The sequence below is a fragment of the Clinocottus analis genome, unplaced genomic scaffold (assembly GCF_023055335.1).
Source record: "Clinocottus analis isolate CAN_PGR_092001 unplaced genomic scaffold, fCliAna1.0.p SCAF_13, whole genome shotgun sequence".
Classification (NCBI taxonomy): domain Eukaryota; kingdom Metazoa; phylum Chordata; class Actinopteri; order Perciformes; family Cottidae; genus Clinocottus; species Clinocottus analis.
Window position 1 is genome coordinate 9,480,633 of NW_027175854.1, and position 261,868 is coordinate 9,742,500.

The window sequence follows — 261,868 nt, forward strand, 5'->3', positions numbered from 1 at the left end:
GGTTTAAAATGGGACACTTCTTGTACAGTAATACCTTCCCGGGAGACTTTAGAGGATTTGTGCTTGATTTGCATCTGTATGGCCACACTGCTCCAAGCATGTCTGTTTCCTTAGAAGTACAAGTTGGTTTATATATTAAACTTAATAAAGAAACAGATTCCTCCAATTAAATTATTTTCGTAAATGGAAATTTGTTGATGTCTGTAGTGTTACCCACACTTGGTGCCATTCTTCTAAAATTCCATTACATTCCATTATCTGAAACCGGTTTTGTTGTAATACTCAGTAAGTTAGGAGTGAGATTCCTAAACAAGTCTGGAGCCTAAAGAGCAAATCTTTTTCTTTCAAATCTTAAAATAATTTCTGTTTTCGGTCACAGAACAAAATACAGTCCTTAACCTTTTAAAAACCAACCTATGTTTAGGACCTTTCCTCGAAAATTGCATATCCAAACTAAAAAGGGTATATCTCTGCAACCTTGAGCGATTTGAATAGTTTTGGTGTTATAATAAAAGGTACACATGTGATATTTTGTTCAAATGTGTAAACATCAGTGTATATGTTACTAGTTAAGAGTAAATGAAGATGACACAGAAAAAAATGAAAAAGTTTCAGGTCTGCTTAGAACAACTTTCAGGATGATTATTTCTTTGAAATGATGCAGCTGTGAGGTCTAACTCTAACCCAACTCATAGCACAATGTGTGGACATTTAATATGTGAACCTTCTCTCTGCAAAAGGTTGACTTGGAGAAAGTGAAGCAGAACAAGCAAAAGTTAGAGAGGGTTTAGTACAGAGAACATTCAGGCGAGGACTGCAACATTTGCGCACATCTGTGACATTTATATTATTTTAAGTACCAAACCATATATTTCACTGGTATATTACTTATGGTGTTCAATACATCCAAATACAGCAATTCTGTTTTTTTTTTCTTCACAAAACAAGCTATGATTTATTTTATGAGTTGTCTATTGCTATCGCTCAGTCTTCCCCCGCTGGGGGGGAAGGGTTGTCAAATCATCCATGCTTGGGTTAAATTCACTATCCTAAGCTGTCAATCTCAACGCTTTTGGTTCTGTTTTCAGCCGTCTGTTAAAATTGAACCCAATTTCGAAGATAAATATTGTTATTGGATCAATCATACTCATATGTCGAGGAAGAGCTTTTTCTCCCAAGAGTGTTTGGCTGAGGTAGCAAAGGATATATGTTTCAATCTCTTTCCACCCAGCAATAGAGCTATTGTCACACCTCCAAATCAGTGGTCGAAGTTGGGCTGCGCAGGAATATATCTTAACATTCCACCTTTGTCCTTTGGCAACTGGAGTGTAGTGTATTGGACTCTGGCTTTCTTCCCTTACCAAATAAATCAAGGGATTGAAATGAATACAATAGCCTCGGCGACAGATTTATTTTCACCACATTAATCTTGCTGCTTGAATCTTTTGTGTAGGTCGACTGTCTTTCTAAATCCGTTCTAATCTTCTGGTTGATGTCATTATAATTAGCTCCACACAACATGAATGCATTCTTTCTTACATATAACCCTTGTAATGTGAATCCCATGTAATATTATACCTTTTGTTGAGGTCTTCCTAAGATGAATCATTTAAAAATAATTTTCAAATAAATGTACTGCATATAAATTACATTTTTCGATGATCCCCATCCTACTTGGAAAGGAGGCATTGCCATTTGATAGATATATTATCATATCATTCCTAAAAAAAAAGACCAATTATATGTTCTCTGCCCCATATAGCTCCTCCCCTCAGTTGGGGATCGCTTGAGCCAATGGTTTAATCTCGATAGCAAATGGGGCTAAGAACACATCTCTGTCTCATTCTTCTTCATAGCACAAATCTCTCAGTTAAAAGATCCATTCACCTTTATCCTTACTGCAGGTTGATGGTAAATAGCTTAAATAGATTGAATTGATTCTTTAGTAAAGCCAAATATTTATAGTCTTTGATATAGGAAATCACAATTAACCCTATCAAAGGGCTTTTCTGCATCAAGGCTTACCGATGCTGCCCATGCAGTTTCCTTTTCAATCTTGCGCATTGTACGTTTCTGCTAATATCTATCTGCCTAATATAAAAAACATTTTGGTTTATATCAATCAAGTCTGGCATGTACATTTCAAATCGTTATAAATCCAAATAATAAGTACATCATTCTCAAGTCCACCTTTAGAATTGTTATTGGTCTTTATTTAGTCCTCTTTTTTTTTTGTTCCCTTTGGGGATTAGTTTCATGATCGTCTCTTTCCATGATGATTCATTGCCTTCTTTTATGATCCAGGTAAAGTAGTGGGTATAGCTCATTCAAAAGTATTTTTTTACCATCCTTTAAGAAAACAGCCGCTGCTTGAGGCCTGTTTTGTTTTCGTCCTGCCAATAGCTCTCTCTATCTATAGACAGAGAAGAGTATACTCCATTGATATCCCTGCTGGGACTGTATTATATTGTAGGGCGACTGAGGCTCTGTCGTCCGCATGACCGTCCTTCAATCAGAGGATCGAGCCTCCGCTAGTCCCCGTCGTTGCGTCCTCGAGCAAGACACTTGACCCTAAACTGCTCCCCTTCGCTGTGTTTACAGAGTATAGAGCAACAAAATGGAAGTCGCTTTGGATAAAAGCTAAATGCAATGTAGGTCTCGTATAGTCATATATACCACATTTACTGTAGGGGAGGTTTGTGTTTATATTTCTTGATGATACTCCTGGAAGATATCTTCTACTCATTTTGCTTCACTCTTTAATTTCTGTGTAGAGGGCTCCTTCATTTTGTGAATAGTTTTGGCAGCCTTTTGTCTCCTCCATGCAAGTCATTTAACACATTTAGGGCCAAGTTATATGCCTTGATTATAAATGTTTTTTTGTTCTCTACCTCTTGACCCAATATCTAATCTTGTCATCTTGTCCTTCAGATCTAAGGACGATCTATTTTATCGTTTTAGTCTTTTTGTGTTGGGGTGGGGGGGTGCGTGGATATACAAGTGGCAGGATATTATATTCTACCTCACCCTTTAAAATGATATGTATCTCTTCTTTTCTTTTCTTTCTTTAAAATGTTCAAATTGAACTGAGCTTGAGATCAAGATTGCTACTCCTCTTTTACAGCGACAGGTATGTGATCTCTAGAAAGTATTCTTACACTCCGTTATGTTCAGCTTCTCGTGCTCTTTCGTGTTAAATGGGTTTCTTGTCTACATATTGTAATATGCATCTTCTTTTTCAATTCTGTCATGATTTTTTCTCTTTACTCAAACCATTAAACTCATCCTGAATCCTTGACAATGCATCGTTACACTTGATGTGATTTGATTCACAGTTTCCCCTCAATTTAACTGGAACAACTCTGGACAGCGAACCAGAATCAACAAACAAAAGTGTTTTGTGAGGCAAAAAAAAAAAGATGGACTCCCAAAAAATGGCATTCTACTTCTCTACCATAGATCCTGAATCCCTGGGAAAGCCTGGCACTAAGAAAGCTCCACTCCTAAGTATGGGAATGAACCCAGTATGGGTCTCTCCATTCATCCTAGATCTAATATGTAACTAATCTCTCTATCAGTCGGATTCACCTTGCATGTTGCATTTATAGAATAACTGTGTTATCTGTGCATATGACAGCAAAAACACATTGAATAAAATGTAGTCTGTAATGTTTGGTGAAATTCTTTGAACAAGGTTTATAGAAAACTGTCTATACAATATGTATATTCATGCAGCGAATTCATGCTTGAAAACTGTAAAAACTCAGTATTCTGACGTAATCTACTGGGGTGCATAGCATTGTACCATGCATGTCCATGCATACCTTCACAATCATTTCTCAGTTCAAGAATGAGTCTTTCATGTCATTTTTGGGAGGACATTTTCCTGTGCCTGTTTGACTGTCTCTGATTCACGATGCCGTTTGTCAGCACTGTCCAAGCAGTGGTGGCCCGTGTGTTCCTCCCTGTGGCTCTTACACTTTGTTGCCTCTTCGCTGTAGCTCTTGCACGGCTTCACTTTCTTTGTTTCAGCTTTGGGGTCCGCTGTCCAAGGGAAAATGCATCTTGGTGAATGGTGTCTGAAAGCAGATTCCTTTTTCTGAATGTGTCCGTGTGCCTCGCGTTGATGTAGTACAGCTGTAGCACAGTCGTGGTCAAAAGACAGCATCCGTTGTCCGGGTTGGACTTTCTTTTGGCGTGCCTCTTAAGGACCATTTGCTGCACTTCAAATTGGAAAAAGTTGACAGTTGATCTTGAAGGTGAGTTCTCTCCTTTCATGCAATCTGTATGTCTTTTGTTTCAGGAAAAAAGCATTTGTCACTCAGCAGTTTCTCCACCAATAGATACGGAGCCCTCTGGCGAACCATACAGTATATATGCACACCGTATATATGCATATCTTCTTCTCCTGGACTCAAGACCAGGAAATGTGTTGAAACATAACTTCCGATCTTTCTTGGAGTGTGTTGTTTACAGTAGCGCTCCATGTTTCCAGCTCCACTTTCATCTTCTTTTTATTTTGGTCTTGCGATGCTTGAGTGTTTAACGTCAACTGTTGATTCATTTTACGTTAAATTCAGCGAGCTCTTCTTTCATATCCAGCTTGAATTCCCTTACAATCTGGTCTCCAGTTACAGATTTGAGTATTCCTTTATGTAATTTGCTGTTGCATTGTCTCAACCATCTTGTTTCTTTTTGTCTTTGTTTGTGTCGCTTTGAGTCTTTCCTTTAGTTTTGTGCTTGTTTTCTCATCCTTCTGATCTTTGTTTTTGCTCCCCCGCTCATACTTAAGTCAGACAAATGCTAAAAACTCACTTATGCACTTATTTTGTATTCAAGGGAGGTATATTTGTCCCTCTGTAGAGCTCTCAGTCTAGACAGCCACCATGTTTGGTTTCCTAACAGGTGTTTGGTTCCCTACAAGTTACTTTTACTTTCTGTTGACAACCTAAATGTCTATAATCAATGGGAATATATTCAAACTAAAGCAAACAATGGGGGAAATACTTGAATATTAATTATCAAACTCACAAGCACTGGGCAAATCATATACATCTGCTCCATCACTTGCTGCCATGCAGCAAGTTAACAGTCCCAGGAGATGTGGCAGGCAATACGGATGAAGCATAGCTGCAAAGGCCGATTCTCTGGCTCTGGAGCTGCTGGAGCAGTTCCTTGGTATTGGAGAAAGAAAAATCATCAGGTGCCTCAGGTGACTTTCACGTTGACATCAATTGATGTTGTTGGCACATCAGATTGCAGAAATTGATTGCTGAACCTTGAGATGGTTTGTTACATCAAATCCTCATCTGAGGTGGTATGATTGGAAACTGTTTGGAAAAGGGCAGGCAATTAAAGAAAATGCTTAGCAGGTGAATGAATGACCCATCTGTCAATCAAACTCTTGCTGATGACAAAATAAAAAAACATATTTGCCATCGAGAAAGGATTTAGTTCTAGTCTTTGTTCTTTTTTCAATGACAAGGCCCTCTCTAGTTCTGATATACAGTAACTGATGCCATCAGAGTATTTATGCGCATCTCTTTGGGAGACGCCATCAATCTCCCAGCAATCTTCTTTCTGAACCGCGGCTGCAGTGGCCAGTATCCTCAGAGGGTAATAGTTGGTATGGAGATGATAAACACATTATGACACATTTTCACATGATCCTGTTAAGTACAAAGGATACAGCTGCTGTGCGAAGACTATCACAAGTTGTTATGTCATTATTTTTTTTAACATAATCCATTAGTGATTCTATTCAATTCAACATTATTTGTCCACGAAAGTGATGATTTGACTTTAGATAAATAAAAGCGAGTAAAAACAGACGGGAAGTAGACACAGACGTGTACTGGCAGTTTAAGATGATGGTGACTTCTCTCTGCAGCCATGTTTTTACATGACACATAAAGCACATTTATCTCTACAACTCAAAACAAATGTTCGGCTTTGCACCCGTTCTGATTTGCAATTCAACATTTTTGCAACACATTGCACAAATGTCTCTCCATAAGACACAGGAATTGGACATGTATTTATTATTTATGGCCATTTCAAAACAGTGCCATTTAAAATACCACACCCGTGGGCCAACCAGCCATCTGGCCGAACACCACGTTGCTCGATTGTCTACTCCTCAATCTACAGTGTAAGCATTGTAAAAAAGACCACAAGTGTTGACATGTTTACAACAACAATAACTCTGTTTATGTAGCCTACTGTATCATTTTTACAAGATGTTCTGATTTTACAGAGCCAAATCCAAGATTTGAAAATGCATTGTTGACTGATTTTCATAATGTGGAGACAGATGACTCAGCAGATGCCTGGAAGGTTTGTTGCTGTTACCTTGGACTTGTGTGCGTCAGATTGCAATGTGCAACTGCAGTGTTGTCAAGCTGTGCCTCTGGAGAGTGTGGCCGTGTGTGTGTGTGTGTGTGTGTGTGTGTGTGTGTGTGTGTGTGTGTGTGTGTGTGTGTGTCCTGTGACATTGCTGCTCTCCAGAGTAATCACCATCTTGAGGATTTTTTCATAGAAAAAGTGATTTAAATGTTAACTCAATTAACCTCAAGAGTGACTCCTTGGGGAGACTTGGATGTTTGAAATGAGACTAGAATTAATAAAATATGAAAAACATAAATGATAATGGTAAATGGTAAAATAATAAACCAAGCCGACTTCCATTAAAATACTTAAAATAATAAATAAGTTTTGCAGATTTCATTCAAAGAGAGTTATTCCACAGCCTACGACTTGCAACCTCAAAAGCCAGAGCTCTCTGTGGAATCACTTGGACCTTCCTATGAGCTGACCTAAAAGTTCCAGACTATCTTGCTCATTTGAAGCCTTCAAAACAATCAGCAGCAAGCCTTAAGTCAACACAGAGTCCAACTGGGGGACAGTGGGGGCAATGAAGTACCAGGATGAGGTCATGTTATCTCTCTGAGCAGCAAGAGCTTGAGAAGCAGTGTGTTCCACAGCAGCTGTAGACACGCACAGAAAACCAATGGTTTTGAAAATGGGAGGTACTTACGGATGGGACGCAATTGGTATGACAGCATACATAACGTTGTCTTCAGCTGTTTAGGGCCGTACAGGGAAACAACCGATTCAATAATGCAAGCAGGCACATCAGCCTTCTGTGACTACCAGACCAAAACAGGTCACAGCATCGACCGGGGGAGGGGTCAAAGTCACCAACCAAGAGTCAGCAGACGGACAGAGAAAGGTCAAGGACTTCATCCGCATCCATTTATAAAAAACATCCCTGATATCTCATCCCCATATCTGAACACGTGTTATCTTGTGAGTGAAAGTCCTTTCTTTAGTCACGAGGTGAACCAACTTCAGTTTCTGTTGAGTGTGATGTGGTTTAACACTGACAAGTCTATAAAGACCTTAAAGTTGAGCTAATTGTGTCACTAATGACGTTCCTATGGTCAAGAATGACCGTTGAAAACTAAAAACTTTAAAGAGGTGTGTGGGATTACCTCCAGTATAGACTCTGATGCAAGATTGTACGTTGCAATTTGGCGAAATTACTTTAAAATTAAACAGATAAAATGTTCATATTCTTTGCAATTCTGCTTTTAAAATCCAGCCTCAATCCAAACGACCTTAGAAGTTATGGAACCAAATAAACGTCGCTCACTCATCAATAATCGGTTATTCAAAGCAACCAAATCCATAAGTTCAACTGAAAATAAACATACAATTGAGAACCCCTATCCATCATTTTTCCCTCTTACAAAAAGGTTGTACTGTCCCTTTTCAAAGCTAAGCCTTTGTAAACCTCCAGACGCTTTGACGGTTCAAAGTGTGGAAGCTCTCAGCAGAGTCCATGCATCTACTAGCAGAGCGCTCTGGAGTCCAACATGGAGAAGAACAACAGTCCGTGGACGGATGCCAAAATATACTGTCCGCTGGCACTTTCAATTGTCTTTGTGCGTAGATGGGAGAAGTCTGACTTCGGGATTTTCTGCCTGAAAGATCTATCTTAAGGTTTAAGCAACACACCTAAGGTTCACAAAAAGATCACATATTGGGTTAAAAAATCAACCCTTTTTTGGCAGCTAGCTCTGAAGGCAACCTTTCCCTGTGTGCTCTGCTTACTGACCCCTGACCCTGTCTCATCACCGTACTGCACCAACACTGCTCCCATCGTACATCTGCATACTGCATCTTGCAGATGCATGGCATTCATTTGGAAGACGTGCACAACCAAATCTTCAAACTGATACCAGTCCGTTAATATTTCTGAAAGAAGCACAAGACATTGAAACAGCAGGATCCTGCTCTTGTTGAACCCTCCACCGTGTGTTATGTTGCCTTGAAATATTACTGATGACAAAGGCCGAGAGCCGACACGCCCTGCTTTTTGGGGTTGACCTTATTATGAAAGCACTCACTTGAATAGCTGCCTTGGCATTTGCTAGTGTAAAAGTTTTAGACAAACCAAAAATTGTATTAGCTCAGAGGAAGTGTGATTAGACCATCAGATCCATGAATCATTATTTCATGACTTGTCATCCAAAATGAACAGTATTTATGATAACATAATTACAAATTTTAGATGCTCCCATTGGGCAGAAGGGGGAGGGGACAAAGTCGCACTGCACAAAAGCAGCGATAAGGATTCAAACCATACCGTTTCCTTTTCGTTTCCTTAATAAAACCTTAATAAAACTGAGTGCAGTTGGCCGTCGAGACACAGAGAGAACAAACTTCCTGAAGAACACACCGCTCGACGCAGACACTCGCGGCCTTCGGCTAATTGAATGCTGGGTGAAGTCTACTTGGCTCCGCTGGGCTGTTGTGCTGTTGTTGTTGTGCTGTTTGTTCATTTGCACGTTGCTCACATTCGCTTGCGTCGGCTTTTCCTGTGTTTAGTCATTGTTGTCGCTGTCCTTGGTGCTGAATTGGGAACGCACATGCACGTGAGACGTTATTTTCTTTTTCATTCTATGGTGTGTTTGTCCTGGTCTGTTGGTTCTGATCTAGTTTCAAATGCCTTTGAATGCCTGGAGGCATGACAATGTCTTCTTGTTCAACAGAATCCTATAGGCTCCCTATCGACACCTCTTTGCACCTCTATGCAGTGGCTTTATGTGAGTTCCACATGGGGGAATCGGAAAGGATATTACTTTTGTTGTTGTTCTGGTGTGGACACTGCACCGTATATAGAGATGTTGGGTTGTTGGCCTCGGTTCAGCTTGGACTGGCTTAAATGGAACCAGGGAGAACAGGCAGTTGATCCAGTGCAAGCGAGTGATAACAAAGACAAATAGCCAGCTGTGACACCAGACTACTGTTCACTGATCAGTGGGTAGGTGGTGATACACTCCAAGAGAGAAATGGGGACTGAGAAAAATACTCTCGATCAACTGTGCAATCAAGAGATAACAATGAAATCACTTTCTCTAAGAGCTTTTCATTGTATGATTGGTTCAAGCGGTTTATCCTGGCTTGCTGATTCTTGTTTTCCTTTGTGTCATCCATTTTTTCCTTTTGAAAACAACAATGATCTAAGAAAAAGAATTGTACAAATGGCTTTTGTATTTTCCAGACAGTATGTTAAAAATGGACAATTTATAAAAACCTAAGAGCACACAAAATGAGCCCAACTCTGTTCAGTCCTATGCTAAATTAGCACACTTTTACTTTCTGCTTCACCAGACAAAGTACTCTGTTGGCAGTGGAAGCAAATTGGTGCTGCTGCTGCGAACATGATTCCCCAAAAACCCGCCCTTTAACTTCAATGTAACTAAAACTGAAGCAAAGAAAACTGAATAAATGACTTCACGCCACAATGTATGTTCAACACAGGAAAGCTGCTTTGTCATGAGGAGCAGAGGGAATGTCCAAATCCTTTCAAACATTAACTTAAAAGGCACATGATGGCTTGTTTGCATAGCAATGCTACAAAATGCAATCTAAAAGAACACATTAATAATAAGCTACACGAAGGCAGAATTTATTCCAGGGTTGCTGAATTGCATTATGGTGCTCTTGTTATGCCAAGCGCCTGTATCACTAACTTTATGTCAGCATAACAGACTGTGTAGTATCCCAGCCACACCATTCTAATGCGAAGAGTTGTTTATGGTCACAAATATTGATAAGACTGCAGTGCAGTGTGTGCATTTTTAAAGTTGGTGCTGGTGCCTGAAGGCAAACACCAAGGCAAGTGCTATGACAGGTGTTTACAGAGGTGACAGTGATTGCAGCAACCTTACTTATGTAAGACAAATGGGTACAACAAAACACAGTCCACCGTGCGGAGTGCAGGGTGCGCGTGAAAGATGCTGATCTCTCTTTTCGGTTTTTAATTTGTGCACAACATTTCAGGCTTTCCAACGTTCAAGGACATTAGTAGGTGTCACCATTGTCTTGGGAGCATTGAAATATTGAGAAAACCGCCTTTCTTACAGATGATATGACTCTATCGTATGCATTGCTTCTGCCTGCTGTGCCTCTTGAAGCTCTCCACAGTGAAACTGTGAAGCGAGGCCCCGCATTGTCTTGCAGTACATGTATGGACGAGGGATGACATTGAGGAGCGCGCGAGAGCGGACTTCAAAATAAATGAAGCTCTTGCGTAAGTTCACGCAGGAAGACCATACTTTAGCATTCTTTTCCATGTTGCTGTTAAACATGCCCCTCCACCTCTCCATCGCCGCCCAGTCTTCAGAGATTCATCATTTCCCCCACTGGGGGATGTATCTTGGTGGTGCGGCTCAGGCAGACGGCCCTCTATTACAAATCTCCCAGTAGAGTCGAAGCACCAAATGTTCTGGGAATGTTCACATTCAATCACCAAGTCAATCAGTCATCCTATCAATAATATATGAATAAAACAGTAAAGGAACAAATTGATCATAAATATAATAAGAAATGCAGCCTGCAAACTGCATTTCATAGAACAATTCATCAGACTTCAAAATTACAATACACCGCTGCAGAATATCAGCGTGTTTTTAGATGACTTTAGTTTGCTATTTCAGTTTGCATGAATGATTGTGCTGGAAAACAGCACACGTTACATCCCGTTAGTTCCGCGTATGCGTCTCCTGTGTCCTTCCCTTCACCGGCTCTCAATCACTCTCCTGCTCTCCATGTGTGTGTTTCCTGATTGGGCGTCCCCTTCCTCTGCTCTCAATCACCTGCCTCTGGTTTCTCCCTCTGCCAAGCCCACACAGGTGCTCCCCTGCATTCCCCGTTCTGGTGCCAGACTGTCTTTGTTTCTACCTAGAGAGAGAGTGTGTGTGTGTGTGTGCGTGTGTGTGTGTGTATCAAGCAGTATTTCCCTGTGTCAGCTTTATGGTTTTATTTTGGACTCTGCAATACTCTTTGTTCTTGACCCTTGCCTACTTCCTGTCATGTCTGTTTGACTTCTATGCCTGACCCCCAGTGTACGATCTTATGCCCCGTAAAGACCTTGCGTTTTGCCTCACCTCGTCTCCTGTGTCGTCCTCTGCTCCTGAGTCTCTCTCTCTGCTCTACTCTATTGGTAGAGCCGGGTATTGTTTAAGAAAGTAAAACCAATGTAGTTTTATCGATACCTTTCATGTGAATGGATTCTCTGTCTGTGCTCTGGCTAGCTAATTGTAGCTGCACTGCACAGCGCTCACGCAGAGGTTAACACCGACAGCGTCATACTCATCCCCAGATGTTCTTCACGGATTAACACTCTTGGCTCTGTCATCACCGTGCTGTTGTTAGCACTGTTGTTACAACTGAGCTGTTTTGGTCGATACCTTTTTTTTCTTTTTAGGTACCAATATCGAGCCCGAGTGCAGATACATGTTTTTTGATTCAGATGAGGCCATCTCTGCCAGAGGTGTCGTGTCAGACAATATGTACGATTCCACACGCAAGCTTTGATGCTCTCAGTGCTACCATGGTCACATTTAACCTTCCTCTTGTGTTAGGGTCGGCACAGACCCCTGTCAGGTATTAGGTGCATAAAAGAACCACATAAAATGTGTTTATTGCTTCAAACAGAACGCTAACAACAGGAAATGCTAACAGGTAGCCAACACAAGAGGAAGGTTATGTGTAGTCGACAGGGTGTTGTTAAAATAAGAGTAGCTTAATGTGCATCACAAGTGTGTTGTTGAGCGAGAGTGACAGATGCACACATTAAAAAATGTACAGTGCAGTGACGCGCACACGCACACACACACACACAATCTGCCACTCCCCCAGATGTTAAGATTACAGCATGCATGCCTTAAGATGTTAATACTATATATGTGACAGAACCTCTAAACAGCACAGGGTCCCTGCAATAGCAGAGCAATCTGCTTTACCCTTCATCTTTTGTTGAGAAACTCCAATCCACCTGACAGCCATACTCTTGTGACTGTCAACCAAAAAGAAATGAGCAAATGGTGCCAAAGACTGACACAAGTTGGTGTTGTTGAGCTGTTGGACTTTCGTCAGCCTGGACTGGCTTTAATGAAACCAGGGAGGACAGGCAGTTGATCCAGTGCAAGCCAATGATAACAAAGACAAATGGGCTGCCACGGTGCCAGTGGAGTGCCGGCCTATGATCAGTGGGCGTTTGAGATACACTCCACGAGAGGCAAGAGGACTGACAAAATCCTTTCAATCAATCGTGCAATCAAGTGATAGCAATTGAATCCCTTTCTCTGGGACGTTCTAATTGCGCGTCTTGATCATCCATCTTTCGCCCATTGTGTCTGTCGGTGGTTTTGTGGGTTCACGTGTGAGCGCGTGGCTCTGCTCCAAGCCGTCAAGCAGGTTTTATGGCTCTCTGAGACACAATGCAAGGTATGAAAAGCTCCCTTTTCCCACTGAAAAGTGGTTTGAACACAACATAACCCCCCTGGCGCCCTAAGCCTACAAGCACAACCTAAATGTTATGGTCACAATATTGAATGTTAAAAAAGCAAACCGATAGGATGCAGATATCTTTGAAAAAAAAAAAGGCTTCATTTTAATGTGGTAAACAAGAATGGGAAAAGACTTAAAAGCCATATTTTAAATAAAAATACAGTAGTTGTTTTATATGTCTAAACAAATACTGAATATGATATAATATTAGTATTAATTATTAAAGAAACACAATGACATAACTCAACTGTTTAATGGTGCTTTCTGCACACTCTCAGTCAATATAAAGTGATTTGGATAGAGCATATTAAACAATTCCCCAACATTATAATATGAATTAATTAACCCTGATCAATAATTAACTCAAAGGCTACATCTGCTGATGAAGCCCCAGGGTGTGTGTGTGTGTGTGTGTGTGTGTGTGTGTGTGTGTGTGTGTGTTCCTCTCTAGATCCTGGTCAGTCGACGTTATAGAACACATGTATCAAGAACGGCAGCATCAAAAAGAACATTTACTGTATTACAGGTTATACTCAAATACGGAACACTTTTGGGATTATATCTTAAAACACTATGACACCATTTCCCATTCGTAGTATTCACATTTCGCTGTAAATGTCACTGTATTGAATCGTGTGGAGTGGTGTAGTAAGGATCTAAAATCAGAGCTTTGGCATCAAATGCAAGCTAAAAGAAAACTCACAAAATGTGTCGATGTTCTTCACTCGCCACCTTAAAACCAACCTTAAAAAGCACTTTTGTAAGCGTCCAGTTGGAGTTAAGTTTTCCATATATAGTTTTCCATACTCCAGAGTTTAAATTGAGTGAAGATTTTTAATATATTTAATGTACCAGCAGATTCTGTTCAAAATAAAGTGAGTCAGTCTAACTATGGTGGCGGTGATTACTGGTGTCCTCAGCCTAAGCAAGAGCACTCTGCTACTGAGGACACAGTCTGTCTAGTGGGAGGGGAGCGAGGACACACTCTCCACTAGTAGGGTAGCTGTCATTATTGGTGTCCTAACAGCAAGCTTGAGAAAGTGAGTCAGTCTATAAATACTCGACCTGTGTGTGCGCGAGACGGAAGATATCCAGTGTGAAGCTCTGCGTCTGGTCAACGCTGTCTACCAAAAATGACATTCCCCCAGAACTAATATGCATTTTCAATTACGTTGGACTAGAAACGTATTTCCACCCTGATTACGTCGGTGGTGCCATAATACAAATACGTTGATTATACACATATTTTGGTTTCATTGTTTTTACGTTTGTGTTTGACGTATCACAAATACCTTTATAATCGTCTTTTAGTGTCTGAGGTGATTTCCATCAAGCTGATCATTCATGATGTTATGATTGCATTCTTCTGAACATGTACATTGTGAATTTAGTGATTTTACACAAAAGTCCCTTTATTATTTGTATTGTCGACATGTTCACAATTGAACGTGCATTCTTATCTGTCTTTTATTTGTGGGGAATTTAATTGAATTGCGTCCCTTTAAGCACGTTGATATACCATCTGAAGCCATTACAAATGTGCTAAATTATTACATGTGAATCTGTTGACATCATGTCGCTGTTCACTGACATTTGCAAGTACAGGTTTCCTCCAGAAAAGTTGTTAGACCCAGCGGTCAAGTGTGTGTGTGTGTGTGTGTGTGTGTGTGTGTGTGTGTGTGTGTGTGTGTGTGTGTGTCACTAAAATAAGAATAGCGCTGGTCCTTAAAGGTCGCTTGTTGTCTCTCGCTCCAGGTCTCGGGGATTTGTTCACTGACAGCCTGAACTGCTACATGCATAGCTTTAACGCTACCGCTAACTCCATGCTCACACGCTCGCCCTAACTCTCTCAAAGAGAGGTAATGAACGCAAATGTTAAGCACACCTGTGCATTAGGCAGAGCCTGGCAGTTTGCTCCCTCTATAATGGATCTTTGTTTCCAAAACCCTCTTGAAAATGCTGATTTGTCATTCACTGCTTTTTAGTTTCGAGTGATGACAAAAGTCAAGGGTTTCATATAAACCTTGTGGCTTCCTGTCAATGGAGCCCAGGGTTGTTGCCGACATCAGTCCACAGCTTTAGAGTTGCACATACCGCTGGAGTATGCAGACTGCAGAGCTTTGTTGTTGACAAAGTGACCGGGTTTAAGAACTAACAAAATGCAAACATAAAATAAACAAAACACCGTAATACTGATCAGAGCTAATTGACTAAACTTTCCAGTTATCTGGTTTCCACCAGCCGATTTTATTTTACATCCATGTTCCATAAGACACAAGGCCTTCCACTAATTCCTCATTTGAAGGATAGTGTACACGTATATTAGATTACTGCTCATGTACACACTTGCCCATCATACTGTGCAACTATACCAGCTCCCTGTGCATGCCCATCAATCAGAGGGATGGAGAAGCACACTTCCCCTGAGCACATTTAATCTGGCCAGAATCCTTGATAATTAATTTATGGTAACTGAACAGCAAAGTTTGAGGCATCAGCAGCCAGCTATCTTACTTTGGACTCAGAGTACACACTTCTCTAGGGCCCTATGGTTTTGAATGCCTATATTTCATCATAACTTCAGTTGAAAAAATGGATAACTGCCCTTTTCTAAAATGTCTTAATGTTTTTTTATTATTATTTTTTATTGTGAACCACTTTACCTTATATCCTCTCAAATGGCATTGGTGGCCAACATTGGTAGTATCATTGTGTATTATTTGTTTCATAGGTGCAGAATTACAGTATCTCTCTTCAACATTGTTTTACTAAAAGGTAGGGGCTTGGATTTCCAGTGAATGAATACAAAGCCTTCAACTAATTCCTACCTGGGGGCGAGTTGGATCAGATGGCGGGGGAGACTGACAGATACACCTGATAAACCCAAAAGAGTAATGTGTTCTATGGAAACCATAGGGCCTTGGAGAAGTGTGCACTGTGAGTCCAAAGTACGGTAGTTGGCTGCTGATGCCTCAAACTTTGCTGTTCGGTGACCATACATTATTGTCAAGTGTGCCGGAGAGGCGCCTCTAATCTTTTGTTGGACCTGAAATCCAGATGAACCAAAGTTTCCAATGATTCAAAGTTCCAGGGGTGGTCTCCTTCTACATCCACAGTGAGAGCTGTGAGCGTATAATCCGCACAAAGTTAAGCATATTTCCATTAGGTGATGGCTTTGGCCATCGTTGTCCCTTTTCACCAATCCTAATTTTCATGGACAGGAGAGTGTCTGTCTGGTTTGGGGACTTCAGAATTGCGTCCCTGCTCTTAACAGATGATGTGGTTCTCTTGGCTCCTATAGAATGTGACCTTCAGCAAGCACTGGTGTGGTTTGCAGCTGAGCATGAGCGTGACTCTCATCCCAATCAGTCAGGAAAGAAAAATGTATAGTGCCCTACGTTCTCTGATGTTTTAAAGCAGGCTACGATACAAATTTCACAAAGTGACGTTACTATTCAGTAGGGTTATGCCGGCTTAAAAGTTTTCAGATATTGAGCCAAACATCAGACGGGATAGGAATACAGAATTTTACCAATATGTGACACGCTTGACACATATTGCAACAGTCAGTTTATAAAGAAACATGATATTATGTTAATCAGGTTGTCACATTGCTTATCACTTAATGCAATGCAAGTTGGATTTGGCTCCATGGCATCGCCGGCAGGTTGCTGATGTAGGCTCCTTTTTTGAATTCGTCAGAGCGTGTCATAATGACCAAAGTCACTTCAGCTGGTTTACATAAAATCAGACTAGTTTAAGCTTGCACATCGAACCAGAAAAAAAACCATGAATTAACTGAACTCTGTTCTTTAAAGGTGCCAACAAGAAATTGAATGAATAGTCAGGAGTGAACAGAGGTTTAATGTGTGCCAAAGCTTCAATGAGAAATTTTAAGAAGCATTTTGAGTATTCAGTCCAGCCTACAGAAAGATGCCACTTGAGACTTCATCAGCAGAGTATCCAAGACGAATTCAACCTTAGACTGAAAGGCCTTTTGGCAACATGTCAACGTGGAGTTGTGCATTACACACCACCTGTCTAGACACTGAGGGGTGTAGGGGCCTCATCGGTATCCTTTTAACTGTTCCTAACACAGGGTTGTACACTTTTTCTTTCAGCATGCTCTGTATTGTATTTATACCGCAGTGACTAGGAGAGTGACAAACCCAATGACATATAGACTAAGACTATACACAAAAGATAAAGCGATGTATTTGCCAAGTATGGTAATAAAACATATAAAAGACAGGAATGGTGTAGGGAGAAATCAATCAACTCAACCGTTGTGGTTGAGTTGCGTCGCAGGTCGCAGTAAACGATATAATGAGCAGCAGCATTATACTGAGAAGAGTGAGAGCTCGTCAAATCAAAATGAACACTTTGCGGTCTTGATTGGAATTGATTAGTGTCTTGTTCAAATAGGTGATTATAAAATGACTTGGGCTAAGTGAAACTGATCGTACTCACGACTTTAGTGCTTTGTGAAAATGAATGCGATGCTGTTTTGTGTGTAAAATGTCGAGAAAGGTGAAAAGGGTGGTCGACCATTAAAAGTCTCTCACATGGAGGATTTCCTGAAATGTGCAATGGATTAATCTAATCTGTAAAACCAGGAATGAAGAGGGAAGGATCCCTCTGTGCAAGGGGGATATCGTTTTGACCTGCGCTGTATACAAACTGTTATGCTGTGTTCAATTTAATCTCATTTCCCAGTGGGCTGCATCAGATACTGTAATAGCAAATGAACAAAGAAACTAGTCTGCGAACGTGTTCTAAACTATATCTGTCAATGGAAACATGAAGTGTTGCATAACCTGTCTACCAGATTGAATTGTAGTTAATGTGACACACAGGGCTACATTTGAACCCTTTTCCCTCATAGGTTTACATTCAATAATGAAGTCTCGCCGTCATGATGACCTAATCGAGTACAATGGTGGACGCTAATTAACTTGCACTGCAGCCTCTTTCGCTCACAGAATGCACCACTGTGTTCGATTTCTAAGGCGGTCCAACACACATTTAACAGATGTTGTCAATTGGGATTTGTTTTAACATCCAGTGTTTGGTGTTCTTGAGTCGATTCCTCACTGCTCCTACGGTCTTGTCAGTAGCATTCTCAGTGAGACAGATGACACAATCATCTCATCTTTTTGAAGTATATTCCCCTATAAGTCATGTTGACAAAGCCCCACTAACTTTTTGTGTGGCGGACAATGTTGCCAACTTTCGGTGTATTGATCGTGAATCCATATTTAGAGATATTCATGTGATTAACATTAAATCACAGCCTCACAGAGGTCCACTGCTTAATGTTTGTGTACGGTTTTGTGAACTGCTTTATAATTGCTTGTGCTATGTATGGTGGTACAGATTGCAATTCACGATTTCATATTTCCTTGTAATTGATCATCCTGGATCAGGGAAGAAAAACTTCTTTCATCACCTCGGCCGTTGGCTTAACAAGCTTCTTTCCGTTTGCACGTTGCTCACTTTTCTGTCCTTTTGTCCTTAGTAAAGTAAAACAAAGAGGTAGATTGGTTTTCTTGGACTTACATTGTATGAGAAGTTGCTTTGCTTTCGGCCTTTGTATTGGCTTAACGCAATCAAGCTGTTGGCAGAATGGGAATCTTCTCAAGGCGGTTGCTTATTCCAGGAGCAGTGTTTTGTTACAGAGGAGAATATGTGGAAGAGACTTTGAGCAGCAAGTCTGTGGTCAGTGTTGATCACATTTGACCTCCTTGAATGGTGTTTCTTTGAATACATACTATGGTGCAAATGACCTGTCGGGATTAGTCGCCAACAGATCTTCAGGTCAGTGCTGCGATTGAACCTTATTCAACATCAATCTATTTTGCCATCGACCTTCAACACCGACCTGACCAAGAAACCAACTCTTGCAATAACGGATGTTTTTTTTTGTTCTTCTTTTGAGCCATCTAGGGGCAGTGTGAAGACAACTTTGACATTTCATCACCTCAATAAGTTAATTTGACCAACCTGTAGGATACCTCTACTTAAATTCCAGAGCAAAATTAGCACGCAGATGAAGTTGTTTACTTAATGAATGTACGTCAAACTTTCTATCACTTTAGTCATATTTATGGCCTTTACCAACACCTCATATCTGGCTCATTAGCTGCTAAATGCACTTTGTTCACCAGCCACAGTATACTCTCACTGTGACTGTCTGCTGCTTGGTGCTGAGCAGGAAGGGTACAGTGGGTTATTCAAGGTGTTATACTTAAAACAGCTGCCTACACGGAGAGAGAAGTGAAAGTGAAAATGGGGAACAGTAAATAAGCAGGTTGAAACTTACTGAAAAGGTCAGTACAGCTGATGGGAGCTGCATTATTAGGTTGACGATTCTTGTCTTTTGTCATTGTATTTGTAAAGATAAGCATAGTCTTGATTGTAATCTAATCCAAACAAATTAGCAATAATCCTTGGCATTGTTTGGTATTATTAGTGTTTAATTCTGTGTCGTCCTAAAACAACAAGGTAGCAGGTTCAATCCCCAGTCTCCCCATAGTTTGCATGTCCAAATGTCCTTGAGCAGGACACTGAACCCTAAGTTGCTCATCGCGGCAACACACAGCTCCTTCATTATTAAGGATGGGTGGAATGCAGAGAATAAGTTCCCTAAGGGGATTTATAAAGGATTATTTCTTTCTTTCTTCTAAATCATAGATTGCATGGATACATCAGCATTGATCATAGCTAAATGCAGCTCAGCTCCCAAACCATGTATAAGCATCCACTTTAAACAAGCCTCTATATTTCTGATTCCCTGCGAAGCTCTGAACAAAAATTCCCAGTGATGAACATGTATGTAGTACAAAGTGGGAGTATTGTGACGTGACCTCATGCTAAGGATAGGTGTATGTAATGATGATGTCTTGCCGAGCTTTTGGATGTTGGTGTACAGTCAGGCTTTTTATGTACATATTCCAGCATTGCCCTTTTAGGAAGCAGAGGTCTGTGAAGAGATGTATCAACATATTGTAACACAACTTCTTTGAAGCTCCCTGGAGGAGTCATTCTGACGTTTTGGAAGAGAAGAGCAGCTGCTGTCCTTCAAAATCCAAAAGGACTAATCCTGAAATAGCTGAATGGATCCAGTCTTCACTGTGTGGACACGGAGATAAAGCGCTAAGCCTGTAGACCTCTCGTGGAGAGCGCCACTTGTAAGTATCAGTTAGGTGCCATAAGTAGACCTGTGGCAAATCATTGTTATTCTCTGCACCGATTTCTGAAATGGCAAAATATAAAAATGGGACATTGTAACAGAAGAAACTGTTTTAACAACATTTTAAATTGATTCTGTTGGACTCTGTATCGTAGGTTGACTGCGCAAATCCTTCTCTGTTGGTAGGAATAATGCAAACAATGTGAGGATTTCAGCATCCTAAAAAAGCAACTTGAGTTAGTGCAGAGTTTATTCTGCATGCATGTTGTAGTTGTTGATTCAGTAACGCATGAACCCACTCGAGTGAATATATTCTGAGTTCTTGTATTTTTCTTCTCTTTCATCTCTCTAACCACACATAGTATCCACAAAGCATTTTTACTATTTTTGTAAAAATGACACCGTATTCAGATTCATACTTTCTATAGCAAAACGCCACAATCCACCAGACTCTACTGGACTCCGCCGTGCTGTTATATACATTATATCTGAAGCACCAGCAGCAATTTTGTCAACCAAGCGTGGGCTTGTTTTCATTACACGTGCTGGATTTGAGTCAAAGTCACAACATGTCCTTGAGGATCCATTTTCTATATGGGGTAGGAATGTGGATAAGGGTTACTGCCCCATGCTGCTGATTGAGTCACATTACATAATGAGCTTCCTTTGCTTCCCACAGACTTAATGTCATTATAGAAATACATTACCTGCATCCTCTTCCCCACCCGTCACTTTCCTCTTTTCAGCTGTGTGCCTCTCTGAACAGGCCATTAGAAATGGATTATAGGAAGTTTTCCTATGAGAACACCGATGCTGACGACCTTCTGCCATTTCTTTAGAAACCGGACTGGTGTGAATCCATGAAAGGCATAATAACTCCCACGACTCATGGCAATGATCTGAAGGCATTGTGTGCTCGTGAGTAATACCAGGTTCACACAGTGCAGACACATCTGTAGTATAAATGCAACATTATCATCCAGCATCCGCAGTCACTATCTCTCACACTGTCATCTTCTCGTGTAATGATACAATGGACTGAACTATGAACTCAAAGTTCAGCTCTTGAAGAGAGTTCAACATTTTAGAAACTCACACTGGCTCCCTCATATACAGCCCACATTAGTTGTGGTGAGAGCCTGAAAGAAAGGGGACTCTTTTGAGTCCGGGGACTGGGAGATGGAAAAGTGTGACGCTGTGGTGTATTTGTCATCAGTGGGTTGATTACCTGCGACAGAGCTTCCTCAGGCTATAGGTGGTCATACACTGCAAAAAGTCAGCTTCCAAAAACATGAAAAAAAAGTAATAAAATGAGGGAAATATTACTTGAAATAAGACAAATTATCTGCCAACAGAACAGGAAAATTTGACTTGCCAAGACTTCTTGAAACAAGTGAAATGCTCTAAAATAAAAACTGCCTGATAAGAAGAAATATCTTGTCAATCAAAAAACAAGCGTATAATGCCTTGATTTAAGATATTTCATCTTACTTAGATTTCAATTTTTGCAGTGTATGTTAGCGGCCCTGGTGCCATAATATTCATGGGGCAGCCCACACTGTAGTCCTCCTTGTCTCATCCTGTGAAGCAGCAGACAAGTTAAATGACATTTACTTGTTGTATTTAATGGCACAGTACAACAGCATTGCTTTGTTTCAATCCAATGCAGTTCCCAAATCAAATGTAGTCTAGTTTCATTTGAGCACATCTCACAGCCCCCCACCTCCCTCAGGCAATGCTGAATACTGCACGCCCCCAATACCTCATGGTCCATTATATAAGATGGCTATCTAAGGAAAAATCTAATATTATCACATAATAGAAGAGCCAATGATGTGTTTGCTTGTATCACTTGACTTGATTCTAAAAATGTACTTCCACATATTAGATAAGTAACTGTTGGCATGTCAACAGACTGTTCAGATGACTGTTTCAGATGAGTGGAATGAAACCCTTAAATCATTTGGAAGAAATGAGCAAGAAACTTTGATTTGACTCCCATTTGGCTACCATGAAGTCCAACCAAATATATCAACTTTTTCATTTTCTTCACTAAGCTCTAAGTAGTTGTTGTATTAACGTATGTTCCCATTAAGTCCTTACAAAGTTGATTTGTGATGCATCCTTCAACAACACTGCTTTGAGTTTCCTCAGGGCAATTTTCCATATAATCTTGCCTTTCAACAGTTTGGTGAGTGAAGTGTCCGTGGGCTAAAACCATATGTCTGCATGACTAATATGCCGTTTCACAGCGTATGTATGCTGTGCTTCATTTAAACGTCTGAGGTTTGCATAACACATTTGATGAATATGGATTAGCAATTGCATCGCTAGTAATATTAAGACTACACTAACTATTATCAAGGTAAAGCTTATTAACATTAGTTTTTTAGTAACTTGGTTTCTCAGTATACATTAAACTATAAGTCTATAAAACAATCCAATGAGTGAAGTTTTACTGAAACATATGCAAGCCACACACAACGTGGCTTTCCTCACTGGGATCAAGGGTATAAAAAAAAACAAGACTATGAATTTTGGCACAAACAATGATGCCTCGAAACCAAATTATTTTTGTTTATTACATTAGACATCTGCCACTGAACTACTTACTTTTTCTTCTTAGTGGATGAAAGATGCAGCCTCAAGACCTAGGTATTTGACCAAACTGGAAAGCACAGCTTTTCTCCTCTCCCCACGCTGCGAACAGAAGGAAACGCCTGAGCCAACATGGTACTTACATTACACTCGCTCATGACTCATGAAATATAACAGCAGGCTGCGAAAATATTAATGCATATTCAAGAACCCAATCCAAGCTGGACAAAGGAAGCAGCAGTCAATTGAAATAACTCAAGCGTGGTCAACACATGCTCCTGGTTTTTACTAGTTAACGTGGTGAGTTATGTACAGAGCAGCTGAGGCCTGAGGACCAAAAAGACAGACCTCCATAAAACACGCTGAAATATGTTGCAAAACCATCGAAGATTCCTCATGCGCCTGCCAGTGTAGCTTCATTTTCAGCACACCCCTGTGCAATAATTTGGAGTCTCTTGATATACTCTTTTCATAAAGACAGATGGAGGAGTGAATTAAAGCATGGTGCCAAATTGCTTTCTATTGGAAATGTATAACAAAAAAAGCTCTCACTGTTAATACGCTGCAGGACTGCCAATAGTGTCAGCTGAAATTCCTTTGAAATTAAATATGCAAAGACCATTTGAGTGACTCCACCTGTGCAAACCAAAGCAATCAACACATTAGAAGTCCAAGATAGTGAATCCAACCAAGTACACTGTATTATAACCAAGTAGAAAAAAAAACGGAAAATAAGCACAAACAGTGCATAATTGGAAGCTTGATGTCCACTTCCCTCACTCAAATTACACTATATTCCTCTCTTTAGCAGTGAAGTAGCATGTGGAGGTTAATTATTTAGCACTTTGTGCTGCATGGCACAGCAGGGAGCTCTGCAGCAAGTCTAGCTAATGACTGAAATGCCAACATAACACTATAGACTAGGCTGGATGTTATTTATTTTTTCAGGTAAAGGAAAAGCACTGGGACCAAATTAAATTGTCAACGCAGTAGAAAAGAAGGAACATAAATAGGAGAGGCATAGAAAAAGTGCACGAAAAGTGTGTTACAAAATTACAAAAGATACAAAATTAAAACAGAATAAAATAACAAAGACAAAGATTACACACACGTTATTATATTAACTTTGTTCAAAGCTTTTTTTGTCACAGTTGAGAAAGACATATGTAACGTACTTTGTTACTTCCGTGAGTCTTGGGCGGCACAAAAAGGCAACACACTTCAAATTTTGGTTCCTAATGTACTTTATTGATCAGCTGTCTGGGGTGCGCTCTCGGCCTCGCCCCCGAGCACACCCACTTTTGTCTGTCTCTGCTCCGGACAACGAGCTGACTGTGCTACATCGCCTCTGCTTCCCCCTCTCCCTCCTCAGTCACGTAAAAAGAAAGACACACACACACACACTTAATCTCGACACTTGAATTGCTCCTCCACTCTCTTACCGGCTGCAGGACCCCTCATTACCCCTGAATGACAAGCCAAAAGCGAGGAACATTTTCAACTTCTATAATTGATTTTATGAAAAGATGGTGCAGTTTGAAGCTGAGAAAGTACACAATATGCCAACACACAAAAAGCTAGTTAGAAATATTCCCTTTTACACTCTTTATTAAAAACCCCACAGTGCGTCTTGAGGACACAAGGTAATACAACACACATACTATTTTTTTAACTTCAGCTTTTTTAACAGACTCAGCAGTTCTTTCATGCACAAACATTTTTCAAAAAGTCAGAAATGAAGCGAATTATCACAAATAGTCCGACGTGTAAACTCTCGCAAGTAAAGTGTGTTGTGAACACAGTATTGAGGACTGCGAGTACAGCCCTCTGCTGCATTAAAAATTGTATTTCATCTAATTTTTTATACATGCAAAGACCTATGACTCACTGAAAACGGGTCTGACACGAGTGCTCTATGAGGTGCCGGCATCTCGAAACAAATGGCACCTGCCGCGGCACATGCCTCTCAACCGGAAGTGCCGCCACGTGCCACCGGATGGGCCTCTACGAGGTGCCGGAGCCATGGTTTGAGCTTGCTCCTACTGGAAATGTGACCTCATCAATCCGAAACATTTGCATATTAAGCGTGCATGAATCTTACCAAAATAAAAATAAAATAATAAATCATATAAAAGTGAGTTGATTCTATAACATTAGGATTCAGTCAAGTTAAGTGCACATGCATTACGTGGATTAGCGAGTCTTTGTTTAGCCTTCTATGTGGTAACTACAAAACTTGTCTTTTACAGCAACTCCTTGACTTTGCAGATATAGAGAAAAATACATGTGCCTGGTGCAAATAGTATGTACTTTTTAAAAAAATAAATAACTGTAGCATTTAATTAAAAATCCCTTGATTTTCTGTATTTAGCAAAGTAATAGTTACTGAAAGCTTGTCGGACCATCCCATCTCAGTGCATCCATCCATCCCATTGGGAGCATTTTTTTTTTTACATTTGACAACACAGCGATCTAGCATGTGTTGCGAATTCTTCATATTCAAAGACTTTTATTTTCCAATTCCTTTCAAATGTTTCTTTTTCTTGTTTCTGCCATTGCTATTGATGCAGAAGTCACTAACAATGTAACTTGTAGTCGTAGTTGATGTAGCACAATAACTAAATGCTCTATCTGTATGTCCACAGTTAAGGGCTTCACCCAGCATTACATTAAGCAACAAAGCTCAGAGCAGTAACCTTGACTTATCTGTTGAAACACCTACACTGAACAATAACCAAAGCCTAGAGAAGAGCCATCCCATTTTGCTGGACTCAAGGCAACCGGCAACAAAACTCCTCGTCAAAAGCACAGACGAACACCTGATATAAGAAGGCACTAGTAGATTGTGAGAGTACAGCAGGCAATCAGACACCACTAATGGATTTGTTGTGCTCTTTTCAGTGCCAGGGTGGACCGAATTAGCGATGGAGAGCTAAGCCAATGGTTGCATGGGTATCAGACTTGCCACTGCAGAGCCTCACAGTTCTCTGTTCACCCTTCTATTCAACAGGTGTTACCGAGTCAAGAGAAGCAGAGGATCTATTAAGCCTTGGGTTACCATGTCAAAAAAACACATCAAGCTTCTCAACTCCATGGAGCCATCCTCCTTCCTCCTTGCTCGTCCTCTTTTCAGTACCAGACTGGGTGGACCAAAGGAGATACTATCTAATTGTTTTTTGTTTTTTTAATATATCGTTATCAATGCAAAAGTGATTAATGATGTAAGTTGTAGTTAGACTGCTATTCATGCACTTTGTACTTCATGACATTGCATTTTTTTAGTTGATAGAGTGTTAATTGTATCGTGGTAATGCCAGTAAATAGTTGTTGAAGCATTTGGCATGCTCAGGAACTAGCCTCACTCGGTACTAAGTTAACTGGCCAGTCTACCTAGCTTGCTCCATATAACTGTGCACACAGTTAATGGGAGTTTCAGAGTGTGGGATGATGATGATAGTTGTTACTGCAACAATTGCTGTTCCTCCGGAAAGAATGCATATCTTATTGTCTATCATTTATTAAAGTGCTTTAGGATTTAGTTAATGCTGGTTGTCAGCAGCAACAACTTGCATCTTCGCGTTTCTTTTTTCTTTTTTCCTCTATTTAAGAAATTATAGGAATATGCACCATTCAACTGCAAAATTGAAGCAATACAAGTGGTGCAAAATGTTCAGCAAAGTATTGAGATCAAACTGATGACTCCGACCAAAGCCCTGTAGTAGTCAATTGTCAAACTCACCAGTTTAAAAAGTCCATTTCCCAAAAATATGACTAGCAGACCCAGAGGTAAGCTATTGAAAACTGTCATCTCACCAGGAAACTTGCAAGGTCAGGAATAGCTCTTGGTCATGGAATATGTCATGTTCTTCCACAAGCTGTGCCCACCTAGCAAACCACAGCTGCTATCCATTATCAACCGAAATATCATTACAACACATCAACCTGGTGATGTACAAAATCTGCACCAATAATTTGTTCACATTTGCCCTTTTCAAAGCATTAACAGTCTAATGAACTACAATAAAAATTCAAACTGATGACGTTAGGAAAAGCTGTGTCATAAGTACATGTCATAAGCACACATGTATATAGATAAATATGAATCATTTAAATCTGTCCCCACATTGATAACCCATTACCTCCTCGGAGCTCCATTGAGAAGACTGCTGGCCGGCAATGAAGCCTTCATTACCACTGATCAATAAAACCTTATCGTCATGCACAAGGTCACAAGAAATGGCATTCACAACTGGTTCACTCACCACATTCTATAAACTTCACTGTTAAAGGTTAATTAAAACAATACATTTGAAGTTGAGGGGATTTCACTTTTCTAAAATTGCCTTACTCTGCCAGCATTCTTGTTATCGCTCATAGCAGCTAGATTCTCGAGAAATCACACAAATATCAATTTTGGCAGCCTTCAAGTATTGCGACACTACCAGTGTCTGGACCAATCAGCTTCCTTTGAGGAGCTCCTGACATCCACCAACCTGGTTTAGGTGTGTGTGATGCAACACATAGACGATGAGCAATAACGCCAACGAAGGTTTTCTCAATAAAAAATGTGTTTTTTTCTTTTGTCCTTCTCCCGACTGGCTTTGGAAAGAGTTGATTGTTCACCCAAAAACCTGCTAATTATTTTTTGAAAGCCCTTGCTCTTTTCCAAATAGCTTCCAGTGACGGTTTCTCAGATGGTTCGCCATGAAAAACCAAATGGCCCCCCAGGAAAGCATCCTTGAACAAAGCCACTGATTTCTGGTCAGCTAATTGATCATTGCTTGTTTAGCACAAAACAGAATCTCTTCAAAGGGATCAACACTATTAATATTAAATGTGTGAATTTGCATTTAATGTTATATAACGCGATTCAAAACATCTGTGCCATTGTCTTCTGTGTAAGCCCAGAAACCACTATCATGTTATTAAGCTTAAACAGCTACACTTCTCATCTATAATAATTGGGGAAAATAGACTGAATTGATTTCAAGCTAACGTTTGAGGTTGAGCATGAAATTCACTTTTAGGTATGAAGTGTTAAGTCTCGCTTCATATTTTTAGTTCATATTTTTTCCCTCATAAAGGGAATAGAGACCACAAAATGCATGTACTTGAAGACTGTGAGAATACCTGGATTTGCTTTCATTATTGCTTTGCAGTGGTTAAGAATCAAAGACGGTAATGAAAAGTCTTCTGAACGCTTGCATTGTGTCATTGAGATAATGACTGACAAGTTGAATATCCTGAAGAATGAGTGGATGACCGGAGGTCATTAATTCCTCATTATGGACACCTCAAAGGGAATTTTCCCGCTTGTATAACGACCAAATAAATACAATTGAGATTATGTATCTCTTTATTTATGCATTTTTACAGTCAAACCTTTTCACACTCAGTTTTCAGAGTAACGCCTGGGAGTTTGCTAACACCTGGAACAATCATTACCATATTATAAAGTTTGAATGCAAGATGAATGAAAACCAAATAGGATCACTTATGTGATAAACGTGTCAGTGAGTCGAGCAGGGCAGTGTACTTCTTCCAGCTTGTGTTATAAGGATGAATTGCTAAAATTAATTATGGAAGTTACTCACTTTATTCCTAAGAAATTAGCTTGTTAACGTGTTGCAATAAATTCTAAAATGAGGCTTAGACTGTGCCCCTATTGCCATGGTTTCTCATTATAGATACAGCCGGTGCCATTATTTAGAACTGTTAAAAGGCAGTTTCATTGTAACTATTTAGTAGGAGTCATTTAACAGGATCTAATGGACACTTGGCAACCAATCAGAATAAAGTATTCCTCCAGCACATGGTATAAATATAAGTTAAGATTGTTCTCTGTGAGGAATACATTCACAAAATATAGTGGAGGACAACTATGTGGTAATAAACTACTATACGCAAAACATGCGGCATAATCTTGAATACAAGGAGCAAAGGTGACAATACAATGAGAAATACTGACATTGTATGTTGTATGTCGTTTACAGCATCGTGGATATTGACATATTTTATCATTTTACCTCCAAATGTCAAGACAATTCTCTGGTACTTCCTAGGATAGCAGGATAACTTCAAATGTAAAACAACGTCTTATAAAATAATAAGTATGTGCCTCTCTTGCACATGCTACTATGTATAGCCTGCTGGCAACCTTGCTGTCTCATGTAATAATAACTTTGAGGAACCTGCAAAAAAAGGCTTTTAGACAGAACTGACTGTTTTGAGTGAGATAGTGACATTTTTTATTCATGCATATACTCATTTTGGGACTTGCTAAATATTACAGTATGGGGATCATTTTCTGGATAATATTTGAATCATTTTTTTCAAAATGTGTGTGTGTGTGTGTGTGTCTGTGGGTGCATTTGCATATTTGAATGTGTTATTTATCTCTCCATGCAGATTTACTCATTAAGAATGACGTAATAGTGAGTCTTCAACCGTGTTTGATCAAGTCAGTATTTTTAGGATAAAAAAAAATAAGTTGAGCAAGACACTTAACCCCACTGCTTAACCAAGGATGGGTCAAATGCAGAGAAGAATTTCCCAAAGGCGATTATTAATAAAGAATCATTTCTTTTCTTTTTTTCGTCTTTTTACCAAATGGAGAAGCACTGTGCTTGAACTTTTCTGCTATTGTTCTTGCGTTACAATTTTTCTAAAAGCACTCTATTTCACATGTTTCTTTCAAATGACTTCTTCAGTACCAAACCTGTCGACCTTTTATGCAGGGCAATTCTCCTGGAGGAGCACTGACAATGAGCTACTGTTTTGAGTTATCGCCAAGCAGGAAGTATGATGGCATATCTTCATCCAACTTTAGACCAGCAGACACTCTGAGGAGAAGATGCCCAGCATGCTGAGCAAGGTTGTTCTGCATGCACCAGCGTTGCTGTTCTAGGTTCAGCTACCTCCGTTACCTCCCAGGTTGCAATTGCAACATTGATGTACCTTGTTCAGGTAGTCTTTAGCCTGACCTGTCATCACATAACTGGGACAGGAGGGTTTTACCTACATGCTATGGACAAACAGGCACCTTCAGGCTGCAGAACTTGCTTTTGTTCAGTCTCGTACATCCAGACTGCACACAGAAGCTTTATATAATGTGGAGATTCAGCTTCTAAAGGCGTTGCCCTGACAAATTAACATTGAGGAGCATTGCTAGAGGTAAGGGAAGAGACAGATGTGCTGCCTAGCCTGAGGCTGCCTCTAAAGACTTTGACAGCGGGTGCTTTTAGGATTGTCCTACACGGTGGTGAAGATAAGCCAAGGCAGGAATGCACACTCATCTTTTTCGGCTGAAAATGAAAACACCCTTGCACAAGTGATGTGACAAGAATGCTCCAGTGAACTGCTCACTCAACTCACTGTTCTGTTAATCTAGCAAAGTGTCGGAGGGACTTCCTGGGGTCATGGGTTTTTAAGCGAGAGGTTGGTTTTAAGCACTTGTTTGAGGTAAGATGGCAGTGTCCACTACTAAACTCACTCTTATTCTCCCTCCAATGACCATTGCTGGTGGTTCTTGATGTCCTTTTAATGGCAGCTCTTTTAATTGCAATGTAGAATTGTGCCGTTTTGAATCTAAACCACAATGGTTCTTGCTCAAAGGAGTGAATTGCTTGCCATTTCCATTCAGTCTAGAGAGATCTCTATACCGCTCGTTATTTCTTCTTTCTGTCTTAATTTTGCACGGCATCTTATTTACATTAAGTAAGCATGGTCCACAGCATTAGAGCGTAGGTGCAGCAGTAAGTATCATCTGTGTAAAAACATTGCGTTATAGTGTTTTATGGAATAAATTAAGCTTACACAAGACTTGATGAATTTTGGATTTGCACTGGCATAGAGGACAGTAAAGTGTATGACTCTACTAGTTCGGGGAAGTCCAGATCATGGGATTAAGCCCACAGCCTTTGATAAATAAATTACGCACTCTTATTAAGCATAGCCATTTTGTACAATCCCTGAAAGCTTCTTTGCGACTGTCATTTTTCACTGTGATTGTCATACATCTATTCTTTTTTTTTAATTGGGAACATCTTTGATTGAATTCTATTCACACTTAAAAATAAATAGTGTGGGGTAAATGTAGTGAATTATACAATAATTAGGGGCTGAATTCAAACACAACTTGTGTGACTTTGCCTTTTGTTTGTTTCAACTATGCATAATTCCATCTGATAGTCGGCCCCTGCTTTGATCGGTAATTCAGTTCTTTGTTGTCCGTCTTGGTTGTGGCTTCATTTCTCTTCTCCTTCATCAGTATTCAGTGCATTGCCGTGGGGTATCCTTTTTTTTCTGACCCTCAGCTGCTGTTCTTAGTTAAGTCTGCTTCATGTGTATTCTCTGCATTTGCCTCCATCATTGCCTGCCATATATCGAATGAATGTTTACACTTATCCACAATGATATTGTATTGTGAAAGTACTGCACCATATCCATAACTGCAGTCAACTTTAAAAGATCTGCAGTCATAGGACTAACATCTAAAAAAGCGAGCATCAAATAAATAAACAAATCTTATGCCTCTTGGCAAGACACCAAGGCTCAGATTCAAGCACTAATGACATTATGTTCATTACTTTCCACAAATTGCATCTACTAATAAGGTGCACAAGCATTTTGTTAATTAATTGCATGGTTGTAGAGTGCAAAATGGAAAATATTAAACAAATCAAATCTCATGTACTGCAAGTGATTTGGCACAAAGTGTTAAAACCTAGAAAAAACTTAATTGACTGCTTCAGGCTTTCTATTTCACAAATTAGGTATAAAAAAAATTAGTGGCCCATTGAACACAATTTGCAACATAGCATAATGTTTACTCTTATTTTAACAAATTTCACTCATAACAAAAATAAAAACATATGTTTTGTAAACCAATGCGTGAGTATTCGAGAGCCTTTTCAGGACTCTCACATGCATAGAACCTGCACAAGGTGTTGAAACCACACCACCGTTCATATGTGCGTTCAACATAACATGCCAAAGCATGAGCTGCGAGAGGAGACAACTTTGTATCCCTGTCCACCGCACGGCGCGGAAGACAAAAAGCCAAGATGTATAACCCTCAACCTGAAAGAAGTCCTCAAATTCTTGGGAACAGAGGAGGGAATTGGTCTGAGTGAAAACCTGCTACAGTCACCACAAAGCACCAGGCCACTGGGGAGCGCTGACAATTTGGTAAGTTCTCTTATTCTCTGAGCGGAGGTCAGTGCAAGTAGCACAGACGTCTTAACTGACACTTTCAGACAGGAATGCTCAAAGTTACCCAATGGTACGTCCCACTGTGGGCAGGAGGCCCGCATTACCGAGCATAGCCTCCAAGATTTGTTTCACGAAAGTGTCACTAAAGATTGGCCTGCAGCCAAAACTCTCATGGCAGGACGACCGCACAGGAAAGAACGCTCTTGCTGCTTGGATGCTCTGCACTACCTGTGCAGACAGACCAACACTCCTCAATCTATCCCTCTCAGGAACCAAGCCTAGAGAGGATGGCCCGAAGTAGACAGCGAGCCGATTGCCATGTGTTGCTCAGAACCGGAGGATGGCCCGACGCTGGGCCGCCACCATCTTTTGCATACCACGGCATTGAGTAGTCACCTGAAGTTCATCTGTGTCGCCCGTCTGTCTCCCTGTGTGGAGTTAAACGATGAAAGAAACAACGTGGGTAATTCTCCCTCCCTCGCAATCAGGCTTAAACTCACATGAGATGCATTCCCTCCAATGGAATACAGTCGTGAACCAGAGGAATGACTCGTTCATTTCAATCTGTCAATTGGTTTTGGACGCATCAGTGCACGCTCGCCCGCAAATATGTCATTCAAAGCTGCTTTACCGTGTGAGGTGTCTGACAACATGCCACCGAGATAGCGTTCATGAATGGACACCGATGGCTCATACTCGTGTAATCGTGATTTGTGTAGGCACGTCCTGATTGGTCGGCTATATATGCTTAGGCCAAATGCGAGCTCGTGATTGGGGGAGATAATTGCCCGTAGAGTCCAGTACAGGGCGGAGTCTGAGTGAGTGGAACAGTTTTATTCATTGTTTAATTAAAGATAAACCCCCTTGGGGAAGAAAAACATGTAAAAAAAAGTAAAAGTAAAAAAAAAAAAGCTGCAACAACAAAGAATGACTGTTTCTAAATGTGTATCTTCATAAACACTGTGCAATTCTGATCTATCTCCGTCTGGTAGGTAATTATGAATTTTATTATGTGGCCCTGAGGCATGTTTTGGGTGAAGAATCCTCTCTGGCTGGGCAGAGCTGGCTGGTAGTGGATCTTTGCTACGGGGAAAACAAAAGTATTACACTATGAAAACGACATGCTCTTTTTTTATTCCATTTAATCCACCATATCCTGTTCTCACTTGGTGTGCTTTACAATATATAAAACATGTATGACAAATCTAGGCTTTATTTTTAGAGACAGTTAAATAAAACATAAGTAAAGATAGACGGCACACACTGATCCCTCTATTGACCGCGGTGGTTTTGTCTTGAATCATTGACTAGCATTAATGGCCTCGCTTGGAAATCTCTAATACTTCTCTGCTGTTGCTATGCTGCAGGGTAGTAATCACAGCACTTACATCTGTAAAAAAAAACTCCATCTCACTGATGTGGGAGCAGTCAAGGAACTCAGTCGGTACTGTTAGAGGTACTGTATGCCACGCATGCTGAGGAGCCAGCCAGCCTGTTTCTGTGCTTACTCTGGCAAGTGAAGTGACGTCTGGCCAAAAGCCAAGCTTTTAACGAATGGACCACTGGAAGATGTGAAACATCATTTAGAAACTGTCAAGCGCCTGTCAGCAACCTCAACATAATGCCCTTAATGCTAAACAAAATTGATGAGCCCAAAGCTGTAAAATTGAAAAACAGTGACATGATAAGTAGCTCCAAACTAATTTGACATGGTCACTTAGATGTTCAAATGACATCACTGTACACATGACATAAGACATGTCAAGTGGTGTCATATCCATACAGCTGCTTGTTTTGACACCAAAGCCATCAAAGTTGATAGCAGGTAGTGGCTTCCACCGCATTATTTGGTAAATTATTGATGGGGAAATGAGACATATTCTGTCACCTCCATCTTAATAACGCTGAAGTGCTCTACAGCGACAACGCTGTCATTCACTCTAACGTGCTCTAATCGGCCGTGACACTCGCGGAAGTTCAACATAACTTGGCATTGCAGTTAAATAAGGATGACGTGAATAAACAGGTTGAATGGGATGACAGTGTATGTAGCTCAATGAATAAGTGCACACTAATCTGACAGTGTGCCCAAAAGGTGGTTTGCTGATGAATAGAAATGGAGTGCTGCTTGTAAACAGCTATGACAAAATAAAAATACTGTTATGCATTCTTTTTGGCATCCAGCAATTTCCAGGCTTGGTGAAAGCTTTTACTTTAGTTAAAAAAAGGGTTTACAGCACATACGGAGAATTTCCTCTCGGTCAATAGACCTAAGTGAGGCACTCGAAAAAATTGAAGAAGAACCTCATTTTCAGACTTATTTGATACAAAGATGTCCTGATTAGCAGGAATGTAGCACAGCGTGTAAGTGAACGCTCTGCTCTGTCTTCATTTTGGGTCGAAAGTATTCAATTCAATTCAGTTTATTTTGTATAGCCCAAAATTACAAATGCAAGATTTCCCTCAGAGAGCTTTACAATCTGTACACGTAGCATCCCTGTCCCAAGACGTCATATCGGATCAGAAAAAAACTCCCTAAATAAAGATAGTAAGAACCTTTTCACATGAAAAAAAGGGAAGAAACCTTCAGGGGAGCAACAGAGGAGGATCCCTCTCCCCGGATGGACAGAAGCAACAGATGTCATGTGACCAGAATGAGCAACGTAACAGAGTTACAGCACATTACATGAATATAGCAGTAATGATTTATATCATGAGTAGTAGGCATGAAATAATTTAAATGTGGCTTCTGGAAGATGCACTCTGAGTAAGGACCAGTCCTGTTTAAATGCAACAATGTGCCATCTTACAGCTGATGTACACAACATGGCCACTAAAGCATGAGAAAGATTTGACATTTGCGAAGAGCAACACTACTTTTGTCAATGTGTTTACACAGCCAGATTATTTTGAATCAGATGAACAATTTCTGTGGCATCAATCAGAATCCCGAACCATTTGTCTATTTCAACCTCTGCTCTATAATTTGACTCCAATGGATGAATTGTGCAAGTCAAAAAAGGAGCACAGCAAGTGGTGACACAATCCTTATCCGAGGCCATCTCTGGATTGAAGTACTCTTATTTGACACTTTATCAGACGGCTTTTTACATCAACCTGTCATCTTCGGAAAACTGCTGACGGTTCAAGGCCGTCTAATGGCTCTGGGGGCAATCTGTGCAACTGCTGGTCCCAACCCTTTGCACTGTGACTTTTAAGGACGCTGCTTCCCTCTGGGTGGTTTCCTCTCCGCCTTTTCATTGTCTTTCTGTCAGCCTTGTTCTCACTTTCCCCTTTTAGAATACTGTGGCATTTTGAAAAAGCCCCCGCTCCAATTTATGAATGCCCTGCTGGACGACGTTGACCTTGGTTTCTCAATTTCTTGGGTCACCGACCTGTGCGTTACATCTGTGGTAGCCTTCAGCAAGGGGCTTCAACATTTCCATTACTCTCTCACTCCAAACTTTCACCGTAGCGCACAGGCACTTTCAGTGTCCAGTGTCTTTGACAGTCAGAGGGATGAGGAAAGTAAAACACGAAAAGCCACTCAAATCAAGACACGACATCAAAGGGCTGATGATTCAGAGATGCAGCTTCCAAATAGCAATGTATAAAGAGTGGTGCAAGGTTACTTTAAAAGGTATTAAAATGGCTAAAGCTTTTGCTAGGTGTTTTGCTGAGATCATGGTCATGTGATAAGAGAGGAGCCCAGGGCCTGATCTCTGCTGCGAGGTCTGGCTTTGATGGGGCAAAGAGCTAGCGGCAAAGCGGCGCCCCAGGCCTGCTGTTTGCTGCACCATCAAAGAAAAACCTATCAGCGAAGAGAAGGCCCAGGCCTCCTCTTCTGGGCCTGTGATGGTGCACAGACACTCCAGGAGTGAGGATCTAGCGACGAAGGGATCCAGGAGCGAAGAACTAGCAGAGAAGAGAAAGCCTGGGCCTGCTCTTCTCTGCTAAGTCGAGCTGTGATGGCGCACAGACCTTTGCGAAGACGAGGCCCGGGCCTGCTCTCAGTCTGGCTGTGAAAGAATGTGGCCATTTGAGCAACATCTGTAATGTCTTTGACTTGACTTTATGCTTCTTTTGGCTATTTAAATCTGCTGAAAGATCGGCAATGTTATCCACTAGAGTATTCCTCGTTAGGCCAATTTTGGCAAAAGCTGTCGCTTTTCTTTTCTTTCTTTTCTTTCTGTCATTATAAGTCATCCGGCGGGCCGAGTGGAGGCCCTCGAGGGCCGGATGTTTGACAATCTTGCTCTATGCCATCATCTCTCGCACAGGCCCGGGCCTCCTCTTCGCTGCTAGGTTTTGCTCCTGGTGTTTCTGTGCACCTTCACAACCAGACCTCGCAGCAATGAGAAGGTCCGGGCCTCCTTCTCTGTGCCGGTGTGGCTGTGCACCTTCACAGCGAGTAGTCAGGTTTAGTGCCAGCACTAGCCAGCCACAGTTTTGCATGAAAACACTAAAGAGAAAAGAACCTCTTATTCCAGGTAACCATATAGAAGGTCAATTTAAAAAGATGAGACAATGAAGACAGATGGATACCAAAGAAGAAGAAGAAAAAAATAGGCACCCTTCATTCAATCTGTTGAGCCACAGGGAATAGGCTGGACGATTCACAAACCACTTAATCCAAATGTTCAAGATGGATTCTTGAATCCGTGGGCTCGTTATAACGCAGATCTTTGATTGAATTACGTGCGTTGCTCCTTGACACTTATTGAAATTGAAGTCACGGTGGGAGCAGCAGACACCCTCCCCCATCGCTCCATACACACCATAATACATTCTGCTGTTGTTACGGCCAAAAATAGACTCAAGAAAGATAGACCTTTTGGCTAAAATCACCTTCATGCATTCAGGAATTAATTTAACTGTGGTTTCATATTGGATGGCTTTAAATGTCTTCTGAATAAATAGCCAGCTCAGCAAAGCGGTAGACCACAAACAGAAGATGCATTTAATGTTGGCCCTCAAAACATTTTTTCTCAGTTTCTTCGTAAAAGGCTTTTGGGTGCATGAACACAGCTGTCAGTCAAATCTGATTTTATCAAACCAAACGCAGTCCCTGGCAAATGAATCAATTTTGCTTTTGAGTGTACAGTTATTCATTTGCAATAGAGGTCTGGTGCGTTCTTTTTAATTGCTGCTAGTCGAGAAACAAATCTTAAATTATTATTAAATAAGAAGATAAATGAAATAGAGCATGTCATACTGGTCGATTAGTCTATCATAAATCCATATCAGTTTACATTGTGGCCACAAATTGAAGTACACACATGTTAAAAATTTGTTTGAAGTTGATTCTGAAACAATGTCACCACAACATCGTATGTCCACCTGAGAGTACAATTTAGTTTTATTTTTCACAGAGTACATATCTTGGTCAGAATTATTTTGTAGACAAATTTAATGGTCTGATGTTGTCAGTTTTATGTGTTGACATGAAAAACAAGACATTGTTTAACATTTGTTAATGCTCAACAACAGTATTGCCTCAAATCACCACACAGAAATTAAAGTTTTGACAATGGTGTGTCTATTTGAGCATTAAAGATACCCAAATGTACAGTGGGTGTGCAGTTTTTCATAATACATCCTCTTTCAATGTATTTGCTGTATTTGCTGAACAAAGCATTGCAGAGCCACGTGTGCTATATCTGCCTGCTCATCGACACTTTGCAATGCAAAATACACATAGATAGCTTCATTAATTCGCCCAAAATTTAAATTCAGCAAGATACAAATCACACCGCCTTAGTTATCTTCCCAATCACTGCAGCTCCCGCTTCATGTTTAATCCCTAAAGGAGGCTCCATTAGTTTCATTCGGGCCACTAGAATCCCGGCCTCGCACTGTCGCTCGGCAAATCGGCGCTAATGCGCCGCTTACCTGTCTTTCTACGAGTGTAAACAAGCCTCCGGACTGAACTGTGAGTGGCAGATGTAATAGTTTCTTCACCACTGCCCAAGCCTGCTGTCATTACTGCAGCTCCACCTCCGTAAGAAGATAAATGGCAACATCAGATATAGTGTTGCTTGGCTGCCTGTCAAGTTCACTCGCAATCAGAGGCGACTCCCCCCTTTCGTCAGGTACGACGACTTTTTCAAGTGATGGCGAGAACTTTAGCTTCACCCACTTAACAATAAATGTCCTCGCGCACGTCAACACAGACACAAATGTGCGCACGCGGCCAGGCGCTTAAGATGCTCGCCGAGGAGCGTCCTACTTGATGAAGAGAGACAGAAAAACAAATTGCAACCAAAAGTCAATTCCATAACTGCAGAGCTGTCTCTGTAACTGCCGCTGAATGTTACTGTACGCCTAATTGCATTATTCTCCAACTGCATGCTGTGAAAGCTTAATTAGGATTTGTTTTTATACAATGCAGGCTCAGAATAAATATACATGGGAAGCTAAATAGGTTCCCATGTATATGTATTCCTAATTTATGCACATACTTCAATTACATCTTCGGATTTCAACACAACGCATGAACCAAAATTCCCGTTTCCATGCTCATCTTTTCTTCTTGCATAGCAATCTCACATGCAGTGAAACCAAACAGTTAATAAATCATTGAGGTGAGTGAGAGAAGTGGTAAAAAAAAAAAAAGAAAAAAAAAGGAGGAGAAAAAAACCCTGACGTAACTCATTATAAAAGATGGATGGATGAATGGGGAGATAAATCCAGGAGCCAAGAACAGGACAAACTTGATATATTGGGGAACGAACTGCTCATATCCAGCCGTTGTGTGTGTGTGTGTGTGTGTGTGTGTGTGTGTGTGTGTGTGTGTGTGTGAATACAGTGGAGGGTGTCTTTGGATGCCAAGCACTTCTTGGCCTAAAGAGAGTATTACTCTTTTTGTTTAATCATCCATATACCTATTAATTAATTTAAAAGCAATTCTGAATAAATTAGGAACGTTCGAAACAAACATCTGGAACAAAAGGAACTAAATATGAGCGGTTATGATAGTGTGAAAAACAATGTACATCTCTACTGACCAAGCGAGGGTTCGTCTCCACAGTCACTATGACCATTAGAGCTCTCCCTCTCGCTCGCCCACCAACTGGAAGGCTGCTCGGGTTTATCCAATGCCAAGAAAATTAAAACAAAACATGTCACACAGATGACTTCAAGCGGCCATCCTCCGTTTCATTTATCACAGGCTGCTTTTTTAGGGAGAGGTGACGTCTCAATCTCTGGCCTTTTGAAAGTCGCTGTCAATCTTCCCACGCTGATTCAAGTCCAAGACGCCGCACTGTGGCATCCGAGCCGGAGCAATCTATGCTGCATAATTCAACGCTGCTCCCAAACCTGTCTCATTAAAGGACCCTGGCTATGGTCCATGGCTATGAGTATGAGGATTTGAGTGACAGATCTGATGCCAGCTCAGTACATCGCACAGGCCCGGTGTAAAGCCCAGCTTCAGATTCCGCCTCGGCCCCCTTTCAAAACCTGGCAAAACCTCGGCTCCAGCCGCAGCACCAACCAGCACGACTCCTGTCTTAGTATGTGTCGCTTGCACGTGACAAGCGGCAGCCGGACTGCAGACATGGAATTAACTGCGTGGATTGCAGGATTTCTGTTTTCTGAACCAGGAAAAAACAAGAGAAAAAGAAGTGGATCCTCCTCAGTGGGTTGGAAATGTTGGATATTGTTTCCTCACTCACCGCCACAACATGGGCAATGGACTTGCATCTATAGAGAGACATATTTCCTGAATGAATGCTGTTAATTCAAAAGACCTTGCGGTCAGATTTTCAAAAAGGCATGGTTTGAAAGATTACATTATTTGGGGGCAATTATAACTCTGCTGGACTCGCGAACAGTTCACTCCTCGCTCGATTGCAAAGAGGTCGGTTATGACGTGTTTGTCACTTCCAACTTCCCACTGCCGACCATCACGAATGTCACATTAGCCCCCGGTTAAAGTTTTGGCCTTAACTTTTGCTCTCGTTCAAAATCCAATCCAGGCAATTCCTCAGCCCGTAGCCCGACCTCAGACCGAATCTACTTCAACCGAAGTGACTGCCACACCCCACAGCCAAAACGATTTAGGGAAATCAAAGTGTTTATCGGCATGGATGCACAGTTTGCCACGTTTGACTGACGTAGTGAGAGAGGAGGATATTTGCCTTGTGCATCAGTGAGAATTTCATTTAGCGAGTCGACGGAGGTGGGAGACGCACACTGACCTGCCAAATGAGGGGGCCAGGTGACAATCACAGCTCTGCACAAGAAGATGTTGGTGGTGGTCGTCACCCCGCCCACTCAGCATCCTGTCGGGACACATAAACAGAAATACAGCTTCATTTGATGAGCAAGCTGCACGATACGTTTGAACGTTCCATGACATCCCCTCTCAGGTGACGGAGCTATTTAAAATGTTGATTTTCTGAATGATAATAGAAAAGGGTATTACAAATATGCTATGCACAAACTGGATTTATAGCAACTTCATGACTTTATATCACGAGCCAACCCCATATTGTACACATCTAACTGCATATTGTACGTTACTTTGGATAATTGTTTATATCTTCGGAGCCAAATTCTGCATTCCTGCGTGCCATTCAGATAAATATCTATACATAAACCTTGAGCTTGTGATAAACTGATGAAATGTTCCACAGTACAGACACGTTGCAGTCTTCATGTACTGAACTTCAAGGCATAGTTATATGATTCAAACTGATTTAATTCTAGTTGATAGTTGTTTGTGTATTCATGGATGTACATACTCAAGAGAATATATTGTGGTACTTCCCACAAATGACGAGTATAAATATCTTCAAAAGGTGGTTAAATGACACACTGTTATTATGTATATCACAGGGTTTGAATCACTGCAGAGCTCCTACTGTATGTGCTTGCTCCCTTGGTCTCACGTGCACTAAACTTAAGCCTCTGGTGATTATTAAAAATCACCCAGCGCTGAACATGACTGTGCAACACAGGAAGCAGTTCCCCTCTGAGATTGTAAGACAGCAACATATTTGTGGATGCTGAAAATGAGAAATTACATTGACTGCATTTTTTGTGCGTCTTGACCGGCTCTCGAGTAACGTTAGGATTATTAAAAATAGAGATTTTGATACGCACCCCATTAAAACAGCAAAGTATTGGAAGTTGAATTTGTCCAGCACCACTGTAACAACCTCTCTCTCTCTCCAGAGCAGAGACTGAAGGTGTCCCCGCTTTCCTCAACGTCCCAAAGACATGTATTGTTGGATTTGTATGTACATGGCATTATTTCCTTACAGCAAGAAGTCCCTTGTGAGGTTTGCATGTGCTCCTGGTGCTTATGTGGGTTTCCTCTTGGTGCTCCAGTTCAGCTTAGGACGACTGGAAACCCAACATTTCCTTCAGCTGTGAATGTGTTTGTCTGTCAATATGTGTTAGCCCTGTGATAGACGTGTAAAATGTCAAAAATGTGCCCTGCTTGTCACCAAATGCATGCTGGGACTGTCTAAGGCCTCTTTTTTCCTTCCTTATCTCATTCTTATATTATTAATGTTCAGCACTTGAGAGTAGGACGCCAGTTGGTGATTTCTTTTTATTATTGAATAATTTGATTATTATTTCAGGTGATTGTTTCATTGATTTATTGTTTAGTGCCTGCACTATAGGGCCGTAATTAACAATGTTTTTCATGATGGATTAATCTGCCAATATTTCAAGGCGAGGCTTTAGACTTTAGGGCGCGTGGAGCCGTCTTGGTCTCTCAGCTGTGGATAAAGAGGACAGTGAGGCAGAGCAGCCCGTGGCCTCACAGGAGACGGCCTGTTTCCCCACCGTGGAAGCTGTTATCTCTGCGTCGCGCCTCATCAAACCCAGAGTGAGTGAGACGTTACTGTACTCTACCTGCCATATGGCCATCACGGCGGAACCCGGCCGGACTTTCTTCCACCCAACGTGTTCTGCCAGACACTGTGAAGGTTGTTGGGTGCCTCCCTGTGGAGAGACCGAAACTACACTTAAAAACGATTGATGGCCGATTGGTGGGCAGAGTGCTCGAAGTTAAAGGGTTTCTCCGGCCAAATCATTAAACCACAAACTACTAATGGCGTCGAAGCCAGCCATGCAGATAATTCAGTTATTTGAGCCATTTTTCATATGGACCTGATTTCTGCAGACATTTCTCTTTTTTTTTGTTGGTACAATTCAAAATTTAGGTTGCTTTTAATGTTTTAAGTCCTCGTCATTGCTATGAACAGTCAGTAGAAACTATTTTCTTCCAATGGTACAAAATAAATATACATGATATTTTTTAAAGCAGTAAACATGTGAAAAATCCTCTTCGAATTAATAAAAACAACAATTGATAAAGCTCCTTACATTTGATCCTGTTTTCTTTTCCTGTGTTGCCATGCTCACAGTGCACCTTGTAATAATTTCTTCCCTCATAATATTATGAGGGGAGAAAATGTGCTAATAAAAAATTGTGTAACTAGAAAAGCATTGTTGCAATTGTCTTTTTTGTTCCAATTTTGGCCTTCAGCCAAATGACATTCCACCACTGTGGAGAGGGAAGGTTTGGAAGTGATAGCTCAAAAAACAGAAACTCATGGAAGCAGACTTGCAAAGGGAGCTGATAGAAAATAGGAAAATCCAAAACGCCCTCCACTCAAATAGTTTTGGCTGAGCCAATTGCAGATGTGTCTGGGACGAACAAAGGCAACGTGTTGTTAGGACAGGACTCGAACAAGATGTTCTGACAGTGTTGAGGGATGCTTTTTTTTCTCTATACATTTTATTAAAGGAGAGTCTTGACTTTGAAAAAGCATTCAAGTCAACATATGGATTTCTTTGGAAGGATATCCGCTGTGTACCTTTATCTTGAGCTCCTAAAATACAACACTTTCAGCCTCAGTATGTACACCTCAAGCTTGTAAGGAAACTACAGGATGAAATTATAGCTACCGTGAAGTACATTTACTTGAGCAAACCGTGGATGTATTAAGAAGAAAGGGCAGATCGCTGTGGTTAAAACCTCAGTTTTATCATTAGAAAGCTAATGAATTTCAAGAGTGACTTGAGCCACTGCAACCTTGTTGGTGTATGGCAAAATTCAAAGTTGACTTCAGCAATATTAGCCGGTTACTGTAGTAAAAGTAAAAAAAGGGACAATGATGAACTTTCACTGTAAAGAAACCAAGAGAAGTATGTGACAAAGCCTTTGAGGGCCAGATTAAAGAATTACTGCCCGTCAGCGGTGCTTTTAAAGAGTAAGATCATGTCATTGGTCAACACTACACCTGGCATTATATCGGTTACGGCACACAATAATCTGAGAGCAGAGGAGAATTCTGAGAACAGATGGGAAACCTAAGAGCAGATGTTTCACAAGCACACAGAAGCAGCCTGAGTGTGAGGAGAAGGGCTGAAGCTCGAGCGCAAGGAAATCTGTGCAAGCAGCAATATATCTGTGTGCCAGCATAACGTTTGAGCAGAAGCAAAGCAAATGTAAGCGCGAGGTAGGGCAAAAGACAGCGCTAGAACCAGGGTTTCAATCGTCAATAATAATGCCCTTCAAATTAAAAAAACTATGCCCTTTAAACGTCGTAGTTAATTTGCATGCTAGCAAAAATTAGCATGCTACTAGACTAAGCTTTGTCTATACTGTGAGCTTGTTAGCATGTCCACTGCTACTATATAGACTGGCTGTTTGGGTACACATTACTCCACCATCATTTTACAAATAGTCGTTTGCTTCTGTATCAATGTTAAATACAGCTTCTTTAGGATCAGAGATTAACATTTGCCATTATTCATCTTGGTCTTTTTTTTTTTCAACATCACAGCAACAAAAAGATGGCTGTAGACGTATAATCGTTCCGTAAAAAATACTGTTTATGAAACACAGTATTGAATGTATTTTATTCGCATCATCTGGAATACCCAACCTTGGTCAACATGCCAACTTCCTCTATTGAAGAAAATAGAGGGCACAATAGCTAAAGCAACTCTTAATTAAACATTACCTGCAGTCAAAGCATGTTGCATGATAAATGAGTGCATTGTCGTACTGTCCAGTTCAACAGCGCCGGGAGTCCTCCAAGGATCCTGGATGTTGCACACAGGCTGTCAATCTGAGTGCAAAGTACAGTTACAACAACATTCCCCACTTCCCACTGCTCCTCTAAGCACTTATCCTGAGCAGGACATTTTGTTGTCTCATTAATATATGTGTGTTCTATTAATCTGAAGCACACATCATTTTAAATGTCAAATACCATTACCACATTCATTTGGGACTGTTTATTGATTCCAAGCATGGGACGGATATTATTCAATAAAGCGGATTATATAGATGTATTATTGTAGAAGCCGGCCTCTAAATAAATACTGTATATCTGCTGATATCCTGCGTATCATCTTATTGCAACAAGACATTAATTGAATCATTCCACTTGGAGTTGTGGTTAATTGGCTGATCCATATCATTTCTAAGCATTTGGAAGGACAGCTATGATTGAACACAGCCAGATGTACAGAATATTGCTAATACTGATGCCTCACCTTCCACAGGGACTGGGTGAGGTCTATTGGCACCACTCAGGATAGAGCAGTACTGGTTTTGTAGGTATGAACTTTCCACCTGGCCCTCACATGTGGTGAACCAATATTGAATTGGCTCAGCTCCATTATGAGCTCGAAGATGTGCGTTTGGGTGCTAAAAAAAGAAAAGAAGCCCTTTAATATATGCTTAGGTTTACAATGTTTAAGTATTTACTGTATGGTTTTCAACACTTTCAAATGATGTATGATCATAAATCCATTTATTTTGAGTATAAAGAAGTGGGCTTGGGAATATAACTTGCTTGAGCTAGTCCTTGAACAACTGCGGGGACAAAATAGGCCAAAGCGTGAAGCACCTGAGAGATGGAAGTCGTCCAAGTGCTCTTGAACAATGCACTTCACACATTTTCTATTTGACATGTGCTGTTTCCAACAGTTGATGACATGTTGAAGGCCACCATAACAATTAGATTCAAATACGTAAGAGGTTGTTACTTTGATCAAAGCAGTTTGTGCTGGTTTGAATTATGACTGACATTTCTGTTAAAATGTCGCTGTACAATATTCCCTACAAATGTATGAGACATGTGAAACGTTTGAGATCAGCTGGAGCTTACTTTGTAAAATTGGTGCTTTTAGGTTGGAAGACCAGGAGCACAGTGACCCACTTCATATTGAAAACAGACTATTACTCATTACAGAAGCAAGCCTAAACGATTGTTAGGGACTGAAAAGAAACAAAAATGGCATGTAATGTTCTACACTGCTCAAATACTCTGTCGTGCTTATTGATCTGGATATCTATTACTTGTTACCAGGGAAACAGCTATTGCTTGGGTCCACAGGACTTTATATAAATGTTCCCAAAGAAAAGACAGGTATCAGATAAAACAAGTTACCATAATAGTTTGTATAATTAACATCTTAAAGGCTACAGCATTGAGCACAATACATGGATTATTTATTATTTGCACTGAATTATACAAACTCTGTATTAGTCATACAGTCCTTGAATCTCTTTGACCAATTAGACATTTCTTTAAGCTTAAAGAAGAAGTATTCTCATTTAAAGATGTTCAAATTAAAGGGCAGTTGTGAGCACCTAATTTGTTTCTTTAGTGACGTCAATATTCAAAAAGGTAGCTACAATGAGAAGGATTTTAGAAGCAATGTTTAGTCTCATACAACATATTCTGTGACTGCACAGAGTCTGCGCTCTGACTGTTTCTCATTTATATTAATTTAGCTGCGTTCGGTTTCTGACGTTTGATTGAAAAACCGAGCGTCCAGGTGACACGAGCATGCGTCCAAGCGGTAGCTAACAAAATGACAGCAGCGCAGAAAAAACATGAATATAACCACAAAAAACTACAAGTGAACTAAGTTGTTTTCCCTCTGAGCACCACAAATAACTAGAACATGGGAAACCAGGACTACACCAACCATGGAGTACATTTGTTACAATTAGAGCTACATGTTCTAAGTTCTTCAGCAGTATTTTTGAACGCCGCTGCATTTGGTGACTTCTACATTGATGTGATGATGTGTGGTTCTTCAACCTTCCTACCCACTGCCCCACAAAGTCCCAGCGGTTGACACCATTGGCTGCTGGTATTTCAGTGGACACTGTGCGACCTCACACCCGATCTGAGACAATTTTGAGGCAATATCATAGCTAAAGAATCCAGTAAATTACCCTCACTTCAGGTTACTGATTGCTTTGAATAAAAACCTTTTCCTTCCAATATCAGTATTTTCAACTTGGCATTCCTTTCAAACAAGCTGCGCTCAGTCCAGATAGTCCCGCGCCAACAATAATAACGTCCCAAATTTCTGCAGTCATAGTCGAGTTCAAGAGGCTACGTTTTCTTATGCCAACATGCGCTTGTAAATTCAGAAACAGAAATCCAACTTGTTTTCCCTTCTCTTCTCTGTATCAATTGGGTTATCTAGCAAAGCCTGGGCTGCTTTCATAAAAGTACTCTTTGGAACTGTGAACAACTGAGCTTGTGACCTACTTGGCAGAGAATTGGCAGAGCAAACTCCAGCAGTAACAGCGAGGAGAAAGCAAAAAAAATCATGAAGGTGAAGATATTTATTTGAAATCTTTAGTTAAATGATAGTATAGTAATGAGGTCATTCTGTTAGCAGGCTATACTTAACTATATTGTCTTTGTAACAATGTTTAACCAAGACAAAACAGATGTTCCTCGTAACACACTTTGCTGTTTGTAAAAGAGATCAAGTGTGATGTTTTTTTTCCTTCAATATTTACAATTAAGATCATTTTTAATTAAAGAACTCCAGCTGGGACACACTTAAAAGCATCCCTAACTCATTAATAATTGAACTAATTAATAGTAAATTAGTAGCTAAATGTATGCTGTTTCCAGTATGGCAAAAGAGAATATTGTACACATAAAACTGAAGTGTATGAGCTTGGAGAACATATTTATATATATATATATATATATATATATATATATATATATATATATATATATATATATATATATATATATATATACATACATACATACATAAGCCCAAACAGAAGGGTGAAAATAAATCTGGAACCAACTTAAACCTGCAAGAGTAAGTATGGAAAACAATATTCAAACTACTTGTAGGTTTCTTTTTGGTTGTGCCTCAAGCAAATTAACTTCGAGGCCGTCATTCATTTCTTATAAAGGAGACATCCCTGCAAAGGAATCATCTAACTGCCCTTGTGGCATAAACACTGATCATTGTTGACTCATACTTAGTGACATACATCTTAATATTATCTGGGTTACAGCGAAAAACAGTGGACATTATCCCAGCGAGGATGGACCTCCAAAAGGACAATGGACAGGCAGACTCGTTCAGCCTCGCTTCAGCTCCATTTTTCTCAAAGAATTCCGAATGGTTTGCATACCCATACTACAGAATATCTCCTCAACCACAAGGGCTATTTGAATCATTTCAAAAGGTATAATATACAGAAAACACATGTGGTGACGCTCGTATAGAAATGCATGTGTTACTGATCTATGAGTTGATGATAAAACACAGGAAAGATAAATAAAAACTTCAAAAAGGATCGAGGATGTGTCTCTTTTTAATTATCCATATCATCAGGGGTTGTTTTTTTTTCGACTATAAAATATTACTATGTGTTCGCAGTATCTCTGCAAAGTTTGACTTTGATTAGGTGAAGTTAAATATTTTGAGTAATTCATTTAGTGTAGATTTCGTGGACCGTAGGTTTAGGTCCGCGAAAGCAACAATGCCGGTATCGTGCATTGTTAAATCCATAAGTAGGTCATATTTCATAGGTTATTGGCTGGAAGAAAATGCAATTAGGTTGATATTTTGCTGAGGCTTTGTCTGACAGTGGTTTTGGCGCAATTGGCGGATTCCTTGGATCGTAAGCTTTCCAGAAAGATGTGCCATTCATAAGTGGCATCAAGCTAGGTATATAAACGTTTATATTTATATAACTTTGGGAGTCCTCTCGAGACATATTTATGTTTTATGTAATTATGTATGATTTAATTGTGTTATAAACATGTAAAATTGACTTATTTGCTATTGTAAGGCCAGGCTTTGCAGTTTATTTTGCTCGGTCACATCAGTGGCTTTGGTATCGATTCATGAGAGCACGAGGACTTTGAGAGTGAGTGAAAGTGCGTGTTCTGGACTCAGGTTACCTTCTGGGACACAATGCATCATTACATAGCGTCAAATGGCTTTTGTATCCGTGGGAGTTTTGAGTAGTTTGTGTTGTCCCGCCATGAGAATCTGCGGTCAGACTTTGGTTTCTCTGCCGGGAAGATGAGGAGTCTGGTGGAGTTTGAAATACATAAAAGCATACATGTCCCTTTGTGAGAATCCTTGCATTGGTAGCGTTTTGTATCAACTATTTAATGATATGGCATTGGATGAAGCATCTTTAAAAGAAATGCTCATTGAAACCCTCATGGCTCGTCTCTTTTGAATGCTACTGAGCTGAGTGAGTTGAGTATGTTTGTGTGTGTGTGTGTGTGTGTGTGTGTGTGTGTGCGGGAGTGTCAGTGCATAGCCCTAGTTCATCACACTGTTCGTCAAACCTACATATCTTGTTAAGCTCTCTATATAGCATGCTTTTTGACAGGCCCATGTACAAATACAATAGTGTGGCGTTCCTCTTTATGTTCTTCGGCGTACACAATTCTCCTGTTCCACCCGTTTCGTAAGATCTAGGCAGCTTTAACTGCTTCACCAGTGACAGCATCCTCAAAAACTCAATCAGTGCTTGACGAGTGCAGGCAACTGCTCTGTCTCTGACTCAAAAGCTCAAAGGCAAAAAAAAGCAGCAGTAGTTTAAATTGGCCAGAAAGAAAACCGGTTCCTGACTTCCACCATCATGTATACATCCAACACAGGTGATACTGGCTGAAGGCAAGCATACTCCATAACATATTTACCATTCATAACAATACATATAACACAGCTGCATTAACTGACGGTTAAATTTAATCTAATCTCATTATAGATTGACGGTTGGCATGTAGCGTACACTGCAAACGGACATCCTCAACAATTTATTCAAATGCTTCTTTTTTTTTCCATATTGGAGTAATTACGTAAAAGAGAGAGTAATAGCTCCACGTTTTTAAAGCATTTACATACAATTTCTTCCAGCAATGGCCATCCCATTTCAGGACAAATGTTGCTTTCCAGTCAGTTAAGTTGGTTTTTAGATGGATCTGTCATCTAATTTATCAGTAAGTGGCACAAAGTAAAAAAAAAATGTGCACAAAGCTTAAGAAATGAATGTGGTGACTGAAAGAGAAAATTGACACGAAGATTTAAAGAAGATTTCACAAAGATTTCGTGATATTTTTCCTACAATTAGAGCGATGAGGCTTTTTATCGTTATCACAAGTCCATTCGCTGCATGTCGCTACTGAGGGACAGCCCACCATTACTCATTTATAAAAGCTGTTTTTCTGCAGATCTGGAACAGAGAAGAGCTCTGTTTATTTTTTCTATACATCTTGGCTATGAATACAAACCTAGGCTCATGTTTATTTGCTGAACAACCAGTTTCTTGTCACTTGAGACCTCATGCGCTCTCTTTGTCTTCCTTATTATTTGAAACCACAAACATCTGACGAAGTGAGTAGTGTTAAAGTGCTGTCTGGTGTATTGTGTATCCAACAAATAAGAAGGAGTGTGCAGATGATTTCCTTTCAGTCCAGTTCAGTCCTCAACAAATTAACACACTGGGTTCCCGCCATCAGACACCCCATCTAATTATATGGTTGCTCCACCAGTTTCACTTGTTCAACAAATGGATTGCTATTGTTATCCAGCTGCCGGGGCAATCAAGTTCCTTTTTAAAAATGAAACTTGAATAAAATCTTGTTTTACATAATTTATTTGTGGTGATTACAACAAATTGCATGTATTTGGACATGTCAGTGGGTGTTGAAGGAAACAATAGCAGCTGAATGGCATCACAAGGGAAACCTCCTCGTAAACGAGTAGAACCGGTGAAGGGACCAACCAATCAGAAGGCTTCATGGGGGACGTTAAGGTGGAGCTCCCTTTAGGAGCTACTGATTGAGCCTTTCTAAAAAAAAAAAAACTAAAAAAAACTCCATTGCCTGTTTGGATGGAGTATCTGCAATCAGGTAATATCAACCTCAACAGCTTGTTCTACCAGCATGCTTGTTTTTCCCCATTCCTTCTAAATGTGTCCATAGTTGTCTTCAGTTCTTCTCAGTTTTGAAAATCGGTTTCAAATGTCAAACATTGGAAGCCACGTTACTGTGCGTTTGTTTTGTTTTTTTATTATAATTTTGACAATTGCTCTCCACGATTTCATCTCAAAACAGGAGCACAATGTTGAGAGACAGTTGCTGTCATTTGAGATCAGCGTTCTTCACGCCGTGGTTGTCTGCCTCCTTGCTTTGCACTGCAAGTCTCTTGACCACAGGTAACAATGCAGACACACAAGCACATTGATACGAGTGCACACACACACACACACACACACACACACACACACACACACACACACACACGCACACAGCCAACTATTTCATGACATGGCATTCTTTCTAGATATTCATATTGAGACCCTCATGGCTTGATTCTTTTGAACGCTGCTGAGCCTTGATGTGAGCTCAAGATGACCCCAGAATGTTTCAGGGATTTGAGCTCATGTGTTTTTGTTCTTTTCTTCAGTGTAGGTGCAGATCTAAAATTCATATCTTTCAAAAATATATAAAGTAATAAAATAGACTGTTTTTCAAATGAATGTGTAAATTAAAGGTAGCCGTGGTAATCTTGAGAAACTAGCAAGAGTATTTAGATTTTTTTTTTTTTTAAATGATCCAACTGAAAAATCCAGCTGAGTGTTGCCTTTGACTCTTTTTCCAATGAAAGTAGTTTATGTAAACCGACTCCAAATGTCTCCGACTCCAGCATCAAAATCACCGGGTGGGCAATACCGACATCCCGTCCCTTCAGGCCTCTCTCCAAAGCAACTCCCCTATTGTTAGTTCTCACAGCTGTCACGTTAGCAGCTTGTGGAAGACTCCGGGGATGTGCAATTAGAGGACGGTCAGTGTGTGGGCCGAGAGGCAGGTAGGTGGCGGGGAGCCTGTCCAATCACTTCATCCGTGCTGAATGAACTGATTGGACGCGTTTGTGACAGTCCTGGGAAAGCTTCAGATACCAGATGTTGTTTTTTCTTTTTTGTCAGAGCACTTGAATTATTGATCGCTGTCTGGATGCAATGATCATTTGAACAAATACCACAAAAAAAGAAAAACACAAAAAAATTGGTACTCTTTTGAAGAAGAAATTTCCAAACATGTTACAGCTGGAATAAAACCACTGGAGTGAAACTGGAATTCGTGAACTCCATAATTATTCCCTCCAAGCCACAGACTCTGGTTAAACCGATAGTGAGTCTAATTCAAACTCTCTTGAATTAGGATGCAGTATTTAATATTCTGAACATTAATATAGCAGCAAACAGAGGAGAGTGAATTGTTATCCAAGCTTCTACAACCGCATCTGCTTTCAGTGCATGTTTGTGCTTGTGAGCGTGCCCCCATTGATGAGCTCATGTCCGGTGCTCTGCAGCCGTTCTCTGGTTAGCCCTTAGGAACACTGTTTGCTCTGAGTTTTCACTGTTTGCGCTGTAACAGAGAGCCATTGGGGGGGCATCAACATGCCCCCTCCCCCCCAATGGAAGCTCTTACACCATTAATTTAAAGCGATTTCAAGGCTTTTTACATCCGTCTCTATGATCCAAAGTAAAACAAAAGAAATCAGGAAATTAGGTATTAAATTGCATCCCTCCTTATGGAGCCGTTTCAAGATGTTTTGAGCTGCAGCATGGACATATGATGAAGGACCTTGTGGAAATAAAGCTCTGATTATTTTTGCTAAGAGTACTCTTTGTGTTCATACTGGACCTCTGATTATTTTTTCCTCTCGGAAGCCCTGCCTAATGAGCTCTATTGTAGCTGCAATATGCAATTTGTTCTGTTTTTCTATATTTTTGTGACATTTGGCCTCAACTATTACATTTGTGTGGCTTATCTAGCCAGAGCTTCTCTGAGAGAAGAAATCTGAAAAACATGTTAAACTTATCCATAAAAATGGGTTCATGGGCATCGTAAACTGTGGCTCCATGAACGTGAAAAAAAAGGGCTTACTGGGATAAGAAAACATAACATGTCTCTTCGGGGATTACAATAAGGTATTTAAGAACAACAAATACGCTTCTTTGATTATTCTCAAGACTTGTCTGGATTTCTTCAGAATGGAAATGTGTGCGAGGGATGCGGGTGACGTCCACGGGTCCGCAGACCATCCATGAGGCGGAGGGCGGGAGCGTGAGTTTGGGCTGCAGGTACACGCCGAGCCCTTTGGACACCGGAGAACTGGACATCGAATGGTCCGCAGTCAGTCCAGACACTACGCAGAAAGATCAGATGGTAAGAAGCAGAATGGAGAATGGGACACATTGTACAATCATTGTAGAAACAGCTTCAGATATATTGAGGATGTAAAGTAGGAGGAACCTATGGAACATTCTGATTCATAATTATAGAGGCACAAACTCTGCACATGATGAGAAGAATTAGATGTTTTTAAAATTAAGTCCAGGATGCTGATTTGTGGAGTGCACTCCTACCACCTTCTTTATTTTCACAGGAATCAGCTGTTTATCCAATTTGCCTTTTAAATGAAACAAGTCATTAGTGTTGGATACTTGAGGGGGGTTAGGTTCCTCTTCACCTCAGCAGCAGACATTTTGATCACAGTCAAAACAATGATTAAACAGGTCCAGATGCGTCCTGCTTTAGACAAGTGAGCAGTGCAGGTTATTGGTTCAGAAAAAAAGGAAATGCGCTGAAGAACTAAAAGACAAGCTGACAAGCAAGAAGCCCTGACATAGTATTGAACTATAAAGTTGTTTGTTAATGTGTTTAAAAAACTGCGTCTTTACACATCCAGGAGACAGGAAACAACGTTATTCCGTATCCATTGTGTTTTATCGCCATGAACTGAGAAAAAATATATCGTGTCTTTAATTGCGAGATTCTCCTTCTCGCACAGAACTTTGTCTTTCTGCTGCGCGGTGCCAGTCAGGAACCTTTTAAAAAGGGCTATTTTGCTAACGTTAGCATCCCCTAGGGACCATGTATGCAGTGGGTTTTGTGACAGCTTGTTTAACCAATTCCAGCTGCCTGCTACCGCTGGAAACGAGATTGTTGAGCGTGCAGTGACTGAACAATACAGTCAATGCAGAGCAAAACAATGATCCACAATGGGTTGAAAACCTCTGCAGAGCTCTAAAGATAGCGGTAATTATCCGTCGTTTCCTTAGAAGACTGGTTGACGAGACGTAAATTAGTTGACTCTTTCTTTCAATTTTTTTTTCCCCTTTCAGCTCATGACATACACCAGCGGGACCATACACATCCATGGTTACCACGCTCTTGCACAAGGGCTACGCTTTGCTGCTCCTGACCCCTCAATGGGTGACGCTTCGATCTCAATCGCTCTGCTGTCACCTGCTCATAGTGCTACCTACCAGTGCAAAGTCAGGAAATCACCTGGAGTGGACACGCGCAAGGTGTCACTGGTGGTTATGGGTAAGACTGGATCATTTGTGTGCATCACCTTTGGCAAATACAGTCATTAGTATTTTAAATTGCCTATATCAATAAAGGTTACGTTTCCTTTTCACATGCCAGTATACATTATATTTGCCACAAGGCTAACTTAAACCTGCTATTGTGCATATTGTATCTTATATCTAAGACTGCAATTACATCGCCACAATGAAGTGTATACAGTAGTGCTTTGTGGAGATTATTTGGTTCAAGGTCACATAGATGTCAGTAAGAGCTAAGATAAGTGCTCGCTTTCATAACATTCCTTCACTTGATGAAATGTTGCACAATGAATTCAAGTCAATTTGTGCAGAGAAGGAACTACTTTTTTTTCTGAACAGGTACTGTTCAGCAGTAAGGGTCCCTGTGAGGGACAAGCCACTCCTTCTTTGGTCCATGTTAAAGACCAGCCATTGATTCACTTTATACAAACGCAATAAGTGCTTTTCAAGTTTTCAGGTCAGTTTTTCTTCCTCAGTGAGATAAGTCCAGTCTGTGTTGTCTTGAACAAGCGCACTGACGTCTGGTTGAATGAGGTGGAGATGTGAAGGACAGCTGACAGGTATGAGCGGTGGCTTTGCGCATGCGCGATTCATGTTCAATCCGGGTCCGTTGAGCTTGTAGCGTGAGCTGCTGTGACGATGGTGAAGCTTTGAGAGCCGACTCGCTCACACGGTGCTTGTTGAGGACAGAAACTACAGAACAATACGTGCTTTTGCGTCTGGCTCAAATCGGCAAATAGTCCGGTAATGCTACGGAAGCCCAAGGGCGGAAGTAAATTATCGTCTTCAAAGTAAAAGTTAACTGCATTTTTTTATCCAAAAAAAAATGCAGTAAACGCATGATCAAATAATTAACGCTGTTAATTGATTGAAAAGTTAACGTGATATTAATGCGTAACTTGCCCAGCGCTAATAAATATATATATATAGTTTTTTCTGGAGCTTTTACCTGCATGTCTCAGTCTTCATCAGCACATGAGATTGCTTCATCCGATTATGGAGCTTTGGTCTGGACAGCTGTCTGTGGTCACAATTCTGACCATTGTGATGCAACAAACTAACTGAAGGAAGATGAATCTCAAAAGGTCCGTTTCCCGAACACGGATATATACTGATTAAGTTGATGCACTTAAAAAAGGCGACTATATTTAAAAATGACACCTCACTTGGAGCCATTTGTCAGTGTATTCAGTCTTAACATTTGCCAGAGGGGTAAAGTAATTTTAATTGATTCTAGTCCAACTCATCTTGTTTGAAGAGCATGAGCAGGAACTGGGTCGAAGGAGGAGCTCACCTCATTGGCAGATTTCTTTTATTAGGATTATATGACTGCAAATAACCCTCTTACACAGATGTTTCAGGATATAGCAAATAGTTGAATATTTCCTTGTGGAAATCAGAAAGGTCAGAATACTTTTAACCCTTCTTTTTAGGGCAACTGTTTTTTTTTTCTTCCAGATGAACAATCAGAGTTACAGGTTGAAGGAGAACCAATTACATTTTCTTTTTTCAGTCCAAACTAAAAGATGCAGCGCTGCACACAGTTTTGTGAATTTTATGTTTTGAAAAGGAAAATAACTTGACTACCACATTTCCTCAAACATTTATTTTACCATTACAGTTCATCTTACATATGGGCCTGTTTGGACTTTAAATAGTGGCGGAAATTACTGAAAAAAATGGAGGGAAAAAATGATCAACGAAATGGCAAAAGATATCAATGTTTCATAGTCATTTTACAATTTTAATTTAATTTAATCAATGCAACCATTTTTTTCTGTAGAAGAAAATTATGTGGCCACATCCTTAGTGTGCTAATGTAAAAAAAAAAACTTAAAATTGCCCAATCAGACAAATCAAGTCCAAAAAGACATCAACTGAAGCTGATTATGTTGAGTCAGCAGGACCTTCAACACACAGCATGGCTCCAAAACTGCAGTGAACTCGACTTGAAGAAAACAGACAGAAGCAAAACCGCACATATCAATATACAACCTGAAGCTGTTTTTATCCAAACAGCAAAACTCACAGTACCTGAGAGCCAATAAGTATCATCTCAAGCAGAATAAATGATTCAGAGGATGCATGAATAGATGGATAGGATTTCTGCTTTCATCATGTAAAAGGTGAACACACTCAGACGTATGAAACGTTGTGGACCTTCATGTCATCCTCTAAGCGTATCTTGTAATGATATTCATTTCACCCTCACTAATACGTACTTCTGTCCTCTTTCACCTTTCATACTAGGACAGAACGCCAATATTTATTCTTTGTCATCTTTACTCCTCAGGCTTGCATTCCATAAAGACGAAATATGTCTACGTGATGCACGCACCACACGCGCCAGCTATTTAACAGCTGACAGAGAAGGCGTAGAGGAAATGCATGGCCCGCCACTGTAACAACAAAAGTGTTGGTACCACCTATTTATATGTGGTGAATCTGTAAAAGCCCTAATCAAATAGATTCTACGATTCCATTGGAAAGCTAGAGAGATGAGCTGTTTTTTAGAGAAAAAGCAGGAATAGAAAGGAATGGCTGTTTACATTTAATGTTGTTGTGATTTCAGTGAACCCGTCTGTGCCTGAGTGCTGGGTGGAGGGAAGAGAGCTGGTCGGAGAGGCAGTGTCTCTGCACTGCAAGTCTGAAAAAGGCTTCACGCCCTTACAATACACATGGAGGAGAGAACGTGCAGGCTCCATCCCTGCTGCAACCACACAGAGTAAGTGTGACCTCTGCTGATGTCCGGATGCTACTACAGAAAGTGTGTGTGTGTGTGTGTGTGTGTGTGTGTGAGTGTGTGCGTGCGTGCGTTGCCGTTTAGGCCTTGGGTCAGGTTTAGTATTGAATGCCATGTGAGCAAAATCCAATGAAAACCCTTTTAGTGTTGAATGTTCAGTGCAGCAGCCTTACATAATTGTGATCAGTCCTGGTGCAATTTCCCCCCCTTGGGCCTCAGCCCAAACACAAGTGTACATGTACACACACACACACACACACACACACACACACACACTCACACACACACAACCACTCCAGACAATTGCAGAGCATACGGCACCACGGAGAGCAGCCAAAGCACCAAATTTATCTCGGCTAATTTTCGAAAGCCTGCCCAGAAGCCAAGTGTTATCACAGATTACAGTAGGTGTGCGTTTGAGAGGGAACAATTACATTGATATAGATTTCAATCCCTGCTCCCACTCCATAATAACAAAAGACAAACGTCGGCTCACCACTTGAAAGTCCATCCTTGTGCTCAGCAAGGTGAACAACAACACTGTTCCTTTTTGATTGGAATGTACTGCATGCCAGTGATGCAGTGCAGGCGGCACCGGGGGGATGAAGGTGTCCTGCTTGTTGTTGACTGTGTTGTATGTCTTTTTAAAATGAGTCTTTTGTTTTCAAAAAGACAGACACGAGCAGATGAGCGGCGACATGTCCAGTCTGATCCAAGCCAGCAGCTGATAGTGTGTGTGATGTGTTTTACATGATGCAACAGGAGCGCATGGTGTCAATGTGGACGAGACGAGTGCGGTTAAGAGCTGTAGGATGTTTTTTTTCTAAGATAAAGGAATCAAGGAATTTATCAGTAATCCAGATGCAAAGCATGATGTAAAGAATTCATGATTTGCGACAAAACAGTTTAACGACTCATATTCTACTTGAGGGACTCAATGACATTTTTGAACTGTCAACCCCGCGATTAGTCTTCTGCGAGAGCAGCTCCTCTCTTGTTAAAAGACCTCGTGATATTTTAAGACATAAGCAAACTTTAAAAGAACACCAACGTCGGGTGATTTTCACCTGAGCGATTGTGGTTTTGTTATTTTCATTGTGTTGCTTTTGTCTAAGTTGCGTGAGTATTTGTGTAGCTTCACACTGATCACAGATGTTATTAAAGGTGGGTGTGTCTTATTAGAGATGGGCGTGTCTACCTGCTTCAATCACTGTTTTTTTCAACAGGCACGTGTTCGACTGGTCTTCACCCGACGGTATATAGAGATAGAGGGTGAACAAATAAAAAGAATTCATATACAAATAAAAGAATACATCAATTTGCTTTGTAAATACGTATAGTATATTTTATCAGGTAAATTATTAAGTGAAATTCATCCGACGTTAGTGATAGTGTGACTATTTTTAATGTTAGTGTTCTAGGGTTAAGTATCACTTCAACTACTCTACCTGTGGAGAAACCAGCGTCGCAGGCTGATATATCTTCATTATATCCCTTAAATGCACAACACATGGCACATGTCTTAATCTGCACATGTCTTAATCTGCGTGTGTTTCCTCAGACGGTGTGACTGGGGAGCTGAGAATTACCAATCACTCGCAGCGCCTCGCAGGATTTTACCTTTGTGAGGCGCACAATGCCGCGGGATCCAAACACTGCAGGATCAACCTGAAAGCTAAGAGGCGTAAGAGAAACGCGCTTTCATCACACAGAACCGTTTCATGTTCACATGCATCACGTGTGACGCCCACATGGCATGAAAGATCTGGATTTTTATCCTCTCAAGGCTTCTCTTTTTTTTTTTGTAGTCGCGCCACAATCTCATCGTTGCTCCACTTCTCACACCGAGGGCTTAAACCACTGCGCTGCGTAGCATCAGTTCGCTCTCCTGATTACGTTATCTGATGATGACAGAATAAGGTCACAGTCAGTGGCAGGAAATCACTTCATTCACTGAAGAGAAAAACTTTGTTTTACCATCTTTCATCTCTGACTTCCTGCTGCTGACTCACGCAGACTCACACAGTCAAACATGAGTACCGCTGAAAAGACTCCTCTGCCTTATATGTCAACTGTCCGCATTTACTTGAGAAATCATTGAAAAAGATAGATAGATACATACATACATATTAGGGCTTGGCAAAGTTAAAAAAAACTGATTAATCACATACATTTTCTGTGATTAAATCGCATTATGCACCAATTCAATAATGCAGTAAAAACTAGTGTATTGTAGGCTGTTGTTTTAAAGTAATGTTATCAGAATATAACAGGCACAACAGGAAGTTAACATACATGCATATATAGTTTATAACTGTTTTCTTTTTTTCTGAACAGGTACTGTTCAGTAGTAAGGGTCCCTGTGAGGGACAAACCACTCCTTCTTTGGTCCATGTTCAGGCTGTTGCTTACCTTAAAGATTTATGTTAAAGAGCAGCAATTGATTCACTTTATACAAACGCAATAAGTGCTTTTCATGTTTTCCAGTTCAGTTTTTCTTCCTCAGTGAGAAAAATCCAGTCTGTGTTGACTTTAACAAGTGTACTAAACATCTTGTGTATAACAATACGTGCTTTCACGTCAGTCTGTGAGGCTACGGAAGCGCCCGCGCACCAACAAGAATCGCCTTCGAAGTAAAAGCAGTGCTATAGTAATGCATTCATAGCATCTTGTTTATTTTTTTTTTAATGTTTGATTGACCTCACGTGGGCCGGACTGGAAGAGCCATAAGATGCCAGGTCTGAACTACGCTGTATGGAGAGATTAAAAGTGATAAGTCCCTCCCAATGCAAAAAAAATAATGCAAAAAAACAACAACATACAGTTAACGCATTATCAAATAGTTAACGCCGTTAAAGAATTGCCAGATTAATCTTGTGTTAACACGTTAATCTGCTCAGCCCGTGATATATCGAGAGAGATAGACACACACACGACTGCATCGTCTTTGCTACCTGTACCCCCCCCAACCACAATTTCTCCTCAGTCACTGTTTTATATGGGAGACACAACAACGCGCACAAAGGTAATTGCACACAGCTCAGGCTGATCACACCTCGTCCCGGCACCTGTTCTCTGAATCCCTCCTCCACTCCACCCCTGCAGCTGAGCCTAAACCACACCCCCTACAGTCATGCACGAGATCAGCTTTGTTTAGTTGCCACAGAGTTCAAATGTAAAAAAGAAATCATCCAGGAATCTTCATGAGGGCAATGTATTGGCCACAGAAAAAAAAGCCAAGATCAACAGTAATCCGGTTGGATAGATTTGTCCCACTTTGTTCTTTTTCACCACAATGCTTCTGAGAGAATAATTCCTCGTTATTCATGCTGGATTTACAGCCCCAAACAGAGCGGCGGTTATTGTCGGCACTGTTGTGGGTTCCCTGCTCTTCATCTTCATCCTGCTGGTCTTCATCGGGATCCTGTATTGGAAGTTGAGCGACAGGCGTCATCGCTCTGAGGAGGAGTTCTCCAATGACATCGGGTACGGATCAGTGCTGCAGAGTTACTGCACAGTTAACGGTGGGGGGAACTTGACGGTTGGATGAGGAAGCTGCTGACAGGACGGAGAACACATCACACACACTGTGCTCACGTCTCTACTGTTGATCATTTAGTAACCAAAAAGTCCCATGATGAAGACACTTCTTGCTCTGTAAGTGTCAAAGGGGTATGAACATATGGATAGAACATTACCACTTGCACATTTGTACAAATTAACAACCAAACTTTAAAATATAGAACGGCTATTAGTGTATTAAAAGATATTAAACATATCACAGCCATTAGGAGAATAAAAGCGTCCCAGACCTAAATCAAAACCAGAAAAGATACATACAAGAGATCGATTCAGACCGTTTATGCAAATGTATAACAGCCGCCATTGTAAATAACGTACGCTCCTCTTGACGCTTCATCTGAAAGCTCAATCTATTCAAAGTTACCAACTCGCTCTTCCTGTTGCTCTTCTCTCTTTCTTTAGAGTTGGAAACATGAGAGGCTGTCATCCCGTCAACAAACACTCTTGGGAGTTCTCGTCTTAGATATGTAGCAATTATATCCAATTTATTAAATCTCAGAACATTGAGAAGTGACATTTCAGAATTCCTTTTTATGACTTTAAAAAGACTTTTCTGGGTGCCGCTCTGGATGTCTAGTTATTTGCCAGTTGTGACAGAATGTGGCTGGTATTGTTCTCCCCTTTGTAATTCTGTGTGTGTTTGTGTGTGTGTGTAATAATCATCAAAATGTGTTACTGGGGATACACATTGTAGCAACACAGAAATGGGTTTCAGTTCTTTGCCAGGTGTTTTCATGTCTGTTTTTATCAAAGCAAAAGCGTTGTAACTGCAAAAGCAGATATGTAGTTGAGATGAAAGTGAAGCTTGCAGATGAATGTTGTCCAGGGGATTTAGGAAGTAGGGAATAATAGATAAAGGCTTAGTATAAACAATCAGTCTACATACAATATTATAATTACATCTTGGAACATGGTAATGAGGGTGTCAAAATCATAACAATCGGAAATTATATAGCCATAGTATAGCAATATGTTGGTACACGATGGTCACCTTCAAATAATAAAATGGTTAAATGAGTGCAATATTTTGATGTTATTGTTATGTTACATTGTTACATAACAAATTACATTACATTGTTAAATGTTACATTGCTGAAATCCATCCAAACATATTATTGTTTCAAGGTGTAGTGCCCTGTTGCATGTTGCCCGTGAAGGCACTACTGACGCGTTTCATGAAAGCAATGTCCAGGGGTAATGTCCAGTTTGTTTCTCAATCCATTGCGTCCATTTACACAAGACAAAATCATAACCAAGGTGCATATTCATAACCAAGTACAATAAACTATTAACATTTGCATCTGTGTTACTGTATTGTCATCTGTTGTACAACTGCTGCCTAAACGAGCAACACCTGGCCCAATGCCGCTCCTAATTATACAAAACCTAATCATATAGCGCAGCTGAAGTCGGCCTTGCGCCACCTGGTAACACACATGTTGGCTCTTACACAAGGTAATACTGTAAAAATGAAACGTTTACTGCTTAATCTTGTTCTCTGGAAACACAAATACTCCGTTTTACTCTCTAACAGCAAGTTCGATGAGATGTTCGGTACCAGTATCATATCTTTCCATTAAATGTGGAGTTCACAGGCAGGAGACATGTAGCTTCGCATAAAGACTGAAAACAGGAAACCAGTTACCACAGCAACATCTGCAACAACTTGAAGTCGCATCGGGGGACATGTGCCTGGCACCTATTTGGCTCTGAGCAGTGGCAAGGCAACCAGCAGAGACTCCACAGGTGCCTCGGGAAGAATTGTTCTGACTCGTAATCCCTGTAGGGAAACGGGAAATTGTTGATTTTACGCTTTTATTTTTTACAAAGTTAAAGATCAAATATATACAATGTTTACTAGTGAGCTTTAAGGGTGCTGGAAGGTAATTTTATTTGTACAGCTGGATAGCGCAAGGCTTTTTGCTAAGCTAACCAGCTGCTGGCTAGAGCCTTACATTTGATGTTGGCATCAATCTTCTCACCCAGCCGAAAAATGTCAAACTGTCTGTTGATTGATCGTGTTGTATCAGAAGAAAACATGACAACATGTCACAACTTTGCACTTTTCACACAATGGAAATATTTCTACATATCTTGAAACTCTTTCCTTTCACTGAATGTGCTTACGTTCAGTCCGGTATCTCCATGATACATGTCGAGAATGTCTGGAAATGCCACCCACGACCAATTAAAACATTTTTTAAACAAATCTAAGGAGTGATGGAGACAGAGACACCAATTAGGCTCCAGTGTCAGTGGAGGTTACTTTGGCTATGCCTTGATTTTAAACGTACGTGAAGAAGATGATTCGTGCACAGCCAAGGATAGGAGAGCGCTGCAAGGAGAATGCCCGTTCTCATTTGTATCCATCTACCGAGCGTCCGCAATATACAGGTAAGGTGACGTGCCTGTTCAGAGCCCAAAGGACACTAAAAGACAAAAAACCGCAACGGCACACTCGCCCTGCTGCCGTCTGGCTGGCGCTACAGAAGGATCAGCTGTCACGCCACCAGGCTACAGAGCAGCTTCTCTCCTCAGGCGGTTTGCACTCCTCACCTCACCCTGCACACTCCACCACAAACACTTAGCTCTCTGGTGTGGCACTAAGAGGCTACAACTCACATTGTGTTGTGCCAGCATGTGTTGTAGAATGACAATAAATTAACCTTTATGTTTGAAATTTGAAAAAAAATGGATCTTCCTTAATAGCGCTCATATTTGCATTGCACACTTGCATGAAGTGCCTTTTTTTTAGCGTGATTTTGTATTTTACTTTTTATTCATTAGAGGCAGGCAGGAAGCACAGTTTGACCTCTTCCCTGTGTATTATACAAGCTTTTATAGACAAAAAACCCATTTAACGCATGCATATTCAGTCGAGGCCACCTTCAACGGTCCATTTAGAACAAAATGGCAGCAATGAACACATCTCATGTCTAACTACTTCCATTTGCTTTTGTGAAAGATTGGTTAAAGGTAATTATATAGTGAATAAAAACATTCGTTAGAAAACAGTTTATTTTTTGTAAAGCAATCCAAGTTTATGCATGAAGCACCTTTCAAAATGCAGACTATTCAGGATGCTTTACATCAGGCAAGGGAAATTAAAAAGACATTTACCGTAAGAACAGAATCAGATAAATGAAAGAAAGAAATGCAATTAATAGCCAAACTAAGTAAACTGATGTACATATTTTAATTTAGTAATATATTGCCGCTTTGACTTCTCCATCTGTTTATGGTTTGGTTTGAAAAAAATGTAACAGTGATGAGAACAGAAAAACAAGGGATGTTTTAGCCATGCCAGAAGCACGGCTCTTGGAATAATAACTTTCAACAAGACATCCATGGTCCCTGATGTTTTTATGCTTTTCTTTTAACCTATTTGCTCCCTGGCCAACTAGCCTGATTTGAGAAAAAAATTTTTTTTTTAAAACATGAACTTAATTATCTCCATAATTACGTTTATTAACTTAATTTAAAATGCTTCAATAATGTAACCCTCGTGAGAATATACATATGGTTAAACAAAATTAAAGGAACTTAAATTCAAGTACTTTCGTAACTCTGGGAAGTTGCTGCAGCAACTGTAATGCTTCACTAAACTCATAATAAGTACCCTTTAACAAAGTCAGATTTCACTAACAAACACATCCACGTAACTGCAAGGCTTCCGGGAGTCCAACAAAGCAATAAATGCTCTTATAAACCCTCTAATTGTACTTAAAAAGTCATAAAACGGCAGAGTTTTTTATAGGCAGTGGCTTCCCTGAACGATGGATGTTTCTGCATCCGGGTCATAGAGCACCAGAAGAAGCTCCTGAAGATTTAAAGCCGTAGCATCCAAAAATCCAACAAGGTTTTCCCATAGAACAAGTAACTTTTCTATTTCTGAACCGAACAGAAAGGCTTGTTGTTATAAAATATGTTATATAAAAAAAGAAAAAAATGATATAAAATACCAAGCGTTAGAACTCATTTGGGTTTCACGACTACTTGAAACCACGGGGGAAAGAAGAACAGACCCCAATTGGGGCACGACAGGGTGGAAAAGGTTTGAATTCTTTTACGTTAGCATTCAGTTTAAAGCCCAAGGATGTCTGTAGACTCTTATTTAAGATTTATAAGAGGCTCAAGTATGAACAAGAGCATCGTTCCATCTCATGCATTGTAGACAAATCCTTCAATAGCTTCACCAGTACCAATTGTACTTTTTGTTGTTGTTGTTGTTGCCTTGAGTTATGTTGTAAAGACTATTCTCATATATTTTAAAATGGTAGAAATGTCATTTTGGGACACAACTCCATCATCCACATTTTTCATTTGTGCATTTAGCTGATAAATCCTTTAGTCGAGGTTCCACTCCTGCACCAGAACAATGCAAACCGGGCTGTTAGTTGAAAAGGGCAGCGTGAGACATCGCCTCTCCAACCGATGCTCCTGGTTCAGGATCGTTTTTGCCCACTCAGGACGCGAATCAGTGAGCAGAATGCAGATTGTGGAGCCTCACCAGGTCCGATGCACCGCTGCTGACCTCCCGTCCCGACACCTCTGGCAGGACTTCTCCTTTTGCATACAAAGAGTTGCAACGGTTTAAACGCAATTGAAAACAGTCTCCACACATTCAAAGTAGATGTTGAAATGGGAGCGTGGGAGGACAGCGCTGTGTGCAAGAGACAGAGAGGCACTTCAAGCCACAATACTTCTCCGTGTCTGTGACGTACACAAGCTCAACTCTTCACATAAACCTGGCATCATAGTGAACGGCTCATAGGAGAGGGACAGGCAGTTTTCACTTGATCCATGACAACAATAGTTTCTCTCACATCTGTCAGTTACTGGTGTTCAAGGTAAAAAACATTGCAGCTCGAGAGGGGGATTAAAAAGTTCAGAGATGAGTCATACACAGTATGATATCTGTTCATGTACTGTATTTTCTGCATTTAAAATGCATTAAAAAAAAAAAAAGACTCCTACTCTGCATCAGTGGATGAGCAATTTGAATAATGTATCGAAAAACAAAGTGAAAGACAGACGGCTGTACAAAATTATGTATTCAAAAAAATGAGACAATATATGTCTGTATATATAATATAAAAAGCTTTTATCTTATTCTAAAGGGCGTTTTACAAGTCCAGCTCATAGGTGTGTCTCGTTTACTCCTCCTTGGCTGCACCTTCTTTTGGTGTCAAGGTGGAAATGGCTGTTCAGCGCATTTCCTTTTCCCCTTTCTACTACACTGCACAACTATGTATACTATGTGTTGTTGTGAATTTTATAAACACACTATTTAATTACTTTTCGGACACACTAGGTTTTTTATGTTTTAGAACATTGAAGACAAACCATAGTATGATATTGTTTTTTTAAACACACTATACAATGACTTTTTCTGACGAACTGTAAACTGACTTTTTTTTAAAAATACAATAAGACGACTTCTTGTGACTTTCTTTTGACTTACAACACTAGAATATTGGTTGCCTTTTTTGGGACATCCATCCATTTTGATCTGCTGATCCGGGGCCAGACCGTGGGGTCATCAGACTTATGAGGCTACTCCAGACATCTCTCCTCCCAGCAACACTTTTTATACCTTTTTAGACATACTATGCAATGACTTTATATTAATTGAAAGACATTGTATTCTATGACTCTTTGCAGACTTTTTTTTAATCGATATACTCGGTCTTACTATACTTTGACCTTTTTAAAAGTTTTCTCCCATAACTATAAAAAAATATCTCTGTATATATTATACTATCATATATAATTCAACATGCATTTGATTGTCATTGTACAGAATCTTCAAAATGATTCAGTTTCAAATTCAAACCAAAAACATATAGTTATTCCATGATAACAGTGGAAATGAAGCTGTAGCGCAAATTCAGACAGGAAGACAACCCCTTCACTCATACTGCTCTCCTACCTTAAGCACACATCCATATCGGAGATCACCATCAGAAGAGTCATTGATCTATCAGCTGTTTAACAGCTGGGCCCCGGTCATCAGCGCAGTCACGACCTCCTTGTAAGCCCATCAGCCTGCTGCCGTCTCCTTTTAAATATGCCGTCTCCCCGCCTCTAGCGTCCTGCTGCTGTCTCATGTGACCCTCCGCCTCCCCAGCACCATCCACCTCCTCAGACTCAGCACCCCGTCTGCATCTCCAGCATAACCTCCAGCCACCACCACAAGTGTCTGGACTCCTCTGGGGGGGTGTACAGATTGCTGCCGCTCAGGGCAACACAGCACAATCTCAATCTCCTCGTGTAGTTTAAGGGCCAAATCATTTCTGTGTAACCAATGACGCATCATCCGGCATAATAAACATTAACTACTTATCACAAAGAAAGTCTCTCCTGATTGAAATACTCAACCATTCAAAAGAATGTACACAACTTAGTGCTTGTTTTTTGTTTGTATAGTTGAAATGTTAATACATGCAATGGAATTGTATGCACTTCACAAAGTGTCATTCTAGATGACATTGAGTCGTCGTGTGTGTGTCTCACACAGTGGTAGGCCTTTGTGTTTAGCCTCTTCTAAGTGGTACTTCTAAGTGGGCCGCATGAGTCAGTTCAATTTATTGTAATCATTTATTCTATTTTATTTTGAGCAAAAATGCTTCAATTGACAAAATGAACTATTTTCTTAAATTTTAGGTTGTTTAGTACAGCATTTCTTATTTTCTTTCATTTTGTGTAATTTGACATTGTCAAATTTAAGAAAAGGAAGTTAGTTCCGAAGCTGCGAGCGATATATCAATACCATTTCAAAATATGAAAGCCATGTAAACAATCAGTCAATACATTGTAAGTCAAATTAAAGGGGAACACAATTTTAACTTTAATAATCTGCATTACTAGAACAGAAAAGTGTCTGTTAACCTGTATTCATGGCATTAGGAAATTACTGGAAGTAAATGGAAACACCGGGCGTTGCGCCGCTCAGAACGAAAATCACCAAATGAAGTACTTCTCCTGTCGATTTAAGCTCGCTAGCACATCAATTTTCCATCAGATTAAAAGTCTTCTGACACTGTTTAATTTTCACCAGTCTGCACATCACCAAATTACATACATGAAGAATGATTAACATCGGAGGAGGGGGGGGGGGATCCAGTCACCTGACAATCTGTAAAAAATAAGGCAAAGTACAAAAATCATAACAATCCATGCAGACATTAAAACATTGCTGAATTTGGCTTCAAATGATAAATGGTCCGATTCTGACATAAAAAAACAAAACACCTTGGTTCTGTGCAACAACAAAAAAAAAAATCAAACACTAAACCCAAGATTTAAAAGTGTGACGTGGTTGTCCAGTGGAATGTCATGATGTTTCCCTTTTGCATCCAGCTGATTGCACCCGTTGACTCGTGATGCCAAGATTGATGTGATCAGTGTCTGTGTTGGTGGCTAGAAAAGCGTCCGACTGTGTCTGTGAGTCCATCCAGTCACCAGTAGAAATAAGTTAAATGCTTCCCCGTGTTGTTTTCTAGATCTCGGAAGGCAAGCCGTCCCCAGTAGATAAGCGTCTCTCCCCTTCTTGGTGAAGTCCTCTGGGTGTGGACGAACTGTCTTTTTGGTGATGGCAATGTTCTTTCCTGGCTGATGTTGAGGTTCAGTAAGCAACGACCATTGTTCAAAGGCACCATACTTTACATTAGTATGTGTGTGTGTGTTTGTGTGGGCCGCACATGGGCACATGCATACATGGAGAAGTAAAACCAGTCAACCGAGTCGATTTCCTCCACTGGCGTCAGTCCACAAGGCATAACCATGACAACTAAGGCAAAATCTCGTAACATTTAAAACAGATCATCTGTCTTTTTTTTTTTTTCCTTTCTTATTTACGCTTTTCATATCTGATTCCTCGCTGCTGCTAAAATCAACTTCCCTCACAATAATCATTAGTAATGATAATAATCTCTATTCAATAAATTATCTATACTGTACAATTATTTCAGCCTTTTTCAAGCTATCCACGGTCAGTTTCTTCTGTGTCCTCGGTTCAATAAAGCATCTGCAGAGCACACAGAGGCTAACAGCAAGCCTTACCCCTCCACCCCCCCGTCTACCTGTACAGAAATTAAACAGGACACCCTGCCACATAAAAAAATGTACAAACATAAGCAAAGCTGATGCATAATCAAAGATAGAGAAACGTGGTAGAAACACTCACTGAAAAATGAGCATCTAGCAAAAACAACAACAATAAAAAGTTCTTTTTTATTCCTTGTGTTTTTTTCCTGGAGAAGGAGTGAGTCAATTTCGCTGAGAGCAGCAGAAAGCAGATGGTTCCTGATTTAAAGGGTGCAGTTCAGCAAACATCCAAGCCTCACTGAACTCCTTCTTCATCCACGTACGTTGAGGGAAACCATCCGATCTGAAACATAAAAAAGATCAGAGCGTGTCAATGTAAACAAGGGCTGTCCATAGAATCTTTTTACATCCAATTCAGCTGTACATGCTGGAAGATAAATAATGTAATATAATACAAATTACTTCTAAATAAGTGAACGGCTCAGATGTAACATCCAAAAGCAGCTTGAAGGCTACATACACTACTCCAGCGGTTGCTAGGCAACACTGTTTCCCACTTGTTGGTATTTATAGAGCAAAGGAATTCAATTTATGAAAAGACAAAGTCTACGTGTTGTTTTTGACATATGGAAATCCAGTTATGTGAGTTAATATATTGTACATCCAGATCCTATGAGGATAATAATAATGCGTAGAGCTGGAGCTACTGGGTTCATCTCCACAGTCATGGACACTCGTTTCCCTGCACAGGCGTCTCCTGTGCTCCTGAAGGCCTCGCGCACACACACACGGAGTTACATTGCGTAACTACGGTTCTATTCTGGGGTTAAGGGCCGAAGCTAACGCGGCTCGCACCCCGCTGTGACACCAATGGCAACGAGTTGATGGCATACAACACTCCACATGGGTGCGTAATAATGCACGGAGGCGCCAGCAGTCACACGGTTAGCGCCGTGTTTCACTCTCTTCACACAGCGCTGCTGCTGCTGCTGCTGCAGAAGAGCGGGGGAGGAGCCAATGCAGCCCCACTAATCGCCCATGATCAGATTAGAAGGCCCGCCATTGAACAAGGACAAGGACGCTCGTGTGCAGATGTCTGCCACTGTCATTCCTCTGAGGAGGGCCATGGGTCAGGGTGAAGATCTTGTGGAGGCCCTCCGCCCGCCGCTTTGATGGAGCCACGCCTTTGCGAGTGTCCTCTTACATAAACAGCTGCTGCGTCCTCTTCATGCCGAACGGGCGTACAACATGCTGAGAGGATGTGTGCGCTGGGCAGAGTCGGTAGGACTCGTCTTCTTCTGAGAAAGCATCTTGAGAGAGATTTGCATGCAGCAGCGGCGCTAGAAAAGAGCTGCACAAGACGCTCCGATCCGAGTCCGTGGACCAATCAGTGGTAGTTTTGTCGTGCGGGTTATTTCCTTTCTCGGATCTGGCAAGAATACACTGGTAGTCGACTATAAATGATATAAATGATATATTAAATGTGATATTAATCTAGAAATGCTTAAAAAGGATAAAATATGCATCCCACGCACAAGTTTGACTTTTGACTTCCCCCCCCCCCCTGCTGTTCTCTTAGTTTCAATATCTCTGCCTCCCCGCCCACAAAATCCATCCGCTGTATTTATTAAAAAATAGCCTTGTGTAACTGCTGTCAGTGATTTCGATTTTTACATTGAAAACACACTCATGCCACATATTTTCATTATCGACACACACACACACACGTTGAATGAGAAACAGCAGAGGAGCATGATCGCTTGTTACCGGCTAACTATTACCTTGACGCCAGTGTGACGCTCGGTTAAGAAGAACACAATTAGGATCCCTTTCCTGCTTAACAGTTCAAATGCTGTTTCTAGACACTCGGAGAAACTGGGAGTGGAATGGGAGCCAATGTTACTGGTGTTGTATTCCAAGTTGTTCCCTGGAAGACGAAACGCAGGGACATGGGGATGAAAGGAATGTGTGCATAGACATCTACCAGGTTGACAGAAGGGAACTAATCGCCCGGACACACACATTCTGATTGTCAGCGTTCGAAAACTGGTCCAAAATCAGCCAGATTGTGTCTTTGTTGTGAGAAAAAAAGTGGGAATAGACCTCCTCCATGTCTCTCCAGGAGGCACATGTGAAATGGCTCCGTGCCCCAGAAGCTCTGTCTTCTCTGTCGTCAGCGCTGCTATTTCTGCTCAGGGTGACATTATCGTTCGTGACATGAACCTCGTACACTGGTGCGAGCGGTCAGTGAAGCAAGCGGAAACTTTGATCGGAGGAAAATGGCCATGTGGGTTGCATGGAAGCCCTGTCGTTCTTCACAAAACTGGCAAGTGGCCTGTGGGGTAAGCACCAGTTTAGCTTTTCACAGCTGGATATGAAGGTCCAAAGGGAGAATGTAGCCCAGATGGGCACAGCTACACCTCTTCATCCTTTTATATTTCTCCACTCACTGACTGCTTGATGCCGAGGACAAATAAAATCCAGACCAGAACTATGGTCTCGCAGCCGGTATATGTCACGAGTGTGGACATAAGAAAGGCAAAATGGCATGAAAAAAGATGTTCAATTCACTAGCAACAGCTTAGAGGTGGAACCCATACGACTATCTGCTTGCTGCATTTTAACTGACATACAGGAAGTGTCTCTTTCAACCAACACATCTGAGCTTATGCAGAGTAGACACCCAGATGGTTTCATCTGACAATTGGTCCCACTGACAAAGATGAAACAATTAAACAGAAAAAAAAAACATTTCCATCGAGGTCCTTAAGGAGCAAAGTAAAAGCAACATCGGGACATGCTCTAATATAATTAAAATGTGGCGGCTGCCGTACCTCAACATCCGACGGCACAATAGGATAGAACCCAGATTAGCTGAGCGACAGCACAATAATTAACTCTTACGCTGGACCCATCGCACCAGAAAAGGAATAAATAAAAAGCATAAAAACCTCCAGCGATCAGTGCCCGCTTTACTGCCAGACTATTAAACCGGCACGCTTCCCAGAAGCCATGTGTTCACTTTTTTTTTCATTTCAACCACCTGCTTTAAGAGGGCTTTCATAGTATCAACGGTTTAATTTAAGGCTGGGCGATGAGGAGGGAATAAAATATCGCAAAATGTTTGCGCAAATACCTAAATGTGGATTGCGACACCATCATCTAGGGTTGACCTTTGGTGCGTTCACAACACGTTTACGCAGTGAGCTTTTTGATTTAAAAAAGAAAATGAATCATCAGTAGTGTGGATAGAGTGAGCCAAAGGTAAATGTGAAACAGCAAAGAAAGTTTCATCCAAAAAAATCATCACTTGACTGAAATACAGCCTCATACGAAGACTCTACAGAGATCACAGCACCCACATTGCTCTCTTTCAATGTGTGGTTCTCAGTCCAGGTCCATTATTATCATCCCCAATACCTGTGACCATGAATAAGTGAACAGACGTTCATGATTTACTCACTCGTCCGTTGGCCTCTCCTTTCCACCAGCCCTGGTCTCCCCCGATCTTGCTGTAGATTTTGACAATGTCTCCTTCGCGCAGCGACAGCTCTCTCATGTCCCGTGCAGCAAAGTTATACCTGGCCACTGCCGAGCTGACCACCCGAGGAGTGAACACTGGGAACGGGGAAAAAAAAACGGGAGCTCAGTCACGTCTCGCAAGGAACTTTGACAGGTGGTGAAAGGTCACACTAGACATCCTTGTAATAATTAGTAGTGAGGAATGATCATTATGAGGAGGGTCAGTGAGACAAGACACGGTGTAGTCACACAATGACAAATGAGCTGGATGGGAAAGGACAATTTGTTTCATCAAGGGAGAGGAAATTGGTTTTCTTTTTCGTGCTTTAATGAGGTGGCGTCATCCCGGGAAGAACTGAAATGCTGTAGTTAATGAGAAAAAAAAAGCACCACGGAGAAGATAGAATGAGATCGAGATATGAAATTACAGTCAACGAGGTGCGGGGTGGACAACAGGAGCAAGAAAAGAAAGGGGAAAAACCAAGTACCTGACCAAAAGGGAGCTGAGCTTTGAGAAGAGAAGTTGAGGCCCTGCGGACTGAGGAAGGAGAAGTTGTAGGAGGCGCAGGTGGCTGCTGAGAGGAGAGGAGAAGGGAATGAAGCTAGAAATGCAGCGCCGGAGCCAGACAAGCAGAGTTCAGGAGGAGCAAACATCAAGTCGTCTGTCTCGTAAAGATTGGGTTCTGTTATCTCAATCCCGTCGTGATTTGACTGCCTTACTGGTATGACTACAGGGTCATGGTGGGGGTTATCGGTTCATGTTTATGAGCAGTCAGACTGAATGCAACCCCGATAATCGTTGAAAGAAAACCTTGCGTCGAACGAAATTGTGCAAAATTACAGACAACATGACGAATGACGGGTTTTTATTATGTGAACCTTGAATTCCCTCAGGTTTCTTCCCTTTTTTTTTTTTTTCCTGTAAAAGGTTTTTCCTGATCCGATGTGAGGTCCTGGGACAGGAATGTCATGAGTACATGACAGATTGCAAAGCCCTCCGAGGCAAATTTTGTATTTGTGATTTTCGGGCAATACAAAATAAACTCAATTGAATTAAAATGTGCTCTTTGCAGCATTGGCTGCTGTATATTTGCGCAACTCTGCACGGCCTCCCAGACAAGGTGTGTCTGGACTCCATTAGCCGTACATAATGGTGCCGACGCCATCGCTTTTAAAGGGAATGAGAGGCTGATGGGATGAGCCATGGCTTTGACTGAAAGATGCATCCTTAGTCCACCACTTTTTCTAGGCACAACAACACATACAAATGTGTGCTCAGGACCTTAGAGAGATAGAAAGAAAGAGAGAGAGAAAGATAGAGCAAGAGCACATCATCATCACAAACACTCAATTGTCTCCATGAGCTGTCTATCTGCATGCAGCCAAAACAGGAGGGAGACAGTATGTGTGTGTGTGTGTGTGTGTGTGGCCAGTTCTTCCTGCAGATCAAACCAATGCAGACCCATGTACAGAGATGCCCATCGCAAAGGGTCCGCCAATTTAGACAGCGGGTCTCTGAGTTAGTCCTCTTTTTTTCTCTCTTTCACACTGCTTGACTCTTTTTCTGCCCTGTTCCCCTTTGGGATTTCATCAATTCCTCTCTGTATGAGTTCAGGGAGTTACTGGCCTGGGAAGGAACAGAGCAGACAAAGAGAGTGGGAGGTAGTCTGCCTCCTTCCTTGACCACAGCTAAAATGGAAAGGGGATTACATTTGTAAGCTGCACTTGCGCATTAGAAACCTTTAGAGTCAAATGACTTCCTTCTACCATAAGTGTTGATAGAAGCAGGCAGATAAATAAGTTGACATACAATGTGCTATGAGTTGCTGTGCCAAACATCCATGGGTTTTTTCATACCACTTATCCAAAAGAAGGCTTTATGTCTTCCTCCCTCGCCATGTCGTCCAGCCCTTCATGGGGCAAGCCGAGGTGTTCTGGAGCAGCTTGAATACGTGTTCTGGGTCTGCCCAGTGGTTTCCTTTCAGCCGCACTTGCTTTAAAATACTACTACAGGGATGAGTCCAGGAGTCATCAAGTGATCCTCCGAAGAGTCGCATTTAGCTCTGAATTTCTACCAGACCTCTGAGCTCCTCCCGCTTTTTGTTCTCTCTGGGTGAGCTCAACCACCCTGCACATGATATTCATGTGTTCTCCCTTCATCTGTGAAGTAAATCCAAAGATGTGCAGCCATTGATTCAGCGAGGCATCAGGGAATCACTGTGATCCCACTCTGTGATGATACCATGATGAGACGCTTGTCCACGGTTCACGCTTATTGACTTATTCCTCAGCCATCCTGAGTGGCGTTGGAATTGTGTCGCTTACAGAATTAACAAAGTGTGAGGGCGAGTATTTACCCCAGACTGGAGGCTTACCTGGTGAGCGTGTGCTGGCCCGTGTTAGAGAGCGTTCTTTTGATTTGTAGGGGATTCGCAATGTGGTGTCTAACAACTTGAAGCTTTCTTTCAGTGAATGGGCCTGATAGTACTCCACCAGCTCCTGTTATGATACACAATACACAAGGATTTAATACAAAATGGTGAAACTAATTTCATTTTTTTTCCCCTGCACACTGACTTCAAGGTATTTTGTGTTGGTGGTTTAAGCTGAGACTTACCAAAAGACTCTCAAACTTCTTGGCTTCAGTGATGTGAATCCAGCTGTCTTTTTCAATGACTTTGATGTGTTTTACTTCATCATTGAATCTGGAATACAAAATCAGAACTATACTGTTAATACTTCATCAGAACACATGTTGCTTTGGTATTATTTGTCCCTCCTATGTGCCTCTGGTGCAACATGTTCAGCTGCTGTCAACATGACATATTCTGCGGTCAACCTGACGGACTAACAGAAGAAAATAAAGTTTGTTTTCACGAGCTGAGGCCGACGGTGGGACATAACGAATCCTTTGTCTGAAGGCTGGTCCCTACAGTCACTTTGCACCTGCATTAAAGACTTAAAGACAAATGTGCAAACACATTTCTCCCAGGACGTCGCCGTTCAGAACGACAGCTGCAGTGAGAGCTCAAACATGTGTCTTAATGATGCATTCGCTCAGAAGAAATACATTCAAAAACAGGGTTGAAAAAAAGAAGAAAAAAAAAAAGCAATTACCGAGCGGTAATTAGCCGCAGCAAAAAGACGCTCGGGAAAATGCCGACAGGGGGCATCCCTGGAGAATTTGTACGTCCCGTGATGAAGCGGATTAAAAACCCTCTCCCGTGAGACTTTCCTTCCCCCGTATGATGTGACACACTCACTTGATGCTGATGGCGAACCTCTCCGCCTCCGCCGTCCTCTCTCTGATAAGGTAGGTCCCGCTGCTGTGGGATTTTAAAAGGTTATCGGCCTGCTGGCGCTCCATGTTCCCTGCGAACCTAGAGGGGCAGAGAACGAACAGGCCGTCACCTTCAAACACAAAGTCACGTAATCGAATGACACGGGGGGCGGCTCTACAAACTGTTTACATCAAACAGACGTCTTTTAATTGCGATCATGCTTTGGGTGAAGTCCTTTTTTTAATTGAACATGTGCATGTCGACGGCATGCTGGAGTTAACATGAATAAAGCTGAAGTAATTAAAGGATAGGGACCCGAGGACAATAGCAGTATATATAGTGCACATGAGCATGGAGTCCACAATCTTCAGACGTTAAGGGTCTTACCAAGGATATCCATAGTAGTCTGATTCCCTTGAGGACTGCCGGCTGGATAATGACTGAAAGGGCTGGAACAAATGAATCACACGTATTAATAGAATAAGGCGTTTAAAGTGTACACTAAAGAGGGAAAGGCCCTCACACGCTCTATCTGCACTGTATACTGCTTATGCTGGACATGGATCACTCACCTTTGGGTCCAAACAGGGTTTAACACAGGAGCTGGGGAAGAAGCCGCTCTTCTGCGTCTGTAACAGCTTTCCCTGCAAGAGAGAAGGCGAGGCGAAGGCGATTTGAAAAAAGTCAGATAATGGCATACAGTGTTGGCTGTAACTGACACACTGATGCCCGGTGTTGCACCGACAGAAGAAAAAAAATGAACATATCTTGTCAAGTTCAGCCATCAATCTCTGGCAGAGAGGCCGAGAGAGAGAGAGAGAGAGAGCGGCTCGCTTCGACTGGAACGCTGAAACGGCGTGTTTGCAGTCGGGGGCGCAATCAACGCAACCATCCACGACAACTGGCTCGTGCATTGCCGGATACGAATCACATCGTACGTTCTAGAAGCGCGCCTCGGTTCATGACGTTTACCGGGCGCTCCACCTGAAGAGCAATTGCCGTGCAGGCTCTAATCAATTGAGGTAAATGAAATAATGAATCATTTGATGATAAGAAACAGATTTATTTATCAAGCTGAATATTTGAATATTTTTGAAGAAGGGAAGCATTTTATAGCAAATGTTAATATGTCGGACAATAGAACAGCGTAGCTTGCTCCGCCCATAGTGCTTGTTTACAGTTTGTAATGTTACAATACCGAGGAGCAAAGGCAGCCGCCGGCTCAGGTCCGTCCCCGAGAAGGTCGGACCGTTGCTAAAGACGCCTAGAAGTCTTCAACTTGCTTTTAGAATGACCGCCTGCTAATATCATCACCGTCTCCGTCTTTGTTTTCACAATGTAAATGATCATATTAGGCTTAATCGAGAATGTTTAGTTGTGTTGTATCCTCTTCCATGAACACAGTGGTGGTGTCGTATAGTGTCACGTGTGTGAACGCGTGGAAAAAAAAGCTTTTCTTTATTGCCGAGACTGAGAACAATCCAGATTGGCGTCCCTCTCGTGTCTGTTCGGTAAATACAAGGCGGCCAGCTCACTGGAGCGTGCATGTTAAACTAGCAGGAAACAGCTTAACCTGGCTCCGTCCGAAGGGAACAAAATCTCAATTGTGTATTCTGTAGAAAGAAAGTTGTGGTTTTACAAGGGTCTATGTGCCGGACTACTTCTTGGCCTCAACACTGAAGTCTTCTTGGAGTCTCCACTGGTTCCCTGGCAGCCTCACAGTGAACACAAGACTCAGGGAAGTCACTGCCCCCAGCCAAGAAAAACTCAACGTTTGAAAAGGATTTAAGAGTTGTAGCTCTTTTTCACACACATCCCACGCGGCGAGAGCGGCTGAGACTACCTCACTGCTCAGCAGGCGCGTAGACGCGATCACCTCTGAAGTCTTTTCAGCTGAAACTCACCGATTCATTTCTGAACCGACGGGCACAAGTTCTCAATGTGTCGGCGCCGACTGTCAGAACACAGCCCTAACGTTGACATGCTGAGTTGACGACACTGCCGTTACCTCCCACCACGAGGTGTCCGGATCCCCCTTCAGCAGCTCGATGAAATCTCCCGTCTGGAAACAGAGCGGCGTCTTGCTCGTCGGGGCCGGCGTGCCGTGGTAGTTCCTCACCGCCACCATTTTGGGACCTGGAAACACAATCCAATGTTGGCGGGGTGAGTCTCATTAGGCGTAAGCAGGAGTAGCAGTTGGGTGGATGTTTTGGGACCGGGAAAGGACGTTAACTCTAACTTTGTCTCACGAAGGTGGTCCCTTCTTAGGTTTCACATTGGGATCTAAGCTGATAAAAGCAGCACTGATTTGGCATTTAGATGGCGCCCACTGAGCAATGCAGTGGTGTAGGATGTATAACATGATCACAACGTCAAGGACTCTAATCTGGTCCAAGAGTTTCGTTGCATTTTTTCCTGTCCCTTTGAAATGCATCCGCTTTTCATTTCAAGATACTGGAGAGAAAAAAAATCCCTCTCATCTGAAAGGTCTTCAAGTTTTTGAATTACATGTAATATGTTGTGCACGTAGCATCTCTCTCCACCTGTGCACTCACACCCACTCGGCGTGGTTGAGCGTGTTGGTGTGGCTGGTGTGTCGTGGGAATGTCCACTAGATGGCAGTAGAGAACTGTGCAGTTCAACAACAGAGCCATATTTAACAAACGACAGCTGACAGGATCACCACGCCACGCTCACATGGACTTGTTTGTGTCATGTTTAGATGACAGGAAGTGATCTTACCTGATGACACTCCAGGCTCCTTTAAGAGAGAAACAAATACTCAATCAACAATACGATTACAAGCCTATATCTTAATGATAAATGCAACATCATCAGAGGAAATGGCAATTAGAGGAATATATGAATGCTAACACTGATACAGTCTGTCAAATAATAGAAGATCTACTCACCAAGTCATGAGGATCTAAGACAAGACAAAAGAAATAGTGGCTGTTAGAGATTTTGAGTGAAACAATTATCATGATATGGTTCTTATATTAATATTCTTTGCTCAACATGAAGGGGACTTCACCTCCTGGGTTGTGTTTTGACGTAAAGTGGATGAAAAGCAGTGACAATAAAGCAGAAGGAGCCAAACTACACGCCGACGCTCACAAATTCTAACCCTGAGCTCATTGTTTTCGTCTATTTGAACATCACTCAGACGCACACAGCTGGAGAGAGCAGGCCTACGATGTCCTAAATAGATGTTGAGTGAATCCCTGGGCCCTCTAGCTGGGGGTTGAGACCCCCCAAGCCGTCGCTAGATAGATAGAAGATGAATCGGTTGTGAGGTGATTGGAGAGTAAAGGAAAGCTAAACAAAATCAAGTTCTGTTGTTGTTCACATTGTGATGTTTTTTTTTAAATATCTCCTTCAATCGCTAAAATGTAATAAAATGTATGGACTGGTTGTATGTATGGGTCACATGTCGACGTGGCTTCATTCGACGATGAGCAGCCCAAAAGTGAATTGGTCTAAATCATATACTTCTTCTAAAAAAGGCGGGGCTGTGTAAAGTGATGGACAGGTCACTCCTCCAGACTTCCACAGACAACAAAAAGGAACAACGCCACACTCCCACAGGAACCCCATGTTCCTGAGCAGGACACGAGTTTACACTCATGAAAGTAATGACATTTCACAATCATTATTAATTTGGTTCCAAAAACACAACATCATAACTGTCAATGACGTCCGCCAACGCTACATTGATTAACAATCTCATCCAAACATTGGCTCAGTGTTCACATCGACCTTTCTCTCAAAGGTGAACCCGTTTTCCGGGCTTCGACTCGGCGATCAGACGAGACACTTACTGATTTTACAGATGGTGATGACTTCCAGGCACTCTTTGTGGGCTCCTGTTCCACAGTGAGAGCAGTAGTAGCCCTGATAGAAGATGCCCCTGGAGGACACACACACACACACACATCAGAAAATGCAAAATGGAAAACGTCTCAGACACAAATTAACCTGTCGTAAGTACAACACACAAGGGGAGCAGCTGCTTCTAACAATCAGCCTGCGATGGCGGCTAAGGGCATCATTTCCACTCTGATCCTTTAAAAAAAAAGAAAAAGAGAAATCACAGAATCGACTCGCTCCAGAGCAGTACAGTATTCGTCACAGCTACTGTGGCATCGCGCACACTGCCACGTTCAATAGCAAGTGCCATAAATCACAATGGGGATCCAGTGGGGCTGCAGCAGTAATTAGCATCTAGCGGGGAGCGAGGACGCCGGCGCCACGCTTCCGCCGGCTCGGTGAATTTAGGTCAGCCGGAGCCGTGAGACGTGTGGGTCAATACACTCGGCCGGGTAGACTGCAACAGAGGTGAAAGTGGTGATTCAGGGACGCGCGGGTTGTCCGCGCTGCGGCCCAGCAGCACTCTCACAAGGGAGGAGGTGCGCTTTGGGGACACGGTGGGTCGCTGCCAGGGACGGGGGAGGGAAATGTTTAAAAATAGCATCCGTCGGCCTCAGTCAAATTTTGGTCGAATATTTTCCAGGGATTGCTTTGACGCTGATGATGGTTTACGTTAGCCAAGAACAAATTCCCTCTGTGGCGCTGTTTGTTTGTGGGTTGCTGAATTTCTCTTCAGGGAAGCATTTTCAGCTCTTCCCTCTCCTCCACTTGGTTTCAACTTAACCCGACTTTGATTTATGGACGGTACAAAATGGCTTTTAGCGTAGCAAAAACGGTGGACTTATTAGTTCACTGATTACAAAATACTCTGCGTACTTTTTTATTTCCATTCTCTGCTTCTTCATACTTTGACTTTACCACAGTTTACAGGGAAACCTGTTAGCTGTTGTATATGTAAATGTAGCTGTAGTGACTATCATCTTTCAATGCAGGCTCCATACCTGCAATAGAGACGTTTTACGTTCTGCTATTACGATGTTGTATTCGGAGGAATAATCTCCCTGCTTCTTGCACCACTGTATGAATCAAGGAGATACAGAATCCTTTCATACAAGTTCAGAGTATATATAATGTATTTTTTTTTACACGACATGTCCATATAAAAGTATCTGCCAGATAGCACTGCTGAACATTGTTGCCTACGCGACAGGCCTTGGAAAGTCTGAATGAACATGCGTTCATTGTCAGGAAAGTTCTGGACGTCGCGGGGTTGTTACCTCAAGAGCATCTTGCAGGCTCGACAGTTGGTGTTCTTATCAAACGTGTGCATTTGAAAGTTATGCTGATTGGCGGTGGCTCTCTCCGGCTTGATGTTGGACCTGGAAGGAAATAACAAGCGAGGGGATTGGATTGGAAAAGACACTTTGTTTTGCTTTTGTGATGTAGAAGCTTGATATTCTGGTGTTGAATTCTCTGGATTGGCCTTAAACAGACACTCCCATCTGGTCACTCGATCGACAGATGGTTTACTCACTGTATTGCCGTGAAAGTTACCAACCCCACCATGCAACCGTGTACTCACATGGCCATTTCAAACTGCTCCATCCACTTCCTCTTTGTCTCCTCGGTTTTACAGAAGAACTGGAAGCCCTGCTTCCCCTGCAGGTGGATCAGGTAGAACCCGTACGACCACTGGAGACAAAACACGAGTGAGGAACAGATGACAGAGCAATATGGGCACAGCCATGACAGAAAGCTCATTAATCCTGTGTTTTGTTTCATTTTGTACAAAAGCATACTGTAAATATGTCACATTTAATTCAGAACTCAAAGATGCTCCACATGCTTTTAGCGTTGCATCTGATCTAAAGCTGGAGAGCCAGTCACAGAGCCGGTGGGTGCATGTGCAATAATGCCCCCACCCCCCCGCCCCCAGAAAAAAACCCATCACAGCCACAACGTAGGCCAACATGAGAAGATGAGTTAAATAAAAGGGTCTCTTCAGCTTACCATTTTTCCACTCGACTGGTAAGCATGCAAAAAGAAAGACACCAGAGAAAGACCCGGTTACACATGCAACCATGGACAGACACATGCAGATTGAAAAAAAGGAAAGGAAAATAAGGCATGTTAGACTCGTGGCGCGATGCACTGCGGAACGATTTCATGAATCCTAAATGATCCTTCATTGCATTTACATGGATGTGTTTCCAAGCACGGGCAAGCGCGATGCAAAATCTGACAATGCATTACTCACAAAAATCCATATCTGAAATTACCATCAAACAAGGTCGTTCTGCTCACGGGCTCTTCACCTGCACTCGCAAAGTCTTGATGAAATGTCTCTACAAAGTCAAAGAATGACGCTCACCTTTTTCATGTCTCTGTTGTTCATGAGGTCGTCCGACATTTTATACAGCTGCAGTTCAATTATCTCTTTGAGCTCATAGCTGTAGCCTTTCCTCTTGCAGACAATGACCACTTTATCAAACAGGAATATATACCTGATGACACACAGACACACACACACACATTCATGGTTATCTCGGCCGTGAAACTCTGCCATTGTTGGCTCTGAGCTACTTTATTTCTCATGTCTTTTGTTTAGTTTGGACTCACCGGTCCTGTTTTGTTCGGTTGACGATGGAGCACACTTTCAGCTCTCCGTCAATCTTTGGCCTCCCGTACTCCTCCAGTTTCACCTGCTGCTTAGGTCACATGGGCACACACACAATGTCAGTCCACCACATACAACAACGTATAAACTTAATGAGAGAACGTGAACAATTCCGCTTCACTCGAATTTCAGAGAGAATGCAAACAGATATAATAAATGACACGACTCTGGAACCTATTCAGTCGCTGTTCGGTTGCTTTTCCATCTTCTTTATCCACATTTCAACTCGATGGAACATTCACAAGGCCACAATGAACCCAACGGCAATTTTCACGTCAGCGGGGAAACGACAGCAGAGGAGTGAAAGGTGAACAGAGTGGCTGATGAAATGAGAGAGTGCTGTTTGGAATATTATTGGAAATGGATTAATGCAACGTGCATAACTTCTTTTGTCAATGTTCTGCGAGACTAAATGATTTATCGGGGACGTTTTATTAGTGGAGGATCATGACAGGTGGCAGCAATATGGCGCCGGTGTTCCCAGCAGAGGAGAGGACGGGTTCCTGCTCTGTGATGCCCAGTGACTAATCACATTGACAAACTTTGAAGTCCAGCCTGGGGATAGCGTTAGTGCCGGCGCATTACTTTTTATACATAAAAAATGACTTCTGCAAAGATGTCAAATCTAGCATCAAAAACGACAATAGAGGCCGGAACATTGGATTATAAATGACACACGGTTGTATGACAGTATCTTTTTTACTGAATGTTTATGTGATGGAGTTTCATTTCGCCGCTGGCAGGAAGACAATCCCTAATCCCCCCCCCCCCCCCCCCCACCTTAAAAAAGAAAGAAAGTTAGAAGCATCTTAGCGGTTTCAGATTTCTGATCCCTCGCTGCAACATTTAGGGCACAATGAGTAGGATTTGGTGGTCGGCTGACTGCAAACAGTCAAAGTCGTCCCCTCCTCCATGGGTCATAGAGGGTCAGGGTGCTCGCCAGCGGGTAAAAGCCAACTCCAGATTCCCTCTCGCTTTGGAACTGGCTTTGTCCACTTGGCACCTCTCATCGCTGTATTTGCATTTTTCACAGCTTGCTCTTGGATGGGTGGCGTGCGATCTGGCACCCCTACCATACTTCACAAGTTGTTGAAGCCAAGAAAACTCCCTGAACACAGCGAAATGTGAAGAAGAAACAAAAAAAAGGAAAATGCAGGCAGAGGGCTGGGTCTCTGCAGAAACCGCCACACATTTCTAGTGGGTCATAAATGATGATCGAGAGGGGGGATTATTTTTAATCTAGTCGGAAAACCTAGTCTTTGTGCCTTTAAAGCAATGGTTGACATGTTGGCGAAAAATGAGAAACCAATTCATCTTTCATCCATGTTCGTTGAATATGATGCTACAGCGTTTGATGCTAAGCTTAGCTTAGCATAAACCTGGAAGCATGAGGAAATAGCTGTCCTGGCTTTGGACAGCTATTTCCATTTTACCTTCCAGCACTTAAAATCAGTAAAAAGATTACAAGTACAATGAAGACATTGCTCATATCTGACCGGTATATAGCCAGTATTGTTCTTGTTGCCAGATCAACACATCCTCATGTTGGAAGCCCTTAAACATGTCAGACAATCTTGAAAATTAAAAAAAATTAAATAATCCAGAGGACTTCACACTTACAAGATTTTCTATTGAACTTTGGAATTCGCTGATTTTCTTCAGAGTCTCATTGTCCCTCTTGACTTCGTTGATGTACATGGCCAGGTCCTGAGAGGGAGAGCAAGGCAAACAGTCGTCCAATCTTTCTGACATCTGTCATATCGTTGTAGACTCACAGTCCTCTGAGACGCAGTCGCCGTATGAAACACTGGATGCGGCTTTGGCTCGGAGCACCGCAGCGTTATTACGTAACGTTTCTTCAAATTCCCCCGTGAACAAACGTACCTGCATCGCCTCCAGAGACTCCTTGAGTTGTTGTCTCTCCGGTCGGTCCGCGGAATGACTCAAGAGTTCCTGTGGAGGAAATACACGACGTACTTTATTGGAGTGCATGATGCAAACATTGAATCCCACAGTAATGAGAGAAGGTTGTTGGGAGAAAAGTATCGCTGCACTTTACTGTGATGATGGGAGTGAGCATTAGAATATGATGTCAACGGCAACATACATGAACATTAGATACATACATGAACATTAGATACATACATGAACATTAGATGCATACATGAACATTAGATACATACATGAACATTAGATACATACATGAACATTAGATACATACATGAACATTAGCTACATGAGGAAGCTGGAGAAATGGCCTCCAGGCCTGACTTTTCTTTATGATGAATAAGATACAAGTGAACATGACATACCATGTGGTCCTCCACGTGGCCAAATGAATAACAAGCACGTCACATCGTTTTGATGTGTGATCGCTGCCTCCTCTCCAGGCTCAATGGAGTTGATTCAAGATCAAATCTAATTATAGTACCATGAGTACAAATGAAATGCTGCCAGCTGTCAAACCAGTTGGCAGACATGTGTCCCGAAAAATCATATCCGACACATAAAATACAACCAATTACTGTATTTCTTTTTAAATTCCAGTTTGATTTATGATTTCTTTTCCTCCCCTTTTCCCACTTTATTCTTTTCCGTCCTCTTTTCCCATTTTGGAATGGCCAATGGTGACTTGAGATGGCAGGTCGAGGACAGACGTAATCACAATACATTGCATGTGCTTTCCCTGCGGTGACAAATCAAATTGCCGTTCCTGTGCTTCCACACGTTGGATGCCATCCACCCAGTCCAACCCCCACTGTGCAGCCACCCTGAACAATCAGTGAGAGTCATTAGTGCAGCAGCAGCAGCAGCAGCAGCCCACCCAGGATGAAAGTAATGCTATTGGGCCCTATTTGACCTTAATTACCTTCATTCTTTTATTTAAGTGACCTGCTTACTCAACAGATCCTTTTAATACCGCGGTCTGTTACCTTTGCACAAGCGAAACTGGCGACCGACACCAATGCTGCTGGACGGCCCGGAAAGCCTCGGATTCAATATTTGATCACGCGGGTTCACGCAGAAACAAAGCGCAAACACGCAAACCCTGAGATGACCGTGCTGAATTCACTTTATTTAGAGTGCAGCCGTGGTGCATAAAAGATGACAAGAGCCCCGTATTCACACCGTGCCGAGCAGGGACGCGCGACTTGCCATGATATGTACACAACATCAATTTCGGATGCGCACGACTGGACCCGCGCGCGCCGAAAAATGTGGAATTGTCAGTCTGCCGTTGCCCCGGAGGCCGCGGCACGCAGCGGCTTTTCACTGCGGAGCTGTTGGAGGCAGTGAAATGGGGGGTGTTTAATTGGATTAGCGTGCAGTTGATTTGACCTCGCTGCCTCGCTGAGACTTCTGCAGGGGTTTGATTCAACCTGATAGGCATGTTGCAGCACTCTCACCGCGCACAGTCCCTCAATCACCTGAAGCAAGCACTCGCCTCCATCCCGGGCCATTGAACTCATATGCTCATCCATAATTGAGACGCAAAGTCAATTAATCATGGGGAATATTACAGTGGCCGGCTAGTTTTTCGGCACACCATGGAGGAGAGCTCCGGGGAGCGATGCGTCGTCTGTGATGCGAGCGGGCAGACGCTTAAATACATGAGCATATGAGGGCGTCAGTGCAGTGCGGTAATTAATGATTACAGCTACCAGCAGATTATTGTTTCTCTAGACAATAGTTCAAAAAACAACAACAAATAATTCAGTTTTTTGGGAAAAAGGCGGAATAATTTGACAGGCAGAAATCTTCAAAAAGTGTTGGCCATTATTATTTTGGATCAATTACAAAGAAAAAATGAATGAGTCATTACGATTGCTGTCAATGAATCTTCCATCAATCAACTGATTCAAAGATTGATCATTCACACACCCGATTCAACGATAGTGAACCTATAGGAGACTCTTTCAAAACTGAATGATTTAAATCTATAATCAAGATCACGACGCAAATGCCCACGTCATGTTTAGTTTGACAGGAAGAAGAGATAGTTGGATTTTGACGTGAAAGTGTAAGGAAGTGAAGTGAACGCGAACAGGAAGTGACAACAGGACCGCCGCCGGTCAAAGCTTTTATGTGGTATGTACACGAGGCCTGCGATTCAGGGACTGATTGTGACTTGATGCAACGGAAACAAATAACCAAAAGGCAAGTTGAATTGTCTTCAACCCACAGAGCGCGCAGCCCGTCTCTAAAAAGCCTGGAGAGAAATTGACAATCACTACTTTACCAATAAATTGCGAGATGCTCTACTTCTGTCAGAAAATATGTGGAATCAAGACAGTAAGGTGCGAAATAGCGATGTGCAATCTGCTGCAGTCAAAGTGATGACGAGTGGGCTTCGTCAGGGCATGACCAGCGTCCGACCACGGACACAAAGAGCTGGAGGGTCTCATGGCGCCTGGAGGTGCCTCCTACCTTCAGCAGCAGGTGGTACTTCAGCACCCTCTGCATGGGAACCACCAGAAGATCCTGCAGCTTGAACTTCCCCTCCTGCACTTTCAGAGTGCATTCCTGCGGAACAAGGCGGGGGGGGGGGGGGGGGGGTAGAGGCGGCGCGGTTATCACACAACACGTTGCAGAACGCCACGCTGCACAGTTGCTGCTAACAAGCCATTCAGTCATTGTTTAATAATTCATTGGGTCTTGTTGCGTTGCTGCGATTGCCTCCGCACATTCACGGGCATTCCACGAGCAATAAGGAGGCCAGTTTAATCCGTCGAGGGGAAACTAAGGATCTGGTCGTTCCAGCTATTTCTGTGTTTGTGACGGAAATACCCAGCTTGCTCGCTGGGAAAGGCCTCTGATTAATGAACACATTTTCTATGAATTCTGCACGGGCTCCAAAAAAAAAACTGTCTTCTGTGAGCATCTACCCTCACGGCCGTTTGCGTGGGCGCTTCTGCAAAGGGACAGCATCTCCATCTTCATGAACAAGGTTATTGTGTATTAAAAAAGCCGTCTGACCCGGTCTCAGAGCTCTATTTCCCAGAGCGTGTATCTCACCGTCAACGACTCTTGCTGTAGTTATGTCTATTATTTTGTCAACAAGCTCAAATAGCTTTTTTTTGGAGGGGTGGGGGGGCGTGCTAACTGCTGAGTCAGCTTACTTCTACTATTTCAGAAGTGCATTGCCGTTCCTCTTTAATCACTTCAGATTATTCTAAAGAAGATCAGAGGATATGAGTAGAAATGGATGGTAGATCCTCCAGATTCAAATAGAGTACATTTAACACAACCTCTCGAAGGCAGTCGCTACAAATACAACATGAACTCGCACATGTCCACTAAATGTAAAACAACATATTTGTAATTCAACAGCTCTGACCGCCTTTTTGCAAATTACATTATTTGCTTTTCTGATTTCCTCTAAATTTGTGCACGACCCTGGTACATTTGGAGCACATTTATGAATTAATTTCATTCATTAGTTATTCAATGCCATCATTTATTTCACAGTAAATTAGTCTTTCAAACTAATGTGTAATGATTTTGTAAGAGATGTCAGATCCTATAGAATCTCGTTGGAGACATTTGCATAATTGCCAATGAAACACAGTTGCTTGGCTTTTAAAACTACATCTCCATTCACCTCATTGTGCGCAGTGACAGCGCTGAGAAGAACTCCACGCTTTGTGAAGACATGACGAGAGAGTCTTATGATTCACGTGCTGTAGCTGCACAGGCTGTACAACCTCCAGCCAACGTGGGATTTGTGATACGAGGCACATCAATAAATAAAGTGTTTAGAATGTAATTATATTTTACTTTTAGAGTACGAATGAAATTAAAACTGTGCTAAGACATACAAAATTACGTAAGTGTTGTGTGGCTACATGCAGTTTTACATAAAGCATTGACTAGTCTAGTGATGTCTCAATGACAACCATAGAGTGTCTATGTTCATCATTAATTAATCTCTAATATCCAAATACCAAAACCTAAATAAATATAGTTTCACAGAAAAAGTTAGTGCCAGAAATAATACGTAGGTGTTGTATTCTGTTGAAAGTCTTTGCATCGTCTGTCAACGTGTCATTTTGTCATTCAATTCTCTGGCTCACACCTCCTAAAAGAATTACCCATAAACCCTTTCAGGGTGGCACATCACAGGTCCCTAAGCAGACGGATGCGCTGAAGCCCATCGGCTCAGTCATTTGTATTCAGTTTGAAAAAGCAACTTGTGCCCGCTGCCTGCACCGTGATGTATGCTTTTCCCCCCCAGAAAAAAAAGCTCTAAATCACTGTGCTGTCATGTGCTGGTGGTGAGTGATGGAGGTCATTACCTCGACTTTAATCTTGACGTCCTCCCGCGTCGCTATGAGCTCATCCAGTGTCTTCTGGCCGTTCTCCATGTGGCTGCAGTACTGGCCGTAGATCAGCAACCTGGTGGAGGACACGAGTCGACAAACAGCCGTCAGACAGAATACACCAGCACCGCTCGCCGTCCTCCACGGGACCGCCACGGGGTTCATACACATTCTGACCAATGGGTCTACATGACTTTAAACCTGTTTTCTATGACCAAACATTTTGTGAAATCTCTGTGTATACATGAAAAAGTGAAAAAATTAAACTAACAATGAGGATTCCAAAGCATCCAGTATACCTTAAATGACAAAAGCATGTTTATTCTTTTAATTCTTTTGATTAAAAGAATAAACATGCTTATATTTTGAGCGTCTCTCTTTTAAAACATATTCATTATTTCAAACTCAGCGTAAATGAACGACATGAATATAACAAAATTCTATGACTTTTCCAAAACTTTTAGGGTTTTATGTTTTTCAATGACTTCTCCAGGCCTGGACATAACCATTTTAAAAATCCATGACTTTTCCATGATGTACAAATCCTGCGAACAATATGAGGAGATTCACGTTTGACCGTGGCTTTCCATTGTGCTCTGAAAAGGAGAATCAAATTTGGTCGATCAATAAACAAAAAAAAAGTATTGAAAAGATAAGAGCTTGTCCATCGCCTCTTTCACTTCTAAGCTGACTACTTCCCCTCCTGAAGGCGTTCAGCGAGCTCTAAACGATGAAACATTCACGCCCGTTAAGAGAAATCCACAGCAGAGACTTTGAATCTGATATTTTTCTGCAAAGACAAGAACAAAGCCCCTCCGAAGCCTTGTGTAGGGTTACAAATTAACCTTAATAAGCACTAATAAGCTAATGAGGCCTTTTCTTTTTAAGTTTGGATGAATATCGTATTATTGTAAAAACACGGGGACAAAAGAGATCGCTGTTTGAGTCCACAATTAGCTGTGAACTGTGCCTTTCGGCAGTGTACCGCATATTCATTTTTAAGATTAATAACAATTTGAGAGGTCAGCCCGAGAGCCATTTGGCACTATGGAAGGGGCGGGGAGGGGGCTTATAAATGAATATGTGAATAAATATGATTAGGAATGTGCGTGAATACCATGAATAAGTAATGACTGGATTCTGATCCCTGGGCGCTATTTGGAGGGGCGGCGTCCTCCCGCCAATGAGCTGTAATCACGGCGCACTAATGAAAGACGCTGCTATGTATCAGCTGCTTTGCAGAGTTCCTCTTATCAGCGTGTGAGGGAGGGAGGGGGAAAAAAAAGAAAAGAAAAAAAAAAAATCTTAATTTCCAGCGGTGAGGATATGAGAGCTGCGGTTCATTAGATATTACAATGCTGCCGCTGACACAGATCTCTGGGTTTTTGGCTGGGAGGGGAAGTTCAAAGTCATCCTGCCTGGAGGACGCCACTGCATGTGGCACACACCGCTCTCACTCACTGAATCAAAGTAGGTCATTGGCAATGCTGGGAGAGTGCCACCCCCTCCACCGCCGCCACCTCCTCCTTCGTAGCATCGGTACTCCGGCTTGCTAATCTGAATCTTGATTGGGGTGAGGCGACGCAGAGAGCCGGCACCCTGACGTCTAATCAAGCCTCCGATAGTTCTGCGACGCGGACGAGGAACGGCGCACGAGCAGGGAAATAAAAGCGGGAACATCCCGTGGGTTTCTGCTCTTCCCCGACGCACGTTTAATGTGATGCGCTCAACATGCAGACCATGCGTAGTTGTTCGGAGCCGTGCTCGTAGTAGCGAGAAGGAAATCCTCCCAAAAGAACATCCCGTTGTGCGCGCAGAAGCGCTTCTTCCGTTTGATTTGATTTTTCAATCTCCCCCATAGTCCAGGGGAGAAGGGCTCATGACTGGCTCCAGGAAAAACACGACATGTGGATGTGTGATGCCATGAAGGGAAAATCATTTTAAAGTGATGTGCTGCTCCTCTCGCTATAAATCTACCACTGAAAGAAGGCGAAGCTGACAGAGGGCAGAACACAAATAAGGTGCAAATTATGGACAGAATTAGAGGAACAATTAGTCGATTCAATCATGTATCGATCAAAAAGAAGAAGAAAAATATCAGCAATTTTCTGCTTGCATTGTTTTTTCTCCAAATGTGACAACTTGCTTTGCTTTGCCTTCTTTGACAGTTATTGATAAGAGTTGCTATGAACTGCTGCTGGGTCAAAAAACTGCATTCTGAAGACAAAATGATGAGGCGTAAATGTAAACATATTCAGCAGATTTACCCATAATGAAGAATTAGTTGTAGCTCTTTTAACAAAATAAATGCTTAAACGATAAAGTAACATTTCAAATAGTGTTTTCATAATGAGCTGAATATTGCTGTCTCACTGACATTATTGGAACACATTTTGTATTTGTGTTACTGTGACAAAACACTCTTTAATAGTGAAAGGATCACGATAAAGGCTAAGTGTTGCTTTACAGTGTTGCTCAAACAAACACTGAACTATTTTACAAATGAATGACACATTTAATAAGACGTATCTAATAAGACGATCTGTCGGATGTGAAAGTAGACTCTTCCTCAGGCCCATTCATTGGTTGATCGTCCTCCCCTCCGCAGAGATGCACCAGTGATGATCCCTGGACCCTCTGACTACGCCCCCTGCGTTGAGGCTCCTATGGAACGAGGCCCTGATTAAGTCCTGATCCCCACGAGGGGAGACAGTTCCCCTCCAGGACGACAGAGTGATGGAGATTAATGGGGGTCTTGATCAATTGGAAGTCAGCAGGCGGGACTGTGCAGCGTGGCGAGGATCCAAAGACACGCCCTTCATGCGTTACGTTATCAGGAGAGACGTGCACACGGAGGACGCTCCCGCTGTGAATGTGGGAATCATTAGAGCAGTTTAAGAGTTTGAGAGACGTCAGATGTTTCTCACAGCCATAAGTAGAAAGATTAAAGAAAGATAAAGACCTCAGGAAAAAAAATGAAAAAGAGAAATGAGATCCACAAATTGAAAGTGCAGCAGCAGCCTCTGAGGTTAGCCGTGAAGGACGTGCACAGTGTGGGAAGGCGGGATCTTTATTCATCAGTGTGGAAAAGTGGCTGAGCATAGTTATCTTTATCCTCTGTAGTTTATCTGGAACGGTAATGTAACATTAACTGCTAAACTATGGGACCGTGTACTCGTCGAGATGCATCAGCATTATTGTCATAGTGTAATATAGTGTTGGTCCACACCTTTATGATATAATCATATTCACGACTTCACTGAACCCTTGAGGTGGAGCTCTCGTTACATTTCACTTAGCTGACGCTTTTACCCAAAGCGACGTACATGTTTGCTCTACACGCAGTAGACACAGCAACGGGTAGCAATTCAGGGTTAAGTGCCTTGCTCAAGGACACAACGACCGGGACTAGCGGAGCCGGGGCTCGAACCACTGATTGAAAGACGGGCATGCTAACCACCGAGCCTCAGTCGCCCCTCTCCACGCGGAGCTGCTGTCATCACGTCTCACTGTGATCGGCACCGCATGGTCGTTTTGTCCATCAACTTGAACTGCTTTTCAGAGCCCGCCCCCCCACTCGGCCTGCAGAGTTGACTTGAATTGAATAGCGAAAATAATCAAATGTTAATTTACGACAATGCCGATTGTACATGTTTTCTTAAATGATTATAAGGCAAACACTTTTGCTCAAAATGCAGCATCCACTGAAAGGGTCCAAAAGGATGTTTCTCCCACAGCAGAGTGGACGCGGTTCAACGAGTGATTTGTTGGCTTTTCTGGTCCAGTTTAAATAAAGGCCATCCTTTAGTGTGTGTGTGTGTGTGTGTGTGTGTGTGTGTGTGTGTGTGTGTGTGTGTTTTCATCAGTACCGATGTGGGCCTGGAGCAGCAGGCTCGTTCTCCGCTGCCCGAGGGCTCAATCTCTTTTTAAGTTTACGTTTGCAGCAAACAAACGGCCTGTCCAACCAAACAGCAGCGGTCCGCTGTAATATCCGAGGCCCCTTTAGCTTTTTGGAGATTGCAGTTTTGGTTTCCCAGTATATCTGTTCTCAGTGTTCCCACCAGCCTTGTTTCAAAGCAAAACAAGCTCAGAGGAACCCACTGTGCACTACCTGTTCAGCGCCAAATGGCAGCCATACAAAGATACAAACTGCAGTAACTGGTGAAGAAAGTGAGACGTGTGTCGAGCAGCTGAAGGGCCAGGTGCTGTCAGGAGATGGTGGGAAACCACAGCGAAAGGAGAATGAATGTTAGACTTCCAACTTGCCACCTTGTCAGCCCAATGTGAAAATAAAATGTTCAGCCATCATTGCTTTAAATAGCGGTGATATGAATGTGTTCTTCAGCTTAGTGTTGTGTCATAAAATCAGGTAATTAATGAAAAAAGATCAGAATCCACAGGTGTAACTTTATTGCTTCATGTTTTCCCAGAATTATTTGTATTAAATTAAAAAGAACATATATAGTTATGCCACTAATCTAAATTTAGAGTAAGACTGAAGCTCTCAAATGGTAAAAAGCTGGATAATTTGTATTTTGGGACGAGGGGTCCCGAAGGCATGGAACTGGACAAGAGCACGTATTTTCTTTAGGTAATTCTGTCCATTCTATTTGGATGTCGACATGTGTAACATGGAAAAAGGGTCATGGAGTGTTCTCCAGCTGTATCATATGCTGAGTCCCCACGTGGCCCAAGTAGAGGGCCTAATGAGAGGCCCTTGAGCAAAGCACTGGGTGCTAATCCGTCTCCGCTGGCACTGAACTGCTACAGCTGCCCACTGCTCCTCATACAGGGACGGGTTAATGCACAGACTGTGTTGTGTATATGTGCAGCTATAAAAGTTGATTTGATTAGTTGTGTGAGGAGTAAAGGCGACTGTGGCTCAGTGATGAGCAGGATCGTCTTTTAATCAGAGGATTGGTGGTTCGATCCCCGGCGCCGCTAGCCCATGTCGATGTGTCCTTGAGCAAGACACTTGAAACCCTGAAATGCTCCCGTACCTACGAAGTATGAATGTGTATGAATGGTTGATGATACTGATGTGGCAACTTCTCCCATCGGTGTGTGACTGGGCGAATGTTGTCATGTAGTGTATAAAGCGCTTTGAGTGGTCGGAAGACTAGAAAAGCGCAGGTCCATTTACGATTTAAACGGCTGACGAAAAGAAAATAATACAGTATTTTCTACTTTACACTAAAGATGAATGACATTGATGTGAAAAAAAAAACACTTTGTCGGTTTATAGGGCAAAAAAACCCCACAAAAACAAGAAAAGCATCAATATCTGGCTCCAAAATATCACACTCGAGGTCACAAAATCACACCCGACTAGTCAAGCAATAACAAGCTCATGTTGTGTGGACACAAGTTATATATTCACAGGTTTAATAACAGCCTTCCGTCTGGGCCTTGAGAGGCGAGTCAGAGGCTCTTCACTGAGATAGGCAGTGGAACAAAAGGGCTGATGGCACACAAGCACACTCAGGCAGCCACTCTTGGCGCAGTCGTGCATAATTAGTCCGTGACACGGTGATAAGCGCTCCTCTGACTTGACACCACGTCTGAACACATCGCTGTGGGAGGTAACGACTCATCATGCCCCGCTCTCTCTCTCTCTCTCGCCGTGTCGCCGCCTGAAACTTTGCAATCGAAAATAACTTCCTTCTTCCTTGTACATGTGAGAAAGAAGGAGAGAAATCGGGGCTCAGTGTTTTAATTACATTTAAAATATTAATTGGAATAGGCCGAGCTAATTAAGCTCCATATTGGCCTTTCCCCAAAACAACAGAAGCAACCGCAGACATCTTCAGAGCAAGTGGATTCAATTATTTCAGAGTTATTTTATCGTCTGGCGCAGCATACAGTATTCAAACGTTATCAAGTCGAATAATTGCGGTGAGTTCCCAAAAGTGCAATATTTTCTGGAGTGATGCATTAGTGATGCTGCTCTGTGTTTATTTCATGCCTTCTTTGCCTTTTTAGCATTTGAGCAGATGTTTCATTTTCCTCATGACCAACTAGAATTGAGAGTTGCCGTTGCCATCCAGTCAACTGCAGTTAACATTCATGCTTATCCAAAATGTCGTCACTTCATTTGATCCTGTTAGACATGTGGTTGACATATTATTAGTTAGCATATGGATTATTGTTGGTTTTTGGGTCAAAACTAGTTTTGTGAACTCACAGTGAGACCAACTTCCATTCAGTTCATTCTTGACATTTGTGCCAAATTTCTTCTTTGTGCCACATTTCCTCAAATGTGGCACAAACGTCCGCAGGAAGAAAGTCCTTCAGGGTGTCGCTGAGACACGGCGGTCATGAAAATGGGGCGTATGAACGTGTGGAAGTAGGGCCGGACAGTCCAAAAACATGAGGCCTAAAACCTCCAGCAGAAATGGAAATAGAAGTTTGCCAACGGGCTGTGATGAAGAGGAGAAGCTACGCGGCAACCTCGAAACAACAGAGCTATTCCAAGACATGTTCCCTTTATTGGAAAGTTTGCTGGTGCAGAAAAAAAAACTTGACTTCTTCTCAGTGTCGTCATCTCGCCCTGCTGCTCTGGCCTCTTGAATAATGAGGATGCTGTCGTGCATGTTATTTCACATAAAATGCAATTTTGAGTAACTGCGCCGTGGGCCCTCACCCCCGCCCTCGCGCAGCCCTCTACGTGCCGAGCCAATCTCCAAACAAACCAGAAGTGACAGGCCGTGGAGCCAGCTAATAGTCTCGGACACATGGCATTGGGACCCCCTCACCTCCACTCAACGTATCCAGCACACAGCAAATGGAGGAGAACGCAGAGCAAAAGCCTCCAATAAAGAGGCTCACAGTGCGGCCATGATTAGGGACTGCAGTGATATCGGGAAGCCAAGATTACTCCGGAAATGAGTTGGGGAATGTCGAAAATGAGGATATCAACAAGAGGGTATTTAGATGGCCATTTGGTTTGTAGAGCTTCCTGTGAGCCCACGTTTCCCTTTAGCACAGTGCCGGCGGGTTTAGTAGTCGAGATAAACCAGTGACATTTTCAGCAAGGCAACATTTCAATGACAAATAGAAGAAAAAAAAGAAAAGCGCTTCATCTTTTGCAACCAAACGAGAGAGAGAAAGAGAGAGAGAGAGAGAGAGAGAGAGAGAGAGAGAGAGAGAGAGAGAGAGATACAAGCACATTGTTGTAAAGGTCACCTGGACTTACAAGCATAGATAACCAAATGAGTTGTGCCAAGCCTGGACCTCAGAAAAATGGTTAAGATGCCTGATGAGAGCGCTGCTGCGCGAGTCCAAATCCCCTGGCCACTGTTGCTTATCGCCACGCAGAACCAAGACGCCCCCGGTGGCTCACATTGAGGCGGGTCTACATGTCAATCACATGCACACAGGCAAAGCCCGAGACGCACTGAATCTGCAAATCTAATGAACCGTTTTCTTAAAATAACCCGGCTTCTCGTTTCTGAGAATGTCACGAAAGATACATATTAACAAAGAACAGCATGTCATGGGCAAATTTGTTTATGAATAGAAGAAGAATGTGAGTTATTTCTGTCACAGATAGAAGGTTAATGTCCTTTTAAAAACAAACAGGTAGTGTGTGGACATACTGTGAATGGGTCCTTCCATTCTGTGGCTCTTTTTCACAGTTTAGGAAACTTAGTTCCAAGGTTCTTGTTTCGACGTGGTCGCGTCCTCGTGCACAAAGATGGGCCCATAAAGAAATGCTTGACCTCGGCCTTGGCGCTTTATCACCAGTCGACCTCTAGAGAGTAATATTTTTCTGGGAAGCCTGTGGGTAACGGGCTTTCTTTTGGGATTCCCGCGGGACGGAAGACAACTTCACTATTCATCACATGACTGGAGCAATATGACTGGAGTCCGTTTTTATGTTCAAATATACAGTTCTAATATGAATGAACACAGGAACAGGTTGGGGTGGGAGTCATTCTTCTGAGATTGGGATGGGACAGGATTCTTTTTTGTGGGAGTGGAATTGAGATAGGAACACAAATCCACACCTGTGTGACTCACTACCGACCTCACAAATGTTTCTCAAAACCTTGTCTTCCCGCATGTAATAGAGCACGGGTCACTGAGAGGCGGACCGCTGTCCGGATCCGGACCCAGACGGCGTTGTGTCCGGACCCTGGACCTCTAACCGATTGATAGTTGAGAATTATTCAAAGTTGACAAGAGTGCTAATAATTCAAACAAGCTTTTCCAGCCTCTACAGGACTCGTTTAACGGACCAGGAAACACAGACTAATCACATGTAAATCACATCACGTGATGCTACTCTGACCGTCAAATGTGTGAATTTGGGTCAGCGTCGCAGCTTGAGTGGGAGAAGTTACTTCACATGGCGTTCTCCAAAAAGAGAAATGTGGACATTTAAAAAGTGTTTTACTTACAAAGCAATTCTATGGCCAAATGTACATGGACACCTTCATTTTTGAACTTTCGGCATTCACTTTCCAACATCCTCTATTACAGGAGTCTTCAGCTTGTTTTCAACAAGGTCCAGTTTGAGAAAATGTCCTCATGCAAAGGTCCGGTACTTCATAATAATGTCCAACTTGCACTATGATTTAGTCCCATGTGTGTTAAAGTAGTCAGCACTGTCAAATCAAATAAAGAAAAAATGAAATAATAATAATATACAATCCCCCATCTACAACCTCTAAACAAGATAAATATAAATATAAATATTTTTTTACAGTTAATCCAAAAGAAAAAACCTGACAAAACCAAAAAAACAAGCCTTAAATCACAAACATGTTCAATCAACAAGATAGAACTTAAAGCTGCTGTTTCTACTGAACTCTCTTCCTGTATTTCAGAGACAAACTCCCAGTCCTTCCTCGCTGGACTTAATCTGGGATTGCGTGCAAATTAAGATTTCCAACAACTGCTCAGTCAGATCAGAGAGTCAGATGAGCTAAACAGGGGAGGAGATACAGCAGGAGTGGGAAGATGTATATGTGTGTGTGAGATAGAGGGAGAGAGTATGTCCCTGCCTCTGTCTATTAATTTAATCCCTGATGTCGCAGCAACTTTGTGTTACATGGACCTCGAGGCTATAGAAAGCAGCCTGCGACGAGCCTATTACCTATGAAAACTGACGTCGGCCAAAGAAACACTCTGAGTGGAAGGATGGAAGGATGAGGAGGAGGGAAATGAGGATGTGTGTTTTCAGGATCACTGAGCTGAATAATATAATACATGCTTATGTATGCAAGAACAGGTACGCGCACCCATTTGGTGGTGTGTTACTCACTCTTGCGGTAATGGCTGTATCATGCGAGGAGAGTGGCATATTCACGGCTGTGTGTGGAATTATGACCGGGGCCAGAACCTATCATCGCCATCATCACCATTACCTATGAAGCAGCCACGCTCGGCACAGCAGGGAGGCAAATCACCGCTCCCCCTCAGGGATGCAAATTATCCACACGTTGCTCAGCAGCTGGGCAAGATGGAGATCTGAGAGGAAGCTCTTTTTGCACAGAGAAGCCTCCCTTTCTTAAAGCCAGTGAAAAGGCCAGTGGAACAGTGTGTTTCACCACTCTGCGTGAATATGCTCCTTTTAAATTTAATGTAGTTACAGGCCCCTCCATGCTAGACATGCCTCATACATAAAATCAAATGGAATATAAAGAATGAAATAACAAACTATGTAAAGATAGCAATAAAGGAATAAATGAATAGGAAAACTATATATATATATATATATATATATATATATATATATATATATATATATATATATATATATATATATATAGAAGTGATGTATGTGGTTGCACAAATACATAATGCGTAAAATCAATATAATTGTTTTAAACAATAGTGCAAATGGAATATGTTGGTCGAGCTGTGAATGAGGGATAAAAGGCAGCAGCATTGTAATGTGCAGCGAGCAGCAAGTTGCATCTCACGTCTACGTGTTGGAAAGCACGAGATGAAACAGAACAGATAAGGCAGGTGGCTGCACTTAAGAAATATTAAAATAAATGAGAAATCCGGTTTTATCAAACACGTGAAAGCGAGTTGAAACAGGTTAAAAGGATTCTCACTGCACAGGAAATAAAACGTGCGGTAATAGCGTGGTCGAGGAAGAGGAATAAATGAGCAACAATTGGTTCTCTGCTCCAGATTTTTCTCAAAAATGTTTTTTTTTTTCCTGTTTTAATTGACTTATTCTTTGAACACTAATCCCAGCAAACTAAAAGTGGGTTTAGCGCCCAAAAGAAGAACAACATCTGCGTGTGCAGGGATCAACAGAGCAAACACATTGTGGGTCACTCACCTTTCCTTGAAGTCGAGGAAGATCTTCCCCAGGCCGCTTCCTCCAGTCACCATGCTCAGGTCGATGGCTCGCAGGAGGGCAGAGTGGACTTTTATTACATCCTGAGTGGACATCATAATACATATCACAACCCTTGTACAACTGTGCATCCTCTACACATAGTTTCTAACATAGAGAGAACCAGGGACTACTTTCAACAAATGAATGTCCATGTATTATAGTTGTATTATCAATATCATTTGTTGAACATTTCAATGTAGAAATTGTATAACATTAGATTGTTCAACAAAGACTGATGGTTTGTATGAATATTTTCAACATATCTTGAATTGTTGAGTCTCAACTACGAAGCTACCGTGTCAGAAAATGCTCATTATTATACATTATTTATAGGCAGACTAATGCTCCTTTAGGTGCTCACAGTTTGGTAATTGGTGCAATACTGAATCGTTGCTTTTGATTGCCTAGTCAATGGATTATTGATCAAGTTGTACAGCGAGAATTACAGCTCATGAGCCACTGCTCAAAGTTTTTCAGAGGGAAGGAAAATACATATTGTGTCCCCGCAGTGACGTCAAAATGAACATACGTAAGCGACAACACACGAAGCCATTCACGCAGCCACCCATACGCATATTGAATTATCCACTCGGTGAGCGAGACATTCAGACGTGCTGTACAGAAGTCATCTCCTTTGCTGGAGCGGGGACTCACCTCCAGATTGACAAAGATGGCCTCCATGTCCTGTGGACTCATGACCTGCTGCAACGGGATCATGTAATTCTGGAGAGAAACCAGAGACAAATTAGCGGAGAGCGTGAATATCAACTGATGACCACATATGGTACCCGTAGTTGTCTGTCTTTCATTTGAAAAAAGTTTATGGATGAAATACAATAAAGCTTTTAGCGGATCTGTTACATTCATTGCAGAAGATGGAGCCATTGTTGTTCACGGGGTGCCCGGGTTATTTGATTTTAGGATATTACACCGTATCTGCCGTCAGCTCACAGTGTGAGGCGCTTTCCCGATGCTGCACTTATGCTCGCAGAAGATAAACCTGCCTCCTGTTTCTCCCACATTGTTTTATGGTTGTCACATTCCATCATCATAAACAACAACAAATAGATCAACGGAGGAAGCAATGAAGAAATGAGGCTTTATTAACCCCAACTCAATTAAGCCTAACGAGTCCGCCGATCACGAGAGGGTTATTTATCCGCATTTTAGCTCCGCGCTGGGCCGGCGCGCCAAAACACAGGACGCACATTTTGTTTAATGAAATTAGCGGAGCGGGTGATTTGCGGCGCTCCATCAAATCGCGGGGTGGAATCTGTCAATGCGGAAAGTGATGTGTTAGCGGCGCCGCTCGCAACAATGGCTCGTTATCACGGCGAGAGAAGTTTACGGCTCTTTGCGGCACACATCACGCGCTGCTTTACGCGGAGGCACATCGAGCGTGCAGGGGCATCCGATGCCGCCGCAACTGCGATCGCTAACGAGCGACGTGCAGCAGTAAATCAGAAGGAAGTAAAGACACTGTGACGGGCGGGTGGAAAACACACCATTAGAACGTATTTGAGAAAATAACCTTCCTCTTGTGTTAGCTGTCTGTTAGCATGTCTTATGTTAGCTTTTGTGTTAGCATGTCTTGTGTTAACGGGTCAGTTTTGGCCCATGTCTTAAATCAGCGGTTAAATACACTAAAAATAATCATCTATCATCCAATGTGGTTACCTTGCTGGGCTTCCTTATCCATTAAAAATATTGTTGTATGTTTTAATATTTCTGGTGTGGGCCTCTGGGCCTTTTCTTCATCTGGAATCCCTTCGAAAAAACAACAACCTATCACGCAAATATTATTTTTATAATTTTATAACTGGGTTGAAACCGACCCTAACAACATAGGTCATCATTTGAACCAGAACATTTAATAATTTAGTGGGAACATTTTTGTTGTTGTTTCATTTCGTTGAAATAGAGATTCCTGACAAAGTCAAAAGCCTTAATGCAATAAACAAAACAATATCCAGGAAGGATGATGTAGAATTCTCATACAATTTTAGGTAACGTGTATTGTAGAAGTCATCTTTTCTTTTTGGGTTCGCTTGCTGGATACTGCGCTCACATACACCAACTACATATTCTCACGGCTGTGATGTGCGCGTCTCTTCCTAAAGCCCCAGGGGATCCGCCCGTCTCTTGCTGAGCCAATAATAAACCTATTGACCAGCTCCTGTGACATTTTCACCCTCCAATTATTGTGCCGATAGCTGACATTTCCATGCTGTGACCTGGTCCACAGGCCGGAGACACTAACAAAGAAGAACTCACAAAGGGGAACTCTAACACAGCATCGCATGTGCACCAACCTTCTCGATGTCCTCTAAAGTCTTGTAGTACTTTGCCTCCGTCTCCTGGATCTCCACTAAGCAGCAGTTCCTCTTGTCATCTTCTGTCATGCCCATTTTCTATGATGAGGTGAGGAAACATAATGAGTCAGGACAATTACACTGCGTGAGTCTGGATCATTCATTATCTTTTCACATGGTCCAGACCGACATTTGTTTCCTTGCGTGTACTGTTTACAGTTTTTAGGATGATTGTATGGATTGTCGTTCTTTTAGTGTGTGCGATGATTCCAGGGAATGCATGGTGTTCAAGATAATGCCTGTTTCACATTGATTATCTATCGAAATTTGTGGCGTGGAAACTTTTTATATTTTAGTCATTTTGCCAATTGTAAGTAATGTTATTTAGTTTTTTGTTTTTTTTACCATTGCAGGCGATCAATGGTCTCTATTCTTTTCTATTGCTTGAGTTGTGTATTCGATCAAATTGCATTATCTGTGTGAGATAATGCAGTGCCGACTTCTCCTAATCAATTTACCACTTAACCATAATGCAACACTGACAACAACGAATGAGGCCTTGATGTTGACTGTGATGGATCACACAACTCAAGCTGGTTTCTGGAGTCTGTTCTACTTTATTTCAACAGCATAATCTATTCACAATCAATTCTGCTTTCCAGGGAGTCCAGGGCAAAACCCCCAAAAAATTGATTGGATTTGCTAATTGATTCTCATACAGTCTACAAATGGATGGGACACAATAGAAAAAAAATGCATTTAAAATCTAAAGCGGTTAACAATATGCACAATTAGTGAGCTACAGCGCTGTCCTCCAGCTTTGACAGTTCTCTACAAGCGTAGATGACTGCAGTTTGCTGGCGGGGAGCAAAGTGAGGCGGTGATGACAATGACTGGTGAGGAAAAGGAGGCACATGAGCTTTTCTGTGTAACTGTATGTGTGTGTGACTGAAGGAGGGACATGTATGTATGCATATGCAGATGAATAGGTAGTTTGTTTCAAGTCATAGCCATGAAAGTGAGCGTATTTTGAGTGGTATGGCGTATGAACATGAATATCGTATATATACATATATATATATATATATATATATATATATATATATATATATATATATATATATATATATATATATATATATATATATATATATAAGTGTACTTATTTAAATGCAAACCCAGATTTTTTCTTCCCTGAGCCTAACCAAGAGGTTTTGTTGTAAGTAAACATACATCGGAAGTTTATTTTGAGAGCGAAATGTATGCATGTAATGAGAGAAATATTGACACGATGCCTCTCTGTCCGTAACTTGCTTGAGGGAGAACGTTGAAGAGAGAAAGGCTTCATTTCTATCGCGATGTTCTATGTTGTGGGTGTCATTTCATTTGAGCAGGCCTGACTGTGGCGTTACAAAGCCACCTGGAACAGATTTGGCTGTTGATAACCAGTGCAGATAACACAACAACTGGGACTGCTCGCAATTTAGACACGCAAGCCTCGTCAAGGCCTCAATCCAGAATGTAATCAACCAATCAGAGGCAGGGCTCAAAGCCAGCAGGACGACGTTTATTTGTCTCGTGCTTTGGATGAAGCAGCTGCTTGTCCACGCTGATGTCAGTTAACACTGCAGTCACCGAGCTGAAGTCACACTTTGGACCGGATGGGGTCGCCTTCACCCCCGCAGGCACGGGTCAATAATCTAACTGGCAGCCCATTTTCTCTTGGGAAGCTATCAGTTTGTTTCAAATGAAGTGGTGGAGGGAGTTAGCTGACAGGGTGAGGTGAGTCACAAGCACAGCGGCACTCACCTGCATGTATCTGATCTGCAGCATGGGAAGGGCAAAGCAGCACAAGTCAGAAGTCAAATTAATCACCAGTTGTGTCAGAGCTCTGAGCGCGTTTAGAGATATGACATCATGCAAACACAAAGGTATGCCTTCCTCCAAGCAGCGTCTGCGTTTCCTCTTTTCAGCACTATTAGTTTGTTGCAAGGACCTGAGTCTAAGGTGACTTAGCACATGCAACCTTTCAGTCATAGACCTTCAGTAAGCAGCAAATTAAACATGTGAGACAATTACATCATCGATAATTTCTTAAAAAAGAAGAAAAAAAAGAACGGAAATTGCGACGCAGTGTCCTCACCATGGGTTGTCGTACTTCCACCTTAATGATGTCCTCATAGATGTCATCCCCATCGTCCTCACACGGCACACAGTCGTAGATGTCATCCTCACCCAGGTCATGCTCACTGGGGGGGAAAACACAAGCACACAAGTTGGATGAACAACTTAACTCACAGGATGGATCCTTTTACTGCGCCCCCTAAAAAAAAAGAAGCCTCCTATGTCCACTTTAAGCTGCTCTGACAGCAGAGAGGCACCCAGCAGTCACACCGGTACGAGCTCATTACCTCTCCCGGGCCCTGCCTTTGAGAGCGATATCGGTGTTTTCCGGGCAAGTGCACACAGCGAACGATGTTCACAAACCTCCACTGAGTAGCTCTATTGAGTGGCATTTCCCTTTAATGTGCTTATGCCGCTTTGGCACCCAGCTAGCTAACCTTTAATTAGGCAAGTAGCCAGCCGAGCACAGGCAGTCGCGATGGAGAGGAGAGCCTTTTGGGAAAGGCCCTGATGCTCGGGGAGCCCACACTGCATCTGCCTTTGTCCCGGAAAAAGCAATTATTGTTTGGGGGAAACTTACCGAGGCAGTGGACAAGCCTCGGCAGGAATACGCTTTGGCAACGCGCCCGTATCGATGTAGTTAATAACCACGGGAGCTTTAGCTCGCCGAAACGGGGAAATAAATGATTAAGTAATGTGAATAAATAGAAGTAGTCGGAGTTGCCTGCTAAATAATGGAGGACCCGGGTTCTGGCTTGCTTCTTTAAAATAAAATCCATTCACCTCCAATGTACTGAGGAGGACGCCGGATGACACTCACAAGTCATGTCGCCATGAATTCAGAGCATCACAATTTCAGCCCCGTACATGTTTTACTTATATGATCACATTTGGGATATGTTGGCATCATTAAAAGTATATGCACAATTGTCTAGAAGAAGTTATTGTTTGCATTGATGTGGTGTACAAACAAATGTGAATGGATTGGACACAGCCACAGGAGCAACTTGGGGTTAAGTGTCTTGCCCAAGGACACATCGACATGGGCTAGCAGAGCCGGGGATCGAACCGCCGATCCCGTGATCGAAGGACGCCCCTGCTCACCACTGAGAGACAGTCGCCCATTGTTTATGATACGGAAGACGTAAAGACGTCTCACGCAGGCTCTGGACATCCATGAAACATCGCTTTCTATGATTTTGAAGCAGATTCCTGGACGTTAACTCAATGGACACGAACACGGAGAACCTGTACGTGATAGATGCTCTGATTTGGGTTTATTTGACTGTAGCAGCAGCAGTCAGACACAAGAGTCTAAAAGAGAGGAGGGAGTGATTTTGATTGGCAGGTCAAAACAACATGTCAAGCTACAATAACTACAACTTCCTGTTGTTTTAAGAACACCGCCACACACTTGTCCTTACACCTTTTTTTTTTTGGTATTTTGGGGGAATGAATAAATGCATTCATAATATGAATCCTCATTTACTGTAGATGTTCTTCATATTCTCGCACATCCCAGTCTGTGAGAAAAGATGAGAACACGGGATTCTCCTCTTGACAGGATAGAGCGAATCAGATGTTAGGACGATGCAAAACAAAATTGTGATGATAACCTGTTTGTGGGGCAGTTGTTCTGTTGCCAAACTCACTGCTTTTTCAACTGCACCGCTTATTCCTTGTGATCAATCAGTACATAAATTGTAGAGAACGACAGGAGTTGTCAAACTGAATTCTTCCGGAGGCTGCACCGGGCATCCAACATGGTTCCAGCTTGGCGAGTGGCCAAATATCCTTTGAGCGTGACATTTCATTTACCAGCTCCGGGGCTGCGGTCGTGTGCTCTGACATGGCCCGAGTGGGGGCGAGCGAAGACAGGATATCCCTTCTTGAATGAACCGTGCCTCCTCCAGATGCATGTGTATGGGATCACCTTTGCCGCCTCATTTGCACAACGGGCCCGCTCCCACAAACATGTCACTTGGACGTCTCTGAAATGGGATATTTTGTCAGGATTCTGCAAGCTTTATTGATTCATGAATATTCTAAAACCAGATTTACGGGCGAGTTTGAAAAAAAAAAAATCTTAAAGATACAGGTTATTGGGTTTCCTCCACTATGACCTTCTAAATCCGCCATCATTGTCAGAATATCCCTCCTCCCACGGCCCGTGTGAATACAGGCCAAAAATCAGAGAAGATAAGTCATTCAAACATTCAGCTGCTCACGCTAACGCAGGGGGTGTTTGATGTTTTAATTGAGGTGGCCTGGTTCACTGTCTGCTGCTTCTTCTGCTCTCCGTTAAGTTAGAGCGGCTCATGTCGAACACAGAGAAGGCTGCGTGGGAGGCCCACGCTGCCCCACCAGCGTCTCCTCTCTGAACTCTGAGATAAGAGAAAGGCTCCTCGGTGACTGATGTGTTGCACGGCAGGGAAGCTCACCAAAAAGGAAGACGTTGTACTTTACGCTCCGCTCTAATCCCGCGGAGACCGCAGCGTAAGATGGAGGTCTAATGCGGTGGTATGAACATGACCTCTGCAAAGATCTGAGAGGAGCAGGATCTCTGCAGGTTCTACAGCAAGGGGGAGGAGCTGGGAGGGCTCTTTTTTTTTTAAAAATAAAAAGCTGTAATTACTGTAAGAATAGAACAATATCAATAATGTAATTTGATTTTTTTTGGTTTTGTTCATTTCCTTTATCCCCAGCTATTGATCCTGCACTTGTCAAAGGGTAAATATTCCATTGATTAGAGATGATGACTTGATTTCGATTGTCTATATTTCCTAATCCCCAAATCTCTCTGATATTGATATACAATGTACAATGTTTTTTTTTATTACATTTTAGGCGACTGGATCACATTTCTGCCATTTGCCTGGATTCAGTTTGAATGCATTGTCTATTTTCATTTTCCCAAATACTAACCAGAGGGAATATCAGTCTCGAGACTCCTCCAGATTTCTAATTGGTATCGTCTTTAACAAACGTCTTAATCGACTGGCTTTTTACAGTCACTATGCATCCAGCCTCAGGTTAAATAACTATAATGAACCCCACACCAAGTTCTTACTGTAGTAACGTCAACGACTAATCAGCAAGTAATGAAACCCAGTTAATTCCAGTTAATACTGGGTTTTATAGAACCTGCTAATTGTGGCTTACTTCTCACCTCTTCAATGGGCTGTTGGAGCGTTAGGATACGATCTTGGAGCTTGTGGCGGTGAGGTCAATCTGAGGGTAAGAACTATGTGTTCATTCTATTTCGTTTTATCCTATTTTACTGTATCTTTTTTTTTTAAGTACTACTAAGTAATACCTTTAAGACATTCACAGGTAATGTACAATTACTTGGGGACAAAAGGTCAGTTTGTCCTTTCGATTTTTAGCTCAAGGTTAGGATAAAGTAAAGATACATGGTTGGAGTTTAGACATGTAGTATTAATGCTTAAGGTTAATGTTTCGAGGTGTTTTTGCCAGTGTACATCTGCCGCACCGGAACTATAAATATATATATATAACATTAAATGTTCCATTACTTTGTCTCTTGGACATAATACATCATTTTAATACACTGTGTGTGTGTGTGTGTGTGTGTGTGTGTGTGTGTGTGTGTGTGTGTGTGTGTGTGTGTGTGCTTTTACATTGTGCATGCATCACAATGCAGCAGTGAAAAAGAAAAAAAGGGGAGAAAAGTCCAGAGGACTCATGAATTAGGTCAGATTTTCTGTCTGATGAAGCAGTGACAGAGCAGAGGGTGTCCATGGCGTCTGCACGCAATCGGCTCCCAGGCCTCAATGACAGAGTTACATCAGTGGAGAGGAGGGACGGAGTCCGACTCTCCACATCAGAGCTACTGAGCGTTGGGGCCCAAAGGCGGTTTTATAATTTAAACATATTCTGTTTTTCAAAGTGTTCTTTTTATTCGATTTGTATTATTCAGTCTGCATCAGGGCTTGAGACATCAGGATGCTGCATCTATACAGCTGATAAGACTGGAACAAAACACACCTCAAAACGTCTCACGTGTAAGGCCCCTGGAGGCTCCATACCTCACTTCACTAACATGGTGGATGAAATGCACACTAAGCATTAAAATCGTTAGGGCTTATATCCTCAGGAGCAGAAATTCCCAATAAATTCTTCAGCATTAGATTTTGATATTCTGTATGACCAACCTACCCACTAGGGCGAGTTGGCGTTATAATAAAATGCTGAAGATGTGGGATATTTTTGTTCAGATGTGTATATATCAGTCTATCTGTTACTGGTTGAGAGTAAATGAAGATGACACACATCAAAAATGAAAAGGTTTCAGGTCTGCCTCGAAAAAAAAAAACACTTTCAGGATGATTATTTCTTTGAAATGATGGCGCTGCAAGGTCTAACTCTAACCCAACTCATAGCACAATGTGTGAAAATGTAATATGTGAACGTTCTTTCTGCAAAGGTTGACTTTGATAAAGTAAAGCAGACCAAAGTTAGAGAGGGTTTAGTACAGAGAACATTCAGGCGAGGTCTTTCAAAATTTGCATTGGGGCACATCTGTGACATTTGAATTTTCTTTTGTACCAAACCATATGTTTCACTTGCAGGGTGTTCAATGCATCCAATACAGCAGTCTGGGGCTTTCTTTCATAAAACAAGCTATGATTTACAGTTTCATACATCTAATGCATGGCTACCTTGTGATTGACTGGTTTGTGTTTTTGTCTTACGACTTTAACCCTTTCACAGTGGGTTTTTAATTCATGAAAGCTAATTAAAACCTTTTTGTTCACTTTGTTCTTAATCACCATTCGATTGTACCGAGGTCTACCCTCGAGTGTCACTTCTGGTTGCAAAAACACAAGATGGCCACAGCAAAAGACCAAAATGACAGTGACCAAAATGCCGATCTCGACACTTCAAAACGGCCATCCAGAAACAAACGGGTGACATCAATGTGACTGTGTCCACTTCTTAGAGATAGTTCATGGTTCTAACTGGCCATCTGTATCGCTGAAACATAGTTACATATGAGTGCGGCCATGTGGTAAGATAAAGTTGAATTCAAAGCGCGTGGGACTTAATACCTTGCAGTAAATGGTACCGACTGAGTTCCATTCATTTCCAAGCTATTGACTTTTCATGCCTACCTGCCCAAGGGATTAATGGAGCAAAACAAACTGCAAAAGAGTGACACAAAGGGCTTGTGACACTGTTTGCTTTGGAATGGAAATCTATGTCTGCCTTTCACAGAGGAAAAAGTCCCCTGGCGGCTGTGTCCGATCCACCCCCATTTCATGCTTTGTCAACTCGGGGATGGAGTCATTCCAGACAGGCCGAGCTCGGAGTTAAACGACACCAAGACTCGACATCAGAAAGCCAGAGGAAGGACGCGTGGATCAGGTTTACCACATTAACCCAGGAGACCTCAATTAGGTAGAGGATAGCTTCTACCTGACTCAAAAACACCGGCGAACAGATGTGGTGCGGCGGAAATCAAGCCAGGAGCACGCCTCACAAATACACACACAGCTACGCCCATCATGGACTCTCAGTGCCTTTCATTTACAGCTGGGATTTCCAAGTGAGCTGATACATCACAGCCCAGAGCCTCAATTCACCTCGTCTGACATGAGTTCTTCTGACTTGATATCGTAACTATGGAAATCATCCAGCGAGGAAAGTGACCTCTGTTGAATCTTCAAACTTGACACACGGTCAACCGCAAACATTCTCCGAAAGGCCGAGTCGCTGGCTAAAGAGCAACCATCTTTAAAAGCCTGAGATAGCCATCAAACCAGTCACACCATTAAACACAGAGATGGATACATCAGTCACCATTACATTAGTGAGTCGTGAACCTCCAGCTCTCCTCAGAGACCTCCACCAGTCCACCAGCTCCAGTCTTTTGGCCGCTCCAGATTAAAATGAAAGGTCGATCGATCTTTTGCTGCTGGAACCGTCTTCCATTTAACGTTTGGTCTGCTGGCATCAACTCCGTTTTTAAATCTCACCCCAAAATCAATTTTTATGGATCGCTTTCCATTGCACTTAGTATCCTCCGTCGTCCCACCACTGAACTTAATGTTGCCATTTTATTGATTTTTATTGTTTGCCATTAAATTGCTATTCCGCCAGGATTCGTTTTCTCACACTAAATATTTTCAGTGACAATATTGCTGTGTTATTCCTTACATCCCGTTATTTTTATGATCCCACATGGGCTGCCCGTTATTATTTTCTTCCTCTGAGATGCACTGCATCCATACAAAATGACTATTATTACTGCGGTAAAATCACCCTCGTCCGCTCGCTCACTCGGTTCCGTCATGCTTCACTGTAAATTATGCATGCATCAATATTTCAGGCTAATTAATAAGTCTTTCAGAGCACGGTTATTGCTAGCGTGGCCTATGTGCTAAGTGTGTCCAACTATATTAGGTGCAGGACCTTCTGATGAATCAATTATGTGTCTGTCCGTTGATGAAACTAAATGCATACATGGTCTTTGTAAAAGGTCAAGAGCAGCCAGGCTGCTGCGCCGCATGATTAATTAAATGAGACTCGGCCCTCTGCACCTACAGGCGACACAAAGAGCACAGTGGTACAACCCCATTGACCATTCCAGGAAAAAAAAAACTAACACAATAGAAATGAACTCAAGCTCAATGAAGGTGCTTTCATGCGGCCAAAACCAATTGGGAAGCGCCCGAAATGTGCATTTTTCGAATGGCCTCTCACTTGATTCATTCCCTTTTTAAAGTTCATGCTTTTGGAGGGAGATTTGTTTTTCCCTGTCTTCTCTTTATTGTACAGAGGAGGGAGAGGAGGAAAAGAAACGGTGTAAACATGAGTTTAAAGCTTCAATCTCTAGTTTCAAGTCTCCTTCAATACAGCATGATGTTCATTTCGTAAATGATCCCATTCAGGGTGACATAGAGCATGAAGCAGGTTACGCTTTAAGGCGGGGCTACCTGGTGAATGACAGGACTCAACCACGGCGTTGTCGGGTCTGGTCGTTTTTTCGTCTTAGAACGTAAACCCTTTCATTTTCCTCTGCTCAACCCTTTTGTATCACTTTCCATTGTAATCAGGATGGCGATGGCCAAAAAGCAAGATGTTGAGGTGAAAACCCATGCATGGAAAAGGGAGATCTTGCGTGTTTAAAGACATAACCACCAGCTATAGAAATAACACAGTTTATTACAAACTCAAATTCATGCTCATTGGCTTTACTGGTGCACTCCGGTACCATGCACTCACTTCTGCTATTTATTAGCCCATTTAAATAACTTGTAGTATGCGGGTGACATTTATTTATGATGGATGAAGGAACTTAGTCTCTTTGATATTTCCTGATGCATTTAGGGACATGTCAGGAAATACAGCCGAGTCTGACTCCCACTCTTTTACGAGCACATTTACACCCCTGCTTTTTTGTATACATGAAATCTTTTAATCAAAATGGTATAAGTAGTTCCTCTAATCTCTACACGGTCATAGTTTGTGCAGGATTTAGTTTGGTTTTCCAGGTAAGGAGCTGTGCTCCACGCTAGCAGGGCTGAAGGCTTGGCTGAGATGCACTCTAATCCAGCATTAGCCTGCCTGGCTGGCACCCATCTCCTCCAGCAAGAGCACATTCCTCATCTCCTGGAGAACACCACCATCCAGTATTCAGCGGGCAAACAGCTACAACCCGCATGGTCTCCTTTCTATCCCCCTCTCTCATGCCGCCTATCTTTCTGTGATGAATGACACCCATCTCAGAACAGGAGACTAATTATTCTCCATTAATCTGTGTTGAGCAGCTGCTGTCACCGCTGGAACCTCTGCAGACTCCAAAACCTCGACTTTTCTCTTTTTCACACTCAGCAAAGCCCCCGCACACACAGGCACGCATACATATACACACACACACAAACACACGCACACACACACACACACACCAAAGTCTGTATGATTCTAGCAATACAATATGGATGGATCATATACTTTAGTGTGTGTGTGTGTGTATTTGCTGTGCAGTGAATACTTACTCTGCCAGCTCTTCAAGGCTCCGGTACACGTCATCTTCATTCAGAGCTGTATCCTCTGATGGAAAGGGCCTGACACACACACACACACACACACACACACACACACACACACACACGCACACACACACACGCACACACAGATGGGAAAAGAGAGAGTAGAACATTAGTACACACACACCACAGTATCCACAGGTAGAAAAATAAGCAGTGAGAGAACGGCGTGTTGGCTCTGCCGGGTTGTCACCGTGAGCTCCGTCACGTCGGCAGCAGGATGGACGCAGCTGAGCAGCCCATCAGTCACACGGCGACATCGTCAAAACACATCAGCACGCTGCTTGCTGTCAGATGAGAAAAAAACTGCCATCTTCACACAGACAACTTTCACAGGAAGTCAGAAGGGAACTTTTTTTTTTTCTCAGAGGGATGGCCAGGTGTCTTGTAAATCCTCTCGAGGTGTTTGTGCAGCTTTCAAGGACCCTCAGGGACAAAACAGAGCAATATACAGTATATATACTGTATCTATACAGTATATATACTGTATATATATATACAGAGAGAGTGAGAGAGAGAGAAGGCCTCTTTTTTTTCTCACAGCAAACGTGAGCGTATGGACCCTCTGCATCCTCTTTTAGCTTTGTTGTAAAACCCGTCGCTTGTGCTCATGCTGCACGCGGCACGAGCATGAATAAAAGCCTTCCCGTCGGCTCGTCGTACAATAATCTGGATGATTCCTCTCGGCTCTCTTCCTCATTTCTTATCCCTGCCCACGCGGCGTCAACAAACACAATCATCCCCCTGGGAAGTGGCAGAGCATAAAAACAAATGACTCATCAATTAGCTCATTAAACAGAGTGGACTTATTCCGTATGTTTTTTTTTTTGTTTTTTTTTAAGATATCGGCTTCCTGCGAACATCATTGTGAAGTGTGCGTGATTAGAGCTCGTTTGGCCGACCGGGTTGATGGTGTGCTTCTTCTTCTTCTTTTCACAGGAGCTGATTGCAACAAATTGTAGCCCATTAACTTAATGTCGCACACAATTGAAGCTCATTAAAATCAGTGAGGTCACGATCGGCGCTAATCGCCAACCACGCTAAAGTTACTGAGGCGTGTATTATTAAACTAATCCCTCTTATGTTTAGAAGACATACTCAGAGTTATTTTATTTATTTTTTATAGATGACTTGTTTTTTGTCTGCCATCTTTGCTCTAATGTAGCAGCAGATGAATGAGGGAGAAAGGGACACGCAGTAAAGTTCCGGAGGCTGGAATCGAACCAGGGACCTCGCGGTAATGTGGCAAACGCTGTAACATCTCGGCTGCAAAGGGCGACGATGCGGGCGACTTCCTTTTCCTTCCATCTGGAAGGGCGGTAAAATGTTTTATGACAAACAACGTTTAGGGGGGAGGGTATAAAAATCGCCAAATTTATTGGTCATTAGCTGTCCTCAAAGTACCCAAATAGCACAAAGTGCTAAGACATTTTGTTTCAGTTTACCGAGTTTACTGCCGGTCTTCAGGGCTGCTGCTTGTTGTACGTTTGTTTTTTTCGTCATGATTGCAGCACGCTGTTGTTGTTACCGTCTTCTCCTCGAGTAATAAATCCCTCAGACGGCGGCAGCAGGCAGCGCTGCTGTTCTGCCGCCGTAAACAGCCGCGTACGCTTGACCTTGACTCCCGTCTGAATAATGGAACTACCGATTACATGATCTGTTTACTTACTGTTGGAGAACCAGTGGACACACACACACACACACACACACACACACACACACACACACAAGACCATTATTCAAGAAAGAGAAGATGAACAGAGCGACCGTGAAGGTTTCAGGTTCAAGGGAAGAGCGTGGTGCAGTTATTACGATACTTCATTTCTTCTTTTTTTCTCACAAATTAAAACCTTACCCACTTCACACAACTACTGGGGTATTATCATAAATCCAATGACATTCACTCATTCAAATCATTCCAAAAAATGGCTTTATTTATGATATTTATTGTGACTTTTTTGTCCCATTTTGTTTACAAAAAAAGGGAGGATACAAAATATAAAATACAAAATAGAATAGAGATGACATTGTATGATGACAACGGCCGAAAAAAAATGTTTTTTATCATGTCATGGAGAGAGATTTTTTGTTGGTCAAGTTGTCTCTGTGTGTGTGGAACATAATCCTAATTTGTCTTTACAATCACTGCGTGAACGGGGTTTCCTTTCCGCATGATGGAAGTGCAAAGTTGTTGGTCTCAGAGAAAACCTTTTTTTTGGGATGACTATGACATGCTTCAGTTGAGTCACCGTAAACTCTACGTGAATGAAGTAAGGAATCTCTTCTGATGGTCGTATCCGGAGGGACTTGCTATCATTGGATTTATTAAGGTGCACGACCCCGAAGTAAATGAACGCATGTCTCCATGTGGGGAAGTACAAGAGCTGTAATGGCGGGAAAGCGCGAGCGCGGAGAGAAAGAGCGTCTGCACGCCGTGTTGTAGAGCAGACGGAGGAAGCGTGCCGGGGGCGATGCGGACATTTCGGTGTCGAAGGACCAGCCGTTCAGAGCGCTCGTGTTTTTGATCCACAATTATGATCAGGTGACATTTATTGTGATATCACGTCTTCATAAAAAAAAAAGCTAAAAGCAGTAACCTGTTGGCATGCCTGTGTGTGTGTGTGTCACAAGTTCACCACTAAAAGCACTATTAACATGTCTGAGGATTTTAAATGTGTTGGTTTTTGTGAACGCTTTCGAGCCTGGAGGTCTTATGAATATACATTTGAGGGTAAATTCCATCTTCGTTTCATTTTAATGCTTTTAATACCTTCTTTCTTTATACGGCCTGCATAAAGGCAATAAAGTAGTCCAAGGATACGAGATGGGGGGGTCACAGTTAATTACAGTTTCCTACTCAGCATTTAGGAGGTTGGTTTCTGGAGTTTTGCCAGGAACACTTATTTTTGACTTCTTGCTTCTTCGCGGTACATTTAGTCTGGACACCCGCCTCCTTGTTATGTGCTAATAGCAACGGATGCAGCATCAAGTACAAGAAAGTCCCCCCCAGGGAAAGGGGGAGGGGTCAAACAAATCCCTGTTCATGTCCTGAGAGGAACTACAAGTAACGCTGCTCTTTTCCTTCACGTAACTAAGTGGGTGTGTTGCCTAAAACCCAACCCACGGTGAAGACGGAAGATCCTTGAGGTGAAGCTATGCATGTAGCAAGAGTCTATTGACACCCCGTGCCCCGCCAGAGGGCCTCTGTCCGCTGTCTGTGGGACGCCAGCAACCAGCCTTTCTGTAATTAAAGCACACTGGAAAGAGTGTGTGTCAGCCATCAAGTTAATGAATGCTCAGCTAGAGTCAAAGGTCAACTGGGCCAGCCTCAGGCACACACACACACACACACACACACACACACACACACACAAACGAGGACACGCACAGAATCTTGCACACTCCACAGTCTTCTCCGAGTCTGGAACTTTGCGAGCTCCTCCATTGTTTGGTCGACTTCATTAAAAAAAAAACCTTGGTATTTCCAAGAGCTAATTACAAGTGCTATTATTAAGGAATCATAACCCGAGCAGTGCCTCATCTGATGGATGTTACTTCCCCACGTCGCCGTTATGAGCGCGAAGACGGCACGCGAGGTGGGCTCCCTCCAGAGCGTAATAACACACCCACATCTTATGGCCCCCTCCAATGAAATGTGCATTATATTATAAGTTATTAATGGAGTCCCGCAGGGCTAAATTTAATTACGTAGTAGTTTGCGGGGCCGCGCGCTCGTCTGCATCTCCCCACGGTGTTGCTCCGCGGAGCCGAGCGTTGCCCGACGCTGCCGTTTTCATTTCGCATAAACGACACAACCAGGTGTAATTGAACTGTGTTTATAATTTCATCAGGACTCCAATGATGAGGCGTCTCTCGGCTATTCAATAACGCTCTGTCGGCCCGCGAGCGATGCAGTGGGTTGCTCATGCCTTCACACCGTGCGCTGAAGCAGACTCCATACGTGGGTTTTATTTGTTTTTTTTTGACCATAATCAGTTGTCTTTTCAGAGAACAAAAAGCCCGTTGTTCATCTTTCATACCTTGTGATTATCCCTCCTGAATGGGCTTGATGGAATTTGGGGGTATTTTGTATCTTTATTGTTTAAAAACAGCTGCTTCTTTTAAAAGAAGCAGTACATTGCTCTCTTTGTTGTATTTATATTTTGTCCAGGGATCTGTCTAACCATGTGTTCAGCCTGTATTATTAGTTGTTTTTTTTCAAACATTAGTGAGAAGAGGCTCCGTCTGTTTCTGAAGGATTTATGATATGATGTCTCTTCGGCCATCTTTGTGATTTTCTTTCTTTTTCCCCCCAAAATTCCATTCTTGGTGTATCTGATTGTCCCCGTCCAGTTTTATTAGGATATATTGAACGTTGTGTTCTGTTGGTTTAGTTGGGAATAGTTGGTTGCTTTCGTTCATAATCCCATGATAATTTGGGATTAAATAGATGAAAACAAATGGATACACTGTTATTAGTATATTCGTATGAGTACAATTAGTACACTTTTAATTGACCAATTCCAAGTTATTGCAAACCTTGAGAGTCTTTTAGTTAGTATTACACGTCAGGAGGAAATGTAAGGATGTAACTTTATCTTCAGGAAGACAGAATTCAACCTATATACACAATAAATAATGTGTTTCATTTATGGAATAAGATCAACTTGAATGTTTCTTTCAATAAATCACAAACTAATATAAAATATGAACTGTCATTGCCAGGCGAGCAATGAGGGGGGCATGACCGTTTGTGCGTTCGTTTTTGCATTTGTGTTACTCTTTATTATAGAAAGAAATTACATCTTGCAGCGTGTCGTGGTCAAGGCCGAAAATAAAAAAGAGATACATCATCTGAGGCCTTTTCTGGTTAAATAAAGGTGAACAATAAGACCACACAAAACACACTTCCTGCCTGTGATAATGTGGAACAGATTTCCCGTCCTAATCTTCTCCGACCCGACACTTTACTTCCCGAACAAACCTCTCTTGCCCCGCCTTTTCCCCGTAGATTTTAATGTCTCATTCAAGCCGCTGCTGGCGTACAAAGAGCGTGAGCCGGGCCCATCCATTCGACAGCAGAACAACAGCGTAGCCGGCAGTGCTGAATTCGGCTTAAATGGTCAATGTTTGGAGCAGTTTCATGTCCCGGGACTCGGCTTTGTTTCCGCAGCGGTCGATAAACGGCCAGAGCTGAAGAAAGGAGTGTCCACTTTGCCGCTTACTGTCCCCCGCCCCTCCCGCCTGTCCGTCAAACCCTCCGGCGCTGGATGAACTTAGGACGTGTGCAATAATGACATGCGAGTAACAGCCTTTTTTTCCTTTTTTTCACAACATTTACTAATGCCATTAGCACACCACGATGCATTCCACCATGAGCTAAACGTGAGGAGTGGATGTGCATTGTGATAACTGCATACTAATGTGTGTGATGTAATGCCGTGGCGTGAGAGGGGGCAGAGCGGTGCCGGCAGGAGGAGGGAGGAAAAGGGAGGGAGGGAGGAAACGAGTGGTGTTGTCTATGCAACCGCCTTAAATTAAAATTAAAAAAACAATGAGGAAACACATCTATCCCAAAATAATGTTGTCTTCCAGCAGAAACGATGTGTAACAACTATTCATTCATGACACAAAGGGCCTTTCATCCGACACAGAAGGACTTCAGGTAAAGCTGAAACGATTAGTCGATTGGTCCATTAGCCAGCGAGTTAAAGAACACAAAAATGACATTGTATTTAACAAAAAATAAATGAATCACTTGGGTCGTATTTCACCGTTCTCTGGCTCTAGAGTTGTTGCGTTTCCCTATTTTATACTCATCATCTTTTGATCTTTGGATGAGGTGAAGAAAAGCTACATCAATTTGGGCTTCAGGAAATTGTGATGATTATTTCATCTTATTTTGAGACAGCAGGGACAAACAGAGTGTGTTCACATGTTTGTGGGGTTTTTTTGCACAGTAGAGAGAATAACTGAGATGGTTTTGGTGAATAAATCCGAGATCGCCAGTCGTTGAGCTGACAGTGGCTTGTTGGAACATTTCAACACATCCCTCAACCCAAGGTCATTTTCATTATGTATTCCTTTTTCTTTATTTCCTCTTTTTATTTATATAATGTTGGATCATACAAATGATATATTACAAATCATTATAGTTGGCTGCATCTGAATGGTTACAATCTTAACTTTACAATCTGTTCTTTATGCCTAATTTGAGTGTAATTTGTAATAATGGGTGCCGACTTGTGCATTTTCATTTTTAGCAATGTCAATAAGTGAAATATACAACAAACCAAGAACTCCACTTCTCCAGCATCTACTGTACGCACGCCACTGCAGCTTCTCACACACCCGTAGCTGTGTTTTTCATCGAGTGCATTCACCCATGATGCATAAAGTCACAATTCACCTGACACAAGCAAGAAAAAAAAAAGTTCAACAGCATATTCTGCACATAAAGGAATATTAGGATGGAAACAAACAGTCCTCCTCATCTGCTTTCACTCTACGACCACGATCGCCTGATCCCAGCACACACACACACACACACACACACACACACACACACACACACACACACACACACACACACATTCCCACAGCACCAGTCAGGCATGAACTGGGACAGTGAAGCGCGAGTGAGTTGAAGGTTAGCGTGTGGTTAGCTGAGGACAGTAAAGATAAGCGGGAGGAAAGAGATGGAGGGGGCAGGGGGTCGAATAACAGGACAGAGGATGACCCAGGCTTACACTGTAGATAAGCTGTGAGACACACAAGGTCAACTCCGAGGACACACAACCAGTGCCTCCACACAAAGGCTGTCGGAGGAGGTTTTGATTTGATTGATGGATTTTTACAATACGTTGTTCACGGATGGAGGTTTGGTTTCAAAGACTTGGGGGAGAGGACACAATGAAGTAAGAGGTTCTTTAGTCAGAAGGGTGAGGAGAAGGGTTAAATAGAAAATAAGCCAAAAATGACTACTTCAATCATTAGAAGTTATGAGATATTGTCCAAAAAAAACTCCACAAAGGCAGAGAAATAATTGAAAGGAAGCTTATCTCCATTTTTGTTGTGAACAATATTAGTAATGTTGAGAAGAAGGAAAAAAAGAGGACCCAGATGGAGAGTGCTTGTCCAGAGGAGCGTGCAGAATAAGGCGTACATTTCTCCGAGCGGGGCTGGGATGTGGACAGAGTGACAGAGGGGTGAACTATGGATGCCTGATCACAGCGAATGGCCATCAAAGGGCAGATCGATGGGCTTGCACAGGGCGTCGATGGACACGCCGAATGCAGAGAGGAACTCTCCGGTCATTTGAAAACACAAGGGATGGCCTGATGTGCTGTCCATGCATAAACCATCTGAGACTGTGGGGCCGCTTGTCTGGGCATTGAGACCGCCACGCTGGGGGGAACCGCAGCTTGATAGCGTCCATTAATTAACTTTCACTGAAGAACACTGTCCTTTATACGCTATGCTCTTCTCTAGTTGCTTCTTAAAGGGACATTAAGACGTTTCACATATGTTCAGTTTATTCATCCGGCCTCTGCTGCTTCCATCTTAACCACCTTTTTATTTGCCTTTATAAAGCCAACAAATATAAATCTCTGGATTACAGAGGAAAGCATCCTATGGGGTTAGGTGTTGATATAAAACACATAAGCATCTTTCCACGTTTTTTTGAATGTCATGGCACCGGCCTCTCTTTCATGGGACGCCACTAGCATGGACAGTGTGGCATGTGTTTAAATGACTTATAGCAGGTCTCGGGCCTGTCCAATGGTTGACAGGGGGCTTTGAAGCGTGACAGAAGAGATCGGTCACGTCCTCGAGACCTCTGAATGCAGCTCGTCCTGAGAAGAAATACCAAGGCCACCAAGGGTGAGGAGACCCTTTAGAAAGGCCAACAGTGAACATCTGTGTTGTGGAAGTGCTCTGGCTGACATCAGCACTCTGTTCATGTGAGATCGTAGAGTACATGACGCGACATGGGTGCGAATCCTGTTGAAAAGAGACGCACTAAAGCATTTGAAAAGCATGTTTTCTTTAAATAATCGCAAGAAGCCGTAAAAAAAGATCATCGTCAGATTTTCCTCTTTCTGCAAGCCTTTAGTCAGAAAAAAAGCAACACAAGTGAAGCTTAATATTGTGACATTTCATCAAAAACAGTTTATTCGCATGTCTTTATGAAATCTAGCCCTGAATAAACGGTTTGAAGTCACCAGATCTTGTAAAAAGCGCTCCTCAGCGCAACGAGGAAGCCATGATGAACTCGGCTGAGACCAACAAGTCACGCGATGAAAATCCTGTGAAAGTGAGGCTGAGCTGCAGGCGGCTGAGCACAGAGCATGAGAGAGAGCAAACGAGAGGCTGTGAGTGGGGCTTTCAATGCATTTAGCACTTAGAGCCTTCACTTCTAGACCCTTGGAAACATGAGAGTCCAAGACAAATTGTCAAAGAAATTGTATTTTGAGTTATCTTTAATTCTCGTCATGATTGGAAAATCAAGACCAGGGAGAGTGAAACGTGACAGTTGGAAAAGAACAATCTCAGAAACCATTGGGGATTAAGCGATGTGTTAGATATCAACACTGAATGTGCACAACATCAACACCTAACTCTGCAGCTCTTTTCAATTATTATTCATCCATATACTTCCACGGTTGACACCTAACAGATGTCTTCGCGCCAGAGGAAGCCACTTACAGCAAACAAGCCCAATCAAGGCAATGGTACCTGAACTGCAGAGCACCCAATAGGAGAGCTGAAATAGATAAGTCCTTGGTGAAGGGAGTGGAGCATGCAGCCGGCTAAAAGACATTTTCTAAGCAAGTTAGAGAAGAAAAAGAAGGGGTTTAAGTGTTTAGTTATTACTGTACTGGTTATACAAATTGAAGTCACACACAACAGGATGAACCTCTAACCGCAAATGTGGACTGGAATCAACAGAAAGGTGCATATTCGTCAGGTGGAAAAAGCTAAATGTAAACTATCTTCAGTACAACAGTTGTAAAGTTCCTCCCTTATTTGACATTCAAAATGACAAACTCAGGTTTTTTTTTGTGATTAAAGTATGATTGATTATCAATTATCAAAATACTAATGTATGGTAAGAGCATTGTGGCTTTTTTGTGTGCAATTCCCGTGCTGACGCCAAGAGCTAAAAGCTGACCTTCTACTGAATAAAGTCCTTCTGTATTGATCCCCATGATGCATTCATACAGTATGTGCTCTCACGTTCACCCCCAAAGTAGGGCGGGAGGTCAGGGAGGTTGTCGGGGGCGGAGAGGAATGCGTTTGGCTCAAGGACACCTCAGCAGTCAGGTGCTCGTCCCTCGGTTCAAGGACAGTTTGTACGAGCGCGTCCGCCTCGCATCCGGGCTCGTGAAAACACCACATCCCTTTTGTGAGCTCCCTCCGTTAATGACCACCTGACCTTTGACCCTCGCTTTGAGAATCTGAACTTCCCCATGAAATATACTCGTTAATTAGCATTCAGATTTTCAGGGAATTAAAGCATCTCAGGTCAAACGCGCCGCGGCTTAGACACCGACACAGCCGAGTGGCCGGCGCGGACAGGCCGTGAATTAGCCCGCTGTCAGCAGGTTGCGCTTGTCTTTATTAATGGCAAAGGACCTGTGCTCTGTCTCCCTCTGTCACTCGCCCTCTCTCTCTCTCGCTCGCTCCCTGGCATGGCTCCTAATGGGCGCTCTTACAGCTACTCATTACTCAGACGGATAAAATGGCTTTTTATGCGGCGCCGGTGAGCCGGCAGGCTCCGAAGCGGACGGACGCAAACGAAGAGAAAATCCGAAGGCCGATCCGGGGCCCGATGAAGCAGCGTGAGGGATCCTCAGCCTCGCACACCACGCGTGAGAAACGACACTCGGTGGCGAGCGTAATAGATTTTGAGTGGCGGATGGAAATGTGCTGTGGGTTTATTTTGCTCCCCCGTAAGATGGCAGCGGCTAAAAGCTGCAGCTAATTGCTTGAACATGTAAATTGACTCACAAACGAGCAGCAGATGTTAATAGCCACCTCCATCCTAATACAGGCCCGCAAGCGTATGTGCAATGCATTCATCCAAACGGTTTCCGTCGCCACCGATCTGGTCGATGAAATGATGAACGAGAGCGTTACAAATGAGACACGTACCTGATGCCTTTGATTTGTGCGATGCTGTGGTGGGAGATCCGTGACAGAGCGGAGATCACCTGGAATAAACGGAGAGATAAGCGGACATATGAACATTTAACTCTTTTTTTTTTTTTTTCCGTCATCCTTTTATTTTGTTTCCAAATAATCTATTTCAGGTCGCTTCTGCCGTGCACACTCCAGGATTACTAAACACTTTCAGACAGCACAAACAAAACAGTCTAAGATTAAAAAAAAAAAAAAAAAACAGTCAGCAACAAAGTAATACAAAGTTAAGCAGTCAACGGTAGCAATTCATTATAACAATTAAAAAACATCATCGTCAATCATAAATCAATAGTTTATGTAACAGAAGGTTCTTGGGGGTCCTCCTATTCCACCTTAACTTGCTTCCTCTTGGTAAAATTCTGCAAAAGCTGCGAATCACTCCTCTGCAGATGACACCCCGATCTATCGCTCTCTCACCAAAGGACCTTGAGAAAGTAAACGAGTGGACTCAACAATAAAAGGGGAACACAAATCACCTCAGACACGATAACACTAACACAAAGATAAACAGTCAAAGGTAACTATAAAACAAACCATCTGAGACAACAATCAACTGCAGATGTATTCCAGAGGGAGAGCCACTATCACTACTTTATGTGTGCGATCAGTTAAAAGAAGAAGAAGAAGAACATTCAGTGTTCTTCAATAGCTCTTTATTGAACATCCCCACAGAGGACTGTGTGATGATGACATGCTGCAGGCCCACAATCAGAGACACGGGTGGATGGTTCCTACTTTGGGTATATTACACACTGAAACATAGTCACTCAATTCCTGTATTGTACTCGTTTTCTATAGTTTGTTAACCTCTATACTTTTTTTTTGGAGTAGCAGAAGGTTAAATGTGCTTTTGTTTAAGTGGAGCCGCTCGTGAGTCACACGCAACTGGGCTTATGGCTGTGGACTGCAGATGGCGTACTTTGCAGGGTCTTCAGAGGCTAGTTCAGGAAGATGAGGGAACCACACACACACACAGACACACACACACACACCCCAAAACACCCCCGTCTCCTACGCCTCATTACCTCCTCCTGGGGTGTATTTCAGCTTGCGACACCGTGGCAGTGCCAGATGCCTCCGCGACGGGACGGAGAACACGGTTATCTCACCCTGCCCCTCGTCCTCGGCAAGTGTGTCTCCGTCATCAAACCCCATCTCGTCTAAACACACATCGCAGCGTTCGCGTGAAGAGCGGGCCGCCGATCTCCGACTGCAGTAAATTGCGTCGAAGCGCTTTTTTGACCGAAAAAAAAACCTTTGAGTCTCTCTATTCAAGCTGCTTCTCGTTGTTTAACATAACCAGCCGTGTGCGAGTGGAGGGGTTGACGTGGGCCACGGCTATGGAGTACGTATACAACACACTCATTTGCATCTGCCCACCCAACGTGGTGGGGGAACCTCGACCGGGCTAATGCTCCTCAGGATGATAAGAGGTTATTTCTATGAGTCGCTAAAGAGCCGTGTAATGGCCATGTGTCATGGTTCCAATAGAGGGCCGGTCTGGCACTACACTCCTCCTTCACATAGTCTAACTGACTTTTTTAGCTGGAGGACTGAAAGGAATAAGAGAGACAGACAAAGACGGAGGGGCGAGCGGACAATAGTAGATTGCTAATTCAGCTCCACGACTGTTTAGCCAATGGTTGGCGTCGTTGAATAAATCACGGCGGGTAAACCCATTGTGCGGCCGGGTGGCATGCCGCCCACCTGGCCACGCTGCAGGGAGGATTCACATATGGCACACTGCCCCAGTATTATTACGGCTATTTGTTTTGGTCTTATTAGCCCGCATTGTCTTTGTGGAACGGGTAACAGACGGCAGAATTCTTCCTCGTGAAACAGAAGAAAAGCTAACAGCTGGACGGATGCATGAATGGATAGACGGACAAATTGGGTATTTAATAGCAATCAATATTTAATGGCGAGCAGCGAGATGAGATCCGGCTAAACGCAGCGGGTTCCTCCAGGTTCAAAGGGAAGCGGGGGCCGCTGGCCCGGAGCCAGCAGAGGTCACGGCGGCGGAGCCCGCGTGAGGCGAAGCCGCGCGCGCGTGCCAACGCTGAGCGCGCTGGCGTGACGTTCACACATCACTTAGTGAGCTCTATTAATATTAAATCTGCAGTTTCCCTAACGTTGAGGACTTTGTACTTGTTTTCAGTTCATGTTAAGAGTCACACGCCATGATGTGGTGAGAAAAATAGAAGAAGAAGAAAAGCGACCTCTCGATGCTGGGGGAGTGCTGTTCGTGACTCCCTCTGGCTTGGAAGAGGAAATGCTAATTTGCAATCTGTTTTCCAGGCAGCCGAGGAAGCAAAAGATCTGCTCCGGCGTTGTGACAAGTGCCGGAGATGATAACAACATTTCTTATTTACATATTTGCGTCGAGCTGCAGTTTCGCGACAGACAAAGTGGTCGTGAACGCGGAGTATAATTACATTTCATCAACCCACATGAAGGGACGCTCCACCGGAGAGCCACCTCCAAGCGCCGCCGTCTCAGGCCCAGAGGGTGTGAGGAACACACGCAAGACCTTCAGTGGAGTATCCTTTTAATGTGTTGACCTTTTCAAAAACACTTCCTTTTATCAGTTTCATAATGCCACTCCTCTGTCTCAAAGGTGGCCTATCTGCCTGATTGTGCTTTCCTTTCTCTGCAGCCGCTTCCTGTTTACCTTGCTGCCTCTAATACACTCCCTCCACCCTCTTCTGATCCTTTGGTTCAGCCCGAGCCTTTGAGTCGCCACGCATTATTAATTTCCCTCTCATCTCGTACTCCCCGGGGCAGGCGGGGGTCTTAACTCCGGGGCTGGCCAGAGAATAAAGCTTCTTCTACCGCTCGAGGAATATGGAAAAGACAAAGTCACATGATGGCGCGATAGCTTAGATTTCCAAAGCCCCAAACCAATATCTTATCTTAATCACCACTCTGCAGCCCCCTGGCATCCCCTTACCCACTTTCTGTCAGTCAGGAGGATGTAATCTGAGACGCAAGTTAAGTCAGACGGATCCACTGATGCTCGCAGTTCCTGACTGGTAAGTTTCTGTGTGTGTGTGTGTGTGTGTGTGTGTGTGTGTGTGTGTGTGTGTGTGTGTGTGTGTGTGCGTGCGCGTCAAGGCGATGGTAGGAGATCCGAGAGGAAGATTGCATCTATGGATTAACGGCGAGGCGGAGCCAAGTGTTGGCAAACACGCGGCACCCTTACACGTCTCCAGACTCGCCACATGTGGCCCCAGCTGGAGCCCGGCGAGGCCTCAGGTGCACACCCAACAGCCCCCCCACCTTCCCCCCATCCTCTCCCCGTTACCCCTGGCAACCGGACTTGACTGAACATGCATGGTCATCAGCAACGAGTCGAATCAAACGAAACCTGCAGCCATATGCTATTAACGGCGGGAGGGCAGCGCTGTGATTTGATTAGGAATCTGGAAACATGGACTTATTGACAGTCCGTCACAAGTCCCGCCCCCCCTCGCCCCCGCCCTCCCCCCCGCCAACCCTGTTTGTATCTGATGCCGTCGTAGCGCGATTACATCTCGCAGCGTGCACGAGCTGGAAGTCTCTCTCTCTCTCTCTCTCTCTCTCTCTCTCTCTCTCTCTCTCTCTCTCTCTTCCTCTCTCTCTGGGCTCTCCCTCCAACAACCGGCTCCCTGATAGTGTGTGATATTCATGAAGTATTCACACATTAATAAGACAGCATTGCTCTGCTTATGCCCGCGTGCCAAAGTGATAGGCATGAAGCAAAAGGGACACCGAGTGGGAGAACTGAGAACAGATGGCTGAGTGGGAACCCTGCGTGCCCAACATCAATAATAGACCGACAGAGGAGGGACGGCGGAGTCTGTCTGTGTGTGTGTGAGTGTGAGTGTGTGTGTGAGTGTGCGTGTGTGTGTGTGTGCGTGTGTCCCACTGTCCTAATGCCGCCGGGAGTTTCTGACTTTTACAAGCCGCCTCTTATTCTCAGTCTTTCTTTCTGTTTTCTCTCTTTCTTTGAGCGCAACGTCTTTTTTTCTTCTTCCCTTTCTTGTTCGGTATTCTGCACACATTTGAAACACGCGCGACTTAAATATCACACATACACGGAAGCAAAAAAGCTCCATCTGTAGAAGTTCATGCCCATAACTTCGTTGACACCCTGAGGGAATTTGAAATGTATTCAAATTATTCAACCTGTATTCAAATAAGTGCGTGTGTGAGTGTGTGTGTGTTCCTATAAAAAAAAATGTTTTGCAGTTTTTGAATATGGCTGCGTGTGAAGTGCTGCAAAAAAGCAAAAACAATCAAATAAATAGATATGTGAATAAATTACTTTTGTACAAATGTTAAAACACACTAAATATATATAAAACGGAGGAAACGAGGGAAAAGAGCCAAACCAGCTATGAATAATTTAAATGAGACGTTACTGACTTTCCTACAATCACACAAATGCACTGATGACAACACAAATCCAGTCATGAGAGGAGTGATGCTAAACATATGAATATTGTTACAAAAATGAATACAATTCTAAAAATAAATCCGACACATACCCCAAAAAAAACCACTACGCGCATAGAGTTCTGCCCTCCTGGTTAAAAGTGGAGGCTTAAAACCCCGCCCCCAAACCCAAATTTCACGGGATGTGTGTGAGTGCACACAGTACGCCTCTAAAGGGTTCTCTCGTACCTCGCGCCCACGAAACACCCCGCGAGCCGGGGAACCGCATGAATGACCGCCATTAGTCTGCGAGCATAAGCTCATGTTTGAAGTTGCTGAAGGGAGCCGGGCCTGCGCAAATCCTGATTGCAGTCAGATTGGCACCTGCCACATTGCACTAAATCCCCTCAAAGCAGAACCTTCAAGCTGCTTGATTACGGAGGATTTCACTGCGTATGTCCAGACAAGAAAAGCCTCCGGGTTGGCCGCAGGGCCGGAGAGCGTGCGACTGCTGACCTAAAGACCCCATTTACCATCAGCGGCACAGAAAAAAAAATAAAATGTCTGTGAGCCTGCAGAGGGCATTCAGCCCACACACGGACTCACGGCTGATTTAAGCCGCGGGTTAGCTTAACCGCATGGAAAAATGGTGCTCGAGGTGTCAAAGTGAAGGCAAAAAAAAGTTGGGCAGATTACCATGCACTTCTTCTCCAGCCATCGATATGAATTATTGACGCAAATGTGTGCCAACAAAATCCAATTCTGAGCTTATTTAGCTTTAGGGCCTCGGACATCGATCGGAGGTGAACCTGCGCTCCTTCAAGGGGAAAAAGGGCCAACGGTGGCTGATGTGTGCAAATTGTACTCCATAGATCGCGTCAGCCTGGTCAACACCTGCCAATGCGCCGCCGCCCTGTCCATGACCCGCCCCATTTCACGGCAGATCAACAGACATGGGTTTGCTCACTTGTGCGTGACCACCGAGGATGTCAGGCACACGCGTCAGGCACCCACATGTGCTGTGTGTCGAGCGCACGCACGCACACACACACACACACACACACACGCTGACACACACACACACACACATGGATCAATGGTGCCCCAGCATGTGGAGCATGCAATATTGGTAAAGAGACAGCTCCTGGTAGAGATGGGGCTTAGTGAACTTATCCAGGTGTCTAAAGGCCGAGATAAGAGGATGAAGATGAGGAAAAAAAAAGAAAAAAAGAGGGAAGAGAAGCCATAGGTGAAACCCCTGTGCTGCACGGGCCAGTCAGAGCATCACCGCCGACCAGTTTGATCTCAGTCGTTTACCGGAAAGGATGTGATATATGTCTGATGTAGGTAATATGATGACTTTGATAAACCGGTCCAAAATGTTACTCCAAACTCCTGAATCTCATCTCACGTGGCTTTGGACACTCAAGTGTCTTCAGTTGTGTCCGTCACCATGAACCAGGCTAAATGCTCTGGGTGAGAGGGTGACAGGAGCGAGGCGTGAAAAGCTCTGCGCAAGTTTAACATTTAAGCTGCTTGAGCCGAGCGGCAATAACAATCCCTCTGAATCAGCACCGATCAAACAACAACAACAACAACAACAACAACAACAGCACGAAAGATGCCGCTTCGTTCGGCAGCAGCTTGTCTCAGATCGCTTGATGATTGCAGCGCTCGCGGCTTATTTGGTGGCAAAAGCCAGTGCATCCATAATGAATGGAGGAGGAGGAGGAGGAGGAAGAAGAGGAGGAGGCGGTTGTGTGGAGAGTAACGTTGTGTTTGGGCCTCGAGGCTGACAAAGAGGGTGGGAGGTTGGATAAGTGTGGAGGGGGGAATGAACTGGCAGGGCATCTGGTGACTCAGCAGCGGGAGTCGGTCAAAGCTCCCTCTGCTGAGCGGGCACAAAGCAACTTTCTTGCTCCGGCGATGTGGATGAGTCGCTGATACCTTTATTGAGCTAAAGATATGTCAAATATTTGCCATTTTTACACGACATTTTTACTACACTTTATCCAAAGCGACTTTTTTTGCTCTATACGCCGCAGACACAGTAACGGGGAGCAATTTGCAGTTAGGCGCCTTGCTCAAGGACACATCGACATGGCCGAGCGGAGCCGCGGGGCATCTTTTGGTCTGCGTTGTGCATTATTCACGTTTCGTCTTTACATTCACGAGGTTGAACATCTATGTCGGGATCCAACACCAAGACCCTGAAGTGTTTTGGCGGGAGTGACCCGCCGGCGAGTGGCGACGGGTGTCCCGAGTCATTTCTTGAGGACTGGCGGGAAGAGAGGGGACGAGAGTTCGACGAAAAGTTAATAAAAGGCCTGGGTGTGGCTGTGATGGGGTCAGCGTGTGGCTGAAGGAGGCCGCTTGGCGCCCGGAGGGTTCAATCACAGAGGTGTGAATCCTGCCGGCGTACCCGGGCGACACATGACCATAGAGGGCGGCGAGCAAGCCGGGCAACTTCGCACACGGCGGATGCCGGACCGACGCCCTGCACTCGCACGCGTGTTGGAACGAAGCGGCTCTTTAGGGACACGGCGGCAGCTGACAAAACAGCTAACAAGTGTGAACAAGTGATGTAGAACAGCCCTTCCCCCATGTGGAGGCACGCTTGAGCCAAGCTGATGCCTTTGACACACAAACAAACAACACAGAGGCAGAGCGGGAAACGCTCTGGCAATGGGCTGGAAAGGCAACTGTGATTGAAATTGAGAGCCGAGCCAACAAAAACACACACAAACGGGACAAAAATAAGAATCACAAATGGGGAAAATTCATCTGCGGGGGCGAATGTTCATTATAAAGCCATTACTAAGGGCGGGGTATCACTTAGAGAGCATCTCTGGTCTTTGGCCGCAGGTTGCCCTGCAGTTTTGAAATAAGCCCAGATCCGACACACAATCTGTCCACGGCTGCTTCTGCGACCACACAGCGGCTCAATTTCTTGCGCGATTACTCATGATCTCAACACACTACTGAGACAAATCACACCCCGGGTCCTGTAAGTGCTGAAAGGGCTCCGCTAAAGCAAAAATAGAGGGGGGGAATCAAGAAACGTGTGCACATGCACAGGCGTAACGATCCCTGGCAGCTTGCGTGTTTCGCTTGGCCTAGTTTCTTCTTTGTTTGTTTTTTTTTGCCTCTTCCCCAAACGTGTGTTTGACATGTTCTCGCTGGAAGGGGTCTGGACCTCCTGCTGGGATACAAAAAGTTCCAGAGTGTCGTGTCACGTTACGGGATCTTTCATCAGCTGCTGCGAGCCGTTCCAACCGCTGGACCGTCACTGACATTTTAAATGCGCAAAAGGCTCGACGCGGGGCAAACAACGTGCCATCGCGCATACTGTTCATGATGTCGCAGAAAACACAAACAGCTGGAGGAAACGCAAGCCAAGAGGCGACTTTGTGCGGCGAGGCAAAGCGTGTCGTGTTCGGTCCGAATGGCGGACGGGAAGTGGAAGCAACTGGAATCCAAAATGTTTGAGACAGGGTTAACAAACCCGGATCACTGGCTTTAAACTTGATTAATACCGAAGCAATCTAATAAGCTAATATCGTCCCTAATACGGGGTGATCGGAGATACTGATGGATGTTGGCAGATGTGCAACAACAACAACAAAAACTTGCAGCTGGATTTGCAGAATTCTTTCGTATTCCTGGCTTCATTTTGTAGCAACGCTGGTGTCAGGGTTTTAGCCATGGGACCGTCGGGAGGTAAGTGAGTTTGATGCTCCACCAATATTGAATAGATTGCCATGAAATTCGGCCTCGAGAGGATGAAGCCTACTGATTTTTGGTGGCATTTTTATTGCATGCATAATTTAAACTAATTTAAAGGTTGGCATATGATGCTAATGGTTAACCTCATCATCAAGGCAATCCCGGCCCACGGCCTCTTGCGACCACCCATTCGGACAAAACGCGAAGAGAAGGGAGTTTAGCTAACCCATTAGCTTGGACCTGAGGCTATTCCACTACCCAGCATGCTCCTGGCTAACAGAGCCCAAAGAATGATTCTGTCGCAGCTTGTTGGCGTTGCTCCTGAGGCACCGCGACAATGCGCCGCTGTTGTTTTGTTTCGTCATGTAAATCCGCTGCCGCTGCCTTCAGTTGTGCAACGCGTTGTTGCATAATGACAATAAATGATGGTTGAATAATTGAAGCGCTCACCTCTTTGTCTCTGGTATTTCTACAGATGTATATGCACACAATGTGCAGAGGAGCCAGATGCATTTTCACGATGCATGAGCGTCCTGTCATATGCGTATTTGTAGAAATGGGAGTGCATGCCTTGCAACATGCCGGTCTGTGTACCGCCTGGTGTTGGAGCATTTTATGTATTTTTTCTTTTTTTGTTTAGGCTCGCCAGACCAGTGCTTTGTTTTGTCTGCTTGCTGTTTGCAGAACAGTTACGGTCAGGCTGCCATCAGCACAACACGTCTGGCTCTCGTCTCAACAGCAAACAGCTGCTGCCGGCAGCCAGTCCTTTAGTCATCACGCAGCCCGAGCTGCTCGCTTCTCTCGCACAGCGAGGAAAAACGGCTGTTACCACATGCCAAAAAAATGTGAGAATAAAAGAGATTTAGGATTTAGGTCAATTCCCAGTAGACTACAAGAATGCACAAGTCCAAGATTTAAGAAAGAGAGAGCAATTCTCTCTCTAGGAAGGACGTTTGCTCTAGCAAGAAATACACGAAAGAAATCTACCAGAACGGTTCTTTTTCTCATGACCCTTTTACCACAAACGCAAGCCACGACATTTTAATAGGTGTTATGAAGGTTTTTTAACGCAGAGATAGACAGAAAAACCAGCCTCTAATGGAGAAGCTTGCAGTTCAACAGAGGGCATTCGGCACCAGAACCCAGATGGAGCGATTCCATCAGTATTCCCTCTATAGAAAGGTTGTGTGTGGGATCTAGCGCCATCTAGCCGTGAGGTCGGAGAGTGCATCCGTCTGAAAACCCCTCCGCTCACCCGAGGGTGTCGGAGAACTGAGGTGGCCTTCAGGTGACGTAAGGGGAAAAAAGGCCTTCTCTGGAGCCAGTGTTGGGATTGTCACAGTTTCGCAAGGTCACAAAGTCATACATTCACAAGAAAAGAAAAACTGTATTGGTATTGTACTGGTTATGGGAAAATACTCGGCGGGCTGAGTTGTTAAGGTTTCTCTTTGCAAGGTCATACCTCAGATGCCAGCGTTAAAGGCTGTGGTGGAGTCAGCGCAGAGCACCGACATGTTATAGCCTTTTGTATTGGAGTGGACTCTCTCCGTCCACTCTCATCCGCTTAACTGGGGCCGGGTCGCAGGACTAGCATGCTAGTAGGATATTCCAGAAAAAGATTTCGACAATATTTGTATTCATTTAAGTTCGAAACAGATCACAGAGAGAACATTAAGGTCCTTCGGCTCACTTTACCAAGGTTTTGCAGTGCAGTTTTTTTTCTCCTCATAATGTTACGACTATAATCTCTCAAATGAGATATGATTCCTCTTTTCCCTTGTACATTTCCAGAGATTACCCACGTTTTTTTTTTCTTGTAAATTGACTAAATCATTTTTCCCCACAGAATAATCCTTTCACACCGGAATTAGAGATGTTTTCCGGCCTTTATTACACCCTCGCACATAGTAGACGAATGAAAACATAGAGTTAGATCACACCTGAATCTTGCACACTGGACTTTTAAGAGATGAGCGATGCATTGAACATGATTTGATCTGATTGTAAGCTTCCAACTCTCAACGCCTGAGTGGATGACGGCCGGAAGAGGCAGAAGAAGAAAAAAATCAAGCCCTTTTTTGATTCTTTGGTTATTTTAAAGTGGCCAAACGACTTTTCTTTGGTTTCAGATTGATCTGGCCGAGTGTGTGCATCCCAGATGATCCCTTACACAAAGCTGTTACTGGGGGGGCGTGTGGTGACACAAGGGTTTAGGGCTTTGGAGCAGGTTGTGGTGATAAGGAGGGTTTGAGGATCATGGGATGAAACGGGATTTCTCATGATGTGGTGGGACTGGAATGATGAGACTAACACTTCCGCCTCTAGTCCTTATCAAACAAAGACACCTGTGTGTGTGCGCGCGTGTGTGTGTGTGTGTGTGTGTGTGTGTGTGTGTGTGTGTGCGTGCGTGTGCGAGTGTGTGATTGATGTGTGGGACATGGGCACATTATGGTCCAGCACATGTCTGTCTGACAGAGAGCACTGAGAGAATGAATGGGATTAGACCAACATGCGTAATCCAGCCGGCCCGTGGGAGGGAGGTCTGCCCACAGCACTCTGCTGGAGGAGATAAGGAAGTTGGGGAAGGGGGAAGTGGGGGGAAGAGGGGGTGGGGGGAGTAAACCATCACATCATAGTGTTCATCAAAGCTCATTTCAAAGCAGCAGTCAATACATTTGACACATGCCGGGTATTCATTTTGTAGAGAGACTACTCCGCCTGTGTGACTTTAAAAAGATGCGAGTCGAATGGGAAGATGTTAAAGGTTGCATTCTGGGAAATGTAGGATCCAAACGCTATAAAGCCTCGGGGCAATAATTCAAGACATAATCTGCCTCTGACCTGTTGATTTGATCAATAATTAATTCAGATCAAACACAATTTATTGATTTTCATTTTCTCAGCCACTTCATTTTTATTGAATTATTCAAATATCTTCCCCGAAAGGAATTTGGCCAAATGGAATTTTACAAAGTCATATAAATGAGATCTATAATGGTTGATCTGTGGGCTTTAGTCTTCTACTTTTTAAACTGGATTGACTGCTTAATAGATCCATCAAACCCATACCGCCGGCTCTTCTGTCTGCTTCTCTCTTAAATCGCCTTTACACAAATATTTGATCATATTTATGGGGGTGGGACTTAGCGAACGGTCAATTCCACACAGAAGCTTTTTATTACCACTATTGATATTTCACTAATCAGCCAACATTAGCTGAGATAATTCAGACTAACATTTTCACACACAGTCGTCTGCAGTGAGCGCTCATACACACTCAATGTGTTTGGTTGAAGCCCCTCCGGAGGGCTCACACAGCTTATTGTCGTCCTTTTTCACACACAAGCGGAAGACTTTTGGTCTGATTGTGTGCCCCGCTCCCCGTTCTTTAGAAAGGCAGTATTTGTGGAAGATGAATCCTACAGAGACCCAGTGCTGCTTTATACTCCAACGAGATACAGATGATCTTTTTTCCCGCTTCGTCTTCTCAACTTCGCCAATATTTGTTTCTTTCCAACGCTCTTATCACGCAACACAACCGTCTGCCCGGTGGGAGAGATGCATGTTGCTATAACTACCTTTATATTCATCTTCAGAAAGTCAAGTGGTATTCACAGCAGCTTCGGGGGGGGGGGGATAAGCAGGACGTCGTTTTAAAAAGGACAAAGCTTTTATGGCATTCATCACCATGGCATATCTCGACGCCTCAACAATTCAGTTTTGCTTTCAGTTTAGTTTTTTATCGAGACGCAACATTCCTCCTCCAACATGCCGTGACACAAGACTCATTTTCCTTTGACAAATGTATTTTTGACACGGTGTAATAAGTCAAACAGGTGCAGAGTGTGAGAAAGAAGAGAGCGCAGGAGGGTGAGGAGAGAGGAAGAAACCCAAAGATAGCTCAGAGTGATAGATGCTTTCAGTCGAGCAGTGAAGGGAAACACAGTTGCTGCTAACCAGAGGGCTCTTCTGATTGGCCAGCAGGATGTTTCCATGGGAGCAGTGAAAGTGACAACTGAACAAAGGGTTTCCATTAGAGGGCATGTCCCCTTTCACTATGCTACTATTAGGACTCTGTCTGTGGGACATTTGCTGCTGACTGATAAAGAGGAGCATAAGGCAACAGGGAGCAATCTCAACTATCACGGCAGGGCTCTTTCACTGCCCCGCCTGAATGACGAAGTAATGTCTGGAGATAGAATTGATGAAGAGGAGGTTGTGTGGTCGTTGCTCGAGGGCACAAAGTGTGTGTTTGCTTTTTTTTTTCTCTCACAGAAAACATTGGAATCTTTCGCACATGTTTTAGGAAATAGCTTAACCCCATGCACATGGGCGCTTAACAGTTGGGAGTTAATACATTTGATTCAGTAAGATATATATATATATATATATATATATATATATATATATATATATATATATATATATATATATATACATATGTGTTTAGAGAAATCTTTTCAGTCACGTTCATCCATGGATTCCAATCGTTCGTAAATTGGAAGCGCTTTCATTGGAACTTAATTATCATGAATCACGACATATTACTCAATGGAGAACATAATCATAATTCTCCAGACTTTAATGACTTTGCAGAAGAGGAGACTACAATAGAGAATTGAAATGGTGAACTGAATAATAAGCGTTGATGGGTGAGACGAAAAAAAAGGGCGAGAATTCTGGACCAAGAGAAATGCCAATTACAGTCCCACAAAGAGCCGATGAAGGGAATGAGATCTGGCAACGAGCTGAGCTCAACAGAGTGTTGATTGATTTGAAGATGCTCAACGAAAACATCACATCCAACCGATCAAGAGACCGTAGTCAACAGGAGAGGAAGAGACAGTAAAAAGACTGAGCAAATGTATCTATACAAATGAAAGATAACCTTTATATTGTGATTAAATTTGTTTTTTGACACAACAAATTGGAGACTTATGGAGTCATCCAGCAAGTCCATAAACATGCTTAAATATACAAAGATTTCCTTTAGGAATCCATGCTGCTGGCAAGTCATGAATAAGATCTGCTGTTTGCCAGGAAACCACAGTCAACGTAATGAAAACGACAGCTTGAATATGAAAACGACGCCCGAATCAGCTCAAGGCTGCCGACATCCCTGAATATCCACACAAATAATCTTCTTTACCTCCCTGTTACATTATTCATGAGCTCGGAGGATCAGGGCGATGCGATGCGTCGTCCCCGTGGCTGCACGCGGCTCCATATGAAGGAATGAGGGTGCCCGTGGACCACGTAGGTGGCATGCACCTTCATTGTGCGCCTGTCTGTGGCTCAGCAGTACATGAAATACTTCACACGTGGACGCCATTGTAAAAAAAAAAAGCCCTGCACTCGCCAAATGTAACGGGATCGACGTGGGTTGTCCACAAGTATGGAGAATGTGCCAATCACAGTCACAGACGATGAACAGGGCACGTACAGGGAGGCATGATCGAGTCTCTGCTCACGGGAAGGCAGAGTAGTGCACCCCATTGGGCCGGAAGCCACAAACACACAACAACACACAAACTGAGGAGCGTCAGAGTTACGCTGGACGATTTATGTAATACCATGTGCACATTACTGATGCAGAGATTTAGCTGGTTTTCAACTGAAAAACTCTTCCAGGAGTCATCTTTGAGTGCCGATGTACCGACCAACTAACAGCCATTGATGAAACAAGATATTTGAGGGCGTCATCTCGGGGTTTGGAACACTGATCTTCCTTTTTCCCTATTTCCTCACACTTCATAGACTGTACAACTAACCCAGAAATCATGAGAATCCACATATTTAATAGTAAATTGCAGCCCTGCATACAACTGTTCTGTCCTCACATCGTTCTTCCCATTGAAACACATCTTTACATAATAATGCATGTGCACATGATGCATTCTGAGGTGAAAAGGACAATAAAAGAGCAAATCTCAGGTCCCCTTGAATTTCCATAGAGCATGTATGCATTTATTTATTTGTACCCACGTTGCGCATTATTAGGGGGGGTGGGGGGGGGGTCGCAATACAAAAATGCTCCAAATGCAAAAATGAAATAATGCGCCTGTGAAAAAAAAACGCCGTCTCGGGAATTTGTGAAATAATAAGTCGCAAAACGCAAAGCCGGCGAAAGATGGAAAACAAAATCATTCACTCGGATCACTTTGGACGAGCAAAGTTTTAGCAAAGGCTCGCGGGGGATTAATCACCTCCAAAAAGTTGTCTTTGATGCCGCGTGTGTGGCCCGTACAGTGTGTGTGTGTGTGTGTGACACCAAGTGTGCCCATCTGCGCCTACAGATGGGCACGCTCACATGCTGTGCCTCGGTGTACATGTGTGCTAAACATATGCACAGGCAAACGGATGCACAAACGCATCTAACTTGACGTGTGTGTGTGTGTGTGTGTGTGTGTGTGTGTGTGTGTGTGTGTGTGTGTGTGGTAATGTGCATCAGAAAGGGAGGCAATGTAGTAATGAGGTCTGAACACTTTGTCTCCGCGGCGTCAGAGGCCGGGGCGCACCGATCCTTTACGGGTTTACCAAGCCCACGGTGACACCGCCACATTGTCACATTCAGTCCGAGGAAGAAGGGGGGGGGAGGGGAATCTTCTTCTCCCGGTCTAGCACGTGCCTGGCAGGGAGGCGAGGAAGTTGGAAAGTGTGAAATGAGCCGGGGGTATGTGGGGGAGGGAGGGGCGAGGATGTGGGGGGAGATATGCCAAGTCCCACTTCATCTATCAGCTTGCTGGAGCCGTGTGACACACGTGGGCATGTCTGAGAGGCAACTCTCTGAATCTACTGGCTTCTGACCATGCGGTTATTTATTCTTATGTAGTTGTTGCACTACTGGGAAGTTCATTTCTTTACGTAAAATATATACCCATTATGAAATATTGAAATAAATAGAGCAAAAAAATCTATCTGTGTGATGATGGAAATCATGAGTATACGCCATCAAGGTCAACATTGCACTTGGTGGGTTCACAAAGTGGTGTTTTCTGCTGCCGGAGGACACGCGCCCCCCAGGTTCTACACCTGTAATACTGAGTTTATCTGAAGCTGTGAGGAGAAAACATGGTGAGAAAAAGCACATTAGTCCCCAAAGTACCTCAAATGTAGTAAATTCCTTATGTATAAAAAGTGTGTTCCATCAGTTCTAGATCTGTAGTTTGGTAAAGGAACGTGCGACCCGACAGGAAACCCTCACCCCCGATCACACTGTGGAAGCGTGGAAATGAAAAGAACAAAAAAAGAGAGAGGAGAGTAGAGGGAAGTAGCTACTGCTTCACACCAGGGGGGCGGGGGATGAATTCACAGCATGCTACTGAGGATCAAACGTGTGATGTGTGTGTGTCGTTTGAAGTGTTACCCCAGACTGCATTTCAGGGGTAGAACCCGGCTCTCTGCTGACCCCGGAGTCACCCCTGTTGTCGAGGGTGACGGGGAGGTTACAGGAGGGAGCTGACGGACTGAACTTCACACGTGTGCCGTGCATCGGGGGCGGCTCGGGGAGGGGGGGGGGGGGGGCTCGCTGCTGCTGCTCGTGTCGTATCGTTAAGGCTGTGAAATCCAAGGAGTAAGAAAAAGTCACACCTGTTCTCCAACTTGCTGTTATTAAGGGTGTGAGACATTGAGAGATTTGCGTTTGCAAATCCTAAACTGCATTGAAATAAATTTAAAAAAACAAACGGGCACAGCCAGATCACTTCAAACAATATTGGATCATTTGGACAAAATAATGGATAGTTAATAAAGATGAGTGTTTGTTAACATCCAGTTCAAGCCGCGACAAAAGGACGCCATCTTTTTTTTGTGTCTTTTTCCCTGCTGTAGTCGCGTGAACGCCTCTAACAATCAAAGGGAAGGCAGCGGTGGGTGCAGGGAATGTGCGGGGGAAAAAAATGAATAAGTGTGTTTCAGACAAAGTGCATGCAGTTGGGGAGAGAGGAAGCTAAACTACAAAGGATTACAGAAGTGTGTGTGTGTAGGGGGGGAGGCACAGTTGTGTTTTCAGCAACTGGATTGAGGCCAGTTGGATCCCACGTTACAAAGGACACCTTTGAGCACAGTCCTCCCGCAGCGCCGCACATATGCACAGGCTGAATGTGTGGGAGTGACATGTTAAAAGGTGGCAGGAGGTGTTATTTTTGGGGATGATTATGTCAATTCAGATCTGACAGCCCAACTTCAAAAGGATTCATTTCTTTAAAGTCCCCCTCTGAGGAAAGAAGAGGTAAGGGGGGGGGGGGGGGGCGACAATGCATCTCGGCTCCCAGGGTGTGGTGGGGGGTCACCATCGCACATTATGCAAGTATGTGTGAGGCATGTGGGCGAGCGTGGGGAAGCTTTGCGAACAGAAGGACGCATCAAACCGGGGCGGCGGCAGCGTTGCGTCACACGGGACGGAGGGAGCCGAGGTTGCCGCCTGTTGACCTTTTTCCCGGCACGGCCAGGAGCATTCGGCCGCCGCCGCCGGTCAGCGTGTGGCGTTGCAGTGGCACAGCCAGACTCCCCACCCTCAGTCTGACTCCCCTATCCTCCCTCCCTCCCTCCCTCGCTCCCTCACTCCCTCCTCTATCCCCCTCCTCTCCCTCTCCCCCAACCCTTTCCTCCCTCCCCTCCTACGCCCTCCACACGCTGCTTCTCACTGAATATTTTCACATTCCCTGACTCTGAAAACACTGTTAACAGCCCGTGCGACAGCGAGAAAGCGTGAGAGTGAGAAAAGGAGCGTTTTTCTGTGTGTGTGTGTGTGTGTGTGTGTGTGTTTGTGTGTGAGCTCCAGGCTATGCCAACCAAACGGCGCTCGTCAGCCAATGTGAACAGACGCCCCCCCCCCAAAAAGAAGAATAATGCATGCTGATGAGGGGCCGGGTGCAGAGAGGGGAGTGGGCAGCGGCTTCAGCGTGCGGTGGCCAGCGCCGCGCTGGTGAATAATTCTCTCTCATGAGGCCCGCGATGTCTCCGCCCCGTTGCCAGCATGTCACTCAGGAACACCGTGGCATTTTTGTTGTTGCCACACACACACTCTCTCTCTCTCTCTCTCTCCACAAACCGGTATTAATATGAATAACTTCCTTATATATATAGTGAGGGGGCGGGGGAGGGAGGAGGTGCAATTACAGGAGGACATTTTGGAAACACGCAATCGATTCAAATTCTAACGATTGCAATTCTTTAAAGTTGTAAGAAGCGTGTTCAACTTGGGAGCAGCTGCTGCGAGAACGGAGGCTCGGAGTGTGAGATGATGTGTGCGGATGTTCACTTCATCAATGTCAGTTTTTATGGCTCGGTACATTTGTGGAAAGTGTTCCTAATTTCTTTTTGTCTCGGTTCGTCTCACACAAATATTCTGTCAACTGTGGAAAATAATTGATAGAAAGAATATTAAATACTTTCTGTCCTGAGCCGACAATATCAAGAAATCCACATTGCTGGTTTATAAAAAAAAGGATGCAATAACTGTCTGCCACACTGTATTTGCTGTGGAGCAGAGCTCACAGCGGCGGGTGATGTCGTATGAAGGGGAATGTTTTTTCGACGGAGGCTGCCGGGTGCAGTGGAACGTGGTTAGATAAGTGCGGAGAACCTAAAGCTTCACGCGGCTTCTGCGGACGCAACGCAAACCCTCGCTGGGGTTTGGATGGGAGCTCTCTAAACAGGATGTGGGAGGGCTGGTGGGCCCGCGTGTGACAGTGTGTCTGCTTGCAAATTTCCATAAGAGCATGTGTGTGTGTGTGTGTGTGTGTGTGTGTGTGTGTGTGTGTGTGTGTCTCCTCTCTGTATTTTTGAGCATGAGAGAAGAAGAAAATGTTACTGAAAGCTAAAGACAACATTTATGTTCAGACCCAAATTATGTAAAAATGCTGCCGGACACTTCAGAGAGATACAAATCTCCTGGAGACGATCAGCATGTGGGAAGCCCTCGCTGACTCCACCAGAGATGAAAACACTTCCAAAGAAAACATTATGGCAAAATAAACACACAGAAAAACACTAAAAAAACAGACGAAAAGTTGGAATTAAAAGGAAAATCGGACGCTCCGCTGCGGCCGTCTTTATTTTTAATACAGCGGAGTCACCGAGGACCTTTTATAGGATTAGTTTAAATTTGCTCTTAAAAACAATGTGCTCCCTGTTGGAAGACTACAACCCCCTCGATTGTTACGACGTGGACCAGAGCTGTAGTGGAGGGTAAACGCACGTAAACGCCATTTATGCACCTCTGGAATTTTGGAAATAGCGTTTACCACCTCTGAGTGGCGTTTATGCACCTCAAAGTTCCATGCGCCTTGTATTCTTCCGTTGGAATAATAGTGTTACATCGCATTGCATCGCGTCGAGACCTGTATGATCAGAAAATTCATAGTTTACGCACCTCTGATTTTACCACTACAGCACTGGCGTGGACATAATAGGCCTCGGAGAAGTGCTCCTGCACCGTGGAACGCTCTCGAACGAGCCCGAACAGAAAAAGGGCCGAGGCGTCAGGATCAAACATGAAAGAAATCCATTCTCCGTGCTTTCCGCGCCACGGCGAGGTGCCATTCATTCTGCGTGGGATCAATAAAGATGATATAATGCCTCATACGGCAAATACAAAGCGCTTCAGCGGACAATAACCACGCTCATCCTGGTCGATGGATGATTGATGACGACTCGGCGCCGAGCGAAAGCCTCACGGGAGCCGAGGTGCCGACGTCTCTCCTGAGCATCCGGAGCTCGATAATGAAAATCAGCGCTGGTTTTTTTCTCCCAGTGTCTTAGCAGGTGTTAATATAACCTACCAGCTGTTTTACGCGATTGTTAAATTGTTCTTTTGATGGCAACGCAGGGTGTTCTCAGTCTAAACACCAAGCGCCCAGGTTAGCTTATAGCGTGATGAGATGATCATTACATTCTTTCCACATTACAATCCCTCAACTGAGCTCATCGAAGACGGAGAGCCACATCGGTGAGGTCGAGTACCAGCCGCGTTGTTTTTTAACATCTCTCACAACTGGTGTGGACTCAAATGGGACCGCACCAGAGCTTGTTCAACCAACATTTTGTGGTGGATCTGAAAAAAAAACAAAAAGAAATAAAAAAAACGACTCTCGGGATCCCACCCGAGTTCAACAGCAGCTGTCACACTTCAGCGAACTTCTCAAACTCGCTGGGAAAAGAAATGGCCTCTGTGTCTCCGAACGGACCCGCAGCGTGTGAGTTAATAAAACGTGTTCAGCTGGCTTGTGCGACTCACAGCTGGATTTCAGACCGTTGCTCTGCCAGACACAGCCTTGCCTCTCGAGCCTGGACAATAGCCCCGACCCTTTGGACATTTCTCAGCAGCGTTGGATGACTCCAGCGTGCTCCTTCAGATGCAGAGGTCGGCCAGGGCCGCCGAACGCTCTGAATTTAGCAATTTTCGGGGGGGGGGGGGGGAGGGGGTGTCGCAGCGCTCGGAAAGTGACGGGAGACACGGCGGACTTGTTTGCTGCGAGTGTTTTAGAAGAAGGGTTAAGAGATCACGATGAAAAACTGTTAAAGTGTTAAACACGCTTTCACCCCCCGCCCCGTCATCTCCCCTTCTCTAAACAGAGACAGAGAGAGAGTAAGATGAAAACATCAGTGTGTGTGTGTGTGTGTGGATGTGCGATGGGGTGTGTAACACAAGTCTAGCCCGCAAGACCTCACTGGAGGAGGTCGGAATCTCTTCCATCCCCTTGTGGCAGTTGGAAGCATTTCTAAGGAGGAATCTCTTTACCAGACGACCAGAGAGGGAGGGAGAGAAAGAGAGAGAGTGACACATCACAGTCTGAGACAGCTCACTGTGTCGGCTGGAGCAGACAGAGGCTCATTATGGGTCCACATTCGGCACGTCTCACCAGGGACCACATGGAGGGGACTGGGGGGAGGGAGGGAGGGTTGAGGATACAGAAACGGGGAGCTGCAATAAGAGGATTTTTCTTTCATTCTTAGTTTCCACCCTAACCCCCAACCCCCCCAAAAAAAAGAGGCAGACAGAGGAGTCCTTGCTGGATCAGAGGCACGGCGATGAAAGGGTGGTACAGAAGTCAGCCAGAAGAGGGACGATGGCTCGTGGCTTGTAGAGGAATTTACTCGACGACGAGCGCGATAGACACTTTTGGGGCGTGGCCGAGTCGGCAAGACAGACACCTGGAGCTGTGTCACAACCTCCTGTGGAGCTTTTGACCATTACGGGTGCTGTACAGAAATCACACACACACCAACACACAAACACACACACACAAGCGTATATGAGGTAAACGGGACATTGTGTAAACACCTTGACTTAAATACCTCATTGTGATGGAAAACTAATGAGTCCAAAACAAGGCCTTCAGTAAAGTAGTGGCTGTGAAGCTTCGTGGTCAGGACCCAAAGGGAGCTCTCAATTATTCATTTGGCACTTCTTCTTTTTTTGTGAGAGTGGAATGAATAAACCTTCCTGTTTCTCGAGCTGACAACGAAAATGTCAGCCTGGCGACGGATGAACTGCGGGTTTGCTGCCTCGTGGGACCCGATAGAGTCTCTTTCCTGGACCCTCTGTCACGCTCGGCCTCATCCTCTCACTTTCAGATTGACAATGCAGGTAACTCTCCCTCAGTGGCACAATAGCGCTCACTTACAACCCCCCCCCCCCCCCCTCTCCTCCTCCACCCTCCCTCAAAAAAAATATAGAGAAATACCTCTTTTCTCTTTCAAGTGTTCCATCTGGACAGGAATGCCAACAGAAATACGAGGTTTCCCGGCCCGGTCGCCAGCGTTCCCTTTTTCCTCCTTCAATAGGCGCTGGAGGGATTTTGAACGCAGCTTTTTAAACCGGGGAAATCCATTAAGTTGTCAGTTGTCGCACAGGGCTAGGAAAGCGGCGGACACGACCCACCTGTCGGATTTTATTGCCGAGCCGTGCTCTTTTCCATAAAGCCAGCGCTGTTGGAGGGCTCGAGGAAGAAGGTGGAACCCCTTTCGCTCTACAGCGCCATTCCCACAAGCCACCGGCCATTTCCCTGTTCCACTTAAGAGGAACGAAGAGGTGTACACGTCTTAATAATGTAAGACGACCTTTTATAACACTTTCCTCTCATTGGTTAGAAAGCCACCTCATCTGAAATAGACATGGTTGCGATTGCTTTACTGGGTGTCGACCAAAACCGGCCTGCCCTCATTCACACACCGATTAGTGCAAATGCATACATGCGCTCCTGATGTCCACTTTATGGTGTTTTGCTGAGCGCATCTGCTCCTCCAGTATGTCATCCAGAGTATTTCTCAAAATCCCAAATAATAAACGAAGCGCTCGGCAGGAAAAAAAAACAAAAAAACACAGACCAATAAGGAGGCGATATCCCGGCGCTTTAAGTCCGCCGCCTTAATGCCGGTACTGGTGACGGGCGATGTCATCGAGTGCATCGTACGACCAGCAAATACTTTTTTATTTGTGTTTGTATTTCCATTTCCAGCCGGTTTTGTCATTGATGTGACAGCTTATCTCTCTGAGCACGACACTGACCTGTCTCAGATGGTAACCCAAATGACAACAACCTCGAGTGGACCGGACAGCTACACACACACACAGTTCACACACAGGCACCAAAGTTGTCAAGAAAATAAGAGCACAGAGACACACAGAAGAAGAAGAAAAAAAATCGGATAAAGGCACGCACAAGCAAATACGTACACACACACACACACACACACACACACACACACACACACACACAGACACACACTCACGCACTCGTGAGGACAAACTTGAAGAGACAGTGACACTCTCAATAACCCTGAATCTAGGGGACGTGAGGGAATCTGACAAGATGTCCTGTCATCCAGGAGGGGTTGGAGGCTACTCGGGCTATCCGAGGCTATTACCGGTCTTTTCCTTCAATCTCTGGGGGAAACCACAGACATCACAACAAGCACAGACGCACCTTTTATCTATTCAGGCTTATACATCAGAGCAGGTCCTTCCCAATTACTTTCTTTATGCGCTCACGCACACGTGTGCATTAGCCGCGCTGCGTTGGCGCAATCCAATATGCGCCTCGTCGCTGCGTGTTGGAGCACTACGGGTGATGCAATGCGGCCTGGAGACGGCTGACATGACACCATTGGACAGATCTGGTAAACCGCGGGGGCGCCGTCGGCCGAGCGCAAAGTCGCAGGGCCCAGACACACGTGAGCGAGGGCGCCAAGATCCACTGCTTGAACAAGAGTGGAACGAGAGCGGATGAGGGGAACCACAGAAGCCCACGCAGAGGTCAACAAGGTGCTGGAGGTAGTTCTCAGTGTAGAGGCCGAGTCCTGATTGGAAATGTGAGCCTCGCTCGATGTAATCTTACAAAAATGTGACCGTACGGCCAAAGCGAGACCTGCTAATAGCATTTTGTGAACCCAAACCGGGTTTTTTGACGATTACCATTGGGGGAGCAGGGTTATATCACAGCTTTGCGGCTGAAATAGCTGCAGCTGCAAAATATACACACCAAGTGTGCCGGACAGAGAGCAGGCGCTGAAAGAGGCCCAAATGGCGACGCGGGAAGCCTCCGAGCTTGGTGTAATCGGGCTAATTAATAAGGTCTTTTCCTCTTAAAATGTCTGAAGTATCACCACGGTCAAGCACATTTCCCATGAGCCTCCTTGCCCGCAGCGAGGAAGCACCAAGGTCGCTGCTGTGACACGGTCGCCGTGACATGAATTATGCACGAGGCATGAAAGAAGGATGCCTGGCGTATTGTATGTGACAGGAGTGGAAGTGGAAGTGGAGTCAGAGGATCTTTTATGTGCGCTGCTGTGTAAGTGAGAAAAGTGTGTTTACAAGTTGAGCCAATCAACCCGACAAGTCCTCGACAAGTTTTCCTTGAGTTTGTTACTGCGTCATAATAAAACACACAACCAGCAGGTGAGTCTTCGCCCATCCTCCTTGTGTACCAGCCTCAGCTCCCCCTATTCCAAACACATTAAGCCGACACAAGCTGTAGCTTCGTGGAATCAGGCGTAATTTGTTTAATGTCTGATGGAGCACAAACAGGGCTGAGAGGCAGGCAGAGCCATTACAATAATGCGTCTCCTCCTGTTATTGTCCCGAGGAAGCGCCCCTAGATGCCTGCAGAAACACAGGGAAAACAGAGACCTGCAATCTTTTTCTAGATACAAATATACTGGACTTATATAAGGAAGAACAAAAAAAAAGATGCCTTGTAGCAAAAGTGAACATATTTGCACCACGGGGGACGTTTCGGTTCAGTTGCCCGACACAGGATACCAGCCTCGACTGCCACTGGAGCGTTGCAGTGGCTTATGTACGCTGCCACGTTCAAGGACACGATGACAATGCGCGCTTGCTTTTTTTTTCTTTCTTTTTTTAAATTCCATTTCATAAAATGGTACATTAGCCTAAATGTACCTGAGAGGAAGGGGGGCGTCGGATGGGGATGCGAGGGGACGGGAGCTTGAGGGAACGCTGGCCGTGCCATAGGAGGAACAGCAGATGGAAGGAGACATAAAAGCAATAATATAGAGTTTCCAGATCGCTGAGCTACAAGCTGCTTCACTTATTTCTTTTTTTCTCATCCTATTTGCACCATCCTTCCCTCTCCCTCTCTCCATCATATCTGTTTTCCTCTCCTCAAACAGAAAAGCAGTTGCTGTTTGTTTTATAGCCGGGACTCCTCCCAGTCCACGGAAAGGGATTTTTGTCGTTCTTTTTCATACAGGCAGGACGGACATGACGGGGGTCGGACGTGTGGAAGCGCACCGCCCCTCCATGTTTGGGCTCTTCACGTAATAATTGCTCCCTCTATTGTTTATTCATTGCTTCCTGGACATCACAACGTATCGGAAAACCCACAGAGAGAGAGGGAAAGGGGCTATGAATGCTGTTTCTCTCGCTCGGTGACATTTGCGATCCTTGGAGGAACATACAGTGCGCCACCGCCAAGGCGCTCCAGGCAGCCCTCCTTTACATGGTTTTAAAGTTTGTGCTTTAATAGGAGACAGTTGAGGGGCTGGTGATGCTTTACAGTGGCGGGGCCTTTGGAAATGACTCGTAAAAGAATATGGGTAGCATTATTCAGAGTGCAAAAAAAGAGCCAACAGCCTCCTTTCAGACTCGCACTCTAACGAGACTACAACACCACACGTCACATGCAAGCACGTGGGAAGGGTGTGTACAGTATACAAGGCGGCCATTTTGCCTTTAACACTACGAGAGCAATTTACGCCGCCCACGAGTCGGCCGCGGCCCCTCGCTCGTCTCACCAGGAGCCGAAAGTCCCGTCGCTTGCCACGCTCTCTTGAAGAGCTCTTCAAACATGAAATGCCAGAAACGAACCCTCTGCCGACCTTCGCGGCCCTTTCCGCTCTTTTGAAGTTTTAATCTCACACTCCTCCTGTTTTCACATGCACGTACAATCAGAGATTCATGTATAAAACATATCACACGCAAAACTAATATTTTGCGATGTCACACTCCAATTTGATGACATGCAACAGCAGCAGATTGAATCCATATTTGCTCCCCTTCTCCGGCTCTGAAGGTAGTTCTGAGGTTTAAGATGAGAAACATGCTATTTTATTGCAGCAGTAATCTGCTGCAGACGGCTAATTCATCCATGATGCCCCCCCCCTCACCCCCCTCACCCCCCCACCTCCCACCCCACCCCTCCGTTCAATTTCTCCAAGCCATAAGCCACTTTATTATTAGCGCAAAGCACACAGAGGTTTTGTTCGGATAATACCCCCTAGTGCTCCTATTAAAAGCTCATCTGAATAACTTTGATGGAGTGAAGAAAAAGCCGAACAATTAAAGGCTTTAGGAATGTTCTGAAATGTGACTCTGTGACTTTTAACTGGCCAACAGACCTCTGGAGATTTCTAAATTATTCAAATGGAGTGATGCTAAAAAAACTCAGAACAATGTTTGCAAAGTGGAGTGATTGTTGGTAGCTTGAGCCGCTGGATGCCTATCGTAATTTAGTGTGAATTCAATATCTGCAAACGCAGTATCGTGAGCCAAGTTGTTTTTCATTCATCAATCATTTGACTCACGGTTTGCTTCTGTATTCATTTGTTTCCAGAACATTGGCAGTACGGTTGAGGAAGAGGTAAGTTGGCTGTCGACAGACAAACGACATCTTGAAGGGGTTTAAAAAACGGCTCAAAGATAATTTACAATGCCGTACTTTTAAAAAAAATGTCATCAATCAAAGTGAAATATTTTTCTTCGAGGACCACATCGCAAAAAAACCATCAGTGGGCTTTACTGCGAGATTCTATGAGCTGAAATGCAAATGTGCACGTGAAAGTACAGTATGGAGACTTGCTAAATGCATGGTGACTTATTCATTATAAGAAAGTACTTTCTGTCTCTGGTCTGATGCTTACATGTTCCCTGACATACGGCTCTCTAAATTGCTTTTTACTCGTTTAATAAACCACTGGTGTGAACCCCGTCGGAGCCGGAGCGCGTGCCGTGTGAGGCGGTGAGGACTTGCTGTGAATCCTGAGAGCTGTAATAACAGCGTGGAGAGTTTGGGAGACGCTCGGCCTTAATTGGCAGGTCCGAAAGCTCGGCGGGGTGCTCGTAGAGCCCCGCCTCCTCCTGGGGAAGAGGCTCATTTCTGCAGCCAGAGATATATATATATATATATATATATATATATATATATACATATATATATACATATACATATATATATATATATATATACATATATATATACATATACATATATATATATATATATATATATATACATATATATATACATATACATATATATATATATATATATATATATATATATATATATATGTCCATACACACACACACACACACACATATAAACACCCACTATGTGCATTGTGTGCTCGTCAGTCAGCGGGTCAAAGAGCTCATGCTCCATTTTGTGAATGAACAGTGTATCGGACATGTTTGTGTGTGTGTGTGGCCAAGTCCGTGTTACGACATCTCTACGGCTCCCAAATCTCCCAGCATCCCTCTGTGGGGGGACCCCGGCGCTGGCAGAGAGAAAACAGCCGACAGAGGCCGCCTTGTGTGTTTGTGGCTCAAGTATTGACTTCATGTGGAGTCGGCGTGCTGGAGACCGTGCGGGGAAAGACAGACCTCTGTGCCCGAGTGCCGGAGCCACAGACGAGGGCTTATCAAACACAGCTGATGAGGACAGGAGACGTTTGTTCCCCAGCGTTTCATTCAGCGACTTCCACATCCCCTTAGTTGATCTGAGACATCACCCAGTGGTGGAAATGGTTCAAACTCGTAACGGCATTCTCATTTGAAATAAGGTTCACAAGGGTTACTGCACGTCATGAACGTCTTTGTGCGTTGTCACATCCAGAGAGTCACACCAATGCCAATGTATCGCCATGTTCCAGGTGGTGTGACATTCACCGTGTTCTCTGTCTCAGTGAAGCTTATTCGAATGCTCAGATTCACTAATTAGCTCGTCGCATTCTGAGTGTGGGTCCGCGCCAGATTACATCCCCATGAAGCCGACAGTCGTCTTGACATTTCACTCAAAACCACAAAGGTCGAGCTCAACGTGGCGCTGAAGTGGAAGTCAGGGGATCACGGCAGCCACAGAGAGACATTGTCTGGGAACCACGGAGCCAATCTACCCGGCACAATCTGAGATGTTGAAGACGTGGAAATGTTGACTTGGTGGTGCTGAAAGAAACACCGGGGGAGGCGGGGGGACGACAGGAAATGAACCGCACGGTGGGCTCAAACTGTATTTCACGCGGGACCACCCACACAGACCTGCACATGAGATTGGGGTCGGCATAGCATCACACTGCGTCCGCCTTGTGAGAAGGGGGGGGTGGGGGGGCGGTCATTATTCGCATGATCACAAGAGGTGTTTGGCAAACGGTTTCTTCTCTGAAATGAATTCTTTGTCAGGTAAAGATTACCCCCTTTCATGGGAAATTAAGTTATATTCTTTCCGTTAGACAGGTCTTAGTCACATATACTGTATCTGCTATATGTCCTGGCAAGTTGGAAGGTCAGCTCTTTACCGGCCTCGCTGAGGGACTTCTACATCCATTAGGCATGAGGTCATCGAGGTCTTAACTCAGGAGACGTCCGGCCGTCGGCAGCCGGAGAAAATGGAGCTTAACGAAAAGGGACGACCTCGACTTCGGCCCGTTTACCCTGGCCACCGAGTGAACCCTCCGAGGAGCCGAGTGCCACGGCAGGGCCGGGCTGTGCGAGAGGATCGGGGGGGGGGCTCGCGAGCCCGATTGCCCGGAAGGGCCCGCTGTTAAATATAAATGAAAAGTACACTTCAATGCGCCACCTGTGGAGCGGAAAGTTGGCCCGAGAAAACAGGGAGGGCAGTTTTCTGTTTGAACAAATCAAAACTGATCAAACAGTTTTAGAGGGAGGACACAGGCGGGGAGGGGGGGAGAGGGGGAGAATAGCTCGATGACAGAAATTCCTTCTTGCGTGGAGATAACCTGCCGCGGTGGAGAGAAAGACGCTCTGCTACGTTGATCAAACTGAATTTCCTTTCTTTTTCACATTTGCATAAAGAAATGGAAATCTCTCAGTGGAGAGGAAATGAAATCTTTGGCTCATGTGATAAGTAAAGGTGGCCTATAGCATCGGCACTCATGGTTTGCGTGAGGGAAGCTGGATATACCTTCCCAGCTTTCACAGGTTGTCGCTTTACATCATCCTTCAAATCTACAGAAAAAGGAAAGTATATCGCCCAGCAGCTATGAAATGTTCCAACGCGTTTATGCAGAAGGATCTACGGCAAGATGTCGCCTGTCAATGACTCTACTATCAGCATCTCTCAGAGTTCATATGCACTGTGCGTCACCTGCCTTTATCCCCGGAACGACGCCATGAAACAACTTTCAAAAATGCATATTGAATCGGTTTCTGAGCGGCGGGCTGGAGCGCTAACCCGCATCGCCGCCAGACGGGAACTTCATCTGACCTGAGCCAAAATAGCAATCATGACATCTGCCAGCAGAAAAGATTAGGATGAGGAGAGAGAAGACTAAAAAAGAAAGTCTGATTCCCTCAACAATGCAGTATCAGCTTTATGGTTTATATGGTGGAAAAGGAAATCATTCTAGAGGCGTATATATATATATATATATATATATATATATCCAAACCACCACTTACAGTCGTGCCCTTCGCAGAGGGAGAGGACAGCGTCTCACTGGAGAACATCGGGAGCAGCTGGAGGTCAAACTATTCTGAATTCTTTTTTTTTTTACTTAATTTCAGATTGGAGAAAGGGGAAATATTGAATTCATCGTAAAAAAACATTGGATTTTGTAACCTACAGTTTTCCGAGGCACACGATACTCACACAGAGGCGCAGACATATTCATGTACAAAACAATGCATTGGTATTACTTCAGAGGGTTGGTCCGCACTTCGCGTCGGGAAATGACGCTCGGATAGATGCGAAAAGTCTCGGCTGCGGTAAAAAAGAAAAAAAAAAGATGACACGATAAATTGATTCATCAAAAACGCCTGGCTCGGTCTGAAATCCAGATCCAGCAGATTGTCTCACGAGAGATCCCGAATTAAAACCCTCCTTCACTCGACCGAACATTCCTCCGCCCCTCCTCAGCCACGGAGACCCGCTTAGCTCTGCCACGGCTCAGACGGAGCGATGCGTGCAACAGAGGCAACTCGAGAGTGACGTAACACACTCAGACATTAGTTCTAAAAACTACACAAGCAGCATAAACAATAACACACACAACCTTGCACTTGGCGATTCCCGGCCCTGTGTAATCCGAGGCGTGGGTCGGTGCGTGGTCTCTGGCAGCTGTGTGAGTGGCAGGGAACCCAAACAGCCAGGAGGGGTGTCTGGCCTCTGTCCGTCTCTGTGTGTGTTTCTGTCTATCTCGGTGCTTCTGTTGGCGTCGCCGGCCGCCCCGCTGGGGGTGTCAAGTCCAAACCATCCCCTCGGGGACCGCTGTGCTCTCATGCAGACTGCTGCCTTGGCATTAAGCGAAGACGGCAGCAGAGCTGCGGCCATCGCTGACAGTGGAAACCGCATAATTAAGACACCACTGTTTCCACATGAACAATGGCTTCTTCTTTTTTTTTTATCCTCCTCAAGAGCACAACAACTGCTGCTATAACCACCAGTGTATGGAGGTGAGATTGTACATAAGATACTGTGTGTTTCTTCTGGGCCCTTTAAGCACCACAGGCCGAGTGCTGTCTAGTTTCATTGCATCTGTCAGGGACTGAAATATATGTCGATCTGATTATAAAATGTTTCATGGATTTGAAGTTATCGGCATGCAGTTACATATCATTGTGGTAATTAGGTGACCAATAACGGTTACAGGTAGTATTTATTACACTTTTAAACCCTAATTTGATCTGTAAAAACGAGGCAGCGGGTCTAGTTTGTGGTTTGTGTTGCCACTAAAAACAACATAGAAGGTGTTTATGTCTTTCCCATACACAGTAATAAAGGCACACGCTGCAAACAGGGCGTCCAAAATGAACACATTGTAAAAAAAAAAGTATGTGGATTTATTGAAAAACAAAGTAGAGTGTCCTCGACCGAAGGAATTTCAATTTTGCTGACTAATCAATACGTGGATTTCATCAAAAGAGCTGTAAAACTGAGTTCCTCCGCCGCAAATCACACAACGGCAATATTTCATATTGTGTGCTGACCAGTAAAGTTGTCATAAAGGTCTTTGAAATTATTTATTCAGCGAGAAGCAGCATAAAAATGACCAATCGATGAAAATTGTAGTCGACTAAAAACTGAAAAGGGCGATCAGTCAACTCATTGGCGAAGAAGGGGGCAGCCTGAAAAACGAGGAATCAAATTTGGGATAAGTCTGACTTTATCTCGACCTGTACCATTGTGTCTACGTCATCCAGCTGCCTCTACTTCAGGGTCTGATAAGAAAGACAGAGGGGCGGCCTGTCGTATTCTTTCATCCCTCTGCTGTCTCCTCACTGCCACTCACAGAGGGCCTGAGAATGAGATCTTATCTGCTGTGTGTGGCCTCTGAGCACACACACACACACACACACACACACACGCGCGGGACCAGCATAACAAGCAGAACCGCCTGAGAGATGGACCACAGAGATACCATACAAGCGAGCAGGAATACATTAATAGTCAAGTGAGATGAGCCATGCAATATTAATCAGAGCATTATCAAACATCATCTCAGATTGACTCTCACATGCCGAGGAGCTGCATAGAAATGTACGCTCGCTAAGCGAACCTGAAGTGGGTCTCCGTGGGAGGTAATTGAGTTTAATTGAAGGAAAATAGAGAGAGATTACATTTGTTGGCATAAGCTTGTCGGTGTATCCAGTGTCGGGGAAGTATGGCGACGTCGGCTATTCCCTCAAGTGCTGGCGAGCGTGTTGTGCTACAGTGTATAAGCACTGAGCCATATGCGGGGTGAGAGGAGGTTTACGTCGGAGCCTCCGCCGGGGTTAACTCGCTCAAACGAAGCGTACGGAGAGAAGCAGCCTGTTCCCATGATGCCTCGTCCCTATAGATAAACACACAACCACCTCCAGGAGGTCATGCATTAGCAGAGGGAGCCAAGTGACGTCGGTCAGGGTTGCGAGGGAGAGGAGGAGGAGGAGAGGGAGGTGAAGGACGAAGCTTTGGTTTGTTGTGGTTGAGCTCAGCAAAAATAAATAGAGTTTGTTTCTCCTTCATGAGGCCGCGGTATATCCGGCTGAGTGTGGGAGGGGCATCGCTCTCAAGCAGGCGACCTCCGGGCCTGGAAAATGCAGCCAAAACTTAACTGCCAAAACACTGCAGTTCCTCGAGGAGAGTCTCCAAAAAAACCTATGTTTTCCCCAAGTTTTAATTATGGTGCGCATAATTAAGGAGTCGTGGCTGCTTTGAGTGACAGAAGCCCCTAGCTGGGTCGTGTTTGTGGCGCTGGTCCCTTCCCGAGCCGTTTTCCATGCAAATATCAGAAAAATCATACGTCTCCAGGTGAGGGTATTTGGACCAAAACACCTTCCAAAACGTATCTGCTCCAGTTGTGTTCTCTGAGTGACATTCAAGTATTATTTTATCTAAATGTTAGCACTTATTAGCAGGTGTAGGTGTGCGGGCTCACCTTGCCTAACCTATTAGCTGAACTTGTTGTGCTTCCAGGAAGCGAACCAAACTTAAGCTAACTTAGCGTGAGCGAATGTTATGATGCTACGGGCCGTGGCGTGCCTCGCTCCTTCCCACAAACAAAAAGTCCACAAACCAATGGGTGACGTCAGGGTGACTACATCCATTTCTTGTGGTCTATGGATTTTAAATATATAAAAGAGGCAGAAAAAAAAAAAAGAGATCAAGGAGCGTCATCCTGATGATTCTACGGCCTCAAGGCAGAGGTGGAGCCTGTCAGGCCACATTGGCTGGTATTCATGTGAGTGGGTGGGGGCACGAGCCCCGCAGCATGCTACACCTCACACCTATGTGCCTGCGCATCTGCAGCAAGGTGGTGACCAGCAGTAACCGGCCCGGACAGACGGCAGGAGAACCGGAGGGGGTAGCAGCGCGGCAGCTGCTCCTCGTTACCGCCGGCCTCCGGAGGTCAAGCCTAGTTTTCTCTGTGCGTGTGTGTGAGAGCGGGGGTTGATTGACACAATCCATCTGAATATCTGAGCTCTGAAGGCCACCAACAAACCTTAAAATGTTTGATGAATCATGGAGGAAAAAACCCTTAAGAACGTATATGAAAAGGAGAAACAAGAGGCCACAAAGTGGTTGAAGCTTCCTGTTTTGAATTGGAAATTTCCCATAAAAAAAAGGCTGGATTCTGCTCTGCCTTTGATGAAATGCACCGCTTTGCCGCAGCCAAATTAAATCTTGCGGGATAAAACACGACATTTTGACAGAGCGCCGCCCTACGAAACATCCGGCTCATACTTCACTGACTCAACCGGGTTGTTGGATGCGAACGCGGTCGCATGAAATTATTACACGCGATCTGATCGCCTGGAAGGCGCTCTTCAACCGGTTAGCCAGTGATTTACATTTTTTTTAAATAGAGCAGAGTACCTGATACACAAACAAATTAATCCAAAAATCACTGAGCACCTGTTTATCAATCAAACTTTGACAAAACTTGTTTTTTTCTGAAGGCATTATGTAGACGATCGGAGAGAAATGATGAAGACTGGGAGTTACCGAACAACACAGAAAGTGCTAATTCCAAGCAAAGATCAAAAAAAAAAGAGGAAAACAATGTAAAACTGACAGTTAAAGAAGCCCCTTTAAAGTGTTATTTGTATGCACTTTTACCACCGTCAGTGTTCCATATCTGTTCAGCCCCAGAATCCTCTGCTTGATAATAAACTATGGCCCGAGCAGCAGTAAAAGACTGATGTAACACCTCAAATGATTCTCTTTGCTGAACCAATGTAAATATTCATATTTAAGCTTAAGGTGCTTAATGCCAAACTGAAATTGCATCCACGACACTACTGTTCAAAGGAAGGTGTTTACAGGACATAAATATTCCCGAACTCTGTGCTTTCCATAAACATATACCCCTCCTGTCTCAATGTTTCATGAATATGTTTCCCTTTACTAGTCGAATGATGAGCAGTAGGGAATATTTTATTCATAGATCTTTACACACACACACACACACACACACACACACACACACACACACACACACACACACCCCTTCGTCAGTATATCGTACTTATTGAACCGAAACGCAGAGCTGTGCAAACAAAGTAACAGATGAAGAAAACAGTATGGACATATGCTCCACTCTCTTCCATCCCTCTCCTCCTATCGGCTCCCAGGACCCTACAGAGCCATTTCTCCAGTCTGTCAGGAGGCTCGGGTTGAAAGGATCCCATGAGGAACTGCCATTTATACAGTATATAAATCCACGCCTTTCGGACTTATCGTTTTTCTTTTACTTCTCCATCACGGAGGCAGGGGGAAGTAATTTAGTGTTGGAATATGGAATATGGAGACTGTCAGCCGGTGGGAGATAAAGAAGCCAGTTCTTCTTTTCCCTGCCCTGCAGGAAGGGGGGGTGATATTGGGCTTTTCACCGAATGGCTCTGGTTGCCAGCATCATGAAGCTCCTGTTGGCTGCTAAGCCGTACACTGTAAGATGAAAAGCACCATAAGCCGGTGTTACCGACACTACGACCACTGTAACTGTCAAAGGATGGGTGAGCGGCGGGATGTGACTTAAATACCGATATTTTAGCAGCTGCTTTGAGGACGGCGCGATTTGTACAGATTGCATGGGAAGTCAATGTAAAGATCATTTTTGGAGGGACCAAAGCTGTATGGCTTAACTGCATGGGCGTATGGAGATGAGAACACAAGCACACAGAAAAAGAGGAACTTGATGCAAATAATTGAAAAACTGTAACCTGAGTCTGAGCATGGCTACATGGCTAGCTAACGGATGTAGCTGATGTGTGTCCCGTCCCTTTTGTGACACCTTAAAAATCATTTGAACAGAAAGTTAGAAGGTTATTGGGGGTGCAAATTCAGACTGGAATCACCTAGATTACTAGGTTTTGTTCAGACTGCACAAGTATTCATTATCACATACCATTATTTAAATCACGTAACAATTCAGGATATTTATTTCTATGTATTTCATTGTTACGTTTTGTTTGGCAACGTTTAGGAAAAGCAATGTTTAAGTGAAGCAGACAGTTTGGCAATTATATCAGACCAGGTATCTGGTCTGAGAAAAAGGTTGGATCAGTTAATCCCTAATATTTCCTCCAGGTCATCAACAATTTTCTTCTCATCTTTGTACATTTAGAGAGGGAGAAGCTTGAGTTGAAACACTTTGACACTCACACGGATGGTCTTTGATTCTATTTGCGCCTTCTAGAGCCAATCCACTTTTGTTCAAGAGTGCTCATGTCCTCCTATTGACTTTGTATTGAATCAAAAAATAGGATTCACAGGTCGTATTCTGCAGGATTCACGCCCACGATTAATTTTCGGAATACACGTTGGGCTTCTACAAAAGGAATGCTGTCCCCTTCCTACGTAAAATCTAAATATAAGCTAATTGTGGCTCTTTTAAGAGGACAAAATCTGCGGTCTGGACGGTGCCGTTACCTCGATATGGAGTGTGGCAGGGGAGTGAGCCTGTGTGTGTATGTGTGTGTGTGTGTGTGTGTGTCTGTTGTTCTAACCCGGGAGATAATCATGATCCATTTCCCAGTCGGCCATCCAGGGCCAATATGTTGCATCCGACTATAATCCATCGAGCTGGGTTTTTTGTCCCGCCAGATAAGTGCTGTAATTAATTATATTAGAGGCGGGTAAACTTCATTAGCAGGCTAGACCTCGGCCTCGACACACCTCGGCCCGAGAAGCTCACAGAGTCACGTTCACATGCGCGGCTGCAGAAACAATGCACACATACGCTAAAGTAATTACTTTGGTGGGATTGCCCATTCGCGTGTTTATGTTCATGGTCCCTAAAGGGAAATAGGAAACGCTGTTGCTTGTCAAATGAGCCGAGTCGTGTATAAAAGCAATTCTGGGTACTCCTGTTGGTTTCTCCGATTGCTTTTCGCACCCCAAGGTTCTTGTATTTTTATTCTAAAAACAGCCATGTGTTTTTTGACAAGCCGCTTCGGTTCGAGGTTGATAAAAGATTTCCCCTTTAAAATATTTATAATTAAGTATTCACTTTGATGGGAGTCTGAGCATTAAAATGTATATGGTTAATGGTAAGTGGACAGAATAAATAATAAAAATGATAATAAAGAAGAGAAAAGAGTCACAGCTTATAGATTCAAGAGCAAAAAAATAATAATTCACTGTTTACTTTTGTGCTTCATTTATATTTAGTCCAGCTTCACAGAAGTCATGTGAACGTTACAATGTGTCACACTGCATAAACCATAAACCGTCACATTGGATCAGTCGGACGTGGAGGTATGTATTCTGCTCTGCTGGGTCACAATATGACTAAAAGAGGGTTGGGAAGGGGAAAAGTACACGTTAGACGCCGACCTCTGAAGCATCACCGCACCCTCTGGAAAACCACCGCCGCACGTGCTGCTCCACTGTACGTGGGCGCTGACAGACAACTACTTGAAAAAACACACCCACATACCAGTGAATCATAAGTCAAGAGATGTCCAGTTCACCAAAATGAAAAACAAGACAATTCACCAATGCGAAAAGCTGTCGAATGCTATTTAACAATGAATTATTGATAGAAAACAACTTCCACAACAAGAATAAAGTAGAACTAGTGGTTATTTCAATGGTGGATGGTGGAAATGGTAACTGTTTTCACGGAGTAAAGCCACGGAAAAGCAGTGCCACCTTTCCGCCGTGAAAAAGCGAATTCACCACATAAAGTCGAGCGAAAATGTGCAACTCTTGTGTGAACGCAGCTTAACCCTCATGTCATTCTCACTGCTTATGTGACATTGTGCAATAGCTCCGCCCAACTAATCTGACTAATCAGACGCGCTAATTAAAAAATGCCTGTGTGGAGGTGCCGGGGGGGGCGGGGCCTTTAACGACAGTCCAGGTGAAATGAATTGTGTTAACGATATGCAGCTCAGTTACCAGAGATAACCATCAGTTAAATGTGGTGTTGGAACTATGAATCTTTTTCCCAATCTTTGTGCATATATTACTGATTACAAGGGAATTTTAATATCTCTGTGGATATTGCATTTGACACACCAGGTTGGCTCCTCATCCTGACACACGCTGCCCATCAAAAGCTGAGATAATATTGAAACACACACACACACACACACACACACACACACACACACACACACACACACACACACACACACACACACACACACACACACACACACTTTAAGTGTAAACATGTGCGGCCTTCAACCTAAGAGCCACTTAACAATGAATGTGACCTGATGAACTCGTATGGACACAAGGGGGGCATTGTTCCGCGCGCACTATATTAATGACACGGAGTACACAAGACGGATCAACAGCTGGACTTGCAGAATCAATAAAATATTCAGCCGGCGGCCACTGCGCCCGGCCGACCAGCAGAGATCGTCCTTGTTGCTTATTCAGAGGAGCAGCGGCTTGTTTGTCCGTAATGAGCTCCCTCATTAAGGTGTGGGAGGACGGATGGGGAGCCAGTGTGTCAGGGTCAGGTGTGTGAGTGTGAGTGTGAGTGTGTGTGTGAGCGTGAGAGAGTGTGTGTGTGAGCGTGAGAGAGAGAGAGAGAGAGAGAGAGAGAGAGAGAGAGAGAGAGAGAGAGAGAGAGAGAGAGAGAGAGAGAGAGAGAGAGAGAGAGAGAGGTGATTAGAGTGAGCAGCGAGCCAAAACAACTGTCTCTCTCTCTGCTCATGAGAGACGGAAATCACAGAAACTAAATGCAGTAAACAAATGTGATTTTGTTTGCTTCTTATAATTTGCGTCTCCTTTTTCCAGACGAATCGACAAGACGTCAGCAGAAAGTGGAAAACGACCCCTCACATTTTCCCAGAGCCGACAGTTTTTCAAACAGATCGTTTTGACTGACCTGACTGTCCGATCCTCCAAAACTAACATGCACCAACTTGAACTTTAATCAAATTAAAAAGCGCCAAGTCTTTGACATTTCTGCCGATGCACTATTTTGTGCATATTACATCTTGGACGGCCTTTAACATACTGTAATTATAGGGCAACAACACAATCTGTCAATAAGATGAATACAGTGATCTAAACAATACAACATTTCACATCCGTCAAAAAGTTGAGGTGATAAGCATGACTCAGAATAAAATAAAACAACATTTGTTTTCTTTGCCGCATCACCTTTTGTCACAGCAGCCAGGGTTTGATTTGAACGCTAAATTGTTTTCTGTCTCTTTGTCAAACTACGTGTGCATTCATGAAAAAAAATCAATGACGACGTTTATTGTCTAACTTTTAAATCTATCTGCCTATTCCTCATCACATCCATTACCAACTCATCACTGACATTTCCCATTTACATTTAATTGCACTGACGTGCGTCGTGTCAATTTTTTCCCCAACTCTCCCTCTCTTTGTTTACATGCATCTCTTTTTGTTTCACTGCCACAAGTCTTTTCTCGAGGTTGGAAGGGGAAGGCGGGGAAGTCCAGGAGAGTGGAGGAATTGATCGTTAAGAGCTAAGAAGAGGAGGAGGAGGAAGAGGAGGAAGAGGAAGAGGAAGAGGAGGAGGAGGAGAGGAGAATAACTCCTGGGGCCCTGTTGGGGGAGTGCTCGGATTCCAGTTCATCGCGGACCAAAAAGAAACCCACACCTCCTTAAACACACAAACAGCACTACACATTCAAGGGCAGTCAGGACAGAGTCCGGGACGTGGTCAGAACAGCAGAAGAATGAATCCACAAGCAGCTCATTTTATTCTTCTCCTTCGAACATCCCTGGGCTGATATATAATGCAGGTTTACCTTGAACCCACGGGGACCCCCCCAAAAAAAGAAAAACACCACCACTCTTCAAGGTCACATTCAGACTGACTAGGATTACAGAGCAATAATCCAAGGAGAAAGTCAGACATACACGAGCCGCATGCAAGCGGGTCGGAGGTCAAACCATCCGAAGGAATCCGCTCAAATCTCCAATCTCCTGAAAAGTAGGCTGGCGACGGTCTACAAGGGATTCCAGGGCTATCTATAGTGAGAGTGTAATGATGACCCACCATGCAATAAAACGTCTTTATTCCAGGAGGTTTTACAGGATGGATTACATATGGGAAATTAGTCATTCTAACAACCACTTTATCTACTTCTGCTCTCTAAGGAGGCTCTCTCTTTTGTTTGCCTCAGCCTTCTCGTCCTCCTCGCTCTCACTTCAACGTGTGCAAAGTTACACAATCTTTTTAAGTGCTGTCGAAAAAATATTTATTCTGTATGCCTCACCCTCAAGGCCCCTCAGGATATTCGGGTTGAACAGTAGGCTCCTGTATTCCTCTGGCTGTACCTTTAGAGAATTCCCTCACTGTATTCTCCAAACGTTAAAAGGAGGTTTACATCCTGTTAATGTCTACTTTGACAGTCAGGGTGCAGACAGCTTCACAATGCTTTGATAAGGTGGCATCTGACCCCAAAAGATCTGCTCTCTGAAAACATCCCACCCCCCCACCAAAAAAAAAGATAACAATGGAATTTTTCAGCACATTCCCAGTTATTTGTTTTCAGGCTGCCAAAATGAAATGCGCCCGCAGCCTCATCCAGATTCACATCGTTTAACTCTAAATAATCCCACGTGGGACTCATTTTCTTCCCAAACATTGTCAACGATTTGTGCAAGCCTCCAGGAGGAGGAGGAGGAGGAAGAAGGGGCGGAGGAGGAGAAGGAGGAGGAGGAGGAGGAGGAGGTGGAGGAGGACTGTTTGTGTGTGTCAAACTGGGGCACCATGGGACGGACGAAAGCAACAGAAGGAGGGAGCGTTCACTCGCGCTAATATGCTGTTAGCATCCTGACAATTGGCGATAATTATGATTGGAATATGGATACGGAAGACGTGTGAGGACGCTGTGCGTTTCAGTGCAGGGGGTTGGAGACGGCAGTCAGCGTTTGGTGACAGCTTCCAGGAGAGCTTCGGCATGTCCGGTGAATCCCTGGTGCTCCCGGGGGGGACGCAGCACGGGGACACTGGGACTTTCACGCTGACAGCAGTCCATGTGGGACTTTTGTGCGCCACCTTGTCGGGTCACAGCTCCGTTCTCTGCTGCCCAAAGGTGGATGTCAGGTGTTTACTTGGAATACTCCGTCTTGACTTTAGATGCCCTCGATAGCACAGATGTGCCTCGGCATGTCGAATGAAAGTTTGAGAAGTGGACATATATAATTCAACGCACTGAGAGTTGTTCTGAAAGATCGAAGAAGAAGAAGAAGAAGAAGAAGAAGAAGAAGAAGAAGAAGAAGAAGAAGAAGAAGCAGCGGCCGCCCAGGACCACTAATTGAAAATGTATGAGCCAAAAAGCATAAGTGGGATTTTTATTTTCTTCCTGTTTTTGTTTTCTTCTCTTCCTGTCAGCCCTGATCTCGATGTTATTTCAGTCTGCAGATTTGCCCACACACTGCAGGGCTCAATTAGCTCCTGTGAAAGGAGGACACTGAAAACAGACAGACATGCTAAAGGCCGGTCGTTACCGCTTTTGGGGTCCAACCACCAAGAAAGGCGACGTTTTAAAACGTCAAAAGAGACAATAGAGGAAAAATTATATAAATAGATATTATGCATTACCCACGGGCATCGTAGCGCGAGCGAAGAGACGTCGCTTAGGGCACTTTTTGGTGTGTTCTAATTATTATTTTCTCACTTTAATAGTTGCGACTGTCTCGACTTGCGAAATTATCTTTGAAATTGACAAACATCACAAAGTGTGATTCAGTGCGCAATTCAAACGGGATTAAAAAAAGTGTAATATTTGTCTCTTGTCGTTATCTCACATTCTCAGGGTTGTCCAACCGGAAAGGGGGCGGGACTTTCGCCTGCAGCTGTTGATACATTGTGCTTTTGCCGCTGCATGCTGCACATCACCACCCCAACATGGAGTTGCATCATCAGAGATGATGACATTATTCTGACTGTGTGGCCACAGATGCACAGTCCAACCCTCAGGGTACGAAGTTTTCTTGCATAAATCCACTGCTGAATAAAGTCATGTGAAGAAGAAGTAAAGTAAGAGTTCCCGTCCCTGTCCGCTGACCCACAGCTGACCGTCCTTCCTGTGTGATGACGTGCCGCTGCATTAGCCTCACCGCTGTATGCTCCAGGTCGTGTCCTGTGTCGTCCTCTATGCCGCATTACATCTGACTCGGGAGGGGCCCATTAGGTCTGACGGCCGCTCGCATCACATGTAATGTGAATCCGCCGGTGCGCGTCAGTGTCTGTCTGCGGCATACACCTGTGATCGTCCGACAAAACCCTCATTAAAACATTTTTCTTTCCGCGGCGACTGCCGCTCCGTGGGATAATGATCATCACTCAGTCTTTCTCTCTCATCCGATTTGGGTCAAGACCTTGTGGCGCTCTATTTGCAAATGGTACTGAGTTTAGATTATCCTGTTATTTCTATTGGTTATCATCACTTTAAACATCTGGAGTACAACATCTGATCAGCAGCTTTAAAACAAAGCAAAAGTTGTGGCAGTTATAATCAAGGTTTGTGTTCTATTGATGGACCGCATGGATCACATGACTGGCTGAATGTGAGAGGAGAGTGAACTGGTTTTGTCCAAACAATGGTCCAAAAAACGAAATACATGAATTCATAATGAGCTAAAATTGGAAGGGAATCAGCTAATCCTCATCAACTGAGAAAGGAAATAAGAAGAAAATCTGGGATAATAAGCTTAGAAAAGGATAAATGAAAGTGTGGGAAAAGAACAATCCGTTTTCCCAGAGCACTTGTAAAATGTGATCTATTCTGCCACAGTAATCTCTTAATACCTCCATACACCCTGTACCGTGTGATATTAACGATGGCCCGGAGACATGAGCGCTCAGCCACACGGGCACGAGCTGTAACAGAGCCGGAGTAATGAAGCTCAAAAGGTGTCGGGGAACAAACGCGACCCTGACTCGTTTCTCTGGCGTTTTACCTTTGTGCCCTTGACTAGCATCCGTTAATGACCGCGGCCACGCCGCCGCGGCGAGGGGGGGGCTCCTTTGTTCCCACAGTGCGTTGGCATTCAAATCGGACGCCACCGGTTTGATTTAAAGATCAAATCTAAAGAACGCGCTTCCTCAATGAACTCACAGTGGGTGAAAATACTGTCTTCTCCTGCCACCGGCAGAAGGTTTTTGGACAGCTTAAAGCTGCTTTTGGCGATGGAGACAGGTGGCTCGGCAGAAAGCTACCCTGGAGGGACGCTCGACTGACTTCTGATTGATCTTCCTCAGACTGATACTCAGACACGGCAGGGCAGGTGAGTATTGGGACTTGTATGGGGACTGGACCGGGGGAGTCCCCACTTATATGTCACTGATCTATAATGGATGGAACCCTCAAAGAAGAAGAAGATAAGAGGCCAAGTAGAGAGATGCTAAAAGGAGCCAGACATAGGAGGTGTGAGGAAGAGAAGAGAGAAAAACAGCATGATGATTGAAAGAGATTATTAAAGTGTCCCTCTCAGATATAAAGGACCATATAGGGGTTTGCAAAGTACAAATTGCAAATTCTGTCCTCAAGGCAATTTTTTTAGATTGATAACTTTGCGTCTAGGCTCGATTGGTTGCCCACTTGTTTTAATGCCTATGAAATCAACTTGCAGACTGGTAAAGGAGCTGCAGGCACCGCACTGAAAACTCTCATCATACCGTATACCTATATTAACGTACTGTCCAGAATATAAAAATAATTTTCCGATTGGAGATTGCATTGGGGAAAAAAAAGTGCACGATATTTCGAGAACTCGACGGAAAGCAGAGCACAGAGTGTTGCTTTGCTTGTTGCTCGGCTGGCCGGTGTGTGACAAAAGCAGCCAAACACATTGAAAAGCCCCCAACCGTTCAACAACGGGTCGGCATGGCACTCCGCAGCTGCATTGTAGCTGGTTTGACATCACTGAATCGACGTATTCGGGGGTGTGTGTTGCAGTGCGTCTTTCACACCGTCAGCGATCAATGCGGCCAAAAGCTGACGGACGGGAGAGGACAAAAAAAAAAAGAAACACAGCGATGGAGGAGGCTTGAAAGGTAAATTGCTGACTTGGAGGTTGAGAGAGACGGTGATAAGCTGCTACAGTAAACAAAAAAAAGAGGGGGGGAGGGGGGGTGTGGAAAAAATAGAATGTGAAATAAAAAAAGAAGCTTTTAAACTCGGCCTGGAGAGAAGCAGCAGGCTTGCCACTCCATTAGCGGCTGTACTGAGACTTCTAAAGACTGGGAAGACGGTCTCTCGCACACCATCACACAGGCAGAATGTGCTGCCGGCCTCCAGGTAGATAACAGGCTTCAGTTTGCAGATGGTGCTTTGAAAGCAGAGAGCGGCATCAGCAGAGTTTAACTTGGAATCGAATTCGGCGTCGGAGCCATTGCACAGCCAATCACACGCTATCAACAAGCTTTTTACACCTTCTCACATTTGACTGGCGCTGTTTTAACTCACTTAAACTGCTTGAATGCCCAACTGGTGGGGAATCGTTGTGTTTAACCTCCAATAATTGTGTAACGGAGGTAAATGCAAGCGCACAGGAAATCACTTTTTCTTTTTCTTTTTTTCCCGAATGATTTCCTCGGAATTTGGTCCAAAGCGTAAGTAAACATGAGTAAACGTGAGTAAACGCCAAACTGTCCACATGCGCTCCTGTTGAGCGATGCTGAGGTTTCGAGCCAGGCGGGATCACAGTGCCGAACCTCCCTGATGCTCCAGGGGCCGAGCGGGAGAAACATATCCGTGGGGCAGCCGGGTTCCAGAATATGGCGGCGCATCTTCCCAGCCGAGTGGAGGCTGTCACAGTGGCAGATTAGCGCCCACGGTTAAGTACCACCTGCAGTACTACATTCATTATCAATTGATCCGTTGACTTATTTCCCAATCGAGTGATTCGTCTTTTTAGATAGTGGCGGGGGGGGAGGGGAACAGCAAAAAACAGTGCGATCTAAATTTTTCATGAATAGTGGCACACGTCAAATGTTGGAGGAGGGGCGGGAATCCGCGAGCAAGGCACAATTCTTAATTGTCTGAACTCTCTGCTCTCCATGTTGTTATCTTAGCTGCTTCAGACTGCTTTTCATCTTTGTTTTTGATCTCACTCACCAGTCGCTCCGCTAACACTCATCAAACATAGATGGCCTGTTTTACGCGCCATCATTAGTTTGACTTTACTCCCCTCTATCTTTGTTCTCACTCTCAACATCCCCCCCTTCTCTCTCGCTCTCTCATCTCAGGTCGCCTCCCCCCCCCCCCCCCCAAAAAAAAATCAACGTCTGATACCCGTTTTTTTTTTTTTTTTCCTCTTTGGACTTGATTCAGGCGAACGCGACGAGGGCAGACAAGCAGCTCGGAGAGCGTTTTCCACGTCGCTGTAAATCCATTATTGGTACATTCAATTGAGGCGCTGCGGGGAGAGAGAGAGACAGAGAGAGAGAGAGAGAGAGAGAGAGAGCGAGAGAGAGAGATGACATCGCTCGGTAATTAATGGAGTCATTATTTAGGAAGGTAGTTCTCTCGGCAGGTGCAGATTGGCGGGCTCCCACTCATTTTTTTCCGCCGCCGCAGTGATTAACATCTGGGGAACATCGTTTGACTTTGCATACGACTCGTGTCTTAATTAATGAGCCTAAACTGACAGCGTCCTAAAGGCACGCCCGCTATTTTGCATAAATTAATTTCCCAGACAGCCGGTTTGTAAATGATGCATATAGAAACCAGAGTTACGCTGAACCACGGTCGTGCGTGACTCAAAATCGTGAAAATGGGACCTCGCTTGTTTGTTTTCCGGGGGCTCCATGGAGGCGTGTGAGCTAGCGGCGTTCCTTTCCGGACAGGGCCTCGTGGCGAGCCAGAGGAGGGGTGATGGCCGCTGTTTCTGACACGGTATTGTGTCTCAGGTCAGGGAAAACAGAGAAACTTGAGTCTCGACCGGCCTATCGCAACAACGAGCGAGGGACAACTTGGTTTCCTGCACGCGAACAAAATACTGGTTTCGTATCGCACATCAAACCGGACACGTCCCCGCCGGCTGCGCGCGGTTGATTGGACAAACAGCGGCCAGTCGCCAACTCCTCAAGGATTTGTCGGATGGAAAAAAAGAAATGCGTGTCTGCTAGCAGGCGGTGTGCATTGGGTGAGCAAAGGGGATTACAAAAAACATTTAAAATTGGAGATTGCCTTGGTGACTGATTAAATCTCCCTGATTGTCAGTACAACGCAACCAGAGTGTGAAGCCGTGGCGGAGCTGAGCGGGATCGGCTGAGTGCCTCTTGACGTAATCTGCTTTGTAATGGCTGGTTAGCTGCGCGGCTAATAGCCGGCAACCCGGACCTCCACCGGCTCACCCACCCCCCCCTCCCGGAAGAAACATGGAATTGCTGTCACATCATGTTTATTCCCTCCTCTAAACCACAAATCAAACTTAAAAGTACCGAGAACGTCTACTCCCCATCATACAAAAGAACATGAATCTAAAACCCTACAGTAGTATTGGTGACCTGCAGTTGTGCTGCGTTGCCAGAGCTAAGAGCAATGTCTCCATGTGATAGAGAGCTAAACCCTGCATGCATAATCTCCACAAACATGCTATTGACTGACATTAGTGTTACTGTGTGACACTTTTATGGCGAACATTTAGTCTAGTTGTTGTTTTTCCTCTCCGTGTAAGGACGTTGTGTGTTTGTGTCAATGACACAATCATCAAAACCTTCGCTGACACTGAACACTGAACTCAGCGGTCCATTAGCGTCATGGCGTGCACACAAAACATCCACTCTTTTGAAACGAGCGTGCAACAAAGCAAATCAATTAAAGCGTGCTGCCTGCGTGTGTAACTGTGTGTGTCACTGCGTGTAAACTGCGAGTGTGATCTTGAGCCGGAGCATCGTTGGTGCGTGTTTGTCTGCTGTATTACTCTAATAGGTCACGGAGATTATTCCTCTATTACGGATGATTTAGACGGCCATCTCCGTGTTAATCCAGAGTCAACACGAGAGCAAACAGGCGGCGGGGCGGCGAGGGGGGAGGGAGGGATCCAGTGCTCGACTCGTCTCTCCGAGGTCAGAGACGCGGAGGCGGTTTTATACGTCTTTGATGTTTACAGCAGCCTGAGAAACAAGAACTAGCTGAGAGGAATTCTTCACCCTGGTATAACAGTTGCACAATGCATGGAAACTGTAGTTCCTTGAGGGACTTTGTTTAGTTTTCTCTCCCTAGGTCACGTTGGGTGATTCAGTTCAATTCGATGTTTATACGCTTTATACCTTATTGACTAGAATTTAACTTCTTGTATTATGTTTTGAGCAATTTGTTGCCAGATGTTTTGACAAAAAAAAAGGTTTACTTTTAGTGTGCACATTATTATTTGAATATAAAACAAGAAGACAGTAAATGTAAATCTGTGTCTATATTAAATCTTTTATTATATTAGGTCAAGCCTGATGTTTCCTCGCACATAAAAGAATGATTCCAGGAATTTCCATACGAGCTCCATTAGCTCAACAGTGCTTTGGGTACCGATCCGATTACCAACGCCCCATGAAAGTTGGCTCTTCAGAGATACCTTTAAAAGCCTCCAAGGAGTTTGTTTGACAGTTAAAACTGAAGTTTTCATGAGAGTATTTAAGATCGGAGACGTGAAAACTCAGGAAAAATGAAGACAAAAAATGTTCTCAGAGGGTTTTTCACACCATCGTCAGTGCAGATTTGAGGCTTGCGCCACGGCAGATACCCGTCAGGTTTGTGCGTTTCCCCGTGTGTGACAAAGGAGGGCGAGTGGGTAAAGCGCTCATGAGGCCTCGGGGCCCGCTGTGAGTCACCCGGCGCTGTCAGCTTCCTTGGACAGAGGACGGTCGAAGGAGAAAACTACATTTTGGCTCCCGTGAGAGTTAGAAACCAGCTGTCATCAAACCGGCGTCACTGCACGAGGCGCGATGACGGCACATTAAGGCCTCTGGGAGAAGACAGGATGAAGGATGACGCTGGGAGATCCTACAGCCTGTATACACTGCGTCGGCTCGTTTCCTCTGAGATAGCGGGCCAAGTGAGGGTTGAACTCTGTACTCCATGACAAGGACGTTTCCTGAGTGGGGGTCACACAGTTTGTTCCCAGACATGAACGAGGGCCTGAGCGAAGAAACCTTGATGAAACAGAGATTTACGGAAGGGTCTGGAGGAACGGAGATCCAATGGGACACGAAGAGTTCCACTTCCAAGATACACCGCTTTACGTTGATTTGTTGAAACAATCAAATATGAGCAAAGATCATTTAATGGTTTTACTATTTTGATGACTTAGTTTGGAGAACATGAACATGCTTGCATGGTTTCTTTTTGTGTGTTTTCATCATTGAACACAAGAGCATTGCTCAATGAGCCATGCTAAATAAAGAACTTTAGCTCAAGGAAATACCGTCAAAATGGCTTGAGCCCTAAATATAGGGGATGAGAGTAGAACATGCGATGTACTGGTACAGCTGCCTCCACACGACGCCTTCAAGGGAAACATGGCGTCATGGTTTCCCCCGGTCTCCCTGCGCAGCATGAACGCCGCGGCTCCAAGAAAAAGCCGCACAAGTTTGCTCTTCTGTTCATTTTATCTGCTATGAGAAAAATGTCCACGCATTACGAATGAGTTTTCCAACACATCTTAAGAAGGGTGTTAAACAATCAGGAGCTGCGATATTAACGTTAAAAAGAGAGGAGAAAAAATAGACTAAAACCTCCATCCGGTGGCGACTTCTCCTCGGATCGTCTCGACGACACGTCTCGACCGCAACAAAGAGGATTGATCGGAGCGGGGTCGTTTCTTGGGGCTGCGAATTACAGCCTGCCATTGATTTCCACTTTATGGTCCTGCACAGACAACGGCTCCTTCTCTCGGGGACGAAGGAAATATATAAATAAAATAAACGAAAACAAATGTGGCCACTGTGTCGCGCTTAAGCCCGAGGTTATTACTTCACGGGGAGATATTTCTATTCATCCTCTGGGGCATCGCAAATCACAATCTCACACGCGGTACCAACAAATAAAGAGCCGACGCAAATTCATTCATGCGCACGCACGCAGACTGGAGGCCCGGCTCCGTGTCCTCGTAATCTCGAAGATCCCAGGGTGCACAATCTAATCAGTATTTAAGTGATGGACTTAATAAACATGGCTCCCGAAGCCCACCGAGAAGTAGACGCGTCTCTGGAAGAGAAAAGAGGGTTTGAAGACGCCTCGGCCCGAAACTGCAAACCTGTTTGATGTGACATCATGAAGTGTGTCACACGCACATCCATCCCAGCGGGAGTTCAGGACACGTTTGGGTTGACAGGATGTGGAAGCCAAAAAAATGGGTGAAAAAACTTTTTTTTACATTTTTTTTGCTGGAAGCTTTCATAGCAACACTGATGAAATCCCAAAATATGATTGTTTTTTTTAATTATAACTGTACTAATTGTAGTTCAAATTGTGGGAGCTCAGGGTTCTGCCTAACTAACAAGCTTCACTCACTACTTTGGTGTATGAAATATCAGATTATTAGGAGAAATGCATTCTGCTTATTATATATCATCTACATAATTATCAAACAAATTAAGCTGAACTACAGTTTTCCATTTCCATTGCATATACAAAGTCATATTTATGTTTAACAGAGTTGTTATTGGGATAATAAGGCTGCAGATTCTGTGCGTTTTCGAAGTTATGTGGATAAAAGAAAACACTTCTTTCAAACGTAGGGGGATCTTAAGAGAACGTGACAATTTCACTCGAGTGTCATTCGCCTGTTTGTAGGATTGCAGGGAACGTCCCAGATTATCCGTCTGGAATCACTAGACACATGCACAGCTGAAGGAAAAGACACACAACACACACACACACACACACACACACACACACACTGAGAGAGTGAGACAGCATGAAAATAAATAGGATCGTTTCCATGCATTTTTTCCTTTTGTCTGACTGAACCAGACCGAACATGTGCATCCAAGCGCCCGCATGCCCTTGTGTTGAACATGCAAGTGCACGCATCTGCGCATCACTGCATGCACACGAGCGTGTGTCTCTGCGAAACTGTGAGCGCTGTACGGGGGAGTCTCGTCGGAAGGAGCATGTTGTCCAGAGGGCAGAACAACAAGAAGACGTCTGTCACTTCCCTCGGCCGTCCTCTTGCCTCCGCTGGTGAAAACGAGCCTGACAGACCCCGCTGCTGCCTCCACCTCTCTGGGAGAAGTCTCCTCCTCTCAGCTTTGGACTGCAGTGAGACCTCCTCCAAAAAAACAAACCCCGCAACCCGTCTCTCACCTTCCTTTGGAGCCGAGGACCTGAGAGGGATCCTCGGCTGACGAGTTGTCGGACATGTTTGAGACAGCTAAATTAGGATCTGTAACTGGCAATTTAAAAGGGGGGGTGGGAGGGGTTCGCTGACGTATCTGTCAGCTTGCTGTCAACCCTCGGGAGGGTCGCACTTTAATCGGCGCTCGTCTTCGCCGACCTCGGGGACTTGCACCCGCTGAGGTCGGGTGGCAGTGGAGATCCCTAAAGGTCTCTGCACTGTGGAGAAAGACTGGCAGCGCGGTGCAAAGGGTGTCTATTTCTGGTGTGTTGGGGTCTAAAAGTCAAGGATTCAGGGAATAAGCACACATATGTGATTAATATCCAAATGTACGTTGGTTTTTTTTTGTAGGGGTTGGGAGGGGTCGCCACACGAGCTGCTTGGCTCTTTGAATGCCAGTGTCATTGAAATCACTGGCACTGTAAATATCTTAACAAGTATTGGATCAATTGTTTTGACATTTTGTACACACATACATGCTCCCTAGGAAATGCATCTAAAGCCCCACCTTCCTGTTGTACGGTCCATGAGATTTGGTGCAGACAATCATGTTACCCTGAGGATGAATTGTAATATCAAGTGACCCTCTGACTTTTCATCCATCATCATCATCTGGTTGGATATTAATTTGTCCGGTCCTTTGGTTGATATATGCAAAACTAAAGTCATTTCCATCATCCTCAGCTGTACTTTAGTGCTAGTTAGCGGATGCTAGCATGCTATCATGCCAAACAAAGAGACCTGCTAAACGTCAGCATGGTAGTATTGTCATTGTGAGCATGTTAGCATGATGACGTTAGCATTTAACGTGGTCATAACGACACATATTAAAGAACACTTTACAAAGAAATATAGAAATAAAGTAATTCATTGAAATAACTATCGAGCTCCGAACTCGCGGGGAGAAAGAAGGCTTTTCAAAAACGTGAGATTAACTAATAAGTATCGTTTGTACCTTACTCACACCGCGGCAGTAGAAATTGAGAACTAATCCTTTTTAGGCTCATTAAAAAAGGCCCACCTGCCAGCCTGTGATTAGCATTATGTGTGCTAATTGTCTGCTGCTGCAGGTAAATACAGCGGCGTGGCCTTTGCCATTCGCTTCCCGTCTCATTATCCCACAGAATTAGAAGGCCAATTACAGGGCATTTACCTTGACAGCGGGATAGCCAAATCCCCACCACCAGTTTCAAAGAACACACACAGGAGAGGAGACCGAGGAGGGGAAAGCGAGGTGACCTCGGTCCTGTTAGCTTTGTTAAGCAAAAAAAAAGCCCGCTGTTGAACAGCTTAACTGATTAAAGGACTATTTATGTGTGGGGGTGAATTAGCACTCCTAGATATAGTGCTGTAAATATGAAAGCTATTGATGTCTTAACTTTAGTGTCCTCTAAAAGAGGAAGAGGGAAACAAGCTGAGGATAAGTTTGTGGATTTTCTTCTAATGAGCCTTCAGTCTCACGGACAAAACCAAAGCTTTACTACACAACAACAGCAAGTGTAAGAACAGGAAATGTGTTGCAGCTTGCTGGATCATATCTGACCAGATATTAACACACACACACACACACACACACACACACACAAGCAAGCACGCATACAAAAACGGAGGACGCCGATGATGGGAAAGGCCATTCATGGTGACCGAGCTCTTCATTAAATCACCAGTTCCAGGAAGGGATGGAGTGGGGGATGGTGAACAAAGGAGGGAGATCGAGGCAGAGAGGAGATGGAGAGAGAGAGAGAGACATGGAGTAGTCATGTCCCCTGGGAGCAGTATTAACAGACAGATGTGATGAACAAAGAAGAACATGGCAGCTGTGGTCAGGTGAGATCATAATGAGGACAACAAAGACATCCTCAGGCCTGACTGCAGTCCATTCATGGGTCTACCTTTGAGACTGTCATCTAACCTTTGCCCTTTGTACCCCAGACTGATGAATTTAAAAGGGGGCTCTGAGCAATTTTGGCTTTCAGACAGATTGTTGTATTGTTAAAAAATGACTTTAACCAGATCACACTTTTCTAAATAGATTCTGTAATATGCTATTGCCATGGGAGCCTATTTATCATATTTGGAGAAAAGTTTCATTAAATATGCTGCGGGTATTACGCTGGGACTTTATGTATTATAGGCTAACTACCTATAAATAAATCACTTCATTGTTTCTTTCTTAGTTAGATGGTTTAGGATGCTTCCTCTATTTTCTTTCGAGGAAGTAAATCTGGGTTCAGTCGCAGTGAGAGGTTAAATCCATCTAGCTTTGGCACATTGATTATTTTTATGTGGTAGATTTACAATCGCAGCTTAAGTGCATGCATCAAAACCTGTACCTGCCTTATTGAAGACATTCGTAGCCACTCTCATTGGTGGCAGTCGAGATGTGCCACAGTTGAAGTAATCGATGTTTTGGAAATTCACCATCCAAACCCTGCAATAGGTCTCCGCTGTCGGACAGAGCAACGTGGAAACCGTGTATGGGAACGAGGAAACGGTGCCTTTTCCACAAACCTTAAACTACGTGTAACCACGGTGACCGTGCACAACAAAGACGGCAACAGTCGCGGACTCGAAACACAGGAATCACCACAGTTTTACTGGTGGAAAAGTAGAGGAAAATGTATTATGTTTAGTTTGTCTGGTGGCAAAACAAATATAATGAAAGCTAATATAGGTTTGAATCTGAAAACGTAAAATAAGCCAATATCGGGATCCAAAATGAACGCTGGTGACGCGCAATTTCTTCTAGAGCGACCAGCGAGGCTCGAGTGCACTCGTGGAGCCGGGGGTCACAATATGTAACTGCTGCTTCTGCTAGACCACTGTTTAAACTCTTAGCATTTCAGGAAAAGAAAAAAGCTACAACATCGCTCTTGTACAAGTCAATATGGATACCTCCCCCACCCCGCTCCCCAAAAACAAAAGAAAAAAACGAAAAGAACAATAGACAACCGGATTACAAATTGCATTGCTTCGCTGAGAAGACTATTACTGCCCCGACATGAGTGCACACGCGTGCCCCGTGCATAACAATGCCTCTCTGTGCTCGGCTACGGTCCTATTTGTATTGTACTGTCAGATTCTATCAGTGATCTATGACTTGCTTCAGATGAATCCCCTCTCGCATTATAAAAACTAAATCTCAGAGCCTGTCTGTCCACAGTCACGGACCACTATTGCCAAAAATGAGCTCTGATCCACCCTGATCCAAATATGCTCTGGCTTCTTTTCTTCTTTCTTTTTTTTTTTTTTAAATCCCTTTTTTTTTACATTTTTGTCTAATTTCACAACAAACTGAGTGAACAAATGAATCTGCTGCGGGGCAGATAAAGTTGTATCGTCATGGATCAAGCACTGACATGGAGGATGTGGCCCACGCCAATCAAGGTGCTTGTGTCGTTTTTTTTGGGGGTGTGGGGGGTTGTTGCACTTTAAAGTCTTGCTGCGTGCCTGTCAGCCGCTGATAAATGATTCTATGTGAAATATCTCCATTAAATCTGCCTTTATCAGGGACAGAAGCCCGCTCAGCCCCGACATTAGCATTGCAATTTATGGGACAGCTCCCAGGCCCGACAAATCAATCCCCCAGTGTACCTGGCCAATTCAGGCCGGATTAGTGGAAAATTAAGCAGGGCAGGTTTTTAATAATGCGTCTGATGATTACTGCAGCGTTGAGATATCTCCGCTTTTCTCGCCCCGTTTCACACACTTGTGCTGCTCCCTTTTTTTTTTGTAGCTCGTATAACCAACGTCCCACTGTGGCATTTTCTCTTTCTTTTATTGTTTGCGGTTTCAGAGCGCAGTGGATTTAGAGCTGCCACCGACAGTGCCGTGTCAGCATTGCAGATAAGAGGGTGTTTACGCTTTCCAGTGGGGAACGCATTGACACAACACTGTTGAAGTGGACTCGCCGATTTGTTGCAAAGAAGCTGCCGCAATCTTGTGTTTTTTCGGGCCTCGTAAAAAAGGTTGTTGGTTGTTTTTCGGTCTCCCCGTTCACCATCAGACGTGTGTTGTCAGAAAGGAAAAGACAAAAAGCCACAGAGTGAACATGCCCCCCGCCACAACCAGCATCTTCAGAAGACAACCCAAAGCTTTTTTTTTTTTCTTCTTTTTTTTGTTGATTTGGAATTCATTTGTGTCAAGAAACAACCCACCGGAGACCTCATCCGAGGGTGCGGCGCTTGATTCCCTCTGACACACATACAAGTGTTCCGTCTCAGACGCACAGAGGATGTGGGTTCTTTTGGTTCCCTCCCCCCCCCCCCCTTCACTTCCCCACCCATCTCGTCTCATCTCGTCTCTGCTTTTGCATCCTGCCCTGCTCCTCCACCGGCCGGATGACATTAAGCTGAGGGTGAGTGACATTTGGTGGGAAATCAGACATGAAAGTCTCGGTAAAGCAGGAATAAATATACGCTCTGAGGTTTTCCCGTAACACAGAAAAATGCTGTGGGGGGGGCGTGTCCGCTGGAGGCTCGGTAAACCACGGCAATCTAAGGAGCGTTCTTCCAAACTTTCCAATTGATAGTGTTAGAGGAGGGGTTAAGCCCAGGATGGCTCCAGGGCATCAATGAAGCCATCATTTCAGGGCTGCTCAAACATGGTGAAAATTATATTTTCACCAATCATTGTCTAACATGCATTATGCGTTTAAAAATAAACAGAAACAATCTCAGATTTGACTTTATCCGGACATTAGTGTCGTTCTGGTGGAGCGGCCATGACACGATGAAGCGTGTGCACCTGCTGGGATCATCCACTGCAACCTTTGAATTCATGTTGCTGTTGGTCTGTTTGGTTTCTCTAAATCAGCTTCCACATCCTTGTGGCTTTATTTTTTTTTTCTCCTTTCTTTTTTTCCTTCAAAAACCAGAGACGTGGAGGAAAATGGGCCACTAAAGTAGACCGCACACGAGCAACAGAGAAGAGAAAGGATAACTCATTAAAGAGCTGCAGCTGGGGCATGAAGATGCCCCGGATGATGACAGAAAGGCTCCGACAAGCTGTGAGAAACGGTTGGCCTTGAAATGGAGCGAGATGGCGGAGGGCTCTAGAAGGTTAAGAATGTTCTCGAACAAGAGAAGGGGGAGCGGGGGGGGGGGGGGGGGGCTATTGTTTAAATAGCAAGTCCTACTTGCTTGCGAGCAAATGAGGCAAACGTGACACCCTGTTGAGCTCAGAGTTAAAAAAAAAAAAAGCCCTAAGGACTGAACTGAAAATAAGCTGCCCCTGAACATCGACTGTCCTCCTGTGCGGCCCTTTCGCACGCGATCACATGTACACTACGCTAAAAAAGCCCTGGGACGTCAGCTTAATCAGCGATGTTTGTGCGAGAAACGTGTGTGTTTAGTAGTGACTCTGTGTGTGTGTGTGTGTGTGTGTGTGTGTGTGTCTGTGGGTCCCAGCCACGGGGATTGGGTGCCGTGTTTATTGGCTTATACATCTCCCAGTCACACGGGAGCGGGAGGCTGCTATTAAGGTCAGGAGCCGGGGGTGAAGAGAGATGGAGAGGTGGAGAAAAAAAAGAAGAAGAAAAAAAAAAAAGAGGAGAGAAGGAGTCGGGGAAGTTGCAAATGTGAATCGGTGGCGGTCGGAGACGCGCGCTGTCTCCTCGCCTCTCGTCACTGTCACCGAGGCATTGCGGCGCTGCACCCAACATCCTTACAGAGAGAGAGAGAGAGAGAGAGAGAGAGAGAGAGAGAGAGAGAGAGAGAGAGAGAGAGAGAGAGAGAGAGGAGGGAGGGAGAGAGGGGGAGAGAGAGAGAACCGCTCCCAGCGATCAGCCCGCGACAGCTTGATAGCAACTGACATTATGAACATCATGACTCTACAACGTATCAGCATGCAAATGTAACTAATCCATTTTCCCTGTGCTGAAACACTGTCATAATTACACCCGCGCTGAGTGATGGGGAGGGGTTTAAGGTTAACGTATTTCACGATTTAATATGTGCCTCAGTTTGGGTGTTTGATCAATTTGTTGCCAATCTCAAGTTGCTGTGTATAGTAGATTATATAGCGGCAGGGGAAGTATCACTACATCACATGGATTTATAATACCACTTGAAGAGCTCGGGTGGAATATATGCAAACCCAAAATGAAGCCAGGGCGTTGCTCATGTGGTGTATCCATCCCTGTGGCATGATAAATAGTGTCCCAACTCCCTCCACTTGGTGCAGGATGCAGTAATTGAGTTCTTTCATTTTAAACTCCCGCCCCCTCCCTCCACAAAGTGAAAAATGATCACAACCCTGACTGACTCATCCCTCACATCGAAACATGCGCCTGCAAAACAGGCGTAAGAATGCGCTTTTTTTTTCTTTTCTCATATCAATGCCAAACGACTTTTCATCTCTGCAATGGATTTTTCAAAAGGAATTTTTAGAAACTGCAATCAGATTGCGGTATACGCTTCTCGGGGAGGGAGATCAACAACAACAACAACGAGAGTCCTTTCCTGTGACTGGCAGCTCTCCGTCATGATCTGGAGAACACGCTCGCACACAGATCAACCAATACACCAATATAGCTTGTATATTATTGAAATGTGCTCGGTGCCGGCCGATGAGTCATGGTGAAGACAGAAGAGCCAAAGACTTTATGAAAGCTTGAGGTCGTTTCGATGAAAGAGCTGTGACACGTTACTTCATGACGTTTTATGCACATTTTTACGTTCTGTGTGAAAGTACAGATGATAAAACCAACATTACAAATAAAGTAATTGATCTTTAGACTCATTCTTGAGAAGGATTCCTTAAATGTGATATTTCTTTTGTAAAAATGATGTTGATGGAAACATTTTTGGGATGGATCCGATGCGCAGGAGTCACAGCGGGTCCGTTGTAACCAGCAGCTTTCTGACGCAAATATATCAAATGCAAAACAAACAATAAGGTATCCAATTGTTTTTGCATCCGTATCAAAAAGCATCGGCCTGCAGGTGACACAGCAAGTGCGTCGAGGTCACGCGTGGGGCGCCGAGACGCTCGGCCTGAGCTCCCTCCAAAAACCGGCACCCTACACGTGTGAAGCTGCAGCGTGTCCTGACCTTTTGACCCCTGCAGCCTCTCCTCCAGGCCGGCGGATCATCTCAGCTTAGCTGACCCCGTCGCCCCCCCCCCCTGCCCATCCAACCTGCATGAAGACATTGGAGCAACGTCTAATGATGCGGAGGACACAGTAAATACGGCCTTGGACGAACATCAGCTGTGAATGACTCATCGGCATTTTCATACCCAAACTGTCGTCCATCCTTTTTGTCCTTGAAAGACAGAGTAGGGAGGGAGGGCTGCTCAGACGTTAGGACTTTGAGAGCACGTGCATCTCGTTACTTCCCTCTGTGTGTTGCCTCGGCGTGGTGAAATATCACTGCATTTTACTTCAAAGTGCAAAGCAGCACAAAGGTACGCCAGCGGCTGTTTGCCGGCAAATAAAAATGTTCATGTCGAGCGCTGCAAACGCTTTTGTTTACGAGCCAACGCGCGTTCAAAGGGCTGGTGGGCACGAACGCCGAGACGACGCAGGACCCGGAGAACGCTGGGCTTTTGTTCTCGCTTATTTACACGCTAACATGGTCTTAGTGGTGTTTGTGCACGCTAACGTCCACGCTAAATGCTATCTCACGACGGTGCAAAAGGGGGAAAAAAAGTCATCAAGTCAGGAGGAAGATTCAGCCTTTGAATGCATCAACTGAAAAATGCAGATTCAAGGTTTTTTCTTGCACTTTGTTTTGTTAAAAGAAAAAAAGAATGAAATAAAATAAAGTGGTACGTTGTCTAGATGGAGTTATTTGAGCCAGTATATAGCATCATTGTTAATCCTGCTTTTATTTCAGCTTCCTCTTACAAAGCTGCCGCAGGGTGTCTGAGAGCAAATCATTCAACTCCTTGTTACTGTGTCTATGAGCTCACTATGCAGCAGTGCTGCCGACTCATACTGGACAAAAGAGCCCCTTCCTGGCCATTAAGTCACACACTCATAACACACACACACACACACACTCTCTCTCTCTCTCTCTCTCTCTCTCTCTCTCTCTCTCTCTCTCTCTCTCTCTCTCTCTCTCTCTCTCTCTCTCTCTCTCTCTCTCTCTCTCTCTTTCTCTCTCTCTCCAGGCCAAATACACAATACCCTCTTCAACTGAGTCACTTGAAAAAAAATGAAGACCCGTGAAGAGCGGCGAAAGGTCAGAGAAGGAATGTGTATATGAACATGTGAATGCAACTAATGAACTAATGCTGATACAGTATGTCTCCATGTGTTTTGAGCTTCTGTGTGTGTGTGTGTGTGTGTGTGTGTGTGTGTGTGTGTGTGTGTGTGTGTGTGTGTGTGTGTGGATTGTGTTGATGAGCCACAGTGTCAACCCTTTGCCTCCCCAACTCTGTCTGCAACTTCAGGGCAGTGCGGACACCCAGGGTGCAGGATCAATGAGAGAGAGAGAGAGAGAGAGAGAGAGAGAGAGAGAGAGAGAGAGAGAGAGAGAGAGAGAGAGAGAGAGCGAGAGAGAGAGAGAGAGAGAGAGAGAGAGAGAGAGAGATTTCCTCATTCTCCTCTTGAGACTTTCTGCACTCGAGTGATTTATTTTTTTTGGGAGCCAGGCTCAACACACAATAGCTTACAATGAAGAAGAAGTGAGAAAAGAAAAAAAAAGAAAAGGCTGATCCGGGGCGTTTCAGATGCCGTTAAACATCTCTCAGTGCGGCGCCGAATGAACTCAGAAAACCCTTCTGAAAACAATAAGAACCAAGTGATATTGGAAAAGCCAGAAGGACGAGGTGATATATTAAACCGTCAGCAGAACAGTGCAGCACAGCAGCCGGCTCTCTTTCTAGAAAAAAGTGTGTGTGTGTGTGTGTGGCAAAGACTTGGCTTCAGGGACGGTCTATAGTTCCTTTAGTTGCTGTATAATGTGCCCACACTGCTGCTGGGAGACGAGCAAAGTTTTCCTTTGTTTCCCTCTCGCACTATAAACATCCAGGTTTTAGACGGTGGACCCGGTTTCTGTCCCCGCGGCGGAAAAACGCAGCAAAGAAACATCTCAAACGACAACAACAAGTCCGTCAAAACAAAATAAGATAGCAGCAGACATGCTGGAGACTTTGCTTCTCTGACATATTTGTCTTTTTCGGAGTGAAACTGAGTCTTTCTACTCCAGCGGCGCAGAACAGGTTTTTTGGAACACAGCCCTTTCATTGGCAGTGAACTATGCTCAGTGGCAGTCCACAGCCATCCCGCTGTGAAGAATACGACCCAGTGTGACCACTGGGCTGCAAGTTGTGCGTCCGCACAATGCTGCAGCCGCACGCACACAACGGCCACACTGTTCTAGGCCGGGTGGAAACATGCCGTACCGGGAGGCATGACCAGGCCGGCTGCCTGACAAAGTCTCCACTGTGTGTGTGTCTGTGTGCGTGTGTGTGCATGTGGTTTGAGTGCAAAGAGTGTGTTGGACATCTCAAAACACTCTAGTTCATACTGGAGCAGTGTTGCAGGTGTCGGTCGACGGCTACTTCCATTTTGGCCTTTAATGTTGTGCACAGCTCAACACGGTACAAGAGGTGTGACGACAGAGTTGCACCTGATGAAGCGCTTGTACTGTATCATGGGAGGGGGGGACATTTACTGGAGCTTAAACAATTACCGTGAATGTCAGGTTACGAGCTGCTCCTGCCTTGGGTGTGTGTACCCGCTGAAGCAAGCTAGCGTTGCTGCTAGCTCCCCGCTGCTGCTGCTGCTACTGGCCATGTTCCCGCTACCTGAGTCGGGCGTCGAGCTGGGGCTGGGCCCCCTACCTTTGTGCTAGCGGGAAAGCTAACAGCAGCGCTAGCGGAGAGCTAGCAGCAACGCTAGCTGACTACAGCGGGGAGCTAGCGGACACAAACCACCGAAGGTTGTAGCGGCTTGTAACCCAAGTTTTTTCGGTAGTCGACAAGTCAGTTTGAAAGTATTTATGTAAACGCGTTTTCATGAGAACTTGCTGCCGCTCTGTTACATATTGGAAGATGAGGATCTTTTATGGTTTTCAACTGGTTGCCGGGCAAAATAAATGATCTAAAACTGCAACCTTGGACTCGGAGAGACTGTTACGGGCACTTAAGTTTATTTGGGGGGGTTTATAGAGCGCATAGTTAATTAAAAAAAACGACTAGACAGTAAAAGATAATGGGTAACTGGAGCCCTAATGCCTCCTCGCAAACCCCCATCATCACAGGTTGCATCTGTCGACGACCTATGAATAGTTAAGCTTGCACATATTGTTTCCCCTTCTTACATTGTTTGCATTTGCGGGTTTGCAAAGACCCAAATTAGTACAACTGCAGCATAGAAAGGAGAGATTATTTAAAAGACTTTTTGTGTTTCCTTCCCATTTTTATCTTGAGCCCTTGAAACATAAACAGAAATATGAATGCGGTACATAAAGACGCGTGTGAAACTGACTGAGGGGATTATTGATGTTACCGTGCTGTTACCATACAGGCCCAGTCTGGCACTCTCCGCTATTGTCTACACCTAAACCCCTCTCCTTCACAAAGGGGCACTGAGGTGACCAGCTGAGTGAGAAAAAAGCATGGCACTCCCACAATACTGGCGGCGCCGTCACTTCTCGTTCTCTCCCGTCTATTTCTTCATCTCCATTACATCGTCCGACGTGATTTCATCTTTCCGTCTCGTGCCCTTATTTTAATCGTCCGCAATCAGCTGGTCTGTTCCCGTCTCTTGGTTCGCCACCTCAAACTTTGTTACAGTATTTTCTCCCCGCTAACGCCCTTAAACACTTGACCTCTTGACCTCTTGACCTCTGTCTGGCAGTGTTTTATTCACTCGCCGTCAGCCTGGGTTCTTTGTGTTCTCCCACTTCACCTCTCTCTCTGTGTGTCCGTCTTAATCCTGCATAGCCAGGTTTCTTTGAGTGACCTCGGCACACACAAGTTGGTTTGAATAGGGGCAGAAACACAAACGGTGTATATAAATATGTATAAAGTAACACATTTTAACTATAATGTCATTTTCCAACTAAACTATCAATGATTTGGTCCATAAAGTGTCCAATTATTCGTGAAAAATGTAGATCGGAAGTTTTCTGAGCCAAATACGGCATCTTAAAATTCAAAATATTCGCAATTCATATTGTAAAACAGAGAAAAGCAGCACATCCTGTCATCTGAAGAGGATTTATATTCATTTGCTTGACAGACGCCGTACGCAATTACCAGAATTGTTGTTGAATGAGTTTCCGATTGTGTCATTACTGCTTCAGACCTCTGCGAGCTGGACAAGACGGACACCTGACGAAGCGAGATTAGCCTGCTCCCCGCCCGCCGTCTTGTTTTCCTCCACCTCTCCTCTCTTAATCCCCCTGTCGTTCTCTCCCCTTCTCCTAGAGCCCCGCGGGAGCATCCAGGAGCAAACTAATTTCCCCCTCCCGGAGGCCTCGCCCGCTCTTGACGAGCCTGACTTCCTCCACCTCCTCCCTCTGCCTCTTTGTCAATCTCTCACCCTAATCTCCATAATGCAGTCTCTGGCAGGAGCCGCCGTGTGTGCTTTGTCCAGGTCCGGGTTCCCCGGCTCCGGGATGATGAGCAGGTAGCGGTGGGCACTCGCTCCAGCGGTAATTGCAGCCGAGGCAGACGGAGCGCAGCGTGTGGGCGAGGCAACAGCAAGCATTGTGCTCTGCAGGCGGCCTCACTAAGTCAGAGGTGGGAGAAGATGTCAGAAACGGTCTCTCGCTCTCGCTCTCTCTCTCTCTCTCTCTCTCTCTCGGCCTCTTGAAGACGCCCATTCCGTCTTCAAACACGTCCTCTTTGTGTCAGTATGCCGTTGGATTCAGGTACGCTATTTGATTTATAGGGATCATAATTGTACCCCCCATTTCCTTACCATGTTTATTAAAAAAACTGCTGTGAACTCTTCTATCAAAAGGGTTGAGCACTTTTTATGGATCAGAATATTAATTTGGGTGAACTGAGTTCTACCAATCTATTAATAGAGTCCAATCAATACTCATGCTGGGCGATATAATGTAGCACACGAAAACGCAGATGCTTGACAGAGGAAACATGGAGGAAACAGAGAGGAAATATGTGAATTATTGTGAAAATATGTGAATTATTGGCACTGTTATATATATATATATATATATATATATATATATATATATATATATATATATATATATATATATATATATATATATATAAATAAATAAATGAAATAAAAGCATCATGGAGCAATGTTTTTTATGACCGGGTCCCCGTTTTCATTACAAAATAAAAGGAAAATAACTGTTGAATATCTTGGTTTGAATCTCAAGGATTCATGAATTCCTCTGGGTGGAAAAAACACTGATTATAATCATTTCCAATGACGTTTGCTGTAAACTGTGTCAGACAGGTAACCTTGAACATTCTTATAACATTAGCTTTCTGACCTGTGGAACGCTACATTTCCCTCACGTTTCTTCATTCTTCTCTCGCTGCATTTTACATTTTTGGGCACAATAGCGTCTCTCGAAACCCAGCATGAAAAAATGCGGCAATTCATACTATTGTTTCATGTTCATGCTCCAGATACTCATAAATATAGCTTGGTATTCCCTGAAAAGGTAAAAGTGGTTTCGCCTTTACCTACACATCAGACAGTCCACCCTATTGGCCACATTTGGGCTGTGCATCATTACTACCTGCTGTGAGTCACCTGCAGGGAGATAAATGAAAAGAGGCATGGAGGAGAGCATCAGTTTACTGGCCACTGCAGGGGGCGGGGGGGAGGGGGGGGGGTGTAACACCTGGCGAGCTCCCCAACACCACACAATAAGGAGCTGCTAGCTTTTTTGATTTATTTATTTATCGGCTGTATCAAATCACCCATGCGCCCTGCTGAACACAAGTCGCAAGACACGGGTAAAGACACAATAATCCCGAGGTGAAAGGGACCACAGGTGAGAAAGAATAGTGAGACTATGTGGTGGAGGGGGAATATGTGGAGCGTGCTTTGCAGGGTCTGGCAGAGGAAGGTATGGCACAGCAGGAGCAGCGGGAGGAAGAGGAGGAGACTCTGAGAAAAGGGAAGTGGGCTGCACTTGCGTCTTACCGCTATCAGTCGCCATCAAGTCGAGTCAAACGTGTTACTACAACTTTTTATAATGCCCGCCGCGGGTAATGAGGGACCATGTCATCCATTCAGTCTCATTTCCATTTTACAGCTCTTTGATGGGAGGAATCAGAGAGCAATGGCTCCGCCGGCGACTTTATGGCCCTGCAGCCGCCAGTGTGAAAAGTGCACGTATGCGTGTGTGTGTGTGTGTGTGTGTCTCTCCCCGTTGCCATCTAACGCTTTAATGCGCTCCTGTTGATGGACTGGACCGTGTCAAAAGCAATGACAAACTTAATGGCGGGCCATAGACAGAGATGTCGATGCTCCTATTGGGTTGAGTGGTTATTTCCCCCACTGAGGTCTCGTGTAATGGACCACAGTCATTTTTGGTCAGCGCAGGTGATAATCCCTCATTTTTGTAATTATCAAAATACCATCTTTGTTCAGCGTTTGGCAGCTTTTCACTCTGGATGGACGTCTGCAGTTTAAATCGCATGGAGTGAAGTTGTGAGACTCGGGTTGCTTCTGATACCCTATTGATCCCATGAACGGCCACATATACACTTTTGTCCCCAGAGGTCGGAGGTCAGTGTTTTTGCAGCTGGTGGTCTGCTAGCTGCAAGGCTAAAAGGTCATCGGCTTAAGCTGGTAATGCAGTGCCAGGGGACGGCCTACATTTCCCATCATGCCTGCCAAATGTCCAGTACTTTAGTAGTAGGTTAAGCTTCCTGTTTTATGTTTCAAAAATACTCTCGTTACCGCTACTGTTTGTCATGTGTAAGGTGTCTGGTGTCAGTTCAGAACACGGTGGTTTATGTTGGGAGAAACCAGGGTGGCCAATATGCACCACAGACTTTATTCCACATGCCATAAAGTCCTGAAACACCAGGTGCCTGTGATCTCATTGCCTTTTTCCCGTGACATACTGTAGACAAAGCATTATCAGCATATGTCACATGCTGTCGGGAAGTAATGTTTACGGGATGCTCGGCCTCCTGACATATTCAAACAGAAACATTGCACACGTTCACGCAGCTGAGACCCCCTAGAATCTAAAGCCAAACCCCCCAATGATTCGCGGATGTCCATGGACACATGGCCCATTAACATTTGCAGGATGCATCGAACTGGCGGAGCATTTAATACGACAAATCTGTCGGATCTTTCCACTTAATACCAATGTTGACAGTGTTCTACGAAAGAAAGAAAAAGGACAATTTTCTGACTTAACTCAGAGAGCAATGCAATCTGGTTTTGTGTTTATTTTTTTTACCCGCAGTATTTTGCCAGCGAAGCTCCTCTTGTCAACAAACACAGAGGATTCTTTTTACGTGACACATCGCTTATTTGGAAACTCTCGTGATTTAATCATGTTTTTTTCTCCTTTTTTTTCATTTTTTTTTCAAAGCAGCTTATTTTCCGATGATCCGGCAAAGCTACTCCAACATTCTGTGATCCGTGTTGAAAATGTCTCCGGGAATATCAGCCACCGTTTACCACACAACACCAGATTCATGTTTTGGACGTGATCGGCACTTTTCGAGAGCAAATGGGATATTCTTACATAATCCAGAGTCTACGCCGAAAATGCACATGACAAGCGTGTGTGTGTGTGTGTGTGTGTGTGTGTGTGTGTGTGTGTGTGTGTGTGTGTGTGTGTGTGTGCGAGCACAAGAAGTATGATGTATGATTTGAGCCAAGTGGGTTTGCCTTTCAGCTCCATGGGCGAGGAGCATAATCCCTGCGCAATGGAAAAAAAGAAAAGAAATGATTGAGGACAAACTCCCCTATTTTGGTGATTCCCCTCTTTGTATTCGTGCCAGTGATTCCTCGGAGAACGTACCTGTCCATCATAGCCACGCCTGTGGGGCCTCGGAGGGAGGAACCGGGAGAGGAGAAATAATGAGAGCTCACACCGGCTACAAGGAATTCAGAGACTCCTGCTCCGCGGGGGCTCTTCCTCTTCATCCCTCCCCTCTCCCTCACACGCCTTAGTCCCGCAGCGCTACAAAGGCGGCACCCCCCCCCTCCCCGACAACACAGGCACGCCCTCCAGTGATCACGATCCAAAAACGTGCGAGAGAGGGTTGTGATCGCACCTCGGCAGCCCGTCGGGGAAGCCGGCGGTACGAACCAATGTGCTGGGAGAACTTCAAAAAAGACAAGAAGAGCTTCCCCAGCTGAGCACGGGTACTGGGCCAAAGCGCGACGTCGCCGTCTATCAGATTCTGTCTGCCGGCACACGGTAACACTCGCTGTCACCCAAAAACAAAAGAGGCCAATTATTTCCACTACAGGATTCAGGCCGCGCGCCGCGTTAAAAGTTCAATAAATGTCTTTCATACAGCTCATCACTTCTTGCTTTTTTTCTGTCTCTCTCTTCTCCGATGGATACAATATAAATGACTGTTGCAACGCTGCCAGAGAGGAAAAAAGGCTCCCAAAATAAAGTGAAAAAGAAATAGAGACGGAGAGCTTATTGTGAGTCTCTGCAGATTTTAGAAGGGTACCGCTTTTTTTCGGCTTCAACAGTGGAACTAAAACTGGAGACATATCAATATCTCAGAGATAAATCTCACTCCAGATTCATTTCTGTCTAAGAGGGAGATGCGTTTTCTAGAATTGGTATACATCTTTTGGTGTAATTTTGACCGAGCATCACATGGAACCAGAAAATGATATCGTAACCTCAATAATTATGAGGCCTCTTCCATGTAATCATGAAGAAAAGAAAATGCGAGCTGGCTTCACACTTTTTGCCATTCCTTATTTGCATATCGTGATTACGACGCAGGTGCGTAAGGCGCTGGAGATCTCGCAATCAAGACTCGGGTTCTCAAAATTGTGAGCAGAAAAGTCAAAAAGACGGGTTACGAAATATATATACGATGATAAGGAACCGCCCCCTCTTGTTCCCTCCCTCTCTGACTGTGGCGTGCTTCCAAAGAATGAGACATTCGTGTCTCAAACTATGCAGCAGTCGGGGCAGGAACAGCTGTCGGGTCTTAGATGTCCTCAAAGTGACATTTTGGTTCACCTGGACCTCGGGTTTTTACATCCGTCACGCAAAGCGCACAGCGCCACGGCCGGTTTTTCGCGTGACTCGTGGCACAATTCCATCACATCTCATCTCTGCTGTCACTGGAGGTGTGAACTGTGAACTCTAGCGGACCCCCTCCCCGCCCGACAGTCGCCCTTCCCCCCCGAGCCCCGCGAGCGCAAACGCAGGCTGAATCCAGGACGACGAGCTATTGCTCGGCAACCACCTGTATCCCCGGGTGTCACGGTAACGAGCTGCAGGGATAATGAGGCCGTGGGAGCGTGGAAGGGAGAGATGGAAGGGGGTCCAACAAACACAGACAGGGGGGGAGGAAGCCCCCCATTTATAATTCATGTCATCATCAGCACTGTGGCATTTCGAATGAATTATTGATCGCGTCTTGGAAGCTTTATGCAAATAAAATAATTTTTGGTTTGTGGAGGGGGAGAGAGGGGCTGATGGACAAGGCGTGAAGTAAGAGGGAGAGAAGAAGACGACACAAAGCGGTCGAGGCAGCAGAGTGGATTCTCAGAGGAGGTTATGGATATAAATTCCCTCCTCGGGGAGCCCCGTCTGCGGCGCTGGATCAGAGGTTACGACGTGCAGCGGTGGAGGAGTCCTCTACATCCTTTATGTCAGGGACTGTAGCAATGCCACAATGTCGGAACACTGTCATTGTCACTATGGGTGAAACTGTGAGACGGTTCAATCTCAAAGTCATCATATCTGACGGACTGATCATGGGTTTTGAGGAATGAATATCTGTATAAATAACTAGGAGGTACGCTGCAGATGTCACAGGTAGCGGATAAAAACAATACTCCCCGCTTCAAGGTCATGAAATATAAGGATTTAAGTCCCAGGAAATTGGGTAGTGGAGCTCCAACAACATCCGAAAACAAGGCAACTGTAGAGGGTCACAGCTTGAAAAAAAACAACAAAAAATACTGCCCGCCCTCGACAGTAAAGGACTCGCTGCCGAGGACGAGGCCACTAATGGAAGGGGACAAGCTGACCCGACAGGGTGACCCCTCGGCCACTTGACTCTTGAACCTCCCTCCATTACTTACTGCTGTCTCTCCACCCCGAGTCTGACAGGCATTAGTCACCACCCTTTTCTATCGCCTTTTTTTCCCCATTCCAAAACCACAGTGGTGAATCAATACCAATACCAACATGTGATCATCCACAATGAATGGCCATCGTTCAAGTCGCCTTGTGTAATTTGTCTTGTCAAAACAGGAACACACACCTTTATCCATGAAAAACTAAAAAAAAGAACGCTGGCTTTTTACGAGCAAAACACTAGGAGCTGATTCGACGAGACTTTCACGCGGTGTGTATTTTCCAAAACGTGAAACGACTGAGCGACTAAACAGGCCCCGGTTACTCAATGACAGCAGGGGCAGAAAAATAGCACTTCCTGTTTTGGTCCCACAAAGCAGACGGGAACTGTAGTCCAAAAAGCCCAACATATTATTGGAAAGAGGGGAGAGAAACAACAGTGACAAAATGGGATTTCTTTTTTGTTGCTTGTTTTACACCATCAATATGCAGCTTTTTGGACTACACTAAGACACAAAATGCCAGAGCACTGAATCAAATAATACATGCATTTCTCATAATTCATGGCAGGCCTCACTACGACGTGCAGAACTGAGCCATAACTCTGTAAAATAGCTAAGAACGCTAAGTACATACAGCGGCCGTTTAATGTACTGTTGCATGTCCACAAAACAAATGAGCACACGGGCATCGGACTGAGGTTAAATCCAACTCCAGCAAACAGCATTCTGGGCTGGCGGGGCCAACGGTGGCTAAGGCACGTTCCAGATGTTAGCAGCACTGGGCGTCTCGCTAAGCAACTCGCTATTTTTAGACCCTGCAGAACGCAGGAAGGAAATGAACGGAGCAGAGTTCAGTGTGCGCGGAAAGAGAGAGAGGAAGAGAGAGAGAGGGAGGGTAATCAAACACCGCCGACCAACGGCAATCACGGCGCTCTGACACAATGGTGGCTCGCCCCGCCGCTGGCTTAGTCTTATCACAACACACTCGCAGAGATGAATGAGTAGGGGAGGGCAGGAGAGGGAGGAGAGGAGGGGGAGAGATGGATGGAGGTTGGGGGGTGGAGAGGAGGGAAGAAAAGTGGCAGAAAAGAGAGCAGTTGGTGCAAATCGAATCAGGGGGATTGGGGAGTTTTCCCTCAGATTACAGCTCTCCATCTGTTTCAAGGTGCGCTTTGTGTACTCGATATTAAGTAAACTGATTACGAGCTGCGATGCGGACCCAATTTCCTGCCATAAATATATCGGATTTCATCCAAAGAGCATGCAGTCGCTCACTAACTGCAGCTATTTAAAAAACACCACTTCAATTTGTCTATTAAATAGGGGGATAATTTGGCCACTAAGTGGAAAGAATCATAAATACATATACAAATCATCACCGTGGGTTGGCTGAAAACCCCGGCCTGCTGTCAGCCGAACCAGCTGCCAAGGGACGGCTGGTTCACATAAACAATGAGCTGAAATTGAGGGGACTAAGTTCCATTCAGATGCGGCGCACAAATAAAAATCTATCCACCGTGACGCTGTACTGTCAAGTTGGAGAGCGCGGGCTCGGGCGGCTGCGACACGCCGCGAGTCAGTCAGTCGCTGATGCCGCCAAGGCTGTTGAGGTGCAATAGGAAATGGATTGGAGCAACAGCGTCTGCATATCGTCACCTTCCTAAAGTAATGGCCTCCATCATTTTTTTCCCCCAAATTATTTTCTGGCCTAAATCAACTCCTCGTGATACTGGCCACCTCTGGTAAAATCGCCAACATCCTCAGTTGAACAGATCATGTGATTCTACCCATGTAGTGTAACGTCTGTGTATAACGAGTGTGACTTCGGCCATTTTATTTGGCCTCAGTCAAAAAACAATGTGACCTTCAATTTTACAAGCTTTTCAAGATGGCATTTTGAAGCTAGCATTTAAGCTCGCAATTTTGCGAGCAATTTTGTCAATGAAAATCTCACTCGAGCATAATATTAGTAATCATAACATAATTTGACCGGTATTACAGTATGCCTGTTGTGCAGTGGGCATCTTGTGCACCCTTATTACATCCGGTCAAGTTTTTTGAAAACCCAATGACTTGGGCTATTATTTTAGGAAGGTGACGATTTTCAAACAAACCCGGCCATTAAATGAATAAAAAAAAGCTTCCTTCCTTCCTTCCGTCCTTCCTCCCTCCCTGCCTCCCTCCGCCGCTCTCCACTCACAGACGGAAGAATTACCAAACTGTTGATGGATGGTTAACAGGTGCGGGCTAATTATGCTAATCATGGCAACAGCCAAATAAACTGATTGCCATGTTCATTTAAATGACAGCAATGTTCCTTTGGTGGCTAATTAAAACAGGTCGGGAGAGGGGGCTGTTTTTTTTATTTTTTCCGGATGGAGCGAGGTGTTTAAATAGAAGCCTTCTCTGGGGTCTACTGTAATAAGCTGTATTTCATTGGTTTAATGATGTCATAATGAATTTCTAATGATGGAGGGGGGGTGGGGGGGTGTGTTAGTGTGTGAGGGGGAGAAGTGTGCCGATATGCAGCTCTATTCTCCCCCCATGCGTTAAGAGGAGGCGACAGGGGAGCACGAGCTCGTGTTGTGTGTGGCGCAGGGTGACCCCGGTTGAAACGACTCGGGTAATGAAAATAAAAATCAGTCGAGGACATCTAGCAGGATATGTGTTCCATCTGTTTCGATACTGGCCCCACTGGAAAGGGTGTAGGGAAAGGTTCTGAAGGGGCAATTAGTTTTTCCTTTCTTTTTCCTTTTTTTCTCTTTCAGCATTGGGAACCAGTTGGACCCCACGCTCTGTTTTGCATGTGACCTGGGAAAAGGCATCATTAGAAGCCAAGATGGCGGTCAGAGGCCAAGGGAGATGAACTCCGGGGCCCCCTGGCAGCCACTGTGGAGGTATGAGAGGTGCATAGGGCCTGATGAATGTTTATAGAGGCAGCTGCTATCGAAGAAAATCCTCCATCGTACCTGCCCTCCCCGAAGTCCTCTGATTAAATTCCACTCTTTCTCGAGATTAGAAAGTCTACAGTTTGGGCTCTGGCCTTGTCGAACAGTCCGTTTTGTTTTCAAGAGGAGCGCCACCACCAGGGACACACTACACTTGTATTGATCCTTTTGCCAAAACGCGCAACGAGCACCAAACTTGCTTAACTAAATGTAAATGATTCTACGGAGTGTTTCCATTTCATATTTATAAGTGAAAACAAAGCGGTGATAACGGAATGATACAGAGAGAATGAACGATAGTGGACTATGATGTATACGATAGAAGTTATTTCTTTTGTTTGCATACAACCAAAGAAAAATCACAGGAACAAAAGAGGAAAGAGCTTTGAAAATAAAACGGGACTAGAGAGACTCCAACTTCAGGCATAAACCAGCCGGCTTTTATCTTCCGTTTATGAGGCATCCTCACTATTTAAATGTATGCCACATTAGTAGGGATCTGCTCAATTCAATATATTATAATGTGATGTTTGGCCTTAATGGAAAATCAATGGCGAGACAAGCCCACCGCCGCCGCCACCATGCAGAAGCAATTTCCAAATTGACATATGGAGGGCCTGTATGATTGATTCTGACCGCTGTTGGATTTTTAATACCGTTCACTGCGAGCTCATTGACTCTCAGACGTCGTCTTGTGGTTCATCTACAACCTGCCAAATGAGTCCTTGTCTCCCTTTCCCCCTCCCTCTCTCATCCTTTCTCAGGGCAGGGGAGGGAGCTAACGGCAAATTAGATGCGTTAGCTAAATGAGCGGATGGCTTTCCGTAAGCATGTTGCGATCGACGTTCGCAGCGTGGCCGACACAGTTCACTCAGACCTCACTTCTCCCGCCGCCCCGACCCCCAGCCGCCGCGCCACCAGCTGTCGTCTGTTGAAATGACGTCATGCCATCTCGTCCGCCCGCGGCCACGTACAGAAACACACATCGCGGTCAAAGGGGACCGGAAAGTAGAAGCCGAGTATAACCGGCCAGATAACCCTACCCCTTCTATTACCCATTTGTTTCCTCCTTTCAAGTTCAGTCACATGAAAAGAACACGTCTCACGACCAGGTGGCCTCTTCGACAACGTTTTTTTTTTTTAACCTCTTGAAGTTACCTATCTGACAAACCAGACGTCATCCTTCGATCCATTTTTACACTAGCGACCAGGGCAGCTGGTCGAGCAGATGTGCTTCTCCCCAGCAGCCACTGGGTCCTGAAACATCCCGATGTGTAATCCCTTCTGGGTTTTGTGAGTCTGTGTCCGTCACAGCCAACTGGTAGGACATCCAACAACCGCCCTGATCAGATGCTTAGCCACCTTTCAATGTAAAAGAGCAGAACTCTGATCTCCTTTCTGAATTCCCTAACCTCCCCCAGATGAAGGGGTGGAGGTGGAACATTGGCCTTATGACTACCCAATTAATAAACACAAAAATCCCCTTGCATACTCCTTTAACAACTCCCCACAAAGCTCAAATGAAGTGTGGCGTGAGTCAGCGAGCCCGAATACTGAGCCAACGCACACCTCCCCGCTGCATCCCGGCAGCAGACTGCTGGAAAGCAGCGTTTGGGTTCGACTTCAGTCACTTGGTGACATGAGATGAGACCGCCGACCCTGAAGTGTCTCACCGTCTCTCCGCGCCGCATTGAAGTTAATGCGACTGACAGACTTGACTTTGAACCGTCTTTAAACCGAGGGAATTCACAAGGGGCTCGATGTGCAATGCTGCAGATGAACACACACACACACACACACACACACACACACGGCACATGTATGTCAGCCCATCTAACCGTACAGATGCCACGCGCCGCGTCTTGGCGCTGTCATCTGACAACAGAAGGTCATCAGCGCTGCTGTAAACGGTGTGATGAGAGCGGCGCCGCGTCTCTGAGTAGTTAGAACGTGGCCTTTGGGCCGCATAATCCTCGGGCGGATCACGGTGTCAGTTCAAGAGCAGGGCGTCTTCAGAGGCTGGAAAAAAGAAAAAAGCATCTTGAGCTCACCTTGCCGAAGTCCCTGACATCGAAGAGGTCAAAGGGGTCGAACAGCTCGCTGTTGCGCAGGCCAAACTTGTCGTGGCACACCTTGAGAAAGGTCCGGATGTTCTTCAAACACAGGAACTACGAAAGAAGGGAAGACACAGACACACAAAAACGTAAAAAAAAAAGAGCTCAAACTCAACCTTGCGTGCAGGATTTACAGCGGGAACGAACATCTATCGTGTCGTAACATTATGATGAAACAGAATATTGGCCCTGAGAAACACCTTCCAGCAGTCTGTTCAATATCCCCCATCAATGCTTAAGCCTTCGTGTAAATATTTAATTTCCTGGTTGATGATTGGCAGGCTCTTCACTTCATCCTCTCCTGGCGTGTGTGTGTGTGTGTGTGTGTGTGTGTGTGTGATTATTTAGCCGGCTGATTGCGGCTCGCGAGACTGCCTCATCTCAGGTCCAGATAAGGAGAGCCACAAGAGGAGCCTGTCTCTTGACATCGTAGCGCCGGAGGCCGAGTCCTGTCCTTGACCTCGCACCGAAAGGTCGCAGGTCACACATCTGACATACAGCAGCCGTGTGTCCCGTGGAAATGTCTTTAAGGAAAACCCCACGGAAAGGTCGAGCACAGTGAGTCCAGTATTCGCGAGACGGAACAAGTAGAGCCAGGAGATGTGGAGGTAATCAAACATAACTATATTTTAGACTGATGATTTTGCAGGGTTTGGCAGGGTGCTTCAGCAAAAATATTTACACATTGAGCTTTTTTGCTAAATAATGATGAAGTAGGTAACTGCTAATAACAGAACAGCCAGTCTGATGAGTTCAGAAAATGACAGCGCTTTACCAACATGTCAAAATGTATAAACCAGGAAGAGAAAACACATCGAGGTGATATTACGTTTTCCCAAAACAATAATGAAAGACGATATGGAAAGACTAAATATCAAATCTCCTATGATGATATTGACATTATGTCGATGCATTTCCCAGCTGGAGGAACAAGAGGCGATCACTTCAGGGTAGTCAGAGATACAGATAAGATGATGTTGAACAGGGTTTGAATGAGGGGGGTTTTCAACGCACGGATTTACAAACAAATAATCTCTTAAACTCAATTTTTAGGAGTGCATTCTATGTGAGAAATCCCATGTATTTGTACGCTCCAAAGGTTAAAAACCAATATGTCTAATCTGCAGGTGTTGTAGATGCAATGCTATCGTTATATTGGCCGATTTGCAGATTGATATCTGCTTTTTCAACAATGGCTACTATCCTGGAAGGGGAGCGGGTAGAGAAGACTCATAACAAACGGCATAATACATACTCCCTGGTCACGAATGTTGCCCGGGTCCCTCAAATATTCCATCACACAGATAAACCCTGAGGGGGAGGGAGGGGACCGATAACTGCACGGGAGGACCATTGAAATATTAATGATGAGGAGAAGCCTGCCTCCCATCTTCCCCGCGTGTGAACAACACATGACTTAACATGTAAATTCAGCCGCCGCTCTGACACGCCCTCGCATTGGTCTGCGAGTGAGCGATATGAAGCGATGGCCGCCGGAGCAGAATATGTAGAAGGAAGAGCTTAGAGGCTGCACGTGGAACAATAAATAAATAAAATGCTCGATTGCCTTTTGAAATGAACGCATCGACAACGTGTGCGCCGTCCCTGCAACGGGCTGTCGCGTAAAGAAGAACTGGCAAAGCGACCTGCGGCCTTGCAGAGTCACACTCCATGTGTTTTGTAATGTTATCGCGCCTCTGGCAACAACAGCAGCAGCAGCAGCAGCAGCAGCAGCAGCGAGAAGAGTGTCTTTTTCCTCTCCAGGTACACCGACACTCCCACTCCCCACAGCGCTTCAGAGTGCACAGTAGTCTCACTGAAACCCCACAGCGGCTCGATGAGCCACAGTGCTTCCTGTTGCTACAGTTGACCGCGAGGAGACATCATCCGCATCAGCTTTCTGTACTAATTAGCTTTCACAGGAAAGGGGGAGAGGGAGAGGAGGGGAGGCTGCAAAAAAAAAAGAAATCTACTCCGTGTTACTACTCCGGTAAATGTTCAGATTCGATGAAAAACAGAGCAGCACATCTTCATCTGATGTGGTTTCCTGGTATTCAGTGGCATTTCAAGTCGTCCCCTCACCCCGGCCACACCTGAGAGCGACCCCCCCCCCGCCCCCGCCTCCCGCTTTCCCCCGCTGACTCATTCTCATTCATGTGTGCACATCTGCTCGGCCCCAGAGTCGTGGGCGTGAACCCCCATAAGAGAGACCGCGCCCCGGCCCCGGCGACGAGGAGCACGCGATTGGTCGGCGAGCCCAAGTGACATTTGCGGTCCGCCGGCGAAGGTTATCGCGCCTGCGGATCCTCACATGCGGTGGGTGAAGAAATAATGTATTTTCACAGCGCATATATGAAAAGGTAACATTTGCTGGAGTGGTGAGAGAGGGAGAGAGAGAGAGAGAGAGAGAGAGAGAGAGAGAGAGAGAGAGAGAGAGAGAGAGAGAGAGAGAGAGAGAGTGAGGGAGAGAGACTCTGCAGATATGGATCAGTAAGGGAGGAGATGTGTCTGACATTCTAATGTATGTTTGCCGATACGAGAGCCGGGATAGGGGTGGGGAGAATTGCTATGATCTTGATGAAAAAAATAAATAAAAATACACCAATCCTTGCGGCGTGGAGAGCAACCTGGGAATAAACCGGCTGCGGTCATCTCCTTCGGCTCGGGCCGCCCTCGGCACAATCCATCTGGAATTACCTCTCTATAGGCTGTGGGCACACTCAGCCCACCATTTTTCATAGTGTTGCATCTTACAAACACACACAGCAATTTCAGCTCCATGGACTGCACTGGAGTGACTGCGACAATGCTGCTGAATTTAAAGGTTAAAAGCATCCTGGGAAACATGAGAAACCTTCTTTTTCCACAACTCATTTGGTAATTCATCGAGTACAAATGGCACACAATGTATACAGCAAATGATTAATCAACTGATAATCCATATTCAACACCCCTAACTGACCCAACAAGTAAGACCTGCAACAGAACCGTTCGTTTTCAGGTATTGCAGATCGGATCGTTGCTGCAATGCGGTTTTAATCGACGTCATTACTCCAGAACGCCACTGTTACCAAGCAGCGAATACAGAAACGCCCGCGTATGGTTTATACCCGACCGAAACATTGCAATAAAAGTTGATTGCGAGTGAAAACGACGTGCAGGGTGTTGGTTCGCTTTTTGGGAATTACAGTATTGATTTTCTTTGTTTTTGCACCTGTTGCCTAAATCTCATCTAAGACTGCAAAAGCAATCTTTTACAAGTGTTTTGTATAACAACATCTTCCCGCACGGAGCAGAAGAGGAGAAAATAAAAAATAAAAAAACCTGTGTGGACGAATGCTGTATGCACGCCTCTGTGCGTAAGTGTTTACCACTTGCTTGGAGTGGATGCCATTTCAAGCGACCATTGTGTCGGTGCCGCTACTCGTGGCTCACTTAGTACTTTGACTGGCTGCTAAAATTGCGCTTCTTAAGGCCCTTTGGTGCCAGCAGCAAGCGCAGTATTCATCAGATATCAGCCGGTGAATGTTTGTACTGAATCTGGAACCTTTTTTTTAATTCTCCAAAATGATTAAAGATCCCTTCAGGGTGGGAAACGATAAAAAAAAAAAATTTTTAAAAGAAGTCCACGGAAAGGAGATTTGATTTTGAGTTGAAGAGGAAACGTCAGAGCGAGGGACTGCCTGTGGTCTCGGCTGCAGCGCGGCAGTAGATTTTTATGAAGGTGGCTCGTGTGCTCCACTGGAGCGACGGCGCCGAGTTTTGACATCTCAGATCGAGAGCAAACAACTCTTGAAAGGGGCAGACTTGTTGTCGGGGAGGCGAGGAAGAGGAGGGAGTGTAGGAACCAGGAAAGGAAGCGGGAGGGAGGGAGAAGAGCAGCAACTACGCAAAAAAGAGAAGAGTCGGGTAACAAAGACCCGTCACATCCCTGACAAGCCCCTCAGCCATATCACCGCGCCACATCACACGGGAGAATAATGCATTGTTCCTCTGGGGGGGAGGTCCTTATCTGCACGCGCTCCTGCATGCTCGCACCTGAGCAGATACAAATTGGAGTCTCCTCGTGGAAAAAAAGATACTAAAATGGAGCAAATGGGGTGCAGAAAAGGGTGTGGGGGGAAGGGGTATGGATGATCACGGGGGAAAGGTAGGTTGTTTTGCCAAAAGTGAAGCTCTTAGGTGGGTGAAGGGGTGAGCCAAGTGAGAGAACGTGGCGAATTGGCAGAAACTGCATTGTCATTGGCTGCGAAACTACAGCTAGAATCCTTCAAGGACTGATCTCAGAGCCAATTACCTGATATTGATCCACACAAAAAGGAATGATACCCAAAAACAATGCATGTTGTGTGCTTTGCACAAAAAGAAATGTGTCACGTATGTGTGTGTAATACATGTTAGTTTTTTTAAATTTTTACAGCCAATGGGATAAAAAAAACACACACACACAAGGGCACAAAGTGTACACATCGAGGATGAAGAGGTTTGCTCCTTAGCAGCCCGGACGTACTCACTGCAACACGTGAGACAAAGAAAATGCAACAAAAAAAGATTGCGCGAGTCCCAGAGCGATCGGTGAGGCTTTGACGAACACTGGTTTCGTCGGCTCGGGCTCATCTTATTTCCCGCGGTGGAGAAGACACTTTCATTATCTTGGGAAATAAGTTATTTGGCCGATTTAATACATTTTGTATTAAATTAGACCTAAGTGAAGGGCGTCACTTTTGTCAATTTCAGAGTCCTTTTCTCGGCCCCGTGGGCGATGATGTAATGTTCCCCTCGCTGGTGCTTTCGCAAATAGTTAGCGGGACGTTCATGTCCGCTGCCCCCTCGTTGAGACTGTCAGTGTACAGAGACAGGACGTTCCTCTCCGGGACCAAAAAGTTTATAACATGGTTCCTGCATCAGTTCATCAGGATCATCGTCCAAACAAAGGAAGCATCTTCAGCTTCAGCAGAAGGAACCCACCAACAGGTTTAGGACTCGCAAGAGAGTCAACTTGCTTCACTTTAATTACTGTGAGGATAAGATATGACAGGATAGGATACACCGAAGGAGAGGAGGAGGGGAGATGATAAGATACAAGACAAGGGGAGGACAGAGGAGACGAGACGAGGGGAGATTATATGATAGGAAAGAAGAGGAGAATGGAGAGGAGATGATAAGATAGGAGGGGAGAAAAGGGGGAGAGGAGAGTAGTGGAGAGGAGACGGGGGAGGGTACGGAGGAGGGGAGATGGTACGATGGAATAAGAGGAGAATATAAGGAGAGACGATAGTAGGGGAGAGGAGAGAAGTAGACGATTGGAGGATAAAGGAGAGGAAAGGAGGAATAAGGGAGATGATATGATAGAAAAGAAGAATCAAGGGAGAAGAGAGGAGGATGGAAGGAGAGGAGGAGGTGGAGTGGAGATGACATGATAGAAAAGAAGAGCGGGGATGATATGATAGGAGGAGAGGGGACAAGGATTTATAACCATCACGTTGAGGTGAGTCAGACAGATCATCAAATACTCAGACAGCCAGTCAGAGAACTGGAGTCAATGAAAGAGACTGATGCCTGTCTGGGACCTGTGAGGCAGCCAAATACTCACACACACACACACACACACACACACACACACACACACACACACACACACACACACACACACACACCATTCCCTCATGTTGTGACTCGGGCAGCCAACCGTTTCACACCTTCAAAACAACAGGAAGGAGCTCTCAGCAGGTGAGACGGCAGCAACAGTGAGCTCACGTGACCACAAGAAAAGGCTGACAGTCTAAACACATACATACTATACACAGATGAACACACACACACAGAGACACGCACACGGCAGGTAGAGGTGATGATGAAGTTTGGTTCATGACGCCGCAGCCGGGGTGTTGATTGCTTTCTGGTGAGGGGAGACGAATGCCTGGCAGTGATCAGCACTCAACCTTTCCAAATAAAATGCAGGGCTCTCCAACAGTGCAGCAAACGTCCATTACGCGAGTTACCGGTAATATCTCACTCAGTCTGAAAAAACACAGCTTACAGTTGCCGAACAGCAAACACAAAAGAGAAAGAAAAGAAAAATGGATCTCTACTCTTGAAAAACCTCTAGCGGCTGCAAGATTTGTAGTCAAGAAAACAAGTAATACACGAGAATAATACGAGAGGATCTATCATTTGTTTCCAGGAAAGTGCTGCAGGGTTAGTGCATTGACTTGTGTGGTGAAATAACATTTAACAATGTAAAAAATAAAAATAAAAAAATCACATGAAAAATAAAAACCCTGTTTATTTATACTTTTTCCAGATTTTTCCCCACTTTCCTCTATCATAAAGCTTATGGCAAATAGAAATGATACTATGCTACTGGTTGCCTTCGTTGAATTCCACAACAGAGGCGATTTTATAATCCTCAGCTTTGATTTTGTGCCCCACAAGTCACCAACAGGTGTCAACCAAGTCTGCCGAGTTGCATCTTTTAATTTGAAAACGCACCAAACAAATCAATCCAGATATTATTTGGTTTTTTTTCCACGGACGCTCTTTGAATTCCCTGCCATTGGAATGAAATATCTGCTTTGATGAATATTTCAAACCAAGCAAATGGTTCCAGTGAGTTTTCCGTGACTACAAAGCCACGAGGGTTGGAGGGGGAGGAGGACTGTAAACAGGGGAAAGACAATGTGTCGGGTCGGATGCGACTCAAGAGCGGGAGAGAAAAAATGGGAGCGTTTAAATCTGTGGCTCACGCGCGCCGCTCTGTACTGCTTAGTGGATGTTTAGGTGCCTCGTGACACCCGAGGGGGATTAATGGCTGCTGGGTGGGGCGCTTCCAGGTCACCCAGATGTTAGAGACAGTGAGGAGAAAGGCCCCCGCTCCTGCAAATTAGAGAGGACGCCGCCGCATGAATAATGCATTGCAAAAGTATGCAAATGTCTTAATCCCGTCCTATTACCCCCTAAAAGCCTGTAAGCAGGCATGGATTGACCGCAGATTTAAAATCATGTGCAACCCCCAGCAGACGAGGCAGAACTCCAGCAGGCGGCTTCGTGTTAAAATGTGGAAGTTAAGCAGGCCTGTTTAGTTTTTTTTTAAGCAAGGTTAATCTCCATCACAAAAGAAGACAATTCCGCTCGCAGCATCAGAACGCGGAGGTAAAAAGTTGCCACGGTTGCAGTGGACCGCCACATAATTAAATCTGGTCCAGCTTCGCTTTCACACTTGCCAAAATGAAAGTAACACGAGCACTCCGCATAATTGCGTGTAGGCCAGAGCGGGTTACTGCAGGACGCCATGGGTAACATGCTCGCCACACGGACACACGTTAGGACACTGGTGAGAATGGGGAAGCAGTGAACCTGAAGCTAACTAAAAAAGGACGGAGGAAGACCCCCCTTACTCCCCCTCCTTCCTGGGAGAGAAAAAGCTTTTGTGCGGGGCGGGAGAGAGTGTAACAGAATGGTGGGATGAAAGCGAAGCGATATGTCTTCAAGGTACCGCTCTTTCCTCTCTCTGCTGAAGCGGAAACGACCACTGCCGTGAACAAAGAACCTGCTCTCATGGATAATGGAGAGAGAGAGAGAGAGGCGAAGGAGCTCATTCTTCAACTCAAGCCGGCGATGCTACGCCATATTTATTTACAGTTCATGCTCCATTATTTGGAATTGGTTCATTAGATGTGGTTTCAGTGTGAATACTATGTCGAAACAGTTTGAGCAACTCACGGCTACATGGAAGGCGATGTCGATATGTCGGCCGGTCCACACTTAAATACTTAAACAACTACTTGATGGATGGGTGTGGAATTTAGTTCACATACATCATGGTGCCCAGAGGACGAATCAGAATGGCGTGAGCGATCGCCTGACCTTTTCTCTCGCGCCACCAGCGGGTGGATATTTTGGGCTTTTAGTGAAATGTCTCGACGTCGGATGGTTTAGCGCAACATTTTGTAGACGCTCAAGGTTCCCAGAGGATAAATCCCAATGACTCGACCATGACCAGAGGTAATGACCAGACCTTTGACCAGACACTAGCGGGAGGCCATTTGAGGCTTTTAGTGAAATGCCATTGGATGGTTTGACACAAGATTTTGGAGACTCTCATGGTTCCCAGAAGATAAATCACTTGCCATCAGAAATTTGCCCAAAGCACATCTGTGCAGCAGCAAAGCATGGCTGTAGGCACAAAACACACAGACAATATCAAAACCATGTCTAAGAGTTCACCACTAAATGAGTCAGTCATGTAAAGCTGGTCTGGGAAAGGTGTGTTTAGGAGTGAGATAAAGAGAAAGGAGAGGCAGCGGTTAAAGACAAAAGGATGTGTAGGAGCACTTTCACTATTATCATCTTAATTCTACCTGACCTGAGTTTTCAATTTCCGCTGACCTTTAATATGTTTGTTTTTTCTGTAACGTTCCTGTGTCTGTGGATCAGTAATAATTCATAAAGCTCCTTTTCTCTGAAGTGGTAAAAAAACTGCATGCACGATTTCTACGTTTGTTCTTTGGTGTTTTTGTTTTGTACAAGAGAGGCTTCCCCTTTGCATGACCGGATCCATCTCCATTTGGACTTTCAAATAGAGGGAGCTGCTTCTCACAACAGCAGGCAATAAATATTATCATCATCCACCTGGATGGCCTCAGGGCCGTCCAATATTTCATTCCTAGATGGTCGCTGGAGCCTTAAGATAGGAAAAATAAATACATCTCCAGTATTTTCTTTTCTACAACTCCGGTTTCAAAACTTTTGATCCCCCTATCCGCAAAAGGGTTCAGACTAGGGTTTCAAAAACTTGTTAAAAGGAATTTATAGGAATTAGCAGGAAATAATAGGAATGAAAAGGAAATATAGCAGATAGTTGCTTTGGCTGTATTTACCATGTCGTAGGTGAAAAGAAACAAAGATTTAACCACATCATACAAAGATAATATCGTATAGCCTTTTAATAGATGGGCAATTTTAAAAAAAAATCAAACAACAACTTATTATTATTGCAGTAAATCAAATCAGTAAAAACAATTGAACTGCAGTGCAGGGCGCAATTCAATTACATGTGCATACTTTCAACCAAAACCACTATCGCTATTTTAGACCAAAATACGTTACTAAAAAGGGTCCAATATTGAGATGTGTGCAAAATTCCATTTCCCAATGAAAAAATGGACCGGAAACATACAGATCCTTTGCGATCCGAGTTCGACCAATACCCAATCAAACTTCTGATGCTCAAACATGTGGTGCATAAAGCAGTCCTCCAGGTTCCATCCCCTCTTTGAGTAATATACGGATCTGTGTTGTATCCAAGCAACAGGCCGTGCTGCCGAAGCCTCAGCCGAGGAGAGTGTGTGTGCGTTTGAGGCGTTTCCAACCGGGCTTAGCTGCAGCCCTCCAGGCTTGATGAATGTGAGAAGGAGGTCCGCCGAGGATGCCAGACACCCACGGATCGATGGCCAGGTAATTTATGACATCAGACCAGGGAGAGGAAGACTGCATCTATCTTTTTCCCCAGCGAGTTTCCGCTCGCAACTTAAGGCTCATTGCGTTCATTTAGATCCCCCATAAGATATGTTGCCCTTCACTTTGTGTTCCCCGCACACAAAGCCAACGCAGGTACCGCACACACAAAGGCAAACACCACAGAGAATACAAGCAGATATTATTTGAGACTCTGAGACTTAACTGGCTGTGAATGGACAGTTGGGATCTTTATCAGACTTTTATACGATCATAACTGTACATTCACAGCCAGTTCAGTCGCTCAGTGTTAAATCATCTCTAGCGGAGCTGTGCGAGCTGATGCACACATGGCCCAAGAAATAACAACCCAACAGATTTACAGTTCAGAGAGGGGAGAGTTACAAAAACACTATAGCAGTCAGCTCAACACTTTCAAATTCATCTTACACGGCTTCATGAAAAAAGACTTAAAGACTCCGACTTCACATTACATTTCTTTTAGCTGACGCTTTTATACAAAGCGACTTACATTTTTGCTCTATACACACATAGACACAGCAAGGCGAACAATTAGGGGGTCAAGTGTCTTGCTCAAGAGCACAACGACAGGGACGAGCGAAGCTGGGGCTCGAACCACCGATCCTCTGATTAAAAGACAGGCATGCTAACGACTGAGCCACAGTCGCTATGAAACTATTCTGCTATTTTCTGACATTTTAGAGGCCTCAATTGCTGCTAATGGTCCACCACTGGTACCTTGTACATTTATTAAATGTCATCTGGATATATTACAGTAGAAAACCAAAAGGCCAAAACCCAGAGAGCACTGTTAGTGCCGGTCTCATGCCTGCCAGCCCTTTGTTTAAAGAGGCTATCAGGTACACAGGAGGCCGCAGGTCTGTGCACTAGATGTCTGTGATTATCTCCAAGGTGACTAATGCCATTAACACCGAGAACAGCCTGTTAATTACCCAACTGGCTCTGGGGCCGAGCTCAGCTCTGCTTTAATCATCCGACCCACAGCTTGGATAAACAATCATTCAATCATCGCGCGGCTTCGCCGCGACACCCAATACAGCAATCAGGCAATTTCACAGATTAAGTGATTGGACGGGGTGGATACTGTAGGATGCAGTTTGAATCCACTCGGTGGACAGTGGAGAGCTTTCCGATGGGGCACTCGACAAGAGGGATCGCAATATGAAACCACAGCAACACACTTGGAAATGTGCTGCTCACTTTCATGTGAAGCGGCTTCAAAGACAAACATGCGGGGAATAGTCCACAATTGTGTTTGCACAATGTTTGAACCGAACACTCAAATATCGAGCACAGCGTCAGATTGTGCCAACATACACCCTAATGGTTTATTCCAGCCAGCGCAGACTGATATTATACATGAAGTCAAGAGGGAAAATAGTAGTTTCCGATTGGCTGGCAGGTGCAAGCTAACAGATCAAATAAAGTTAACTGTCACAGTTTGGCACACTGAAAACTAATCATTAGTTACAAAGACAACAAAAGCTTTGACTTGGACTCTGCGCTGGAAATGGTAGTGAACATACCAGGATTAGAGCTGGGTATTAGACATGTGACTGCTTGAGTACAGACTGGGAAGTGTATATCAGTGAGCAGTGACAATAGTAGAGATCTACCAAATGGGATTATTTACTATTTATTTGAAGCTTCTATGGATGTTTTTGAATGAATCTTTGAATGTCTGTAGTCATATTGTCTGATGTCATCACCCTAAAGAAAAGAAAGTACTCAAACATCCTCAGTTTGAATGTAAAGTGATTGACATTGTATTAAATAAGTTAGTCTCTTTTTGTTATGTCAACGTTACAAATGAAGCTTGAGAACCTTGAACTATTCAGACCCCTGAAAAGTTGACATCAAATGGCTAGCTTCATTTGTAACCGTGGTTGCTAATTGTTTGATCAGTTAGTTCCTGATTCCCATCAACATTATGCCAATTATGGACTATTATATTTGGACAGTTATGTACGAAAGACAGTGTTTGAGCATTTTTTTTACTTACTTGGAAAGTCTTGCTCTCTAACCTCCACCTGCCTGTCATTTCATAAATACGTGCAGTCCGCTTGATATAGTATCAGATTCCAAAAAGCATAATGAATGTGCAGAATGTAAAGAAACTATTAAAAAAAAAGTACCACATATGAGATTTGGAGCGCATCCATTGCCTCTCAAAGCCTCTCAACACGGTGATGGCGGCGCCGGCTGCTCGCGGCTAACGCTGCCAACGGCCCCAACAGTCCAAAACGACGGCAGCAATGTGGAGAGCTGACAGTGCTCACCTTAAAGCTACGCTTCAGTGGCAGCGTTATCAGCTCGAACCACCGCGCAGTGCCGAGCCACCGGCTATGTCAACAAGAGCGCGGAGAAGCTTGGACTGCAACACGCCCCGAGGGAGAGCGACTCCCTTCTCTGCTCAGGTAGATGTTGGATACAGAGTTTAGCGCCTCTTCGCGGCATCCGCGAGCTTGTTCCTCCGCAGCCGATTCGTGCACTAAAAAGGGCTGCGACCTGTGTCAGTACCAATAAATCACAGTTAGCTGGTCTTTCCAGAGAGAATTGTGACCCAGTAATCAGGGTCAATATTGAAAGGGGGTATTTTTGGGTGTCTGTCCTCGACTCAAACGTCACAACACTCGGGCCTAAGTGACGCAAATATGTTTGCGCTTTAGCGTGACAGCTTAAGGTCAGTGAATAGCGTCCTCTGTCACATTGCATCACACGGTCACAACTTCCTTTGGCCCGCGTCACCCTTCTGCAGCAGCGGTCAACAGCCTCACGCATTGGGAGCAAACTTCCTGTTTGGACCATTCCACCGCAATCTACACCGGAAAGCTTGCCCCCCCCCCCCCCCCACACCTCCCTCCACCCCACACCCAATTAATCACCGTTGAGATAAAAGTGTTGTGGACAGAAAAAAAGGAGGGGGGAAGCATGAGAGGGGGATGTGCATGTGCTTTTTGTTTATTCATGAGCATGAAACAAAGATGTCGAGGGAGGTATTGGTTGTGAAAACCTCTCATCTTCATGGCAGGTAATTATCCATTTACATTGCTCCTGTGTTATCTGAGGAAATGATCCTAAATCACCCCCCCCCCCCCCCTCCACCTGTCTCTCTGATCCTCTCCGCACCACTCATACTAACACTGAATTACCTTCTCACCTATCTGTGACCCAGCTGTCCTGCCTGCACCCAGGTAGTAGACGATTGCTGAATCTCAGACATCAAACAGCAGACAGAGAAAAAAAAAGGGCTTAACTCTTATCTCTCTTCTTTTTTTCTTTAAAAAAAAAAGACAGTCAGAGTGAGACACGCAAAGAGAAATCTGGAAGAGAAAAGAGCCTCTCGTCGGAGGGATGCGGCGGCGATGGAGAGCAAAGGCAGGATCAAACGTCCAGTTGCTGCCGGTAATCCGCCTCGAGGAGGAGGACGAGGAGGGAGATGGAGGGCGGGGGGGAAGGAGGGGAGGGATGGTGGAGAGGAAAAGCCACAGTCAAGCAAATGTTACGGTCTTTTTTTTTTATTATTTCTTTTTTCATCCAGCAGGCGAGGGCGAGGGTGACGACACCAGCCCCCTTCGCAACTCTTCAGACAGTCTGGCACACGGGCCACAGGAGGAAACCTTTGGAAAGATCAGAGCCGCCACCCCCAAGCCCTTAAGCATGGAGAGAGTGTACATTTTGTGTCTGTGCATGTGAGAGAGAGAGAGAGAGAGAGACAGAGAGAGAGAGAGAGAGAGAGAGAGAGTGCTACTTTGTGTATGCAACACTGTGCCTGGCCTATAATTAGAGGTTTTAGCCCGTTTCCGAAAATCCACGACATGGCAGCAGCGTGGAACAGTGCAGCAGTATCCTTCTTTGTACTCCTGGAAGCTACAACTCAGAATGCGTGCTGCCGTATTTAGATATTCAACAGATATGTCGGATGCTGTATCATCAGGGAGTGCTTCACATGCAGGCGTATGAAACATTCAACGGCTAAAAATAAATCAGGAAGCTGTTTTTTTTTTTTTTTCTTCTCCCGGCCAAGTCACTGCACATTAAGAGACGACAGCGGGATATTTATGCACGGTCACATAACTTTATTAGCTAATTAAAATGTAATTTTTTTTTTACCATATCTGTAAAAAAAAAAAAGATAAACCACAACCTCGGTTGAGAATACGTGAATTAGTGAGGCGTGAAACTCTCGTGAATCATAAGTTCAGCCTTCTTGTGACTCACAAAGGTCTGTGAGACCTTCCGTAACTTGTCATAATCCAAAAGATATTAAACTACAATAATGTTAGCTAATTATTTTTTAAATTACCATCAGGTTACCATAAAAAGAAACGAAACTTACGACCCAGTGAAATAGAAATGTAACTTTTAGTCTCCACAAAAGGACCTGCTCATATTGAGGGTGTTTTTTTTTCTTCTCGTGAATGTATTTTTTTTTTTTCTGAATGTACTAATGAAAGCTTCTGAGCTGTCGCTGTCACCAAGCTCTGCCTGAGTCCATACGAGAGAGCCATTCTGAATGAGTAACATCGAACCATGTGTTTAGTGGAGCTCGTTGCCAAATCGCTCCGTCATGAGAGGCAAAGCACGGTAACCCTGCAGACGGAATTCAGGGACTTGGAGAAAAAAAATCCTCCAGAAAATCCAAGAAAAGAATGCAAAAAAAAAACGAGCCGGCATGGGCGACCAACTTGAGGGTTCAGCGAAAGAGCAACGCGGCCGATCGACAGCTGACGTGAAGCTACGAGCTTCGGTTTCTGGGGGGCAGAGGTGAGAAAATCTGAGAGGCAGAAGCTGCTTGATAAGCCGGCTCTCTCTTCTCCGTCTCCCACGCAGTTGGACACGGCCTGCAGCACCTCTTTAAAAATAGGAGAGAGAGGGAAAAAAAAAAAAAAATGTCACTCTGGATTTAGCCTACTTTCCAACATGCCCATTAATTTCAGAGCAGATGGCCAAAAAAAAAAGCAGAGGGAGTTGAGGGAGGGGCGTCTGCTAAGCTGCTGAATAACAGAGTGGAGAGCTTCGAATGGCAGAGGCAGCGGAGAGTGTGGCGAGCTAAAAAAGATAAAAACAGGGGTTGTTTTGAAGCTCATTAGAGCCTCATCATGTATGAAGATGGTTATTAGGAGGCGCTTGCTGCTATTAGATGTCGCTGCGTGCAGGGCAGGTTAGCGGTGTCGATCGGTGAAGCGAGCAACTCGCCGGGAAGTGTTACTCCGCCCCAACTTGTATTGATCTGTGTATCCACACTTCCCCTTGTAGGCACTCATCCTCATCTGAACCTGTCTTGAGGGATTTAATGTGCGGGTATGAACCGAAAGATATGTTCTGAAATTAAATGAAAGGAGGCGGAGATGGAGGGAAAGAAAAAAGGCCTCGGGATAGATGATAGATACGTCTCCAGTCTGTGCCCCTGCGGACCGAGAGAAATTGCCAGCAGTAAAACGAAGCCGCCGCAGGAAAGGCCTTAAAGAGCAGCGCCGATAAAGCTGTTCCTCTAAGCCGAGGTGGAGCGTTCGACTGCAATCACTTCGTCGGTATTTAATTAGCCGGCGAAGCCTATTGCTTTGCCCGGTGTAGCCAACGCGTTTGGGTGAATGGTATCACAAACAAGACGTCCTCAAGGACAGTCGTTAATCACAAGATCAGACATCGTGACGAGCGTCCTTGAGGCCTTTTTGTTTCGCCCGGAGTTGCCGGCTTGCCAGCTGCTGCTCTCAAGGTTTCCGTATCGTGGCATCCACACAAAACACCCTGACCGATGAAGCGGCGCGTTGGCTTTCCCCGTCTGATGATTGGTGAGGGTACGGCGACGAAGAGAAAACAGGGATGTACCAAAGGAGAAGGGGAATCCGTCTGCTCGTCTCCACCGACACGAGCAGCGGGAGGCCGACATGGAGCAAATTAAGCGACGTTTGTAAACCGCCGCGCCGAATTGTCACGTACGCTCACATCAACCTGCGGCTATGTGGTCAGTGGGGGTTGGGAGGGAGGTTACATTAACAACTTACAGGTGAGGCTGCAGCCCTGTGGAAAGTGATCACATGACCACAGCCCTGTGGAAAGTGATCACATGACCACGGGTACCAGTGAAAAAATGGAACGCGATCGAGGAAGTCCACTTTTAGTAAGACAACCATGGCTCGGCAAGAGTCGGAGGCCAAAAAACTGCTCACCGGTTTTACATTTTACAACGGTGGAATGTTCTACAAGCCAGAATATTTTTGTATTATCCGATTGCTTTGGAGGGAAGAAGGAGAGAAAGTAAGTGGGTTAAACTTCACAGGGGTGTATGCTCTTCTCAAAGCCTGATATTTACCCCCATTGTTTGTGTTGGGTGGGGTTGTTGTCTGTAAGCCGTCACGAGAGATGACCCTGACTTATGACCCCTTGAGCATGGCCGCCCGAGGATTTCTCAGTGGAGAGCAACCCAACATCTCCATGTACATCACACACACTAAATAGACCACACCTTGGGTTAGTGTTCCAGCAAAATCGTACGTGTCCTCCAAGAAACAAAGCCGCGCGACTTTAAAAAACAACTCAAAGCCATCTGATGCAAAGCGTCTTGCATTCAGGCTGTGACAGATGGATGCGGGCGTTGTGTGAACATTGCACCACCACGGAAAACAATCTTCCCATCAGCCCCGCGTGCACATGAGGTGTAGCCGGCTGCTGCGAGCAGATGTGTGGGACCGGGGGGGAGTGGAGTGGGCGGAGGTAATTATTTGCATACTGTTGCGGGAGAGTGGGAGTGTTGAGAGTCTAATTGTATTTGGACATGGATCTGGTCCACTCTCTTCCATGCAGGGGAGCTGGCTGACTAATGACATATTTGATCAGTGCAGATGCACAACAGCTCCAGCACTGCAGGGCCGAAATCTTGATGTCAGTCTTTTTATTATTTAATTTTTTTTATTATGCTGACACAGAGCACAGAGAAGAGCAGACTCACCGGACAGAGTCTGCAACCCGCATGATCAAATATATATGTTCTATCAAATATAGATACTTTTCCCCAGGTCAGACTGGCAGACCAAGCCTAATAAGAAGCAAGGAGCAGAGTTGTCCGTCACTGTGGAGACATCTTGGAGACCCGTGGGGGGTGCTGGACTGAGCTAGTTAGGTTGTTTTTCGGACATCTTTCCTGCAGACACTTGACGGGCTGACAGCTGTCCACAAAACCTGAACTGTGCACTGTGGCTCTGGAGCTGTTGGAACTGCTGTTGCATCCAAATCCCTCATCACCTCTAGGGTCAGAGGATAATAGGTAAAGAAGAAGAAAAAATCATTGTCGGGGGGGCTTTTCGCATTTGTTTCAACTGGAATTGTCTCGCTGTTCTGGATCCCTCGCAGACTCTGAAACTACCTGTTGTGTTATGTTTCTGTGTTTTTTTCCCACAAAATGTTTGAGCCCTCCAAACCGAATGCACACGCCATCTTCCAAAACGGCCTTTGATTCGCACAAAGCTGTTTACGACAAAAAAAAACAAAAGAAGAGCATACAAAGTTGCTTAATTCAAAGATACAGCAACCACAAGGCCGGTGTTCAAGACCGGCGTCCCTGTTACACAACTGACTACAAGATTACAAGGTTATGTTACAATGTTTGCAAACATATTTTACTACATTCGCATCGGCATTAGAGTGCTATTTGGTGTGCTTGGCCAATATTAAATCCAATGTAGTCATTTGATTTATGTTCCACTGTCTTCCTTCAAACTCTGCTCTTAAGTTCCAGATTGCTGAGAGTCATTCATTTGCACCAAATGAATGTTGGAAAAAAAAAGAATAAGCTAGCCCAAATTCCTCCACTGATGTGCAGACCACACGCGCGCACACGCTCACGAAGATAATGCGAGGTCATCCAGATGAGGCCTCTTGGCTAATCGCAAGTGCAATCATCCTCTCAGGCGGGACTCTTTAGGATAAAAAAAAAAGGGTCTCATTTCGTCTGACTAACCACATCTCTCGTCTGTCCAACGCTGTCTTATCAGCTCAACCCTCATGTGAAAACACAGCTGCACTTACTGAGGCAAATCTGTGGAATGTCTGCGCCCTGTAGCCTACGCAAGTCAATCTTCTGCCTCTGTTTCTTTTTTTTTATGTGGGTGTGCAGTGATTCACTCAAGACAGGAGACTGCAGGTTGCATCAGCACAGGAATCAGTGTAACCTTGTTTTTCCCACCTAAAAAACAAAAGGGCAACGGTGTACTAATATTTCTCAATGAAGCCGATGGGAATGACCACATATAAATGTTGGGCTTCCTGCACGACAGTATCACGGTTTAATCAAACTATTATTTGACTTGTACAGCTGATTTTTTTCCCACCTGGGCTGCCCAAAATATTCTAGAATTGCTGCCCAAATATTCTAGAATTGCTGCTTTGAATGTGTCTGTGTATGTGCATGTGCGTGTGTGTGTGTGTGTGTGTGTGTGTGTCCGTGCACGTCGTATGTGTGCGCGTGTCTGTTTGGATGTGAACCGAGATAACGCGAGACAGAAGCAAGCAGTCCATTTAGCTTTATCGAAGAAGTTATCGCGCTGACTAAGAGAAAACACACACACACACACAAACCCTCAGATAGTATCTCAATACGACGCACTCCACTTAGACAAAACTTTTATCCCCTCCACACACACACACACACACACACACACACACGCAGCACATACACAGCTCTCAAGGCGACGAGCGCTCTTTAATAACTCAATGGAGCGGTCGATAAGGCCGGCACATGTATACTCGGGTGAGCTGAGCTGGCATGCTGAACACAGAGAGCTTGGTTTATGGCTCTCCCCGCGACAGTTAATGGGGCAAAACCCGAGGTGGAACACTTGCACCAACAAGAAGCAAAAAAAGATCACTTCTAGTGCAAACTATAGCGTCAGTGCATGATCGTGGCATGTTTGAAAACCCACACAGCGAAGAGGCTTGTTGTGAACGCGGAGGAGCGAGTGCAGGTCTTACGTAAGTGTACGCAACCAGCGGAGGAGAGCATCCAATGCTGCAGCCTAGGAGTCTGTACCCCACCACACACACAAAACTGTTTGCTAAACAGCAGCAGGTGGACGCTGCACCCTGAGGAACATATTTTTGTCTCACTCCCCGCCTCCCACCTCTTCTATATTCGTTGTAAAGCAACAGAGACCAGCCAGGGGCCAGATGTAGAATACGTGTCTACTAAAAAAAAAAGACTGCGTGTACCACACTATACAAAGACAGCTATTCATAAAGAATGCGCCGTGAGATTATGTGCAGAGCTCCGAGCGCACGCTGACCTAGACTTTAAAGAAAACGCTCAATACGGGGAGGAAAAAGGCCTTTTTTCTTTCTTTTTTATTTACAGTCAAGTTTAGATCGCTTTCAGCACATCATGGCATCACTATCACCTGCCACCTATGTATTTAAATTACGCCGACATTACTAAGCTGAAAAACATAACACAGGAATTAGGTTTCTCGTCAAGGCAACCCTAATTGCATGCATCATCATATAACGAGAGAACAGCGTTTTCTGATGTTGCTGCATCAAAATAAAAGCTTTTGAAGGACAGAAAAAGAAAAGCTGGGAATTGGGGGGACTTTTGTTGTGTAACATTTACAGAAAAATGTGTTCATCACCATTTTAGCAGAGCTTTGTCAGCGGCCGTTCTTCAATGAAACAAGTGGACTGCAAAAAAATAACGGGGGACTTTTATTGCGAAGAGTTTACGAGAAATCCTCTGCTTTGCATACACATTGGTCACAAAATGCATCCTCACCACTACCCGATCAGGCAGGTCACGGTATCTGATTTGTTAACGAAAGTGAATATTTAAAAACGGTGGATTAGTCAACTAATTGACAGAGGGGGGCGGGGCAGCCTGAGCATGAAAATGACACATATATGACCATAATGTACATACGTGTGAGTCACTAAGCCACAAGGGCTGAGTCAGTCGGCTTCCAGCAGAGCAGCGAGGCAAAGCCTTGCTTCTGAAGCAATGACGATCATTAAGAATAAACATATAGAAAAGGCCAATCTTTGCAATCACAGTCTCATTTACATGCAAGTCAGGGAGAGACATCAGTGTGATATTGAGACGGATTTCATTACCATAGCACCGTTAAATGACTTCACAAGCTTTACTTTTGATAGCTCTTTTTTCAATATGTGAAAGGTTCTCGAGTGATTCTTGGCAAAAGCAGCTCAGTGACATCCTTCACCTAAGTTCGGTGCCATCCAAGTAAAGGCATTGCCAAAGCTTGTATCTCAACTGAACTGTGAAAGACAGACGGCCATCTCCTCATCGGTTTAGCGTAACCGCAGCGGGAGGAAAGCTATTTGCTGATCAAGGCGTCGCAGTAATAAGAGTCCCCGTTACAACAGGCTCTCCTCTCCAGGAGGCTAACGATAATTAGACATATACGACTGTCCAGCCATCCGTCACGCGGCAGGGAGCGGGACACGTTCCCCTTTTCAAAAGACGCGCACTCAAACAAAGATCCTCACGTGATGTGATTTAAGCGGTTATGGTGCGTGTGCTCGGGGAGAGAGAGCAGTGGGAGGATAATGTTTGGATGAAGGAAACAAATTTTGATGATTACACTCCCACAGCGATTCTGGGACTCTGGCACCGCCGCCGCCGCTGCTGATCTGTGCCATAAAAAATAAATATATATATATATACATCCAGCGTAACAACTTTTGATGACCGGGGCATAATGTTTTTCTATGGATTTACGATGAGCTCATGAAATCCATTCCGTCGACATTTCCCTTTTCCCTGCGAGTACAACTCCAGCTATCTAAACAAGCAAGCATTCATTAGCATATAACAGCGAGCACTTCAAGCTAACAACCGCCATGTTCTATTTTTGGGAAATTAGTCTTGTAGTCATTCCTATCCTGATGCTAATTACAAATGAGGCCTATCCATCTCGTGACAGTCGGATAACAAGTTTTCTCGGCGGCAGCAGCCGTGGTCGTTATTCCGCTCAGCGTTGCGCTATCATCTAAACGGCATCACTCACTGGAGCCTCGACGTTCGCCGGCAAATTAACTACCTGATGAACCCTCAATCACCACAGGAGCTCATGCGGCTGTCATTGAAATGAACCACAATCCCTCTTTCCTCTTCTTTTTTGTCTTCCAGCCGCCTGCCTTTTCTTCAGCTGATGCGTTCAAATTGACGCTGTTTCAATTTTTTATTTTTTTGCCCAAACAAGGTTTGTTACACTTCCGACAACAGATAGTTAAATTAAGGTTAATGTAGTTAATTAAGCACATTTGTAAGGTTTTAATTGCTGGAATATTGGCAGCGGGGAAAGAGAAACAACAAAAAAAAAGATTTCTGATTGTTCATTCATGTTCCTCGGCGTCGACCTTTCGGGCTGTTTCATTTTGTGCTATTTGGAGATGCAACTCTAGGGTACAATGCCTATTGAGTGCGAGCATATTACAAAACAGCATGGTGGCACAGTGTTTACTGAGGAAATTACACATTATGCCGCTGTGTCCCATAAGAAGATTTTTCAATTACACTTTTCATTGCATTTGTTGACATGCGTTTGCCTGAAAATGAATTTAAATGGCTGTTGGGATTTGAGAATTAACAGATGGAAAGAAAGCGGAGGGATGGAGAAAGGAGAAAAATGTACACAGATGGAGGTCAAGCATCTTCATTTTATGAAAATGTGACCGGCGTACAAAGATCTGCGGTGCAGTAAAAAATGTGGAAGAATAAGTCAAGCGCACACTCGCGGAAAGGGTGGCTGGAGTGATAAGGAAAGACGGATGGATGCGATGGAAGAGTCCGTGTGAAAGAGGCTGGGAAATAAAAGCGGGAAGAGGGAGAGGGGGGGTCTAAATGATGAAGCTTGCTCTGTGTGACAAGCCAAGGACCTCCTATTCTCAGCACCTCATGGCGGCAAACTCTTAGCCAGCCTTAGCATGAACATATTCACCAGCTCTCTGAGCTTCTGGAAGGAATCACTGAATTATTAGCTGTGGTAAGTAAGGCAAGCCAGTGGAGCACATATGCACTCTGAAAACTTTGAAAACTTTTCAATGTTTAATCAGACTTCATCTAAGAACACGTACAAGATGTAGGTCGCAAATAAAGTATGGCCGTTAACCCGGCGGGATACAAGATAGCGGTGGAGCTAGGTGTGCTTGTGATGATTTAGAAAAAATGTTGTTAGTCGTTAATATCCAAGCATAAACTATATTTAGAAGTTCTGTGGAAAGAAAGAATACATCATCCTGCAGCTTAAACGGAGCTAATTGTTACGAGCTAATACTAGTTTAGCTTAAAGTGGCTAATGGATCCCCTTTAAGGTTGATGCTACAGTTTGTTTATGTGATTTTGGAGTTTTAAGTTTTAAACCAGTGCTAGCTAAAGCTTGACCCTCACATTTTGAATCTAGCCACCAGCAACATTTGCATACAGAGAACCTGACCTACTGACATTCACTACAGAATTTAACCACCGCTAGTGTCATGTACACTGCAGCGGCTCAGTGTGTACCTAGTACAGCTTTTAGCTTGGGTAGCGGGACAGTAGGACCATTTGTGACCATCAGTATAACGTATGTTAAACTGACAAAAATAAAAGTATTCCAATTTGAAATGGATAAAAATATTATATATATATATATATATATATATATATATATATATATATATATATATATATATATATATACATACATATATATATACATACATATATATATATATATATATATATATATATATATATATACACATATATATATATATACACATATATATATATATATATATATATATATATACAGATATATATATATATATATATATATATATACACATATATATATATATATATATATACACATATATATATACACATATATATATATATATATATATATATATATATATATATATATATATATACACACATATATATATATATATATATATACACACATATATATATATATACACACACATATATATATATACACACATATATATATATATATATACATACATATATATATATATATATGTATATACACACATATATATATATATATACATACATATATATATATATATGTATATACACACATATATATATATATATATATATATATATATATATATATATATATATATATATATATATATATATATATATATATATATATACACATATATATATATATATATATATATATATATATATATATATATATATTCCTCCTGTGCAAGCAGTGCATCATTAGTTCAATGATCTCAAGAGTCTTTCCGCCCTTCGTGATGACACATTATCTTTGCTGGAACTCTTATCTATTGCAAAGTATTTGAGATTATCACATGGATGTTCTTTAATGGCAAAACCACAGTGTACAATGAAAAATGGACTGCACACGGACACACAAAGCTAAACATCTTTTGGCAGTAGCATGGTAGCCTGTTTGTAAGATAAGATTATAGAAAACTTTCTGGGTCTAACCAACAAACCAACACATTGACTTTCTAAACCGCGCCACCTGAAGAAAGATTACCTTCGGCACAGTGCAGCTGTTCACTGTGTGTTAAAGCTCACTGTGTTCATGAGCGGAAGGGATGTTGCGTCACAGACGGCCCGAAATCGGCCAATTTGCCAGGCTTCCGGGGGTACGCTCAGCACTTAAGCCTCGGCTGAACAAGGTATTGTACTGCGAGTGCGGGTGTTCATCGGAGGTTAAGAAATGTCGCGGTGAATCCATTCCGCTCTTTCTTGTGGCTCCCGCCCGGATATCTGGTTGTTGCCGAGCTTTAACAAACAGGCTCTCTGTGCTATCAGCCCTAGTTATCGGCCCGTCACACTGTACGGGGAAGATAAATCTAGGCAATTAAAATTTAAATTGCTGTGTGCACTGCCGTGACTTCCCCCTTTCCGCATGTCTTCACGTCTTTCTCCGGCACCCGGCTGGTCTGCTTCAGCCCCATTTCATGGGGCAAAAAAGGAAGGCGTGCCGCCGGGGATGGAAAACATGCCGGTCAAACACAGATACAGCTCACCTTGGGGATTTTACTTCCACTCTGCAGGTAGTCTGTTAAGTGCCTCTGCTTTCCACCCGAATGCCTTTGTCGTTTTTTTTTTTTTTAATATATCAAAAAGGTAGTGCGATGAGGGGGTTATCAAAGTGGATCTACAAACAAAATGAGATTTTCTGGATTGTAGAAGTGAGTGGCGTGTGATGAATACAGCAAAGAGCCAAGCCATTTAACCCAAAACCACCCAAGTAGAAATGTTCATTGATTTCAGATTAAATGATGTGTTAATTAAATGGTCAGAAATGGACCATTAACCATCTCGATCAACAAAAATGGCAAATTTTCATTGCATTGGATTCTTCTTCTCGAAGTATCATTACTTAATCCTATTATATTACCTTGTTGGCTTTCACTTGCCATTATCTACTTATATTTACATAACTCTTTAAATGTACTTATTTATGTCATTGTGCTGCTGCAGTAATCACATTTCCCCACTGGGGATCAATAAAGGTTTACCTTATCCTCCCAAATTTGCTCCGTTTTATTATTATTATTATTCGTAAGCCGAATGAGTTTCGGACTGAATAGGTCTGACCCTCTCATTCCCTCCTTTTCCCAAGATCAACCCTCTCATATGATCAGTTTGAGGTCAACGCTGCTCCGGAGGCCAAGAGACTTCGTACAACTCACTCCGGACAGCTTTTACAATGAACTCCCAGGAGGCTCCTTAGTCAACTTAATGGAAGCGTGTTCAGCATTTGGCTACAGAGACACGGGTGGAAATAGCAATCGCGTGGAGGGTAATTTAGTACATCGGTGACACCTCTTCCTCTCTGCTGCATCAAAGCACACCGTAGGATTGGAGATAAGAGACAGAGACAGAGCGAGAGAGGCTGGAAGGCTTTGACCACTTGGAAAAAAAAATAGCTGGCTCCATGTGGCAGGTGCTCTTTAGTGGTTCTTGTGTAAATGATTGGATGAGGGCCAGATGTGTTCTTGGAAGGGCTGGCGAGGTTGAGAGGAGACTCTGCTGGAACCTCCGATGGCTTAAGGATAGAGCCTGTCCTGCGTTGCACAGACTATAAAGCCCTCTTATCATTTAATGCACCGACAATTGATTTGTCCCGTTTATAATGGGCAATTCAAATGATTTTCTTTGAATCAAGCAATTGGTCTTAAAAAGGGACAGAATACATGACAACCGCCATTGCTCTAACTTGTGTCCACATAAACAATTAACAATGTAGTTACACATTTCCAAAATCGACAATCTAAATTATTAGCATATTTGCCGCGGTATAATTTTCCATCCATCGCCCAAACGTTTTAGCACTGATGAATCCAAGATCTTTTTCAAAAGAAGCGGTATCTTGGTTACGCATCATAATGTCCAATCAGCGGCAAAAAAGCAGCCAGAGCTCGCCAGTTGTTTCCGGCTGAGTAATATCGGGCGGAGGCAGAGTCGTCCAGCACAACAGAGACTCTCAACTCTCCGGCGTTATCGTTGCTCCTGCTGGCAGAAGCAGAAGCAGCTGTGTCTCTATTCAGCTCTCTGATCAATAGCAATAGATCTAAGCAGAGAGCTGCTTTCACCGTTATCAGCGCACATATTGACAAAGTGGTGGATCAGCGTCAGCGGGCAATTCAGGCCCAGGAGTCAACATTATTTAATGGATAGGGATAACGCACATGCGGTTGTTTTCTTTTATTCTCTGCTTTCCTTTTCATTGCGAGTGTGTTAAAGTTTCCAAATAAAATGTATCCATCCGAGCGGAGTTTAATGGGTGTGAATTAGCCATTTTAAACCAGCCTGCTCTCACATCCACCATTCACTCCTTAGAAATAGGATCTAGACAAAGAATGAAAGCAAAGTCTGATACAAGAGTATTTGAAGAACACACACACACACACACACACACACACACACACACACAATACAATACAAATTGCCTCTAAGCTGCTCCCTGAATTTTCATGCGCCTGTTTGCTTCTCCATCATCGGGAAGGCAATCTTTGATCTTTGATCCATGACAATGGTTTGGCCTTTCTCCCTCTGCCTCCTCCTTCTCCTCCTCCTCCTTCTCCTCCCCTTGCACGGCAGCCATCCATGTGGAATAACAACAGTAACATCTCACTACCCGCAATCAGCAAATCCAACACAATCCAGTTGCTGTGCCCAGATAATGCAAGTAACCAGATAAGCATTAGAGTGATAACCTGAGACACACACACACACACACACACACACACACACACACACACACACAAACACAGGATCCTAAAAGATGCAAAGAGCTGGGCCGCTATGAGGCGGGAGATATGAGGATGATGAAGTCTCAGAGGTGTGCTGGAGAGCTGCGATAATAAGAGGAGCTTTCCCATCTGCTGGAGGAAGGGGCCGAAAGCCCGGGGCGTGGCCCGCCACCGCTGCTCCGTCACGCCCCGGGAAGAACGAGCGTGTATGCAAAAGAGAGTCAAAGAGGATGAATGGGAACATGGGGATCGGAAAAGAGACATCCCTCTTTTCTTTTCTTTTTTTTCACACACACACACACACACAGATACAGAGCTTTGGTTATGTAATAAATCTCTGTTCACTTTGCAACGATCCATCCTGCTAATGGCACCACACACTTATCCAAACTGCTATGTAAATATCATCCGTTATAGCCAAGCAGCGGCAACAGAGCGTTTGTATCTTCCTCTTTCACACGTGTGTGTGTTCGTTACTATTCCGGTCTGTGTGTGTGTGTGTGTTTGTTACTATTGCGGTCTGTGTGTGTGTGTGTGTGTGTGTGTGTAAGTGTGTCTTTGTTTGCACAATAGAGCAGAGCGGTAAAGCAGAGCGAATGTTTCATTCGGGTTCAAATAGTTTCCACCTGATTTGGTTAACAGGCTCAGATGATGCTCACCTGCGTTATCGTGAATATGCAGCGCAGTGCACTTCGTCTGAAATACATCACCTCAGAAACCTTTATTCTGTGTCCGTCTGTCTGTCTGCCTGTCTGTCTTTCAGGGGCCTCCGCGGCCCGCCGTGCCCCGCGCTGCTAATCAGGGACTGCATGCTAATTTTAAACGCTCTCTCTGGCGTTGTCACGGTGATGGTTGCGGGAGCTGGAGCAGTCCTCTCAAGGCGTGACTGCCGATGTGGTAACCTCAATTTAGACACGCAGAACAGCCAGCGCGAACTCCCTGATCTCATCACAGAGGAGGTGGGGGTCGCTTTGAAGCTCATTCAGGGTTTTCCCTCCCGGATAGATGTCGTTTTGAAAAAAAAAAAAGAAATCAAGTAAGAATCGCGTGGGGCTTTCAGTTCTTATTACTGCAGTTGAGGGAGAAAAGTGCAAAACCTTTTAAAATAAACCCCAAAACAAAGCAATCCCAAATGAAAGTGCAGCCCGTGTGGATGAGCTCGGCAGCAGAAGGGGGTTTCTCAGAGGGAAGGGAGCAGTGCAAACTTTACAGGGCTCCATCTGAATCCGTACAATGAGTCACAGGCCGAGACATGAAAACTCTTTATGAGGCTTCCTCCGGCTGTTTGTTTGACTCGGGGAGTTTCACAGAGAAAGGGGGAAAGACCTCCCTGCTCCATAAATAAACAACGCTCTGTCCTCACTTCCTCTGCCCCCCTCCCACCACCACCACCGTGCAACAAGAGCAACACAAAGACCGGTCCCCGATCCAACAAACTTACATAACGGGACAGGCTTTGCCACTCTCGTCGGAAAATAGGATCGAAGAGCAAAGAACAACATAAATTGGGCCGTTGTTAACAAGTTATAGGGCCAATATATCCGCCGGCGTAATAAAAGGGCTGTAAAGGACCGCGGCCCGGATGCTGTCCTCGCCAAACAAGTTCCATAAACTTCTGAAATATGAGGTCAAAGAATCAGGCCTCGTATAACCCATCAACTCTTCCCTCCAATATTTCAATAAGATGGGGGTAAAGGTTGAGATTGTTTTATTAAAAGGAACAGATGGATTTTAATGTGCTTGTGTTTCCTCATGCCAGAAGATATTGCAGTTTATATATTATATTCATTGTTGATTAATCTGCAGATATTTTTTTTTTCAATTACTTTGGTCTATATCATTATACAAAACTGAGTCCATCACATCCCTAGTGTCTTGTTACTAGCATTAAAACAATTATATATATATATATTCTATAATATAATCTATAATATAATTACATAAAAGCAGAAGATCCTCGTACGAGAGGAACAGTATCAATTGTTTTTATATTGTTTTTGCATTTCTTTTATTTGAAAGAATACTTGAACTAGTTACAGATAAACTTTCTGCACATTAATTCGTGAATCGTTTCAGCAGTTTAACAATTAAAATTTACTGGGAATCTTTTACAAATCACTTAATGCTCTTAAAAAAACCTAGAAATCCCTAATCTCGTTGCTCATCGTCTCGTGTCTACTTTAATCGAGGCTTCCTGCGGCTGAAAGGCACTCCTCACCCTCTTTCCACCAAAGGAAACAACAGGTCTACATTCATCAACATTACTCAAAATCTAATCCGTTAGAGCTCGTCCCGGAGGAGTTACATCACAACTTCCTCCCAGCGGGGTCAACGGTCCCGCTGGTCACTCGGGGGAATGAGGAGGGAGGTCCAAGTGGTCCAGCACGTCAACCTCCACGACCCCACAAACCGGAAACCACACACACACACACACACACACACACACACGCACACACACGCACACACACACACACACACCGCCTCCCTGTTCCTGATTATTCTAGCACTGCATTAGGAGCCTGGCCATTAGACGCCTGGGCTTGTTTTCTCCCCGCGTCCATTAGGGCTCGGCCTGCAGCGTTTGCAGGATAGGCAAAGAGGGAACAAACAGCTCCTCGCATTAAATCAGAGCAGCCACTCTGAGAGACAGAAAGAGAGAGAGAGAGAGAGAGAGAGAGAGAGAGAGAGAGAGAGAGAGGGAGAGAGAGAGAGGGGCACTGTGGGTACTCCATAACTCACAGCTTAAAATAGAATAAAGGCTTCTTAATAGAAACGAAGGGATCTCAGGCTGTGCCTTTGTCTGGAAGGATCTTATCGTCACCTGGAGAGAGGGAACAAGGAGCCGTGATGGACGGACCCGGCCCAGCAGAGTGCCGTGTTACTTCATCCGTTCAATAGGCCGATAATAGTTTTTGATGAACTGAATCATTGGCTTTGTCCGTACGACCCAAATGACATCTTGAGAATGTATACAACCAGGGAAAAGCAGCAAATTGTTTTCTACTAGACAAGTGGCCCAAAAGAATGAAATCAGCTCCAAATTGCTGTGGATTCCTTTCCATTCAGTCCATTTCACCTCCCAGGTGGCTTTTAGGCATAATTAGGCATTGTTGCCGGCTTGAATTATGTTTATTTTCAGCTGTTTATGAATGTACTTCCTGCCTTGGACATTTCTGACAATATATGGGCGAGTTGCCAAGGCGGATGAATGCATGCAGACATTCTGTGAGCGAGTCATTTAATTTTGGACGTGACGCGGCACGTCAAATAGGTATATATCAACGTTCCGGCATGCCTCTGGCATCCCGGCCCAAGGAAGATAAATAACACTTTTGTAGGCTGAAGAAAACATCCGGTGATCGGAATGAAGAATGATTTTTGTGTGTGTGTGTGTCTATGAAACCTGGGTCAGTGGAGGGGAAGTTGCAAAAAATATAAATAATAATAAATGTACCTTCTGTGCTTACTGGATTTCCAAACACATGAGAAAGTGACGGGATGTATTTTCATCCTACAGAACCCCACCCCTCCTTTAAACAAAACAAACTATGTTAAATGTGACTGTATATTCTTCACAAGAAGCAAAAACACAGCTACGAGCGCTGAGTCATCATCCACTTTTAAATTATTCATTAAACCTCGAGCCAGATCCCCCCCCGCTTAAGCTTTCTGATCAATTTCTCGGTGTAACTGGGCCGCGATCAGCCTACTCTCCTCCTCCTCCTTTCCGACCAGCAGCAGCAAACCAATCACCACATTTTTGGGGTTTCGACCCGGAAAAAACCCATCCATCACAATCTGGCAGCGCGGGCAGGCCGGATGGGAGAGGAGCAGTCGGTTCACACTGTATTCACACCTCGTCTTTAGCCACATGGGTGTGTTTTACTGACTAAATACTGACGACAGAAGTATGCAGCTGTGAGCTTGACAACCAGAGTCGTGATTTACAGAGCACGACTCTCTCTCTCTCTCTCTCTCTCTCTCTCTCTCTCTCTCTCTCTCTCTCTCTCTCTCTCTCTCTCTCTCTCTCTCTCTCTCTCTCTCTCTCTCTCTCTCTCTCTCTCTCTCTCTCTCCGGCATGGCTGGGCACGTCAGGCCTCTTCCTCCCCCCCCCCACCCGATCTGCCGGACGGTTTGTGGCTCTGATCTAATTTGACTGTTTGGGGTGCTCTGCGTGCTCTGTAATGGATGGCAAACACAGTGCACATCAGGCGGGGTGGGGTGGGGTGGGGGGGGGGGGGGTGATGTCCTGAGGAGGAAGCGAACGCCAACAGATGGCTTTAATATTGCGCAAATGAACAGTCAGATCTCTCCAACAGTCAGATCTGGCAGAGGAGAGGAAGGGTGTGGGGAGGGGGGGGGGGGGCAAATGAGATGAAAAATCATGCAAACTAGACCGTCAACCCCCGTGCTCTATCATTGGCTTCAAAGCTAAAATATTTTAAAAAGGAGGCTGCAGTCGGTTCACTTGCAGGAGAAGTGTGGGGTTCCCGCAATTATTCAATCCATCCCTCACGGTGCTTTCCAGGCCTGGAATCTTGAGGCGTGAAAGCTCCGCACAACTTCTTCCACGACAGTGCAGTCTGCTATTGTCTGCTATTGTTGAAACATGGAGACAACGTGGTTTGTCAACGTGCTACGGAACCAGTTAAACTCTGCATATTGATCGATATATGCTGTATGTTTAATCAACCTTTAAAATTCCATTTTTATTATGCCTATCAGTCAACCACCAAAGTGCTGTGCGTTAACGCGTAGTCGTCGTGAATGATCGGACTCGCGGCGGTTCACGAAGAAGAACCTCGTGGGTTTCTGCACAGAACGCTGGGAGGGTCATTTAGGGGTTCTTAAAGATAAAAAAACTTTCACACGCGGGACACGTTATCGTGTGTCCACTCAGATCATGAGCTGATCATGAATCATTAACTGCCAGACAGCAATTAATCAATAACCGCTATGTGCGTCTGCTGAAGCAGGAGCAGCGCCGTCGCTCCTCTTTTCCTGTTAAATCGAGCAGATGCACAAACCGCGCCTTCTATTTCTTACCCCCATTTCTTGTCAGTTTAACTCTTGATTACTACCCTATCCACCGGGAAGATTGTGCTATCACTCGAGTGTGTGTGTGTGTGTGTGTGTGTGTGTGTGTGCGTGCGTCTGCATTGTACACGGCTTATCTGGACCTCTCGGAGCTGTAGTGAACTCACAGGCTCTCAAAACACCTTTCATTGCCTGTTTTACACGGCCTTTAACTTTTAACCCCAGTCGGTAAGCAGGACTTCATCAGTTTGGATGCTTTGTTTATGAACAGCTTCCTGAACTACTAGTACACAAACTGCTGAGTACGTCACAGCCACTCAGCTGTTGCTATGCAGAAGGACAGCTTACTGAGGCCGTGTCCACGCTACTACTGCTGCGTGTTCCATTGAAAAATACATATCTTTTGCTACATTCACACCAAAATGAAACACCTGTAAATTATGAAAGCATGTTAAAATAAGATCAAGACCGTCATTTCAATAAAATATCAAACCATCTGCTCTACAATGCATCTTACAAGACGACTTTTAGCCGATTGCCTGCAAGCATCGCATCTTGTTTTGGAGTTTGAATGAAGTACGTTTCACGACGCCAAACAGATCATTGGTATCTAGAAAGGACACCAGTGATCCCCCAACTGTGTGGTTGCATTTATTCAATCCCACAATGCAGCAGTGGTCCTTTCAGAAACACCTGCTCTGCCTTCTACTGAGTACTCTTTTCTAGTTTCAGATAGCTTTGTTATGCCATTTCCAGATAAGCCTGCCAGCCATCCAGAGAGAGTATTTTCTGCAGATGTGACATCATCAACAATAATCAGTGTCACAATATTGACAGGACTCTTGCCTCTACGCTCACAACCCCATTGCCCGTTTAAACCAGACATTGTGCGTTTGTGTGTAGCTATTAATGAAGCCACGTCTGGGCCATCAGAGAAGTACGCTTTGCTCAGACTATTCGATATCAAGTGAGTCTCACACAGCTGTAATGACAGTTGCGATTGCTGCTGTGCAAACCGCAAACAGACCTAATGATCTCAGGCAGTTAAATAATTCAAGCAGCAGATGCTGTAGGCACAAGTGAAGTCATGCAGGAGACAAGTTTCTAGTGCAATCCGGCTCAGTCAACTGTTTGGGGACACAGCTGTCAAAAAAAACAAAAACGGCACACACAGTAGTGAAGACGTTGGCTAAAAGTTTTTGGCTGCCTTGCCCCGGGGGCACAGGCAATAGAAGTCCCCTGCTAAAACCGCATTAAAAACAAATAGCCAATTAATCAAACGGATCGTTAAAGTTGGTATAAAAGAAATGGCGGGGAATCCTGTGTTCCCATCACGTTTTGTAGTCTGGCAAGCCATCCTATTGTTTTTTTCTCATTACCGTGCTCCTGTGTTGCCTCGAGGCGTTGGCAACCTGTCATTAGGAAGATGAGAAAATGGAAATGTCTTCTCTTCATTCCGCTGGTTTGATTGTGCTTTCCGAAAGACGGAAAGGTTCTGCGCGGGATCCTGTTCCTTCTCAGAACCGCGCGGATTCGGCCCTAATTGGGAACAAGTGCTTCAAGGCGCCGGCGGCTCGGAAGTGTTTGTGTTCCCACGCGCCTTTCTCGCTTCATCCTCGGTATCTCAAGAAGGGCAAATAATAATTTGTGTTGTGTCTCAACCTTGATGAGAGCACACGTCACGGAGAGACGGGGCTGTGATTGGAGTGTCCCCGTTGCTCCGGAGCCACTTCCATTGCCATGTGTACAAAGGATGCTTCTTTTTGAATTTATTTTCATTAATTTACTTTTCAAGCTTTAAAATGGTGACTAAACAGGATCAAGGTAAAACAGGAAATTAACATCAGATAACTGAATGATTGCAAAGAATTGGGAACACTTCTTTAACTTAGATACATTAAATTCTCTCCGAACTTCTTCACCGGCGGTAAAGTACAAATGGAGTGTTTGGCGCCGAATTTCGGGAAGCGTGCGGTTTTCAACCAACGTCGCCATCCCGAGCAGGCATGCTGCGGGCATGGCTGACAACAAAGGTCAGTAGAAAATAAAGCTTTGAGGTGACCTTTGAGGGCCGGCGCTCAACCTGCACGCAGCAAGCTGCTGTCAAACATAAAGAAGAAAAAATCTAACGTGGCTCAAGAACACCGCAGGACACTATAGCATATGTGAAGATGAGACAACAGCTCAAGACGGTGACACACACACACACACACACACACACACACACACACATCAGATCATCATCATCATTTACATAGCCAAGTGGTCCAGACATGTTTTAACAGGCGTAAACTTGATTAAGACGCACCAGAGCGTGTTCTAACCCCCATAATTAAAAAGCAATAAACTAATAGGCTAAACCATATCAATATTGATAAAGACCGCGAACCACATGTTGCCATTCCTTCGCAACATTTCAAAGAAAATACCATGTTTCGGTTTGGATTGGGGAGAAGCCAGCTCACTACGTTTACCACGAATAAAACAGAAGCACGACTGACAGCAAACAGCCCGGAGCATATTTGCAGTCATCAATCAAACTTGTGTTCAACGATGCTGCGCTTTTTTTTAAAAGGTTGCCTCCGTGATTACACAAATTAAATTCCGGCGGGAGAATATACATCAGTCGTTCCAGTCAAACAGCCAATCCCCAGTGCCTTTCAGCCGCCTGGTTAGAAAGTAAGCTCATTTAAGCCAGCGAGGCCTGTAATGATCTCCCAATAGTGTCATCACTTGTGCTGACATTTAAAGACAATTAAATACCTAAGAGATGCAATATGTCTGTGCGCCGTCTCCGAACCAATACTTTGTGTGGATTAACTTGGAGCACACCTCTAATGGGGAACATCATCACGTGCTATCAAACTCGACTTGGAATGCGTTAGCAGGATAATACACTAACCTTCCTTGCTATTATCATCTCTGCCCGGAGAGGATTATGTAATCGCTTGTGTGTGTGTGTGTGTGTGTGTGTGAGTGTGCGTGTCTTGTGTCTGTCCGCGGCCGGTCCCGCGTTCCGCTGCAGCAACTGTCAAATACTCTCGGATGGCCAGTGACGGCTGCATTCTCAAGGACTTCTTGTGTTTTGCGGTGGCTGAACACCTTATTGCCTCGTCTTTCCATGGCGGCTCCTACCGGTCCCGGCAGACAGCTTGGAGAGTAGAAAAAAGTTTGGCAGGATTTGATGACGACTTTGGGCCGATTGCCTGCATACAGTGCCTTCAAGCCAATTGGTGTCTAGACGGGTGTGTGAGGGGGTGGGGAGGGGGGCACCTCTCTTGAGCACTTTAATACCAGTCGATGTGTTCTATAATCTAAAATATAACGCACTTGAACAAAGGTTCTCTATCTCTTCAGAGTTTCATTATTTTCCGAGGGCAAGGTTTTCATTTCCTCCTCACCTTAGCCGGAACAAAGACGGCCAAGTGAACGGAGGTGAGCGCTGTTGAGAAAAGGGGTGTGGAGGTCGGGGGGGGGGGGGGGGGATGAATGTCACCAGGCCCCGCACTTCATCATCTCAAAGGGCTATCGGAAGGTGGCAGTCGGGGGAAAATGCGATGCCGTACCACCCCCCCCCCCCCCCCCCCCCCCTATACTCCGTCAAGGTCAAGTCATATTGGAAAACAAGGTAAGGAGGAGAGAAATGAAAGAGCGCTGCCGGGGGCAGAGGCGAGCGGGTCGAACTCAACATACATTCAGCCCCTCAGCTAAACGCTCGCCGGCAAAGTGGAAACAGTCGCACGTCTCCTTGCACCGCGTACCAAAAGGCTACAACCTAAGCGACCCAGGTGGCGACAGCGGAGGGTTTCATTCATTAAAATTGTTTTTTGTTTCCCTGTGAGAGAGGCCTGTTGTCAGTGAGTTAATGATTACATGGTGGGGGGGGAAACTCAAGGGAGGGAGAGACCCAGTTTCATTGTGTGACAAATGTGAGGACGCGTTGTCTTAAAACAATGGTCAAACGTGTGAATGCCTGGGAAAAGCATTGCGATACCAGTGACCCTACTTTGCAGCAACGGCCTTCAGGCTGAACCATTAAAACTAAATTAAATCAGCGTTATTCAAGTGGTCTATATGCTGTGCAAGCAAAATCACCAACACACTTTGTGTCCGTGTGACTAGAAATAAATAAAATATGTCCGTGGCTGGTTGACAAGATCTGTTCCCCTGCTAACCAGACTCAAAAATAAGCAAACACTCCAAAGTTTAACATAATTAGAAGTCTGACCCCTGACAGTACGAGCTGGTTTTGTCGGGTCTGGCGATGTTTAGACAGCCAACCGACAACTGATCCCTGCGCAAATGAGCTCGCGCTAACAGACTGCCGGGAAGATCTGCTCGCTGGTCTGAATCCCGGGGGCTGCTGGTTCAGAGACGCTGCAGTGATCCGCTTCATGATGTGTTTGACAAATCATCTTTAATTTGATACGACAAACTTGATCTACAAAGAGCAACACTGAGCAACATTGTTGGGATGATATTCCCTCTCTGTAATCTGTTGTTTTGGTCTGTGTCCTCTCCCGAGGGAAGGATCTGGCTCATTAGCTGCTACATGCTCCAGGATGTTCCAGAGATCAGCCCAATGCTGACTCAAATAGCCAGGATTGGGTATCAAATCGTTTTTTTAATAATTAACATTTCAGTAAATGTGTCATCTGTCTTTATCTGTTACCTTTTTCATTTTAGGTAACAGATAAAGGACGAAAGGAATGTTTCGTTCAAGATGCCTTAAACGCATACAAGAATAATGATGAGAAAGTGAACCAAGAAAATAAAGTGAGACACTGCCCACCGACAGAAATAACATTATTTGGGTACAACTGAGTAAAGAGTTGTCATCAGGACGAGCAAAGTCATCAGTCGGCAGCTGAATCTTTGCTTGTGTTTCTTAAGATGCTTTTACAAAAGCACAACTCTTGCAGTGTTTCTCAGTCAGCCCTACAGTGTGTCGCAGCAATCAGGATATACTTTGTTTTTTCAAATTAGATTTTTCTAAAAAATGTCCGAAAGCACCTTAACTCCACTTAATTGATTCACTAGCACGTGTCCCCAAATAAAACAGACAACGGTAAATCATTTGTATGTAATTTTGGGGTAACGGCATCCTGTCTTGACACAGCTAGAGCAACTGAAACTGACACGGTTGAATGAAAAAGCAAATATAAGAAGTCTTGTAAAAGCAGAAGTTACCACTTATTTTGTATTCCGCGGTTCTAATTCGGGCTCCAGCACCTGCACTGCATATTCACCTGGGATCAACGACTGAGAATGAAATCTTGTGTGACATGAGCACACACAGGTTTCCTTCCGAAACTTGCTGCTCGAATTTTTAAAACGCTGTAGAAGCAGCAACTCTCCCTGTGATCCCAAGATCCCACAGGCGGAGAAAATGTTACGACGTATTCTCTAAAATGACGGCGGACCAAAGAGAAACACCACTTGAGATGGGAAAATTTGTGAGAAGGCTCAACCTGAAGACACCCAGCACCAATGCCTTCTGGGAAAACAGTTACAGGTTGTCAGGATAGAAATGTAGAGAGGAAAATAACACCAGTTTTTTTTCCCCCCTTCTTTTTTCTTTCACCCCACTCAGATAAGAAAAATTACACACTTTGCAAACAACGGCGAGCACTCGCGAACTGAACACACCCACGCGTTCTTCTCAGAAATCGGTGATGATGAGAATGGGGAAGGGGGTCAGGGGAGGGGGGGTAACAGCGTGGCGTCCAGACTTCAAGTGCTCGGGCCAAGCCTTGTTGGACTCGTCCGAGGTGGGGATGGGTGCGTTCTGAACCCTCTGTTCTCCGTCCAGATGTTTCTTGTTGTCTGGCAAAGTGCACTGGGAGGCGGAGGAGAGGGGATTACACAACTCCTTGTGTCTCACTGAGGGAGAGTGGGAAGCCGCATGAATATCCTCCGAAGAAAAAAAAAGAATGTAGGAGGGACGGGAGATTAATCAACCTGTCATTTCTAATTGCATTTTACATTTACTTAACAAGGAGAATGTAATCCAGTGTTATTCCTCCGTGATGCAGTTAAAGAACCAACAGCTCTTTCAAAACATTAAGACAAGGATAAAGGTCAGGTTTATGAGACTCCAGTATAGATTTAGCTCGGTGTCTCGGATACACTCTCGTGTTGAATGTTTCTGCATTCACCACGATAACAGACGTGTGTGTAAAACCGTTGACGGGACACACTGAACCGTCTGTTCCTCAGCCTTGTGAATTATTAAAGCGTTTGTAAAACACTCTCAAAGAACATCTATTTTCATGTGGTGCACGGGAAAGGGACGCTGACCCAGATGTGTAAGGGGATATCCATCCTTCCTACATCCGTGTTTCAAAACCGGGAAACAATTCATGTGGTTTATTTAATAGCCAAGCATGGTGATTATTCATTTCCAAGAACAAAATCAATACAAAAGTTTTGAAAGTTAATATTTGAGGACGAATTGCAAAGGTGAACGAGAAACAACGTGGTGTATTAATAATTGACCTGATGTAACAACCTGATTAAAGTACATGGGCATGACGAGTGGAAACCTTCCAATAGGTACGAAGGAAACGACTGTACTACTAGATGTATTAATTATTAACATAACGACCTGATGAAAGTCCCTTTCCAAACAGAAAAAACTTCCGGCGCATGGCCTGCAAACAGAAAGGCGAGTTAGCGTAAAAGAAAGCAGAGGTTTGCTGACCCAGAGGCCACCGCGGCCCTAAATCCTGGCTGTCACGTCCGTGTGCCGTTCAGGCAAATCTTTGTCTGCTAATGGAGGTTCCCTTGCGGACGAACCAGACGAGTGGTGCCCGTCATTGTGAGGGACATGCTCAATTTCACAGGAGAAAGCCACTAAAAGCTTCCTCTCAATCAGATTCTCTGCGCCTGCACCTTCTGTTTGTCTCGCTCGCTCTCGTTGCTTTTCCCCGGGAGCTTCCGTCCTATTAAATTCTAAATTGTTTAGCTCTCGCGTGTTCACGCTCCGTTGCTTTCATTATGCTAACACCAAACGGGTGGCAGGTTTACTGTTTCTCCTCACCTGTTTTCTTGCCATGGGAGACGAGAAGGAGAGGGAGCTCACCTGCCTCTACCTCATGCTGGCACTCGGGAGAAATTGGTTTTTAAGAAACGTCATCAATCATGGACGGACAGGACAACTTGCTCACGTTACAGAAAACCGGAAAGATAGTCAATTCAGTTTGGAAAAATACCAAAAAATCCACTTTGCCTCCCTCGCCAACTGGATCATACGACGTCTAAAGTGCTGAAACAACAGCAGTAGTTTTTACATGGACACTGAATGAGATCAATAATGGAATAAAAAAAGGCTGTGATCATCAACAACGAGCCAACTCCAGATCTCAGGCGTGAGCCGGCAACGCCGCCACAGCTCCGAATGTGCGAAAAAAAAACAACTATTTTCATTTGTACTTAAAAACGGCTTCACGCAGCCCAGAGTGAGAGAGACGGTTGCACATTGCAGGAGAGGACGAGCCCTCATGCGGCGCTGCAGGTCAGTAGACTAAATAGAAGCACAACTAGCGCTGAAGAATGCGTCGGTGTTGCAACACGTAGTGGAAATAAAATATGTGCCGTCTCAGAACCGTCTGTTGTCTGACTTATCGTTTCGCACTGACTCTTTCTTTCTGCTCTTTTCTTTTCACTTACTTTGCCCTCCTCCAAAGCTTTTTCATCAGTTTATTTTTTTTAAATTGCTGCGAAAATTCGGCGAGATAACTTCCCCGAGCAGTTATAAGCTTTAAAAAAAAGGGTTTCCTGGCTTTTGTTAACAGTGACAATTACGATGGCATTAGTATGCACGATGGCAGCATATTTCAGGTATAGTGTAGAAAAACCTTGGTCTGAAACCTGAGGAATACAAATGAATGTCTGTGAAAGACTGACAAAATGGTGGAGTTTTCTCTGCGTCCGGACAGTCTTGTGTGTTAGGGAGGACGACCTTTGACTGGGCCACGTGGCTTCACTCGCCCGCTGACAAGTGTCCATGAGATGGATACCGGAGCAGTTGGCGGTGAGTGGTCATATTCAACATCTATGATGAGATTGCTTCCCAAAGACTGTAACCGGTCATTGTTTCATTCAATGTGTATGTTTAACCGACAGGAGAATTGACTCCTCCGGCCCGAGCTCGTTCTGCAGCGTTCCTCCGCGCTGAAGAGAAGAGTCGATCAGCGGAACAGTCACGATTTGGGGTCCCGGCACATGATAGAAAGACGACGAGATACTGAAATAAAACTCTACATTCGGTGACGACGACGCCGACGGCGCGTTTGAACGACGCCACAACGCGGGAGAGTATAAATTACAGATCACAGAGCAACGTACCCCTCCTCCCCCACCACACCCCGACCTAAAGGGTGGAGTGCGAGGAAACGATCTCTTCCGCACTCGACAACCGGCGACACAGTGTTCCACTTTGTTTGCATGATTAACTGGAGACCGAGCCGCGGAGGGGGATCAATAAGCGCTGGCCTCTTTGTGCGGCCGAGTCGCGAGCGCTGTAACCCCGCCTCTGTGCCCTGCCCGCCGCGCGGCCAATTATGTGATGCGATCGATGCGCGTCGGTAATTGGATATCGGCGCTTCTGTGGCAAAGGCCCTGAAAGAAATCCATGGCGAGCGTAACGCGTAAACACTCCTCCTATACTAAGCTGCCAGGCAGTGCGTCACAAGGGTTCATATTATCCATTTCCTTTGGCGAAGAGATAGAGAAAATATAAAGCTGTTTATCTTCCCCCCAGAAAGAGGCTGCTAATGTATTAGAGAGTGTGTGTGTGTGTGTGTGTGTGTGTGTGTGTGTAGCTGGGGTTTGGAGGCGTCCACGGAGCTGCTGTGCAATCCAGATCCTAATCTGTTCTCTCCGGCGGGAAGACCCACAATCAAGTCTGCCAGCACAACAACTGGAGTTTGGCTCCATCCACACTAATACGTTTTCTTTTTCAAACTCCCATTTTTGACTGTGAAGCGCGTGTCACAACTGGGCGTGCACGTGACGGCCTAAACAGGAAGCAGAATTTCACTGCACGACAGCTGCTAGTACACAGCTAACAAAGCAAGTAACGCTTAAAGAATCGTCGTCCATGGCTGTTTTGTGTTCTTCAGGAGCAGGGTCATGTGGTAGGGGGCGTGACCAATCAGGGAAGGACACGTTGCGACCGCCTCGACCCAATCAGGTAGCGAACGCGGGGGTCTTTGCTCTAACTTCCCCGTTTACGCCCGTCGACACAAGGATGTAACTCCCCGGAGTTTACAAACTCTTTCGTCCTCGGTGCTCTGAAACTCCGGCGTAGAGCGGACGCTCGGTGTGAGGGCAGCAAAAGATATGCGTTTTGAAATGGAGAACGCAGCAGTAGTAGCGTGGACACGGCCTTGGACTCTGGCAAACAGCCCTGTTCTGTCGACAGCTCGCCGAGTAACAGGCCATGTGTCATCACAGACAGTGGCGGATCAAGACAGATGCCAGTCGAGCCCCTGGAAGGAGAAAACGGACTCGCTGATTAACGACTGAAGAGCCGAAATCAATTTTAAAAGGAGGGCGGGGGGAGGCCTGGTTTGAGGAGCGCTGCAAGGGCAGATATTCATCCATCTGGCTCCGCCGCGACAGAGAACAGAACCCTCCGTGTCTCTCATGGAGCGACGGCGCCCAGCAGAGCGTATCTGGCTCCAGGAAGATCCAGGCGCCATTCCACCGCATGCCCATGCTAATCACCCCCAACAACCGCTACGCAGATGGAGCCTCTTTAGAAATCAGACGGCCTCCATAAGGCTGCGTGATCCCTTTTGTCCGTCTCTATTGGAATGGCAAAAAACAAAAAAAAACAAATGGCATGTTTTTATGGCGGCTCGCTTTTCCTCAATGTGGAACGTGTCCCCTGAGACTTAGTTAGGTAAGATGATTATGAGAGGGAGACTTAACGGAACAAGCCTCAACTCTCCACTGGGGAGTTTTCACACAGGCGAGATTTTAAAGTTAATTCTACTCTCAGTTTGAAAGAAAAAAAGGAGGAGAAAAAAAAAGCTCTGAACAGTGAAATGCTCTTCAGTAGATTAGCTGTAAGCTGCCTTTACATGACATCACTTAAATTCTCCCTCGCAGCCTAAAAAGATTAGGTCAACTCGGAGTTCCCCCTCTGACTTCCCTGAGGAATGCTTGGCAGAGAAAGAGGGAAGAGTGGGGGAGGGCGAGGGGGGGAGATAAATGCTCCACAGGCTTTAGGTGGGGGAGTGCTTATTTTTTCTTCTTCTCATTAAATATACACAACAAAACTGCATGGCCCTGCCTGAGTCACACCAGACCGGCTGAGTCACGTTCAAGCCACTGCAGAGTACCGGATGAAAAGGAGGGTGAGATGATACATAACAAGTTGTTTTTTTTGTTGCAATGTGGTTTCAAAAACTTGCATCACTGGGCATCACACGGTGCCCCATCTGCTGTGATTACAGTTTTTTTTTCTCCTGCCAAAGCTAGTTTCCCTTTTAAATGTTTAATGATACAATAAAAAAGAGGAAGAAGAAAAAAAACAGCAGAGAAATGTTCATTCCATCTCGCCCGACACCAAATAAATGTATTTCCCCTCATAAGCCAGCGCGATGCATTTTGTCATTTGTTCTAAATCGCCTCCTGGTATTTGGGCGATCCCGTTGGTCGGTCCTTTCCGTAAAGGATGTCGGGCCGAAGCATCCACACACGGTCGCATCCCCAACGATACACTCTGGCAGTTTCACAACTCGACCCTTTCCGCCCGAATTGTCGCATCACGGCCTTGCACGACCCACATTCAAATTGGGGCGAAGTGCAGCCAAGTGTTCAGCGCCTGCGTTTGGAAGCGAGACCCATTTTTAGACTCTGGCGGCTTGAGTGGAACGCGTTAAGCTCGTGCACTAATCACGCGCAGGGCTTTTAAAAAATGGGGAAAAGTCGCCAGTTAGGCTGTGGAAGCTACATTACTTAGCATTAAATCATTACTCGTCAATGATCATTGAATCATTTATTACATGTAGTGATTCTTAATTCTTGCTTAAAATCTGCATTTACATGTTTTTTTTATGTATTGGCTTATTCTCAATGCAAACACTTAACACATTCTCCTTTTAATGTTAGCATTGTGTGTCAAATTTACTTCAGTGCATGCTATCGGCCTCTGTCGGAGAGTGAGCAACGAAAGGTGCTTCTTTGAATTCCACGTCCGCTTCCTGTTTCGGATTCTTCAAGCAGCAGCAGCAGCATGGACGGATGTTGAGACAATGGGCCCCTGGGCTCAGACGGGTCAAGGAACCTCATACAAAAAAAAAAAACAAAAAAAACTAGAGCCATAGATTCAAAGAGACACAATTTTGATCAGTTTGTGTCTCTTTGTCGTCATTTTGTGTTACATTTTTGCTTGTGCCAATTCTCTTTTTAGCCTTTTAGTATTCATGTAGCCATCTCCTTGTGGTCATTTTAGCATCAACTTGTGGTTCTTTTGTGTCTCCTTGTAGTCATTCTGTATCTCTTTATGGTCGTTTTGTGTCTCCTTGTGGTCGTTTTGTATCTCCTTGTGGTTCTTGTGTGTCTCCTTGTGGTCATTTTGGGTCTTTTTGTGGTCATTTTGCATCTCTTTGGGCTCGTTTTGTGTCTCCTTGTGGTCCTTCTGTATCTCTTTGTGGTGAATGTAGCAGTAACCTCCCCCAACCCTGTTGGGCCCCTGGGCCCCTGCCCATTGGGCCCGATCAGCAATCCCTCCGTGAGCAGCAGCCCTGCAGCAGCGTACGTGTGACCATTAATTTACAATTAATGAATATTGACCTCAACTACTATGCGATTCATTTGCCTGCTGCATTATACAAAGACTACTTAACCACTCTCCTATTTATGTCGGTGCGGTGCAATTTTCCAGCGCTGTGCGCCTTTACAGCCTCACACCTATTTATCTCATGAACACTTATGGCAGACTATAAGATGTTGTCTCACCAATAACATCTGCTGCATTTCGAGACCTCTTCATCTGACAGGAGTATTTACCCTTCTTTTTTCTAATCAATACCTTTGCAAAAGGATACTTTGTATGGCAATATGAACAGCATGTTAATACAGAGTGTACCGTGTGTCTGTAAAACAATAAGCGTAGAGCTAGGTGTGTGTGGTGGAAGGGGTCAAGATGTTAACTACCACTCGATTATATAATAAAAGCAAAAAGCGCTTGAGTCCAGAAATGATAAATGTCCGTCAGGTGTTGTTTCTCAAGTCACATTTCCTCATCTCTTCGCCCCCTAAAGTTAAATAACTAGGAACCAGGAAGCAAGAAGACTGAATATGCTAAATTACAGAATGAACTTTATTCTCTCTGGTGCAGTCCTGTATCTGCTTTTTTAAAGTGCTTTTATGCGAGCACTCGCCTCCTCTTAAAGTTTATCAGGGGATTTATTTCGATTTAGTTGCCTGTCAATGTTGCCATTGTTTCTACTTTCATGATGCAGAAATGCAACGCAATCATGGTTCTCGTGCCTCTTGTGCGTCATCAAGCTTTATTTCTAAATGTGTTAAGGCCTGTTTTAAAACGAGACAGATGTTCACACCTGGATATCAACACGAGACAACTGTGTTAAGGGTATGAACTGTGGATTTAGAGGGTGAGAGTTTTATAATAATCCTGAAGCACTACGGAGAAGTAAAAGGAAAGCATATTGTTATCAAAGTAACTTTTCAAAATAATAGTAACAGCTTAGAGTATTTTTTACACCACTTCAATGTTCACCAAATCTTTTCATGTGCTGAATGTCAAAGCAGCAGAGGTATGAACGCACACACGCACACACACACACACACACACACACACACACACACACGCTGCTCCAACACTGTTAACACCGTTCCTCTGAGGACATTAAGGATATTTAGACGTTGTTTGTACAGCTGACACGCGGGGGTGCATGCCAATTCCCTTATTTGATCCGTGCTTGACACGCAAATCGTTTTCATCCGCCGTTGTGAAGCATTCGGTTTTGGAGTGCGGAGAGGCATGAGGGGCTTTTACCAGACAAACGATCCCCTTTAAGTGACAGCGGACCGGACCGCTTTGAAACAATGGGATTGTATTGTTGCATTCATTTGGAAAGCACATGCAATTAGCAACAACAGCGACAGAGCTGGAACACCAGACTGCCGTCGGATCCAGCTGCTCGTCGTCACCAAATACGGACATTGTTTCGGATGTAAGCACGTCTGGCTCAGTGTTTAGCGCGCGCGCGTCTTTTAAACAGAAGATTGGCGGTTCGAGCCCCGTCCATGACGATGTGTCCTTGAGCAAGCCACTTAACCCCTGATTGCTCCCCGTTGCTGTGTCTACGGTGTACAGAGTCAAAATTGAAGTTGCTTTGGATAAAAGCGTTCGCTGAATGTAAAGTGTTTCCTCGCGGCTTGTCCTGTCTCTCTCAGTAAGACGATGCTAGGGAAGGAAACGTGGATGCAGTTTAGGGAACTGGCACGTACACACAGATAAACTCGATTTTAAGAGGATAAATTCCTTTTCAGCTTTCAAGAAAGTGTCACGAGTTAAACAGCAGCAGCTGGGCAGAAACACTTAAATCCTTCACTGTTGGGTTTTTTCTTCTTCTTTTTTTTAACTTCTACTTTTAGGCCAAGACTGTCCTTCAACTGGACAAAGTTCATGCTCCCTCCTGTTGAAAGGCACGCACATCCACCCCGATCAAGTGACCTTGAACCGGACACTGAATTCCTCCCAGCTCGGGGAATACTGCCCTGTATCATGTGATCTTATCTCAGTGTGAAAAGACAGATCAATACATTGCTTTGGCCTCTTACACAACCCTTGGGATTAAAGGACCATTATTTATTCATTTATGTATTTTCATAACCTGGGTCATGTTATCATAGCTCTGTGGCCATCATTCCTGTTGGTTATGATAATCATTTTGCTTGTAATGGGCCGTAGTTGATATGTGATCTGCAATCCCCTCTCGCGGTTCGGCACGTATGTGAACGGTGGAATAACCGTGCAGTTTAACCATCAAAGTGGAAATAAACTTTTACTGCTGATCGTTAACAGACCATATTCATTAAAAATAAGCGATTGGTAGACTCAGTGCTTTCGAGTGGCAAATCCTGATGACGGGACATTGTGAACAACAGAAACCGGCAGGAGGAGAGCGAGTAACGTTGGCGGCACCGGAGCTACCAGCTAGCGTACGGAGGGTCCATGGAGTTGGATTATGAGGCCTTGAATGACGCGTGAATAAATACAGTAGCTGGGAGGAGGTGTTTTCACAGCAATACTAGAGAGGAATTAAAATGTGTTTAAGTTTCCTTCCAATCTTTGCTTTAATTTGTTCTTATGCAAATAATCACTCCAGGTGACAAGAACAAAGTAAAAAGATAACATTGGAAATGTCAACACACAAGCCACGCGAACATTTAACGGTACAGTTAAAATGCTTTCCGTGACCTTAGGAGCAGGATTAGCTCACACAAAGGGTGAGGAAACCCCTGGCCTGGTCCCGCCCCCGCCCTTGTCAATCCCATTAGCTTCCAGTGACAACGCCCCAGCTGTGCAGCGGGATGTGTCCCTAACGAGCTCCATTAGCAGTATTACCTGCATCCGGCGCACGCTGGGGTCACGAGGTCAGCACTAGATGGAATGCAGAGATTAAATTACTCCGTGGGAGGGGAATAGGGGGGGGGGGGGGGCACTGATGGGTGGTTGTCTTCAGTAGTCGACACAAACAAAAGATTTCAGAATAGGAGGTGGGCTGGCAGTCACCGCGCCGCACACTCCCTCTGATCGGATTTCAAACCCTGCAGAGCTCTTTGAGACGGGGCTGAGCCCGGGGTTTACGCTTCCCATGATGAATACTATTATTTCAAATGAGAGTTATATACCTCCACGATTAATATTATGACTACTTCAAACAATAGCTTCACACTTTGAACAGCCCTCGACTCCTCTGATGAACAAACAAACCGGTCCTGCTTTCTGCTCCGTCAGCGCTTCTCCCCAAACAGATAGGCAGTTTCTGAAGAACGCCGAAAAGCTAGAACACTCGAGACAGAGTTGAGACTTGGACAGATAAGAGACAGATTTGTTTTTTGTTTCTCAAAAGTCGATGGAGACCGGTATGTTGCCGTTGCTGGGAAACAACGCTAAAAGGTAGTAAATAAAGAAGAACACCATATTTCTTGTTTTACTGGACACCCTGCTTGGAATATGACGTTAACACAAAGGATTCTTCTGACAAAAGGTTGTGTGGATTTGAAAGTTTGGCTCAGAAGAGCTCTCGGGCCCCTTCCATGTGATGGAATAGTGGCAACCCTGAGGTCCACTGTGTATGTAACCTGACCACCACGCTGGTGCCGCACTGTGAAATCAATCACTGGTTTGCAGCTATATAGACATCGGCTATGTCGTAGAAAAAATAGCAGAATCTATTTTTAGAAGAAAAAAACACAATCATATTCAAACCAGCTCCTGTAACTTGCCGGTGGGAACCGGACGAAGAGGAAGAACTCTCGTTTGTCGAAAGTGGAAGCGGCGAGCTCAGCGCGAGACCCGGAGTCCCACGGAGCGCCGAGGAGATCCAAGGAGACCTCTGGGCTCAGCCAGCAGTGATGCAGGTCTGAGCACAGGTGCCGTAACATCTCTCACTCACACGGCAACACACACACACACACACACACACGAAAACTAAAGCGCAGCAGTACACTCATACACACACACACATTCATATCGGCCTGAGTCATCCCAAAGGTATTCACAACTACCTCACCAACAGAAAGAAAAAAAATTGAAAAACACACACGCACGCACACACACACACACACACACGCACACACGCAGCCTCAGTTCAGTCTTGTCTTTCACACGCAGCCCGAGGCGCTGCATTCTGTATATGTACACTCATTTGAGCTCCGAAACAACGGTGCTCATTAAGCGCCCACTCAGGGCTGCGAGGTGAAGAGGCCTCGCCATCCTTTTAAAAATATAAGAATACAAGCAGGGATTTTTTTGACCGCCTCGACTTCCCGCCTCCTCTCCGCGTATCGAGACAGACGCACGCGAGCTCACAGTTGACGCAAGAGAACCGGCTTCTTGCTCGCATCCAAAATGTTCACTGGCCACATTAAAACACAAGTCATGTGAAAATGGCTAAATCTCCTCTCTCCTGCCGCTCTTTTGGTTAGCGGCGTTACGCTCGCAAAGTACAGTAGCAATAAGACACAAACACACTGCAAGCTGTGAAAACACGCATATTCTCTGATCACCAATACATAAAGAACATGTCACAGGCCAAACATGTGGCCAACATTAGGAAAAAAGACCAAAAAGGGGAGGAACTAAAACAGGATTTCCTTCAAAAGCCTGCTTTGGACGCAGCTCGAGACTCCTGCTGACAAACCATCGATATTTCCTGCTAGAGCGGCTTTGTTCAGATGTCTGTGACGTGTACTTCCAGTTCAGTGCTTCATCAGTTACTCTGTGAGTATCACTGTAAACGTCTTCCCTGGGAGCTGGAATAATGCTTGGAAGGATGTTTCCACTTATTAGACACTTGAATGCATATTTCCCCACCCTTCTTTGTTCAGTAGAGTCATCCGAGTGCAAAACCAAATGATTATTTTAGCAAATGTGCCGTTCGTAAAATGCCGGGAAACCATGAAAAGGAGTCAGGAAAATCCCCAGAGAGAAGACCAAATGCTGCTTTTTGGTGGTGTTGTTGTTGTACCATTAACTGCCAAAAACACAAATGTATTCAGTGCACAAGGATTGCGAAAGGGGAAGAGAACACACAGCACATCTTCACATTGAAGACGCCAGAAGCAGCAGGGTTTCTGCTTGATGTCGGTTCATTTCCGCTACGCTAGTCAGCAAACTCAACAGATTTACGCGTCTTGAACACAGAACCTTCTTCAGCCACCGTGCCAGCCGCGACGAAAACGCACCTCTTAAACCGGCTCGCCCCCAAAAAACTCCACCCTGAAAAAGAAATGCACACTCAACATGTGGTAAAAGTCACAGTCACAGATCCAGATGTCCACGTGCCGCTTTATGGACGCTCTCCATCAAAAGACTCTCTTGAGCGCTCAAGAATGCACCGAGGCACGAAGGTAATGCACCGGAGGACAAACTGGGATGGCTGCCAGTGTTTAAATTGGGATTAGGGTCTGTTGGAATAAAAAGGGAGAAGCACTTCCCTTTGGACTGGATGTCACTCTTTTCCGATGCGGCGGGCAGGGGGGGGGAAGGAGGAGGTGGGTTGTCGCACAGCATTAAAACGTATACGTTAGCGCCCAGAGTCAAACATAACGGGGACTAACTGTTTAACGAGTGAGGCATATTCAAGACAAAACTCTATTTAAGAAAGCATTAATCAGGGGCAAAGTGTGTAATCGCTCCACTTCCCCTTGTCTTCATTAGGCCCACGGACTCAAGAGTGTGAAAGCCGGCGCGCTCCCTGACCTTTTCGCTTATCATGAATCACACGCGACTGTTCTGCTGCCAGGGTTTGGTTTAACCCAATTTGTCACCGAGGGACTCCCCCCCCTCCCCCCCACACACACACACACACACACTTTCACCCTTGTGGAGCATTCACACAGTGGGACCGGGAGCATGGGATTAGTGGGCGGATCAAAGCGAGCCATCCAGACCTCTCCCTCTCCCTCCCTCTCTGTAATCATGGAAGTCAGCGGCCTCTGAGCTGATAAGTCTCGGCTACTGGTGGTTACCAGGCAAAAGAGAAGGGAAGACCAGGGTTTTTGGGTTTTATTATTGAGCCTGTGAATATGGATACATCCCATCACGTGATCCCAGAGCGCGGTCCCGGTCCAGCTCCGACAGCGGCTGGATCGCCGTTTTGCATGGAGCCTTCAAAACACATAAGGAGGGGACCCTTTTGCTGAAAATGTGTGATTAACCACCGATAATATTCAAAAGTAATTATTAAAAAAAAGATGTGGTTTTCTCCCAAAAGCCATCCTCCAGTTGGACGTTACTCTGGGGATAGGGGCTAAAACAAGTCATATCCGTTTTCAGTTTGAAAGACCATCGACCCCTCGATGAGGCATTGGCCGATCAATTGGCATTCGGCTCTTTCCTGCTCCGAACTATCGTCATTATATCGGCCTTTGACGGATTATCAAAACGGAGTGAGGATGACATTTCTGTCGATGCACTACGGGAAGCTTTACCACTCAAAACACACCGGGGAGAAAAACAAGAAGCCTTGATCTACCCACAGCGGCATTTCCCAGACTTCCATCAGCGCTACTGAACCTTGAGCACACTGTACACGTCAACAGGAGCGTTTGCCACAGAGCACTTTTGCTCCGCCTCCGTGGTCGTGTCAACTTCCCGCGCTCATTCCACATGTTGGCTTTTGGAAGCACGGGTTGATTCCCTCCAAACCCTCCTGAAAAATACAACATGAGGAAACTTTTTGAAAATGCAAGCAATCCTTTAGCTTTGGAAGGGAGACCATACAGGTTCACCAAATCGAAGAGATTGGCGGACCTGAGGATTTCGCTCTACTTGTCCAACTCCACGAGAAGCTGCCACACCCGCACGGCGCCAGAAAAGGTCAAATGAAAGCAGGGGAAACAACTCTCTTTGACAGGAAGCAAATACGTGTTAGATCCTTTATTACCGGCACTCTCCTCGTAACCTGACAACAGGAGGCACCGCCAGTAGAAGCCTCGAGACGTCAAAAACAGTGACTTGTGAAGCGGAAGACAAAAAAAATCGGAAGACAGTGGTAGCTCCAAAACAAATAATACTTTGCATGTGTTGCATGGCACACGACACCTTGCTCCTTTCGCCTGGGTCAAAGAACTGTGTGCACATCAGTTGAACTGCTCCATCACAGATACACTGACTGTGGGCTCGTTGTGGACGGGAGGGATCAAATCTGTGGACTAAAACCCAGGAACTGATACTGTAAAATACCTCTTCCGAACAACTCAAAGTACATGGAGCCACAAGGTGTGAATGAGAAGCAGAGTTTGTGTGTATGTGTGAGAGAGAGAGAGAGAGAGAGAGAGAGAGAGAGAGAGAGAGAGAGAGAGAGAGAGAGAGAGAGAGAGAGAGAGAGAGAGAGCTTAAACAGTCCCATCATCTTGCCAGTTGGAAGTTCACAACTCACCTGTGACATCTGGGGTCTAAAATTGATCTCCTTCAGGTCCACCGAACCCGGCGAGAGGTTGTGCAACATCTGGCACAGGAGCACCCCGTCTCGCAGAGCCTGCGCCAGGTCGAAGACGGCCGCCGTGGGCCACACGACCCGGTGGTTCGGGGGCAGGACCTTGCAGTCTATCAACCACCGCCCGCATTGCCTCCACTCCTCCATAGCGGTTCCAGGCGTTGGGGGGTGGAGGGGACTCCCCGCGCGCGCACACAAAGTATCTGAGCCGGGTCCCCGAACTGGCTCGCCGGCGGAGCAGCTGAGAGCAGCGGGGAATGGGAAGGGGAGGGTGTTGCACGGCGCGCGAGCAGCCACGCTAAAACCGGATCCCTACCTGCGCCCGGGACCTTTTAAATCCTTCGCTATCAGGTCGATTGATCAGGCGATTTCGCAGCCGTGCGTCACCGCGCTTACATTCCCCCCCATCCCAGACGGACGCACGCCGGCTCCCCCGTCTCCGGGGGAAGGTTCGGAGGAAAGAAAAAAAAAGAATAATAAAGACTCAAATCATGACACGGGTCCAGCTGCGCGTGCACGGCGGCAATGCAAGCAGACGACAGAGACGTGCTACGGGAATTTTCTCCTCTTCATTCTTAAAGTTTGCTTTGCATATCCAATCCACCGGGGGAGGCGTTCCAGCAGCGGCTAAGAAAACAGCTGGAGGCAGCGGTTTTTGTCATGTACCGACTCCACTGTAGTGGCTCACATTTCAGTGAACCAAACAGCACAGCCTCACAATACGGTGTGTGGGAGTTGGTGCGGGGGGGAGAGAAAGAAAAAAAAAACAACAACACACAGCGTTTCAAGTCCGTTTAGTGGAACCAAAATCCCGGAGTCAGACACCGCGCATTTGCATTAACGTTTCCTCGGAAGTTAAACGTCCACAAAAAAACAACAGCAACAACTTCCCGTAATATCCACAGCAAACAATAAAAGGGGGGTAGATAATACACAGGGCAGGGTTTGCACAACGGCCGGAACCCTCTTGTCCACACAACACACGGGCTGAACAACGCTCTCCGGCAGCGGAAGTATTTCCAGTAGGACAAAAAAAAATGTACAAAAGAAGAAGAAACACAAGTGTTTACGTTTATCCGGTAAACGCTACTTTGTTTAGCGCCTCTCTGCACGCCCTGGAATTGCGCTGCTGCTGCTGCTGCTGCTGCTGCGCGTGTGTGTACAGCTTGGCATGTCTGTGATTTCTGCCTCCCTTCCGTTCATGTCCTCTCGCTCCCCCTCTCGCTCGCGCGCGCCCTCCCTCCTCGTTTCCCTTTCCGACGGAGATGTTTCGCGGTCTCGACTCCCGACCCGCGCGAGCTGCACAAACGTGGGGAGAAAGCGCCCCAGCTTCTCGTGCGCGGCGTTGACTTCAGTGGCGGGTAGAGGAGGAGGAGGAGGAGGAGGGGGGCGTGGGGGGGTGACCGAGCTCGCACGCGCCGATGACCGCGCGCAAAGGTAAAACTTGCCTGAAGTGGCAATAGGTTGATTAAAGTTTCGGCATACCCCAAAGAATGTGTGTTTCGGGGAATTTTTGTATTTTTATTTTATAATTCTTTTTGAACGGAGAGTTGTGCATGCGCCCTCTAACGGAGGAAGCGCACACTGCACGTGCTATACTGACAACGGGGTTTAAAAAGGGACAGTTTAATACAAAAATAACATTGGTTGGACAGGTGTGCTTTTGCAGGAAGTAGCTAGTGGATATCAATACAATCTGTTCACTGTCAAGTTGATTTTTGTGAGTATTCATGTATTAAAACAATGATTTGGGATCTAGTTTACTTTTTTTTATTAAAGGGGCATTCCCCTCCCCAATGTTATGTGTCAGGTGTTATATTATCACAGCCAATAGCAAGTAAGCCCACTGCACAGCCATTTATAAAATAAAACGGTATTAACAAGCATTAAAGTGAGTTTGAAAGGCTTAGACAAGAGTATATAACTAAAAGTTATTTTGAAACATTATCTCTTGCAAGTCCCAACACTGCACGTCACTAAACCACTGGAATGGCCCTTTAATGCAATTATGAACTTCACCACAGGCATCTACACACTCCGGTACACAAACCACTCAAGTTACCACGATTACTGAATGATTAACCAAATGCAAATCTATTTATTTATTTATTCCCTCGGCCAGTTTCTTATATATAGTTATAAATATATAACAAACTATATGCGTCCACAGCTATTTACTCATGAGGTAAATAGATTGTGTTTTTTTAGGAGGGATGTTGAAGTAAGATTTAGGTTTAGTTGAAAGTATGGTGAAAACAAAAGACACTGTACTTGGAAAACGCGCTCCATACATACTCTGATACAGAAAAATATGATTGGCTCGTCATGACTTGCTCAGATCAAATGAGTGATTTTTTTATTTTTTTTGCCATAAAGTCTGAGCCAACACTTTGGAGGGGGCATGTGATCGTGCCATGTTTGTATTTATTCCACTAGCAGGCCTTGTTTACTGACGAAATGCTGACATTGTCACAGTGGGGAAAAGAGCAAATAGCCAAATTCCTGAAATCCGCTATAGCTGCTTTAGTCCGCGAGTCCTTGTTATTGTGCATGTGCTGGCTCGCCGTCGCACTGGAATAAAACGGAGCCCCCGTTGATGTTGAAAGTGACACCCGTGCTCTTCTTACTATTATACGTTGGAATGACTGCTGTGAAGGGGAGAAAAGGGCCTACCCAGTTGGCTAAGCTATCCTCCCAAACCAACAAACCAGCCTACACACAATCTTCAACACAGTGTCCTGTAAAGTCAGATAACATGAATTGGAGCTGTTATTATCCTTTTATGTTTGATTTGTTTATCACTATTTACGTGTATAAGGAGTTGTTCATAGTGACAGACATTTTCAGTTTCATTTTTGCTCCCTTGTCCCCCCCCCCCCCCCCCCATTATCTCTCCTCTTCAACAGACTTCTCAATGTCAGCCCTTGTTAGTAAAATAATCAAAATTGGTCAATTAATCACTTAATCGTCACTAAAATCAATATGCCACCTGTTTCTTGTTAAACGTTCTCCGTCATGTCTCATTACTCGTCTCAACCCTCTGTCATAATCGTCCTTTCTCACCTTCAGGTTCCCTTCGGGGATGGAACGCATTTAGCTAAATTCATCTCCGGGTATAAAATAGAACAATGTCGCAGCCGCGTCTGACGTAATGAGCTTCTCTTGTACCTGGAAGAGGATTTTAACATGGTCAAAGGTGGATGTATCATGGAGACCATGGACATGTTCAGGTCATGGACATGTACAGCTCAAGGACGGATTCAAACAACCGCTTCCAGCTCTTTATGGCTGAATAGTGTGTTGGAAGCCTCTTCTCCTTTCAATGTCAATACAGTTTGGAGACAGTGCTGTGGCTGCCCATCACTCCGGACCCAGAGGTCCAAGCCTGCAGTTCAAGAATACAAAGCCAACTATATGAACCAAAATCCTGCTTGCCACAGGCAGTGTTTCATTCAATCGCCCAGGCAGAAAACCCTCACAGGGATATGTACGCAAACGATATACAAGAGTGGGCCACGCATGACCCGTATAGAGAGCCTATAAGGAGAATTCTTAGTTGGAGCCAATCAATATTCCCGCAACAGTGTGGACCAGGGGTGCCAAACTCATTTTAGTTAAGGGGCCACATACTGCTGTGATCTCAAGTGGGCCGGACCAGTTTAATCATAGCATAATAACGCATACATCGCAACAACATTTCTCTATGTTTAAATCATTGGTGAAGGTTTTTGGATAATGAACCCTATTTTAAGGACTTTTTACAATAAACTAGAAACAAAGACCAAAAACTCAGACATCAGCCTCCCGTTTATCTGCCTGGGCTCTCCTCTGCAGATTCCCTGTCGCTTAGTGACGCGATGTCAAACGCGTCACAAAGCAGTTTGGACAACCACTTTCATGGAGTGATCCATTTTTAACGACTTGAAACAATGCCTCCTGGTGCAAAATACAGTGAAATGTCCTACAACGTTGTCCTCCATTTGCAGCTTGTACTTTCTCCCTGAATTCCATCACAACGCCTGTTTTTCTCCCGATCATCGATGATGCACTGTCTGTAGCCACACTGACAGCACGGGCCTAGTCCACTCCGATCCGGTCCAGCGCTTCAACGTGAGCGCTAAAAATGCAATTGGCTGTAGTGGTGTCTGTTATAGGTACCAACTCAAGGCACTCCTCGGGGAGCGCCAAAGTCCCATCAACACCACAAATGAATATGGCCAGCTGAGCAACATCTGTAATGTCAATGCTGTCATCGATTGTGACTGAAGATGCTACAATTTACTTGACTTTCTGCTTCTTTTGCCTATCAAAATCTGCTGAAAGATCGGCATCAATAATCAGTATTTCTCGCTAATGTTGGCAAAAGCCTGTCGCAGTTAGACACCCCTGCGCCCGCTAGGGGTGCCAAACGCCGTATGTGTGACACCCCTGGTGTAGACAGAGCATTTCTGTTTGGACCTACGAGACTCCTCCCGATCTCCTGCGGTTTCACACATCTGCTGGCTACGTGCGGACGGGACAGCCTGTAGAGCCCCAGGCAGTTTTTGCTTTCGTTTACAGTGACTGTGGATGTGGGAGTGCTGCCTGTGTGTTACCAAATTCATCCTCAGGCGCTTGAGCCCCAGGGTGAAGGTGGGAGTCGAAACAACCAGTAGACATGAACGTCAACATGGACTTGTCCCGGAGATCCATTTCAGCCACAGTTACTGAGACCGCAGTCCTCAATCTACAGAGAATATGCATGCAGTTTATGTTCTGACGCATGAACCGTCACCGACCTAAGGAAGCGTGCTGGCAGGCAAATATGACTCTATGTTTTAAGATTAAACGTAGCTCCAGAGCAAGTTGAAAACAACAACAAAAAGAAATACAACACAAAAAAGCATTGAGAGCTGAGTTTGGGAGAATGATGATGCTTGTTTCCCTCCACAAATCTGAAGAGCAATGGATCTCAGAGAGGAGCTTTACTGTTGAGAGAAAAAGAGTGCGTGCACTCAGTTAAATCCTCATTTCAGCTACATGCCACGGGAAACGCACGAGCCGTTATGCCGGCAAAACATCTGTGACCTAAAATGGTTAAAGTAACAACCGGCCTGAACGTGAAGAGAGACGGGGTTATGGCGAGGTCGGCCTGTAGCTGATCCACTAATACTGCTGAGCACGAGCTTATGTGGTCCTGCAACTCCCACAAGTGAATATAAATGCACTAGCAAAATGTATTTGAATGTGATGCAGTGCAGTGCTGCAAAAACAACACACTCAGCAATCTCCTTGGATAAGTAATGGTTTTAAAACAGATTAATAAGCATTGTATATTTGGTTACCAATTGAGGATATATATATATATATATATATATATATATATATATATATATATATATATGTAAGAGTTGCTTAATTCATTCAAATCAGTATTGGCTAAGATTTTTGACGTATGTCACGTTAGCATACTGAAGTGCATACATGTGCAGGTCACTGAACATACATTGATTCAAATTGACTACCCCCATATATTTTGCCCTAAATGTTCTTCTACGAGTTGGTGAAAAGAAAATGAAAACCGCAGATCCATTAATCAAAGCCAATACACACACACACACACACAGTCTGCTGCTATGTGTCTTAGGGAGTTGCACGCGTGTGGTCTTTTTAAGCAATCGGCTCCACTCGTTGTGAGCGATGGATAGGAGTGGCTAAAATGACTAGTTGCCATCGGAGTTGTGGCATTGATCAATCACGCCACCTGAGGCCGGTCGGCCGGTGCAGCGTGGCATGTTGTGTGTGGCATGGGACCAGCACTGATACTCAACTGATTTGCAACGTTGTTTCATAAAAGAGCCTGGAGAATGCTGAGAAGAGAATGCATCTGACCATAAAGCTCATCATATCGCTAACATTTGCAGTGCGTTGCTTTCCAAAGTTATTGCTCACGTTCGCAGTGAGAAGAAGTTGCTTTGCAGTGTGTTGCTTTCATAACTTTCTGCTAACGCTTGAGAGCACCTCCGTAAACAAGTACTCAAAATGGAGGTTGAACTCTGACCTTTCCAATGAATGAATGAACTTGAGCCAATAGGAGCTTCATGTCTGACTGACAAGCTACTTTATCGAGAGCCAGCGCTGAAGAACAGGGTCTACATATTCTTCCATACATGGGACGAGCCTGTCATGTGCTACAGCTCAGATGACAGACGTTTCGTATGGCCAATGAAATTGCCTAAAAAACACATACAATTGAGTGGGGGTGGGGAAAAGCAGAACAGGCTCCAGCTTGATGTTGAACAGACTGCAGCTGCAGGTCCACAGTTACTCATTGAAGTATGACAATGCATTTATACTTAATTTTCTCTGTCAGCAATATTTATAGTACATATAAATATTACCTATATAAGTTTGCAATACTTTGAGCCTTTTAAAGAGATATATAGTGTATACGTAAGTATCATGAATATTTTCAGTCTGAAAATGGAAAAACGCCTAGATATTTCAAGAGAAAAACATGTGTAAAATATACATTTTCTGGATCTACTTTTAAATTAGACTAGATAAGGCTTCAGACTGTGGTCCCATTGTGGTGTTTAGTTCATAAGTTCCATTATAGTCATCTGCAGGCATATATTTGCAAATAAATATTCAGGCAGAAATAAAAATCTTATATTTATTATTTTCAAACTTATAAAACTTAGTGTCAGCAGCACTTAAAGTTATTGTGACTATTGCGGGGAAAAACCTTTAAAAGCTTTCTTTCAAAAAATACAAAGACCATGAATTTATTGAAAATGGTACTTTGGGTTTTGTTTGGGTGTTTTCTTTCTGCAAATGTTACTGGAACACTAACAGGTTTTAAAGAGACAGCGATCTTCTAAGGGGCCAATGCAATACTTCAATACTTCACAGCTAGTATGTGTACAGGTAATTTAATGTTCTCAAACATTGGAACCACAACATGAAGACACTTGGATGTAAGAGTTACGAAAGAGATTTCTGGCTCAGTCTGGCTCAGTCTGAGAATAAAAAATAAAACATTTTGTCAACGGCTTTAAAGATACTTTTTGTAAAATGCTATTTATTTTGTGTGAACCTCCAGGTGAATATCACACAAAAGACATCACCATGAAACGTCCATCAGCTGATCACCTACATAGAGGCCGCTATTTTCTGAAACATTATGCTCAAATATTCAAATGAGGCATCATCTGATGCCAACTTCCGGTGAGTTTAGGGGAAATCTACCGACGCGAACAAACAAAATGGTGAAATAAACAATGAAATTATTTTTTATAATTTGAAATGGTTTCTTTGCACTAGTCTCAAAAAAGATGACATGTTATGGAAGCAAAATAGCCGAAATTGTCCAGTGTATGAAAAACAATGCTGTTGCCTGGGGTGTCACCTCTAAATTAATATTCTTTAAAAAAAAATACTTTTCAGTCTTATCTTAATGACAATTCCTTCAAGCTACACAAGTGCATTGGCCAATAACATATATATTAATAAAAAATAAAGGCATAGTATGAAGGCTCTATAATCCTTTGAAATGGGATAGTGCATGATGGCCATCTCCTGGTTGATTTACTGAACTGCAACCCCTGTTGAGCAAGAGATTTCCTGCTTGCGTGCTCTCTCTTTATCTGCCAACACAAGTCAACACTTCAGTACCGTGGCCCTCTCATAATAAACTCACTGCCTTTCCAGTGCGTCCATGTCGAGAGTCGTCGAGCGCTGCGGCCCGACAGAGCGCAAAGCCAGAGGAAGCACCAGCTGTTTGAACTGGTCAGCTTTGGAGCTGTGTGTGTGTGTGTGTGTGTGTGTGTCAGTTTGGTCAGAGGGCCAGCTGAAAGTGGAGTTAACGTTTCAGCCGAGAGGGCTTTCTATAACCGTGCGGCGTACTGCTGACTAAGGCATTTTACACTCCGTTCAACGAACACAAGGCCAAGCCTTGGGGCTTTTTACTTTTATAAATGTTTTATTAACTTTCGTTTGGAAGCGGCTGAGCAGATGAATGGAATATTATTTTCTTACAAGTAACTTCATATGAACAGCATCCAAACAGTAAAAGAACAAAACATACAGTACAATTGCATGTGTTGTCTCATCAAATGACCTCTCTGCTTTGTGGGCCATTCCTGATTTGTGAACATGGGTTTTCAAGAAACCAGCTGGTAGGTTTTTTCTTCTATTTTTGTTGAAACAGAATACAAAATCTAAATTCTAGAGACTTGAAACATGAACCAGATAGCCATAATTTCTCTGAAGTTACATTGTTACTCCAGGTTTGGAAAGTTAACATACCAGTAAAGGGGTACCGGTGGACATGACTTTCACTTTGATGGATTATTGAGGTCGCTGCATGTTGACTTTCATACCACACCGTGAAGACGCCTGGATGGGAAAGCAGTTAAATGCCTCATGCTGAAAATATCCCACGGACGTAATTCGTAGCACAATGGATAAAGGCATGCCAAAACCTGGGGTGGCTCTTTTCAAAAGGTTACTACACCAGCGCTGTATTTTAAACTGCCCTGGAACAATAATCACAGACGGCATACCCAAAATACTTGAAATTCAAAGTGGACGTCAAGAAAAATAAATTAAACAAAATAAAAATGGGGTACAAAAGAAAATTGCTACATGCATTAGTGCTAAACAGTAATACAAAAAAAGAGAGAATGATAAAATATTTGTGTGTGTGTATATATATATATATATATATATATATATATATATATATATATATATATATATATATATATATATATATATATATATATATATATATATATATATTCCACATTTGACCAACCGTTCTTCTCTACAGTACAACATGTGTTGTAGCAGTGTACCTTTGTTTACCAGCAACCAAAATCCTTCTACCCACTAAATGGATAATACATTGGCATCATGAAGATGAATATCCATGTCACAGTCTCACACAGCTATATACACAGCGTATAACGAAGCGTGCTCAAGATTCTTTTTATTGTTTTCCACATGACTTGATATCTTTGCGTATAATCATGTGCCACAATAGAAACGTGCCTCTCAACTTTAAGAGCTGCTATTGAGAGTGCAACAAAAACAAAATTTGGCTGTTGAGAAGAACATATCTTCATTTCAACGATGCGTTTGGAGAAAGGCCTGCACAGCAATTAAACAGTGTGGGCAGAATGAATGATAGAGACAGGATATTAAACGCAGACGGTATGAAATGTGCCGCAGTGAATTTATAGCGCCTGATAAGAAAGACCAGTGGCCGGATATTACGATTCATAAAGGAAGAGTGAGAACAGCCAGACTGAATCTAGATATTTGAACATGAGACCAATAGAAAGAAGAAGAAGAAGAAGAAGGCATGTTTAACAGTTTTGCAAAACTTTCTTTTGGTCCCAAACAAAGAAATAAATAAAAACATCGCAGCTGTCACGAGTCGCTGTTTTCCGAACTGGAGTCACTGGAGGTGGTGGTGGTGGAATCTGAAGAAGTGCTGCAGCTGGCGGGATGGGACGCGGTGTGACTGCTTTTCTCTGGTAATGGGGACGGGGTAAAGGAAGTACCATTGACAATTAACTTCTACAGATGCTGTTGTTATCAATGTTTTGTGAGCGACCTTGAGGTTAAACACAGGGTACCTACTTTGCAATTTCTTGAACTTCTTATACAGACAAGACTTCACGTATCGCTGCAGCTCGCGCAGAGTGGACGGCTTCAGTGTCTCGAAGTCGATCTCGATCTCGTTGGGGTTGGTGTCGTGCATCGAGGGCTCCCGTTTCTGGATGATGTGCACCACGCGGCCCAGCTTCATGCCAGGCAACCGGTTGATGTCGAGGCTCAGCTGTTGCTTCTCGTCGTACGTCATCAGCAGACTCTCGTCACCAGAATCCCAGACTTCGCTTGCCAACCACGGTGTCCTGAAATTCCAAGACAAATCAGTCAAAAGGGTCTCCACGTGGAGGTGGCATACTCAGACAGAGTTCTGCCGTTATCTAAAACGTTCCACCTGGAGTTGTAAGTCGCACGGCTTTGATGATGCCTGCTGTCCTCTTTCTTGTTCTTTTCTTTTTTCTTCTTTGGTAGAAGCGCAGGGACTTCACAGTACGCAGAGAGCTGTTCGTGAAACAGTTAGAACACAGAGGTTTTTCACCAGGTTGTGTAGATTCTATGTCTGTATTTGTAAGTAAAGGCAGACCTCTAGAGAATTTAGCTAGAGGTCAACAAATCCATCAGGAAACCCGGGTGTCGCGAAGCAAAAAGGAACTCTGAGTTAGAGGCGTGTGTGGAAACCTCACCTGTTCTTGGACCTCGGCAAGTTGGGTGGGTTTGTCCCGCTCCTCCGTCACGTCCAGATCATCAGAGTTGTCCCCTCCAAAACCTGCAGTCTTGGATGGCGACGGCAGCTCCACCCGCTCGTCTGGCATCTTTGCGAACCTCTTCTCGAACACACCCTGAAACAGACACAAGCACAATGACGAAAAGGGAGAATGCAGTGAACCAAAAGGCCCAGCCCAAGTTTGTTAATTATGAAATTCAGTCATTCAAAAAAGCACCTGAAGTTTTCTGGCTTTAGTGACCACGTCGTGATGGGGTGGGTTGTATTTGTAGCAATTGGAAAAAATGAGCCTAACATCTGCAGCGAAGATTTGCGGGTCGTTGTACTCTCCTCCGTCCATCTTTTGCTGGAAACGTAAAAAGGCAAAAGGTCATCAAGACAACCACCGCCACGCCCGGGAGATAAACCAATGAAGGGAGTGCACAGCTCGGACCTTCACAGTACTCAGATCCATGGGGTACTTGATAATGTCGTGGTAATCGTGGAGCTGCAGCGCGTCAGCATCGACGGGCTTGTAGAAAGGCCAGGCAAAGGTCATGTATTTCTTGGACAACAGTTCCTTCAGGATGTTATTGCAATACTTGATCTGCTCCTCTACTTGTCCTGGCGACTCCTTCACCCGGCCCGCGCTGTCACAACTCAGACCGGTTATGGCCGCTGGGGCGAAATCAGCGGTGCCGTCTAGCTTGCGCTTCAGCCGTTTCTTCTCCTTTTAAAACGAAAACAACAACAGCCACAATGAGGGAAAGCTCTTCTAATGATCTGCGATTTCTAACGAACACAAAGAAGAGGTAAACGGCGACTCACTTTTGTGGAGGTCTGTGAAGGCGGTTTTGGCACCGAGGATGAGCTGGAGGGCGTGTTGCTGTGGCTTGGCTGTGTTGTGGGCGTTGCAGCTGAAGGACATGTAGCATCAGCTTCATTCTGCCCACCTGCATATGTGTATTAAACACAAACAGGGGGTTTCAGTATGCATTTCCAGAATGCATTATCATTTGGGGAAAATGAGGAAACACAATTTCTGTGAAGGAGAAAAATACAACTTCTCTAAAGGACCTGCAAGGAACAGGGCATACAGTTTGAGACCTTGTCTCTTCAAAACACAGAAAAAAAAGAGATGCAGAGGGTCACTGATGCAGGTAATCTCCGTGCTGACTGAACCATTAAGAGACTTGTGGTGGCACTGACTCATGCAGGCTGAAATACGCAAGACGTGCCAAGATAAAACGACTGCAATGATAGTCAAAATGTTTTGAGTAAAATAAAAAGTTGTGAGAAACAAATTTTAAAGGGAGCCCTGGGTGTAACTTTTCGATTTTATTAAATTGATTAGACGCCTCTCCGCTGCCCCGGTCTGCCCTTATACCTAACTGCTATGTCAATGTGATCATAACTATTATGATGGCTATTATAATTATTGCCTGTATTATTATATGATGACATGTAATGATCATATTATTATTATTATTATTATTATTATTATTATTATTATTATTATATATTTTCAGGATATTGCTGTTGAAGCATTTATTCACTTACACTCTCTACACTTACTTTTTCATTTACTGGTGCATGTTATTGAACCAACTATGTTTTCTTGTCACAAATTTATAAAAACAACCTGAGAGCAAGATCTGCAAGAGTCCATGCACAAAAAGAAGAAAAAAAATTGTAACTAAACCAAATATAAGCAGAGTGGCCTGAAGCAGTGTGGCCTGTACCATAGACTGAATACAAGAAGACTTCATTACCTGGAGTGCTACTTTTTTTGTCCTTCCCTTTGTGAACGTTGGGTAAACTCTCCTCTTCCCTCTGCGGCATCTGGGAAACCTTTTGCAAGAAAACCTTTTCAACGGCGAGCGCCATCAGCACGATGTCGTCTGTGGGCTAGAGGGCAGAGTGAAATCCGTGAGGCTTTAGGATTCCCACAAGGCCAACCGCCACTTCACGTTCCCCCGTCACGGAGCCCCTCACCTTGTTGTATATGTAGCAGTTGGTGAACATGGTGTTGAAGTCCTGCATGCATTCGCCCGCGTTACAGTAATAGTCGTTCTCCAGTCGTTTCTTGATGGTTCCCAGGTCCATTGGAGAGGTGATGATCTTATGATAATCCTGATTCGGGGGGGAAAAACAGTCAACGTGGCAGATGATTATCGTCTTGCTTTATGTTTCTCACTCCCGCATCTTCGAAAAGGGATCTGAAGAGGAAACGTTTATTGGTGTGGAATACCTACGTTTCAATATTTCTCACTTCCAGGATAATTCGAGAAGAGGAAGGTGAACGGTTAAACTATTACATATGTGTCCGTTGGTGTTCAGCACCTCACTCTAAGTTCCACCTCCTCACTAAGAGTTTTCTGATCATCTTGCTCAAAGATTTGCTTGTTTACAAAGTTATCACAAGGATACAAAGAACGTAAACGACACCCAAGTTGTAATGAACCGCAAATCTTCTTTGATGAATTGTATCTCAATGTGTTTTGGTTTTATCTGTCCATCAGCGATATCAACCTCAGAGATTTCTACATCCCTGCTCAAAAAAGGTGGAGGGAATCCCGTTCTAAATGCAACACCTCACTCTAAAACACTGTCTGGATATTACTCTGTATTCCACGGTTTAAATTGTGAGGAATTAGAAGCTACAGTAGAGACTGCCAGAAAAAGTTCCATTAGATTGGTTCATTTAATTAGCAGTATCAAGGCAGTCCTGACCAGCATGTATGACAGGTCTAAAAATGCATTTATACAGGTTTACGGTTATTTCTGAAAATTCTTGCGGTTATTTGTTACGTGTATGAGCTTCAGAAATATTGGATGGGATTGGGAGTGCAAGTCCACATCCCGGTGCCTCTACACGCACTGTGTTGTGTTGCTTAAATGGGATGAGGATTGGGAAGCCACCAAAAACCAAGGAGAGAAAGAAAACATTGGCGAGCGCAAAACGACATCAAAGGCGGCAATGAAAGAAAGACAAAAGAAAATGGAAGACTTAAGGATTTGGAAGCAGTTTTACTTTACAGTGAAAGAAAAGAGGAAAGCGGACCCCATCCAGCAAGGCAAGAAACACACATGTATGACATTTCAGACGGGTGAAAGACAGTGCACAACGCAATGAACCTAGTTCTGGCGTCAATAGCCAAGAGACCACTTAAATTAGGTTGTGAATAACATGGTATTTGCCTGGTCTATCATAGCTGAAATAAAAGTTTTTCCTTGAAAATACACTTTTTATTAGGGATATTTATCCCAATAGCAGTTAGTAAAATACAAAATAACACAGTCAATATATATATACACCTATTTTTAACTAACAACAAGCACTGCACACAGCAATGTGTTATGATGATTTCTGGATTGAAAGTATCTTTTAAAAGCTCAAAGAACACTGAAATTTCTTTCACACTACTCACTGGGAGCCCAAGAGCGACTGCATCAACCGGCTGGTGGAACGGCCAAGCGAACTGGTGCCGCCACAGGGATTTGATCACGACATTCTGCATGTACTGCAGCTGGTTGGTTCTCCGGCCTGGTCCGTTGGGGTTGGTGAACCCAGGAGGCGGTGGGTTTGCAAACCGCGAAGGGTCGAGCTCTGCTGACATGATGGCTGGGACTGGTCTCCTGACAGGCGAACGTAGGTTTGCGTTATCTCCTGTGAATTCCTTTGCTCTCGTCCGTCAGCTCATCAAAGGCTCGGAGGGAACGCCAGCTCACTGTGTTTATAGTTTTCATGCCAGCCAATGTGATCTGTGGACGTGAAAAACAGAGTTACGATTGTGGGAGATCAGAGATCGATCCTATAGTTCAGGACTGTCAATGTGATTGAAAGGAACTACGGCTGATCTACAAACAAGTGGATTACACAAACCCCCGAACACTTAAAGTCTGGATTTGCCCAACGGGCACAGAAAAAAATTCCTACAGACTCCATGCCAAGTTGAAGATGTCCACTCTTGAGTCCAACTTGTAGCATGAGACACAATTTAAGCTGCAAAGACATTTAGAAAAAGCTCATGTGACATGAATCTGTCCTGTGATTCTCTACATCATCAGCTGCATGCGCTCCAACTGCTGCAACTGATTCAGGACTTTTTTTTTTGGAGAAGCCAAGAAGGGCCTAATATGAGTGATGGCTAAAGTGTTTGTTCCACTTGATTATCGTTATCTTACTGTTTAATTGTGACTTTTCCCTTATCTTGGTATAACCTGTGATTTTGGGGTGGGGTTATTTGTATCCTAACTGTGCACGTCAAAAGTTGGTCAAACGTCATTAAGGTAGAGATTGATTTTAAATACGTGGGTTTGAACAGTGAATCCTCATAGGTAAGTTATAGTCGAGTGGAACATGAACTTACAGCCGTAAATACATGTCAATGGCTTTAACCTCGTGCCATTGAGACACGACAAGAAGAGCTTGAGGAAACGAGCCGACAGACTAAGCGAGCGTTCAGTTGTGGACGCAGTTAGCTTAACTTCGGCTAGCTAGCAGTCAAGAAATGCACGTGCACAGCGTCCTCACATACAAAATAAAGAATAATTGGAAGAATTAAGTCTCACATCGCATCCTTGGGGGTTTTAGCATACAGTCAAGAAAGCCCGAGAGTCATTTGCTTTGCTTAAAGGAGCTCAAGTGCTCACAGTTTAGCCTTGGCGGAGTTACCTTACAGGCTAATGTTACCTGTTATCGTCACACAACGGTATCGTACACGGTCCCGCTGGGGGGGTAATACAAAAACTAAATAATATAACGTTAGGACAACGACGCTAGTTGGTTTACTAACTAATTTCTCTATGAATGCACGTTGGGTTAAGGGGCAGTACCCACATAAGCAAGCAAACAAACAGGTAAAGGGCACCCGTCAGACCAACTTTAAAACTTTCTGACCGAAACAACAAACCTGACGCTAGGAACGTGCGCTCCTTCCCAGACGGCTTCACCGGCGGCTCGTACGCCACCGTTGGCCTACACCGCCACCTACTGTGCTGGGGTGGGGTGGCTCGTGTCATAGTATCCCTTGACCGCGGAATTGTACTTCAAACAGCGTATTCGTTTGCTTCTAATTGACATTATCTAACAACATTTGCCTTGAGGTAAACATTTTAAATTTTAATGACATGCCTCAAACGAATTGATAATAGTCTCAATAAAAACAATGTATGCAGGACATACAATCCATAAACCTACACTTTACGAATAATGAAAGTGCACATTAAACGACATAATAGTCTATTCAAATCACCAAACTAATTACACAAGACAAATTAACATTGCAAATTACATTCATGCATAATTGTTTGTTTTCCCCATGAGGGTGTATGGGAATACAGAGAATAAAACCCATAAGTGACGAAACAGGTACATTTGCCTTTGACACTTATTGTCCCTCATTAGCTTCCGTTACTTCTAAGAGTGACACACATGCGCAGAGGCGCACCAGCGCACCACATTCCCCGCTTCTCCCGAGCTTCTCCTCGCAGGCGAGCACCCAGCCTTATTGATGTATGCTCCCTCCATAGTCGCCTAAATAAAAAGGAAATACGCGCGTTTCTCCCTCCAACCTTCACGAGGAGTCGCCATCTGACCGCGAGGCTGCATTAAATCCCCGTGAGTATCGGTTTTTATGACTGAATCCGTATCGTTCGAGCGGAGGGCCCCTCCGTGGCAGCTCGACCAATTTGTCAACAGCGGTAATGGCTCGCTAGCAGACTGGGCTGCACGTTGGCACTCATCTGAGCTCTCGTATCAAACCAGTGGATTTAAGGTCAAGTTACTGTCAGTCTCCGTCGGGTTTCAACGCCTAATGTTGAACTGCAACAACGCACGGCACAAGGATAGCTGCTGTCAGAGCCGAACTTCACAAAACCGAAGGGGTTCCGTGTCGCCCTTTGTTTTAATATTTTCTGTTTTCGCATTTTGTCGCATTTAAACGCGGATGAACGTGAACGATTTTTTGTTATTAATACCAACTAGCCAGTCTTACACTCTCATCTGACAGTTGGAAAATGTTTCCATTCCGTCCTTTAGCCGTAACGGCCAGGTGACGTTAGCTAGCTAATTGATAGCCCAATAGCTAACGGCTAATTTTAGTTTCCTCCCCTTTTTTTTAAAAAAAAATACCACGATGCTAAAATAGAAAGCAGACACACAGTTCGTGTCTTTTTTTTAACGACTAAAGAAACAAAATAAAAAGGCTTCATTCACCTGTAGATTTAATGGGCACATTTGCCGAGAATTCTAGTATCAAACCCTCAAAGAGGGGAGAGGGTTTATAGCTGTCGGTGGTCTTCCCACTATATGAAAGAGCTGTCATATTTTACACGGTTAGCATACATAATTTATTGTAATTTACAATCTGGCATGAACTGGACAGAACAGGTAAAATTCACTGGCATGAAATGATCTGTGGGTCCATTGGAGGTCATGAAGTCCAACTAAAGCAATCACACATTTTGTACCTTTACACCACAGACTAATCACAAAGTATCTCCTTATGACGTTTTCCTTTTTAATCTGTATTAGAGAAAATCCTGACTGTAAGGGTTGTTTGATATTATTTGACTTTGTTTCGTCTGTGAAGGCGACAGCACTCGAAGGGGTCTCGTTGCTAAACTCTCTTCCATTTCTTTTCCCAGGGCCACGCTCCGATAGATGCTCATTTTCTCAAAATGGCAACGGAAGATAAGAAACCAGAGACCGACACGAAACCTCCCGTCGTCCCGTCGGCATCTGCCAGTCAAAGCAAGGTTTGGATCCCCTTAGATATCCGCTGCTTCCCATTCTGTTGCAACGACAGCATTTCCCCTGTTGGTAAATTGTGGGAATAGTGACAGCATTTTGAGGTGTGGGCGGGGGGGGGGGGGGGGGGTTCTTGTAGTTTTTGTCGATGGCTAAATGTTTGCTCGTTTGTCATGCATGTCTAAACGTTGTGTTTTATTCTCATTCGCAGTCTGCGCCCGCCAAGCCCAACTACAGCCTGAAATTCACACTAGCGGGCCACACTAAAGCCGTCTCCTCCGTCAAATTCAGTCCCAGTGGAGAATGGCTTGCTAGCTCCTGTGAGTCCCATTTTTTTTTAACCCCCCATTTTCCCTTTCACCACAGCTATTTTCTCGACTAAGTGTTTTCGTCCATTAATAGTAAAAAAATAAATAGGGAGGAAAATTCTTCACAACCGCATGTCTCCTTGACCATAATGTAAGCAGAGAGTGAAGATGGTTGTCATCAAATCCTGCTGAGAGGTTTTCATGTCAGAAATAACCCGGGAACCATTCGTTTAGAGTAGTGTGTTTGAGAGTCACAGAGGCTGCAGCGACACTGAACGCTTCTTTTGTTTATTTTGTCTTTTCAGCTGCTGATAAACTCATCAAAATCTGGGGCGCGTACGACGGCAAATTCGAGAAAACCATTTCTGGACACAAACTCGTGAGTTGCACATATTCTCGTCCTCGTGCAGCGGTCTCATTATCTGCTCCGCTCAGTCCTCCCCTTGACTGTTATGTTCCCATGATACCTCAGGGCATATCCGATGTGGCCTGGTCCTCCGACTCCAACCTCCTGGTGTCCGCATCCGACGACAAAACCCTGAAGATCTGGGACGTCAGCTCGGTGAGCACACATATTATTTTTATCGATTTGAGCAACTGTATCACGTGGCAGGACAAATCTGGTCAGGTTGCGATTTGAGAGTTTTTCCTTTTTTGAATTTGACATTTCTTTTCTTCTTTCATCTAGGGGAAATGCTTAAAAACTCTAAAAGGTCACAGCAACTATGTCTTCTGCTGCAACTTCAACCCCCAGTCCAATCTTATCGTGTCAGGATCGGTAAGTCCCAGGCTTAAATGAAAATGACCCGGCATCATCGAAACATGTCTGTTTTTTATTGAATTTATTTCTGTCTGCTCCCAGTTTGATGAAAGTGTAAGGATATGGGACGTGAAGACCGGGAAGTGTTTGAAAACATTGCCGGCTCATTCTGACCCAGTCTCGGCTGTAAGTTATTTTTTTTAGTCATTTATTCATTCCATCATCAGAGGCTTTTATGAAGGTAACACGATGCTCTGTCTTGGCTTGCAGGTTCACTTCAACAGAGACGGCTCCCTGATCGTGTCCAGTAGCTACGACGGCCTTTGGTGAGAACAAACCGCCTGCTCATCTCGATCTACACGTTGCCCTTCCTTAGGAACAGATTTTTTTAAAAGATACGGTGGACAAATGTCAGGCCTCGGTCGCCATTAGAGCAGAAAGTTTAAGACATAATGGGTTTTATATATTTGTCAACGTTGGTCATGCCATTGTTAATTATTTATTCATTTCTTCCTGCTTTTAAAAGGTTTATTTAATAAAGTTGAGTGTTTGAAGTCCAACATCTGATTGAGATCGCCGAGGATGATGAAGACAGACTACTTATTAAATAACAGATATTCTTTATGAGATTAAATCAACAGGAATATATGCTCATTGTTAACACGGTGTTCTGAAATGACGACGCTATGCTTCCGTTTTATTCATCGTATTTACTTGGCGATGAAACGTCTTCATCGTTTATAATAATGAAATAACTTTTTGTTTATGTTACCAGCCGAATCTGGGATACGGCATCGGGGCAGTGTTTAAAGACGCTCATAGGTAAGGTCACCTGTCGCGTGCAGCGTTTTCAGGCCTCCAGTGTTACATTTTGTGTAACAAAGCTATTTAATTTGAGGTGATGAGTCATATACATTTCAAATTGGTTCTGAATTGCAGTACCATAAAATGTGTGTGGGGAAGAGTACTTGGATCTCATCACGTATCACTTGTTGCCCTGACGACGCTCCCACTGTCATGTTCTTGCTCTCTTGTCAGATGACGACAACCCTCCCGTGTCGTTTGTGAAGTTCTCCCCCAACGGGAAATACATCCTGGCTGCCACACTGGACAAGTGAGTGTCACCGTGCACGGTTCTGTTGTTCAGGTTGCTCGCCAGCAGAGGGCGGCAATGAGCTGCAGGTTCTCTCAAAAAGAATACACATGGAATCAATATGATGAACAACGTGGTTTCATGTTGTTGTTGTGAGCTGCTCTAACGGGTGCTCTGATGTCATTTGTGCTTCTCAGCACGCTGAAGCTGTGGGACTACAGCAAAGGAAAGGTGAGCAGCGATCCCCTCCACTTGAATTCTCTCCTTGAATCTTCCTTTTTCAAAACAAACTAAGTTGCTGATTGTATGTTTGTCTGTGTGATGCAGAACATTGACTTTTCCCTGTTTCTTTCTTTCAGTGCTTGAAAACGTACACTGGCCACAAAAATGAGAAGTACTGCATATTTGCGAACTTCTCAGTCACCGGCGGAAAGGTGAAAACTTTTTTCATGTATTTGATTTCCTGGTATTAAATGCCTCATCGGCACAGTTTGTTTACTTTGCGCTCTCTAAACTCGCGCTCTTTAAACTCCCTTCTAGTGGATCGTGTCTGGCTCCGAGGACAACATGGTTTATATCTGGAACCTGCAGACGAAAGAGATTGTGCAGAAGCTCCAGGGCCACACAGGTACGGGAGACACTCAACTGAAAAGAGACGGTTCACCCCCACATCAAAAATACACCGGATTACAATTTCTAAGTTCAACTGCTCACAACAAGATCTGTGGATTATCTTGATATCAGGAAAGAGTTTTTCACATGTGTCTTTGTACAGAGGAGAGTAGGTAGTTATCTCTATGGCAGATTTAACTGTCAAGATTGATAATGGCACGACAGGTAAAACTGTGCATTCTTGATTTTGGGGTGAACCGTCCCTTTAATTCTGAATGGGCTCAATATCGTGACATTGTCCTTAATCCACTGTCAGGTGTTGTATTAGTAAGCAAATAGATTTTTTGTTTTGTTTCTAAAAACTCCCCTTTTCACTTGCCCCTCCCCGTCTCTCCTTTCCAGACGTCGTCATTTCGACTGCCTGCCACCCGACAGAGAACATCATCGCGTCTGCGGCTTTAGAAAACGACAAAACCATCAAGCTATGGAGAAGCGACTGCTAAGCCCCAGTTGTTTTTTTTTAATCTCTTGGGCCACTCATAACTATTTTTTTGTTTTGATGTAAGAAAGAAGCCCCCTCCCCACCCACCTTTCAGGAGATGAAGTTCAACCAGAAGAACCAAATGACACACACCGACCACACACACACACACATACACAGTATCGGCCGAAGAAACGGCAACATCTTGTAGAAGTTGGAGACTTTTTACTTTTACTTTTATGATACTTCACAACAATGTTGATGCTCTGTTCTGGTGCTTCAGTATTTCTGACACTGCGTTAACCCCACAGCACCGATGTCACGACTCCGTACCAACGTACGATAAATGTGTTAAGGCTTATTTGGCCTTTCTACAATTCATCTGTGTTCTGCCTTTTCTTTTTTTAATAGTTTGTCCGACTAACTGTAGCGTCTCCTCAATGACTTCAAGGTGGAGAAGTGACTGACATCAAGCTTCAGGTATT

The 261,868-nt window shown here is 44.2% G+C and overlaps 5 protein-coding genes across 20 annotated transcripts; 2 read left to right on the forward strand and 3 right to left on the reverse strand.

The window, feature by feature from the left end:
• Positions 1 to 21,544: 21,544 nt before the first annotated feature.
• On the reverse strand, positions 21,545 to 46,235 carry si:ch211-127i16.2 (probable flavin-containing monoamine oxidase A). Its single transcript, XM_068574202.1, is given in 14 exon segments — positions 21,545 to 21,627; positions 22,660 to 22,753; positions 26,791 to 26,859; positions 32,826 to 32,947; positions 40,066 to 40,134; positions 40,137 to 40,149; positions 41,735 to 41,824; positions 43,777 to 43,799; positions 43,855 to 43,941; positions 43,944 to 43,962; positions 44,393 to 44,546; positions 45,952 to 46,039; positions 46,125 to 46,166; positions 46,169 to 46,235. Coding segments are annotated over 14 exon segments (1,020 nt in total).
• A 4,028-nt stretch (positions 46,236 to 50,263) lies between these two features.
• On the forward strand, positions 50,264 to 59,854 carry vsig8a (V-set and immunoglobulin domain containing 8a). The gene is made up of 6 exons (XM_068574205.1): positions 50,264 to 50,357; positions 52,199 to 52,374; positions 53,334 to 53,538; positions 56,134 to 56,286; positions 57,866 to 57,988; positions 59,646 to 59,854. Exons 1-6 carry the CDS (start codon positions 50,264 to 50,266, stop codon positions 59,852 to 59,854), a joined length of 960 nt encoding a protein of 319 aa, XP_068430306.1.
• A 6,875-nt stretch (positions 59,855 to 66,729) lies between these two features.
• Positions 66,730 to 242,167, reverse strand: vav2 (vav 2 guanine nucleotide exchange factor). Of its 11 annotated transcripts, none has more exons than XM_068573985.1 (30): positions 241,016 to 242,167; positions 190,992 to 191,108; positions 120,632 to 120,690; positions 110,423 to 110,491; positions 102,421 to 102,526; positions 102,087 to 102,101; positions 100,278 to 100,376; positions 98,620 to 98,688; positions 97,906 to 98,006; positions 87,582 to 87,681; positions 85,714 to 85,809; positions 83,170 to 83,238; positions 82,906 to 82,992; positions 81,228 to 81,313; positions 80,980 to 81,112; positions 80,619 to 80,633; positions 80,191 to 80,300; positions 79,886 to 79,987; positions 78,560 to 78,648; positions 77,651 to 77,664; positions 77,481 to 77,499; positions 76,747 to 76,874; positions 75,311 to 75,382; positions 75,126 to 75,187; positions 74,721 to 74,837; positions 74,075 to 74,162; positions 73,833 to 73,956; positions 71,946 to 72,029; positions 71,399 to 71,553; positions 66,730 to 68,278 (listed from the first exon to the last, which is right to left on the reverse strand). In XM_068573985.1, the coding sequence occupies exons 1-30, from the start codon at positions 241,217 to 241,219 to the stop codon at positions 68,231 to 68,233; spliced, it is 2,637 nt and encodes an 878-aa protein (XP_068430086.1). In that variant the 5' UTR covers positions 241,220 to 242,167; the 3' UTR covers positions 66,730 to 68,230. The 11 variants fall into 11 exon arrangements, with proteins under 11 accessions (XP_068430086.1, XP_068430078.1, XP_068430079.1 ...); XM_068573977.1 differs by having other exon boundaries at positions 71,946 to 72,032; XM_068573978.1 differs by having other exon boundaries at positions 81,228 to 81,316.
• Positions 242,168 to 250,034: 7,867 nt separating this feature from the next.
• On the reverse strand, positions 250,035 to 257,418 carry LOC137783631 (bromodomain-containing protein 3-like). Of its 4 annotated transcripts, none has more exons than XM_068573790.1 (11): positions 257,375 to 257,418; positions 254,807 to 255,140; positions 253,371 to 253,508; positions 253,148 to 253,283; positions 252,204 to 252,328; positions 251,830 to 252,105; positions 251,614 to 251,742; positions 251,356 to 251,511; positions 251,067 to 251,173; positions 250,703 to 250,977; positions 250,035 to 250,593 (listed from the first exon to the last, which is right to left on the reverse strand). In XM_068573790.1, exons 2-11 carry the CDS (start codon positions 254,993 to 254,995, stop codon positions 250,490 to 250,492), a joined length of 1,635 nt encoding a protein of 544 aa, XP_068429891.1. In that variant the 5' UTR covers positions 254,996 to 255,140; positions 257,375 to 257,418; the 3' UTR covers positions 250,035 to 250,489. The 4 variants fall into 4 exon arrangements, with proteins under 4 accessions (XP_068429891.1, XP_068429888.1, XP_068429889.1 ...); XM_068573787.1 differs by lacking the exon at positions 257,375 to 257,418 and adding an exon at positions 256,292 to 256,363; XM_068573788.1 differs by lacking the exon at positions 257,375 to 257,418 and adding an exon at positions 256,072 to 256,285.
• Positions 256,801 to 261,762, forward strand: wdr5 (WD repeat domain 5). Of its 3 annotated transcripts, none has more exons than XM_068573791.1 (14): positions 256,801 to 256,998; positions 258,027 to 258,137; positions 258,341 to 258,449; positions 258,743 to 258,816; positions 258,910 to 258,999; positions 259,126 to 259,215; positions 259,300 to 259,383; positions 259,468 to 259,523; positions 259,973 to 260,019; positions 260,236 to 260,311; positions 260,488 to 260,521; positions 260,650 to 260,724; positions 260,831 to 260,918; positions 261,305 to 261,762. In XM_068573791.1, exons 2-14 carry the CDS (start codon positions 258,060 to 258,062, stop codon positions 261,403 to 261,405), a joined length of 1,002 nt encoding a protein of 333 aa, XP_068429892.1. In that variant the 5' UTR covers positions 256,801 to 256,998; positions 258,027 to 258,059; the 3' UTR covers positions 261,406 to 261,762. The 3 variants fall into 3 exon arrangements, with proteins under 3 accessions (XP_068429892.1, XP_068429894.1, XP_068429893.1); XM_068573793.1 differs by lacking the exon at positions 256,801 to 256,998 and adding an exon at positions 257,128 to 257,155; XM_068573792.1 differs by lacking the exon at positions 256,801 to 256,998 and adding an exon at positions 257,589 to 257,714.
• The last annotated feature ends 106 nt before the right edge of the window (positions 261,763 to 261,868 follow it).

Excerpts from the sequence above, each read along its gene's own strand:
- vsig8a (XM_068574205.1), top strand. The coding sequence starts at position 50,264 with ATGTTGAGAGACAGTTGCTGTCATTTGAGATCAGCGTTCTTCACGCCG. Across the intron at positions 50,358-52,198 it reads TGCAAGTCTCTTGACCACAG|AATGGAAATGTGTGCGAGGG; the intron begins GTAACAATGCAG and ends GGATTTCTTCAG. Across the intron at positions 57,989-59,645 it reads CAACCTGAAAGCTAAGAGGC|CCCCAAACAGAGCGGCGGTT; the intron begins GTAAGAGAAACG and ends CTGGATTTACAG.
- vav2 (XM_068573976.1), bottom strand. The coding sequence starts at position 241,219 with ATGGAGGAGTGGAGGCAATGCGGGCGGTGGTTGATAGACTGCAAGGTC. Across the intron at positions 191,109-241,015 it reads TTAGACCCCAGATGTCACAG|TTCCTGTGTTTGAAGAACAT; the intron begins GTGAGTTGTGAA and ends CTTCTTTCGTAG. Across the intron at positions 87,682-97,905 it reads TTCCTCGACTTCAAGGAAAG|GTTGCTGATCTACGGCCAGT; the intron begins GTGAGTGACCCA and ends GTCCTCCACCAG.
- LOC137783631 (XM_068573790.1), bottom strand. The coding sequence starts at position 254,995 with ATGTCAGCAGAGCTCGACCCTTCGCGGTTTGCAAACCCACCGCCTCCT. Across the intron at positions 253,284-253,370 it reads ACTGCTACATATACAACAAG|CCCACAGACGACATCGTGCT; the intron begins GTGAGGGGCTCC and ends TCTGCCCTCTAG. Across the intron at positions 252,106-252,203 it reads CTTCACAGACCTCCACAAAA|GAGAAGAAACGGCTGAAGCG; the intron begins GTGAGTCGCCGT and ends TCGTTTTAAAAG.
- wdr5 (XM_068573791.1), top strand. The coding sequence starts at position 258,060 with ATGGCAACGGAAGATAAGAAACCAGAGACCGACACGAAACCTCCCGTC. Across the intron at positions 260,020-260,235 it reads GTGTTTAAAGACGCTCATAG|ATGACGACAACCCTCCCGTG; the intron begins GTAAGGTCACCT and ends CTCTCTTGTCAG. Across the intron at positions 260,522-260,649 it reads GGGACTACAGCAAAGGAAAG|TGCTTGAAAACGTACACTGG; the intron begins GTGAGCAGCGAT and ends TCTTTCTTTCAG.